Source organism: Cottoperca gobio, chromosome 22 (genome assembly GCF_900634415.1).
Source record: "Cottoperca gobio chromosome 22, fCotGob3.1, whole genome shotgun sequence".
NCBI lineage: Eukaryota > Metazoa > Chordata > Actinopteri > Perciformes > Bovichtidae > Cottoperca > Cottoperca gobio.
Window position 1 is genome coordinate 130,651 of NC_041376.1, and position 288,358 is coordinate 419,008.

At 40.1% G+C, this 288,358-nt stretch overlaps 16 protein-coding genes, 1 long non-coding RNA gene and 3 other non-coding genes across 61 annotated transcripts in view; 5 read left to right on the forward strand and 15 right to left on the reverse strand.

Moving 5' to 3' along the window:
• klc1a (kinesin light chain 1a) overlaps nt 1–28,486 on the reverse strand; it is a 40,281-nt gene extending 11,795 nt beyond the window's left edge. The window contains 14 exon segments of the mRNA XM_029461426.1: nt 5,931–6,092; nt 7,072–7,180; nt 7,930–7,997; nt 8,575–8,627; nt 9,002–9,101; nt 9,419–9,592; nt 12,152–12,253; nt 15,387–15,474; nt 16,538–16,590; nt 16,592–16,767; nt 20,441–20,519; nt 20,712–20,942; nt 22,059–22,326; nt 28,000–28,486. Coding sequence (XP_029317286.1) covers nt 5,931–6,092; nt 7,072–7,180; nt 7,930–7,997; nt 8,575–8,627; nt 9,002–9,101; nt 9,419–9,592; nt 12,152–12,253; nt 15,387–15,474; nt 16,538–16,590; nt 16,592–16,767; nt 20,441–20,519; nt 20,712–20,942; nt 22,059–22,325 — 1,662 coding nt within the window. The 5' untranslated portion in view covers nt 22,326; nt 28,000–28,486.
• A 1,915-nt stretch (nt 28,487–30,401) lies between these two features.
• Nucleotides 30,402–35,918, reverse strand: coa8 (cytochrome c oxidase assembly factor 8). Of its 2 annotated transcripts, XM_029460042.1 has the most exons (6): nt 33,905–33,980; nt 33,586–33,724; nt 33,154–33,349; nt 32,188–32,251; nt 31,550–31,640; nt 30,402–30,549 (listed from the first exon to the last, which is right to left on the reverse strand). In XM_029460042.1, exons 2-6 carry the CDS (start codon nt 33,696–33,698, stop codon nt 30,432–30,434), a joined length of 582 nt encoding a protein of 193 aa, XP_029315902.1. In that variant the 5' UTR covers nt 33,699–33,724; nt 33,905–33,980; the 3' UTR covers nt 30,402–30,431. The 2 variants fall into 2 exon arrangements, with proteins under 2 accessions (XP_029315902.1, XP_029315901.1); XM_029460041.1 differs by lacking the exons at nt 33,586–33,724; nt 33,905–33,980 and adding an exon at nt 35,698–35,918 and having other exon boundaries at nt 33,154–33,351.
• Nucleotides 31,931–32,073, reverse strand: LOC115027971 (small nucleolar RNA SNORA79). Its single transcript, XR_003834467.1, has one exon. It is a non-coding gene; the product is annotated as a small nucleolar RNA SNORA79 (small nucleolar RNA).
• bag5 (BCL2 associated athanogene 5) lies at nt 34,659–49,618 on the forward strand. 7 transcript variants are annotated; one of them, XM_029460036.1, is made up of 3 exons: nt 34,659–34,688; nt 41,612–42,508; nt 43,422–49,618. In XM_029460036.1, exons 2-3 carry the CDS (start codon nt 41,646–41,648, stop codon nt 43,960–43,962), a joined length of 1,404 nt encoding a protein of 467 aa, XP_029315896.1. In that variant the 5' UTR covers nt 34,659–34,688; nt 41,612–41,645; the 3' UTR covers nt 43,963–49,618. The 7 variants fall into 7 exon arrangements, with proteins under 7 accessions (XP_029315896.1, XP_029315895.1, XP_029315892.1 ...); XM_029460035.1 differs by lacking the exon at nt 34,659–34,688 and adding an exon at nt 34,739–35,058; XM_029460032.1 differs by lacking the exon at nt 34,659–34,688 and adding an exon at nt 35,419–37,626.
• Nucleotides 49,619–65,960: 16,342 nt separating this feature from the next.
• Nucleotides 65,961–79,694, reverse strand: trmt61a (tRNA methyltransferase 61A). Its single transcript, XM_029460040.1, has 4 exons — nt 79,521–79,694; nt 77,545–77,891; nt 71,227–71,493; nt 65,961–66,664 (listed from the first exon to the last, which is right to left on the reverse strand). Exons 2-4 carry the CDS (start codon nt 77,873–77,875, stop codon nt 66,363–66,365), a joined length of 900 nt encoding a protein of 299 aa, XP_029315900.1. The 5' UTR covers nt 77,876–77,891; nt 79,521–79,694; the 3' UTR covers nt 65,961–66,362.
• A 1,329-nt stretch (nt 79,695–81,023) lies between these two features.
• On the forward strand, nt 81,024–84,360 carry ckba (creatine kinase, brain a). Its single transcript, XM_029460039.1, has 8 exons — nt 81,024–81,169; nt 81,561–81,762; nt 82,511–82,665; nt 82,742–82,874; nt 83,148–83,319; nt 83,426–83,549; nt 83,655–83,844; nt 84,029–84,360. Exons 2-8 carry the CDS (start codon nt 81,570–81,572, stop codon nt 84,205–84,207), a joined length of 1,146 nt encoding a protein of 381 aa, XP_029315899.1. The 5' UTR covers nt 81,024–81,169; nt 81,561–81,569; the 3' UTR covers nt 84,208–84,360.
• Nucleotides 84,361–84,962: 602 nt separating this feature from the next.
• On the reverse strand, nt 84,963–126,719 carry mark3a (MAP/microtubule affinity-regulating kinase 3a). 25 transcript variants are annotated; one of them, XM_029460025.1, is made up of 21 exons: nt 126,119–126,719; nt 120,589–120,771; nt 119,750–119,803; nt 112,121–112,169; nt 110,152–110,217; nt 107,463–107,533; nt 106,864–106,920; nt 104,814–105,050; nt 104,207–104,347; nt 102,058–102,157; nt 99,230–99,342; nt 98,236–98,383; nt 97,172–97,389; nt 96,609–96,712; nt 96,069–96,245; nt 94,331–94,603; nt 93,033–93,059; nt 89,863–89,942; nt 89,614–89,661; nt 87,460–87,504; nt 85,795–85,871 (listed from the first exon to the last, which is right to left on the reverse strand). In XM_029460025.1, exons 1-19 carry the CDS (start codon nt 126,167–126,169, stop codon nt 89,615–89,617), a joined length of 2,196 nt encoding a protein of 731 aa, XP_029315885.1. In that variant the 5' UTR covers nt 126,170–126,719; the 3' UTR covers nt 85,795–85,871; nt 87,460–87,504; nt 89,614. The 25 variants fall into 25 exon arrangements, 24 of the variants coding, with proteins under 24 accessions (XP_029315870.1, XP_029315869.1, XP_029315866.1 ...); XM_029460016.1 differs by lacking the exon at nt 89,614–89,661 and having other exon boundaries at nt 85,646–85,871; XR_003834351.1 differs by lacking the exon at nt 89,863–89,942 and having other exon boundaries at nt 85,796–85,871.
• Nucleotides 126,720–129,589: 2,870 nt separating this feature from the next.
• Nucleotides 129,590–137,835, reverse strand: eif5 (eukaryotic translation initiation factor 5). Of its 4 annotated transcripts, none has more exons than XM_029461039.1 (12): nt 137,746–137,835; nt 136,125–136,344; nt 134,021–134,161; nt 133,744–133,825; nt 133,456–133,628; nt 133,246–133,357; nt 133,011–133,138; nt 131,779–131,940; nt 131,398–131,559; nt 131,145–131,309; nt 130,417–130,557; nt 129,590–130,003 (listed from the first exon to the last, which is right to left on the reverse strand). In XM_029461039.1, the coding sequence occupies exons 3-12, from the start codon at nt 134,090–134,092 to the stop codon at nt 129,905–129,907; spliced, it is 1,296 nt and encodes a 431-aa protein (XP_029316899.1). In that variant the 5' UTR covers nt 134,093–134,161; nt 136,125–136,344; nt 137,746–137,835; the 3' UTR covers nt 129,590–129,904. The 4 variants fall into 4 exon arrangements, with proteins under 4 accessions (XP_029316899.1, XP_029316896.1, XP_029316897.1 ...); XM_029461036.1 differs by having other exon boundaries at nt 134,021–134,300; XM_029461037.1 differs by having other exon boundaries at nt 134,021–134,300; nt 137,741–137,776.
• A 534-nt stretch (nt 137,836–138,369) lies between these two features.
• vps29 (VPS29 retromer complex component) lies at nt 138,370–143,831 on the forward strand. Of its 2 annotated transcripts, XM_029461303.1 has the most exons (5): nt 138,435–138,480; nt 140,145–140,156; nt 141,835–142,026; nt 142,470–142,705; nt 143,325–143,831. In XM_029461303.1, the coding sequence occupies exons 1-5, from the start codon at nt 138,478–138,480 to the stop codon at nt 143,440–143,442; spliced, it is 561 nt and encodes a 186-aa protein (XP_029317163.1). In that variant the 5' UTR covers nt 138,435–138,477; the 3' UTR covers nt 143,443–143,831. The 2 variants fall into 2 exon arrangements, with proteins under 2 accessions (XP_029317164.1, XP_029317163.1); XM_029461304.1 differs by lacking the exon at nt 140,145–140,156 and having other exon boundaries at nt 138,370–138,480.
• A 1,336-nt stretch (nt 143,832–145,167) lies between these two features.
• LOC115026999 (uncharacterized) lies at nt 145,168–145,639 on the reverse strand. Its single transcript, XR_003834348.1, has 3 exons — nt 145,605–145,639; nt 145,353–145,429; nt 145,168–145,212 (listed from the first exon to the last, which is right to left on the reverse strand). It is a non-coding gene; the product is annotated as an uncharacterized LOC115026999 (long non-coding RNA).
• Nucleotides 145,640–145,718: 79 nt separating this feature from the next.
• On the reverse strand, nt 145,719–147,208 carry fam216a (family with sequence similarity 216 member A). Its single transcript, XM_029461145.1, has 5 exons — nt 147,096–147,208; nt 146,954–146,982; nt 146,252–146,367; nt 146,034–146,146; nt 145,719–145,725 (listed from the first exon to the last, which is right to left on the reverse strand). Exons 1-5 carry the CDS (start codon nt 147,206–147,208, stop codon nt 145,719–145,721), a joined length of 378 nt encoding a protein of 125 aa, XP_029317005.1.
• A 4,518-nt stretch (nt 147,209–151,726) lies between these two features.
• Nucleotides 151,727–156,928, forward strand: LOC115027584 (exocyst complex component 3). The gene is made up of 10 exons (XM_029460997.1): nt 151,727–151,852; nt 152,504–152,621; nt 152,925–153,014; nt 153,169–153,269; nt 153,373–153,453; nt 153,730–153,850; nt 153,943–154,050; nt 154,250–154,405; nt 154,487–154,608; nt 155,019–156,928. Exons 1-10 carry the CDS (start codon nt 151,728–151,730, stop codon nt 155,158–155,160), a joined length of 1,164 nt encoding a protein of 387 aa, XP_029316857.1. The 5' UTR covers nt 151,727; the 3' UTR covers nt 155,161–156,928.
• A 1,773-nt stretch (nt 156,929–158,701) lies between these two features.
• tnfaip2b (tumor necrosis factor, alpha-induced protein 2b) lies at nt 158,702–168,388 on the reverse strand. 3 transcript variants are annotated; one of them, XM_029461432.1, is made up of 12 exons: nt 168,229–168,388; nt 165,408–165,587; nt 164,230–164,872; nt 162,916–163,027; nt 162,702–162,824; nt 161,867–161,961; nt 161,661–161,753; nt 161,423–161,549; nt 160,866–160,985; nt 160,515–160,670; nt 160,249–160,370; nt 158,702–159,542 (listed from the first exon to the last, which is right to left on the reverse strand). In XM_029461432.1, the coding sequence occupies exons 1-12, from the start codon at nt 168,377–168,379 to the stop codon at nt 159,392–159,394; spliced, it is 2,073 nt and encodes a 690-aa protein (XP_029317292.1). In that variant the 5' UTR covers nt 168,380–168,388; the 3' UTR covers nt 158,702–159,391. The 3 variants fall into 3 exon arrangements, with proteins under 3 accessions (XP_029317292.1, XP_029317294.1, XP_029317293.1); XM_029461434.1 differs by lacking the exon at nt 168,229–168,388 and adding an exon at nt 165,852–165,937 and having other exon boundaries at nt 165,408–165,589; XM_029461433.1 differs by lacking the exon at nt 168,229–168,388 and adding an exon at nt 165,701–165,786.
• A 2,341-nt stretch (nt 168,389–170,729) lies between these two features.
• LOC115027936 (small nucleolar RNA U3) lies at nt 170,730–170,936 on the reverse strand. The gene has a single exon (XR_003834433.1). It is a non-coding gene; the product is annotated as a small nucleolar RNA U3 (small nucleolar RNA).
• A 1,579-nt stretch (nt 170,937–172,515) lies between these two features.
• On the reverse strand, nt 172,516–190,836 carry exoc3l4 (exocyst complex component 3-like 4). Of its 3 annotated transcripts, XM_029460791.1 has the most exons (14): nt 190,748–190,836; nt 189,642–189,873; nt 187,790–187,933; nt 187,303–187,548; nt 185,624–186,242; nt 184,752–184,869; nt 184,079–184,204; nt 183,341–183,441; nt 183,106–183,204; nt 180,982–181,105; nt 179,911–180,033; nt 178,834–178,989; nt 177,738–177,859; nt 172,516–174,156 (listed from the first exon to the last, which is right to left on the reverse strand). In XM_029460791.1, exons 1-14 carry the CDS (start codon nt 190,748–190,750, stop codon nt 173,934–173,936), a joined length of 2,436 nt encoding a protein of 811 aa, XP_029316651.1. In that variant the 5' UTR covers nt 190,751–190,836; the 3' UTR covers nt 172,516–173,933. The 3 variants fall into 3 exon arrangements, with proteins under 3 accessions (XP_029316651.1, XP_029316653.1, XP_029316652.1); XM_029460793.1 differs by lacking the exon at nt 189,642–189,873 and having other exon boundaries at nt 190,748–190,806; XM_029460792.1 differs by lacking the exons at nt 189,642–189,873; nt 190,748–190,836 and adding an exon at nt 189,298–189,364.
• Nucleotides 174,566–174,771, reverse strand: LOC115027935 (small nucleolar RNA U3). Its single transcript, XR_003834432.1, has one exon. It is a non-coding gene; the product is annotated as a small nucleolar RNA U3 (small nucleolar RNA).
• Nucleotides 190,837–212,290: 21,454 nt separating the features above from the next.
• On the reverse strand, nt 212,291–221,159 carry LOC115026996 (protein LBH-like). Its single transcript, XM_029459953.1, has 4 exons — nt 220,976–221,159; nt 214,482–214,560; nt 213,582–213,756; nt 212,291–213,231 (listed from the first exon to the last, which is right to left on the reverse strand). The coding sequence occupies exons 2-4, from the start codon at nt 214,557–214,559 to the stop codon at nt 213,164–213,166; spliced, it is 321 nt and encodes a 106-aa protein (XP_029315813.1). The 5' UTR covers nt 214,560; nt 220,976–221,159; the 3' UTR covers nt 212,291–213,163.
• Nucleotides 221,160–261,253: 40,094 nt separating this feature from the next.
• si:dkey-177p2.6 (cell division cycle-associated protein 4) lies at nt 261,254–266,134 on the reverse strand. Its single transcript, XM_029461021.1, has 2 exons — nt 265,833–266,134; nt 261,254–264,488 (listed from the first exon to the last, which is right to left on the reverse strand). The coding sequence occupies exon 2, from the start codon at nt 264,482–264,484 to the stop codon at nt 263,717–263,719; it is 768 nt and encodes a 255-aa protein (XP_029316881.1). The 5' UTR covers nt 264,485–264,488; nt 265,833–266,134; the 3' UTR covers nt 261,254–263,716.
• Nucleotides 266,135–273,304: 7,170 nt separating this feature from the next.
• On the reverse strand, nt 273,305–280,334 carry cdca4 (cell division cycle associated 4). Of its 2 annotated transcripts, XM_029461019.1 has the most exons (3): nt 280,117–280,334; nt 276,273–276,410; nt 273,305–275,932 (listed from the first exon to the last, which is right to left on the reverse strand). In XM_029461019.1, exon 3 carries the CDS (start codon nt 275,921–275,923, stop codon nt 275,003–275,005), a length of 921 nt encoding a protein of 306 aa, XP_029316879.1. In that variant the 5' UTR covers nt 275,924–275,932; nt 276,273–276,410; nt 280,117–280,334; the 3' UTR covers nt 273,305–275,002. The 2 variants fall into 2 exon arrangements, with proteins under 2 accessions (XP_029316879.1, XP_029316878.1); XM_029461018.1 differs by lacking the exon at nt 276,273–276,410 and having other exon boundaries at nt 280,117–280,332.
• Nucleotides 280,335–288,095: 7,761 nt separating this feature from the next.
• The window catches only part of ahsa1a (AHA1, activator of heat shock protein ATPase homolog 1a), a 5,105-nt gene continuing 4,842 nt past the window's right edge, over nt 288,096–288,358 (forward strand). Inside the window, exon 1 of one of the 2 annotated variants that reach the window (XM_029461016.1) lies at nt 288,096–288,329. In XM_029461016.1, coding sequence (XP_029316876.1) covers nt 288,250–288,329 — 80 coding nt within the window. In that variant the 5' untranslated portion in view covers nt 288,096–288,249. The remainder of the gene's footprint in view (nt 288,330–288,358) is intronic. The other variant, XM_029461017.1, reaches the window with a different exon arrangement.

A 288,358-nucleotide genomic window follows, 5' to 3' on the forward strand; every position in this document is an offset into this window, starting at 1 on the left:
CATTTGGTCTCAACAGAAGCTTTATCGTGACGTCTCAGTTACACCTCTGCTGTAGATAAACTCTCGACCTTGATGGAGGTTTTAATTTTCAGGTTTTGTCGGGTGAGGGATCATTTCAGAGAATGTAGTTTGTGGTGCCGTCTTGTCCACCAACACTAAACTGACTGAACCTTTGACTTATTCCACTCATCTGCAGCTACAACTCATCTTTTATTTACATCTCCAACCGTGCAACGCTGACTTAACGGTACAAGATGTTTGTGCAATGCTCTAGTTAATACTGCATTTATTACACTGAACATTTAAACTAATACTCTTATTGATACTGTTCTTGCATTTTAACTCTTCATAGATTTCATTTTTCAGTATTATATTATTTACACTGTTATATATTGTATATATTTTTTACATATTGTTGTCGCTATATATTGTAGAATAATGCACATATTTTTACCTTTAATTTCTCTTGTTTGTATATATTTTTTTAAAACAATTCTTTTTTAAATATATAACAGCGTCTATAATCCTTCTCTGCACAACATCTAAATGTTTAAGTACCTTGCTACTTATTCCTATAAATAGTTATGCAAACATAGAAATGCATAAGACGGTGATTACAGTAATTTATCCGACTTTTCTTTAACGTCTACGCATTTTAAATTCAGTCCGTTGGTCATTCTGTGTGGAGAGTAATTGAGGTGTAATTCCCAGAGTGTGCCACCAGGTGGAGCCGCTGCACAGTTTAAGAAGGTGGAGAGATGCTGCGTCTGTTTATCTGGAACATTTGTTTGCACACTTACATCAAGTTAACAAAGTTAAACTTAGAGCACCACACAAATAAACCACAGAGGGGATGCAGGTGGGAGACGCATGAGAGCAGCCAGACAGATTTCATTTAGACTCGTGAGAATGTCTTTCTGTTGGTTGCTTGTATTTAAGGCTACATAGGAACTAAGTACTAACTACAGTACTAACTGTTTGGACGAAAGATGTCAGAAAACAGTAAAAGAAATATCAAAATTTCCCAAAAACCCCAAATATATTCAATATATGTTCACATGGAAATGAAGAAAACCAGCAAATATCCACATTTGAGAAGCTAGAAAGAGTTTATCCTTTAAAAAATGTTTTAATTGTTGATCTACTCATGGATTAATAGAGGAAACGTTTCAGCTCTAAACTGAATAATAAAATACATAATAATAAATAAATAATAGTAAAATGATTAGAGATTAAATCACTTTGGAGCCTCGTTAAAATATATTTAACGCAACCCAATTTACTGATAATCAGCATTTTAATCATTTTAGTGTTTCACTGTTCGCTCGCAGGCTTCCTAAAACATTCATGAGACACTCTTTCCTTCCCCCCCCCCCCCCCCGCCCCCCCGGCTGCTAACATGCTGACAAAGCAAGCAAAGGAAAAAGTCATAAAAAGGTGAGAAAATAAAATCACACTTTACAATCTCAGGCAGCAGCTCGTCACACGGGAGAAACACACGGGTACATTCAGCACAGTGGACACAAACATCACAGACAGAGTACAGTACAGAGCCCATGAGTCAGGTGAACGCACTGATGAGTCACGGCGCCGCTCAGGACGTATTTATAGTGAGAAGAGAGCTGACGTGGAGAGAGCTGAAGTGGAAGTGATGATTTATTTGACAGGTGCGAAGGCAGACGTGTAGTTTGACAGCTGCAGGGAAGCAGTGGAGGGTAAAAATACCTCGAATAGCATGGTTATAACCACGTTATAATAGTTGTTTTTATTCATTTAATGTAAGTTATAATAGTTGTTTTTATTCATTTAATGTAAGTTATAATAGTTGTTTTTACCCATTTAATGTAAGTTATATTAGTTGTTTTTACTCATTTAATGTAAGTTATATTAGTTGTTTTTATTCATTTAATGTAAGTTATATAGTTGTTTTTACTCATTTAATATAAGTTTATATTAGTTGTTTTTACTCATTTAATATAAGTTATATTAGTTGTTTTTACTCATTTAATATAAGTTATATTAGTTGTTTTTACTCATTTAATATAAGTTATATTAGTTGTTTTTACTCATTTAATATAAGTTATAATAGTTGTTTTTACTCATTTAATGTAAGTTATATTAGTTGTTTTTACTCATTTAATATAAGTTATATTAGTTGTTTTTACTCATTTAATGTAAGTTATATTAGTTGTTTTTATTCATTTAATGTAAGTTATAATAGTTGTTTTTACTCATTTAATATAAGTTATATTAGTTGTTTTTACCCATTTAATGTAAGTTATATTAGTTGTTTTTACTCATTTAATGTAAGTTATATTAGTTGTTTTTTACCCATTTAATGTAAGTTATATTAGTTGTTTTACTCATTTAATATAAGTTATATTAGTTGTTTTTACCCATTTAATGCAAGTTATATTAGTTGTTTTTACCCATTTAATATAAGTTATATTAGTTGTTTTTATCATTTAATATAAGTTATATAGTTGTTTTTATTCCATTTCATATAAGTTATATTAGTTGTTTTTATTCATTTAATATAAGTTATATAGTTGTTTTTATTCATTTAATATAAGTTATATTAGTTGTTTTTATTCATTTAATTCTAAGTTATATTAGTTGTTTTTACCCATTTAAGTTAAGTTATATTAGTTGTTTTTACCATTTAATGTAAGTTATATAGTTGTTTTTATCTTACGAAAGTTTATATAGTGTTTTTACCATTCTAATATAAGTATATAGTTGTTTTTACCCATTTAATGTAAGTTATATTAGTTGTTTTTACCCATTTAATGTAAGTTATATTAGTTGTTTTTATTCATTTAATGTAAGTATATAGTTGTTTTTTAGCCATTTAATGTAAGTTATCTTAGTTGTTTTTATCATTAATGTAAGTTATATTAGTTGTTTTTTACCTCATTTAATGTAAGTTATAATAGTTGTTTTTACCATTTAATGTAAGTTATATTAGTTGTTTTCTATTCATTTAATATAAGTTATATTAGTTGTTTTATTCATTTATATAAGTTATAATAGTTGTTTTTACCCATTTAATGTAAGTTATATTAGTTGTTTTTATTCATTTAATGTAAGTTATATTAGTTGTTTTTACTCATTTAATGTAAGTTATATTAGTTGTTTTTATTCATTTAATGTAAGTTATATTAGTTGTTTTTACCCATTTAATGTAAGTTATATTAGTTGTTTTTACCCATTTAATGTAAGTTATAATAGTTGTTTTTACTCATTTAATATAAGTTATATTAGTTGTTTTTACCCATTTAATGTAAGTTATATTAGTTGTTTTTACCCATTTAATGTAAGTTATAATAGTTGTTTTTACTCATTTAATATAAGTTATATTAGTTGTTTTTACCCATTTAATGTAAGTTATAATAGTTGTTTTTACTCATTTAATATAAGTTATAATAGTTGTTTTACCCATTTAATGTAAGTTATATTAGTTGTTTTTACCCATTTAATGTAAGTTATATTAGTTGTTTTTACTCATTTAATATAAGTTATATTAGTTGTTTTTACCCATTTAATGTAAGTTATATTAGTTGTTTTTACTCATTTAATGTAAGTTATATTAGTTGTTTTTACCCATTTAATGTAAGTTATATTAGTTGTTTTTACTCATTTAATATAAGTTATATTAGTTGTTTTTACTCATTTAATGTAAGTTATATTAGTTGTTTTTACCCATTTAATGTAAGTTATATTAGTTGTTTTTACTCATTTAATATAAGTTATATTAGTTGTTTTTACTCATTTAATGTAAGTTATAATAGTTGTTTTTACTCATTTAATGTAAGTTATATTAGTTGTTTTTATTCATTTAATGTAAGTTATAATAGTTGTTTTTACCCATTTAATGTAAGTTATATTAGTTGTTTTTACTCATTTAATGTAAGTTATATTAGTTGTTTTTACTCATTTAATATAAGTTATATTAGTTGTTTTTACTCATTTAATGTAAGTTATATTAGTTGTTTTTATTCATTTAATGTAAGTTATATTAGTTGTTTTTACTCATTTAATGTAAGTTATATTAGTTGTTTTTACCCATTTAATGTAAGTTATAATAGTTGTTTTTACCCATTTAATGTAAGTTATATTAGTTGTTTTTACCCATTTAAAGTAAGTTATAATAGTTGTTTTTACCCATTTAATGTAAGTTATAATAGTTGTTTTTATTCATTTAATGTAAGTTATAATAGTTGTTTTTACCCATTTAATGTAAGTTATATTAGTTGTTTTTACCCATTTAATGTAAGTTATAATAGTTGTTTTTACCCATTTAATGTAAGTTATAATAGTTGTTTTTACCCATTTAATATAAGTTATAATAGTTGTTTTTACCCATTTAATATAAGTTATAATAGTTGTTTTTACCCATTTAATATAAGTTATAATAGTTGTTTTTACCCATTTAATGTAAGTTATAATAGTTGTTTTTACCCATTTCATATAAGTATACTTCTTACTTCTTTTTGGTAATGTAATATTATTTACATTGTTTATTTATGAGAATTTGTATAATAAGAGTTTGCTCTGTTTATTTTACATACATTTTATTTTTTGTTTGATATACATAAATAAAATAATGTTGATATACATTATATGTTAAATGTATATTTATATTATTTTCACATTATTCTTGATTATAATACAAATATAATCGTTAAGCATGCATGCTAATGTACATAAAGATGCTAATCTACACATATATTCAGACGGCTTGGGCATGATTAATCTACAAAAAGATTTTAAATGATTTACATTAATATACTTTACATTTATACCTATATCTTTTTATTTATAAAGAATATGGTGATAGATGCCACTGTGTTAATCAGCTTCTGCTTTATTGTGATAAAAAGAATCTCATCTTGAGTCAAATCTAAATTAATTCAGGGATCTTTTTAAATTTGCCATTTTTGTTGTGAATTTATTTAACAGCATTATTTACTACAATGTACTTCCAGCTAAAGCTCTCCCCAGATAAGATGCCTTCTGGATATAAATAGGTCCAGAGATCAGCTGGCGATGTGAGATTGTCTGCAGGAGGCTGAATGCTAATAACTGGCTGACAGGACACAGTGCGTGTCCACATCCAGAGGCACAGGAGGAGATGCTGATTGGTTGTTCAGGGCGCTATGACTACAGTTGCTATGTGAGCAGCAGCAGAAATAAGATGGTGAGACTCTACATCTACATGCTCCTGCCACGGCGTTCACTAGAGGCTGAGGAGATACTGCAATACTGTGAAATGTTAGAGATGTGTCTCTGCAGCAGAGGGAGTTAGATGATGTCAATGTGTGTCACCAGAGGGGATGTTTTAATCATCAGAGTTAGTTGGCAGAAAGAGAAAGCACTACGGAAATGTAAAAGACTACAAGTGAAGCGCCTACTGCGAGAGCTTTAAGATCTAGCCAAGAGAAGCGTCTCATTTATTAATCAAAGTGTAACAGTACAAGCGTTAGCTACTACAGGAATTCTGACACTCAATCAGCATTATCAGTGTAGCACAGTACAAAATGATCTTTTTACTAATAAGAACAACCGTGATAATAAAGTGAAGTATCTTTCTTGACAGAGACCACTGGAACCCTGATAAACATTTAAATGTATATATACATATAATGTACTATTGCAATAGAGGTTTTGAATCTACACTTCTTCAGTCTTGAATTGAGCGATTTACAATTGTTAAGGTGAAATCACAATGTTGGGTTTTCTTTACAACATGCACGTTTATGGAAATGGAGGATTTAGGATCCGACACGTAACCCCTCCTAGTATGAGGAGCAGATGTTTATCAGACTTGATGTGGTTGTATGTGGCTTCTGTCCAGAAAGAAACAGGCTGTCATATAAACATGTGTGAAGACTCTCAGCAGCGTGTCGAGGGCTGTGTACTGTACTTACCCCGTTCCACTCCACGCTCATACTCACTTCCTCGCCACCGTCTGGCCCGCTCTCGTACTTCACCGTGTCAGAGGTCAAGCTCTCGCGGCTTCGCTGCTTCTCACGGGCCTCTGGCTCGCTCAGGACCTCCGCCACGCGCTGCTTATGCACAGTGTCCAGACCCTACACACACACACACACACACACACACACACACACACACACACACACACACAGCAGCAATAAATGCCAATTCAACTAATCCAATTAAGTTGCAAAAGCTGAACTGCCTCCTGCAGATTGTGAACACTGTTGCTCACACATGGACACTGGACAGCTGACAGGAACAAGTACCAATTCATCCAATCCAATTAATATTAAAGCTATAGACTTCTACCACCTGCTGCACTGCACCCAGGCTCTGGCACACACACACACACACACACTCAGGCGATATGCTTTCTAACCAACATGCAGCTGCACTTTAAGTTTTCATATGAAAAATGTGCATTTAAAGCAGCCTCTGGCACAATTAAAGCTACGGATGCAAAGACGGTTTCCTTCGACGCCGTCTCAAGAATAAATTATGCAGAGGGGAAACACTTTTCCTCCTCTTACATTATACAGACTTTGAAACTGTATTGAACCCTTCAGACGTCTTCCTCTGACGAAGTGCGTACATAAATATTTGTAAAAGCTGCACATTTATACAACACAGAGCTAATGATTGATTTGTAATAATAATAATAATAAGTATCTATTCAGGGATTTCTAATTTGATTACTGAAACAGAACTCTCTCCAGCTGTAACTGGAGCAGCACCACAGGAGTCCGGTTTAATCATGTCTCACTTCACAACCGAGAGATGCTTGAAATTAAATCCTAATTCAGGATAAGAACTGCGGGACTTCACCACTTCTAATCTCCACAGGAAACATCATTAGGTCTCCAAAGTAACACACCACGAGGGGCAGTTTAGAACTGCACTCCGGGCTTCTCTGCATGAGCTTATCCTCTCATCCCTAATTTCTACACGTTATTCAACATTTTCTGCCTTTAGTCAGCCGTAAACGCCGAGCTGACCCTTTAACACCGACAGCGACGTCTCAACTGCCGGGAGGACTTCTGCGTTATTTGTCACAACATCATGCGGAGACCACACCTGCTTTCTGGAACGCAAGGCAGCTTCCTCCAGAGTCTCGGCCGCCTCGAACTTGCCCTGCCGCCTGTAGAGGGCGCCCAGGTTCTTCAGGGTGGTGGTCACTGTGGGGCTGCAGACACAAGGAGGAGGAATATGTCGTCATTCTGGTGAAGCAGGAGTATTTTTAACCGGATACACTGATTAATATCGACATTTGAATTCATTAGTTTTGTCTTCAACAAGTTCTTTCTCTCGAATGTGTTTCGCTTTGTAAAAAAGAAAAACCCGTAATCTTGTTTTATACGAGGGTTTGATCCCAGACCAGAATGTTTTTGTAAATAATATTTTGTTTGTACATACATACAATAACTTAACGTTATTTTTAAGGGTTATAAATGTAAATTCAAATTTGAAAAAAGACTCCGATGCAGTGGTGATCAACACGTGGGTTGGGAGTCCTTTAAGGGGTCATTGGATCAATCTGAGGGGTCAGAGGACACATTTCAACAGAGGAAAAGATGCACATGGAGCATGTTGTGTTTGTTTACTAGAACGTTCATGTTGACATACGAGACCGGGCAACTAAAACTATAATAATTCAGATTTGAAGCGGCCTTGTGGATTCTGGTTTGAACATTTCTACACAGACCCAACCGTTGAGTTTTTACCTCCTCAGGCAGATCTCTAAAAAGATCACAGCAGACGTTACTTTCTGTTAAAGCCTCACAGGCCAAAAGCGTGTGATGAAACAGAGAAACATGTCGTAATTGTCGTTATAATTTCTGAACCTCTTGTTACGAGGAAACATTTGAACACATTTCCTCTCTTTAGTTTCCCGCCCGTCTTCACTCAAACACTGAATTCATCAAACAGACTGACCTGTCGACTTTGCAGGCTTTGTACCAGCCTCCGTATTCTCCAAAAGGCGAGCCGTCCTTTTGCTTCCCCTACGAGACAAAACTCATGTTCGTTAGTTCACAACAAAACTGCGTCAAGGGAATTTGCATCTACTGACGTGAAGACTTTAAAGTCTGGACAAGAAGCGACGATGAAGTGACTCGAGCATTAAAGAGGATGAAAATTAACCCATTTCAAAACTAGACTTTTTGTTTAATACCATCAAAGATAACATGAAAGGGTGTTTAGTGGTGGGATTACAGTCGAGTCAGGGTTCCTTCCCTGGATCCTTTTAAACCTCGATGAAAATAAACTCCTCTGGTTTGGGAATGTCGGGTCCTCGCACCATCAGCACGGGATGGTTATTACAGAGACTTAATCTGCTAATCCAGCGCTTTGTGAAGTCGATCCTTCCTATTCCACATTAAATACCATCAATGAACTGTCAGAGTAGTTTAGAGCTGCCGTCGGTTCATTCTCTTCTCTGTGGATTTGACTCTCCGATGTTTATAGACGTCACATTTAAATGTGGTTAACTAGTGAATGTGTCATTAGATCTTGGAGACATTAAAACATTATAATTGTTCTAGTCTAGTGTATTTGTCAATCTGCGTATCGTTTTCTCACCTTGCTTTGTTCCTCTCTCTCCTCAGCATGCATCCATATTGGTTTGTTCTCATCTGCAAAGGAACACACGGGAAGAAGTGATTTCACAAACATTCAGATAAACAGACGTCACGCTGGTTCTGAAGAAGTACGCTTTTTTATTTTTCAGCTGAAAGGTCATTTCTGTTTACAGATACCAAAATGACAGCAGCCTGAAAATATTAACCTTTATATTAGAAGGAGGAGAAGAAGAAGAAGGGATAGAAGAAGAGATAGAAGAAGAAGAAGAAGAAGGGATAGAAGAAGAAGAAGAAGAAAGAAGAAGAAGAAGAAGAAGAAGAAGAAGAAGAAGAAGAAGAAGAAGAAGACAGTGGAGGTTGTCTGTGTGTGCTATTTTAAGTCACTCTGGATTAGAGGGTACTGGCTGAAATGTGTGTTTTTGACGTACCATCAACAGAGCCGAACTCCCTCTCGTGAGCGCGGGTGAGGATTTCTTTATACAGAGTTTCAGCTTGCTTGAACTTGCCCTGCTTCAGGTAACAGGACGCCTGAGGAACAAAGAACCAAACGTTAAGAGTCATCTTCCCTACATATTACTCTCTCAGGAGGTCCATTTTAAAAAGGTACCATTAAGTAACAAATGTTGAGACCCAAAACTGCTGCCGTGGGTCGGGGTCGGGTTGGGCGTGATTTCTTTTGGCCAATCCTGGTTAGCATCCAGTATTATTACACTTTAGGGTAAACACAGTTAAAGCTCAGCATGTAGCACATTGCTGATTCCATTGAAACCCTTTTAATGTAATAACCCATCAACATATTAAAACACCAGTTTTCCTCCATCCCCTCCCGCCTCCGCCTCTCTCACCAGGTTGTTCTTGGTCTTGGCCACGTTGGGGTCGTCGGGGCCCAGTTTGGTCTGGTAGATCTCCAGCGCTCTCATGTAGTAGTACTCCACCTCCTCGTACTTGCCCTGGTTCTGACACAGCAGGGCCAGGTTGTTCAGCTGCTTGGCCACATCTGGGTGGTCCTTCCCCAGCACCTGGAAGCAAGTGGAGAGAGGGGGTTAAAACAACTCATTACAGCAAACTAAATGAGCTTTAACAGGGTGAGAAAAGACCACCAGACAGTAACCACCTGGTATCATCCTCTGACCTGCACCTTTAGGTCCAAATGTGTAACCCAGTTTAAACCCTCACGTCTCGTTATGTCAGTTTGTCTTTCCTGGAGTACAAAGCTGCCTGCCAGTATTTTGTCCGTCGGGTATATTTGTTACATCTCTCGCCAGGTTGCATCGACTTTTGAGTTTAGGCTGAATCTAACATTACACATTAAAAAACCACTCTCACAATAGAAGCGCACACATAACCTCCATAATGCTATTTTAGAGCCATAAAATCAGGTCGCCATATTGGGAATTAAATATGAAACGGACCTGAAATCCGATCCAACCTACAGAGGCGTCTCCTAAAAGATTTCGACCTGTGGACTATTGACCCGTCCAGTGGACAAACACACCCATGAAGCGTTTATGACAGAAAACGATGTCCTCCTCTTTGCAACCAGCTAAAAGAAGCAGAACCATCAAGTAGATGTTATTGTATTAATGTGGGTATGAGAGCGGTGTACGCTTTCCCTGTGTGGTGACTGAGGAGGCTTTAAACCATTAGAGGCAAGTGTAGCGAGCGTGAAAGTGATGCAAAAGGATTATCAGAGACTTGGTGGCCAGACCAAGAAATCTGCAGAGAGGGTTTCTTTCCGTGTCTGAATAACCAGCAACGAGAGGGAGAGCGAAAACTGCAGAATAGAGAGGGAAAGAAGAGGAGACAGGCTGAGACCTCAAATCTCTTTTTCCTTCCTGGCGCTTCCCTTTTCAAAGAGGATGAAGGACGAGAGAATGCAAAAGAGAAAGTCAGAGAAAGCTAGTACTGAGAAACCACCTCAGTAAAATCACTGGGCAGACGGAGACATGAACAGGAGATTAATATCAAAGGTGAAAGAAAGGTAAAGCAAGGAGCTTGTTGTTTGGATTTTTGGCTTGAGATTATTGAAGTATAAATCTGTAAGAGGTCTGAGATCAAACCCGTACAGGATCCTCTCCCTCAGCTGGAGACTGACAGCCTTCTCTGTGTCTGTGCACAGACATCTACCTACAGTCCTCACTCCGTCCTCGCCTCCCTTTGCTTTCTCCTCCACCTCCGCTGCAGAACACATCGAACAGCTTTCCTGTAAACATTGATAGCTAGAGAAGGATTGCCATAAGATTGCCTGACAGTGAGGTCTGGGTCACTGAGGAATTGATCGTGTTTATTGATGGATGTCACGTCTGAAAATACCAAAAGTGCTCTTAGAAACTCAGCCTTGATCTGAATCTGTGTTTAGAATAAAATAAAGATTTAGTTCCCATCAGTCTTCATACTGGCAAGTACTTAATAAAATCACTTAGATCAGCATCAGATCTGACTTTCCAAAGCATAAAGCACAGAATCACAATGTTTTCATTTCCTCTCAACTAAACTGAATATCAAAATCTTCTCTCGCAGTTTATAGCTTCATCCCCATCTTGCTGATGCCAAACTCACCGAGAAGCTGAGCTTTCCCTGAGCTTCTATAAAACTGCAGGAAAAAATGAATCCTTCAGATTCAGCAACTCTGCAGCAGGCAGCTCGCCTGTGCAGGAAAAAGTCAGAGGCAAATCTTTCAGCTTAAGCGAGAGAGAGCATTATCATCCGAGTTTAAGTAGCATAATAAAAAAAAAATGAAATGGCTCAGCTTAACCAAAGCTGACGTCTCATTGTGAAAGGAGCGAGAAGGAGAGCGAAGGAGGGTTTGTTCAAAGGGAAGAGCTGAGGACAGATACGGAGGAGTGAATAAAAAGAGTTTTCTGCACTTTCAGGATTGCTGAGCTGCAACAAACTAGAGGTCGGACACAATAATGACGATCTCCCCTGAGATATACAGGCTGTGCCATGATACACATCTTACCATGAACAATACAGAGCAGAACAATGCAGGTCATCGAAGGTCACATTTCATTTCAATACTGGGAACATGGGTTAAGAACCATACACAAGACAAATTAGAAAAACATTTAAATAAAAACCCATCTGGAGACTCATTGAGTTTTAGAGTTAGCTTTAGTCCTATAGTAGCTACGGCTGATAAAACCAGACAGTCGTCGGCTAGATGAGAAGCTGCTTTTGTTTACTCCCGTGTGAAATGGAAGAAGTTTGCGAGTTAAATCGGTCACCGTTATCAACTTCTAAAATTAAAAGCCTGACAGGACATAACAGAAAGTGTTTGTTCTTTATTCAGGCTGCCTTTAAACCCAGTGACTCATGGGAACCGTCTTGAGTGAGATATTCAGTGCTTGTGTTTGACTGCTTTGTGCCCGAGCAGGACGTAGAGTGCGTCTGAAAGTTAAATGAAAGTCAACTTTAGCTTGAAAGTGAAAGTTTTAGGTCTGTTGAAGAAAGAAAACGTCCATCTGTTGGCAGCCGGAGTACAAGTACAAACATCTGCTTTGTCATGCTTTCGTATCGCGTGTTTAACTACGACTGAATCAGTTTTCTCTCATGGTGTTGGATGACCTTTGACCTACCTTTTCTCTGATCTCCAGCGCTCTCTTGCACAGCGGCTCTGCTTCCTTGTACTTTCCTCTCTTCCCATACAGGACGGCCAGGTTATTGAGGGTGGCAGCGACCTGGCAGGAACACAAACACATTTTTATTATTTCAAAAAGTGTTTTTTTTTTTTTTTTTCAAACCTGGCCCCAAACATTTTCACCCATGTGCAACCGCAAGACTCCGCCACGGCAGTAAAGTGCCATTGATCTGGTGAGAGAGTAATTTACGAGGAGGAAGAAGAGGTGCGGAAACAGGAAATGATTATGGTGGGCTGTAATTTGATCCAAATCAGATGTATGACAAATCTCGTGCACTCAGGAGGAGGGAGTATACAGAAGCGCCTGGAGGTCATCTCTGATTCAGACGAGCTCTGGTGGCCATGTGGGCAGAGTGGGAGGAAAGGAAGGAGGGAGGGCAGAGGTGGAGCTCATTCAGGAGTGCAGCAGTGAAAGAGGGGAGGGGGATACATTTGAGGACAGCGCAAAACTCGGAAAGCTATCGTACTTACAAAACTCTTGACCTACATTTTATTCCTTAGACTTTTTGTTCAGTATAATTTATGTGGATTCTCACTTTTCCTTCACCGTCTATGAGAATGCACTCACAGCATCAAATCTAAGAATATCAGAGAAGATAAAGGTCATGTTTTTCAAGACATACTGCAGCAGTTCAGTCGATGCCTGGACAACAAAAAGAAACCCTCACAAGGCTTCATGACTTGAATGCTGCTGAATGTAGTTTTCATGCAGAGGTGGAGTTGCAGGGGAGGGGGTACATGAGTCAGCTCATCACAAGGAGTCCAATACTAAAAACATTGTTGACAGAAACTGAACTACTCAATGCTTGAACGTTCTTTATATCCAAAAGCAGAACACTACTCCCGTCGAGTCAGATCAGACAGGCTGTTCCTCCCCGTCACCCTCCACCAGGTTTCACCATCCACCTGCAGATCCATGGAGTCCCCAGACGGCACTCTCTCCAGGAGGAACCCACTTTGAGACTCGAGAGCCGGACACTTCAAAGTGCTGTTAGGACGCGTGGGCAGAAACCAAAATAGAAGGTTTCTGGTCTCTGACCCTCTTGTTCTCTGGGGGGCACAGCAGCACTCAGCTCTGGGCTCTTAACTATGTCCATATGTTCCCCTGGAAACACTACAGCCAGTCCAGGATTCAATAACCTCCACCTTTCAAACCATCTTCAGCTTCTTCCCCACCAGGGAGGTGACAATGCACATTCCCAGGATCCAGTTTTCATAGCCAGGAGTCCCCCATGTCGAGGCCCAACCTTCCCCTGCCGCACAACTGGCAAAGCTAAAGACCACCCAACCAGCTCCTATGTAAACATGACGCGTGTTGGTACTCGCATAACCGGCGGAGTTCAAACCTGATTCAGGCATTAATAAGCAGAATTAATGAATACCTAGCGGTTCTTAATAACAAACATTCAAAATAGTGCAAAGAAAAAAGACGAGAAGAAATCGAAAGAAGATTAGAAATAAGAGGAAGAAGCAAAGAGCTGGATTTAAAAACAATTAAATGGTGAGAGGAATCAGTGACAACTGGCTCTATTGTTCCCAAAACTATGATTTTCCGATGATAAAATCACTTCCATGTGGAAAAGAAGGATCAGGGCCTGGTGGCAGGATGAGAGGATGGAGGTGGGAGAGGGAGTGAGGAGGGCTAACCTCAGTTTCACAAAGTGGAGAGGGATGGAGGTCCAGACAGTGGAGACACAGGCCTGCTGGGGTTAACACAGTTAGTCGACCGGCTGTATGTTTACAGTCACTCTGACAAACAGAAGTTAATGTGCTCTGAGCAGTGGGTCCATCATGAAATCTACCGTGTTCGTCACAATCCTGGACAAATACATTCAAATGTGTTTGGGAGAAAAAGTGCAATTAATGTGTAAGTTATGGTGGTCTGAGCAAGTTCTCCAAGAGGAGAAGGAGCTCATGTTCTACCGTCTTCCACTGGAAAAACACTTTAATAGTAGTTCAGACGTTTTGTTCTCGACTGTCAGGATGTTAAACTATATTCTAAAATTGAGAAACTAACGTGTTATAAAATATTCAGGTTACTATCGATGCACCCAACCAGAGACTATTATCCGACTGCAAACCAGTTAAAGCTGCGACGTAGAAAAAGATGCTAACGATTACACTTCGCACCACTTAGCAACTCTGAAACTCTCCCGTAGCTCCACAGGCTCTTTCATCATGATAAATGTCTCTAAACGGGAACTCAAACACAACTTTAGCTGCACTGTTATTATGGCTGTCAGTGTTATACGTGTTACCTGAAGGGGAACTTTTATTAAATGCATGTTATTGATCCCCTGAGGAGGAAACTGGGACACTAAAGCAGCCAAACATAGAAGTAGATTAGAGCGTAAAGGGTAACAACAGTGTGAGTCCAACAAGATAAAGAAATCCTTTTTTCTTTACCATTAACTGTACTAACTCGTGTTCAAGAGTTTATTGCACTGCAGCCATGAATCCATCGTTACAGCTCTTTATATTAAACGGAGTAGTTCGACTGTGAATGATGCTTATTGGCTTGCTTTCCGAATGTGAAATGAGAAGATCAATAACACTCTCGTGTCTGTGTGGTGAACATGAAACTACCGGCAGCAACCAATTAGCTTAGCATAAAATCTGGACCAGCTCGCCGGGCTCTGGCCAAAATGAAGTAAATCAAGCAGCGGCACATAAACCTTCATAACACAACAACTTCTCGTTTTTGTTTGGATTAAATAAACGAGGTATAACGTATTAAGTAGTGATTTTTGGAGGTGCTGGTAGACTCTGGATAGAGCAAGGCTAGAGGGTTCTAGTCTTTATGCTAAACTAAGCCAAGCACCTAATTGCTGAAGCATCATATTTAATGTACAAACACGGACAAAAAGCGACTCAATGCCTTTCCAAATTCTTTTTAAATGATCCCTTCAGTTGTTGTACAGATGGGTCAAGTTGCTAACATACGACTTGTGTTTCTCTTGTTAGGTTTAAGGTTATTTTTAAGTATTTATACGTGCTATTCTGCACCTGACTGCAAGGACAATCTGCCCTACAAACTATTATTCTGAAGTGAAATACAAGATACAGGATCTCTATAATTCAAATAAAACTCACTAAAGCAATGACACGAAAAATATTGTGCATAAAACCAGTGCACAGCTGAACAACTGGTGCGGAGAGACAGATGTACTCACAGCTGGATGGTCCCGGCCGAGAGTCTTCTCCCTGATGGCCAGAGCATCGTTCAGCAGGTTGGCGGCCTCCTTATATTTGTTCTGATCCCTGAAACAGACAGAAGCGAGCGGAGTCAGACAGAAATACACAGACACAGTTGGACACACAAGCACACAAAGAAAAGAAACATAAACTATGCTAACAACTTCCACTCACAGCCCATTTTTTTCAGGTGACGTGGTGTAAATAGCTTTGCAGCAGTTCCCACAGTCAATGCAACAGCCTGCTGACAACACGTCGACCCGCTCTCTCATTCACTGCACCGACTATTCAAAGGGTAAGATTTATGGAAACGAAACATGCGTCCAACTCTTGTAAAATACTCCAGCTCTCATTCTTTTGTTCTTTTCTTCCTGAGCTGGGAAATTAACACTTCCCCAGTTCTATTACTGTACTGTAAATCTTTGGTAGTGTCTGCGATGTTTGCAATGTTCCACTTGTGACGTAGAAAGGCATACAGCTATCATCTGGGAGGTCCTGCAGAGCCCCGACGCACAATGCTTTCAGGGTTGTTACCAAAAAGGTTTCAAGAGACATGCCATCGTGTTGTGAGGGTGACAAAGACAACATGCTGTAACTATTATCACATCTTATCAAAAGCCACACTGTTGTAGGATCTGAAGGCTATGACAGCAGCAAGGTCCAAAACAGCCCTTTGATTAATAACCACAATAACACTGTCACAACATTTACTAACAGGCTTCTACTCCATTACAAAATCCTGGAGCGGCTTGTGAAAGAGTCGGAGCGGCGCAGGACTTTAAGGATTTACAAGCTCGTAAAGAGTTTTGTTTTCATGGTGCCAACAGTGTGATGGGAGAAACAGAAGAGTCCTGACTGCAGGTGTTTGATATCATCATCTTGAGGAACTTGACAGGGTAAAATGATCTTTTATATATCTTACTACACTTTAAACAATCTATGATTATGGTGACAGTCTGACCGAATATGCATTCTGTCATATCTCATATTATTGTCAAACTACAATATTAGTCCTTTTGTATTTCGCAGGTAAACTCCAGAACTGCCTCCTGGATCGTTGAATGGCCAACGCTATTTTGGGAACCACAACTGCAGTTCAGGCCCAAGATAAATGATTTGATAGACATACCTGTAGACGAGGGCGAGGATGTTGAGCATGGTGGCCACGTCTGGGTGGTCGTGTACCAGAGGTCTTCTCCAGGTCTTCCAGGGCCTGTTTGCAGAGGGGCACAGCCACCTCGTACCTGCCCTGGGAGGCGTACTGGATCACCAGGTTGTGGAGGGTCCTCAGACGCGCCGGGATCTCATAGCCTCCCTGCTGGGCAGCCGCTGCCGCAGCGCTAGCATGAGTCGGCTGGACTGGAGAGACAAATAGTTGTAGGTAATTTTTCTGTGAAATGACAGATTAATTGTTTCATCTTTACTATTACAAACCAACACTAGGATGGCTGCTAACATATGGCCTACAACAAAGATTACTCACACATAAACAATGTCCTCCTTCTACTACAATGCACAGCAAATGTGCAGGATTCTGTGAGTTACATTTAACGGGGTCAGGAGGACATGGTGAGGAATGTCTCCCAGGACATGCTGTCAGTCTGTGTATGAGTGTGTAAGCATGTGTGTGTGTGTGTGCGAGGAAGAGGTCAGGAAACCACCCGATTGGGTTTCTTATTAGAAGAAGCAGTCAGCTCTATATTTACTCTGAAGGACAGCCAGTGGGGTTGGGAGAACCGCGCACTGCATTAATACACAGATCAGCATCTGATCCTCAGTATTTACATCAATTACCAGCTGTTACCCACACACACTGTACACAGGATGTCATTAGCAATGCAGTTAACTGTCACTTTTCTATTGATTAATCTGCCTATTATTTTCCTAATCGCTTAAATCATTTAGACTACAAAACTGTAAAAACAGATATACACAACATATTTATTAAAGTACATTTTTCTATACATGAGTCTTCACTTTTGCTGTTCTTTTATATTCTTTTACGATGGTTATTGTTATGCCCCAAAATACTAAGGGCAATTCTGTGCATGTGAAAACCTACTTGGCAATAATCCTGATTCTATTTCTGGGGTTACGATAAAATGGGGAAAAATTCAGGGTCAATTTACCCGTCTGAGTTTTTATCCCAACAAGTATTCCCACAATCAAGTTGCATTATGGGAAGAGAAGCATGCACTATTTTTGGAGTTTGAACTGTAAAAGTTTAACTATCTCTGTCTCTGCTTTCTACCATTCTTTAAAAGGTCTTTGCACTAAATCCCTGGAAAACACACACACACACACACACACACACACACACACACACACACACACACACACACACACGTTGTATATATCGTCCTCAATTGTAGCTACTTGAATGTGTTTACTGTAAGCACTGATGAAGGTGTGAGCAGGAATGTGTGGGTGTGTGCAACAATGAGCGCCAGAGACACGTCGATGTGTAAATGGGTGTGGGTGCATAATTATAACATTACAACATTTAAAAACTTCACTCAATTACCAACAGTATATTTTCAAATGATTCCCAATTTCTAATTCATCCTTCAATCTTAGAAAAACTGGAAGTCTGACATATTTAGGAAATATATAATTACTTGTTCAAATGGATATTAAGAATTGTGGCCCTTTTAGGCATTTCTTCCTTTGGTATAAAACAAACTAAATTAAAATACAAATCTTTCTAAATACATCTTCTGCTCGTGCTCCTGTTGAGATTCATGCAGTAGAAATGTAATCTTATGCTCCCCTTATTCCCCAACCTAACTCACAGCTATATTCTATTAAAGTCTGTCTCTCCTGTCGAGTCATAACTCACATTCAGTCCGTGCTGCTCAACACAGCAGGGGATTTATTCACACTGCTGGGGGAAGAAATGCTGAAAAACAGTATAATGAAGCCAGTTTTCCATGCAGTCCTATAATTTGACAACCTGCTCTGCTTTCTCAGCTCCACAACCTGCACTGCAGTCATAAATTTGGGCCAAAACACCAAGAAGTCTGGATCAAAACCTAAAATTACACCCAAGTGGGGAATTACCACGTTCTGGTGCACACACACACACACACACACACACACACACACACACACACACACACACACACACACACACACACACACACACACACACACACACACACACACACACACACACACACACACACACACACACACACACACACACACACACACACACACACACACACAGACAGAGAGAGAGAGAGCAGACACGCAGAGAGGACAAGCTGTGGAAATGTAAACAAAGAAAATAAGTGAATAAGTGAAAATAGTGACTATTTTCAGCGGGGGATGAATTCACTTTTGTTGCTCTAGTGAGTATTTGGGGCAAAAATAAACTACAAAAAATGAAAATAGGAAAGATATGAAAAAAAATACTATAAAAACAATCATATATTTCCCACTTTCATTCAATATGTTCTGCAAGACATATTTCCGGTTTGACCGAAACCTCTCTGTTTTATTAAACAGTCTAACGAAGAAGAAATAAAGAGGAGTAAAGAGAACAAAGCTGCAGTCGGACTCGGAGAGTGATCTGCAGAGTGTGAACCAGTCTGCTGTCCATTTTGTCAGCAATTTAAACTGGCTGCCAAACTGGTGCCAGGAGCCAAACGGGAATCACCTTGGTGCAAAAAAAAGGGTTTAAAACTCTATCAGTGCCAAGTTTGGGAACAAAGTGTTTGCTGTTTTATTGTGCAGAGCGGAGGCTTATGGGTCGCTCTGTCGGTTGTCCCAAACAACCTCAACGCGACGGTACATTTCTTTAAAAATCGGTGAAATGAGTGCTGTGGCTCTTCTGGTGGGGTGATGGAGTTAACTGGAGTTATACTGCCTGTTGAATAAGGCTTTTGTATTTGGCTTCACACTCTTTGCCGTGGTACCAAATGTTAAGATTTGACGTATTAATTCATATTCAAAGCCAAAGTTTATAACAACACTACTGTGAGCCAAACATTATTTCACCTAATTACAGCCACACAAATAGAACACAATGTAGAAAGTATATTACACCAATCTGTTTGGGAGGTTTGCACCCCGTTTGGCCTCCCTCCAGGCTGAACTAGGTCCTGACTAATGTGCCTTCACAGCCAACACAGCTTTACTGACTGCACTACTGAGCTATTGAAAGACCACCCCATCAAACACTGAGGGAAGGGAGTGGACATGAGAGCGAGGCAGGGAAAGTTTAAAAGATGAAGAAACAAAGATTTATGAGGCTTCAGAAAAAGTTCAGAAAAGTGATGAACGGCAGCAGAAACTTGCTACCATAAATTATGCGATATATATTCTGACTCTGCGGACATGCACCGTCTGGACTTTGGTATACGAGTGTTGCCGGTGCAAAAGAGCACATCGTTAGTCACAGCCTTCAACTGCCAAGCATTAAAGGCATAGTTCTGACTTTCTGAAGAGCGGTAGTATGAGGTACTTAGACAGTCTGTGTATTATCTACAGTAGATGGCGGTGTCCACATCGGAGATACAGACCAGCACAGGAGTAATGTAATGTAGCAGACGGGGCAGCAGCTAAATAATTTCAGCCACCTAAAGAAATCAATATCAGTTTAAGTGTACAGTATACTAAGAATATTCAGCCAGACCTTTCCGACAGGAACTGAAGTCTTTATCTACGCTCTCTTCAAAGCCACCAGACTCCATTGACAAAAAACAGTAATAATACCTCGCAGTGCACAGAAGGGCTGTATGACAGAGAGCTAAAGCGTTGATTCTAAATATAGCGTACACTTAAACTGATTCATTTCCGTGCCCGTACTCCTGACAGAAGATAATACACCGACTATAGATAAGTACCTCATACAACTCCTTTGAACTATCCCTTTACTGTCTTGCAACTTTTTCATTACACATTTTAGATGACTATCTTTCCATTTGACAAGAGCACTCCTAAAATGACATCTACGTCCCTCGGACTGAGGCTGCATTTCATATCTGGAGCCAGAGTAGAGGGAAGAAGAGGAAGGAGGAACACTTACTGCCTGGAGCTTGGTCGTCCTGGTCATCTGGGAAGAGATCGTCCAGAGTCTCTTTACTGGAATCAGAGTCCTTCTCCTCCTGAGGAGGGGAGGGAGGGAAGTGAAAGAGGGAGAGGACAATTAATGAACCGACTCAATGTTTTCTAAATTCATAGAAGATAAACTTCTTATTTATGTGCCGATGCGCCTGGGTCCAGTCAAGCACATTTCAAAGTGGTAAAATACATTTAGAGATTGTTTGTATTGATGACTCATTGACTTGGGGACTCACAGATGGGGACAAGTCCTCGTCGTACTTCTTCAGCTGGTTCATGAACTCCAGGTGCTTCTTCTCCTCCTCCAGCTGAGCGACGCTCTGCTCGCTCTTCTGCAGTTTCTGTTGCGTCCCTGCCAGCTCGTCCCTCAGCCACTGGTTCTCCTGGCAGAGCCGGCGTACCTGAGCACGAAGCTTCTGCTTCTCCGACTCCACCGAGCTCAGGTGGCTCGACAGCGCCATCATCACCTGAACACAGACAAGGGGACGGGGTTAACGTCACTACATATAACTGTCTGTATGAGAGTTTACATATTGGAAGGAAGTAGGGGCTCTTATTGTGAAATAAACAGGATGTGTTCTTGTTGTTGTGGTGCATGTAGCAGGTAGTGAAGAAAGGCCAGCGTCAATAAAGGAGATTAACTTCAAAAGTTGTCTTCTTGTCGAGTAACAGAGTTGATTCATAGTTCAATAGTAATCACGTCACATATTTGGGATGTTTGGAGTGATAAAGTAGACAATATTCCCTGCATCCCTGAGCTACAGTCTTTGAACATGATCTCATTTGTATGAGTTGGCTTAGAACCACTTCAAACCAATATTCAGGCTAATTCCCAGTCACTCCTGACGACAATCACCCTGAGCAGCTTTGAAAAACATTTATTCCAAAACCCTGCAAGTCCTGTGATATTCAAGTGTATCTGAATATCATAACACCAGAACACTTCATACATAAGGGGCGATACTATTAATACCATGCACAAATTACAATAAATAATTATAAAAAAGGTAAAGAAGTGTCAGATTCAGTGGCAGCATCCTGTATATTAAGGTACTAAATCTGCCAGTGAAAATAGTACACTCCCGAGCAGAACTAAATATGTGTATACTAATGTGATCGTGAGGCACTTTGGGTAAAAGCATCCACCTAATAGCATGTGGTGTAAGGTGCAGGGCTGGGAGGCGTGTAATTACACAAAGACTTTGAGGCATAGAGGCATTTGTGATTGTTAGAGCAGAAATTATGCAGAAAAATATGCTTTAACAATAACTGTAGATATAAGAGTATTCATGGTGCAGTGTATATTTAATAGGCAAAGCCTGCTGGGAGATGGAGATGAGAGGCTACTGCATCAACAGTGAATCATCAGTGATTCATAGGCCTAGTGTTATCAACTGAGCAACGACATAACCAATTGGGAGTTTTGAAACTTTCTTTGAAAATAATCTGCATTTCTAAATTTTTTTATTTTTGAGCTGTTAAAGCTCGTTTCTGTTCTTTCTTCAGGAGGATTTACAGACCAACCTATACATAACAGAACGATGTTGATAATGATTCACCAATAACTCTGGGAAGCTGTGTACCTGTGCCTCGCTCAGCCCCAGCTCCAGCATCTCCAGGGACTTGCGGATCATGTGGGACTTCTCCTCCACCAGGACGCCCTCGTCGTCCTGCTTCAGGCAGCGCAGCGTGCCCAGCAGGCCGTCCAGGATGGAGTGGTGCTCCTGCTTCAGGGCGTCCAGCCCCTGGATCACCTGCTTGGTCCGGGAGATGATCTCATCCTGGGAAAGCTTCTCCCCAGGGTCCTCCTCCTCCTTCACGCACACCATGGTGGACATGTCCTCACGCATTCTACAGGTTCAACAATAGGGTAAAGAAAATGAATGTCAAAAGCTTGTTGTCATCTAATGAATCAGGGTTAATGGTTACTACTGCAGACATGTCAGAGACTGCAGAACCACCAGAAAGAGGAGCAAAACAAATTGGGGTTCACAACAAACGTGTGACATATTAATTAATAGCACGTGACCTTCAGATGTTTCCTTCAGAGTTGCTTCCTCCTGACCTTTTATGGTCTCATGACCACTACACAGCCTGATCAATTTATTAATTAATAAGAAATGTTCACGCTTCCCTCTCCAACGACACTCAAGGTGCCTTTGAGCGAAGCACTGACGGCAGCAGGAAAAAGCTGAATCAACAAAAAGGTTCAAACATAATGTGAGTGAAGTGCTTTTATAAACTGAGTCGCTTTAAGAAAAAGAGCGAATTTGGTGCAGCTGCAATGAAAAGTTAAAAACCAAACCGCAGATGATAAGCCTGCCGCCTGCTGACAGTTCACATCCAGATCTGAGGCTTGTGGGCTGCGTGTGGTTCACAGATAACGACAGGTATGAGGTGAGGAACAGGTGGAGAACTTAAATTGCACGATGAGTAGCTGCCACCAGTCTTTACATTTGTTTTATGGTTAGTTATATTATAGTGTTGCAACTTTAATATGAAGTCAAGTAAGCATTTATTAGCTTTACCTGTATCTTCCAGCTGGAATCCAACAAAAAAAACTAAAATAGAATATATAAAGTACTGTTTTAGTCTGGTATAATTTTTCCAATTTGCAGTTACAAAATACTGTACAGTAAGTAATACCCACCCTAAACTCTATATTCATGATTACAACATCTCCAATAATAATCAGTGTCCTAGTGTTACCATAATGCAGGCATAGCACCTCTGTGATTAAGGAGGTAGACATGAGGTGTCGGTACAACGGATGTTATTAGAATTATTATGCACATAATAACCAAACACTGCATGTTAATAATACCGGTTCTTCTGACATTGACCCTCATCAATCTCCACATGCACTCCTCCCCACTCAATTATGACTTGCTTTGCTTTGTATTCATCACACACAAACACAACACACCCACACACACACACTTAAGAGGATTATGACTGAGATCTTCGGCAGCACTTGTAGCGAGCTGTCTAATAAATCTCTGCAAGCACACCAAATAGAAACTGCAAACCGAATAATTACAGCAACAGTGAAGTTATGTTTTACTGCATTGCTCTGTGAAAAATACAGAAATTAAACAACTTTTTGGTGTAGTTGACTCTTATCAGTCTTACCCTTAATGTTGCAATGATAAATGGTGTTGAACCAGCTTGCCCACCTGAGTATAACAACTTCTACCAGGTGAAGACAGATTTGCAGACTTGTCTTGAACTGCCTCAGATTTCACATTTTAGTTCAAGTGTAGAAGAAGAAGAAGAAGAATAGTTAAAGACCGACCGGAGCAGACGAGGCAGACGGAGGAAGGGCTATAGCTCCGAATCGCTCCATGTGACTCAGCAGCCAGCCTGCAGCCTATCAGCTGACAGCTAGACAGGAAACTGTGTGTCGGAGGAGACGGAAAAACAGCAGCTCCAGGTGAGCAGAGCTGTACAGCACGAGGGGAGTTGTACTCAAACTCGTACTGGTCAGCCAAACTGCATTATCAGAAGGACTTCCTGATGTTCTAGGCAACTGACAAAGCAAAAATGATCAGTGTCCTGTTGTTGCTCAAATTCAACATGCGTTTCGAGTGACTCTTTAATAATTTTCCCATGAACACCTACAGTTGGAACAATTCTTTTAATTATAGATTAAACTACTGATCCAATTATCATAGTCAAGAAGCTGGAACTAGCTTGAAGATTGATATAAAATACTCTATATTAGATACAACAAAGTATATCATCTGTTAATAATAATAGCCAAACACATGTCTACATGTAAGCAGGTAACCAACTATCATTTGGAGATTTTGAATTATGTTGCAGAGAACAGAAGAAGTAATCATTTATCATTTCATTGGGAAAAATGCTAATCATGTAGCGTTAGCTCCAATGTTTCCAGCCAATCAGCTACAAGCCTCTCGCTGATAAGTAGACCTCTCTACCACTGGAAACATCGAAAAAGTGCAAATAACAAGAAAGACAACAACTACCACTGCAGGCTGTGTAAAACAGAAGTGAAAGTGACAGCACAAGACTTCTTTTTACTGCTCTGATCCAACAGTCTTTTATTTTTGGCATCAGATGAGTCTCTGAGCACAAAGCACCACAGGGAAAGGCACAGAAAACTACTTCTGATGTTAACTTTTGAAATGTAAATAGCTGGCTTGAAGCGGAGCGCCCGGGGACGCTGCAGCTCCTCGTGTACTGTAAGCAGGATAAAGCAGTGATACATGGCGATGGGGAGACTGGTAGGGTATGAATGATGGGGGTGGGTTGTGTTTGGGACCAACGAAGAAGAGTAACAGTGAGTGCTTGCTCTGGAATTCATGCGTGAGGATGGAGCCGGCAGCAGGAAGAGCAGCACTGCGAAGAAACAATCTTAGTCAGAGATGAGTGGGCCGATATGAGTTCCACATTTAAAGAGAGAAATTCTTAAAAAGAGCCTCTACAAGTTAAATTCACTGGATCCTTTTTAATACCGAACAACATACTCATACATGTGTTTGGCTGCTTTCTATGATTCAATTTGAATCATGCATTTGAATCATTCAAATGATGCAATAGTTGTTCTACCTGTATCCTGTCAATTAAAATACATTTGCCGTCTGCTGGGTTTGTCTGGTATAAATAGCGTTAAAACTGGGGAGTGTAGTTAACAACACCAGCTACGTCTACCACAGCTGAAAACTAAAATGGAGCGCGAACATGAAAAATAAGTTAACGAGAAACCTATAAAACACAACACGCACGATTACAGATTTTTTTGGCCACTAATTCCTGCAGAAACCAGCTGCGATCACTGATATCATATCATCATATCAAGTTGCTTATTTACCTGGAGCAACATTAGCATTTATTCAGAGTCGTGTCTCTGGCACGCTAGTTTCATAATCTACCGCGTGGTGATCCACAGGTACTGTAAAATGGGTTTATCAGCGTGATGAGAGCCATGAGAGTGAATCAAAATGATCAAAGTTGTTACGTATATCTTAATAACTTTAGGGACCACGTAAAGGGTTAACAAATCTGGCAGTTGAGACATGACACTGTGCGGCTGAAACACCGGAAATTCCAAGTATGATTGGCATCAATAATGGACTGAACTGGTGTTGTGTGTCTCGTGGACATCAGGAAGACTTACAGACAACACATTAATAATGCTGAAAGCTGAAACCCTACACAGGAACACAACTGCCTTGTTTTCTGTGAATAATTTGCTACGCATCATGTCCTGGGAAGCCCCTCACATGACATGAAGAGCACCAAGAACATTGTTTTGGGCCTTGGGCGAGAGATTAAAATTATCATTTGAATCAGTGAAGTAGTTTAAAATGCTCTGATGTACAGAGACAGTAGCGGCTCCTCGCTGCACGCCACCGAAGGCTGAAAGATACTGAGAGAATATACTGGATTTATTTCTGATACAGACACTGACTTTGATATATAGGTTGTATCTGCAGATATTCAGGCTTTAAGACTGCGTTACCAAAACCTCAACAATAACTTTTATCGTTAATATTTCAAATGTTTTTTCTAGAAGTTCTGCAACAGCCAACATTTTCTCAGGATTGAAATTGACAGAATTCAGTCCATCGGGATATTTTAGTCTAAATTAGTCTAGAGAGGATGTCTAATTGTGTGTGTGTACGTTCAGTGCCTTCATATATCACTAAATGTAAAAGTAATATCTCTGTATCATGTAGGTCTTCTATATGTTCATGATACTACTGTTGTTTATTATGAACACCTAGCTCAAACTAATGCAGTCAAATAAACCAGCACTGCAACAAATGCTTGATTCAACCTCATGATCATTATGGAGGCTGCGGTTTGTTGTGATAAACGCACTCATGTTGGAAACAGCTATTGTTCCTTGTAAAGTCTATAAAATAAGCCAAAGATTTTCCATTAACAATATTATAAACACATAAAAAAGCAAAAAGTAATCCAATTTGAAAAGCTGAAATCAGCAAATGTTTGTTTTTTTACTTAAGATGATTCATCAAATATAAACATTGTAGATTCATTTTCTGACAAACAACAAATTGCTCAATTGTGACAGCAGCACAACCTGAACATTATAACCTTCATGAAGAGAGTATTTACTGCAGGACAGTTGTATTAGACTGCATTATATTTAGCTAGGTGTTCCTAATAAACAGGAAACAGAGTGTTAGTCAAAGATTGTGATTTTCTGCAGCAAAGACACAAGCTTTAAGAAGGAGACCCAAGCATTTATTTTCTGCATCGAATGTCTGTGAGTTTCAACCGTTGTGCATTTATGTTTATTCTAATTACAGCCCAACCAATAAATCAGCCGAGATTCGTTTACTGCAGATTTATATCGGTACAGGCCAATAAGTAAAAAGACATTACAGTACGGAAATGCCAAAAGAACTCTGGAATTGAGATTGTGTCCTTATTACAACACAATAATTAGTAGTAAACACAAATTTAAGGAATCCTTATCAAAAACATCTGTTTACATGTTGTGTTTCTGTAAAAGACTATAATAAAACTTCATAATTATCCCTCTGGAAGTACCATGTCTAAAAGTACACAACACTGGAATACAAATGTACTACAGCTGCAGTGTTTTGCAGGCATTATGTTTTAGTTGCATGCTGGTTTACAAGCTTCACCTGCAGAGGAGCTTCTCAAGCCGACCCTGCAGCATTACAAGAAAATCTGCAGTGACAACACATAATTATCATTTCCTACCAGCAACACAAACACAAACACACACACACACACACACACACACACCCTTCTAGGATCTCTGAGCCACAAACAAGCTGTCCCAGGAGAGCAGAGGGGTGTTAGCCTGGAGGAGGAGCCCTGCTGCAGGTTGTCATGAGTAACTCCTTTGGGTGGGATAACATTATAGGCAACAAGGTAAACAAAACATATCATATTTCTGTCATGCAGTGAACTTGAGATTGTGCCTTTCATCTCAAATTTAATTTATAAAAACACCTCTCAGTGTTTCCCAGCTGTGAGTCCCACACTGAGATCCACTGTCCCAGTCTTCTCCTCAACACAGGCAGCTTTCACAGCCCCCAACCCCGCTATGAATATCAATTAATAGGGACATCCAACATAACAAACATCAAGACTTTCGGGTGCTGCAGTGGCCCAACAAGTGCATCCTTCCCAGGCATGTTGTTAGTCCATGCCCCAATAGTTCCTTCTGCTTTGTCCCCAGATATCTCGTTTACAAATGGATTAACCTGAAGAACCAGTTAGCCAAATACCTCCCTGTCACACAACCACAGGGCTAACGTTAACTCTGGGCTAGCTCTCAGTGACAGATAATGTGCTTAAAGCGTCTAATTCCTGCAATTAACGTAAACACGGACCTCAAATCAAAAAGGGGTTCATCTTTAAAAGCTATGAAAAATCTAAATAATTCAAATGAGTGTCGCTTGACAAGCTGACACTTGAAAACAACATGAACAATTCTGGGAAAATGGTTAATTAGCTAATGACACAATTCCAGGAAATACACGGAGCCATTCTTACCGTTCTCTAGGACATCCGTTGCCAATGTAGCTTCAGTGTGAGGTCCGTTTATCTCGCCTTTTTAACCTCTAAATCACGTCTTTTTTAAATTAAAGGTGTTGTTCCTTTAAACCGACAACTCTTGCCGATAAATGTAAAAATATATAAGTTATAAAACACAATATCCAAACTGTCTCCGGGTGAGATATGTTCCGCGGACTGACGCTGGGCTTCACTGCATCAACCGTTAATGATGACCAGCTAGCTACATAGCTAGCCACCTAACTGTCAAAAACACTGGCTTTAGTCGGAGCCATACAAGAAAAGCCTGTTCTCCTTCTGTTCCATTGCAGGAACAAGTCGGTGGAACTAGCTTGATGGCGGCTTCATAGGACTAAATGAAAAGTTGACTAGTCGCCGGAGAAGATGACAGCTCGCTGGTCCCCTGGCTGGATGACTGACTGACTGCGCGGTGCGTGAAAATGGCGTTACCCGGAGCCCCCCTCACTCTTCCCCGGTAACTCATGATGTCATCCCCGCCCAGATTAAAGGGGAAGCTGTGGTGCAAGAGGAGCTGCCAGATTTATTTAGTGCAATACTTAAGAAAGTAAAACAAGAAGTACCGGTGATATGGTTGAGGAAGTAATACTACAAATGGCATGCATTCAAAATATTACTCACAAAAAGTATTGGCATCCAAATATACTTAAAGGAGCAAAAGTAAAAGTTCTCCTTATGCAGAAAGTCCCATTTCAGAATAATATATAATATAATATAATATAATATAATTATTGATGCATTAAGGTGTTCATCACTTTACTGTTGCAGCATCTGCAATGTAATGTCAAATAAATGTAGTAAAAAGTGCAATATTTGCCTCTGAGACGTAGTGAAGTATAAAGTATAAAGTATAAAGTAGCACCCAGTGTAAATACTCCATTAAAGAACAAGTACCTCACATTTAAAACACACTTGCAGCCTGTTAAACTGCTTTTAATTCTTGATTCCAATACTTCTGTATTTATTTACTCTTTTGTTGTGTTTTAATTAATTGTATTTCTTTTTACATTCATATTTGTGATACTTGCTTTGCATCCTGATACTTTGTCTCTTTATAAATGTATAAATAAAGTTTTTATTATTTGAGTAAATGTATTTATAGTTGTATTGTACACCACTGGTCACGAAGAACAAGAACAAATAAATCTGGGCTACAATCAATTTATGAATTACTTATTAACACAGATTGAACAATCAATTATATGTTAATTAATCTGTAAAGTTACTACTGATATCACTTAAATGTATAGTAATGAAGAAACAAGTACAATATTTCCCTCTGAAATGTAAACTAGAAGTTTAAAGTAACAGAAAAAAGTACAGGTATCTCAAAATTGTATTTAAATAGTTCTTTAATTATGAATGTTGTTATTTGTGTGATTTAAATGAACTGGTCCTTTACTTATCAATGGTTAAAGTTTCTGACTATAGGGAAATATTTGGGCGTCTTTTCTCTGGTGCATTGCGCACACTAGAGAAATGTGACACCAAAGAGAAAGAAACTCTAATTTGGCCGCCATCAGCAGCCTCGACACACGGGGACGCAGTGCAGCCAACATACATGTCTGGAGGTAAAGTTCAAAACATACCCTCTGCAAAGTCTTTAGGGTTGTTACAGCTGAGGCTTAACTGGAAATGTTGCACAAACTGCACTGTGGAATAACAAACATCTCAATATAATCAGATCTGTGCATGAAGTAAATGCAGTTAAAGAAATAAGATAGGAAATCTGATTTATAGTGAAGTGTAAATAGACTCCATGGATGCATTTAATTGATGTTTCCAGTGAACGCGCTGCTGCTGATGGAAAGCGCCAAAAGATTTGACTGTTTTTAAAATGTAATTATGAGAAAGATGTGAAAACTGAATCACAGCCGCAGCTTTTCTTCTTCTGGTCTCCAAGAGAGCAGTGGAAAGATGTTTCAGTGCCGAAGACGAGTCGATCGAAGCAACCTTAAACTTAGTTATACAATAATAATTTTATAGCCCTTAAACATTTTACTGAAAAGGTACGATACATGGTAAACACAAAAACAGTATTTTTATAAATTATATTAAAGCAAATATATATTTTTGAGAATTGTTTCAGTGTCTTGATTTATACATTTTAACAATTGTTTAAATGGAAAATAAGTTTCTTTGAAAATTATATAGAGAATAAAAAAGATGCAAATTTTCCATCAGATGTAGTTTTCTAATTTAATTTGCAATATCAATTATGTATAATATCCACATCCTGCAAAATGCATTTTAAATCATTTGAATTCAATTTACAGTCCAATATTTTTAAGTTTTGTTTCTTTGTGGGACCAACAGAAGGAAAATCATGCAGCAAATGTGAATAACAGAACACAACAAAGCAGTAAAGATAAAAGGCAGGATGAATATTTTATTTATGTGGCAGGAGTGCCGTTATTCTTGCGTCGTCTTTCACTAACAGTCCTCCAGATGTCCTTCAGGGCGACTCGGGCCATGAGCAAGGTGATGGTGAAGTTACGCCGGTACCATTCCCTGAACACAAGGAGGAGACGGTTTAGAGGAAGTGTGTTCAGGTTAAATCCAGTGATGCAGTACGAGTTAAATAAAAACAGTCGACCTCTCGAGTGTCCCCTTTCCCCTCGGTCTCTGGGTGTATATAGTGACGTTACGTCTTTTCATTGCCATGCTTTGAAAATAAGAACTAGACTGAAGCAACTATATTTTGGTACAATTTTTTTTTTTTTTTTTTTATATATATATATATATATATATATATATATATATATATATATATATATATATATATATATATATATATATATATATATATATATATATATATATATATATATATATATATATTTGTATTTAAATTATTTTAAATGCTTTGTATTCGGGGTGAAATCAACAATTTATATTAATATACAACTAACAGTAAAATTATATATATATATAATTTTACTGTTAGTTGTATATTAATATAAATTGTTGATTTCACCCCGAATACAAAGCATTTAAAATAATTTTAATACAAAGAATCAGTAAACTGATATTTCACTGCATAATTAAATTTAAAAAAGGTTCATTATACTAGAAGTACATTTGTATAAAGAATTTAAATAGACTGCCAAGAGAGCAATAATACCTGAGGGAGAAAATGTTATTTCTTTGATTTACAATCACATGAGACAACAATTAGTAAGAGATACAAATCAAAAGTTAAGTTTAAATCCCACGCACAGATGAAACAAACTAAAAGCAGTTGCAGAGGTGACGCGTGGGCAGAAAACTCTTTATGGAGGATTCAACTAACGTCAAACCAGTCGGGCACTTTGCAACGCTAATTCACAGAAAGCTCTTCAAAGCACACGTGTTCTCTCTGCACAGGGTACAGTATATATAGTCCAGTTCAAGCCCACAGCTCCCGAGCACGAAGATGAACCCACCCAGCGGCACCCTGGGAGATACCCAGCGGCACCCTGGGAGATACCCAGCTGCACCCTGGGAGATACCCAGCGGCAAAACAACTCACTTGTTATAATTTGCATGTCGTATTCTGTTTGTGTCCAGGAAGCCTTTGTAAAACACGGCCATTTCTTCACTGTTCAGGGCCCGGCGGCGTCCTGAGAGGGGGGGGGGGGGGACAAACGTATTCTCTTTAAAGTACATTGCATTAAATCATCAGATTTGGTGAGGGAGGATAGGCTGGAGGAAGAAAGAGGGGAGAGGAGACAGAAGAGGAAGGTGGGGGAGTCGAGGAGACAAGAAGGGGAGAACAGAAGAAAGGAAGGGAGCAAGGAAGGACAGAGTGAAGAGATGAGGAAGAAGGAGGCGACAGGAGATACAAGATACATTTTGCAGACTTCAGCATAGTTAGTTATATATATATATATAAAAAAAAAAGATGCGTTTTATTTGTTGGGTCTCGCAAAACCAGGAAGCCGTTTGATCGTCGGCTGCAGCCGGAAGCTTTCTGGGTGAAAAAAGACCCGAATTTCTCTGTGACGTCGTAAAATCCACCTGAAACACTGAACACAGGAGGAGGAACCGACGTCACCGCAAACATTTTAAGCAAAAGCATTCAGGAGGTTTTCTAAATACTAGTCAAGCATTTAGTCTCTTCTTACTAAAGTAGTGTTTACACTACACGGAGAAGCGGCATGTCCTCACCTTGCTCATCACGCACAGTCAAGCCTTTTGAGTTCAGTTGTGAAAAGATGAACGCATCTTTTTCCTGCAGAGAATAAATGTTAAAATAAGTTTAGACAGTACAACGCTCCAGGTCCTAACCTAAACAATTCCCAGAAAATACAAATATCTGCGCTGTTAGTATCAAACTCAAGGTTTTCAATTCCTCATGAGATTTTGAACATATTTCTTTGAACAAAGGGAATATATGCATCAGCAGTTCAGCCTTTAAAATATGCAGCAGAACTATGTGCCAAGGCTAAAAGATGCAACGTCACTGAACATTTTTAAACTCTTTAATTCCTTTAACCGTCTTTATTTCCATCCCTTACACATCTATTGTTCTGAGCGTACCTGCTTTTGTTACGCATTTCGTTTTATCCTGCAGTATTCACACTTCACTTTATTGTAAAGCATTTGAACTGCAGCCTTGTATGAAAAGATGCTGTATAAATAAAGTATTATTTTTACTATTATACACAATCATCTAGTATGGACATACGTTTGAAATGAACAACTATAGCACATCAGTTTCATGCTCTGTATTGGAACTACATTCAATTGCATCGTCCTTATTTAAATTAAAAATGAATTAAAATCTCTACAGTGGATTTATTGTGCGCTGCTGCCCTCTGCTGGTGGAAATAAGAACTTATGCAGAGGACACAACATTCACTGATGCTAGTTTCATCAATAATGACGACAAGGATCATGCCGATAATTCTGCTGACCTCTGACCTCCCAGTGTAGGTCAGAGGTCAAGAGAACCACATTTAATCTACAAAACATTGATGATAAACTGTTGGCCATGAATCCTTGTGCAATCACGAGAGCTAGATAACCCGTGTTAAATCAATGAGTGGCACATACATAACGGTGAACTAGCTCATTTTAATATTCATTCTTAAAACCTTTTTGCAGTTCTCCAGCAAAGAAAACATTTCCCACCTTGTTGAAGGTGAAGTTCTGTTTGGTCCAGAAGGTGTGGTTCCAGTCCTCGGTCTCCTGCCTCAGGTGTCTCAGACGCTTCTCCAGCTCGGACTCGTTCTCAGGGACGCGGTAAACGATGGGCCGCAGGTTGGAAAGAGGGTTCGGTGGACCGATCCAGTCGTGCGTGGAGCTGACCGCCGGTCTGTAGGGAGATCTCTACGGAGAAATGAGGCTACATTATACGACCATCGATGATACTTTGTGTTTCTTGCATCACAGCAGCTCCTTTAGCAACAACGACAAATATTTAAGACAAGAAACAAGGAAACAAACATTAAACATTACAGTCACTGAAGACAATATGTCCAAGACCCTTCAACATACATTTGAGCAGAGATTAAACTCATTTTAGGATTTACTGGCAAAAGTTAAATTGTATAGATTCCGCACCTCTGATTTAATGATAACAATTCATATGGGCTGTTCTGGACCTCGTTGGGGTCAGAGTGTTTGGAGAAATGAGAAAACCACATTTTCAGGCTCTGAAATCCCAACAAGATCATTCTACGGTGGCCTAGAGTGCAAGATCCTGCAAGTTAAGAGAACTCCACAGATTTAACATTACAATCATACAACAGTCCACTTCACGAACGACAGATGGAAGAAGAAAAAGGATTAAAATCAATGCAGTAGGGGGGGGAAATCACCAGATCACCATGATTACATTACATTACATTACACAACATGTTGACATGAAGGCTGTAACTACCAGCTGCACAATAAACCGGGCATATGGCGAGTCCTTAACCCCTGAAATGAGTCAGCATGGCAGCCCTTCTGGTTCCAAAAGACTGAGCTGCTGACTGACACCTCGTTAAGTAGATGGGCCTGGATGATTGGACTGTACCATTCTGCTAAAACCAGAGGGGTGTTCTCAGGAGCCACTTCAGCCAAGCCACACCAAGAGCAATGTGTTCTCTCCCCTGCAATTAACTATGGACTGGACTGACCAACGTCCTGCTGACTTCATCAGACAAACTCAGCACCATCTAGTGGACTGGAAAAGCAAGTGTTACCAAAAAGTTTTATTTGTATTAATAATTCATATAATAAAAGATTGATACTTGGCGTTTGTTTATTGATACAAAATTGCCACAGAAAATAATTATATGCTGTATAGTTTTTTCCCGCACCGCTTCAATGCAGCAGAACCAGAATGTTTTCTTTTTTATTCCACAAGTTCTTCTTACTTCAAAACCTGGCGCCTACATTACCCATAATGCAACTGCACTCCATTGCAAACCTAAAAGCTTCTTTTTTTTTTTCCTTTACTACACATTTATGTCAGGTTTAGGGTTCTGACTGAAGGGCAGGGTGCCCCTCTGCAGGTGTTGTGACAGAAAATAAAGAGTTTAATTTGAATAAACTGAGTAAAAGTTGAAGTTTTGCAGGCACAGAAACAGACGGAGGTCACGTAGTTTAAATAAACAGCAGACCTGCTTATCATTTCAAACCAGACTGCAGGATGAGACGAACGCCAAGGCAGAAAACAGGTAGAAAAACACTTCCTGTAACAGATAACACCACTGAACTGTACATGTAATCTTTAAAACTGCTATCAGTTCGCAGTTTAGTTAATGTTTGTGGAAAATATGCAGTTTTTTTCTTTAGGGTCAATATGTTGATACTCTACTAAAGTAGATGTCAGTGGTGGAATGTTATTAAGTATATTTACTCAAGTAGCCTACTGTACTTTGAGTATTTTCATTTTCTGCTACTTTATATGTTTACTCCACTACACCTCAGAGGCAAATATTGTACTTTTTTACTACAGCTTTAGTTAATTTAAATAAGTTTTCATGGTTCCAGCTTCAAATATATGAAGATTTGCTGCTTTTCCTTTTGATGTACTCAAGTACAAATGTGAGTATTTCTATGTTATGCTACTTTATACTTCTACTCCACTACATTTATTTGACAGCTTTAGTTACTTTGCAATTTATATTATTAATACAAAACAAAAACAAAAAAATAAATTATGAAGTATTATTATATCCTAGGTTAAACTGCCCAGTAGTATTTAAAGATAATCAGTAGTATATTCAGCAATACAATGTATATTATTCTGTAATGACTCTTCTTCATAATACTTTTACTTTTGGTACTTTGCCTTTATTTTTAATACTTTTGTGCATCTTAACATTTTGAATGCAGGACTGTTGCTTGTAAGAGAGTATGTATATTTATTTACTACTTTTACTTTTATTTATTTTAATTAAAATATCTAAATACTTCTTCCACCACTGGATTTTGAATGCATATACGTTTAGCTTGTAATTGAGTGTTTTTTTTAATATGGTACCTTTATTACTAAACCATCACATCTGCATTATAATTGTAAACATGGCAACCACACCAGCAACAGTATCATAGCAACACAACACACATGCTGCTGCACAACAGAAGCTGTGGAGGACATAACACTTCCTGTAAGTCACATATATTATATATATATATTATATATTGTATATTCTACACGTTATTATGATTTACTGTACAAACCTTTGGGGTTTTGTCCCGCTGGGTTGCCAGGTTGGCGCTACACTTCCGTATATTGAGTGCTGATAAAGTGCGTGGAGAGTGGAGGGTGAAAGGACCGAACGTCCTCCACGTCAAACAGGCTGCTGTTGTTTTAGACGCCATTTTTATTAACCGAAACTAAACCGCCGTTTTAAGGATACTTCGTAAACGTTACACTACATAGTGTGCTAGTGTTAATATAAACCTACAGTTTACTTCATGCGAGTTCATGTCGATGTCCTTCTGCAAGCACAACCTTCCGTTTGGTCACATGACTCCCGCAATAAAAAGGTGGGCTCGAAAATCTCACAGGCGCTTGCCCGGGCGGGGTTTCTCCCAAACTATGTGTATTCTGTTAGGCAGTGGTAGAAGACGTATTCAGATCCTTTGCTAGTGAAAATACACTGTTATAAATTATACTCCTGTATTCAAAAGCTTACTTAATTAAAAGTATAATCAAGAAAAGGTACTTTAAGTATACAAGTACTAACTATGCAGCCAAATGGGCTCTTTAGTTGTTTTATTATTATTATTATTATTATATATTATAATATTATAATATTATTATTGATGCAATAACATGTAAGTTGCATTTTTAAAACAATTTTCTTTGACTTTTTATAGCCTACTGTTGGGCGGTTTAAATTACTGCACAACATCATATACTCATTATATGTTCACATATAACTCAATAAATCTTCATCAACAAAGTAACTAGTAACTAAAGTCATCAAATAATAAGAAGTAGAAAGTAGCATAACATTGTACTTAAGTGCAGTACTTGAGTAAATCTACTTAGTTATTTAATGTAAAAGACTTACTTTATATACTGCTGTGTAGCTTAATCTAATATATATTATTTGTTTAATATATTGTATTAATGATCTACATTTTCAAAGTAATTAAAGCCTTTCAAATACATGAAGTGGAGTAAAAAGTACAATATCTTCCTCTGAAAAGTAAGTATTATCAGAAAAATGTACATTAATATCAAAAGTCAACAAATAACTCAAGTAAGTGGCACTAGTTTCCCCGCCCTTGCCACCACGTAGCCAAAGGCACGGCCACACTTCTAAATGGAGCGCACTTAATGTTGAACGACCATAACTTACACTGCGTTAAAAAATAGTTAAGTCGATCAACATCAAAATAACGCTTTAATGTAATTGTGTCTACGTCCATATACATTTATTAAACTTTAACTAAACACTAATTAACATTTTTGAATCGTCAAGTGAAACAAACGTCGGTGAAACGGTTTTATGTTCCCCCAAATGGAGCGAAGAGAAACTCCGCGTTAGTTCGTGAGCCGGAAAGTAACTACTAGAAGGTAGCTAGGTAGGCTAATGTTTAGCTTTAATCAGGGGAGGTGCGCACTTTCCGGCAACATTTCAGATGGCTGTTCGGTGGCTATGCAGGTAAGGGTGAAAGTATTACAGCGACAAAGCAGAGTTTTGTGTTTTAAAACCCCCAAAAGGCTGGAAGTATTCGGCTAACGTAAAGGTGGGGCTGAGTCAGGTGATCATCGGTAGCACGGACAATGGCATTCACAGAGCGCTGTACGTGGAAAACGGGGGGCTTTATTGGATTTAAAATAGCTTTTTAAAACATCTATACGCTTCTGTACGATATATATTTGTAAAGTAAGTTGTTTTAAAGCGATAGTCGGTGGAGGAAGCCCCTCTGGTAGTCTGTGGGAGGGGCGACACACACCAGACCGACCGACCGACCGACCGCAGTCAGTCAGGCGTTAGGTGCTGAAGCTGGCCGGAGCATCGCCGACATCTCTCCCGCATTTTGGGGGGGTTAACCTGGGGGGCCACCTTGCTCCACAACCCGCCCTGCTGTGGCTGATGGAAAGAGAGAGCAAGAGAGAAAAATGTGCGCGAATATGTTCGGAGTTTTGAAAAGGTGAGAAATAAATGCTCGTGTGTGTGCATGCGTGTGTGAGGATACAGCTGACAGGAGATGCTTCGAGGTGTTTTCTGCACACCCGGAGGTGTGTGTGTGTGTGTGTGTGTGTGTGTGCTGGTTCCAGTAAAGCGTCTCACACAGATACCTTCGCAACCAGTGCCAAATAATAGGATTTCGTATGGTGACATAATGCGCAAATCCGTGCAGGACCGGTGCATGCAGAGAGGAAGGTGCTTGAACGGGTTTTTTTTGGGAAGACTTTAAAGCAAAGGATGTTGGGAGGTGTGGGGGGGGGGGGACTCGTTTCATGTTACCTCCAGCTCAGTTCATGCTGTGTGTGACTCATGGGAGGGAAGATCCCTACTAGCAAACGTATCTCAGCGTGTATCACATCACAGCCTCCCTTTTGTCTCTCTTGGATCACATTAATGGATGAGGTGTTTGCCAGGCTGGAGTGGATTTCGCTGAGATTATCCAAATGCTCAGATATGTAAACTCTGGGAATGCCCAGCCCATCGGCCTCTTACATAAAAGTACTTTAGGGAACGCTGGTAACACAATCCTGCGTGTTACATTAAGTGTTATTGATGCTGTGAATAACACAACATCGTATTGTGTGGGCTTTGTGTTCATATGCAACAATCCCATCATGCTTTTAGACTAACAGCCTGTCTCGTGATGCAACCTTCTCCCCTGAGCCATGTTCTGTTGCAAATCACTACAATACGTTTCTTATCGTAATCCTGCAGATGTATAGAAATTCACTTTGATGTAGGCGTTTCTGGATTAATTGTAGTAATGTTTCTACTCGCTCTTTTCTTTGTCCCTTTTTTATTAGATTTTTAAGCCCTAAGAATTAATTTTTATTGCTGGAGGTTCTTCATTTCAGTAGACGAGAGGTTTGCATTGTGATCATGGATGGATTACTGATCGTGCACACGCCCCCGGGGCCCCGAGGGGTCGGGGTCAGAGCCTCTGTGTGAAGCGGCTGTTATTAACATTAATGTTGTGAAGTCACACAGTTCAGTTAGAACAAACACAATGCTGCTAAAAGACCAAAGGGACACAACTAGAAAGACTCAAAGTGACTACGAGAGGCAAAACAATACAAAGATTCAAATTACAAAGAGACACAACTAGAAAGACTCAAAACTACAGAAACGTGAATAGACTTCAAAGACACACAACGACATCGGGAGGTAAAACAACAATAGAAAAATGCTAAACGACTGCAAAGAGACACAGAACAACTGCAAAGAGACGCAGAACAACTGCAAAGAGACGCAGAACAACTGCAAAGAGACGCAGAACAACTGCAAAGAGACGCAGAACAACTGCAAAGAGACGCAGAACAACTGCAAAGAGACGCAGAACAACTGCAAAGAGACGCAGAACAACTGCAAAGAGACACAGAACAACTGCAAAAGACGCAGAACAACTGCAAAAAGACACAGAACAACTGCAAAGAGACACAACAAACACAAACAGATGCAAAACCACTACAAAGAGACACAATGACTGTCTCTCCGACACACCCCTCTTCTGTAAAACTTCAGAGAATGACCTACAGTATAAATACTGTCTCATAATGAACTCCGTGTTCAACACCAGAGGCAGAAGTGTCTTTACCTCAAGGTACCGTCTGACGTATCGTGAGAACTAAGGCTGCAATTATTGTAATTATTGTAATTATTGAGTCATCTGCCGATTTTTATTTTCTGGATAAAAACTGTCACAGGTTCCCAGAGCTTCAAGGTGACGTCTTGTCTTGTCCGAAAGCTAAAGACATTCTGTTTTTAATATTCCCTTTGGAGAAGCCCCGTTATTCCTCAGACTGAGAAGTGCTGATGGGATCTTTCTAAGTCGTGTTGAGTTGGGAAGTCGTTCCCCAGCTGTGTGGAGACTCGACTGCTTTCATATTTTGGATGTTGGTCCGTTTACTTCCTCCTCAGTTTGTAAAGCCTGATCGGCAGGCTGCATTCTGCTCGCGTGGATCAGAGATCATCATGTCAGCCAACCAGCCCGATGGAAACCAATAGAAATGGTTGTCATGTGGGTGTTCCTCTTGTCGAGACGAAATGTAGGTTAACCTCATTCATTTTCTTGCCTGATTTGTACGGCGTAAGAATTTCATATGAATATATAATGTGGGCATTTGTTCTTGTCTAATCTGAAGCTGGTGTGTCATGTGAGTTAAATAAAAGCAACGAAAGAGGTCAAGAAAAGACTTTTCAGTCACTTTGATGTGAAGGGACATATTTACCGTATCTAACTGGTTATAGCGTGTCTACTGGGGGGTTATTGTGTCATAGTACTCTGCTCAGTGATACTAAGTACTCATTTGATTTAATGGTTGTAAACCAGTCAAACACACCTTGTTCATGATTGTGTGAAGAGTAACTCAACACAAAGTTTTATTTTGACTTCAGGGTAAAAAGTCTGTTGCACCAAATTTAACAGTAAAAAGGACTTTTTATTTTATCCTTGTTGAGACATTTCCTGGTTAAATAAAGTTACTGTGAAACACTGAGTTCACTCCCACATCCCTGCAGCCGGGTGGGATCGCTGGAGCTCAAACTAGATCTTTATTTATTTAGCTATTAGTCTTTAACGTTTTAGTTTCTGCTTCTGTTAGATGCTATAAAGGAGTGATCGGCTTGGCTGATATATATATATATATATATATATATATATATATATATATATATATATATATATTATATATATTTATTAATAAATATATATATATATTTATTAATAAATATATATATATATTTATTAATAAATATATATATATATTTATTAATATATATATATATTATTATAAATATATATATATAATATATATATATATTATTATATATATATATCTATATATTTATTAATAAATATATATATATATATATATACCGGTATATATATTAGTGGATTTGATCTTATTACTCATCAGTATCGGCACAGTTTTTAGGAGGTAATTTAGAAAGGTGTCACCTTGTAGTTAGTCCTGCAGCACTTATAAGTTTCTCTTCTTTGTAAAAACATGAATGTTGGCTGATTGGTATCAGAATTATTGTAAAAAAGCACAAGACGTCTGTAATACAGTTTGACAAAAACCTCACAAGGAATACAAAGAAAATGTCCTTTTTTACAAGCTGAACCTGCAACAAGTCGAGCAGGTTTCGTGTTCCCGTGTATCCGGATACATGAGGCTGGTTAACACGACTGGAGACCAGCAGAGAGTTGGGAAGTGACAGCGCCGGGGTAGAGCGTCAGGACTGCTCGCATATAACAATGGATTATCTTCCTGTTTAAAGAATCTTTAGCCGCCAGGCTGGATTCCTGACATGTTAAGGGTGACAGAACTGCCTGCACATCGGAGATACAACACTTTATCCGTCATATGATGATTAGATTCTTTCCGCTGCCAGAGTGGGCGACCGTCTCCATTGTGTTTGCATCAGACGGTCGTGTGTTATAACGCAGGAATGTTGAGGCTTTTGTTCCCACTGAAGATGCAGAAATATACATTATGTATACATTACGCAGCATGTGAGGACAAGGTTAATAGTAGGGTTGCACGTAAATAGGAAACGAAGCGATAACGTTGAACATCGCGATATTACTTATATTATATTATTAAAGAAAGTTGACATTGAAGGTTTATAAAAGCTATATACTGCGCAGATAATCACGTCTACATGTGACCAGGTTGTTGTGAATTCCTCTGGAGTTGGAGGATATTTGAACGTTTGGCTGAGGATGCAGTTTGTCTTCGTGCCAGCTGCTCTGGCAGCGATCCAGACACTAGTTGGAGGTCCCATTCATCCAGAGCGGGCTGGAAATATCTGAAAAGAAACGTTAGAAGTAATCCACTGATTCTGGCCAGTACACAACAATGTTAGCTCTGCTGAGACTCTGCTCTGAGTTGTTGCTCATTGTTCTGACTTTCCTTTCCTGCTTCTTCTTCTCTCTGTTTCTCCAGCCTGTTTGGGAAGCCCTTTGATGGTGGGAAGAGGATGGACCATGGCGGCCCACAGCATCAGCAACAACATCCGATGGAGCAGCAGCAGCAGTCGTATCATCAGCAGCACCCTGCCATGATGCGGCTGTACGAGGTCCAGAAGGAGGTGCAGTGTCTGGGGCCTCAGGTCTGCACCTTCAGCGGCCTGCAGAACGACCGCGACTACAAGCGTCTGGAGCGCGAGCTGACGCGGCTGCTGCTGGACGTGGACCAGGTGGACACGGAGGGCAAACCGGAGCTGCAGGGGGCGCGAAAGAGAGCAGCACAGGAGGTGGAGGGCCTCCTGCGCTACCTGGAGGAGAACGGCACTCATCCGTCCCGCGTGGCCATCGAGGATCTGAGCAACGAGGCGCGGCAGCTGGTGGACGACCGCGTGGTGGCACCGCAGCGGTCCGGCGGCGTGGCTGAAATAAACGACGAGCTGGTGGACGCTCTGCAGGAGATCATCCTGAGGCTCACCCAAGTCAAGACCGAAGGGAGGGTGCCTCTACGCAAGGCACGCTACCGGGCGCTGACACGCCTGTGCGCCGTACAGGACGTGGTAGAAGGGCGCACGCAGCAGCAGACCCTCTCCCTGCCGCTGTCGGGGGAAACCCACGAGGCCGTGAACCGCATCAACCTGGTGATGGTGAAGGTTAGCGTGGCGCGCAGTCAGCTGGTGGCTCTGCTGATGGGTCTGAGCGGGAGGGACAGCTGCGCCCACCTGTCACGGATCCTGACGGAGATGCAGGTGGATCTGGACGCTCTGGATGTTTCCGGCAACGCGGCGATCAGAAATTACAGGAAACAGGTCGTGGAGGAGATAAACGGGCTGCTGAAACATCTGGACCTGGAGGGGGAGGGAGACGAGACGCGCAGGTAGGCTGGATCACGGCGACACCCAAAACTATTTATCGTCTAAATCGTTGTTTTGTCTTAGTTTCATCTCTAGTGCAGATTTGTATCAACAAGTTTCCCAACAGGAAGTACCACTTACACACGTCCTGTGCGTCACAGCTCATGCTCTGATGTCGGTGTGTGTTTGTGTGTGTTTGTGTGTGTTGGTGTGTGTTGGTGTGTTGGGGGAGGGACTGAGGATTGTTGTTGAATTGTGATTTGAGTCCTGCGAGAAGCACGGATGTTAATTATAATACCGAGTACTTTGTTATGTAGAGCTGCAGACTCGAGCACGTATTCAAGTGTTACTGCATTCACATGTTTGTCTTTGTGCAGCCGAGTTTTGGGTTTCAAAAGTTACAGTTAAAAAACTAAAGTTTGCTGCACTGAAAATAAACATTAATGGAAAAGAAGATTGTTTTTGTTTTTGCGAGACAAAGTCTGTTTGGAAGTAATACTGCACACATTAAAAAAAGATATAAAAGTAGTATTAGTTAGTAATAGTAGGGGTCATAACACACTCAAATCTAAAAACAAACTGTGTCCTAGTTGCATTATGGGTAATGTAGGCTCCAAATTCTGACAATTAAGAAGAATGCGTAACTTTCTGGTTCTGCTGCATCGATTTTAATTTTATTTTTAAAGTGCTTCATACGACAATTGTGCATCTTAAAATATTAATGTTAAGTTGCAATAATAAAAGTGATGAGTGGCGTGTAATCACAACAGCAGTAACAATGAATACATGTACATGAACATAAGATGGCGTTGGCTGCAGGAGGATGAAGTAAATATAAGCTCTATGGCGGGAAGCGTCACTATATATAATGTTTACCTAAATATATTCGTATATATACGAGTTTTCCAATCAGTGATTCGGTGTTCGTGTCTTCAGGTACGACTTGGGGCAGAACAACTCCATCCGTGAGATCGAGGCGGTGCGAGCTCACATCTCCCACCTGCGAGAGGGCGTCCTGCGGCACTGCGTGATGGGGGATGTGAGCTTCAGGCCCAAAGCCGAGCTGCAGAGCCTCCTCACACACCTGGACCAGGTGGACACGGCCAAGAACCCGTGCATCAGAGAGGCTCGCCGCCGCGCCGTGGTGGAGGTCCAAGCCATCATCACCTTCCTGGACCTCCGCGAGGCTCTTTCCCGCCGCCAGCCCGGCCCCAGCGAGCACCCGGCGCACCGGTCCGTGTGGCTGGTCCTGGGCAGCCTCTCGGACCTCCAGGCTCAGGCGCTGGGCTTCGACGGCAAGCGGGTCGATAAGAGCTACATTTTGCTGGAGGAGCTGCTGACCAAACAGCTGCTGGCGCTGGACGCCGTGGACCCGCAGGGCGACGAGACCACCAAGATGGCGCGGAAGCAGGCGGTGAAGTTCGCCCAGAACATTCTCAACTACCTGGACATGAAGACGGACGAGTGGGAGTATTGATTCATATAAACGCTGGGAGCCATGTGGCGAGGCGGAGACACCGGATGGGACGTCGCTGCAGGAATGAAAGGAGCTGATAAATGTGTGTAAATTTAAAAAAAAAAAACTACAAACTTGTGCGTTATCATTCCACGGGCTGTAAATATTGACTCAAATCCCCAGAATGCACTGCAGCAGCGCTTTTCTTTCGTCTCTTTGTGGTAGTTGTGGCCGATCCTGATGAGAAGAACACAGAACTCCTTTTGTGAAACACACTTTGAATTATAATTTTCTTTTGTGCTTTTGAAGATTTTCTTTTTAAATCTCCCGTGTGTGTGTGTGTGTGTGTGTGTGTGTGTGTGTGTGTGTGTGTGTGTGTGTGTGTGTGTGTGTGTGTGTGTGTGTGTGTGTGTGTGTGTGTGTGTGTGTGTGTGTGTGTGTGTGTGTGTGTGTGTGTTAAAGCCTGCTGCTAAAGCGCTATAATAATGCCTGGTCGTATCCTCCAGACTGCACTTGATATCGATAAAGTGTGATGGATCGCTTCGCAGTGACTTCCCCGTCTGGCCTGATTAATCTGAGTTGCTAATAGAGAAACCCAATGCATGTTAAATACAGTGACCTACTTAGGGAGTCGTCCACGCGGCTACCAGCTCGCACCAGATTGTACCTGTTGGTTCGGAGAGATCAGAGAGAATCAAAACAATTCCTGGAGCGTTTCTTCTTTTTACTCTTTGCTGCAGTTTTGTATTGAAATCAAATTTGGTCTATTTGGCAAAGAGAAGAAATGTCTTCTGCAGTGAAACAGAGGATTGCAGCTGAGGTGTTTCCCACAAACATCACGCTGGTATCAACGCCTGCCGATCTGTGTTCAAACAGTTTGCATTATTAACGTCGGGTCACGCTCCACTGCGTGTTTGTTTGTCCCCTCCGTGTCTCTGGGCTCGCTCCAAATTCACACGACTGTAAAATCCTGCAGCTGTCGTTGTCAAACGACGATGCAGATAAAGTTTGCAGGAAACTGAGAACTCTGTCATCTTGTGAGGATGTTTTCTAAAAGATAAAAGTACCTCCTCCCCCCCCCCCCCCCCATGCTTGTGTAGTCTGTAATACGTTTCAAATGTTTGTTGTGACTTTGTATGATCGCGCTCGGCTATAAATTGATCAGGCTTTTCAAACATCCAGAGATAGAAAGAGGCGACTGCTTTTTGTTTCTACCCACTGCTTTCTACTGACTGGAGAAGTGCGACTGCGAGGTCCCCCGGGGAGAGGGAGGGAGGTGGAGACGGTGATATCCTCTGGATTGACACATCAAGGCTGAAGCTCGCAGGGCCAGCAGTCGGGTCCTGTGCGGTAGAGACGCTTGACGGTGATTGCAGTCGACAGAGCCTTGTAGAAACCTCTCGAAGCTGCTGCTCGACGCGGTGGGAGGGGAGGACTGGAGGAGAAAGTCCAAAATCTCTGTGCCTTTATTTTCACCCGTCCCTGTGTACCGGTTTGTGTATGAAAACGCAGCCTTGTGATGAATAAAGAAGCAAGCGGCTGCTCATTTTGATATGTATCTGAAGTGCTGAATGTGTTTGTGGAGAGCACCTTGGCTTTTTATCGCCACAAGAAATTTGCACTAGTCAGAAATTGAGGCTCTTTTGGAATCAGTGTTTGTTCCCTGGTGATGAAAGACTCGAGGTGACTCGAGGGAGGTGGGCTGGTCGCTCATTTGTTTTTGTAACACAGGATGACAACGCCTCTTTTGCAGCAGGCAATAAAATGAGTCACCGCGTGCTTTCACACGGCAAACCGCCGAGGGGCCGATCTCCGACTCCCAAATCAATCTGGCAACAGGACACGAAATACAAAAGGACAAAACAAAGTAATTAACCGACTATTTAACGTCACAGCTTCCTGCTGACCTTTGAAAAGAAAGGAAAAAGAAAAATGGCGGTTGTTTTTAGAGACATTTCTGCAGAATTTGAATTTCAAACCTCAATCTTATGGATAAATATTATAAAGAGAAACTTTATCTAAATAAAGACTCTTAGTATTTCTTTATCTTTATGATACTAAAGCATTATGTTGAGAGTTCAGGGTTTACTTACATGCCACATGTTCTGATTATATTTAAACATTTAGCAGCTGAAAGGAACTCTTTAACATGTTTTAATTGTATTCAGTTACGTTGGCAGGTGTTATGTTTATAAAGTCAAGAATGAACTTTGAATCAAAAGGTCAGATCGTCTTCATTCACACCAAGCTGCTGATGAAAACCATGTTATCTGATAGAAAGCTCCATAAAAATGAGTACAACTACTGTCGTACATCTCAGAGGCGAATATACTTCTCTTATTATGATTTAATAACTTTAGTTGCTGTGCAGATTCCCAATAATACACAATATAAAGAACTTAAAGGTAAAACATCTGAATACTTCTTCCGTCATTTCACTAAATGGACCTCGAGGTGAAGTGTCAGATTCTTTGGTCTTTAATCCGTCGGTAGTGAGAGAGGTGTGTCCCTGTGCTCTCAGCTGTGTGGGAATGGTTTTCCTCTGACTTGTTGCTCGCGGTATGAAACGCAACATGTCAAATGTCTCGACAGTTCGCCTGCAACAAGTTGCTCAATGTGATTTAAAACGGCAACGCTGAAGCGAAGACTTGTTGCCTAGAAAGTCGTTCCGCATCAACACTTTGTATTTAAAGAAAGGAGACGGGAACCTCTCGGTGAACTCCCACAGACCCTCTTTATGTGCATTAAGCTGCAGTTGGAAGCATCTTCTGGCACAAAGCCTGCAGCGCGGCCTCCTGGGTAATGACGCTGACTCATCCGGGGGAGAATTAGATTAAACAGAGTTCACGAAACCTCGTCCGTCTGCCCGGCTGCTGCTGCAACAGATGCTTTCTCACAGCCAACCTTATGCTCTCTCAGACCAAACCAACCCGGACACACCTTAAGTTCACGTGCTCGTCTCTGTATGCAGTCATTTATATATAATATACATATATAAATGTATTTAGTCATTGCATTTCTGTAAATTGCTTCTATTTTAAACATTCATTTGAATAATTTATCAAAGGTTTTACACTGCATAAAGGAAACGTTACTTTTTGTCTCATAGTGTCTTGAAGCCTCTGTTTTTCATTTATTTTACTCATCGTTAGTGGCGCCTCCGTGTGAGTGGGCGTTCTGGCAGCGATGCAAGTTTATACTCTGTGGTTCATAAGTACAAACTTAAAAAGGATGGCAGTGAGGGAAAGCTCCGCTGCAGGAAGCAAGTTCCCAAACACAACAACTTCTCTTGTGAAGAGCTGTATGTATAAACGGACTGTAGACTTACAACAAATTCACTTCTAAATGATCACGAATTGGATTTGATGAAAGTATTATGATGCATTTCGGTGGTCGTATGCACACGTGGAAGGATTTTATCGGTCTGAAAGAAGGTTAATGCAAGACATCCTTACATTTAATGTGTTTGTTATTGTCAAGAAATCCCAAAACCAACAAACTAAATTCAAATCTTTAACTAACAGGTCAAACACACAGTTTCATATTTAGGTCACCAGCTTTTAAACGGGAGGAACTGGTGCATTTCTTAGGGACTACTTTCAGCGGCGGATTAATCCAGCATGTGTTTGTGGTAGTTACACCACAGTGTGTGTTCATCGTAATGAAAGAACTCATTTACCACATTTACATTAATATTCCACTGTTAGCAGAAGATGACAATATTCTGTTGTAAGTTAGTTCTTATACCGAATATAATATTTATTGATTAAGACGTGCCGGGAGGTCGAGTTCCCTCAAACTAAACAATATGCTGCTTTACAGACGTCTCTTTCCAAATGGAAGTCACGTGACAGAGCCAGGAACAGGAAGTTGTAATCCCACGTGAGTTCGCTCTGTTCTCGTGCATAGTTGTAATAAAAAATAAAAAAAGCTTGATCCCAGTTTTGCAAAAAGGGAAAAGGAAACATTTAAATCATTTAAAGGGCGTCGCTGCAGGACGCACGTCATGGGGGGGAAGAATGTATTGTCTTTCAGAATATGTGCAAAACTGGAATACTTTGTGCACGTTAACGTGTCATTGATGTGTTTAACAGCTGAGCTCTGACAGGAAGAAGATCCTTCACTAAATACATGTTAGTACATGCTCACGGGTGGTTTTGGGATTTGTTGACAAGAACAAAAATGTAGAATATTACGAAACTTAACCTTCAAAATATGATATTTAGTGAGTAGATCATTCTAAAACTGCTCGTGTGGAAACTTTAAACAGTGAGATCAGTGATTAGTTAGTGAGTTTGGATTTGACACATTTAAAATTATCCTAAAATTAAAATAACTTTGTTTTCACACACACACACACACACACACACACACGTGTCTACCAGCCCTTTACAGGACGATACATTCACACCAAATGGAGCGAGTGACGACTGGAACGTTTTGTCTTCTGTATTTCATCGTACCAAAAAGTTCAGAAACCTTAAAGTCCCCGGGAGAATGCGAGGACGATGGTGTGGGGACGTGCGGACACGATCGGTGTTTAAAGATCAGCTCAACACACGTTCGAGACACGTTCCTCGCTGCTGCTTGGTTTGAGCTTGTTGTCAGGTGGCAGTTTAAAGATCAGTTGATTTTGAGCTTGACAACAAAGCGTTAGTTTGCACCGTCTGTACTTCAGTGGTGGAAAGTAACTGAGTAGATTTACTCAACACAAGTGCACATCTCACATCCTCTGTTCTGTCGTCTGAGCGTGTGGCGATCAGCGCCGCTCTGTTCACTGTTTCACAGCTTCTGCATTGAAGCTCGTTTGCATAGAAAGGCGTCAATTTTGCACCACGTTTGCATTTTCCTGCATTAAAATACATGCAAGCAGCACAGAGACGTCGTCATGTTCACTTTGAGAGTTTGAATGCAGGACTTCTACTCTGTGATTTTGCTTCTTTTACTAAAGTAAAGGATTTGAATACTTCTTCCACAACTGCTTTACTAATGCAACAAATACTATTATATTTTCTTATCTTATACCTCTTCTTCTTCTTCTTTTTATTTTTTGGGGTTTCAGGTTTTCTCATACATTTAAAAACAAATCTTAAAATCAGTTTCGGCTAGCTGTTTGCAGTCTTTATGCTAAGCTAATGTAGCCGGCTGCTAACCGTAGCGTCATATCTAGCGTAGACGTGAAAGCGACATCTCGTATAACTGTTATAGCAACTGATCCGCTTCGTCGGGACTTACATGTAGCTGGTGCAACATCTCGCTCGAAGGTCGATTGTTTAAATGTGGCGATGTATGAAAAAGCATGAAGGATGTTGGAAAGCGAAGACGATGGAAGCCGCCAGGAGGTGGAAGACATTCTCCTTATTGAGTTTTATTTATGCACATTTATGTTTCATGTTCCTCGGTCACTGCTTTGCCTTTCTTTCTGCACATGACAGGAATGTGTTCTGTGGTTTTGCATTTTGTTTCTTATCAAAAATGTGTTTTCTGAAGTCGCCTTTAACTGCATTGATTGTGACGGGCTTTCGCTGTTTCTCCCTTTCGAGACGCGCTTGTACAAAAGAAGCACACTGAGACTGGACAAAGAGAAGTCGTGTGAATGCTCCATGGATGGTTGTGTTTTGAATTTGTATTCCCACTGCAAAATAAAGACTGCGTGTCTTGATCAGTGTTATGTTAATGTGTGTGTGTTTATTCCTCTCCGCTCTCCTGAGAACACGGACCAGTTAGTATTTAAAAGGTAATCACAAACTTTTAAAATGCAGACTCACGGTTATTGTGAGAGAACATACAGGGACGCAGCGGGATACAAGACATTTCACGCACCACAAACTCCCTGCTGTAACATCGGCATTAAAGTTTTAGCTGATGCTCTCGTTCGGAGCAGGTGGAGGAGGGGGTCCGGCGTCTCTCGCTCAAGGGCACTTTGACAGGACACATGTCTGCTGCAGGAATCAAACCTGTGAGCTCACAGTGACGCTTGCACTTCTGAGAACATCTGCTTTTTTACATGCATTCACTCCCAAGAAGTGCTCAGTTAGTTATGTGCTGATGAAGACCATGTTATGCGTTAGAAAGCTCCAGAACAAGTGCAGCATGTTAAAGGGAGAGCTTTCAGGTGTCAGTTAAGTGTATTTCCCCTGCAGCACATGGCGGTCGGCACGCGGCCCGTTTGAAACAGTAGCAACACACAAGCTGAGCACGAGGGAACATCTAAACAAATCAATTAGAATAGATTCAGCGCTTCACCTTCCTGTCAGTGGCGCTCTTATCTGTGCTCCCGCTAAAGCCACCAGACTCCAGTCACTCTCTCTGAGCGATGGCCGCTCTCCCACAAAGCCCAGCTCTGCGTCGGATGCTCCTTCAGGGGATATCTGTGTCTCTTTGCTGCCTCTGTGATTACCGGTCCACCTTGTTGCCAGGTTTGTTGTTGTTATTATTTATAATAATGGATTTAATGTTGCTCAGTTCGATCGTGTGACAATCAGATTGCACATTTAACTCATTATGTGACTTCTGAAGATAATTGGAGGCACCAGATCTTATTTAGGGGCTTGAACACATTTGCACACGACACTTGTTTTTGTCTCGTGTCGGTCCATTACATAAAACTTTAATTAATAAGTACTTTTACTGCAGTAAAGGATCTGAATACTTCCCCCACCACCTTGAGGTTTGTGGGGTTTTCCCAGTGATGATAACACCAGGGAGGAAACTGGACAAGCGGTCACATTTTCCGGGCCGCCTCCACAGAGAGACTTCTCTCCATGTGTGGGATTACGTGACCTTTCACCAACATGGAGTCTCTCTCAGCTCCAGCTCACGTCCGCCCTCCATCACCAGAGTTACACGAGCACAAGGGTGGAGGAAGTATTCAGATCCTTTACTGACATGGAACATGTACTTAAAGTATTACAAGTAGGAAGGTGTCCCCTGTGACTTTTATATTATTATATATTATATTTATACTCGTGCATTAATGTAAAAGCAGGATTTTACTGTTGTAGGTGGAGGTGGAGCTTCAAGAAACTTTATTGTCATTGTAGAGAGTAGTAGAAATGTTTCTTTACTGTGAACTTTTGCACATCTTCTATGTATACATTTCTGCACATTCTGCACTAAAAGTCCTATTGTATATATTTGTTATAGTATTTTTTCATATTTGTAATGTTATTTTTTATTCTATATTTATGTTATATTTTTATATTTTTATATTTTTACATTTTATATTTTATATTTTATATTTTATATTTTATATTTTATATTTTATATTTTATATTTTATATTTATATACTTTTTCAGTACTTTACCTGTATTTTTTATTTCTTCTTAATATGTGCATTATTTGGTTTTGAAGCCAAAACGTGTTGGAATTAGTTTTTAGGTGTAACATGATGACGTCATTACATTAAAGGCATTGAAATGTTTAAAAAGAGGAGTTTTGGGGGAAACTTTGCATCAAAACATCAAAGCAAATACCTTGAAAGTGAAACCTACAGCTTCACATGGGACATCCCTGTTTCACACACAGCCACCAGGGGGCGCCACGTGCTCAGCTCTGCAGGCAGCAGCAGGGGGCGTGTGGAAGGACTCAGCGGCTCTGGGCGAGGCTCCAGACACACTCACACACACACACTCACACACACAATCACACTCACACACACAGTGTTGATGGCAGCAGACAGTGGTGTGTTATCTCTCAGTGAGTCTGTGTTGATTACATAATCTGTAACATGGTTGTGATAAACGCTCTGAACATTTCACTGCATCAACGTCAATACCATCAAGGCTGTGATGACCTACAGGCAGCAGGAAGGACATTAATGAACCCTTTACAGGGGGGGGGAGGGGGGGTAACTAAATACATTTACTCAGGTACTGTCATTGATGCTACATTCTACTTCTACTCCACGACATCTCAAAGTATTGTACTTTGAAACCACGTTTTAAATGAGTTATTGTCACATGCACAATAATAAATATGTATAAATAGAAAATCCCAGATAAAAAAAGGGAATCTAGAACATATAATAGTGCAAAGTTAAATGTATGAGTAAAATATAACATATATAATATTGTAAATAAATTGTAATTAAATCAGGAATGTGGTAAATGTTCATGTGTAATGAGAAATAATAAAGAAAATGACTTTATTAATCCCCCAGGAGAAGAACATGTGGAGGGTTACGTCCTCATACTTACATATCTTTACTTAAATAAGGTTTTTAAATGCAGGATTTTTATTATTTTCACAGTGTGAAGTGACAAACCTGAATAATTCCACCAACACTGAACTTTTTCAAGGCTACACGTTCTTGCGGTCACTGTGATGTGACAAGATCTCCGCCATCTTTGTTTGTGGGGAAGTTAACTTTGAGAATGACATAAAGGTCATCATTTAATATTCAGAAAGCACAACATATGGAAACAACACCTGTACAGTTCAAACATGAAGGAAGCTTCGTTTAGAAAAGCTTCGTGTCAGGTTTTAAATGACCAAGACTTGAACACACTGACCGTATTGATTTTAACCTCTTTAAGTCATCAAAGTAAAACATCACTTATTTTGCACTAATAATTGTAAATAATCTTATTAAACAGAAATGTATTTGCTAATATCTTTAAATCCTCATCAGGACAAATGTTTGACCCGATCACATAAGGAGATCAAACCTGTGCTGTGTCATGTAAAGGACATGGGAAATGTAGTTTGTTGTCTAGTAATTGTAGTTCTCAAGATACATGACAGACATGAACCTACGTGATTAATGGCTGAAACTAATAATTATTTTTCTTTGTTGGTTAATACAAAAATGACGTAAAGAGTTCATTCTGTTGTCTACAAAATCAGAAGAAAAGTAAAATTGCTTGTTTTTCTGAATAAAAGACAAAGAAAATCAGCAAAATCCTCAATTTCCCATCGACTAGTGATCATATTATTATATTAGTATCATGAATGTCTGCACAATCTATTTATCTAATAGTTTTAAAATACTCCTATCTAACTGTAGACGTTAGCCACTTATTATCTTTAGCTATAGCTTTGCTAATGTTAGCTCTTTTGGTTCCCCTGATAGAGAGTTGTGGCTGGAGTCACGTCTGGATATACGTATATGTATATTATGATTAAACCAGAGTCACGTAACAAAGTCGCATCAGTCAAACACAACATTTTATTTATATTTCCTGGCTTTGTAAGTCTGTTACAAACGTGACCCGATGGAGTCAGACAGCTGCTCTGCAGAGCACCAGGAGGAGGAAGCAGGGGGATAAACATGCAGAGATGAAGAACGAGCCGTGTGTTTACTGTGTGCTGAGTGTTACGTCACGACGAACATAACATCCAGATTGGGCCGAGAAAATGGATGAATGCATGAGACTCCGAGCAGTGCAAGAGTGTGTTGCAGAGCCTGAAGATGAATACTATTAATAAACGGAGTGCATGTCTGAAGATAGTCAGAGATGCAGAGAGTGGGGGGAGGGGGTTAACACAGAGATGAAGGGAGGACAGTGTGATGTGTGGATGGTTATGTCATGCAGTATGCAGCAGAGTCCCTGGCGCTGTCAGCTGTGCAGCGGTGCAGGACCAGATGAGGAGGAGGGTTGTGTAATATTCCCAGAGCCTCTTTACTGGGTGAGAAAAGCCTGCATCGATTACAGTAAGCTGCCATGACTGCAGGGCTGAGGGGGTTAAAATATAATGCTTTATAATCTGTTTGACCTGCGTGGCACATACAAGGAGCACCGGCATCCATTCAGTGGGTTTGACATTGGACATGCTCCCATGTTCATGTTCAGAGTAACGCTCCAAAGCAGACCATGTGATCACATGTGACAACACATGTATATCTTTAGTCATGTGATGTCCCCCAGAGGACGAAGCCTGCGGACTTGACGTCGACATTCTGTCAAAAACTGTTGGTTGGATGATCCACAATGTTTGCATTGTATGTTTCTGCAAAACATAGAGAAGAATACAGTTTGTAAAATATAACTTTTAATAGCAAACACTCCAGTTTGTCCTCCTCTCTGATGTTCTCTCCAGCACGTCAGCTCCATGCTGCTTAATGTTGTGGAGTGTGAACTTGTTAGCATGGTAGAATAAACACAGCTGCACTCAATGTCCACGCAAAACAAAAACTAAATCTTCCTCAACAACTCAAAGAATAATCCTTTAGTCTGGAGACCCGAGAGGTTCCTTTTTCTACTTTAACACAACAGGAGGAATTGCATTGAATACATCTGTGAATGATCTTATACGCACTACACACACACTGTAAATAACCTATATATATATATCGTTGGTCCACCACCGATATTATTGGATGCATTGCTATGAAATGTTGTATTCATGTTCCTCAGAGGATGAAACCTGCTGACTGTGCTGATCCCGTTCCTTTAGCTCCACTATGAGGTGGACATGTTTGCTTATCTGCTAAACGCATGCAGAGTCCCCAGAGGATGAATTCCACCAATCATCTGGCCAACATTTGAATCGTCTAACACTAAATATCTGCAAATACTTCACATTCCTATCGACCAAATCTTTAATAAAAAAGAAAACTGGTACATTATCGTGAATAAAACATAATTATGGGTTGCAGTCCTACTTTGGTTTAAATTCCTGCAGAACTGATGGCACTCCCGTCAGCCTCGGCTGCACGTTAGCAAATGTTAGCATGCAAAGCTAAAGATGGTGAACGTTATTCCTGCTAAGCACCAGCATGTTAGCGTGCTCATATTCTTTAAACCTACTCATACGACCCATATGTTGGTGATTTCACACACAAGAAAGTAAAACATTCATCAGTTTGAGGGGTTTTAACTTCACAGCATTTCACAGATGGGTTCAGGGGAGGACCGGGGGAAAGTGAAGCACCCAGCAGACTGAACTGGAGATACTGGCGCTGGTCCGACGGCCATCTGTCAGCTGTAACTGTGTTCGTGTGACTCATTTAGCTGGAGACCTTGAAGAATGAAGTATTCAGCTGCAGCTCAGGACGACAGCTGGAGGCTCGTTGTTATCTCCTGTCGGCCCTGAGAGAAAGTCAGTGAGTTAACAGAGTTTATGCAGCGTCAGTTTGGGGGGGGGGCGCAGGTGGGACATTTGAGTCGTTGAGATTTTAAATATGAATCTTCTCCTGTTCTTACGCATAAAATCCAGTCAGTGAAAATGACTTTTCACAAAACAATGTTCAATTCAAAGGCTGCACATGTTTATATCTGTAATCTGTAATCTGTAATCTTTAATCTCAAGATAATGAGACATGTATCCTGTGAGGAAATGTGTTATCCCCAAGTAATGACATAATTAACTTTTAAAAAATGCAACCAGAATAAAAAAGACTTCCAACTTTGTGTCTGTAACTAAACTCTGACGATTTGTTCTCATCCTCGCAGACTTCTCCTCCAACTAGACGAGGGATTCAAACAAAGAAGACGGACTTCTCTGTGTTTTCGGCTGCTTTGACCCGAGGATGTGAGACATTTGGAGAAAAGGACATTACGCTCCAGTTGAGACAGAATTTACATAACCTCATTGAGTCCAGGCCAGAGAGCTCACCTCGTTCAGAGACAGACAATAAGTGATACAGTGAAGGGGAGTTCATACACTCAGGAGAAGGAGAAGTGTACATCGTGGTAGGATATCGCTCTAGCAGTGTTATCCATGTGAGGATCATGTGCGTGTGTGTGTCTGTCTGCAGCTCATCTCACACACTGCAGCACCCATCTGTCTAATATTTGCTGTCCTCATTTCTGACTGTATGCTCAACGACCTCTCGTGGTTGAGATGATTCACAATGTTTAGAAAGAAGGATTTTATTAAACAGTACTTTGCTGCTGACTCTTCGCTCCTCTTAACCCTGAACTGATCAACTATAACAGGCGAACAACAAGCCTCAACACGTCTGTTGCAGGACACATTTTGAAGCTGAGAGTCTGCAGATTAATTCCATATCCGATCCACCAACGTCAGGCCGGGTACGAGAGGAGTTTGTTATCTTCGCCGCCATCTTGACTTTCACAATTGAGACTTTTAGTGGCTTTAAATGTGTCTAAAATAAAAAAACAAACTCGACATCAGCAGTGAGTGCAGGGATGCGTCTGTCAGTGATGGATGACTCTGTGGCTGTGGCACCGGTGATATTTGGTGCCATATTTGGCGGGTTGCCTCGGTAACAGCAGGAATTACTCACTCCTCCACGGCAGCTGGCCTCTGTTTGGCCCGCGGGTATTATTGTGTGTCTCCACTCCCACGCATTACATCTGCAATTCATTCTCTGAGCCCAGAGTGCAAACCGAGGACGGAGGCAGAGATAGCAGAGGGAGTTACCTAACGTGATTGCGATTTGTGCATTAGTGTCATAAAAGGTCGATTTAAGAAGCCGCTGTGGGTATTAAAGTCGGCTTTTCCTGGAATAAAAACAGATGTGGCTATTTGTCCTTCACCCCAACATCATTTCCCCCCCTGCAGAGCATTGTTTGCTCCTAAATGACTTCCTACGTGAGAAAGAAAAAGGCACTTGCACTTCATTTTCTAGACATTCTGGCATTTAGAGATACACAGGAATAGCATGAGTGCCTGGATGAGCTTGAATGTCATGTTTTATTCAGAACCGTCCAATCTAACGTAACATTTTCTAGGATGGAGAGCTGTGATCCACTTTAAGAGCCGACGTCTCTATTTCAGGACACAAGTGAAGTGCACGAGGCTGGAGCGCCTGTGCTTGAGCTGCAGGGGGCAGCCGATCATCGCGCCACGTCCGAGTCTTTCTCACCTTGAACAAGACGTGAGCTGTGTTTTTGGGATTTTAGGACATTTGGGACACAATCTGTTGTTCCCTCCCCGTGGGAATCTGTGCAGTTTGTTCCCAACCTGTGACACAAATGTTTGACTGCAGCAAAAGGAAGCAGAGAAACAAGAGACTGGAAAAAAAGCAATAAGGAAGTGAAACGAGACAGAAGCACGGCCTCGTTAATGATTGCAGGGAAATGTTTCAGCTGCACTAAAAGAAAATGGGACAAACTCCTGCACCTTGAATCCACCTGTAATAAGTCATCAGGTGAAGCATAAAGCATAAAGTCAGATGAAGGTCTTATGACTGAGAACATGTCAGAGCTCCTTGACCTTGAGTATATTTTGGATTTGCACCTTTAACCATTTCTTGTATTGTGTTTGTTCCCTCAGTATAAACAAAGTTCCCTCTCATTTTATTTGACAGTAATGGGATCCAAAAGCAAACAAACCCAGAGAGTGGCTGGAGTAGCTTGACATCCTGTGGGGCCACCGGGGTTGTTAGGGGCAGGTGTGCAGGAGGGAGGGGACTGGAAAAGGCGGGAAACCTGGTGGAGAGGTGTGGAATGACAAAGTCTGGAAAGGTCCACACAATGGAAAAGGTTGCAAAAGATTTAAGGAGCTTTTTAGTCTCTTTTAGTTTTGTTTCTACGGCGCACATACTGTACCTGCTCAGCTGGTGAAGGTGGTCATTTAGCAGCCATGTACACGCCTTCACATGGGATCAGGTTGGTTCATCGCCCAAGATCATCACCCAAATGTCATATAGCCTTTTATATAACAGATAAAATGTTTACTTCATGTGATGCTGGGAGCTCTGGCTTTCAAATCAGATCTTTCTTCAGATGCATCCTCTCGTGCCTAAAGTGTAAATGTGTGATAACATAAATAAATAGATTTCTAAGCCTGTACGGAGAACTTAAGAGACTCAGGACTCAGAAGAATCTCCAGCTTTTCAATGGATCAGTATTGATTGATGATCAAACAGGGCGGAGCTGACGGAGCGAAACGTCCGCCCTGCATCATGGATGTTGCTGCAGAGCTGCTGCAGTGTTGCCAAAGTCCAACCTGCGACTTCACGTCCTCCTGCCTCGCCGCACGTTCACACACTGAGGACAATCACTCTGCAGCAGGAATGTGACACACCTTCCTCTCACTGCGAACACAAGTCTCGCAGATAACACAGGCTGCACCTCAGCTCACTGACACACACACAGCACGCAGTAAAATAATGTTATATATTATTATAACAGCATGACTGTGATTCTTAGTCTTGTTGTTCCACTCAGGTGTTTCGTTATATATATATATCTGGATTGTAGCTGCTGCTGTTTAGCAAGAGAAGATCAAGTTGGATAAGAAAGCAATAAAGAAAAGTAAAAACCTCCAGGATTACTAAGAATATGGCTTTATTAAACCAAACGCAATGCATTATGGTCCTGATACATTTAAAGCAGCAGTTTACAGTAAAAACTAAATTGTTGTAACTTGTAGACATTTCTGATATTAACAAATAAAAGTATAATAATCATTGCATGGAGGTCTTGCTCTGTTAAAGTGACGCATAATGTTTCAGGCTGCCTTTAATCTGTCAGTCATTGTGAGCGTCGGTGTCAATCTTTCCAGCCGGGGGGGAATTAAATTCTTCTTCTTTAGTTTCTATTGTTAGCCAGACGTCAGCTGCCTGCAGTTCATCAGTCAGACTCGTCCCCATGTTTCCCATTTTCTGAGAAAAGCCCAATGCTGTGGATGCTTGTCGCTGCATCCCCATGACACCGTGACTCATACATACAGGCTGCACGTACTCAGAGGAAAATATAGATCTGCTTTTAACTCGTGGCTGCTCAGCTGGGAGGGCTGGGTCCGATTCAGAGTTGTTCCTCGCTCAGTGATGTAACGATGGCTGCCACAAGAGAAGGAGCTCACAGTCTTCTTCATGAGTGTAAAATGAAGCAGGAAGCTGAGCAGGAAGGTAACCGATGTAACCCTCACCTCTGGTCATGAGGGTAGTGACTGAAAGTCTGAGATACAAGCAGCTGAAATGAGTTTCCTCCGTAGATGTTTGATATGGTTCAGGCATGTGAGCAGGAAGCCTCCCGGGGCCTGATACAAGAACACGCCGGAGAGATTATATGTAACATCCAGCCTGGGAATAACAGCTTCAGTTATTATGAGCAGCACACGAGTAAAGTACTAAATCTATGGTGTGTTTAAACGTCGCCTACATGTGATTGTCGGCCCGTTTAATCATGTGTTCATATTCTAACTAAGTGTAGTTTTGTCCATTAAAGTATTAGAGCTCAGAGTTCAGCGTGAGCTGTAGAGATGTTTTCATAAAGCTGCACTTCACTGTCTGTTGCCCTTTAAAACAGCGTCGTCATCGTCGTCGTCCTGCTTCCTTATCTCAAGGTGACTGTCAGTATGTAAAGCTCTGCAGGAGCGATTAGGCCACTGAGCAGACGTGCAGGTCGCCGGGTCCTCGTGTCATATCGCCTTTTTTATGACCTTTAACTTCCTCAATGACAAACGTTTAAACGTGTGACATCACCTGCAGCCAATCAGAAAGCTTGAGACCTATTACAGGTTTTTATAACCTCCTTATAAACTGATGATTAGTTCAATTGAAAATGTTGTAAAACTGTGACCAAAGTCTAAATATGTCTCTTTCTTTTGATACTTTATGTGTTTTTTATTTACTTTGTTTGGTTAAAATGCTGAATGTTATCTCGTGGAGGTGTCAGGAAGACTTTATAACTTTGTTTTGAAAGGTGCTGCACATCTAAATGTAGAGTATACTCCCATCTTCACCATGTGGAACTGAATAGATACTCAAAAAAACAGCATTTAGAGATTCATACGACACAAAAACTCAAAATAAATGAGTGCTTTTAAGAAGGTGTGAGCACATGGGACGAACTGCACCTCCACTGATCGCTCATCAGGACACGACTGATGTGTTTCACTTACATTACAGAAGTGAATATCTACACATGCAGATTAAATCAAAGTGTCTTGATATTGTTTCTTTAAGACAATCACCTTCCCGAGCGTTGACTCACACACAGTCACCTCTGCAGAAATGTGATTAAAGATAACAGCCTGCGTTCACGCCGCATATCTGCTCTGAAGTAGTCCGTCTGCAGAACACGCTTCACGTTTACTCTTTGTTCAGATTAGATACTGACGGCTGCAGTACTTTTCCTTCAGCTCCTACATGTTCACTGTTATAATCCTGCACTGAGGTTTTATTGTTTGAAATAAACAATCAGATTCTTTCAATCCTTCTTGAAAGTGAAAACACACACTGTTGTTGTTGTTGTTGTTGTTGTTGTTGTTGTTGTTGCAGACGGGATAGTAAGTCGGGCGTCTTGGTCTTTTGTTTGTTGTGGTCATGATTGATACTGTAGCACTGACTGCATGACAGGAAGTTAAGATAAGTAAAACATAAGCAGAGTCTCAGTAACATTTCTTTTGCAGATTATCAAGATGAGAACAGAATAAAGAGTTCAGGAACTATTTTTGCATTTTAAAAAGATGTGTAACCATCACAAATAGGTCAAATAAGTAATTTAATATGTGTGTAAGTAACGTTTGTTTTGCTGTGACCTAAAGTGATTTTATTAATGATCATTTAGATTTTATTGTATTGGTGAGTTTTTTGCAGAGAAACGGGGAAAATGTGCAAAACACAAGACTCAACATGGTGACATCTGCAGGGAGCTGCAAATAAATTCATCCACTGTGGACACAAATAAAATGTGCTTCCCAAACAGTTTTGTTACTGTGGTTATTTAGTCTTGCCACTAAAGTGTGAAGAACTGGGATCATTTGGTCGATAAATCGTTCATATGTGAGAATAAAGCTGAAAAGAAGAGGGTGTTCATCGTCCAGTCTAAAGAACATGTTCCGATCCTTCAGGAATATTTAATCTCCTGCCCTCCTTTAAATCCTTTCAGAGCTTTTCTGGGGTTTGTGCAGAACACAGGATCCATTTTTCAGAGCTGCAGAAACTGTAACAAAGACTCGGCTGACGGCTCGCTGACGTCAGAGCGAGACAGAACAAAAGCCTCGCCCCCGACTGCTGAGAAAACCCCGCTGATAGCACACATCCACCACAAAGCAGCCAGAGACACAAAGACTTACAGTACAAGCACCACACACTCAGACTGTGCACTCATCTGCAGCCTGGATGCTTCCTGTCTGCAGATTTACACTTCAGGATTTAAATATCTGCTGATAAGTGTCTTCATTTAAATTAAAGTTTTTATAATCAGGGCGTGGTCATCAAGGATAAGCATCAAAGTATACTTAAAGTTAAATATTATACATTATATGACTGGATTATAATTATTGATGCATTAATGTGTTCATCGTTTTAATGAATTTATATAAAAATCTGTTTTTGTGCACTTTGAGGTGCGAGAGTCTGTTTTTAAATGTTACACTGTGTCTTTTCTTCTGGCATGTTAGTCTTGAACAAACTCCAAAACACAACAATTATTTTCCCAGAACCCATAATGGCCCCCAGTGTACCCGCTGTTGAGTGCCCATTTGTAAGTGGTGGCCTCCTGCCAGCCAGTTCGTCCATTAAGTGAAGACGAGCAGAGAAACACTGATTAAGCCTCCATTGTTGTCCTACTCAGTAGGCGCCCCCACACCTCAATGATGAATTTGATTGGCTGCGATCCAAACTGTGTCGATGGAGAGGAGGGTGGTGTTGTGTTTTAATGAGGCTGGTTCCCAGGGTGAGAAGGACGGCCTTTTAAAGCTCAGCGGGCGGTTCAAAAACAGTGAAATGATCCTTTAATTCCATTGTATCTAACAGTCCATTTAATTTGATCTGTATTGTCTAAACCAGGGGTGTCAAAGTCTTTTTAAACCTTTTCTTTTCTTTAGCGTAGCCCCCCCCTTTAATAAGCAATCCAACAAGCCTCTTCTGGTCTTCATGTGAAGAGATACACGTTGTGATGATGCCATATTAAAGATACATTGACTGTACAACAATGCATACATTTATTATTACCTTTGCTAAGCAGGTTATCGCTTTCGGTTCAGCAGGATTACTCTAAAACTCCTCGACCGGTCTTCATGAAACTCGATGGCAGGATGTAGCGTGGGCCAAGGAAGAACACGTTGAACTGTGAAGCTGATCCGAATCACAGGTTGGACACACACGTTACTTTTCCATTATTCTATGTAACCGGCCTTGGCAGACGTCTGCGCTCTCCGAGTGCCCTTCTAGTTGTGAGGCTTTACTTAGAGCTAAATGCTAACAATAACAATGCTAACATGCTTAGCAGGTATAAAGTTGACCATGTTCACCATTTTAGTTTAGCATCATATCAGGCTAACATTTACTTATTAGCACTAAACACATATTGCAGCCGAGGCCGATGGGAATATCATACGTTTTAAACCAGATTTTTTTACCAGAACGTCAGAGCTTCACCAACATTATTACGATTCATCGTCTGGAGAATATGAATGGTTGTACCACATTTCATGGCAATCCATCTATCCATCAAAAAACTGCAAAAGTCAACCTCATGGTGGCGCTAGAGGGAAGGTCAGGGGGTCACCAAAGTTATTAGGATTCATCCTCTGGGGACCATGATTGGTTGTACCAAACTTGATGGTAATCCCGTTAAGATGTGTTGAGATATTTCAGCCTGGACCGAAGTGGTGGACTCACCGACTCACATTCATCGAGATACATTTGTCAAATATTTGCTGAATAAAGTTTTTTGAAAGTGAGGATTTCCTGTTTTCTCTATTTTATATTATTATAAACTGAATATATGTTTGGGTTTCAAACTGTTTGTAAACGTCTCGTTGGGCTTCGGAACATGTTTTATTAATTTCTTTGTAAATTAATGCAATCAATAATTCATCGGTAGAGAAAGACAAAAATAATCACGGCGTGCTGCTTTCCAAGATGAACGTAAGTCATGCAATACAACAAAGATGTGTTCATTTACACACACACACACACACACACACACACACACACACACACACACACACACACACACACACACACACACACACAAAAGAGAAAGTATATAATCTGAAATAATATATTTCAGATTAGCTAACATGGACGAACCAGCTTCGACTTTCCATCCCAAAACTGATCGATAGTAATTTAGGAGAACTGGAACGGATTCAAACCAGCTGCTCATCAATACTTTATACAGTAATCAGACCTCAGAGGGGGCCGCTGGCTTCTAATGTGGAAACATTTGTCCCTCACTGAAACTGGGTCACATTTTATTATTACTGGTTGATCTAAAACATTGAACATATGACAAACAGCAAAGGACGAGTTGTGTTCAGGTCGTGGTTCAGGGTCGAGTCTCTGCTTTAATTAAGCTTCATCCTCCGGAGACCAACGACGTTCTCTAAAGTTAGTTATCGGGACATCAATTGTTGGGACGGACCAACAAACCTCTCCATCCTCGAGCCAACGCCCTCGCTTCTTTACGTCGATAGTGCAACAAAAACAAACATAAGAACGCAGAAATCTATAAGTATATATATTTATTTTAAATACTTACAATTGCTGCGTTTTAAAACGTGTTAAATGAATTGTTGGTGTCTTGAAAGGGATCTGGGCGGCATTTTATTCTCCTGATATATCGTGTGAGAATATTTCTTTCTGCTAAAATGTGTCCTAAAGACATCCGAGCATTTCATAAGATCTCCTAAAAGACGCTTCATTCATTTAAACTGCCTCGAGCTAAAAGAAACGGTGTATATATAGATGAAGGCTTCCTCTTTCCACCGTGTAACAATCGGCCCTCTGTGTCTTCCTCTTTCTGTGAACTCTTTGCTAAGTTACCAACAAACTATTTTAGTATTTAAAACCTTTTGTGCAGCTTTGACACATTTTCCCTCCAAAACGTCGGACGACGAAGCTGCATTTATAAAGTCTCCTCATTAACCCCTCAGATCGTCCCCTCTCCTCTCAGTCCTCGCTTTAAAGATACAAATAGTGCTAATAACAGGTTTTATTCTTAGTAACTGAGCTGATGGTGCACAGAGTTCTTGTTTCCACTTTGGGGGCTGACACGCCCTCTCGCCGCGTGCCTCCCTGCCACTTCTCGTGCACGCTCTCTGTCGTTGTTTCAGGCCTGGATGTTTGCCGGGCAATCAGCGTTGGGCTCAGGAGGGCAGAAGACAAGCTGATTAAGCGGGAGGATTTCCAGCAGATCAGAGCTGCTATTCCCGGCCTCGGCCCCGGCAGATTAAGACCCTCCGCCTGCTGCTCCTGGTCCGCTGGCGGGACGATTCTCTGAGTGCTCGGGCGTTACTCCAGCTTTCATTCAATTACATGACTCAGTCTTCTGGAAGCTCACCAGAGGAGCTCGTATTTATTTAATGGAGGATTGAATAACATTCTCATCAGCCTACTAGTGGTAATTATAAGTCACATGTGGGGGGCATCTTTATCTCTGCGAAGAGCCGCCAAGTTTAGGATTCATCTTCAAATTCATGCCATGAATGTCGATTTCTTTGATGTGCCAGGCATCCATTTATTTCCATAATTAACCAACAGTCTTGAAACTTGCTTGAGTTTGTTAATCATCACAATGAACGTCAAGCTTTCTACAGAAACGTTGAGCCAAATAACTCCACGGGCAGCACTGCACTCCCCCGGGTTCTCAGCGACACACACGGCAAGCGTGAAGTACATCAGTCTGAGGGCTGGTGAGATAATACACACACACACACACACACACCATTACAGTATGAAGGGACAAACTGAAAAACTATCTGGTCATAAAATTTCTCTCTCAATACAAGAAGAAGATGAATGTGAAGGTTTAATCACAGCAACACACACCTCCTCCACAGGGAGCGTTACTCACTCACTCACACTCTCACACACACACACACACACACCTCCTGCTGATACCTGCGAACACAAACCACAAAATAAAAATAACCCACCATCAGTCATTTCTCCACTTCCACAGTTTCCAGCTTCATTTATGATCCAAAACAACTTCACAAGTTACACGTGTATATATAAATTATATAAATATATAAGTGATATATTGATAGAACTGTCAGTGATCTTTGACCTGGTCCAGAAGTGGAAAGCTGGCTCACACACACTCAACCTGTCCAACACAGCAGACCAAAACAGCCACAGAGTTTTTTATAATCCACGATAAAGCCCCGGGGATTAAACCGTTAACAGGCCCGTAACGTCCCGACTGCCTCTGAATGCAGCAGGAGGTTTTGACTAATAACAGCAGCAGGAGTCAGGTTGGACAATAAACAACAAACTGATTTAATGAGATATGATCAGATATAAATGTGTCACAGAACGTTTGAAACACAGAATATCTAAATTGATCGTCAGGGAAATAATCAGCAGCTATTTTGATAATTGATTCATCGTTAAAAGTAATTTTTCATGCAAAAATGACAGAAAATGCCGTTTTCAGCCTCAGATATGGAAGTATTCCAGTTTTATATCATATTAAAGTGAATGTCTTTGGGTTTTTGACTGACAAAAGACATCATCTTAAATTTCATAGATCAAATTATTAATTATTGTTGCAGCACAACTTTTACCTGGTTAAATAAAAAAGGAAAAAGAACGAAAAAGGCTTTAACTTTAAGGAAGAGTTTGACATCTTGAGAGAATTCACTTCTTTGCTTTCATGCCAAGAGTTAGACGAGAAGATTGATGCCACTCGTGTTTGAACATCACAATGAAGCCAGCAGTTAGCTTAGCTTAGCATAAAGACTGGAAACAAGGGGCAACAGCTAGCCTGGCTCTGTCCAAAGGCAACACAATATCAAATGTCAACGTTCCTTCTTGAACCTTAGGACTAGATTCCTAGATTTTTTCCAGAACTTTCAACCATATCACAATCTTCATCGGTGCATGAAGTTTGGTGAGTTTTAATGGCGATCTGTTGACTTTTAAACTCGGTAGCGGTTATGATTTCATCTTTGTAGCCAGTAAGTAGCCTTTGAGTTGGGATCGGACAACCATGGCTGATGAAGAAAGTCGAAAGCTCCAGTAAAAGGCTTGTGAGACTTTAGTTTGTTTTCGTAAATACAGAGAAAATTCAAGGTTACTAACAAAACTTGACTAAAAAGCGAACGATTACAGTGGATCGATCTGTTGGGGATCGACGTCTTGCTCAAAGGCACTGAAGAAACCTTTGACTTCACTTGTGGTGCAACATAATAAAGAACAACAAGAATCTTTTCACACATTTATTGTATTTACTTGAATACAAAAGTGCAAAAAATAAAATAAAAAGGATTCTTCCCCCAACAAATTAAAGAATTAATTAAAAGTGATGATTATTTTTTATATAAAAACAGACAAAGTTCATTCTTCTCAAATGAAATCGACTTGATTTTCACTCTTGCTTGATGCAAGCAACAAACCGGTGCCAAGTGACAGGAGGATAAAATTATGTAACACAAAACTGTAAATCCTCTTGGTGCTGCAGCGCCAGCCGGGACCTGGAGGAGCCTGGCGCCCCGGCTGGATTATCAGTCTTATTAATGTGCATGGAAAATGCACTGGAGCGAGGCAAAGCGCCCGGATTATAACCCACGTCCTGTTTACTGGAGGTGAAAATAAAGAGAAATCACTTTAGGTTCTTGGTTTGGTAGCGAAGGTGAGGTACCCTGTGTGACCGGGTATGTCTCTGGGCAGGGTGGTGGTCTTCAAGGCGATGGGGGCGTGGCTCGGAGGAGTCTTCACCGCAGCGTCGGGCTGAGCCTGAGCGGGGGAGTCGGGGCCGAAGTCTGGCAGCGACAGGTAGACTGTTCGCACGTCGTGGACTCTCAGCAGGACCTCAATGGTGCTGAGCTCCTCAAAACCCTGATCCGACAACGCCTCGCACGTCTTCTGAACCTGCTCGATGCACGGAGAGAAGGAACACACCCGACCTCCTGCAGAGAAGAGAGAGGACAGGTGTTGTTAAAGCGTGTTCCCCGGAAATAATAAAGAAAAGTCAGTAACAAATATGTCTTCTTCGCCTTCTTTGAGTTTGGAAAAATGGCAGAAACATCTGGACGATTTCTCCAGCGCTACTGAAGATTAATGCAACGTTTACCTCGAAGTCTTCTGCCGTCAGAACGAACAGAAACCAGAAGCACCGACTTCTGGTTCTCCACAAACAAACACGCATGATGTGAACCATAAAAAGGGAGAAATATAGCACCAGGGGTCACCAACAAGTGATTCTCTTAAACACACAGACACACACACACACACACACTTTATGAATAAGAAAATACTCAAACAGATGACACGATTTACCATCTTTGCATTCTTGATCAAGATGCAGAAGTTGTTTTCATGGTTATGATTGTAAGAATTATGCTTAGAGAAACAGCAATGGACAAAGATAAATAATCAAAAGCAGATTATTAAACTGAACATGGACTCAGGAGACATTACGTCTACTCCAGGGAAACATGATACTCTTACTATTAATGTTTTTCTTACACCCAAAAGCACTTCTCAAAGCAGATTGTTTTCCTTAAGGACGCCGGCCCGTGACCCGTCGGGCTCCAGGCTGCAGTTTGTGGATCATCATGGGATGAACTGGCGCTCTAACAAACACAGATCACCTCTCGGCTCTTAATGAAACCCCGCGGTGATTTGTGGCGGGAGGTCGGAGCAACGAGCCAAGAAAACTTTCACCGGCTGACCTGAAGAGCGAAGAATGTGACTCCGACCCGTACAGCTGGAGAGGGGCGAGGTTAACTAAACTAAATTAGATCCTAATATGTTTTCTACTTTAAATCTAAAGTGCTGAGAAACAATGTTGGCTTTTCTTGGAGGATGTTGCAGTTATTATTATTATTATTATTATTATTATTATTATTATTATTATTATTATTATTATGTTTTGTATTATATATGTTTTGAGGCATGAAATTGGTGCAACTTCATGCGTTTTCTCGCTCCAATACATGCATGATATTAAAAGTATTTATCGTATTTTTAAGTGCACTTCTATGTAGTACATAAAGAAGAACAGTTCACTTGTTCAAGACCTCCATTAGGGTCACAGCTGTGCTGCAATCTGCTCATTTGATCTTAGCTCACACTTTAAAAAAGGGGAATAATGCAATAATAATGTGAGACAAACTACATATTCTGAAGTCATGCACACGTAATAAAAACACACGGCAGAGTTGCTGAAATAAAGAACTGCAGAGGCCTTTTTCCCCGATCAACACTAATCCGCGGGATGTTTCAGATAGCAGACGTTCCTTCAGCCAACAGGAGCAGCGCTCGCCCTGCAGACAGCCATAAACACAACTCAATGGTCTCCTAACAACCAGGACCAACACACAGGGAGGGGCCGGGTTGATGATTATACAAGGGCGTCTCAGGCAGTTATTAATAAACCCGTATGTCCACAGCACGTCCATCACTAGCATCTATACATGTGTAAAACCTATGATTCCTTATGGGGTTGTTGAGTGTTTGAGTTCATTGAGACGTGTTCGCGTTACGGTTGCATAACAGAGTCTTAAGCGAGCAGGGAGAGAGGGTTAGTCAGTCTCCAGGCTGCAAGCCAAAACATTAGAAGAATTACAACTCTTACACTCGGTCCGCTGCAGCAAACCAGCTTAAGAACAGATCCGGAGGCAGTCTGTGCAGGAAAATGAACAACAAGGTGATGAATTTGGGCTGTGGGCGATACGTCTTGCCTCCTGTCGCCCGCTCAAACACTGGGAAGCTTCCTGTCAGGTGCTGCACAACACCTCAGTGCTTTTCCAGGTGACTTTGGTTTACTGTTGGCCTTTACGTTGAAGCATTTTGTTTGGGGGTGGGGGCAGTGGTGCCCAGCTTGCCCCTGGTTCTCCAGAGAACACATCCAGTCTGAGCAGTGGGAAAGGAAATCAAGGCTTTGCTTTCCACATTAACCAGCTCTCCCTCTCCCTGCAGCATATCCCTGTATGGTCATGGGACTGCTTCGACAATGGCTGCACTCTATTTATCTGTATCTGTGAGTGTGTGTGTGTGCATGTGAGGGTCAACAGCTCATGAAAGGAATATGTAGCAGTGGCACCATAAAAGGGATTCAGAGAGGAGGAGGGAGAGCAGCATTCCTCTTCATATTGGGGCTTACTTTCTTAAATTATGCTGCATTTATGAGCCTCAGGAACATGAGCATGCACTCATAAAATCACTGATCCAGTTCATTGGATAAATGCATCTTAATAAAAAGCCTTGGATACGATATTACTTTTTTATATTATAAAAAAAAATTGCATTACATTAACGCACATCTTTATACTGTACACAAGTACACATTTCTTTGTCAATATCTTTGCACTCTCCATCCTCCTCTGATCTTTAGATTCTAAGGCTTTGTTGTCATATGCACAACAGCTACAGCGTTGAAGATATGAAGTCCCAGGCTCCTCCATCACTGCACCGTACAGTGAACTTAAGTGCAAGAGACATAAAGGTGCAAGAATAAGTCAGATATTGCCGATAAAATAGAAGATAAAACGTATATAAATACCTTTAAAAACATACTTGGTGCAAATGGCCCCTAAAACACCTGCAAACACGTGTAGTGAGGGGGGGGGGGGGGGGGGCAGCTATTTGTTCAACCTATATTATATCAACCTTGACTTAACTTCTGACCACCTCAGTGAACGGCCAACCTGCCCAGGCATGCTGCGGTGTCTGGTCGTCACAGAAACCCCAACATGAGATTATTCTGTGACTGAGAACAAACACAAGGACAAAGTTAATGAGCGCCGCGTCGCTCAGATCGATGGTCGCTGTGTGAGAGCAGACAGGCGACGCAGCCCCGGGGGAAATAAATTCACTGACTGGTATTTAAAAACAAAAGTGCTCAGTCATGTTCCTGCTGTGTCAGGACGAGTCACAGGAAAAGTCGACATCAGGTGATGGTGAATGTTCCTCTGAGGTAACGCCATAGATATAATATATACACACACACATACATACATGCAGCGGGTAAAATAAGTATTGAACACGTCACCATTCTTCTCAGTAAATATATTTCTAAAGGTGCTTTTGACATGAATCTTTCACCAGATGTCGATAACAACCCGTCAAAGAAACCAAAACGAATAAATCAAGAAATTAAGTTATGTGTAATAAAATGGAATAACACGGGAGAAAAGTATTGAACACATGAAGAAAAGGAGGCGCAAGAAGCCAAAATACCCGTCAGTGCAGATTAATATCAGATTAATATCAGCTGGTTCAGTCCCAACTGATGGCCTATAAAAAGGTCTCTCATTACTAAGGTGTCACACTAGAAACCTCTCATGATGGGTAAAAGCAAAGAGCTCTCTCAAGACCTTCGCAACCTTATTGTTGCACAACATACTGATGGCAATGGTTACAGAAGGATTTCTAAACTTCTGTTCCGGTGAGCACTGTTGGGGCCGTAATCCAGAAGTGGAAAGATCATTTCACCATAAACCAGCCACGACCAGGTGCTCCTCGCAAGACTTCTGACAGAGGAGTGAAAATAATGAGTCCAAGAGCCTTGTGGAGAGCTTCAGCAGGTACAACTGTTTCAAAGAAAGCAATAAGTAATGCACTCAACCACCATGGCGTCTGCACGCTCACCACGCAAGACTCCATTGCTGAAGAAAAAGCATGTTGACGCTCGTTTAAAGTTTGCTGCACAACATTTAGACAAGGCTGAGAAATACTGGGAGAATACAGTCTCGTCAGATGAGACCAGAATATAACTCTTTGGATGCCTTAATACACACCATGTTTGGAGGTCAAATGGCACTGCACATCACCCCAAACACACCAACCACCAGTGAAGTCTGGAGGTGGGAACGTCCTGGTGTGGGGCTGTTTCAGCATACGGCACTGGCAAACTTCATATCATTGAAGGAAGGATGCACCGAGACATTCTTGAAATAAAAATCTGACGATGATGAAACGAGGGTGGACATTTCAGCAAGACAATGATCCCAAACACACGGCCAAGGAAACTCTCAGATGGTTTCAGAGAAAGAAAATAAAGCTGCTAGAATGGCCCAGCCAATCACCGGACTAGAATCCAATAGAAAATCTATGGAAAGAAGTAAAGATTAGAGTTTATGGAAGAGGCCGAGGGAACCTTCAAGATATGAAGACCGTGTTGAAGAATGAGCTAAAAATCACAGCTGAGCAAAGCTAGTTTCTGCGTACAGGAGGCTGCTTTCATGTTTGTTGAGATCCTAAAGGGTTGTTCTTGACCAGGTACTATGTCGAATAACAGACACGGAAGCAAAAAAAAAGGAACTTCTTCTCCGATTAGCTGGACGCCATTGCTCCGTGGAGAACCACACGACGTTAAATGTGATTACCACCTTGTTTGTAATCTGGGAGTTTAACAAACATTTTCAAATGCAGCTTTCTTCTCCTGGTAAAAGACAAACGGAGGCCATCAGTGTGATCTTATAAGACTCCTTTGTTTGAGCACGAATGTAAAAGATGCGGCTCGTACCTTGTTTCTTCATAGCAGCCTTGGCGTGTCTCACTGCCTCCCAGGGGCTGGGGATGTCCAGGAAGACGGCGTCCGCCACCCCGGTCACTCCGAAGCCGTCCTTGCACACGTCCTGGTTCCTGACGGTGACCAGGTGATCCACGCGGTGCTCCTTGAACTCCTCCGCCACCTTCTCCGCCCGCTGCTGGTGGAACTCCACCGTGTGCAGGTGACCTGTGGGGGCGATGGTGCGCAGGATGGCGTGGGCGAGGGAGCCGCTACCCGTGCCTACAACACAAACAGGGAGGATGAGAACAGCAGGGACTTGGATTCACTTTGATTTAAACAATTGAAAATAAAGATAATGAGCTACCTGATAATATCAAGTTAAATTTAGAGAAACGAGAACGCAAAAACGGAAACAAACTTATATATGGCCTAGTTCTCTGAATACTATTCACTGGTTTGGTGTAAGTATGAAGAACCAGGACTGATAAGGCACCAGCTACGCAGGATTCTTTGGACATCATGTTGCATGAACACTGTGGACACTCAGATACAGCTCATCACTATCAGGTCTTCAAACCAGATAAAGATTAAAAAAAAAAGGTGCAACTCTATTTAAATGTTGACATAAAGCCGTGTAATCTCAGAAAAACCTCAAACGTACGTGTTGTTATGTCTCAGAAATGACATTAAGAGCTTCCCTCTGTTGAGAGTCTACACAACAAGCTCTCAGCTGACACACACACACACACACACACTTTCTGAGTGCACCCTCTTTGCTCTGCTCGGGTTAAACCCTGCTGCTAATTTGCAGTTTGTTGAAGAGGGATGTGATTTTACAATAAGTAAAACAACACCAGTTATGTGACTTGCCGTTAAGGCGGAGGAAAATGGGGGTGAAACATCGAGGGCACAGCTTGAATCCAGCAGATCTTCCGCCGCCGCCCCCCCCCCCCCCTTCTCCTGACATTACATCACCACCGCCGCCTTTGTTCACGTGGCGACAAAGAGGGCAATGTTTAACCCACAGCAGCCCTTTGACTTGATAAAACCTCCCACTGCTGAGCCGGATTTACAAGGAGTAAATGGGTAAAGTGTGGATGTAGGTAGTAACCCGAAGGAATTAGGGCACACCGATGTAAATATGCAGCTAAAGAACAACAGCTGTCGGTTACAAAACCAGTTAATAACTGTCAGATAAGATGACTGTTTGAATTACCTCATTACTGATAAACAGTGTTATCGTTATGCAGGAAGGACTTCGCCTGCAGATTCACATTATACACAGATATACATTCAGTGAATCTATCAAAACATAAGATGTGTTACGCAATTCAATACAAAAGTCTGTTTAGTTGACACCATTTTAAGGTCTGGATTACATTTCTGAATTGTAGAATCTCTAATTTAGCGCAGGTACAGTATCTGAACCATTAGTACCGTCAGGGCCGAATGCTTAAATAAGTGAGCGCGTGGCATATCGGTCTATAAAACGCCTTCCACAGTTTCCCTTGTCTTGTCGGACTCAAAAATCTAAAGATATTTAATTTACAACAAAAGAAAAGCTGCAAATCTTCCTAACAGAAGCTGGAACCAGAGAGCGGTTGCTTGATACATTAAGTGATTAATCGATCATCAACATAGCTGTCGATTTGCTGTTTTGCTTCAGCACTAATGAACTCCTGCAGCGATGGCTTTTCATCTACATGTGGCACATGATACATTTAAATGGCCACAAAGTGCAGCCTCACCTTGTGATACTGCTTTACAGGCTGAACACATCGATCCTCATCTGCTGTTGAGAGGAAATGGCTGCGCGTCTCCAGCAGAGTTGATGAGCGAGCCTAGAGCTCAAACACCATCTGAACTCGATCCGCATTAAACAGACAATAAATCAGCACAGAGCCCGACTCTGGACCTCAGGCTTCATGCCAGGGTGCTGACGGGTTCATTTTCCATCCAAGTACGTCGCCAAGTCTACCAGAAATACACTCAACATCTGCAGTTTTTTGTAAAATAGTGTCAGAAATGTGTAAATACCAAATGAAATGTGATCGTAGAGCACAGATTTTGAATCTTTGTTTTAAAATTGACATTTTCTTTCCACCAGCAGAGTACGCAGAGTGTATTTTCTGGCAAAGGACAAATTTGATAAAAGGAATCTGTTGTTTTAAGTGTGTAACTGGAGCCTAATTATTACATTGAGAACATGAGAGTGTGCTAAAGTCAAACTGTCCTCTAAACAATGATCTGTGTGCACTCACAACCCGGAAGGTAGCACCACGCTGGTTCCCTCGACAAAAAGCCAACGGGAGTTTTAATTTGTTTTTTTTTAATTAAGCTCTGTGGCAAACAGAAATGTACTTGCATGTTTTGTTTAGCGTAAACAGCGTTATAATAGGGTTATAGGCTGTAAACAAACCACACCACGGTGGCGTGACCTCACGTCAACACCACTGAGTAGAGGAGTTTCCTGTGTTCGGGGTGATGACCTTTAATGTTCCAGACAACCTCTTTCCTTCATCCACTTGTTAGCAACTGCCATATTTAAAGTATTTTATGTCGAACAGAACATTTAAATTACTCCAAACGCATCTAACCAAAAACCCATTCAAAACCCCCGTCGACTTTCAGATGAGGGAATTGAAAGTACAAAAACGCAAACTTATTCCTATTAGTGTCAGTCATGTCTGATACTGTGTGGAGCGATCTGCATTTGGTTCTTAAAATAAAGAAGAAGTAACCCACCATGTGTACTTCAGGGCTTCATAAAGAGGAAATGCTACTTGGTTTGACCGCAGCCCTTAGACGTGCGTCAGCTAAAAGAGCAGGTGGCCACATTAACCCCCAACTCTTTAAGGATAGAAACGCACTGAAATCTCCCGTCACCATCTCTGTTTCCACAGCAGTTTGTTGTAGGTGTACAGAAGAGCAGTCTATTACTCAAATGATGAAGAACAGAGCTTCGCTTTGAAACAACCCGTGACTCACATCAGTGTTTCTAATCTGCTCACAAAACAAGACGTCAAGTCAGTGGGAAGATACTGTACGAGAGGAAGAAGATGATGGTGGTGTTGGTGGGGGAGGGGCTGCAGGCATGCTGAATTATAGGTCATCTCTGCTTTCTGTTCTGCAGCGCTATCAGATACCATCATGGTGGTTTCATAGACGAGAAGCAAAAACGAGGAGGTCAAAGAACTCAACTTCCCTGCAGGCAAATTTATAAAGTGAAAGTAAGAGTAAAGTTCCTCCCATCATTGAACCTCCTCTGTGTCTGTAGACTTCAGTAAAGCACTCAACCCTTAAATGTTGTAGTGAAGGTCAACTGTAGGTGGTTGTTCTGGTAATCTTGAGTTACTGTTTGCTGCATAAATAATGTTTGACAATGTGTCTGTATTTTAAGGCTGATTAGACAGATGCTAAAGTGTGCAGCTAATAAGATGCTGCATTCAGGGAGTCAATTAATAAACCGGCTACTTCATCTGATATTCAAACCATGAATCCTCTGACTTTAAATGTGATAAAACACCAAGAGTTATGGTTTTAATCTAATGTGCAAATGTTAAATATGCATAAACAAAAGGCCAAAGTCATTTGTTACCCAGGCAGACAGTATATTCTAAGGCTGATAATACAGACGTTTATACACACACATTTCTGTATTCATGATGCCATTTTCTACACCCCAAGATTCTCACAAATCTAGTGTTTAATCAAAGAAGTTAATTAATGTCAATGTTGAAACGCTTCTTTAACAGTAACGAGACTTTTCCCTCCTTTATATCAGCAGTGGATGAGACATCTGATCCAATACTGGCAAAATGATCAGTTAATGAAAGTATGGCTGCAGCTAGAGGTTTTATTATTGCATAATATTTTATTACCGTTTGCATCTATTAAATAAAATGACAAGTGCCATTCATAAATTACTGGAGACTAAAGTGTTTGCGGTCAACCTGAATATTTTGTCCGACCAACAGCCAAACTGTTTAATGGTACTTATATTATAACCCCATGAAATAAAGAACAGAGGCTGTAAACTGCAAATGTTATGGTATTTTATGGCTTGATAAATACCTTATTGATCGTCACAGACAAACTTCACGGATCACAAATCGACATTTCAGCTCTAATTAAAAAAGGCCTGGAAATAAGGTTTTATTTGTTTGCAAGAAAAACATTTACTTTGATAAATTGTGATACTTAGAGTAGTTACTTCTCAGAGAAGAAAGAAACAAAAGTGGTATCAAACTAATGTATAATAGCTACTGTATATAAACTGTTTGCACAGATTAAACAGTGGGTCTGTACCTAAAGATTATACATTACGTGATCCATCACAAGCTTCCTACTACAACACTGCAGCCGTTTTAAAAACCAGCCAGAACCCTGCGTCCATTTCTGTTGGTGGGAAAGAATTTCTCCCTGTACAGCGTTAATAATATGACTCAAAAGCCCTTGAGTTACAGTGAGTATTTACTGAGTATACTGAAGCACTGATACAGGTGGATAAAAAGAAAAAAATAGAGTAAACAGTTAGCTTCAAACATTCCCAAGGTGACTCCTCTACATGACCGGATGCTCCTTCAGCAGGCTCGGCTTGTAGGCCTGAGTGAGAACAGCCAACAAAATTATCACCTCTAATCGCTGCATGTTTATACAGCTCACTGACAGTCTCCCCTCCACTGGACAGCACGCACTGCCTAAAAATCAGGCGAGTCACCACCGTGTCGTACAAAATGCCGATTAGCACATTTGTCGACGCGTAATGATACTCAAGTGGGCAGCTAATAAAATACTACATTCAGGAAGTAATTTAATAAACCGGGTATTTCATCCGATATCCAAACCATGACCAGGCCAGAGTAATGTGATACCAATGCAGATAGTGCAGCCCTCGTGCTGACTTAACAGATTTCCTTTTGAGCTCATTTCGCACCCTGGAGAACCCGCCAACCTCATACACACACATGCACACTATTTCCACGAAGTACAATCAATAAAGTGACATGCGCAGGGACTGGCAGTACTAAAACATGATGGAGCACTGCACCACCACATACATATTAACATCCTCTCCCATCCCCCGCTCACTGCCTTTGGACTAGAAGAAACTAACTGCAGCTACAGCTAGCCTGAAAAACACACCAGCACACTGCATTAAAACAAATGGAATTGCAGGATGGAGTTGAAAGTGACTGTGTCAACAAATACTGTATTATATAATTGTGTTAGGCACATCTGTGAGCCATCACACGATGTGCAATATCAACAGCTGAGGCTCTGTGGAACAAAACATCAGACTCAAAAAGGTGTGAACAGGAAGATTAAAACCAGAAGCTTCTTAAAGATGCAGTGGTTAAGATTTGAGGCTTTCATACAATTAAACAAAAGGTTGCAAGAAAGCAAAATACCCCATCCCCCTTCTCGAGACCAGGGGTGGATATAGTATTCAGATGCTTTACTTTAGTAAATGTACTAATACCATACTGTGAAAATACATTAGTACGTGCATATTTTGTATAATGTTGCATTTTACTGCTGTAGATGTTTAAGGTTGTGCTAATTTTAACTCCTTTATATACTGTTGGGTAGTTAAATTTACAGAAATGCATCATATTCTATAAGATTATCATACATTTGAAGCGTGTCCAGTGAGAACCACGTAGCTCTAAAAAGTCAACGTTTCCTCAGAAAAACAGCCTGTTTTCAGCTTTGTGACGATGTGTTTTCCAGCTGGTCCAAGAGGCTTTTTAAATAGTTTATTTAGCTTAAGTTTATCACAAACACTCCAATTCAAAATCATATTTTACTACCCTCTTGTGCTGCTCATTTCCTTTGGTTTAAAGATTTACAGACTAGCAGGGCTGATGCATATTAACTTGCTGTTGTCCAGCCAGTTCCCTCTTGTTGACATTTACAACCACCAACATGCAAAGTGCAGCTTCAACCAAGTTATCACAGAACAGAACGCTTATTCAAAAGAGAATACGGAGGCCAAAAATATTTAAAATTAAACCGTTAGTGTGTTAGTGGTATTATCTTTAAAACTGCTATTTTCCATCTATTGTGTCAGAACCCGTCATTCTAGCAAAACAAATGACGTCATTATTCAGAGACGGGTAAGGAACTATCTTGTTCTCTTAAACCAAACATTCCTGGCAGTTGCTGTTGACCATCTTTGACTATTATTTGAGTGTTGCAGATTGGCTAAATCCATTCTTTATACAGACAATTCTGTGCCAGAATCGAATTTGTCAAATACAATTGTTGTTTTTGAGTAAACACATTTGTTTACCAATATATTTGTCTTGAATCTTAAGTAACCCTCACCTGATTCGCAGACGAAGGACCCGGGCTTCAGCTCCAGCATCATGGTGATGGTGGCGATGTCGGTAGTGTAGAGGATCTGCGTGCGGTGCGGCAGGGTGACCGTCCACAGCTCAGGTGTGGGGTGAAGCACGTACACCCATCGGCCTTTGCTGCAGGTGACCTTCGACCCATAGCGCTGACCGATCAGGTCTGTGGAGTGGCGAAGGACACCGTAGCGCGTCTGCGTTTGGGCGCCCTGCTGCACCTTGACTGCAATCATGGATTCATGGCCCATGTAGACGGTGGCGACGTCTCCATCCTGAATGAAGTCTGAGTACTCCACAAAACTCATGTTGAGCACCGTCAATCTGTAACAGGGAAGTAGGAGATGAACGCTTTACTCCAAAGTATACACAGAAAACTAGCAGTATACTGCTGGGGGCCAGGTCCACATACATAATTGGCAGCTTAATCAAAAATTAAACTTCCAGGTCATGAGTATGACTGGGACATTTTTCTTCAAGCTTCAATATATCCGACTTGAATTGCACTAAGGTGCCTAAACAACCAAACAAATATGGACGCCTCACCATTTGGGGCTATGTTGTGAATGCACAGTATTTTGATCCTCACCTAACCAACTCTGTAACCCTACAATATAATATAACGTGGATGCTCGCAAGTTGTTCACATGGGAATCTTTCCCATTTCTACCATCCATCCCATATGACATTAACGCACGTCTTTTGGACTTATTTCTGCACGTTTCTTAAACTCCATGCTGTGAACGTTGGCACATTCCCATGTCAATATTTAATATATACACTTCTTCAAAGCTCTTTTATTTTAAAAACAGATATGTTGTGCATATTTGAATATTTTTCCAATTTAATGTGTATGTTCTTGCGTAAGCAGCAGGTCTATTTACTTTCATTTTCTCTTACCATGTTTATTGTTAACCACAAAAATACGAAGGCAAATTCCTTGTATGTGAAAACCTACTTGGTAATAGCATGATAGTGTAAATGTTAACCAAGAGGTCAAACTATACATGAAAAAACACTAATGTCGGAGGAGTAGACAGCTATATGACTACATTAATATGTATATATATGTATATTATACTCGTTTATTTCTGTTAAATTTCACCCAAACTGTCAGTCATGTATTGCTTCACAGTCCTCGTTGCCATGGTAACAGCTCACTGTCTATATTCTCTTTATGCAACTACCACGCGCACAAACCGTTATTTTTTAAAAACAGCACAATTCAAACTGAAAAATAACGGTTTTCATTTAAAAGCTACACTTCAGAGAGAGAGAGGGACGGATTCACTTGTGCAGCTTCACGAAAGAAATAAAAAGGGCGACAAACATGTCGGACAACATGGAGAAGATGTGAGTAAGAGGAGTGAATAATGTTGTATTTCTAATGTTTCTTGAGAGGATGTCGAAATATGTTTCTCCTTCAAATAGTGTTTCCCGTAACATATAGTTGCCCTCCGTGATCAGCTTGGTTAATTTAGGTTACTAATATTGGTTAGTTAGTTTGTTAGGGATGCCTCATATTAAATTAAGGCTAAACACTAGTCGATGGAGAATCACTTTTAGGTTAGTAGGTTTTCTGTAACGTTGTCTGAGCTAACAGTTAGCTAATTTAAAGACGATAAAGTTGTTCCAACTGACGCCAACGTTAGTGGTTATCCACGACTGTTAGGTAAAGTTAACGTTAATTTATTGGGTCCCATTTTTGAGTAGCTTAGAAAACAGCTTCAACTTCTATTTTTGTGGTTATCATTAACAGTTTTTAACTTTAAACATACAGAAGAGTCACAGTGCAAAAGGTCTTTACGCAAAACTTAACTGCTAACGAGTGCTAACTGAATTTTCTCTTTGAAAGTAAAACGCTGGTTTAACTTGCTAACTAGCTAGCATGCTAACCGTAGCTACCGTAGCCGTTAACTACGCTCAGAACCGTTGACGGACTCTCGAACCTACCTTCTCCAGAAGTGGCGTACTTTGGAGTTTTAAAAGAACACAAACGTTGATGAGTAAACGATAAATAGTGCTCTTAATGCCGTTGAATTTGCATGTGGACAGCGCCGACAGCTACCCATTCATTCCCTTCACACATGTGGTGTTGTTTTCAGAGGAAGTTGAGGAGCCACGACCGGATGTTTAATTTCTTCACGAATTAGAAAACTATTCACTGACAAAGTGTATTCAAAGTGTATGCAGCCGCATTTTTTTTTGTTGATATGCTTATTTTCCCAATAGTGCATTCTGTAAACTAATATTACACCATGTTTGAGTTGCAAAACCGAAAAAGATCCACTATTCTCATCATCACAACCGAAGTATTCAGATAATTTCTTGAGTAAAATAAGCAATATCACACTTTAAAAAACACTCCATTGCAAGTAAAAGTCCTTTATTTACAATTTTATTTCAGTAAAAGTACAGAAGTATTGGTAAAAACATTTATTTAAGTATTAAAGTAAGAAATAAATTATCATAGACTGCCTAAATTATGTTCTTATTCTTAGATTTATTTTATGTCTTTTCTATTAAGTATATACACATTGATTTAAACTTTGTTTATTTTTTTTATAATTGACTTTACTTCATAAAGAAAAAACATTCTCTTTTTAATTAGCTCTTGTTATATTGTTCTAATCTTAAAATACAATCAAATATATTTTATATGATCTGTTTTATATATGTGAATGTACATGAACATACTTTTAGAATTATTTAATATAAATGGAAATGAGCATTGACGCAACAATATATTGTACGCATAGGCTTATTTGGCTCAATAGAAATATTCTAAATAAGTATCAAAAGTAAAAGTTATGCAAAAAATGTGTCCTTAGTGTTACATTATTTGTTATATATTATTTTGTATTATTATTACTGATGCTTTCATGTGTGAGTAGCATTTGACTGTTGGTAAAGATGGTGCTAATTAACAAACATGTTTATGTTTTGTATGTAAAATTGTGTGAAATGTAACCAGTAACTATAATTGTCAAATAAACATAGTAAAACGAGTAAAAGCTAGAATATTTACACCTGAAAAGCAGAGTAGAAGCATACAGTCGAATAACATACTCAAATAAGTATTGTTTTAAAATGTAAATGTACATGGTTACTTCGTCACTTTCCATCACTGCCAGTAAATGTATATCACAATTGCACCTGATCGTGTTTAGTTTGATTATAATGTAGAAATTAACATGGCGCCCCTTCAAGGCAGTTTAGCTTCAGTTTCACTGAATGTAACAGTATGTTGAATAAACAGGTGATTCATCTTGTAAAAAATAATAATGAATGAATAAAAATGTTGGTTTGGTTTATTTGATTTGCTAATTACAATTTATTGCACAAAAATAATAAATTATTAGTGTACTCTGTGTATGTAGAAGGATTCTACACTTCACACAGAGCGCGTCCAATTAAATGAATGGACTGCAAATAGTGGCCAATGGGAGGAGAGATGGTCTGCTATAAAGACGACCTGAAACCATCATTCAGAGCGGAGATCTGCTGGGACGCTGCAGTCGGTTTGTTAGCTTCTGTTCGGAACAATAGGGATCTTTGTCTCAACCCCTGGTAGTTTTTCTAGTCCTCAAATTCGACAGCAGGTAGGAATACTATTTAAATAAACGCGAAATTCCGTCACACAGGCGGATTATTTATGATTCTTAACGATTTAATGATCTCTGGTCGGTGGAGACAGATTATCTCGGCCTAATGAATATGTCCGATTTTCACTACAAGGATTAATTTGATCTATTTGAGTGAATTAAATGAAATAATGTAAAATTTTACTATGCATAAAATGTATCACAAGATGTGTCTTCTGCACATTTCTGCACCTGCTTAAACTCATTCACTGCAGGATATTTCATCGTCATTTGAGCTAAAATGGAACATCCATAATCTCTGTATGAGCTGTCGATGCTGACTGTCCACACTCAGCATTTCGTTTATTTCGCTGCTTTTCACCGTCTCTTCCCTCCATCCTCCGCCCAGGGAGCAGCCATGCCTTTCGGTAACACGCACAACGAGATGAAGATGAAGTACGCTTCGGAGCAGGAGTATCCGGATCTCACCAAACATAACAATCATATGGCCAAGATCCTGACTCCTGCTATGTACGAGCGGCTGAGGAGCAAACAGACACCCAGTGGATTTACTCTGGATGATGTCATTCAGACTGGGATTGATAACCCAGGTAAAAACAAAAGCGGCTTTTCGGCTAGAACGGCCATCTGTTCCGCCTCATCGACCGCGTTTAATGGCCGCAGGGGCGCTTTGTGCTCCGTGTTCCTGAGAGCTAAAGGCTTTCTGCACTGTGACCTTGCCAAGGGGATTAACTATGACTAACATTTAGAAACATATGGAGAGCTGAATAAATCAGAAACCCTGCCATTCTCCTCTAAATGGGCCACCATTATCAGAGCATATTGCACAGCTTCATAGCAAATGTTAAAGATTAGCAATGTTGCATAATGTATGCATGGTGGCAGATAATCCACTGCTGTGTTCAGTTTTTTTTGTCACTTGCACTTTGTAGTGTAGTTTTACTTTATGAGCCGTGTTTAACCCATTCAGGGTATTCCGATGACCCAGGTCACTGCAGTGTAGCAGGTGACTCGCTCACCTTGTAGGCTGTGTTTCTGTTTAGTTCAGAGAATATGGCCAAGCTGACGCTGAAGAGGCTTTCAGCTGAGGAAGAGTTCCCTGAGCTCAGTTGCCACAGCAACCACATGGCCAAGTTCTTGACCCTGGACATGTACATGAAGCTGAGGGAGCGAGCTACACCCAACGGCTTCACCATAGATGGTGTCATTCAGACAGGGGTTGATAATCCCGGTACAGTAACACAGCCCCACCCTGAGAGCACATTGAGTTAGTGAGGATGTTGGTCAGGCTGTCCTCCTGTCCTGTATCCTCTGTGACCCTGTTGACCTTGTGTACAGGCCACCCCTTCATCATGACTGTGGGCTGCGTCGCCGGAGACGAGGAGACATACGAGGTCTTCAAAGAGCTGCTGGACCCCGTGATCGAGGACAGACATGGAGGATACAAACCCTCAGACAAGCACAAGACTGACATCAACGCAGCCAACCTGAAGGTACCACACCCCTCTGCTCAGTTAACATGGCTGACTGTAAGACTCTGCAGAGAAACTGACATGTGTCCTCCTCCAGGGTGGCGACGACCTTGACCCCAACTACGTCCTGAGCTCCCGAGTGCGAACAGGCCGCAGCGTCCGCGGCTTCTGCCTGCCACCCCACTGCAGCCGAGGAGAGAGGCGTGCTGTGGAGACTCTCTCCATCGAAGGTAAAGAGGACTCTTGAACATGTTTTCTACTGACTATGCAGAAACGCTGCTTCCGTCCATGCTGAGTCACAGACTGGTGGAGACGTGATGATTCTGTTGTGTAAGCTGCATTAGAGTACAAGTCTGAGGCCTGAACCCATGATGCTCACTGAAGTCAGATGATGCTGGCAGTGGGTTCCCTCTAGTGGTCGCAGGAGGAATAACAGATTACAGTACCCAAGTAAAGGTAAACTGAATTTGTGTGTGACATTGAGGTCATCTCTCTCCCTGCAGCTCTGGCCTCCCTGAGTGGAGACCTGAATGGGAAATACTACGCCCTGAAGAACATGACAGATGCTGAGCAGCAGCAGCTCATCGACGACCATTTCCTGTTTGATAAGCCAGTGTCTCCTCTGCTGCTGGCCTCAGGGATGGGCCGGGACTGGCCCGACGCCAGGGGCATCTGGTGAGACCAAACATTTATTTTATTTTTTTATATATATTTGTACACTTGTTTTGTTGTTGGGAGATTTAATTTAAGACCAAAACTAAAGACTACCTTGTCTTTTCAGGCACAACGATAACAAGACATTCCTGGTGTGGGTCAATGAGGAGGACCACCTGCGTGTGATCTCTATGCAGAAAGGCGGCAACATGAAGGAAGTGTTCAATCGTTTCTGTACCGGACTCACCAAGGTCAGCAGGAAATATGAAGTTATCTGTCGTGGGAGTCTGTTTGTGTAAATTGTGCTTTTTATATTGACTTGTACAAATGCCTTATCCTGGTTCTCTTGTGTTCAGATCGAGACCTTGTTCAAGGAGAGAAACCATGCTTTCATGTGGAACGAGCATCTGGGCTACGTCCTCACCTGCCCATCTAACCTGGGCACAGGCCTGCGTGCAGGTGTGCACGTGAAGCTGCCAAACATGAGCAAAAATGCCAAGTTTGAGGATGTTCTCAAGAAGCTGAGGCTCCAGAAACGTGGAACTGGTTTGTACAACCTTCATATCATATTTCTCAAAACATGTACATTTTTATTTCAAGATTTTGAAACTTATTAATGCATCTTCACAAATGTTTGTTCATCTAAACAATTACATCCAACTTTGTCTAGAAGTGACAGTCTTCTCAGTTTAATAAGTAAACCTAAAATAACTTGTCTTGTCACCATCAGGTGGCGTGGACACAGCTGCTGTGGGCGGAGTGTTTGACATTTCCAACGCAGACAGACTGGGCTTCTCCGAGGTGGAGCTGGTGCAGATGGTGGTTGACGGCGTAAAGCTGCTGGTAGACATGGAGAAGAGGCTGGAGAAGGGCCAGTCCATCGACGAAATCATGCCCGCCCAGAAGTAAAACCATCCAGCCCAACAACCTCACCCCCCCCCTCCCTGTTTGAATGATTTTGACTCTGTCCCTGAATGCACTCTGTATCACAGTTTGGATTTGTGTATTTAAGATGAAACTGTTCCGGTGAGGATGAAAATAAAATAAATGTTCTTCAACTGCTTTGTGACTGCTCAGGTGTTACATTATCAAGGTATCATGAGTCAGTGTAACGTTCGGTCTGACAGCACCTGCTCACTGACCAGTTTCCTAAAGAGCTGAAGTTGTAGATTATATCCTGACACAACTACACCTGCAGAACCTCTAAAACTAGTTTCCCTACTTCTATTCAAACTTATCTGCGAGCCTGGATATTCACATCTGAATTTCTTGCAAAAGCACCAATAAATCTTTACCAGATGTAAACTATAAAATGACTTCACCTGCTGCAACCATAAGGACATTCACTACTGGGTTGCATTATGGGAAATGTAGGCTCCAGTGTTTTTGCAGTTTGACAAGGATCAGTTGCCCAACTCTAAATATCTGGTGTTATTCTGGTCATACAAACTACACCAAGAAACCAGCAACATTTCATTAATGTCTGAAGGAGTGTTTGGGATTTGTAGTCCTGAACATCTTTATATCCGTGTTCATCTTGAGGTCTAAACTTACGACATCTTGCTAGTTTCTTAACGTAACCACAGTTCTGACTTCCTGCCCATATATATTTAAGGCTTTATTTTTAAAACATACTGAAATGAAGCTCCACAGAAGCAGCAAAATCAAAACAAATATTTTCTTTATATAATCTTGTCCGGATACAAATGATCAGCGTGAGACGTTCAAGTTGACAGACACTTTTAATTGAGACGAGTGACCCTTAAACCATGTGAGCATTTACACGGACTTACCCCATCTCTACTCTTTAAACGAAATACAAAAGAAAAAACAAAATGAGTATTGCAGTGAAGCCGTCTTGAAAGTAAAGATTACATTATTTACACTGAAAACAGAAACGCTACGTAATTTCTTTTTTTTTTCTCAGGAGAAAAAACAAAAAAAAACAAAAGATTAAATAAATAAGACTAGAAATGTTTTCTTTTTTGTCCACATTCACAGCATGACAAATCATATTCAACTCGTTAATGTCGACCCCGTGTGGCCAGAATAGACTGAGATATTAGTATCAGTGATTATTGCCAAAAGCCTTAATCTATACATTATAATATTCAATACATACTCTGTATTTTGTTTTTAAAAAAGGAGACATTTGGAAACTGCTACTTGGATGATTGTACAGCTTAAATACTTCTAGATATATATGTATACTTTTAAACCCTTTTGTTCATAGCTTTAACTCGTTGGCAACTTTGGAAGCAATGTTTTTGAAAGCGATGGATGATCCGGATATCCGTTTGAACCTGACGCCGTTGAGGGAGAGACGCGGCAGCTTGCAAACCTCCATCTCCCACTGGACCAGGTTCTCGGCTCGCCCGTCCCCGTGGACGCAAAGAAGCAGGAAACTCTCTTGCTGTTCGAAGTCGCAGTTGTTGGCGTCGAGCACCTTGCGAATCTCCCGCATGATATCACAAGGCTCCATGGAGCTGGTGGTCCTCATACTCCAAGTGAATCTGAGGGAGCGGGGTTTACTGTCTTTATTTTCCCCTTTCTGATCCCCAGGTACATGGCGACTGTCGGGAGAAACGAGAGGCAACACACACACACACGTTTTAGTATCGCACATTTGATTCGCTGCTTTACGACGGCGTATTTAGGCTTTTGTAGGTAGAAATAAATAAAATACAGAGCCGGGGGAGGGGTGCATCATCAGAGTTGTAAATGTACGAGTATATTTTGAGATTAAAGTCATAAATTTATGAGAACACAAATGGAATATTCTCATTTACAAGAAAAAGATAATAAATTACTTTTCTTGTAAACTTATGACAAATTCTTCTAGCAAATGTATGATTTCATAATCTCAGAATATTATCCTCTCCCCGCTCTGTAATTATTATTATTATTATTATTTATTTATTTGACCTACAATGGCCTCAATCAGCCGTCGTCCTGCTTTGACTGTTTCACAAAAGGTTTATTCTTTAATAGATTAAATATACGGTGTGCATCAGTCAAAGCAGCTGCTCAAACTTTAAATTAAGAGTTTTTGTTGTATTCGCTTTCTTAGAGAGTTAATTATGAAGCTACAATCAGTTAGCTTAGCTTAGCACAAAGACTAGAAACAGAGGGAAACTGCTAGCCTGGCTCCGACCAAAGTTAACAAAGAATCCAGCTACCAATTAATTAATTAATTAATTAATATTGAATCTTGTGTGTAACAAATGACATGTTGAGGTTTTACTGGATTATTTCTTCTCATCTAACTCTCAGTATGAAAGCAAATTTCCAAAAACATCTAAAACTATTCCTTTAAACATTAAATATTTAGCCCCCACACACAATATCATCATTACATCCACGTCACAGAGCTCAGCGGTCATTTTTCCGGAAACACTTAATAAAAAAGCGGCCATCTTTGAAAACTAAATGTCGTTTAACAACATTGAACATTATTTTCAGATAAAAAGAGTTTTAACCATCTGGATGAACGCTGAAGATCATACTATATAAATATACATTTGAGGTCCACATTAGTGTAAAATATGTCCTATTTTGTTTCCATACAATTAAGTGGCTTAAAGTATAATAAGGTTGTTAGAATATGCAAAATAAACATAATAATGTGTTAACTAATTTACTTACATTAATAATCATCCTGATTAGTTTTTTAAAGCTCAGTACTGTAACAAAATGATGTTAATAAAGAAATATATGCTAAAGAAATTGGAACAATTGGATCTAAACTTGTGTATATAAATAATATTTTGTTCATACAGAAACTCTACATTCTTGTCTTTTAATCCATTTCCTAATATTTTGGTTAAAAACTTTCCAGATGGTTAAAAGAGTCTTTAAGTGTTTTTAGATATCCGTATTGATTTCCCAGAAAGCGTAGCTCTGTAACTGTGAATGTAACGTAAACGGGGGCGAGACACATGCTGCATTAAGAGCGCATTAGAAGCATTTTGCAGGTCGACAACACAGACGCCATGCTAACAGAGCGACACACGAGCAACACACGAGTAACACACGAGTAACGAGCCATGCAGACATCACAACATGCAGCAGAGAAGGTTTCCTGAGCGAAGAGTCGAGCAGCTGCAGACGAAGACAAACTAAACGTTTAGAAACGCACCGACACATTAAAGGTAACCTCACCTTGAGCCCTCAAGTCTCCCGTTTCTCTCAAACTCGGTTGAGACTCTGAGGAGCGTGAGAAGAGCGTGAGAAGATCGGACCGGGAGGAGAAAAAAAAAATAAAAAATGTGGATTGTGCACGACAAGAATTTTTATATATCAATAAAAAAAAGAGAATATGTGACGTTTATATAAAAGAGTGACATCGATGTGAAACAACGAGAGCCACCACCGAAAATACACAAAACAAATAGTTTTTACTTCCAGTGAAGAATCATGAGAAATAAAAAACAGTGATGATCAAAAACTTTAAAGCAGACAGAAAAAAAACAACGTTTCAACACAGAAATGCAACTCATTCATTAGTGCGAGTGTTTGGACCCCAGAACAGCAGAACAACAAGATTCAGGTGAGATGGTGTTTTAAAGAAAATATTTAAAAGGGAGGGAGGTGACGGTGCAGCGAGAGCATCTCTTATACGTTTTATTTTATACTTTTCTCCTCAAACATATTTACAATCTATATTTAAACAGCAAACGGCTCTAAAGCGAAATCATTTTATTATTTTTTTGGTGGATTTGTATGGATTGCCATAAAAATCTGTAAAAGAATAAACAAATAATTGTGCAGGAATCGACTGCTCAGCCTGGGCAGGAAGGCCCGCCCCTAAGACAGTTGATTGACAGCCTGTCCCTTCAATAGGGAAAAGAAAAAGGAAAAATAGTGCTAAAAATAAATAAATAAAATTATATTTAAACAATTAAAATCTATCTATATCTACAGAAAAAAAGACTAATTTATATGCAAATATAAATAGATATATTTCATATGTAAATGTATACAGAAATAAAGGAACAAATACATGTGAAAATAAATTAAAATGCTTATTATTCTTTCCCTTTATATATTTCCACATTATTTAATAAATATATTTAATTAAGTTGAGCTGCATCACACAGACTTAAAAAACATCAATTATGAGTTCTATCCGCTAAAGGAAGACCATGAGATGCGGTTAAAAGCTCCAGAAAAGGCTTGTGCCTTGATGTTTAATGCAATAAACTGTCTTCCACTGTTACAAAATGTTTATTATCTGATGCTTTTAAGACGTCTTTGATTGTTTTTATTGAATGTCGGTCGTCTAACTTTAACTATGTTACAGTCTCTTCCTCTTTAAAACTAGATCTTGATCTGAAGGTTATAAAATACTCGGGAAAATCTACGTCCTCAAGCAAAAGTAGGACGCAGTTTGCATCTTTTCTGGGTTGAAGCAGAAGGTAAACGCTTCAGGGGGAAACTCACGGCTCTAAAAATAAAACCGAATGTTCCCCGACAACGTTCAGCAGAAGTCCGTTTATTACTTTAAAATAAGGCCGAGCCTCAACACGGCTCGTCCTGATCACACGTCACACTAAGTATTGTTATTACATCCAACACGTGCGAAGAGAAATAAGAGCGTCACCGTTTCACAGAGAATATTTCTGACATATAGTTTAATTTAACTTCAGCCTCTGAGACAATTAAAGAGCCGGAAAGAAAGTATTGAAAACATTTCAGTTGAGAATCGATGCGTTTGATCTGATCCGTCTTTATAGACTTCAGATCAAACCGTTTAATCAAATGTCAGCCGATAACTAAAATCGGACCCGGCCTGATTAATGCGGCGATAAACAAACATAAAATAAAAGACGTTTACAACACAGAACATAAATAAATCAGCGCCTGTAAATGGAGCGCCGGACTAAAAGTAAAGCTTCTTGTGTTTCACGTCATTTTGTGTTATTTGGCTACAGGAAGCAAAAATCAACCGAAAGCGACATCCCCAGTCTGAGTCAAACCACAAAAGATTAGATTAAAAAGCAAAGTAAACAGAAAGCTCCCTGCTCCTCTCACAGGACGGGTTATCAGGCTCCCAGCATGCACTGCAGTTTGGAGAACAGAAAATAAAGAACAGGACGAGGGTGAAGGAGGAAGTGAATCCAAACTCCCCGACAGCTCGAGAGACTCGACAACAAGAAGACAAGCGGACAGACAGAAAGTCCTGCTGCGCTCAGAGACGCTGTGAGAGTCACAAGACCGAGAGGGTGAGGGAGGGAGGGTGAGGAGTTCCTCCACATAACTCAAGACCTTATCTCAGAAGGAGGAGAGATTTGAGGGATTGAAACAGCCCCTTACTCTAGATCTTCATCTTCCTACAACTCTCTATATCTTCCGCTCCTGAATCTGAAAAGAAAAAATGGGAATCTGAAAAAATATTTCCTCAATGGACACATGACAAGAAGGAAAAAAGAGAGAGGGAAAGAATATTAAAATGTGTATGGACATGAGGACTGGCCGGGAGAAAAAAGATTTAAAAAAACATGGGAGGAGGATGAGAAGGAAGGAAGGACAGGCTGATAAGAGACTGGAGGGCAGAAGACTTACTAAGGGGCTTTCCTCCCTGGGTAGAAGGGGCGGCAGGCCCTGTTTTGGCCGTCTGCCGTTTGGCCGGGTCAATACTGACCCTGAGAGGAGAGGAAGAGCAGCAAGAGGTCAAAGGTTAAAGGACACAGGAAGGTTAGGAAGACAAAAAACACACAAACTGTGAGGAGGAGGAAGAGGAAGAAGAGGAGGAGGAGGAGGGAGGTGACTGAACATAAAAACTTCTTGAGGACGAAAATTACAAAAACTTGTCGGTTAAAGTCCCAAAATGTTGAAATGTACGGAGACACTGACGACATGTCGTAAAGAGTTCATCGGACGAGTCAAAAATATAACTGGATGAATTAATAAATAATATCGTTTGTTAGATAATTAAAATGGAGGGTAAAAATAAATGTATGAGCTTTAACCTTCAATCAGTAAAAAAAATATAAAACTCTATTTAACTTGTTTTTAAAGGATTATTCTTTATCATTTTTATTATCCTATGGTCTGTAAAATATAAAATAAAATTCACAATAATAATAATATGAGCTGAAAGTTATCTGAACAAAAACTAAATCAACAGTTTTAGATTTAAATAAAAGTATAACTGAAAAGTATTACGCTCATAAATGTATTTTAAACTCCAATTCAATTATTTAATTAAAATCATTCCTCGATGTCTCCGGTTATATTTCTGTCATCTGATAATATTTCACTGCATTTTGTCTGAAAATGAAGACAAACACAAAAAAAACTAAGTGAGGTGATCAGAGTGAGATGAGAGGATGGTGATGATGAAGACGCTGAAGAGGAAGAAGACAGTGCAGCAATCGGCCACCAGTGGGCGCTGCTGAGCCTCGAGCCGGCAGCCTGCAGAGAGGCTGGTGCCGTCTAATCACTTCATCATTTCATGAATCTATCGGCGAGTTAGTTTGTCGTGTCCGGCATTATTGGGAGAAATGTACTGAAGCAGATCCGACAGGAAACAAGAATCATTTCATTTTAAGTTCTGCTTTGTTTATTAATGCGAGTCCCTGGATTATATTTGTTTTAGGGAGGTTGTCAGGGTGTAGGTTCACTTTTGTTTTCAAGTCTATCTTCATAAAATACAAAATAATAATAATTATATATTGTTTTTCTAACTGATTGTTCATAAGCAGAAATTATTCTGGTTTAGCCATAAAAACACGTTTATCTTATTATTTATTAACAAGTTTGAAGCAATTAACTAAAAATAATCGTCAGATGTATAAATTAATATATGTAAAATTAAATAAATCCTTAATTGAGCCCCTGGATTCGTCTAACAGCTGAAGCCTCGTATCAACTCGAAACTTAAAAGTGTTTAATAAAATAAATAATATGTGTGTATACCCTTTGATTTTACAAATAGTTATCCGTAGATATTAAAAAGCTGTGTTTACTGTGTGTCGACAGGAAACAGAATTCACATATTCAGCCATTATAGTCAAGATTATTATTATTATTATTATTATTATTATTCTTCTTCAAGATGCATTTCTTAAAGACCATTCTGAAAAGATGATCGTGATATTTTATGTATATTTTCCTTTTTGTTGCTTTCATATTTCTGTACACAAACGAGATAAATGTGATGTTTTGAATGAAGTATTTAGTATTTATAACTCACACAAACTGCTTGATTGTAATGAGGACACGACCTCTACCGGACTGAAGCTCACACTGTTTTCAAAGTTTAAAATGATTCACAGAAATCTGCTTCAGGGACATGAAATGTTCAAAAAAGCTGCAAAAAAGACAAAAATAAATCGACCGACGGGCGTCTAAAAAGATATTTAGAATAATATATGAAATGCAAAACCTAAGAAAACACTTGAGAGATCAATTTAAGTCCGACACAAACACCAAGATCTACACAAAGGCTGCATTTACAAAATAATTAAAAAACACAAATGTGTTAAAAGGCTCTTTATGGCCCTGAAACTGGAAAAGATCTCATCTGACAGCCACGAGAAATCACACGTGAGCCAGAGGGAAGCTAAAAAAAACTAAAACATAATAATTCTGTTTTATGGTGAATAAATGCAGCGGAATAATGTTTAAGGCTCCGTCTCAAATGTGCAGTTTCAACAGCAGAGAGAGAGTAAGGTCGATAACAACAATCAATGTGGCGAGAAAAACAAACCACAAGTCAATGCAGCTGTAAAGAAGCCCCCCCCCCCCTCCGCCCGCCCGCCCCCTCCATGCATCAGCAATTGATTAGTAGCAAGCTGCTGCTTTGTTGTTGGTTAAATCGCCTGATTGGTTCGAGTCTGCTCCACCAATCAGAGACCAACCACAGCCACACTGGGTACGTTTACACACAGACACACCCGTTAAACTGGAGACATTATTATTTAGATTTATAACGACAAACATGACAAATATTAATCTTTGGCTTGATCTTATCTGTTAAAATGAAACGTTTAGACATTTTGGAAAATAAGCTTATTCACTTTTTTTACAACGCGTTTATACAGTGCATGTGATGCTAGTTAGCTTAGCATAATGACTGTAAACAAGGGGAAACTGCTAGCCTGGCTTTGTGCTATGGTAACAAAAGCAGCCTCTAAAGCTCATTAATGACGATCAATATTTAGTTGACTAAAAGTTTCATCTTAGTCAAAAGAAAACGTAACTAGTTTTAGTCTTTTCTCATCAACAACATTGCACGTTGATATCGTCACAGTTCGTGTCTTTCGATGACGTCGGTGCCGTCTCGTCATCGTCGTACTCAGTCGTTGAATAAAACAACATAAAGTGTAATTCGTGAGCTTTAGAGGTCTCAGGCTGGTTTTGTTACCAGATGCAGGCTAGCAGTTTCCCCCTGCTTCCAGTCATTATGCTAAGCTAAGCTAACCCACCGCTGGCTCCAGCTTTATATTCACGCGCTCTTTGCAGGAAGTGAATAAGCCTAAAATATTCCTTTAATAATACAACTAGCTATTGACAAATGTTAACTCGTGTAAAATCACCACGTGGAAACTATAATCACTTCAATCGGATTATAAAATGTGTGTGCATGTAAATGTACCCAGTTTCTTTTTCCTGCCAAGCGTTGTTAGTGGCGTGCCAGCAGCCCCACGCCTCTGCAGACTCGTTTTCTCAGAGATTTGTTTTGTTTTTTTGGCACAGAGCGGAAAGAAAAGGCAGTACAAGAGTCCTACCTTTTGGTAAACCTGAATGACATGTTTCTACAACAGAATCAGACAAAGAAACAGTGAAAATGGTGAAAGGAGGAGTGAGAGAAGGGGGGGGGGGGGGGCTGAATGAGTGCACAAAAATGGGGTGATTGTAATCATCAACAGTGAAGGTGGAGATTTGTTTTATCATCGATTATAAAATGATTTCAATTCCTCATTTTAGGTCAGTCATTGCAGGTGTCGCCGGCCTGGCTGCCACTTTAAGAGCCTTTCAATGCACATGTCTTATAATCTTAATTTATCATTAATTACTTTTATTGTCTGCTGATTATTTTCTTGTTTATCTGAATTATTGTTTTGCTTTGTTGACCCCGGACACAGCCAGTCGTGGAAGAAGTGCTCAATAAGGCTGCAAATAACTATTTGATTACTTTCTAGAGTCATTAATTCATCATTTTGTTTTATACAAAGGTCAGAAAATAGCAAAAGGTGTTGTTCAAATGTCAAGATGTCTTTAAATGTCTTGTTCCGTCAGTGAAACCCAAAGAGATTCACTTTAATATGATATCAAACGGAGAAAAGCAGGAACTCTCCACATTTAAGAGGCTGTTAAATAAATGTAGGGGAGTAAAAGAGATGTGGAGTAGAAGTATAAAGTAGATGTACTTAGTTACTTTCCACCACTGATTAAAGCCCAACCAACAATCCAACACTTCAGGTGTGTTACATTTCTGCTTGAATAAGTAATTATTTATTTATTAAGAGTGTTTTTGTGCGCTTGTGATACGACGGTGTGAATTTCTTTCTTCAAATTTGGACCAAAGAAAAGCAACTGAAGGTGTTATTTCACCTTTTCAAAGCAAAAGCTCTGCATGAAAAGATCTTTTCACGACTATTCTGCAAGAAGAATGATCAGCAAACATCTTAAACGCGTCACAGGTTGAGGATCGCAGCTGTGACCATTAGAAATTATTTATTTTTAAAAGAAAAAGGTCAAATTGCGGCTCGTTCAGAGTGGTTTCATTTCTCTGTGGCAGGCGTCCAGGCAGCGACAGATAAACAATTTATAAAAGAATAAATCACATCGTACAGGACAGTGACGTGTTCCCCCAGCAGGTAATGATTCATCCTAACGCTACACGCCACCGTGTTGATTGACAGAGGAGATTAAACTGCTCAGAGCGGAGCGCTGGAGTCGTTCCACGTTCGACTTCAGACGCTCGTGAATAAGATGTGAAACGTTCGGATCCTTTTGCGTCGAGTGAACAGAGCTAAACCCCAACCCGTGGTGCGTCACTGACGTGAGGTGTGTCGTCGCCTACCTGCGGGTGAGTTTGGAGGTGAGTTTGGAGAAAAGGTTGCTGGTTCCACGGCTGCGGGTCTGAGAGAGAGGGGTGGCATCGTGGGAGAGAGTGGGCGAGGCCGGCGGCCCGTTGTACGTGGCCGTGCGGCGGTCTCTCAGCTGGCCGCCGTGGAAGGTGCTGCGGCTGGCGGTGCCTCGCGGGAAGCGGAGGCGGTCGGGCGTGGTGGCGTTGGCGATGCTGTTGATCGACGCCACCGGGTTCCTCTGGCCGCCGGGCGACGCCGTGACACTGCTGAGGTGGAGGAAGGAGAGAGGACACAGTTTAGAGATCCAAACATTAAACAGTTTTTCCACTGCAGACCAGTTCCTCTTATTGTATTCATGATATCTTCATCTCCGTCGTGTTCATCAGTGCGTTGTTTTCTTCTGAATCAGATTTGTTTTACCTACAAAAGGCTCGTGTACGTTTCAGATGCACTCTACTGCAATGGAAAAACCCTCATCGTTACAGATGCATCACATTCCCCTGCTTAAGACAGAGCGTTTGTTGTGCATTTCTAATGTTGCCATGGGGTTTAAGTAAATGATTCTTGCATGTTAGATGTCGACAGGGTAGGAAATTAAATAGAAATGCATATTATCCAAATCGCATTAGCTGGTGGGAGTCAGACTTCTCTTTCTAAGGAACTACAAGCACCAAATGTCTCCCCAGGAGAACAAGCGGTGCATAAATTCACCAGCCAACGATACATTTAGAAATTAGGAATTTAATTTCCCAGCCTGAACTTCAAGCCCCTGACGTGCACAATGAGACAAGCGAGTCTACGCTAACACAGACGGTGTGAGAACAGCAGGGGAGCCCGGTGAGCTCGGCTCATCGTGTCGGAGACGAACAGGTGAGGGGATCCAGGCGGAGAAGATCAGGGGTCAAAGTTCACAGTAGAGGATGGAGGAGGAGGAGAGGTCGGGAGCAAAGCCGAGAAGAGTTTTGTTATAGCAGATGTCTGCGGCGGAGACACGAGCTCCTCCAGTTTGAGTTTGGCAGAGGGAGACGATGCAACCATGGAAAAAAATATCATCACACACATCGAGTGTAAGAGCTCGTGCATCGAAGCGTGGCAGCTCGATTTCAGTGTGAAGATACATATTTTTCTCTACATGAGCCTCCGATTTTATCAGTGTCTGAAACCAACAACCAGCGTGTTTCACAGTGCACTTACGATTACTCGTTTCTGGTGGATAAATTGCTAAATTTAAAAATCGGCTACACTTTAAGTTCCCGTGATGGATTTCATCGTCGGAGTTGTTTTTATTTTACAACATAGTTTACTTTGCGAAATCAAATAGAAGCACAACCCCATTGTATCTTTAAAAAGGCGTTGATATTAGGGCTGCACGATATGAGGACCGACATTACAAAACAATGACAACCGGTTCTACGAGAAGTACGTCGTTTCAGTTTGTAGGGAAGAGAACGAGCCGTAAACAGGCAGCAGCATGAGACGCCGCTACGAGAAGCAGAGCACGACGACGGCAGCGCTGGAGTTCGTCACGGCGGCGGCCGATGAGCGTGAATTTCAGACACTGACAACCAAAAACAAGTTTCTGTCCTTTCTGTTCTTTGCAGGAAATGGTGTCCATGGTTTAGTTGAGGGGTTACAGAGTGTGAAGCTGGCTGGATGCGTGGGTTAGCGAGGGGCCAAACAGGGGCTGAGACATGAGACAGACAGGGGGGTTTGGAGGCCCTGCCGTCTTACTTGGGCGAGCAGTAGTCCAGAGCGTAGTAGGAGCGGGGCAGCGTGGCCCACCCGGCCTGGCCAACGTACAAACCGCCCACGTTTTGATACCTCAGCCGCACCGAACTGGACGAGGCACCGAACGCGGCGGCCGCAAAGCCAGAAGAGGGGCTAGTGGCACAAGCCATCTCGGTCATGCTGGTCATGCCACAATGACAAAATCACCCCCCGCCGAAACACACGGGCAGAAATGAAAACATAAGATGAGAAAGGGAAAGTAAATACAAGAAAGAAGGAACTGGAAATAAAAAAAGGATGAAATCTTTTGGTGGGATCCTGAATTTCTTTCAATAAAATGAGAATCTGACCTCGAATGAAGTTCAGTACGAGTTCAGGCGGCTGTTCCCCAGCCTCCAGTTTGATAACATTTCATAAATTAAAATAAATAAAACATACTGGCTTCCACAATTACAGACTGAACTAAAAAGCTTTTCTGTTGCGACAGAGTCCACGCTGTTCCGTGCAGAAACCAGGTCAAAGGCGACAAACGTCCTCTCTCACCTGTTCTCCTTTCCGTTGGGGATGACGGAGAGGCGGTCTGCGTTGTTCCTGTCGCTGCAGACGTACGTGTTCCTCCGGGTCATGCCTGCCGACGCGGTGTTATTCTGCAGAGGATAATCAGATGTGCTACTAAATTAATACAAAATGTTACAAAGCACAACAGTGTTTGTGTAGGAAGCACGTTAGCGTCAGCTGATGCAGTCTGAAGATATGAAATAATAAAAACATGAAGCAGACATTAATATATTAACTCCCTTTAAACCATGTCAATCATCAGTCCAGAGTTAATATTAATATATATATATTAATATTAATATATATATATATTAATATTAATATATATATATATATATATATATATATATATATATATATATATATATATATATATATATATATATATATATATATATATATATATATATATATATATATATATATATATATATATATATATATATATATATATATATATAGTATAGAACGATGTCTTTTGAGGAAGATATAATAGTTTTGAGTATTTGCTGCTTTTGTTGAGCCACGCTGTGTTTGTTGTAACTCACGCTCGGGCCGGTGGTGGCGCCTTTCCTGCGGTCGGGGATGTCGGCCTTGTTGGGGTTGTTGGCGTTGCCCAGCAGCGGGCTGGCGGGTGGAGCCCCGCGGCTCCCCGGGGTGCTGGGTTTACGGAGCTGGACGCCACTTTCCTCCTTGGCGCTGTTCTCCGCTGTGGTGGTCTGACTCCTCTTTGGATGAGACGTCCCCGGGGGGACGTTCTGACCGACTGCAGAGCGAGAGACAGATGTGTGACTCAAAGATGTTTCTACCTCCGGCAAAAAGAAGTGTTTTTATCTAAAAATGAGACGACCTACATTTGGGGAAAGCACTGACTCAACGTGTCAGAGGACATAATCGTCAGCACCTTTGTGTTGTTTTAGAGAACGTAGTTCATAGATGAAAAAATAAATCTGTCTTTTGTTTGTTTAAATTTAAATGATGCATTTGAAGCCGTATCTTCCTCTGAGAATAGACCCGCGGCTCGAGCTGATGCATTTAGACGATTAATCGTTCAACTGAAGATCATGTTGGATCATTGATTGAGCAGAACTTGCAGAACTTCACTGGTTGAAGCTTCTTAGATGTGAAGATTCGCTGGTTTTCTTAAACTTAAACTGAATATCTTTCTTGTTTTGTCTGACCAACAGCCCAAAACACTATTTGGACTGGACTTTGATTCATCAGATCCATCAGAGTTTCCCAAACAATCATTCATAATAAAACAATAACTTGTATCTGTTGCGGCCTCACATGCGTCCAAATGTAATTGCTGCCATTTTGTGTCTGAAACTCGGGGAATAATCGCCGTGTTGGAGCTTAAAAGCTTCTCAGTTAAGCTGCAGATCTAACAGAGAGGAAAGCAGCACAAACTGAACTTATTGACAAAGCGTTATATCACAGTGGACAGCACGGAGCTGTGCAAATGAGCTGAAGGTTAAAGTGCCTCCACCATGTGACCGTTTGATTCAACGGCTTTCATCAGCCGGACAGAGTAACTGACGGCGAGCCTTTAATAGGAGGGAGAGGCGGCGCACGGTTCGAGCTGCTGAGGAAACTAAATGTTCCTCCTCACCTTGTTCGCTGTAACGCCTCTGTTTGTGGTTGGAGGAGACGCTCCTCTGGACTTTGAGGTGGGAGGGCGACTGGCCGTTGAGCTCGCTGTTGGGTCTCGGCTTGGCCAGAGAGAGGTTGCTGCTGGAGGCCGACTCGCTGGGCTCCTGCTGGGAGGACCGAACATACAGCACGTGAGCGTGATTTACAATCAGTAGAAGAAGAAGTACACGTATGAGGTTTTTCTACTTTACGTCAAAGTATTAATACTAAATATATATTTATCATAATAAATAATAATATTGGTTAAACATCTAGAGGTATATAAAATAATTAAAATCAGCTTTAGCATTAAAGTAATGAACTCATTAATAATTATACTGCATATTTTCACTTTAATACTTTTATTGTACTTGAATGCAGGTTCGTTGTATTTATACTTTTACTCAAAGAAAATCCCCGTTTTAAAAGAAAAGATTACATTATTATACTTTCACACTTTTCTACTGTATTCTTTAAATCACTTTATTTATTATTTATTTTATACAATGTCTTCTTATTCTCCATTTAATTAGCTTTGTATGTTTATGCAGTTTTATGCAAATCACTTTGAATTGTCTTTGCGTGACATTCTCTGTGCTACGGTTTATAACAACAACAGCAGCAGAAGTATTAATGTCTTACCCCGATTTATAACACGGAGCTGCAACTGTGGAACAGCTGATCTCTATTAATTAAGAAAACTTTTCCTTTTTTCTCCAAATGACACGTCCTGTGCATCAAAACTAAAACTGAGACACAAGTTGTGAGCAGTCGACCAACGTGAGATAAAGTCTCTCCTGTTTCCTCACGTTGGTGAACGTGAGCCGGTCACTGATATCAGTTTTCTAAGTGAGGACGTATGTCATGTCTGGAAAAGCGTGTTCTTCCCTAAAACAAAGAAGTCTAAACGCTCCTGCTTGTTGACGTGACCGTGAAGATGAGCGGGCACACTAATGCACCGATAGTGTTCGTACCTCGGAGGCCTTCCTGCCCAGCAGCAGGTAGGTGGCCGTGATCTCGTCATACTTCATCTTGGCCAGAGACTCTTGGATCTCCTCCAGGTTGTAGCCCATCCCCACCATCACATCTGCACAGGACCAAACACACAAGGGCTCAGTTAAACACACACACACACACACACACACACACAAAAGGCTTTCGAAGAACATCCGATTTGATTGCAGATGAAACTTCAAGCTCAGACTAAAATGTTGGAGTTCGGTGATAATAATGACCTTCAGATTGAACCCGTGCGTCATTATCTTGTTGTGATGTTTATAATAATATATATATATATATATATAATATAATATTATAATATGTAATTTGTTCTTTGGTGTCTCCTAAAATAGATCATCTCAACGAGACTTCCTGATTAAAGAAAAGTTGGTTCAAACCACTGCAGCAGATTTTGTGTTTATTAGACAAAAGTCTGTAATAAAAATAATTTCCAACTTCATGTTTTTATATCTAATAAAATATTTTACAAATCGATATTTGTTGGTTTTTAGCCTCAAAAACATCATCTTCACTGCCGTCACAAATAGTTTGCTCTTCCGCTTGCAGTGACGAGTTCTATTCATTAAAGACAGTATTTAATTAGAAAAGGCTAACTCATTTAATCCAATAAATCACTTTATTCAGATCTAATTTATGGTGTTGACGTCATTAAATATAACGACAGACATTCAAAGCCTCCAAAGAAGCTTTGAATGTGAGAAAACTAATTAAATCCTCAGTTTGGCATTTTGCAGATGCTGTGAGCTCCTCAGTGAGCGCATCACACGGACAGTTAACGAGGTTCATGAGTGTGACGTGTGAAATGACTCCGGTGAGTGAATCAGTCAGCAGAGAAGTTCAGGTAATCAGTCTCCTGCTCGTCAGCTCTGCCTCGACCAATCAGAAGCAGAGAGATGACGATCTATCTATCTATCTATCTATCTATCTATCTATCTATACACACACAATGACGTGTTGCCTTCCCTACGTTCCTGCTGCAGCTCCAGTCGGATCTGCTTTAAGTATGTGTGTGTATAAACTGTATTTATTCAAGTTTCTCAACAAAAAAAATGACATTCAAACACGTTATGATAACGTAATTTCTCATCACCTGACGTTCATTTAAACTGAATGGAGCATGAACGCACCACAGTGCAACTGCATGGAGCATGAACGCACCACAGTGCAACTGCATGGAGCATGAACGCACCACAGTGCAACTGCATGGAGCATGAACGCACCACAGTGCAACTGAATGGAGCACCACAGTGCAACTGAATGGAGCATGAACGCACCACAGTGCAACTGAATGGAGCATGAACGCACCACAGTGCAACTCTACAGTCTCCCTCCTTCCGCTGCTAACAGCAGTTTTTAAATTTGAATAATTTCGGCCTCGACTTGGTGCCGATGTTTCGGATCTTACGACGTCGCTCCTTTACTGTAATGCAGCCTTTAAACCCAGGAAAAGAAAACACTGATGCCATTTTACCAGATCTAATATCTAAGATGATATCAAGTCTCATAACACAATATAATATCGTGCACAGCCTCAGTGACGTGAAGTAAAAGCTGCAGCTCATGCAGACACAAAGGGTGAGAAACTGTAACCAGGCAGAATCTGTGATCTTCCTCAGACTCTCTCTTCTCCTCTTTCTCACTTTCAGCCTCCTGCTCCCCCTCAACACTTATTCTGCTTCTCTTGTTTCTCCTCACAATGTGCGTCACTGCTGTGGATCGGATGAAGAAGTCCTCGTCTTCAGGGCAAACAACAGCAGATGTTTTATGGTCCGATTTGGATTAGATTTAGGAATATTTCAACAAAAGAAAACTGCATGTTTTCAGACGTGGAAAACATGACTATTGTTTTCCTAATCCATCGGTTTAATAAATGGTTTTTTTTGTAAACCGTTACGTTTGTTACAGTTTCATTCAGACACGCAGCAGTTGGCGGAGAACAGCGGCGAGTTTTTCTGTTCTGTGACGGGTTTTAAAATGTTCTTCGCTGTTAAGACTTCATTAATGTCCACGAGTGCGTCAGGAAGCAAAGATGTTAAGTTCCTTTTTGCTCACGTTCAAGGCTGGAAATAGAGAAGCAGTAACTTTGATGAGAAATTGTTTCCTGGTTTGATCAGTGGCAAAAACAAGCACTTTCATTGGACGTGCAGAAGTGACAGAATCGGGCTAAAATAAAAATGTCCCCATTCGTCACTTCGACACCAAAACAGGGGAAAATCAGTCCAGGTTGAAAAACACCAAAGTTTCTCATGTTGCTGCGAGAGTCTAAAAGATGCTTTGTGATTTGGGAGGTTTATGTAAAATGCATTATTTAGGATTCCTCAGAAAGACTTCTCTTCCCCAGCTTCTCTTCCTCCTGCACTGACTGATGGGGAGTTTGTGCCGGCACATGTGCTCTGACAGCCAACCCCAGCTGCTGTTACATAAGAGCTCCCCCGTTCACAGCTTTCATCCAGGGCACGACGGGGAAGCTTCTCCCCCCTCCCTCTCTCCCTCTCTTTGCATGCAGCAGCACTGCTCCCGTTTATTTATTCATCATCACAATTCATCTTTTCTTTTAAAGCTCTTCAGCGCTGAAATAATGAGAGCTTTGTGTTGAGGAGCTGTGACCTCGCTAATGTTTTAAACACATTCTCTGAAGAAACATACAGATCGTTAGTGCAATAAAACAGGAAAGGAAATCTTTCTCTGATTACACAACAGGGTATCACGGGCCAGATGGTCATAAAGCTTCATAAGAAAATGCAGTTCTGTGATTTCAGCATCATCAGTGGGTTTGTTTTACCTATCCTCTTCTCATCCGTGATGTCCAGCTCTGGTTCAGTGTAAGGCTTGAGCTCGTCCTCTTCAAATCCTGCATTGATCCATCGATCCTTCATGATTTGCTGCAAAAGCAAAGGGAGACAATTAAGAGCCCGACTGATGCCGAGTTTCTACTGAGAGATATTTAAGAGTTACAACAGACTACATCTATTTTCATGGGTAGATTACTGAACGGGCCCTCCTGACCTTCACCTACAAAATGTCACTCAAAGAGACACGAACTACACAGAAAGAGGGTCGAAATGACCACAAAGAAACACAGAACAGCTGCAAAGAGATGCAAAGAAACACAAAGAAACAGACTTTCAACGATTAAAAAAAAGAAAACGTGCAAAACAAGGAGACACAAAGTAAAAATACTTAAAATAACTGCAAAGAAACAACGACAAAAGAGACAAAATGACTTCAAAGAGACAAAATGAAATTAAAGAGACACAAAATGACTGCAAAGAGACACAAAATGACTAAAATAAAAAGGGGAACCAACCACAGACAAAAGCTCAATACAAAAAGACCAAAACAACTGCAAAGAGAGACACAAATGAACACCAGGAAGAGGCTGAACAACTACAGTATAAAGCCTGCATGTCTTCTATGTAGGAGGTGTTGGGGCCTTTCGCGTGTCTGTGCCCAGGGGTCCATTGTTTCATAATCCGCTCATGTCTATTTTGCTTAGTGTCAGTGATCGAAGGCGAGAAGCTTCGCCTCGCTAGATGCATTTTCCTGAAACATCAATGAGCCATTCTTCACGTGGTCTTCAGCATCTACGATCTCCGCCTGCATCAGAAGCTCGGAGGACAAACCACGAACAGTCCACACTGACTAATCAAAGTTATTGTGGAATCTAATCCAATTTAATTTGCAGCTGATCAATTGCTCTCTGGGGGTTTTAATGAAGGACAAAGCCAAACTAATCATCGCTGGTCATACTCCGACGCAACCGGCGCTGCAGCCGTAATCCAGGGCAATCATGTGGCATCTGAGGCCAACACATGTGACCCGCAGTCCAGCCAACGTTTACTTTAATTCACTTACATTCAAGATGCAATAAAACTCCCTTCTCGTAAAATAACTTAGATTAGATGGCCCATTTAAAACACCACAAGACACGATGCAGTTTAGAGCTCACGTGTCAAAAACACTGTTGTTTATATGTAAATGATATACCGCTGGTGTCGGGCCGGGCTGCAGGGTTACAGATAATGTGCCGCTCCGATTGATCCGTGGAACGAGTCCGTCTGCCTGCTTTCTGCCTCTTACATCAAACACCACTATTTTAATGTCAGCAGACGCTCCTAAAGAAACTAATGTCTAAATATTTATAGTATTATCCGATTATGAATTGTGGAAAATGAAATAACTTTAATCTGTGGAGACATTCTGACCTTTGATAATACGTGTTAATATAATAAAATAATTATACTACGAGACTTGTTGTTGGCTCGTCTTCATCTCTTCCGCTAATATATATGTCGACTTAACTTAACTTAACGAACAAGCGCTTCTTATTCCACAGGAAAGTATTGTACGTTTTACTGCAATAGATTTATTTACTGCTGAACGATGATGCAGACGTGTTGGTCAAGTGTCAGTCTGACTCATTTGCATATTCATAGATACAAACTAAATGAGGCAAAGGTGTAGCGGTGCATCTAAGAATAGAAAAGAAATGATAAAATACATAATCTTTATGAAGAGAGATGAGTGTTGGGGGTTTACATCAATGCCAGGAGAGAAACTTTGACTGCGGTTTAAGGTTTGAATTGTAACGGTTCTTCCTTTTGATCAGTGCTTTAGACCGGACTACGCTGGTTTCATGTGCCGCCCTGGACGCCGTGAAGAACCCTCGACTCAGAGATGAAGTGAACAAGAAAGACAAGAATGACGATGTATTATTCATAGTTACTACATCAGAAAGAAGAAGGAGAGTGTGGGCCGGGCGCGCACAGAAAACAGGACACTGTGGGCGTCGGAGGAGATGAGGCAGGAGGGGGGGAGCAGGAGCCGAGAGGAGGGGAGAGGGGTTGCTGGAGAGGTGGAGGATAGATGGCATTCTCCGATGGTGCAGACGTACTCGGGGGAGTGAGATAAGAATTGAGAGGTATATTTACATTTTCTGCGTCCTCCCTCACCTCGAGAGTTCCCCGCTTGGTCGGGTTGAGCACCAGGAAGCGTTTGAGGAGGTTCTCGCAGTCTGTGGACATGTAGAACGGGATGCGGTACTTCCCTCTGAGCACACGCTCCCGCAGCTCCTGCAGGGAGGACAGCGGAAACCAGGACGTTAGCGAGTCACATTTTTTATATCGCTGCACATCTGAAGAAATCAACACATGGACGTTAGTTTCATACGTGAAGAAACGTTACGCAGAGAGTAGCTTCTAATACCGTGTTAGTATCTGCAACGGCTCACATGTACGAGATCAAAGCAGCGTCTTAAATCATGTCACAGCTGAATACTGCGCTCATATGAGCGAGCGCTACAGACACAACGACAAGTTCACTCTCTTAGCGACCTGCTGAAATGTGTTTCATCTTTTTATTCTCTTTCCTTTATTTGAAACTGTAAACTTACATATTAGCAAAGGAAAACATCAGAAAACGAAAAACTAAACAAATCTAACAATAAAGAAAGAAATTAAGCAGAAATACGAGTTTATTTTCTCTTATTTTGTTCATATTATATTAAAACTAAATTAAACTTTTGCCACGCGGTCCTACCTTGAGGTTCTGTCCATCGAAGGGCAGCGATCCGCTGACCAGCGTGTACAGAATGACGCCCAGACTCCAGACGTCCACCTCCGGCCCGTCGTACTTCTTCCCCTGGAAAAGCTCCGGCGCTGCGTACGGCGGAGAGCCGCAGAACGTGTCCAGCTTGTTGCCCATCGTGAACTCATTGCTGAAGCCGAAGTCTGCGATCTTGATGTTCATGTCGGCGTCGAGGAGCAAGTTCTCCGCCTGGGTGCAGACACAAGAAGGTGTTCAGATGCCTTTTATCTACAGTTCATTAATAAACGATCATTCAAAGGGTTCGCTCAAGTCATACGGCGACCAACGTTAAATTCATTTTCATCATCTATTAATACATCATATGTTTTCATGAATTAATTAATTAAAAGGAAATATTTACATCTGGTGCATGAACACTTCAAATAGCTCTTTTCTCTGATCAAAAATATAAAATAATATTAAAATAAAAAGGTGCATTTAAAAGATATTTGGCATTTTTCCTAATGAAAGACTCGATTCAATGATCCAAACTGTTGCTGATGCGTCTCTGTTGCTTGACTAATAGATTATTTCTGCTCTAATTAGCACTTGTTCATATCCACAGACTGATGTGGGTGATATAGTCCGATCTAATGAAAACTGTGAACGTCTCCTTTGTGAAAGTGTGCGAAACGTAGGCGAGGATTTGAACTCAAACATCTGCTCACACAAGCAGCTGCAGGCCAAAGACTAATTAGGAAGTCGAAGCAAAGAGAGCAGAAGAAGAAATCTTCCATCGAGCCGAAGGACTGAACCACGAGGAGTAAACAACGCTCATTGTAACGTGGCAGACCATAATGAAAAGCAAAAAAGCTAAATGATCTCAGCGGGTGACACAGCTGAAGCTAAAGAGCAAAGTGGCCTCCACGCCTGAGGTGTTGTGCTGGTTACAAATTAATCGCATGTTCTCCACACTCCGCGTGACATGCTGCATGTACACGTGCGCCCAAACATTCATCCAGTGCATACATGAAGCAGGGAGACTCCTCTCACATCTCCCTCTTCATGGATCATTCATGAAGCTCTACACAGGAAACACTTTACACTTTGCAGCAGATGCACGTTGCTTCTCTGAGCCCAGCGACTCCCACTGACGGCGAGATAAAAATACAGACGCATCAATATTTATACTCCGAGGAAAGTAAGGAGGTCCATTTAACACTACAAACGGGTGATGTGGTGCAGAACATGTGAGCAGTTTAAAAGAGGGGTCGCCCCCCTTTGTGGCGTAGGGATACGTTAAAAGGAAAAAAGGTGCAGCTAAGAGGAGAAAGTCAGAAAAAGTAGAGCTTCATTAGCAGCATATGCTGCGTCGAGAGTCATCAGTGGGAATATGGGAGTTAAGGTTAGAGAACACGCAACACTGACGTCAGCTCCACATTCTGTGACCTTTCCGTCCAACGTGAGTCACAAGTAATTAGCCTCAAAACGTTTAAATTCATAGGGTTACAGATAAACACGACTGCACTTCATCTTCCTATAAAAACACCCCGCGCTCAAATGTATATCACATTCCTGAGAGTTATCTTGCGGAACGAAAACGTACATTTGTTTTGTCAAAAGAAAACCTCAACGTTTGAGGCTGGAACCGTCACAACACCCGCTTTAATTATGACGCAAAGCATTCATGGATTATCTAAATAGTTGGCAGTTGATTAATCATTTACGCGACTAATCTTACTTAATTCAAGTCTCATTTAGGCTAATTATTTATATTTCATATTGAATGTTACTCATATTTTGTAGTTTAATTGGAAAGTGTTGCGTGTCGCGTCGATGTTTTAATAACTGAGGAGTTCTTCTGTACAATATTACAATAACTGGAACTACATTTTAAACGGTGCAGACTCTAAATTGATGAAACATTAGTCGGTTCATTTCTCCTAAAAAGGCCAGAGAACACAGTGATGTTGCTCTTTGTGAACCGTCACGTGGCTGCATTGCATTCTGGTCCATTTACGCGTCTGTCAGTGCAGATGAAAAGTTGCTTCTCTGAACTCACCTTGAGGTCTCTGTGAACAATGTGCTTCTGGTGGCAGTACTGCACCGCTGATACAATCTGCGAGAGGAAAAAAGAAACGCAAGAGTTCAGTGAAATGTCTGTTGTCAGCCTGTGACGAAGGATGTGGTGGAGGACATGTGGTCGACACACACAGCGAAGATAAAAACACAACACAGGTGGGGCTGAAGACAGCAGGAAGGTTAGATGTTCTCTCTGTGCAGCACATTCAAAAGCTGGATGAACAAAATCTTTGGCATTTCGCTTGACAAATGTCACACGCAGATACATTTTCTGTTGCTTTACTAACAGACAGCAACAGAAATGTATTAAGAAAGGTATTTATTTGCAAATTTGGCGTCTCGAGAAGTTCTAAACCTTCCTTTTAAAACTAAATAAGTGTTTGTCAGTCGATGACTTTGCACCGCGTGTCTCAGTCATTTAGAGGTGAGTGATGGGGGAAGAGGCCGGTTTGGACGTTGCTCATCGGACACAGAGAGGTTTCTGTCCTAAAAGCGGGACAGAGGACGGCGACCTGTCTGAGGTAGAGCCGAGAGCAGAGGTGTGAAACCAGAACACTGCAGGGGGACAAAGCTGGGTACCTGTCTAAATTTAGCCCTGGCCTCTTTTTCCTTCATTCGTCCATGTGCAACCAGGTAGTCAAACACCTCTCCTGCAGAAGAGACGAAGAGAGAGAGCATTAGAGGATAACAACGAGAACAGAAGACAGAAGGAGCAATGCATGAGAAGAACAGAGAGAAACTAAAAGTGAGTCACAACTTTTAAGAATAAGCACATATAAATAACTTCACAATGAACTTTTCTTGAGCAGCTGGCCTGCACAGTCACCCATGTACCCATGTGCATGGTTCGAGGGAGTTTGTTAACCATATTGAGGAGAGCGTGGTGCCGCTTCCTCCACACTGAGCCTGTCCTGGAGCCACAAAGCTGCTGCCGAGTCCCGCAGCAGACCCTTCCCTCGGCCCACACATCCAAAACGTGACTACGCTCGTGTGCTAATTGAACTCGAGCGGCTGGCGTGCACGTGCGAGTCCAAACCAGGGCGAAAAGAGGAACTAAACAAAACAACAAGCAACAAAAACGCCTCCCACACTTTTCCTGAATCCTGGAAACCCTCCCAGTCTCTCAGCGCTGACCTGCAGAGGCGGTCAGAGTACGTTTCTGTATTTCAGAGCTCAAGAAAAGCAACAATTCAACGCTGCGCTCTGACTCAGCTGCTAAAGACAGAATGTGGCAGCTAACACTTTGCATGTCAGAGCTAAAGAGCACAGCGTGTGCTGTACATGGGGATGAGATTAGGGAACACAACTGGGAAGTAGCAAGGCAATTGTAATCTAGGAACACATGCATTAAAGGACAATCACGTAGAAATCTGGATAATGTACGAATGTGAAAAAGCATCATGACATTCCTGAAGAATTCTATAATGCCTTGAGCCACATCGACTCAGAGCCCCAAGCGTTGCCCCCGTTTGAATGTAATTAGCCCTGATGCAGTAACACCCGACATGGTCCTGGATAGACGTCTCCTGACGCTTGTATATTTCAGTTCGATATGCTCTTAAAGATTTGTTCTGGGGGGAAAAAGGAAAGTTAAAGACAAGCCCACTGGATGGCGGGGAAGACATCTACGTCAGGCGGCTGTTAAGTAACAAGATTTACAGCCACGCTCTTGTTAATCTTAGTTTGTGCCGCGGAGGCCGACGGTAATAACTGTAGTTTTGCAGTTATTGGGATAAGAAATATGAACTGCTGAAGGTGTTAGATGAAACGTTGATGCATGAACATTGTGACGATTCATCCTGAACCGTGAATGTTTGTACAAAATGTGACGCCAAGCCATCAAAACGGTTGCATTATGAATCAATTATCAAAGAACGTCATGTTAATGACGGTGCAGCGCAGCCACACGTGGCAGAACATGTTTTGTTTGGACTTTCTCCGTTAGAATAAATCATGCTGCAGTCACTTTAAACTTGCCCGACGTTATTTCCCAGCAAGAACACTTCCGAACATCTGCGGAGTTTGTATTTTTTTGCGTGGGAAATATTAGATTTACTTCATTTAAGATCGAATGCAATCGGCCTCTGATCAGAGTTCCCGTCTCGGCGGTAATGCGATTCACAATTTGTCGTCTCTTCGCTCTAAATGTGACCTTTCCAAGAAATCAATGACAAGAAGTGGCTTTTAGGCGTCCTGTGCATGTGTGACGCTGCATTTAATGAGACTTTCAGCACAACACTCCTAAGTAAACTCCCTCCCTGTAATCATCTTCAGTGACACAATGAGATGCCACTTCCTGTCGCTTCCTGATGGTGTCCGTTCGTCTTATTAGTTCGTCAACTGAAGAGTTTCCAGGAAATGTTTTTCTTACATTTTAATGGTCGTTTAATGAGCGTCCTTATTCTTCTTTATTCGCTGCAACACAAAGTCACTTGTGATGCTAATTTAGATTTAGTCACAGGTGTGTGTGTGTGTGTGTGGGGCTACGGAGGAGCTGCATCATGACAGACATGTTCTTCCTGCTCTGACTCGCCTCTCTGCATTTCCTGATTTGAGTTTCTACACCAACACACGTCACCATCCCTCCCCAGCTTACTGTCTCTTAACTGCTCCACACCGATGGGATGTTTTCAGCTCCTTAGTGGAGGTTCAAGTCTCCCACTTCATGTTCGTCGTCGCTTAGTTTTGCTTTATATCAACTTTAACGCGTGAATGGAACACAAGTGTTTCTATCCGCCCGTTTTTAAATGTACATTTTCTGTTGATCACTTCCAATTTAGGACCGAGTTACAAAGTCCTCTCCAGTAAACGTTCTGGAAAATAATTAAGAAACAATGGACCCGTAAAATAAAGATTTTATTGTGAAGATGCTTCAACTTATGGACTCAACTTCCTGTCCACATGTTCAGCATCAACCTCTTAACGCTCCCTTATAAAATGTTCTTCCACATTTCTCCTTCCAGGTGGAAGTAGAGTCTGCAGACTACGTGCAGATCCCAGTGTGTATAAATTATTAACGCACACATTTATCACATTTCCGTGTTAATAAATCACATTTGGGACGCAGCACACAGCGTGCACATTTCTAACAGACTATATCTGGTCTTCTGTACAGCAGCTGTTGGAGATGTTAGATTCATTTGAAATACATTCACAGTTTTGTTTCATGTGTGCACTTCAGTGTGAGGACTGCAGCTTTCTCTTTTAGATAGAGGGTCGTATTAATGTCTAAAAGAGGACGTCGTATTCAAATGTATTTCTGTCTCACCTCCGCTGGCGTACTCCATCACCAGGTAGAGCGTCCTCTCCGTCTCAATCACTTCAAAAAGCTTGACTGGAAGGAGGGAGGCAGAGAAAAAAAGAAAGAGGACATTTAAAACTCAATTATGTTTAAAGATGGAAATTAATTCATGGACACAAAAATGTTTCCAAACAGGCACCTAGTGTGTGTGTGTGTGTGTGTGTGTGTGTGTGTGTGTCGTGACCATGGAAGCACAGCATCGAGCCGAGCTTAGCAGCACTCAATATTTACCGTCCAAAAGCAGTTTTTTTCTCTTATTCTTTTTTTACTGCAGTGAGTTCAGCTCGAAGATATAAAAGAGGGATGTGTGATGAGCGGCTGAGGGCTGTACTGCTAAATATAGACGAGGTGGGATGGAAGACAATGAGCGAGAGATGGAGAGTGTCAGGCCTGGTGAGCGCTTACTATCACCCTGGTAATTATAATCACATTTCTGCAGAGGAAATCATGGAGCGCAGGGAAAGGAAATTAAAAGTAATTAGCGGGGCATCCTGTCTCGTACAAACCAACCGCACCGTGTGCACGCTGCTGTGTGTGTGTGTGTGTGTTTATGGCACGTGTGTGTTCTGTATGTGCATTTGTACAGACTTTACAAATAAGTTCATAAACAAGTTAGAATGAGAAACTTTTTCGAGCCTTGGTCTGACTTTTAGAGGCGTGTCTCCGGTGTGAACAACTGTGATCATCTATTTATTAAAAACAAAGACAAATATTTGATGATTCCAGCTTAGAAAATTTGAGGTTTTATTGTTTTGCTTTCTTAAAACTTTTAAGAAAAGAAACTTGCTTTTGTCTAGAAGCTTTTACTACATTTCAACCTCACCCGCAGCACTTTTTCATTTTTTTATTTAGTCCTTTCAAAGATAACTTCTCAGCACTTTGTCTTATTAGACAGTTGAAAGTTGAGGCTGAGATAGGAAACAAAAAAGGGAGGTGTGACACGCACCCAGTCGCAATCAATGCCAATTATTCAGCTTTAATTTACTGTCATTTTATTTGCTTTTAAAGTCTTTTTTTGTCTTTTTAAAAAGAATCTTGTTCTTGTATGTGATATTAATAACCTCGATGAATTCGTACTTCTCTGCCTTAGAAAATTGTGATTTAACATTTTATGAATGAAACGAATGGTCAGACGAACAGATATCGTAAATACTCGTTAGTAACTCTAAAGCTCTGATCCCATCATGCTCGTGTTCAACAGCTGGAGGGTTTTGTGATATTTGCTTCTCGTTGCTGCAGTGGTTTGGTGTTCGTTGGCATTTCCTCTTGCCGTCGGCTGTGTGAAAGTTTGTGCCGCTCCAGACAGTGAGCTCTTTGTTTTACATCAAACACGCTTCATTTTCTAATCCCAAAACAAAGCAGAGAGAGCGATGCTGCAGCTTCAGTCTCAGCAGACACACAACAGTCCACAGAGGTCCCGGATCGTTTATCTAACACCATTTCAATTTCACATAAAAATGTTAACGCTTTGGCATAGGCTGTCGTGTTTGAGCTTTCCTTATAGGTTGGATGGCTGCCATGTTGACACAAACTTTCACATGTGATAGGATTGTTTGATTTTAAAGAACTCTGTCTGCTTGAACAAAAACAAATACAAAAAAAGGAACTAAAAACGCTGATACAGCAGCGCTTAGAAGTTAAAGCAAGCTGATGAAATACAGGCTGGCAGCATGCTGCAGGATCATGTGACTGTCCAGTAACAGAAAGGTCAAAGGTTAGAGAGCCCTGCGTGTCAAGGCGGCAAACTCCCCCCTGATCAGTCCGACGTGGAAATGACTGAAGAACTCAAATGTCTGAATTTACACATGTAGTGTAAATGTGTTGAGCATTTCTAAATCACAGTTCACTTCATATTTAATCATATTTTCACGCTCATAATGTGAACAGATGCCGATTGTGCTAAAGAACTGCGTTTATTTGTGCAACACCCACTTACCTATATTGGGATGATTCAAAATCTTCATTATTCTAACTTCTCTGAAGAGCTGCAATGAAAGAGAGAAACAAACGTTTAGTTTACTCTGTGGGTTTCAGGATTTAATATTTTATTGACATTTCAACAGAGTCAACAGGGACACTCTGGGTTTGGTGAGCTCAGGACGGTACATGCAGGGAGCTTTATTCCAGCACACTGGGTAAAGAAAAAACACAATATTAAAAAAAGAGAAATAAATGTGACACAACGAGAGCAGTTACACCTCGTCTGTCGTACAAAAGCACTTTCTCCAGCGTGTCAACCTGCACCAATGTTAGAGCTGTACCGAGTACGTTGAAGCTTTGAAGCTTGCACGTGTGTTAATTGAGAATAAACCGTGTTTTTGCACAGTGGTCGCTGCGTAGGATACAAACATTTCCCAATAACTAAACTGAAGTCCAAAAGTCACATGTTATTGAAGAAAAAAAGAATTCACAACACGTTTTCTTCTCTCGACATGTTCCGCTTCAATCCATATTTGTTTTAGTTATGTTCCTGCCATTTAAAAAAAAATGGGATGACTTCATAAAATATGCCGACAGACATTCAAAGCTTCGAATGACATTAGATCCAGCCTCAACCAACACACACCATCTCATTAAGTGGCATTCAAAAAGGTCACAAAGCAATAATTAATGTTTAATTTAATTTTAAATGGATGTTCAGATTTGCACACAGAGATTACATCAATGCCACTTTTCTCTCCGCCTTGTGTCGGATATCCGCGTCACATTCCTGACGTCGAGGACACACGTACACAGGACCAACACCGCCGTTCTGAACAACAGATCATGAGTTCAGGAACCAACACTGACCCCGGCGCTGTGCCAACTTTAGCACATTTATCAAGGAGATTATGATCGTGTTGTCACAGCCGAAACATAACCCCCCCCAACAGCAGGATTCCCTGCAGCAGAGTCGGTTTAAACCTGAATGAAGTTAAACATGCACCATCACATCTCCACCCTCCGCTCTAATAACGAGACACTCAGTCAACACACGCTCTCTTCCCCATCAGCATTCAGAATGACCAGACAAGCAGATTTGTAACGTCCAAAAGTGCTTTTTAGTCTTTCGCTGTACGAGGCACAAAAAAGAACCAAGCGCCATTTATTATTGATCGGCTGTTAACTACACCTCGCCCTCTTCCCTTCCATAAAAATATAAAAAGGCTTCAATGTTTCATGAGGCGGGAGGAGCCACAGTGTTGGCTTACTGACGAACACGCCGTGACGATGTGCAGCCAGCGAAGATACCTTCCACCAAATACATACAGCAGAACAAGTACACCGAACTCAAGAGGGCCGTTTGGAAAAGACGCTTAAATAAAAACATCAAACTGCTCCTTTAATAACGAACACACGCTACCTCTGCACTGGGAACCACGTCGGGTTGTCTATTGGCATTCTGTGTGCGTCTTACTTATACTGTGGGAAAAGACAACCATAGAAAATAACCGCTATGAAATCATTTCTGATTTGTCAAAAAGAAAACGAAATTATATTAAAACATGCCAATAATTACCGGCTACACACCCTCCCACTGTGTGACGGACACACAGATTTATCCATCACAGTACATTCCAGTTGTTTATTCTCTTTAAATTGTTATTGACTTATTTGTTCTTATGGTTTTATTATTTTACAAATGAGCTTTTTATCATTTTTAGTCACCATTGTCATCTTGGCTTCATATTATGCTTATTTAGATATAATATATATAATATTATATGTGTTTCTTGGTGCCTAACTAACTTGTAAACAACCTCAATGCATTTCCAGGTTAATATAATATAAAAGGTTAAATTAATATATTAATGTGCATATTTGACTACAACCTGCTCTTATTACATGTATACATTTACTACATTACTGCACAACATATTTACATTAATCTATACATTTCACTATTATTAACCTGTATACCACAGTATTATACTTTTTAAATGTTACTTCATGCCTATATTTTAATACATATTTGTACAGAGCATTGGTGGAGGGAGCCAATTGTTGTGCATAAAAAAATAAAAGATGAACTGGCGACGAAAATCACCCAAAGGTGGGGCGTCCTAATGGTGATGGGGGTTTAGGACACTGTCCACGTTCTTAGAGGGTCCTTAGGTTAGTGTGAAGGTTTATAAAGAACTAAACTACTGAAACAAAGGGAGTTGTTAAAGAGGGTAGTGATTCAAAAAGCTTTTAATAACTCAGCTTTTTAGTCACAATCACTGTAAAAACATGTCTACGTGTTTCAGCCCTTAAGGCTTCATCAGGGAAAGAACAAAATGGTTGCCTCTTGACAAGTAGTCACATGATCTGTGTAAACAGGTATAGTCACATGACAGACCATATCCAGTACTGTAAGGACGGTTGTTACTGCTAAAGGAAAGAGCCTGACGCCAACAATCATTTGGTCTTTCGGAGTAAGGATTTCAAAGTAAAACAGCAGAAATACTTTGTTCACATTACAAAAGGAATCTACCAGGAATGTGAGCACCTTGCTAGATGACTCAAAAGTCGAGCATGGTTCAACCTTTTCCCCCCCAGATGCCCCAGCGGCGTCACTCCTGATGTATTGTTAGAACGCTTTTATTTAAATGGCACGGGGTCCTTTAATGCAGGTCATACCTTTACTCCATTTCCTAATATTTTGGAATGGTTAAAAGCCTTCTGGAACATTTATCACCACAAAAAGCCATATTATTATTGCCCATCATGACAACACAAGTCTTTTTTTCCTTGGACACGCTGATGCTGAAGCTACATTTGTGCTGTAATAATTAGTTGATCAATTGAATGTAATTATTAATAGACTAACAGAAGATTAAATCAATGACGATCCATTTCTACGTCACTTTTGATGTAAAAACATCAACCATTTCCTCACAGATTTAAGGATTTGCAGAACCTGCAGGGAACGCCAGCTGTGGGAGGTTCGGAGATAATAAATCTCATTTCAGTCGCGGTTTCAGAGACAACTGAAGGGTTAATTATGAGCTCCAGTCAGCGAGGCCTTCAGGACGGAGTCGACCGGTTTGGACGCCATGTTAACAAACTGAGCCAGGACAAGTCTGGCTGCTGCTGACGAAGAGAAGAAGAAGAGCCTGAGGTCTCCTCGCTGTCATTACACTGCTCCGCCCATCATTAAACTGAGAATACTCTCCTGAGCGCTCCACAAAGTACAGAGGAACACATCTGAGCTGCTTTTCTGTGTGCCAGAAGAAAGAGGAACCTTTTCTGATTACTAGAGAGAACCGGTGGCTCTGAACAAATATGTTTGGAGGTAGTTGGGTTGTCAGTGCGAGACAAACACGTTCATACTTTAAGTTTCTGACCAACGGAGCAGATACAGTCCTTTTCACGCCCGAGTAATAAACACCAAGCCGACGAGTACATGGAAATACTTTGTCAGGTATGTTATGCAGTAAACAGAATTAGTGGAAAAAACAGATGATTCACCACATAATACAACCATGAGGTCGAGGACGCAAACCTGCTGGAGATCCAGTCACACCACCGCGGTGGTGCAATGAGGTTTACACAAAGCGTCTTGTGATCAATAGAAAACACCTTCAGGACAAATGACAAAGTTTGAGGGTGAACTCACACCCTCGGTTGGCTTGTTGAAGTCCAACCCCAAGTGGAAAACTGCATTTTCCTGTTTAAGTTGCCTCAATTACGTCGGATGTGAGGCTCGTAAACAAAATCCCGAGGGCTCAACATTAGATCATTTACTGCATATGGCTGGTAAACTTTGAGGTGAGTTACAAAAAATGGGATTATAGCAACATCAGCGCAGAACGAGGGATGTCTGTGTAACCCCCCCAGTGTTTATTTCAGATGACAGAAAAATATCCAGACTGCAGTTTTTTTGTTTCTCCGTGCAGTTATTTGGTCCCTTTAAAGCTCAAGCGTTATTGTTTCCATCTGGACAAACAAATCTACCTGAGGGAATAAACAATGTGGATCAAATTAACTGCTTAAATTCAGGACACTTTACAGAAAACTGGTTTATCTCAGACTCCTTGAGCAGATTCAACAACAAACTTCAGCACCAAGTTCTACGTGTTTGAAAACATCTCTTCGCCGGATCATTTAGTACATCCTGACCTTTCTTTACTTTTTATATGAAGCCGTGTCTATTTGCGACCCCTCGCCATGTTAAATAAAAAAAAATATTGTATGAGATTGCTTCATTTGAATTGTTTTCAGAAGCATAAAAAAAAGGTCAAACTTTACTTTTTTTTTTACACGAGAAAAAAGCAAATATTAGAGAAAAGGTCCAAAAAATATTAAATAAGAATTTTGTGTAGCAGAATAGTTTGAACCCTTTTTGGGGTTCAGAGTTCCAGGTTGTGTAACACCGAGTTGGTAGATACAAAACAAGCCATTTGAAGAAGTCACAAATTGCCTATAAAACATAAGAAAACAATGGAAAAAGCCAAACAATTGATCATTTAATCTAAGGACTGATCAGTTAGATTAGTCGATGACAGTAAGTGTTAGTTGTAGCCCTAAAGCAGTCGTACCGTACAAAATCTGGAATTATTAAAAAGATCATTTTAATCTGAATATATATACAAAAATTGTAAATAAAAGGACGCTCTGCAGAGTCCCTGCCTACAAGCTGAAAAAATGTGCTATAAATGACGTCTAAGGATTTTATAACCACTCAATGAAAAGCAAAGTCTCAGCACAGGGAGCAGAGGTTGTTTACATTTAATCAGGACTTCCAAGTGGCACACTCCCTCCATGACCTTTGACATGGACAACAACAAGGAAGAAGAAGATGGGAAAGAAGAAGAAGAAGGGATGGGAAAGAAGAAGGGAAAGAAGAAGAAGGGATAGAAAAAGAAGAGATAGAAGAGATAGAAGAGATAGAAGAAGGATAGAAGAAGAGATAGATAGAGGATAGAAGAAGAAGATAAGGGATAGAAGAGAAGAAGAAGGGATAGAAGAAGAAAAGAAGGGATAGAGATACGAAGAAGGGATAGAAACGAAGAAGGGATAGAAAGCACTAGAAGACGAAGAAGGGATAGCAAGCCGGAGAGAAACCCATCCAGACCGTCGACCCCTCCGCCCGCGCCTCCTAACCGCTCCCGACGATCTCCTCATCCAAAGACGAAGACGCAGCAGAGCAGCCCACCAGACCCCAGCCAGCGCAGAGAGATGAAGAAGAAGAAGAAGAAGAGAAAGAAAGAAGAAGGAAGGAAGAAGACGAAGAAGAAGAGAAGAAGAAGAAGAAGAAGAAGAAGAAAGAAGAAGAAGAAGAAGAATTACCAGGAGCTAGTGACAGATGTGAATGTCGACTCAGCTCCTCCAAACTATTAAGAACAGAGGCTGAAAATAAACAGTTAGGCTTCAGAGACGATATCCCCCGCTATCAGCCTCTCGCCAATTCTTACAGTTACATAAGAGGTCAGGTCGCAGCGGTGCCGGCTCTGATGCAGGTTGGCTGTTACAGCAGCACCAGTTCACAGGAAAGAGGAGAGTAGAGCAAAATAACCACCAGATCCAAGCCATTAAAATCCCAAAGAGTAATAACTAAATGTTGTGCTTTATGAGGACGTATGTTCCGCACTATTTCTTGTCCAGGACCAACAACTTCCTCGAGTCCAGTCTTTAAGCGATGCTAAGCCAATTGGTTGTTGGCATTAGCTTCATGTTTACTGTGCAGACGAGTGGTATATATAACTCTCGTGCATTATAGGTAATAATTGTATTATAGATTAGAGCCATACGCTTACAATAATCCACAAATCTAATCCATGTCAGGATTTCCTTTAACTCTGGATATCCAACTCATCAACCAAAGAAGAAAAAGTACAGAAAGCGAGTCTATAAATAGAAACATGCGACAGGAATGGAAACATTTAAAGTGTCAGTGATGAAAAAGCACTATAAAAAGTACTTTATTGAAGTGTGTTCCAGTTCCTTAAAATACATATTAGAAGAAATCTAAATCCCTGGTGAGCAGCAGGAAAATAACCTGACAAATTCCTAAAAGTTCTTTCTCTAGACTGTGACAAAGCAGTAACCTAAAAACAACAAGAACCGCAGACAAAAGCCTCACGCTTTGTGTTTCCGCGAACAGCGCCGTCATGACTCAGTGTTTTTCTGTCAGCGTCGTGTCACAGCCAACGCCAAAGGGCCCGGGCCTCTGAGATACAAAGGCCAGAATCAATGGAGCTTTGGAAAAACTGATGGAAAACCACTAGCTGATCGCCGAGAGGGGACGAGGGAGAGAAGAGCCGAGCGACGGGTGGCGGCTGAACGTCAACAAACATCATCACCACGTCACCAGCAGCCACCGCCACCACACTCCGCCCCGTGCCCTCTTCTCTGTCTGATGAGCAAAAGAGCCTCCGGAGCTGCAGGGTCGATATCGCTCTGACTTCCTCTAAAAACCACTTCCAAACCGAGACACAGTGCCAAAATGTACAGCTCAAAAACGACACACAGACACAGACACACACACACACACACACACACACACACACTTCCCTTGCTAATGAGTGTAAACACACAAAAAGAGAAACAGAGTTATGGGCAGCTCGTTCTCAGCTCACTGACTTTAAACTGTAAAGTGAAACTGCTTTTCACTGGGAAGCAAAAGAGAAGCATTCACTCTCAGCCTCCTGAAATTTGCATTTTAAAAGCAAACCCGCTTCCTGATTTGGTTGATTTAACAAGGAAAACAAAACTGTCACTCCCAGTTGCATGAAAAGCAGCATGAGCAGAAAAAAGGTTCCTCTTGGAGGCTAATAAACGTTCAAGAAAATACAGTTTACAGTTCAAAATGGACAAATCTAAATCTTAAAAGTGGCAAAATTCTTTAAATTTACTCTTTTATCCTGAATTGGCTCAACAGAAACTAATAAACGCCGACAGATACCAGAGGTAGAAAGTAACTAAGTACTGTACTTAATACCATTTTGAGGTTCCTTGTACTTTATACTTCTACATTTCAGAGGGAAATAAAGTACTTTTTACACCTTAGTTACTTTAAAAATGTACATTAGTAATACGAAATATAATAAACTGATGTTTTATTATAGGTTAAACTACAAAGCAGCAACATTAAAATGATGAACACATTAGTGCATCACTAATTATAATCCAATAATAAATATATGTAATTGTGAAATAGGCAATTCTGAAGTTCTTTCAGTATATTTTAATGCCAATACTTTTGTACTTTGTAAGATTTTGAATGCAGGACTTGTAACACACGGTAGTATTTCTACTTCAGTAAAGATCTGAATACTTGTTCCACCACCGACAGATACAAACATCTTTTTAGGCCTCAGGTTAGATTTTAACAAGCTTTAAAGTCCAAAGTTTTCCTTTAAAACCTAAGTGGGACAGTGGACATAGAGCCGAATCATCTCCTCCACTGCAGAAGCTTCTCACTGAAATAATAAAACTCTATATAGAGAACAAACACATGCTCAGTCCCAGCATGCCCCGCTTCCCATTTACACAATTAATACTCAATCTGTTGTGCTTCATGAATTCATAAATTAATTCTGCCACAGCGTGAGAGTATAACAGCAGAGCGAGGAGGAGGAGGAGGAGGAGGGTAAATTACCTTCTGAAGGCTGTTTGGGTTCAACTGCGTCTTGTCTATTATCTTAATTGCCACCTGTGGAAAGAATAAAAACACAGAATCAGAACGGAGTTAAACAGGATGTAACAGCAGAGGAGAAGCGTGAAAAAGAGGAAGTACTGAATCTAGCAAAAAAGACAACCACACAGAAAAGGAAACTGAATTTATCGTCATCATTTAAAAAGACTTTAGAGACAATCTGAGAGAGCAATAACACGGTTCACTTCCTCCTTTAAAAAATAAAAAATACTGCCAAATAATTAACAGCAGAATCAGGAGGGGGCTGAGGGGAGAAGAGCACCCTCGCTTCCTTAAAATGTTGTGCACGGTTAGGAAGAAGCTCTTTCTGTTCATCAATTATGAACAAATCAAATGTTCAGCAGCAGCTCGCCCTGAAAACATCCATTACCGCCAACACGGGTTACAGCGGTGAATCTGTCAGCGTGTGCAGCTGGTAGGGCTGCGGAGCGCATCATTTGAAATGTACCCGATACCCAAGTTTTAGTAGAGATCGGAAATATAAGCACGTTTTTTCTCTAGGGGTCTCTCAATCAAAATGTTCAGAATTATCCGCAGGTCAGTTCCTCTCCCTAACAAACAGACCTGCCGTTTAAAAACACTGAATAACGCACGTTAAAAAGGGAAAGATAAGTCTTCTGTGTATATTTGTATTCACCTTCTTTGTTTCCGTTACTCTTTACCATATTTCTAAAGCTGCCGTTGATCGAATCCATTGGTCAAAGTTAACCAAACTTAATCTTTTCAGAATAAGAGCGTAAAACGTGACTTCACTCTGTATACAAACAGCGTCTGTGTCTCACCTCTCTGCCGGTGAGGATGTGTCGGGCCAGTTTGACCTTGGCGAAGTTGCCCTTGCCGATGGTTTTGAGCAGCCGGTAGTTGCCGACGTGAGGCTGCTGCGGCTCCTCTGAGCTGCGGGATCGAACGCCGGTACGGGCCGAGCGTGTGCCGATCTCCTGACGTCCATTACTGTGAGACGTGTGCTGTGGGGGAAAGACATTATTTTAGACTCTCGTACACGCTGTGAAACATCTTCATGTATCAGCTGCCACTCATGTTGACCCAGTGTGACGCGTCCACTTAGACTCTGCAGGAAATAAACTGATATTTATAGTTCAGCATCCAGACGAGGAAAGATGTTCTTCCACCAGCACAGACGGCTGATCAACTCATACTTTCCATCAACCGAATATCAGAGCAAGGTATTACATTAATATCAGGCGAGATTAACACAGAACGGGACACACATCCAGAGGATAGTACACATTTAAATCTTTAATGTTTCTCTCCTTACCTATTCTATTCTTTTAATTTGAAAGTTTATGTTTCATTCATTACGTAAAAAGCACTTTGAATTTAAACGTGCTCTACAAATAACATGTCTTTCCTTGACAATTAATCAATTAAGTGTTTAATTATTTGGTAAATGAAATGAAAAATAGAGAAAAGCTTCCAGAGATCGATATTATAAACATAATATAAGACAATTAAAAGCACGAAATCCTCAGTTAACAGAGCGGAACCAGTTCATTTGTTTTCTTGAATTAATCTATTTAACACTTTTGCAGATTAATTCTATAGTTGATCGAATTATTTAATAAAAATCAGCTAAATAAAACTCAAGTTACACATTGAACATTTGTATAAACTTAAAGCGTAATGAAGACGAACAGGTTAGAAACATTTTCTGCTGCTCATTATTGATGATGGTTTCGCTCCAACATATGAAGGAAGGTCACGTTTACGCAGACTTTAACAGACTGACGACCAACGTGGAAAAATGTGACTGTTGAAGAGCAGAAATCTTCATCTCCGCTTCAGGACAGTTTGTTGCTTGTTTCAGATATTTTCTCCTCACGTCTTCCTCACTTTCTTGTTCTGCAGATCAGCTACCACAACAGAAGGTGTGTAATAGCACCATAGCTGCCCTAACCCTGAACGCTTCGTGTCACTAATTTATATACATTTTGTATTTCGTTAGTCAGAACATCCAGGGTTCGTACAGATTTGTACTTTTCAAGCACTTTCAAGGTACCCAAACCAAAGATTTCCAGACTCTCGAAACCTTTATCACCACATCTCAACTGTTAAACTTTAAATGCAATTGGAAACAGTAACATTTACATGTTTCCTTTATACCCACAGCAATCAATGTATACTGTCACTAACCAGCTGTTCATACTACCCTTGAATCCCAGGTTTGGTCATGATTTAATGCTTTGCTCGCTCCGCGTCTTGTTTGAGACGCAGGAGACGACGAGATTGTTCATTTCAAATATTAGAAGACTTTTGGTTTACATGACTGATTGTTTAGATGAAGCACCAGATTATGTTCAAATAAAGCATCGTTTTCAAGCAGTACATTTGAATTCAAGCACCTTAAAAACAGAGACCTTTTCCAAACCCTGAACGTTGGATTGTTTGAGGCTGTAAAAGGAATATATTCAGAGGTAACTTGGATGAAAGTTCAAACTCTCCAGGAGACTTCCAGAGTACACAACGCACTCCGGACCGCATCTTTAATCAAAGACTAATGTTCGGTGCAGGAAGAAGTCTGCTGTCGTGGTTTTGTGCTGCACAGCACTACCGATGGAGGGATTGATTGTTTTTGGTTGCTGTGTTAAAAAAAGCACCCCCTCTGTGTCCCAACAGCATAAAAATAAATCTGATAGATACTCAGCGCGGCCTCAGTATCGACTGTCCGATGCCTCATTAACAGTGGCGTTGCCCTCTACCCATCCCGGACCTGACTGACCCCATTCACCCCGCAGACAATGAAAATGACAAAAGTGTTAAAAACGAACAACAAGAGGTAAACGTTCATGCTAATCTAGAATCTTATATAAAGCCAGAGCAAAGGTCAAACTTGATAAGCAAGAAACAACTTTGTTTTCACTCCACAGTGCACTAATGCAATTAAAAAAACATTAATAGTTCTCACACACTTAACTCTGAAGATCTTGTGCAGAGATTACAGCTACGATAAGGCTTCTTTAAAAATACTACAGAATATAAAGTTACTATTAGGTAAGACAATAAACTTTCTCTATGTGAATTATTTAACAGATACCACAGGATGTAAAAGGCCATGAACCACAATAAGGTCACTTTAAACTCTCTTGCTGCGCAGCACTCACACTTTAAGTCACTAAAGGAATATTTTAGGCCTTCTGCACTGATAGCAGGGGAGATAAAAATAGGATAAGGTCACTGTTGAATACCACAGACACGCCACTAAGGAAGCCTGTGGGACACATTAAACTATTCCTTCAAACATTTATCATCTGCTGATCATAAAAGGACACAGAAATATCTTTAGTTTAAAACAATAAAAGCACCATTTTCTTTTTAAATGTTTGGCTAACAACTTTGTGTAAGAAAACAGGAAATATGTCCCAGTTTAATTTGATCTTTTCCTCGTCAGTGGTTACTCACAAGGCTGCGGTGTCTCCTGGCTCCCTGAGAGCCCGTCATGTTTCAACAGGAAAACACTGATGATGCCCATAGAGGTTCCCACTACACCAGATTTTCCCAACTGAGAGCCCAGAAAACCACAGAGAGACAAGAGAGGGAGGACGCACTGATCCCAGTCAAACCTGCTGCAGGCAGACACACCGAAACCGGAAGCCAGGACGTTATCCTTTCAGATTAAAAGCATTTAGTTAGCTGCTGGGCGTTGGGGAAGTACGGTCTCTTAATGAACAGTGTAATGCTGACATGTTAACATTAGGGCTGCAAGTAACGACCGATTCACCTGAGGATAATATTTTTTATTAAATCAATAATCAAACGTCAAAAGAGTGTCAACAAATGGCATCGCAGCGCCAACGGGAAGTCTTCAAATTACTTTTTGTTCGACCATAAATCCAATTATTTTTCTGGAGATGGACGAATGGTTTCAGCTCTAGTTAACCTTTAATTCTTCACAATCTATTTTAAATTAGAGCTGCAATTAATAATTATTTATTTCCTTTTAAACCGTTTATTATCCTTATTATAATCCTCTGGATTAATCTATATAAAAACATCAGTAACTCTGGAAATGGTCACCACAATATCCTCGAGCACAAGGTGACGGTCCAAAACAAAAATCTATTTTTATACAATGTAAACTAAATATACATAAGAATATAAAGACACAATTCTTACATTTAAGAACCTAAACAAATCAAATGTTTTGCCATTATTGCTTGAAAAATTACATTTATCAAAAATAATTACTAATAGATTTTCTTTTGATCGACTAATGAAATAATTGTTATTTTTCCCGAGTGTTGCTTCTGCTGGTGTCCAGCCGTCTGTTTCTGGCTACTGTTTCGTCACAATAGCAGCGACTGAAATGACCTAATTTTCCCTACAGGGATCAATAACATTTCCCAACATCTTATTGCCCTCGGTGCTCTTGTTTGTGCAGGACAAGTCTTATCTCCAGCTGACTCTCTGCCGCTACCGTAATGAGTCATGAGATCTGATAATATCACATGTAGACGTTACGTGTGGCTGCAGATACACAGTTAGGATGTGGGGAGAAATAACAGGAATGTATGGAAAGGATACAACACGATGGAGATAAGTATGAATTTATATAACCCAGTGGAATCATGCCAAACTGAGAACATGCTCAAAAGAGTTTAAGTATGGATTACAGCATTAAGAGAAAGAACAAAGCAGCTATAGACACAGTAGATTATGTTTTAGGTGAAATCAAGATAATAAAATATGCATGTACAGTAGCTCACAGGTCTCCATTTTCCTGTCCAATTAGTTAATGTCCTATAGCACTGAAAGAATAAGTCGATTAAGTTAAAATGCCAAACAATTATTGGTTTCAGCAACTAGATGGTAAAGATTTACTGCTCGTCTCGGTTTTATATAGTTGTTAAATGAAGTAATTTACGATTTGGAACCATCAGTGAGAATAAAAACCTTGGATGCTGGACATTTACAACTATTTCCTGACATCTTACAACCTAAATAGTTAGGTAAATTTATCAGCAACAAATAAATAAGCAACACAATCAAAGCCCTTCTTGAGTCCATTGCCAGAAAATTAATCTGTGACTATTTTGTGAGTCATTTACAGAGCTTCTCAAATACTGTTTTCTATCAATGTGATGGAGACTTTCAGTGTTTTGTCACACTGTACAGAGTAAATGATTACACAATTAAGAGAAACATTCATTTGTTTTTCAACTAACAATGAATGAACACTAACTTCAGTGAAATTGTTAATTGTTAAAGCCAATTATAAAAGAAAATGTGCTATTATTCTCTAATTACTGCTTATCAAATGTGAAAATTTTCTGTGTTTAATCATTAATATACTCAAGGTTTGACTGTCTACTATTTATCAGAAAAAGATAAGATATTTAAAAGATGTCGCCTGTAAACTGTAACATGTGTGTCACTATTTCTGGAAACTTTTTACACATTAGATGATAGAGGTGTAGTGCTAAAGAAATTAAATGGAAAAGATATTGACAGATTATGAAAACAATCTTCAGTAGCAGCCCTGATATTTTTATTTGTTTGCTTTTTGTCAGAATAAATCATGCATTGTACGTCATACGTCCTTTAGTTGATAGATTTTCATTTTATAAAACTTAAAAAGTTGAAGTCTAAGTTTTTTTTTTTTTCTATTGTCCTCTAAATATAAACATGTGTGCAAAATGTGAACAAAATGTAGTTTCTACATTTTTAAAAATTATTTCATATTCAAAAGGCAAGTAAATAACAATAGATAAATTGTTGAATGACTATAACAATGCTTTGTTGCTTGATCACAAATTGGAGATTAGTTTTATTTTGAAAATCCTGACCGGAAGCTACATTGTCGCTACCTTGACAACGCTCTTTCAGACAGTTGGTCATGAGGAGGCGGGACTAATGAGGACCATATTTGGAAGCTGAGCGGTTGAGAGCTTTGAGTGACAGCTGGGAGAGCCAATAAGGAGCCTGCAAAGAAACTACTGTTGCCTGCCAGAAACCAGTAGGCAAAGTACTGTAGTTTTGTTCGTGGTTTGGGCCTAAATATTCCGACTTCCTCCCAATTTTTACCTACAGTTACATTCAAACTTAAAACAAAAATATAAATTACACGTAAATATGTCTCAATATTAACATTGGGTTAAATTAAAAGGGCGTGTTTGACGTAGAGGATATGCTTGTTTACGAAAGTGTGAAACAATTAGCTCTCATCTAGTCCCAGTAATGCAACATAATCTCCAACAATTTCAGTTTAAAAAATAAACACTTCCTTCAAGAAGCAATTGAATTGGATTTTACAGCAATTAATTACAGCTAACCCAATAAACAATCCTTGATACTCACACTTTCCGTCACCTTCTCGTTGACCGTAGGCAAAGGAGTTTTTGTTGACATCTTTATATTCCACCAGTCAACGTCTGATGTCCAAAAAAAAATCCCACGACACCTCTTTCAGTCAAAAAGAAGAAGAGATTATTGCTTTGCTTTGCAGCTCTGCACTCCGGGGGGAAACAGTCTCAGCATGGATCGTGACAATTTTTAAACCGGACGTGTTAGAGCCGAGCACCTAAACTGTTAAGGACTGAAATCAAATAAAGAAAAACCCTCACTAAAACAGCATAATAATAATAATAATGTTCACTTATTTACATGGCGCGTGCAAACCGCCCCAACTCAAATCAGTGTTCGTCTGTCCGTTTGGGTTTGAGTCAGTGAAGCTAACTAAACTGTCGGTCGCCACTTCAAAAAAAAAAAAAAAAAAAACACCCCAGGCTTTTTGTTTTGAGTCGAAACTGCTCAAAAAGAAGACATGGCGTCGAGTGTCACCAGCCGATGTTTCTCAGAGGGATTCAGAAGGTTTGGTGGCTGAAATAGTCGCCGTCGACTCGGGTTTCTTCCATCTCCGGCGGCCCAAAGTGAAGCTGCTCTGTCCGTTTTAGGTGGGACCAAAATGGCTACTCAGCGGCTGGGCTGGATTAGGCTGCCTTCACGGACCCCTCCCCGGCTCCGACGTCAGAGTGTTGTGAAAATATTACACAAAGTAATCCAACAAACATTAACTTTTTTCAAATGTTGATAACAAATGTGCTTTCTGCAAGACTGAACAAGAAAGTACAATTAATCTGTTTTATGGTTGCTAATATTGTATTACAAGAATTATATATTACCATAGAAGTCAAAACATATTATCACTTATTTAACAGTTAACATTTTTTTTATTTTACTAGGGAACTTTCATATTTACAAATATACATTTCTTAATTCAGAACCATCTTTTTAAATTGTGTTAATTGTAATTGGATTTTATTTAGTGTCTCTTAAATGTGTAACGACTAAGAAATGCATGTCAGTAGCTTTGTTGTTGTTGTTGTTGTTGTTGTTGTTTTTGTTACTACTATTATTATTTAATAATTGAAATGGTATTCAATGGTAATTCTAAGATTTCTCTAAGAATTTGGTCACTCGGTGGAACTCTTTGTACTATGAAGCTTTATGAATACAACCCCTGGTCACAGGCAGGTGCGACAACACTCCAGCCTGTGTACACACTCTTATAAACTAATCCTAAAATCCAGGGGATTATCATCACTGTAATATCCTGAAAAAATACAATTTCCTAATTTCTATTACCTCTTATTTAACTCTGCCTGCCTGCATGCCTGCATGCCTGATGTTTAAGATTAATCTTCATAATCTCACCTGCATAAATATAATAAATAAAAAAACAAAGTATCAAAAGTAAAACTCCTTTTAAAGTGTTTTATTATTATCAGATGTTTTTACTATTGACTAACGATTACATCATGTATGAGCATTTTAATGTTGTAGTTTGTCAACGGGGATTAGCAGTATAGTACTGTACTATCATATGTCATATGTTTTTATATGTAAAAAAGTAAAACTAAGTGTCGAATAAATGTAGTGGAGTAAAAACTGCAGTATCCTCTGAAGTGTAGTGGATTAGAAGTATACAGTCTCATAAAATGGAAATACATAAATACAAGTACCTCAAAATTGTACTTAAATACAGTACTTGAGTAAATGTACTTAGATTACTCGATTAAAATGTAATTATATTATTTACAAGTTGATTATAATGTCAATGTACTCAATTCAAAAGCAAGTTACTTTATGTGTTTGTGAAAACTATGCAGAACATATTTGCTATATTTTAATTCAGTAAATTAATAATTTAGTAATTAATTAAATAAAAATAAAAAAGAACTGTAACTACTTTGCACACGTGTCTCATGTATATAGTGTGTATCCTATGTTAGTTTGGTAGATTATAGTGTATTCTAATTTATTTATTTATATTGTATATTGTGTATTCTATAGATGTATGTATTTATTTACTGTGTATTTTCTAACTCCTGTGCAATGCCTGAAAACCTGCAGCTGCTGTGACACAATAACTTCCTCATGTGGGATCAATAAAGTAGATCTATCTATCTATCTCTTAAAAATACACAATAACTTCTGTCAGATTGGGAGGTGTGCTGTGTTGAAACGGCGACAGGGTTTATTTCCCACAGCCCCTGAACGCAGCGTCAGTGAATCCGACTGAACGGGTGGAGGAAGTGAGGACACCTGAATCCCATTGGTCCAGAAAGTACAGAGGACTGTCATCATCCAGGAGGAAACTATGGGCAGAAATATGTCACTAGGAACTTAATTATTTACATGGCTCAACTTGAATAACTGCATTAAAAAAACTGCATTTTAATCGCATAATTTGAATTTATTGGTTTGAAAGTGACATTTGAAACTAAATATGATAGGAAACGTGTGTGTGTGTGTGTGTGGGGATTTATTTGGCTTCAAAGGAAAATACTTTTGCTCAAACTCAGTTATTAAGGGGAGAAAATGCAGAAAACCTTTTGTTTTATACTTTCAATTAAACTTTGCATGAATAAAACGTTTTTGGATTGAGGCGTGTGTACTTTTTTGGACAACAATCTGGTTCACAATTTTGTTTAAGTCTATTTTATCCATGCAGCCAGGGTTAATTTCATTATCGATTAATCGTTTGGTCAACAAAATGTCAGTAAAGAGTGAAAAATGTCCATCCCACTTTCTCAAAGTCCACGGGGACGTCTCGTGTCTGTCCCGAAAGGCTGAAAACAGCATTTTCTGCCATTTATGCATAAAAGTTAGGCAATTTATTGTTTTGCAAAACTTATCAGTCAACTAACCGTTGCTCTACATGAAGCCCTATAAGGACTAAGCTTAAAGTCCATATCAATAATCAAATGACCCTTAAAATGCTAATGTTCTCTAAATGTGTCACTTATATGCAAGTTGTCATGTTCAAGTCCAGATCTGACACAATAAAGGACGTTTCTGAGCTATTCTTCCTGATATTAGATGTAAGAATGTTTATTTAAATCCTGTTAATAACCTATTTCTATTGATATTACAGAAAACGTAGTTTGTTGATTGACTTGTAAGAGGTGATTTGCATAAAGTAATTAATTTGGTTTTTAATACCAGAAATATGACAAAACTATTTGAAGTAGAAAACTAAATCAAGGAGCTTTTAAATAATCCTTCGATTACATATTTGAAATACAGCTGCAGCTAGTGATTATTTATCATCAATTAACTGAAGTTTGTAAATTGTTAGAGTAAAGTGACGCTAAAGGACTTTTGACATGTTTCCTTTCAGCAGACTTAATGTTCTGTCTTTAAAAGGCTTGTACTCTAAGCACGCCTTCAGTAAACAAACTGCAGCTGTTCCCACCGCAGGTTCTTTATTCCATTAACTTTAAACCTAAACGAGAACAGTGGCCATCACACATAAACAACCAAGTGTGGTGGATAGCAAAACATTCATTCTTTATTGACTGGAAAAATACAGGGACCAAAAAAAAGAAAAATGTGCAGTCAAAATGATCCCCAAACACCCATGATTAAAATCCCCAAGCGACTTCATTTCATCAACTGAATACATCTCAAAATTACAGAGTTAATGTGCAGCAAGTAAAGCGCTATGTTAAGTCATGCCACAAAGCAGAGGAGGGTTGGGAGGTGGGGGGTAAGTAAAGGAGGGAGAGGCCAGCCATTTAGGTGGTATACAGGGCATCGTGAGTCAAAGCACAACACAAGGAGAGCATCATCCTCCGAGTCTCAGATCGCATCAATGTCAATGTCGTCCTCTTCTTTTTCAGCCTTGTCGGGTTTCACAGTCTCAACTTTGAGCTCGCGGGCAGAGGACGAGTACACCACCTGAGGACGGAGAACATTTATCATCCACACGTTTCGGACCAGACGCATCGTGGAGTGTAGGGGTCTCAAGATTTACAACAGTACTTTCCATGTTAGTGTTATTATTGTTCAGATCTTTAAAAGTGAGTTCAGACCAAAATCAGACACCAAATAAAACTTGGTATTATTTACTGCCCTTACAGCGGGACATTTTAAATGTCTATAATTATAATAATAATAATAATAATACATCTCTCCTTTGCAATTTTGTTTTTATCCGGCACCATTTTGTAGTAGACAGATTATTTGACAAACCAAAACATTAAGATGTTCTGCTGCGCAGGTTTGTAACGTACAATCTTTTAGATTCCATGTGGGATTAAAGTGTTCGCTTTGGGTGAAACAAAGTTCATAAAGTGATCTACATGCGTTACCTCCACGTTCTCATCATCTTCCACCTCCTCTTCCTCGCTGCCCTCGCTCTCCTCCTCCGCCTCCTTCAGCCATTTCACAAAAGGAGCAGCCTTAGCGTGGATTTCTTTGGCAAGTTCCTTAGAGACGTACTTCTTAGAAACCTGGTGGAGGAAAATAAAGTCAGTCAGTCTGGTTGGTAACGAGGATTAATTACAAATTATAATCCAAACAGCTCTGCTTGTGACATTTAATCCAGATTATAAATCGTGATGATTTAAAGGATCATCACGTCTCCTACCTTCCATCAACCGCTTTAATTACAGTAACATTTTATAATAATGCAACAATAAAAGTAGTTAAGGGGCTAATTTCACAAATTTAATGTATAGAAACATTTTAGGCACACAAAGCATGAAAAATTAATCTGATATTTTTATAATATTTATTAATCTGAAGATGTTTTTTTGGGATCCAGTTCCAACATTTTAGATTTTCAATAAAAACATAAATTTCAGTATTAAATGTGCATAACTGGTCTCGTCCACGTTTAATAAGGGAATAAAACTAATGCTTTAAAACAAAAACAATAAGCACTTAAAATATTAACTGCTCCTGTGCGGTGAGGCTCGACAAGAAAACATTTATTATCGCTGCTACAAGTACACGTTTAACTTTAATAAGCATTTCATCCTTTAATTTCTGAGTCTATAATGTACATTTAATATTTAATAAAAGAGGATACACCCACCTTCTCTGCCCAGGCGAAGATGACATCTTCCTCCAGCAGGTCCGAGTCGTACAGTTCTTTGAGGATGATGGGGACTCGAGCCAGCAGCTGGACCTGATGCAGCTTCACGACACACTCGAAACCCCCCAGCAGATACTTCTGGGCCTTCTTGTTGTTGTGGCAGAACTGAACATTTGATGTGAAGAAATGTTTCAGTTTTCATCCCCTACATGGACCACTGAAGACTTCAGTCGTGTACATTCATTCAACTTACTCGCAGGAAGTGGCGTTTGTACTTCTTGATCTGGTCGCGGATGTTCTCGTTGAAGAGCAGCTCGCTGAGGATGAGGGGGCCCATGGCCTTCACATCCAGACGCTCTGCCTCCGCCAAGATCTCCTTATCAGCTGCGTCGATGGTTCCAGTCTCCTTCTTATGCTGGAAATGGAAAGCAGTAACGTTAGGGCGAGGTACTTCCTGTAGCTCAACAGCCATCGTATCATTGGAACAGCCAGCTTTTACTTCAGGACGGTTTACATCATATTTCAAACCATGTTCTTTACTGCCACTTTAGCTCATCTTTAACTTCTCCTCACAATTACTTTAACATTAGTAAACGTTGAGGAGGAAGATGTGAATAAGTCTAGTAACTCTTACCTTCACAAAGTTGTAGAAAAGGTTGACTCTCTCCTCCAGGGGCTTCTCCAGGTCCTCGCTGAGCGTGAGGTTCTTGGCGTGGTTGCTGATTTCCTCCATTCGCCTCCTCTGCGCCTCCTCTGTAGTCTCCTCTGCCCAGTCCTCATCATCATCATCTCCATCCTGACGACAGAGAGGTCAGACTAAATGATCAAAGTGTACTTTTGAAGTAGTTACTGCAGGCTTACCTTCAGTAAACCCCCCCCCCCCCCCTCCCCGAAAGCTGACATTAAAATATTTAACTGCTTATTCAGATTAAAACATTGAACTTTACATTTTAGCCTACAAAATATAATACGGGGAAGTTTCCTGTATTTTTTAAATCGTAATATATGAAAGCTAATCATCAGCAACTGCAAACGTTTGCACCCGTTACTTTAGTACTTTAAAAAACAAAACCGTGTCTCAACAATGGAGCGCCATCACCACAGAATCAAAAGTAACATTGAACTGTGCGATAGGGAGTGATTGGACTTTGCTGATCTTTGTTTTTGCATTGACTAGTCAGCTGCTGAGGGGGACGTTGAACTCAGCGACCACCAACAGTTTAACGATTCTTAAAGTTCAACAATAAGTGGGGTGCTGTCGGCGGTTTGTGCTCTGACTTTAGGTGTGTGCGGGAGACAAACAGTGGTGCATGCGCAAGGCAAGACAAAGACTATATGTATATTCTTTTTAACGGTGCCCGCACAACACTCTCGATCGACCTTTTGGGCACCCCTGCTGTAGCCCAATGAGACCGCTGTCGCGCTTGCTCTTGTATTTTCAGCCACACGTTTCCTTTGGTCCCAGACGACTTAAACTCTGCCGTGATTATTTTATGATCTTGACCAAAGATGTGGAATCGATATTTAGATTTGTCTCTTCATGGGGATATTTTTGAGTCTGTTAATTCTTCCTAATTTAGGTTTGATACTTCACCGCTTACAAACTTTTCCACCTTATTTTTTATTTTCATTGTGTATTCTTTTATTCCTCTTGAATTACACTTTGCCATCATCTATTTATTCATAATTATTGTTATGTTTAAATATTCATACATTCGATACAGAGAATGTTTTGGGTTTTTTCTTGAGTTTGTTGGATAGGGTCTTGTTATTTGTATACTGTATTTTATGCATTCTTAATAAATAATGTAAGAAAAGAAAAGTAGACTGAGACTGCAGCTGCCTGATCCTGGACTAGAGACCCACCACAGCCTGAGGAGCATCAAAGTTTTCTGTGCTTCCAGCCTCTCCGCTGCCGGAGCCGTTCTCCTTGTCCTTCTTGCGGTTCTTCTTCTCCTTCTCTTTCTTTACAGATGCACCACCTTCAGTGCTCTCTGTTAATGGAGAAGCAAAATTGTCAATTTCAAAATCTATGCGAGTGAAAGTTCCCATTATGTTCAACCCAAGAGGGAGCTGGACCGTTAACTCTGCAAAATCTCACCTGGTGGGTTTTTGAGGATGAACGTGCAGAGTTTGTGTCTGGTGTCAAGCATGCCGCGGTATCCACAGGCTTTACAGGAATTGCCAATGGTTTGTTTCTTGGGGTTGACATGCTGTAAGAAACAGATAAAACTTTATTAAAATCAATAAAAGCTACGGTTAAGTCTTAAACTTCCCAGGACCTACGTTACAGATGCTGTGGGATATTTACCAGATCAGTTTCAGGGTTGTCGCACTCGGGACACAGCACAAATTTTCTGACGAACCCATCAAGCATGTCCTGCAACTTGTTCGCCTCGTGGGATCCGTTGACGATGTAACGGTCGTTTTTGCTATCAAACTGGGTCTGAGCACCGAGTTCACAACCAAAAAACTTGGTTGGGTCTGCGGAGGAGATCAGACATCAGAGGTCACAGTAAAAAATAATAATTTATTATATCATTACCAGCTAGACGACGGGAAAACAGGACAAACAGATGATGCTGCACGCGTTACTTACATGTTGGAGGCCTGTTCAGTGCCTTTGCAACATCTACCATGTTGACAATGACCGTCTTGATTCCATTCCCTTTGCCTTCAACCTGGAGACGCAACACAAACCATCGACACCCGAAATGTCAGAAAATTACAATGTTCCTTCTACAAGAATATCATAAATCTTTTCTCAGGAAACATCAACTTGATGAAGATGGTGTTCTCTCCGCTTCTATTATAACTTTAAATATTCACAACTCAAACATGTACAAATTTAAAAGCCAGCCACAGCGGGCCGTTACCTTGGCAATCAGACGGGGCATCTTGTAGCGATAGAACTGGTCTGACACGCTGCGGTTGACGTTGACAGACATTTTGGCTGGATGTTAGCACTATCAGTAAGATAAAAGGATCTTGGTTGGGGATTTTTCGGGATCTTCTGTCTGGAAAAGAGGGGATGACATAAACGACTGCAAGCGCGCTCTGTCTCTGACATGAAAAACGCTGTGCCGCTGTGGCCGCAAGCTCCTTGCTTGAAGACTAGATTTCCACCACACAGGTTCCAACGGCTGCGCAACAGCTCTGAAAGAGGAGAGCGACAAAAATCAATGAATATTTAATTTAAAATAAAACGTATGACAGTAACTGCATGCGTGTCCTATCCAACTTGACAGAATAGGAGATATAACAAAAACTATAGTTTTAATTTTTTTTATTGCAGTCCTGAAATGTTTTTGTTGCTGGTTCAACCATGTAGCACTTCACAACTTTCATTATTTTATTTTTTATTTATTATTATTATTATTATTTTTTTTAAATTGTACACTGAATGCAAAGTGGCGTTTTCCCAATACCATGTGTCGATATGCAGTTGTGTTGCATGACTTCATGTCTGTGCTCGTGCTGAGGGAGACAACAGGGAGACCATTGATTTATTTTAAAGTTCCTTTTGAAAAGCAAAAATGCTAAAAAGACAAATAACTAAATATTTTGAGTTTGACTGTTAAATATTTTTTATGTTTAGAGCCCAAACAAATATAAACCCAATTATATCATTAACTTTTAAATGCATATGTGTGTGTGTGTGTGTGTGTAATATATATATATATGTGTGTGTAATATATATATATATATATATATATATATATATATATATATATATATATATATATTATTATTTAAAAAATATATTTAATATATAATATTTAAAAATATTTTTAATATATATATTTTTAATTTATTTATATATAATATTTTTTAAATGTATATATATATATAATATTTTTTATTTATATATAATATTTTTTCAATATATATATCTCTTTTTTCTCATATCCTATTTCTCAATGTATATATATCGCTCTCTCATCCTCTTCTCTATCTCTCTCTATCTATCTCTCTCTCTCTCTCTCTTATACTCTCTCACTCTTTATTTTCTCTCATCTATCTAACCTATAGTACATCATCTATATTACACATGTGATTATAAGTAATCAGTTTTTTTTTTAAATACAAATCACTCTTGTGGTGTATGACAAGTTTCATACATTAGGGGGTTAAAATCAGCCAGAATTGCATTCTGAGAAAATATATAATATTTCCCCTGACAGCCATTATTAACCAGACCAGACGGAGTTATGAAACAGGCATGTCAGTGCTGAAGGACAGGCATAGAGGTCCAGAGACTATCTGACACAGCTGGGGGACATTGCCCCTTATACAATTATCTCTCCTATTTTAATCAAGTTTGAGCATGATTACCTACATTGCCAGATAGTTTACAAATATGAAAGGCCTCTATATTTTGAAAATACTGCTGACAAAATCAAATCCAGGCAGCAAATAACCACGTGATCCAACAGTGAGCAAGCATGACAGATTAATCCAAAAGGAAGAATAAAACACAGGCACTAAACTACATGCCTTTGTGACCATATACATACAAAATTGTTTTGTGAAAGCCTTTTGTCTTACATGAGGGCCTCTGGCTTTAGTCACATAAGGCCTTCTCTTGTTATTAGGTCACAAACAGGAGTAGGCCTAGCAGCTGCCAAACTCCTCTCCCCCTGCTGACGGCTTTAACACCAGCTAGTCTATAGTTTCCTTAGTGCGACACGACATGAAATCACTCGCAGCCAGTGTGACAGTGACACAATGATGTCCGAAGCAGAGGCATTTCAGAAGGGCCAGAGGTCGAGGCTATTTCGGAAGCAGGCTAACTAGCTTTAGCTGGCTGCTTGGTGCAGAGTGCGTCATGCAGCCACTGCACACGAGTGGGACTGGGAGACGCCATTTTGATACAGAAAACACGTCATATTGCACAATAATAACGCTGGAAAATATAACCACGCATCATACACCTAGTCAAACATTTAAAACAGGTCGTAAACTGTTCCTGTAACTTACCGTTTTCGCAAAACAAAGACATAAACACAACGCTGATCGTCCAAGAGCCGCAGTGAACGGTGGCCGATGGCTGGTGCTGGTGTTGTATTGATTACAGCAGGGGTTCTTGATGTTTTTTCAGCTCTCAAAGATGCACAGTTCAACACCCTAAAGCGTCCAAACAGTGCAGGCGCCAGGCTCGGAGGTTATCTGGAAAGTCCTCGGGGGGTTTTGAGGGGACCTTTAGGGGAGAAGAGGCGTATTGTTATCCACACAAACTGCGGACTAAAAACGCTAACGTTAGCAGCATCAGGTGTTGTCGTTCATTGGTGGGTTGTTCCATCGTCACGTACAGCGTAACTTATAATGAATCACTCTTTAAATAAAGTGTACGTTCACAGTGTATGGCCTGGATTCACTTTAATCTGCTAAATCGCTTCTTTACAAAGACATTCTCTTAACTTTTATTTTATTATGTTTATTATGTGAAGCTCCTTTTACTCAATGTATAACATGATTCTCTTATAAAAGCACAAGTGCTATCTATATATATATATATATATATATATATATATATATATATATATATATATATATATATATATATATATATATATATACACATACATATACATATATATACACATACACATACACATACACATATACACACAGTATATTATTAAAAAGGTCAGGAAGATTCTCAAAGGTTTAGTTATGTAAAGATGTAGGTAGGTAATTTAGTAATTTATCATGCTTAAAGACATAAAATAAATATATGTGAGGCATTAATTTAAAAGGAAAAACATTGGGCTAAAAAGGGTGTAGGCTAATAACTACAATCTTTACTTATCACTTTAGTTCAACCCTTTGACAGATATACATCTGTTATTTATACGTGTCCTTATTTACCCTCGTTTAAAACATACCCAATTCCACTAAATTCATACTGGTTCGTGTCATTACGAACAATAAGTAGGATAATTATCTTTGTATATTATCTGTACAGTTTAAATACAAACTAGATCACATGTATTTATCATGTGGTTAAAACTGTGTTTTGTTGGTTCGTAATAATCCAAGAATTTACAATTATTAAAACTCTTTACTGAAGCATGACAACTGTAATAGTAGGCTATATTTTCCCACGATGCATTTATATATATATGTATTTATATTTACATATATAGATGAGTTATGATTCAATATCTGAATAGTAGTAACCTAATGTAATTCAATGAGCGGGTAACGACATACAGCTAACTAGCTAAAGTTAACATTACATGTGCTGTATCATCGCCAAATGACCCCCAAATTATAAGAAACATATAAGTTCATGAAAGAATTCGTATCCTCAAGGTGATACGAGCACATTCTGCGTCTAAACAGCCGTTATATAAACAGGCGTCCACAGCATTAGCATTAGCACTCCAGGCAATAGCCATAGCCCATATGCTAAGCCAACTGACGTCCCGCAGTCACTAGACGACGACGAGAAGGTTGGGTAAAGATAAAACATAGTTTAGTACATATAACGTTGGTTTATCTAGCTGGATTTTCTCAGTTGAATTGCGACTGTCGGTGTGAAATCCACGTCAGGATGAGGCCAAGGAAAATTTGATGAAATAATTTCGCACCTTACCTCTCGAATGTTCTGCGAAACACTGCTACTCACGTCGCTTTAACTGACGTATGTCAAGGTAATGGACGACACGTAGCTAGCAACTTCCGGTCGTAGCATTCATTTTAAAAATAAATGTCCGTTTTCGTGTTTATGTGTTTATGGCTCTGGTGGTACATAATTCCTTTAAGTTATGAATATTTTACACAATATATATCCTAAAAATGTCTCTAAATGCTTAGATATAGAAAACAAATCTTAATCTTAAGCAAATGTAATAAATATATAACGTTGAATTAATAAACTAAAGGGTCTGAATACTTCTTCCACCACTGGTATTTCCCCTCAAATAGCCTTAAACGTTAAACACTTTTACTGTGCTTTAGAAATTCATTTATTACTGTATCAATTATATTTTTATTTATTAATTATCTGTTAATTTGTCTTTTTTGTCTTTGTAGTCAAAGTATAATACTACTACTACTAATAATAATAATAATAATAATAATAATAATAATAATAATAATAATAATAATAATAATAATAATAATAATAAGTATTATTATTATTACTATTATTCAACTATTATTAAATAATAATACGTTTCACTCGTTTTATTTTGAAATGCCAAAAGGAAGTGTTATATCTCGGTTGACGCATACTCTGATTCTCTCCTCTCATTGGCTAATGGCTTGACGCTGTACGTGCGTAGGCGCTTCCTCAACTTGACTAGCAGAAACAGCAAAATAGAAGATGGTGAGTATGAAATGGCGAAAAGGCCACAATTTTACCACATTTGCAGCCCGCGTTTCGAGCACAATACTTTCTTAGACTAGTTGTCGACATAAGGATCGACATCATGTTTTTAAGCGCGTCCATACAGTCTCAATTCTGGGGTTTATTTTAGGGAAGCTTCATTGCGAGATGGATCAACGATCACATGACAGCTGGGCAGTTTAGTCCCCCCAAAAGATTCACAGCAACAAGCTGCAAGCACCCTTAAAGTCACTCTTTTCATTTGCACGGAGGTCTTTCAGCTTCCTATGTTTGTTCATCATCCATTCTTACTGTCTGTTTATTTGATATCACGACACATTTTTACTTTTTTTGTATGCTAGCTGGGCTAACAGGCTAACAGCTACTTTATGTTATCAGGCACTTTTCCTGTGCAGCAATAATGATGTTTATCACTCACTTATTTACCCCAATTGAAGTTTCTGAATTAAGCCAACTAGCTAGATAACACTGTTTTTACATTAGGACTACAACTGCACGTTTATTCATTCATTCTCTGTCTTTCTTTCTGTATCCTATCTGGAATTATCACCGTGTGCACAATAGTTTGGAGCATGATACTTGTAAAAACAATAAGTTTAGGTGCAGTTTAAATCTATGCATGTTGGTTGATTATAACCAGTGGTGGAAGAAGTATTCAGATCCTTTACTTAATCAGAAGTATAGTAATACTACCACACAGTAGAAATACTCCACTACAAGTAAAAGTCCTGCATTTAGAACCATACTTAAGTAAAAGTATGTAATCAGCAAAATGTACTTTAAGGTATCAAAAGTAAAAAGTATTCATTCTGCATTAAACATGTTGACTGTCAGTGTTTTACTAATTATATATGAGGATTTGGGATTAATATTACAGACTGCATTAATGTGTATGTTGCATTTTACAGCTGTAAAGGTTGTACTGATTGTACTTTATATTCTGGTGGGTAGTTTAATCTACAGCATCATATGTTTGTAACGTATCTCAGAAAAACAGCTCTGTTTTCAGCTTTGTAAAGATGCATTTTCCAGCTGATCCAAGGCGGTTTTTAAATAGTTTATTTGGCTTAAAAAGTGAGAGAATTGTCTCCCCGTAAACACTTCACCCTTCAGTTTATTGCCATTGTTTTCACTGGACAGGAAGGTGATGAAACTTGAGCTGTCAGACAAATGTAGTGCAGAAAAAAGTACAATATTTACCTCATGAAATGTAGAGGAGTACAAGTAGTATTAGATTAAAATACTCAAGTACCTTGAATTTGTACTTTAGAACAATACTGGAGTAAATGTGTTTAGTTACATTCCACAACTGATTATAAGATCCGCACTTTGATTTGCTTCTCCACATGATTTTGCTCAGCTGGAAAAGATATATGTTCTTTATCACTAACCATCAACCATTAACAATCGATTCAACCACATTGTCGTTTAACTTTTCTTATTTGTTTTTGAATGATTTAATATCTTATTCCATTCACTTTTTAATTTCTAATTTCAGTTTTTCCCAACTCTTGTCTTTTTGTTTTCTTTCTTTTTGTATCTTTGATCACTCCTTGTGTCGTTCTCCACATGCACATCCTGCCTTCCTCCCTATCTCACCCACTCTCCTCCTCACCCCTCATTGCCTGTCTCCAATCAACCAGTCTGTTCACCGGGTAAGTGCCCTCGCTCTGTGTTGGGTCCCTGTTTTCTGCTCGCTCTTCTGCCTGCCATGCTAACAAGGGTTAGGGATTGCACAGCTGGGGAGGTCTGTTGTTTCTGTTGCTAATTCAGCAACTGAACTCTTGGGACGTGTTGCCCGGTAGGCTATGATGCTTTAATTACGCCTGCGCTCATCTTTTCTCCTAAACAACACAATTGCTCATTTAACTAAAATAGTCTAGGAACAAGTCAGAGGAGGAAAACAAAAGCTTTTTGAACCCTGTATAAAAACATACTATAAAAAAGGCTCACAAAGCTCTGGTTACTTCCTGAACCCCTCACACTACAGGAGTGGTCAGATATAGTAAATTACATTTATGTTATAGAAAAGATTACTTTTTAATTTCACCTTAAATTCTTGAGCAAGTTGTCACGTGAGGCCATGACGGACAGATTGTGTGGAGGTATCGAATGAATGACCCGGTAATGTTGTTTTATTCTAGCAAGCCTCATTGATTTTCATTGTATTTTCTCTCAAGTCTCTCCCTGACATACTTCTCTTCTCTCATGTGTGCTCACTTTACCCCTCCCAAAATACAGAATTTCAAAATAATGAATCTATGACTCAGACGGGCTTTAAGGCCGTGTTGCTGAGTGTTTCACAACTCTTTTGGGAATCCTTACGAGTGACTCATATTATAAAACAGGATTTCCTTGTAAATGGAGTCTTCGCATTTTGTTCTGTTGGAACATGTTCGTCATTCTTTGGTGATGAAATCCAATCAGGAGCAAGTTTCTTGTGTTGTATTTAGAGTGTGTGTGTGTGTGTGTGTGTGTGTGTGTGTGTGTGTGTGTGTGTGTGTGTGTGTGTGTGTGTGTGTGTGTGTGTGTGTGTGTGTGTGTGTGTGTGTGTCAAACAAAACAATTGCACATGTTTAATTTGTGTCCATCAGCTCTTGATTTGTCTCAAAGCTGTATGCAACGTTTCATCAGCTAAACTGATTTACGGTGTAAAATAGAAGCTTTAAATGTTGATTTGTTTCCCACCAAAGTCGTAACATGCTACCATAAATAACATTTACATTATCCCTCTGCTGGCCAGTGAAGTTAAAAGGTTATTTATGGATTTCATGTTGAGTACGAACCTTCAAGTTTGTTTGTGTTTTATTCTTATTGACTCCTTGGGTTGTGTGAAAACATAATTATCTCGCTCTCATGTCCTACATCTGTTATTGAGTGTCTGAAATCCATCTGTATTGACTCAGTCTATATTTTTCCAATCCCTATGGGCTGGGTTTTTTCAGATTATGTAAGAAGTAACGTTCACAGCCCAGTTGGAATTCAGACACTTGATAAACTGAGCTTGTTACTGACACAACCATTGCTTATTTACAAGTTTGAGCTTCATGAATTTAGCCTGTTTATCCACTGTACTGAATTCCTCTGGAGCAGGATGTTGTTGGGGTGTAATAACGGTACAGTGGACAGATGGTTATACAATTTATGAGACGACTTGATAATAACCAACTGAGAAGTACAGTAGTTCTGGTGGATCCCGACCTGCGGCATCCCACAGAGCTCTATCCTCGGCCCACTGTCTTTTTTCCAATGTTCAGATGCTACATGTCAGAGCCTCTCCCTCGTCAGTGGGTGACTAACTTGTGTGTGTGTGTGTCTGTGCGATGTTGTCAGTTGGTCCTGGTGTTAGGTGACCTGCACATCCCCCATCGGTGCAACACCCTGCCAGCCAAGTTCAAGAAGCTGTTGGTCCCGGGGAAGATCCAGCACATTCTCTGCACAGGAAACCTCTGCACCAAGGAGAGCTATGACTACCTGAAGACTCTCGCTGGAGACGTCCACATAGTCCGGGGAGACTTTGATGAGGTCTGTATATCGGAATAATTAATTAAATGAAGTTAATTGGGCTACCAGTGTGGGTGCCAAATTGAGATTTCAGGTTTCTTGTTAAGACAGACTGCGTAGACGTAACAGTGTGTTGGGAGCACAACATTGTTCTTCAAAGTCCAGCAGAATAGAACTTTACATCATTTGCAATAGAGGTTTTTAACTACGGGTACATGTGGGGAAAAAAGACGTAATTTATGTGACTCAATATTTAATAGCGAGAAGGAAGTGAAATGGATCTCTTGCCGATACTAAAGACTAATTACCGTGTAATGAAATTGTAATTGCTCCCATCTCGCAAATTGAGTTTTACCTTCCTCGCTCACAGTTTTTAGAAACAACCACATTGAAGAACTTGATGCCAGAGCTGTTAAACCTGTGTGAACATCACCGCTGTACGTAAACCTTCCTTTCCCTCTCAGAACCTGAACTACCCGGAGCAGAAGGTGGTGACAGTGGGCCAGTTTAAGATCGGTCTCATCCACGGCCACCAGGTGATCCCATGGGGCGACATGGCGAGTCTGGCGCTGCTCCAGAGACAGCTGGATGTTGACATCCTCATCTCTGGGCACACGCACAAGTTCGAGGCGTTCGAGAACGAAAACAAGTTCTACATCAACCCTGGTTCAGCAACAGGAGCCTACAGCGCACTGGAAAGGTAGAGGAATTATTCACGCGCATGAAACACGAGCTCCCACTGTGACCTGTTAGATGCAGCAAACCTTTGTCTTCTCATGGGAGGTAGGGACACAGGAACAATTTATAGGTACTTGTACTTAACTTGCGTATTTCCATTTTATGCAACGTTATACTTCTACTGCACGACATTTCAGAAGGCACATATTGTACTTTTTACTCTACTTTAGTGACTTTGTAGATGTACTCTATTATTAAAACTATGTAAATGATCATGTATTATTATTACAGGTTAAACCACCCAGCCGTATTAAAGACATTAAAATGAGCTCCACCTTTACCGGCTGCAACATTAAAGTGATCTGCACACTAATGCATCAATTATCCAAAATATAATGAACATTGTTTTGATGCTGAGACTTTTGTTCTGTTACTGGAGAAAGATTTCGAATGACTTTGACTTTATAATTCGTCAGACAAATTGATTTTCCTGGAAATAGATATTGCTGTAGATGTTCATTCCCCTGATGGTGTTGTCCCGTGTGACACACAGTACAACAGCTGTAACAGGAGAAGACGGACTATAATTACACGCAGTCAGAAGCCTTGACCTTGAACACATCTGTCTTCTCTCCTTACAGCAACATCATCCCCTCTTTTGTATTAATGGACATCCAGGCGTCTACAGTGGTGACGTACGTTTATCAGCTGATCGGCGACGACGTCAAGGTGGAGAGAATCGAGTACAAGAAATCTTAAAGGACGGCGTGCGGAGGAGGAGGAGTTTGGTTAGCGTGGCTCAGTGTATCGTTTCATTCCTTTCCACCAGGGGGCAGCAGCTCCCCTGCAGTCACCACAATGTTAATGCTGGAACAAACTGTTCAGTAACTTAACTCTAAAAGAAAAATATGTATTATATTGTTTATAAATCATCAACATTTGCTTGTATCCAAGCTGTCATTTGGTAACTGTAGAGAATGCAATAATGTCACAAAGAAATATTTGGTGCCATTTTTCTTCTTTTTTGTTTTTGTTTTGTCATTTCCGCCCTCGTCATGTCGTCCTGTAACCATCAGACCTTTAGCTTCATGTAGTCGGCCTTTATGTCATTCATTTATTACCAACAATAAAGATCTAATTTCACTCCATCGGTTGTTTTGCCTTTAATAACACTGACAGTAATAATAACCACAGGTGGGACCAAATCATTGTTTTGCAAGTCAAGAGCAATAATAAATAAATATATATATATATATATATTATATATATAGAGATATAGAGAGAGATAGGAGAGAGAGGTAGAGGGGAGAGAGAGAAGGGGGAGAGAGAGAGAGAGAGAGAGAGATGAGGAGAGAGAGAGAGGAGATAGGGAGAGAGAGGAGAGAGTGGAGAGAGAGAAGGGGAGAGAGAGTAGAGGAGAGGAGAGGAGATAGATATATCTATAGTATATAATATATTATATATATATATATATATATGTATATATATTATATATTTATATATATCATTTTTATATATATATATATATATATATATATATATATAATATATATATATATATCTATATATATATATATATATATATATATATATATTACATTTAGAGCCAAGTGCTTTTGTTAAAACATGTGACTGAACTCAATTATTAAATCACATTTAATTACATACTTTTTAATCTTTGTGCTTGGGGGGGGGGGGGAAGGTCTAAAGTGTTTTCAACTCAAAAGGCTCAAATCCAAGTGAAGTCACAAGTTAAAGTCGTGTTGCATGTCTTTTATTTTTTTCAAATTCATCAAATTGAGACTCAAGACCACGTCATGTGACTCGACTGCCCCCCCCCCCCCTCTTATGATAACAATGTCAGCCAACAAAACAAACGCTTGAAAACAGAAAATCTGGTCCTGAATGACTAAACTTCTCTTTTACATTCCCACCAGACGTTATGAAAACGTTTAATACCATATATGGGACATGCAACAGGACCGAGGCACAGTTTTAAAATAAAGATAAAATCCACTCTGCCGTTGGTTGATCCCAGTGTTCATCTCTCACTACCACAACTGAACATGTGATTTCCTGGAAACAAAAGTCTTTAAAAGGTTTCTCTCTCGATGCCACTGGGGGGCACCAAAGTAAAACATCCCCTGCTGTTAACGACGAAGCTGCAAACTGAGCTACAAAGTGTTTTTGTTTTGTACTTTGCTTTGTGTAAGATCCCTAAATGAAGATACACTTGAAGGTTTCCAGACCTTCAGCTGGAGATGAGAGAAGTTGTGAGATTATTATATAGATTTGGATGATTCGAAACCTCAATAGATCATATCGTTATGAATCGAAACCTCAATAGATCATATCGTTATGAATCGAAACCTCAATAGATCATATCGTTATGAATCGAAACCTCAATAGATCATATCGACTCTGAGAAAGTGTCATCGTCCCATCCTCCCATAGAGAGTGAACTCAAACATCTCAGAGAGTCATCCGGTCCTTCTTCCTCTTCCTCTTCCTCCTCCAACAGCCGGGCTCCTGGTCACAAAAACATCTTAACATCTTAACATCTCTGGCACAATGAGATATATTTTACAGAATCTTACTTTAATTAGTTTTTATTAAATGAAAACAAGGTCCCACTGTTGCCTTCACTGAGGAACATTTCTCTCACTTACTTCTTGGACTGTTTCTTCTCAGTTTGGGAGACGTTGCTGTTTGTTTCTTCATCTTTGATGCTGGTGTGTTGGAAACCCTGAAATATTACTCAAACAGAGGAGTGTGACACGTGTTTACCAGCTCTGTGTATTTAAAATCTAATCTGCCACCTGAAGACATGCACACATTAAAGAAAGTACAAGACACGTCTTCTTAATCTCCTTTAAATCATGTTTTTGAGGAGACACATCTGTTGAAAGTGTGTGTCCCACCTGGCTTGTCTGATTTCTGGAAGAAAGGATTTCCCAGGATGCCTTGCAGCAGTGTTCATCTTCTCTTGTTGTTTCGCCGTCAAAGGAACTTCTGACGGATGTTTATCTCTCTCATCAGTCACTGAAGACACAACGAGGTCGTCTCTTTCAAACTTTATTCATTATAATTATAAACAATTATAAGCAGAACGTATAGATCCCAAACCAACAAAAGGCTGCAGAATGTACATTTAACTAAGTATATATACATATACATATATACATATACATATATACGTATACTTACATACTTTGTACAAGAATATATAAGTAGCAACAATTCTGGGTGAATTCTGGGGACAGATAAGGAACCAGAAGCATAACATACAGGAAGTGTGCTTTGTGTTTAAGGTTCTAGGACCAGGATGTGTCTCACCTGCTCGTGTGCACCTGTGCAGCACGTTCATGTAGTGTTGGGTGATGAGCTGACGGACGTGTGCGGCGCTGTAGGCGGCGGCGACGGTGTACAGATACTCCTTCTGAGCTGGTGTGAGCGCTGCGTGCTGAGGGATTCACACTTTGCAGTACTTTATCCTGATGTACTGACGTAATTACATTAAAGTGAATGTTTTTGGTGCATAATCGGTGTCAGTGGTTGATGGTCTTACCTTCAGAAATGGGGCTGCCGTCATGGTTTTGGGGATTTCTACGGTCGTCACATGTTGTGCTTCACATCTCGCTGGTCTGTGGATCTTCAAACCATTGTTGACGTTCACGCCGGCATCTTTTAAGAGACACAGACAGATATTACACTAACACTGAGCTCCTCGATCACATCTAGCTGTTGTTAAACGCGGCCCACATTTACATTCCTTGTTCCCCGTGGAGGCAGGCGAGAAAAACAACATGTCTTTAAGAATTCAAGATGACCTGGTGAGTAATTGATATTCAAATGATCACTTTGGTGGTGAAGTTTCCCTTTTAGCCCCCCGCCACCCAGTCTAATGTAAGAGGTCATATGTAGTGTGTATTCGGCTTGTATGTGGGCTTAGTTGAACTGTTTCTAATACGTAAAACAGCACAAGTGAGCTTTCTTCCTGTAACCGATCGGGTGTAACTCAAGTCGGGTGCAGGAGTAGGATTTCCCCTCCTCTCCATCGATCTCTCTCTGTGTCCCGGATGGAAAACCGGACTCTCAGGTTTCTTAATTTGCGAGGAGATAGTGCACGCACATCGCACATCTGAGCCAAGGACAGTGAAATAGAAATTCAGTGGATTCAATATGCTGAATAAAAAGCTGAGACTGTTTCATCTTATTTCTGCGTGTACTTGACTTAGTAAAACACTTTTTTAGTAGGATTTGAATTTACCCATTTTTGCTTCACTCGTCCCGGCACTCCTGCAACAGAAAGAGGAAGATGTGTAGCTCAGTGACACAAACTCACAGGGTTAGAAGATATAGTAAGAACATAATTGTTGTAAGCGTGCACTAGAATAAAATCATTACTTTACCTTGGCAAATCCTCGTCCTGCCGGAGCCTGAGGGTCGTCTGGCTTTTGATGAATGTCACTTGTTTTTTCATGTTAGGAGTCGAGTAACCTCGAGCAGCCAGTGAAGGACACATATCCGTCCACACTGAAGTCCAGATAATTAAAGTAAAGAGGCTTTCTGGTCTCACTAAGGACCTTGAAGGCCAGTGGGTGTGTCCTTTACCACAAAGCTGCAGCTTATTTGTTGAAACAAAAGAGAGAAAATGACAAACGTTTGCAGTAAAATGGAGAACTTACTGAGTTTGCATGTCGTCTTCTGCAGGTTCTTTCCTGTTTCATCCTGATACACGTGCAGATCAGATGAGCTGGGCGCTGTTTCGTCCCTCAACATGAAAGAGCAGGAATTAAAAATGAAGGAATTAAAAACATTTTATTCAGTAAATTGTTCTTTTGACTTGATTAAATCTGAAGATATATATATGAGCTTGCAATTGTTCAAATAGGAATTAGAGTTCCTGAAATTAAATGTTGTTTCAATGTTTACTAAAGTCAACTGCCGAGGTTAAACTACGTTTATAGAGAAATAAATAAATAAATAAAAATAATTTGTAAAGTCAGCATGCATTTTCAGTTTCAGTTTCATATATATTTACTGTTCACAAAAAAATGTCACTTCCACGTTTCATCATCTGGTCTCGCTTTGTACAAACGCTGCAGGGTGCCAGTTCAGACGCCTGGCTGCGGGTTACACACCCGTGTGGGGGCCAGAGGCTCTTTGTTGATGCGCAGAAACGTCCCAAACACAGCAAAAGAAATAGAGAAGAGAAAATACAACAGACACCACCACACACTGCTAGTAATAAGTGAGAGAGGTTGTTTTTGTATGAATCCATTAATTGTTTTTTTAGGCAAAATGCTGCATATTATCCCTTTAAACACAGTATATATATATATATATATATATATATATATATATATATATATATATATATATATATATATATACTATCCAAGTGCTTCTTCTCTCGTTTGATTTGCCCGTGTACATGATTAATGTGTTACTTTAATATTTTATATCTCGATGACTCAGCTCCTGGTTGGAGATGCAACTGCTGATAAAAGCTCTGAAGGAGCCGGACTTTGTGCCCGTGCATTAGAAGCGACGGACAGAACCTCGCCTGGACCCACTTCACATGTAAATGCTGCAGACAGTTAGTTTTACTCCATTCTACCTGTTCGTTAGGATTGAAGGGAATAACCAGCTCTGAACTTAGATAATGGAACATTACCCGTGCTCTCTCTGTGTAGGAGCCAGCGGGGATACTCCCTAAAATGCCCTTTTAGAGGCTTCCTCTGAAAGGGGAATTTGCTGCAATCATTTCACAACACTCCCACTCAAACATGCAACTGAGATTGATCCATCAAACGCGCTTTATTTATCAACATGATTGATAATTGTGTCTAATCTTGATTATCAAATGAGCTGAACACAGTAAATGTTACAGAGTCGTGGAGAAAGGATTCATGCTGTAACAGTTTCATATTTTAATTAGCTTTAGATGTCTCTAACAGGTGAAAGTGGGCGTACACAAGAATGTGTTATTTGCAAATCATTTTCCATTCATGACGCAATGAATGAATGTGCGATGACTTGCTGTTCACAGATACCTGAAGACACAGGTAAGCCTTCACTCCTGCTAACACTCAACACAGGAAGTTATGACGTTAGCCATGTGTGAATGTAACTATGAAAAATAAAGAAGCTTTGAGGCTGTTTGTTGTTGATAAGATTCACTCGCCCTTTTTTGACACCTTTAAAGATATAACATGTAACATTTCCACATTAAAATGTACAAAAATGACTAGACCTATGTTGTATATTAGTTAATTTTAACTAACCCTAACCCTACTTACATTATCCCAAATGTTTCCAACAATTTCCAAACCTAGAACATTTTAATTACGGTAATGGTGCCTCACCTGTAACGCTGTTGTGGTTGTCGGTCAGAAGCATAAACTGACTTTTATCCAGTTTTCACAACATGTTTACGTTTTAAATCTTAAGACGGTTTGTCACCGGCTGTTTTTTAGGTCAACAATGAACATTCAATTGTTGTTATATTATAATAGTAGTAATATTATGATTATTATGATTATATGATTATTATTATGGTAGTAGTCCATACAAGTGGTAGAAGTAGTATTTGTATTATTATTATTATTGTTATTATTTTAGTAGTAGAAGTATTAGTGGTATTATTATTATTATTATTATTATCATTATTATCTTATTATTATTAGTATTATTATATTATTATTATTATGAGGAGGAGAGGAGGAGGAGGAGGAGGAGGAGGAGCAGAGCAGCAGCCAGCAGGAGGAGGAGGAGGAGGAGGAGGAGGAGGAGAGGAGGAGGAGGAGGAGGAGCAGGAGGAGGAGGAGCAGAGCAGGAGGAGCAGCAGAGCAGCAGGGGGAGGAGGAGGAGGAGGAGAGGAGGAGGAGGAGGAGGAGGAGAGAGGAGGAGCAGGAGGAGCAGAGAGAGAGAGAGAGGAGGAGGAGCAAGAGGAGGAGAGAGAAGGAGGAGGAGGAGGAGAGGAGGAGAGGAGGAGGAAGGAGGAGCAGGAGCAGGAGAGCAGGGGGAGAGAGGAGGATGATTATGAGGATGCAGCAGCAGCATCAGCAGTGGATAGGAGAGAGATGAGTATTATAGAGGATATTATATGATTATTATATTATTATCAGTATTATTATTATCATTATCAGCACATCATCATCATCATTATTATTATTATTATTATCATCATTATTATTATTATTATTATCATTATTATTATTATTATTATTATTATTATTATAATAATAATATTAATGTTAATATTAATATTAACATTAATATAAGTAGTAGTTGCATTATTCTTATTTGCCTCCTCTCATGATGGAAAAGCTTTCCCTTCACTGGCTGGAACCAGTTGTGAAGGAAAGTGAAAGTACAGTGTGGATGGTGTGATGATGGGAAAAACCCCTTTGTGTTCTTATATCAAGGATCAGAGCGGCTGACGAAGGCAGTCCTGAGCTAGAAGCTGCAAAATCACACCGTGACAGGGAAATCTGTGCCTCAGCATTCAAACTGGACATGAAGAAGATTTGTGACTATGTTGGGAACAGCAGATTTAATAGAAGAGACAGCACGAGATGCTTAATAAAGGATAACAACAACATACCAGATGGTAAGACTCTTTTATTATTTATGATTATGAGTTTGCATTATTATCCTGTATGTACAATCTGTCAATCTGTAACAAATTCAATACAGCTTGAAATGAGGCTAGATTGTAATTGTGTGTGTGTGTGTGTGTGTGTGTGTGTGTGTGTGTGTGTGTGTGTGTGTGTGTGTTTGTGTGTTGGAATGGCCCATTTCCAAATATTATATATTGTTTTATTCTATTATAATTATTGATGCATTAATGTGTTCATTACTCTGGTGTTGCAGCTGGTGAAGGTGAAGCTCATTTAAATTACTTATACGGCTGCGTAGCTTATTTAATAATAATACATCATAATTTATGAGTAGATTATATTTAGTATTAATAATCTGAATCTGTAAAGTAACAAAATATGTCGAATAAATGTAGTAAAAGTACAAGTATCTTACATTTATTTAGTAAATTCTAAAAAATATTTCAGTCTGTTTCAAGATTACATTTCATTATATAGATTTACACAGATATATAACATTAATATATAAACAACAATGTAAAAGTGGCGAGCAATCAAAGTGTTGCCGCAGTATTTGGAGAAATGTCCTCTGGCACTGACGTCAAACATAAACTAAATTAACCTTGAGGAGCGTCGGAGCTCTTGTTGTAGCAGGTTAATGTGTAAACGTGGAAACTTGGCATCGGTCCTGGTTTTATTTCCTCCTCCTTTGATGAAACTCGATTGATTGGTTTTGCAGATAGTAAAAACCAAAAGAATTTCACTAATTCAAATGTTGTCCCGATGATGGCGCTAGATGAGTGGAAGGAGATGAGAGTGGCATGAGACTAAAATACATACCAACCCTCCAAATACAAAATAATTAAAGTAAAAGGGGTTTTCTGCGTCTGAGAAGGGATTGCACAGGAGTATAAAAACATATTAAATCAACACTAGATATATATATATCTAGAGAGTATAGAATAAACACTATAACATATTAAGAATTAAGTTAGAATACACTATAATATACCAAACTACTACAAATAAAATATAAACATACGACATTTAGGCTTCTCCATGTGATCTTCTTTTAACTAACGTAAAACTAACTTGCATTCACCGAGCCTCTCCTGAAACCTCTTGTTTTTGACCCAAACATCTCACATTTTCACAGAATACAAAGAGGCTGGTACCGGGTATGAAAACCCTGTGGACCAGAACATCCACAAGGAGCAACACCTGCAGAGTGAGGTACAGATCCCACCTCAGGAACACGCTGAACTTCTACGCGTGGCGCCTGAGAACGGATCTTTTTGCTCAAATCTCATGATAAAAAACTTCCCAAAGCCCCCCGTGGATGTGGACAATAACCTCCACCAGCACCTGTCTCACGTGCAGGAAGCTGTCCTAAAGGGGCTTTTGTTGCTGGGCCCCTTGTTGAAACCTAAGGGGTTGATGGGATGTCTGATCGAATGCTACCATCGTCAGACAGTCGATCACCTCGATGGTCTGCTGCAGAACGTCCGCTCCTCCAGGAGCTCCTTCGTGCTGATGAATTGGATCCTAAATACGTATCTGAGGTATTTATCTCTATATTTTTACTCATTGTACCTTTAGTTTATTTATTTTTTAATTTGTGATGATGAGATCGATCCAATCCTGTGAATTTGTGACAAATCTTTTTCCGACTTTCAAGACTTTTCTTACGTTGTTTCTGGTTAATTTACCACTTTAATCTCGGAAATTCAGATTATTTTTCTTTCTCAGAATATAACCCCTTCGCATGGCTCCGTAAAACATGTTTTAACGTACACCGATGCTTCCTTATTTACTGACCTACTTGTTTACTGATCAATCAGTTTGCTCTGTTACATTTTGCATATTCATTGGGACTTATAACCAGGAAGTAGAACACCCTTTTAGCGCATAGACGAGCAACTCTCATTGGATTGAAAAAAACGCCACAGTTTGGTATCCAGTTCTTATAATACGTCCATGGTTGGTTTCCCTTGTAAGTTATTTTTACTGACATTATGTCACCGGACATAAGACGCTACGTCCATCGCCTATTTTAACCCAAACTATGATAATTTTTCTAAACTTAACCAAATAGTTTTGTTGTCTAAAAGTTTCTGTTAGACGATAAACGTTAAAACGTTGGAGAACTGGGTCTCGTCGAAGTGAAACGTGCTGCTCGGCTCTGATTGTCGGTGTTTTTGGTATTTTTCCAGTCCCGATCTGCTCGGTAATCCTGAACTTCAAGAAATGGACCCGATTAAAGAAGTCGACCTCCTGCTGTTCTCTGAGTTGGCAGAAAAAGCAAAGATCAAACTGATAGAAAACGTGAAGGTAAGATTACGAACTCTCTTTTGCTTGTACAACGTATTCTTTTATGTAAAGTAACTAAAGTAAAAAGTACATTATTAGAAGTAGTAGAAGTAGGAAGTAGTCGGAAACGTCTGAAGTATTCAGATCTTTTACTTCAGTTAAAATACCACCATGTAGAAATACTGCATTCAAAGAGTTACTTAAGTAAAAGCACAACAAACCAAGGATCTTTTTTAAGTCATGCATTTCTAAGTTACTCAGTACGACTAAAACCTTTTTCATGTAGCAAATTCTGACGTATTTCTGTTTTGTTTTGTTCCACAGAAGGAGGTCAAATCGTCGCTGGAGAACATCCTGCAGAACGATAGAGGCGGAAAAACTGGCAAAGATGAACTTTATGTCGACACTATTCAGGTACCAGAAGTTACTGAGAAAAACCACGGGGAAGGATTTGAGTGCATATATTTGTCGTTTTTTTAAAGTCTATTTTAGTTTTTATTTAAATATATTTATTTGTCTGATGATTTGTTGAATAATAATATTTTTTTGTTGTTGTTTCTCTTTTAAGTGCATTCACGCCATGCCCACAGAAGCTCGCAAAATCAGCCAGCAACTGTCTTATTACGTGCAGGAGGCTTGTTTCCAAGAGCTGACGATGTTTCTGGCAAAGTGAGAATAAATCATTTATCTACACAGACTTAAAACATAAATATCTCCAATTAAAGTCAGAATTTTGCATTGTTAAAAACTGCTTATTGTCTTTCGTTTGTAGTTACACCGCTGAGAAAGCAAAAGAGGAGAAACCAGAAATTAAAGACTTGTTCAAGACTTTAATGAACTGCAAAGAACTCAAGTGAGTAGTTATATTAATTCAGTTAAATGCAAACTTGTTATTGTTTTTTTAAGTCATGTTTTATTGGCAAACAAGGTTTAAAATTGAAAAACACAATTGAAAAATGTAGTTAAAGCGGGTGAACCCCAACCCTAGCGGGTGAACCCTAACCCTAACCCTAGCGGGTGAACCCTAACCCTAGCGGGTGAACCCTAACCCTAACGGGTGAACCCTAACCCTAACCCTAACCCACATGTAAGAAAATAAATATACGATGTTTATGATATTTCCTCTCAGGCACTACATCCAGACTACGGACAAGAAAACATCCCCGTTCAATGAAGCAGTGGCTCATCTTGACCGCATGGAGGCTTTTACTTTGAAACTCCTGAAGGAAATCGTAGCTGACATGGCAGAGGTAGCTGTTCAACTTAATCACAAACATTCTGTTTTCTTACATTTCTAATGGTTTAAGCATCAAACTAATTCTTATGTTTTGTTAAATCACAGAACCACCTCAAGAAATACTTCAAGTCGGACAACAAGGAGTTCTTCCACTTGCTCCACGACGTAAAGAGTCGTTTCTCCGAGCTGCCCGGCTCTAAGGACGTACAAATGGTACGTTTTGACTCTCAGATCAATGCAATGACAGTGACAAAGACTTGACTTTAGATGTATTAAATTGTTGACAGGCACTATATGACTATATCAAATCTAGTGTGCATAATCTATGAATACATTATATTTATTGCAGCCTTTTTTTCCTCATATGTTTGTGTCTAAATACTTTGTTCTTGTCCTTCTTTGTGTCTCTCAGAAAGTGATGGAGGACTCGTACAAGCTCATCGCTCACGTTTACCTCAAACATCTTATCCAAAGCAGCCGGCGCAAACTGATGAAGAACTGGAGTCCTGAAGTCGGACTGAGAGTCGCTGAAGATGCTGAGCTGCTGCATGAAACCTTCTCAGAGCTGGTAAGTGCTTGTTCCTTTGTCTTCTTAATGACATTTGTTCAGTAGCAGCAGGATAAACTCTCCTGACCTGTGTTGCATCAGGCTCCTGGTGTCCGAGAGTGGAATGGCATGCTGCTGAAAGTCAAAGAGCTGTACGAGGACAAAAGCTTCGAGGCGATGAAGATGACAGCTGCTAGCATACAGAATGAATATCACACATGGAGGTAAATCGTGTTTCTTACACACATCTGTGTCCAATTTTGTCCTATAATGTTGCTTTGGCTATTTGTATATGTTCAGAATAACAGTCCTACAATCAGAAACACCCAAAGACTTTAAATCTGTTCTGGTAAAACACTAAATATTATATATATTATCTAATAAACCCACAAAATTAACATTTAAAAGGAGCTTTCTGGTATTTTAGGAAATGCGCGCTCCAAAAATATCCTTTATTACTTCTTTGAATCCTGTTAGCTAAAAAGATAAATTAAGTTTTCAAACTTCTCGAGCCAGAAGTTCTGGTTTCACTTCGGCTCTCTTGTGTTTTAAGTTTCTCTAAAGTCAGCATCTAGTGGCCATTAGGGGAACTGCATGTCACTAATTCTTCCTGGTGTTTTGGCCTCAATTGCAGCGAGGACCTGAAGCTTCTTCCCGCACTACTAAAATGGAAGGGTCTTTCTCGACAGAAGATTAGGGAGGTGGAGATAGTCCTGGAGGATGTCTCTGACTATCAACCCAGATTTGTACCCGCGTGCTCGTGTTTTACCTCCTGAAGGCTGCGCTGCTCTACAAGAGGATCAACCGCAACAAGCAAAGAAGACAGAGCTGATTGTCCAAAAGATCGAGAACTTTTTCAGATGTGCTGAATCCTGTTAAAGCCCACTCTGGTGTCACTTCTCGAATCTAATCTAAAGATATAGAAACAGACGTGTTACAGAAGGTTTTTATAAGCTATGACGGACTAAGTCTGTAGACAAGTAGCGGATCATTTATGAGTTTGTCACTAGTTTACTTTAAGTCTTTAGTCTAAAATGCTATGCATCGGCAGGCGATGGTTTTTTCCTCTTCAGCTTTGAAGTTACTACACAAAGCTAAAAGGAACAGTGATAGGGCACGAGCGGAAAAAAAGTCAATCTCGATCGATCATTCAACAGATGTGGAGAATCGGCCCTCTTCCTCCTAGACTGCATGCAATATGTCTGTTTTATTATTATTCTATAGCTCTATAGCTCGCTCTGTCAGTCGGTCGATCAACAAAACTGTTCCCACCCTTTCCACAATTTCTGCATTAGGAGGCTGAAATCTGGCATGAAGGTCAAGTGTTTGTGAGGGTCTATCAGAGTCTGTATAATATATGGACGTAGCCTCCGTTTCGTCACCAATAGGTTATTGAAAAGCCGTTTTAAAGCTCAAAATGAGCGGCTCCGGACCGACGGTATCTTGACACCGTCTAACTCCACCCAAATCCAAAAATGGGCAACGTTGGGGAAATTGAGGCGGGCCACAGGACGCAGCTGAGCAGCTAGCGACCTGAGACGGCACCCAAAGCGACCACACTCCTAATAATGCGTAACATTAAGCCTTAATATGATTTAAACAGGTGAGTTATATAAAAATTCACCACACGTACAGTTGTCATGAATAAGGGAATTTGATATAGAGGAAACCGTTTTTTTTGTTCCAGGCTGTTAACTTGTTTATTTCCGTTGTAAAGTCGGGCGTTTTAACTCGGGGGTTAATGGGGATTGACAGCCTCAAGTGGCCATTCGAGGAACTGCAGTTTTTGGCACTTCCGCGTAGGCTTCACTGCTCAGCCTCGGAGTTTACCGCTTCGCGTTAAACCGGTCGCAGCTATTGCGAATGTTTTCTCGTCGTTGGTTTTGAGCAAAACATTAAGTGTGTTTTATAAAAGGGAGCTCTGATCAAAAGACAAGGACAAATCATTTAAAGGCAGTCAGGGGAAACGTTATTGTTCTGTTACACAAACAAAATGACTTGAAATGTCCTGCACTCTTAAAGATGCTCTGTCTCTCCATTATTATGTTCATATTTATATATTATTTATTACCTTTTTAATTTATTTATATGAATACTTTTACATTCACTAGCCGACAACCAATCGAACAACATCAAACTTCTCTGTTAAAAGCACTTCTGAACTAAATATTCTCAAACTTCAAAGCTTCGTTCAGGAGATATGCTGTGTACTTGTTAATGTATTTATCTTCCTATGTTCATAAAATCAGGGTATGATGTGGGTTTACTGTCATTTCAGCCTGCTAAACGTTTTAATAATGCATTCCACTGAAACCACAGATCATACGTTTTGTGTGAGGTGTACCTTATTGTCTTTATTCCCAGTTCAATGCAACAGTTAATGCATTTGAATGTATTAATGTATACTGTAGGGTACTGTATTCTTCTGTGGTGGTTATTATTGTTTAGAAGCTTATAGATCAGGATACAAGTCTGTTTTAGTCATGTTTTTTCTGGGTTCTTGTGTACTGGTACTGGGTGCTTTATGTCTTTTTTTATTGTAAAAACATCAAAAAGAAAATAAAGACAAAAAGAAAAAGTCTGCTTTTCGTTGTGTGTTCATTGTTCTATCACTAGATGGAGACTAACATCAACAAACCAGAGTTATGGGGCTTGATTTCTCCACAGCACAGTTACAAAACTGAACTGGTTCTCAATCTGGGGGTTGGGACCTCTCAATGGGTCACTAGATAAATGTTAGGGGTCAGAAGACGATTAAAGGAACAAGATTTCATATTTTTCTTATACAATATTCATTTTCTTCTGCTCAAAACTCATTTTCATACTAAGGCGACATATAACCTGCAAAGAGGACCCTCATGCTAACATGCGGATGTTGAGCAGATATAATGTTTATCATGTTACCATATCCAGGCTGATGGGGATAGACATGTTGAGGAGTATGCAAAATACCAGGGAGATGAGAGGACCGGGTCGCCAATCTTAAAACATGTCTACTGAGGCAACAAGATCTTTTCAAGAAAGCAAGCAAAGAGAGCGATGCGGCAGTCGAAGCTAGCTACGTGGTGAGTGAGATGATTGCTAAGGCGGGAAAGCCATTCAAAGACGCCGAGTTCATCAAAAAGTGCATGTTACAGGCTGCAAGTATAGTCTGTCCGGAAAAGAAGGCTCAGTTCAGCAACATCAGCCTTTCAGCCAACACAGTGGCAGAGCGCATGTCTGACCTGTCGGATAACATATACGATCAACTGCGTGAGAAAGCTAAACATTTCCGTGCATACTCTACTTACACTACTTTTACTCTATTTAATTATTGTGCACTCGCCACTTTACTTTCTTGTTATTATGCTGTAACAAGGTACATTTCCCCGTTGTGGAACTAATAAAGGTTTATAATACATTACCCTCCTTAGCTTTAATCTCGGAAATTCTTTCTCAGAATATAACCCCCTCCCCCGTCGCGGTGATTTATCTATTTCATCCAGTGGCCCTTATCAACAAGAATGTCTAAAGCCTGATGATGAACCTAAAGATATCTCATCGAGGCCCACTGTCAGGCTGATAACCGCTTGTTCAGAGCCTCATTATTCCCAGTGCAGTTCACCAGCAGCACCTTTAATGACCTCATCTTCCTTCCCTCCCTCTCGCTCTCCGAGGGGGACTTGTTACCGTACGACCTGCCTTCCTGAGCACCAATATACTATAAACGCAGACAGACGTTCAGGGGAAAGAAAGTACTCGCTGATGTATATCCTTCCTCTACCTTTAAGAACTTATTACTCAGAAGTGATAAACAGGAAACACGGCTGCTCAGCGTGCACCACCTCTATTCCCACACAAGAGGCTTAATGATTTCCTGCGTTTGTTCAGGTCTGATTTATCTGCTTGTGATGTTGTTTTTATTCTGGAGAATCAGCTGTTTTAATATCCCCCTGATGAAGATTGTGGAAAATCTCTTCTAAAAGTGTTTTGATCCACTTTGAATGCACGGTGCATCGTCTGCACTGAATGCTTGTCTACAGTATATATACCTTTAATTAAATCAAAAGATTATTCATATCTTACACAGCACTGCCTTTAATTATTGTATTTAATACCTGTATGTATTTATGTTCTCTTGGCTCGTTAATGTTTGTATATAAACGTGTCTTAATGCTTTTAATGTTGTTTTGCACTTTGAATTGAATACTTGCCTCTAACTTGTAAATGCTACATTAAAGTGCATGTTCAGTAAAACTTTGGCTATTAAAAATAATCATTTATATTTACAATATTGGGTTTTGTTGCTGATGTAAATTGAAAAACGTAACCGTCAAATCAGGTTTCACCAAGTTTATTAAAAAACGTAACTTGCATTTAAACTTTCTTTGTACAAAAGAAGACATGAAATAAAAATGTAAAACTATAAAAATGACCTCTCCACATATTGCACATGTAAGCCAAAATATGAAAATTACTTACTCTTACTTCCTCAGAACACACACACACACACACACACACACACACACACACACACACACACACACACACACACACACACACACACACACACACACACTCATGTTTCCCAGTAAAAAGCTGTCGGGCTGCACCGACTGTCATTTTTATTTTACAGTCGAGGCTCCTATTGAGGTGCGTGCCCGTCAGTGCGTGCCTCCCTTTGTGTGTGGCAAGCGGGAGAGCAGTAAAACTTTGTTTTTGAGGCTAAATGTAGAAGATTTTGTACTAATAATAATATTGTGGCCTCATCTTTACCTGCAACTGTGCAGAAATACTGACAGCAAACAGAATAAATAGACTGCGAAACATTCAAACGTGTAACTACTCGGTGCAGCCCGACAAAGCACCCTGTTTACCAGCATTAATGTGAACATATCTTTATACAGTAACAACTATTTTACAATATTCTTTCCAGCCACAAGCAGCATTTGAACAAAGCTTTGTCACAGTGAGACAGCAGTGCCCGACAAACACTATAAGTAAACGATGCTGCACAACCCAACAGACTCATTTCACTTGAACTCTGGAGAAAAACGGACGAGTCTGTCTGCTGCTTCCCATTTCCTTCAAAGTGTCTGACAAACACACTTTGACAGTTTTCCTGTTGGCTCTGGAGAGGTTGGTCTTGAGCTTGAGCAGAGCCGAGACATGTTTCTCACTGTGGGTGAAAGAAGAAGAAAATCTACGTTTTAATAGAGTACATGTTATATCCCACCAAGTAACTCCCTGTGTTTGTGATTGGATTGAACAATCCAGACATAACATGATAATAAGTGAGGATTAAAGGTGCTGGTTAACCAATTTCCCTATTTGTGGAAAGATCTAGGCTAGCAGTTTCCCCCCGTTTCCATTCGTTATGCTAAGCTAAGCTAACGGTATCCTGGCTCCAGCTATTCCCTCTTGTAACACTTCACTATATTAGTGTTTTCTCCGTCTCTGTGTTCACCATTTACAGAGTTTGACGCCCTGGAAACATCCTGAACATAACAAAATAAGAAAATCCAGGCAGAGGGCGTGCATGGTCTCTGCAGGGTACAGATACCGCCACACACTTCTAGTAGTTCACAAGCGATTATTAAAAGGGATTCTTTTTGTATACATTGTCTTTTAGAAAAAACCCACTTTTCTTTTGCATTGTGCCTTTAAAGTGTTCCTTTAAGAACAGAACTTGGGTTCACTATCCTGCGTCACCGACCACAGCACTCTCACTGACACGTGTTTGCTTTTAGCTCACGACTTAATCCTGCTGCCAGGAAGCATCTGATCATATTTCACTTCCTGTTTGCCCCTCAGCTCTGTCTGAAAAGACCACTGCACGTCCGTAGAGAAATATGCTGTAGATATTGTGTGAGAGCAAAGGTTACCTGAGGTCAGGATAAGCAGTTCCCAGTGAGGCGACTTGCATCTGTATGGCGGGGAGGTCTTGGAGTTTCAGCACTTCTGCAATCTTGGTCAGGATTTCCTTCAACCAGTCCTCCTCTGAGCCCTGTGAAGACAGAGCAGTTCAGACTAATGTGTACAAATAGTTTAATACTATTAATATTCGTGCATCTTTATCTGCAGCTGTGCAGAAACACATTTAAAAAAGCTGCAAAATCTTGTTTCGAGCTATTTTGTGCTCATTTCTCACCATTTCCACGAAGAAATCGTGCAAACTCTCCGCGTTTTCCTTCACGGTGTGGTAGGCCTTCTGCTGCTGCTCCGTGTCCTTCAGTTTGATTCGTCCTTTCAGGAGACTGCTCACATATTCTGCTGTGACCTCCTGGTGCAGCTGGCCAATCAGCTTCTGAGATACAAACATCGAATCACAAATCAGTGCAAAGAACATTGCCATTCTTTCCGTGCAGCCATTGGTTTCCTTACATTGTGTGCAGACACAGTAAACAACTGATGTATGGAAACAGTGGCGTGCTTTTTGAAGAAGGTTACTAATATAATGTTTACATGAATTGAAGTGTGTTTCGTGCTTTGTTCAGTCTACCTGGTGACAGGATTCAATCGAACCCTGAAGACCCTGAAGCTCTTTTTTAATGCTGAGCAGCAGCTCGTCCAGCTGAAGGTCTTTCAGCCAGTTGCTTCTTCCCAGTTTGTAGTACTCCGGCTGTGTGAGGGACAAACATGGTGCGTTAGACACGTAACGCTTTCACGCACAGTAACAGAGGATTTAAAATAACATTTTAAAAGTCTAATAGTTCCAGAGTGAGGATTTATATTTGCGTGAATCTCCAGCGTTTTAATTAAATATAATATTTCATAAATTGTATTTTGTTGCTCTTGTGTTTGTTACTATCCTGCTTAAATGCTTTTATTGTGGAGAACTTTGTGACCTTTGTTTTGAAAAACGCCATATTCTTCTTCTGGCTTCTATAACAGAGTGAAATCTGCTCACAGTTTATTTATTTTTTGTAATCTAAGTAAGGGGACACCACGTATAACATGTGTTGTAGTTCCTCCACCGTTCATCTGATCTGGATGTACATCAGTCTTTGATGCACACACACACACTACGTGTTAGTGGATACATTCACACACACTCACCTTGAGGACCACGTGCACAGGCTTTAATAAGTATGCGTGGGCAGATTGTTCAATGTCAGTCAGAAGATGCAAACAGTTTTTCTGCACGTCCTCTGTGAACAGATGTCTCTTCTTAACGAGGACGTCCCTGCAGACGGATCACAGAAGTCACATGAGCTCACATATTGAGTTGAATCTTTATATACACATATACACGTCCGTCTCTTCACACCACGAAGCCTAAATGTCAGAAACGTACCTGAACTGTTCGATGCAGCCGAGGTTCGCTTTGATGATCGACCTGCTGTTCGCTTTGTTTTGCTTCATGACGTCATTTTGGAATTTCTTGAACCTGCACCAGTTAAAAGACAGTTGATTTCCACTTCACTGATGTTGTTCTCATCAAACACAAACACAGAAACGCCTTTAAAATGACACTTTGAAGGAAAACATCTGTGTTTGTACCTTTGCATTAAATCTTTCAGGTGGCATGTAATCTTCTGGGCCTTTTGCTCATCTCCCACAACCTTTGTAGCTGAAGTCACCAAACCATTGATGAGCTAAAGACAGATGAAGGTACAGATCAATGACAGCATTTAAAACGACTGTGAAGAGACACAGCCATGAACACCAGCATTTATGTTTGTCCTGAATCATTGATTTCCTCGTTGGTTAATCTTTTTCTAAATGTTGTTTGTCTGTAGTTAATATGTGAAACAGCCTGGAAGGCCTCAACTTCCTGGTCTAAACGGCAGCGCAGAGGACACGGGGAAACATTATTTATTACATTTTGCTCCATGATTGAGAAAATATTTCAAGTAACATTTTCGTGGACCAAAGAAGAAAATCTAACATTTTGGAGCAGATCTGAGTCGGATACATGAATTATTTTTCACTTCTTGAAACGGCCTTGGTGGAGGTCTTCTAGGTCTTCTAGTTATTTAGTGATTTCGGCACTTTTTTTTATATTGAGCAAACATTTACTTATTTCCACATCCAGCAGAGCAACAGGGTCGTTCTTTAAGAGTTGTGTTTGTGTCCAGCTCATGAATTTAAATCCAATATTTACTCTGTGTGTTGCTCTGGTTTTGGTCTCCACCGTCTCCTCAGCTGCTAGATACTCCACCATGTTCGCTAGCTAGTCTCCAACTGTGTCTGTCAGCTGAGCAGGAAGTGTACGGTGTTTGTTTTACGCTATAAGAGCGGTGAGAGTGAACAGACATAAACAATGAGCTGAAACTCATTATGAAGCTCTGTAAAGCCGAGCGGAGCTGCAGACTCAGGTGGTGTTTTAACGCACCTGAATGAGGTCGTAGGCCACAGGACTGACGAAGCAGCCGTCCTCTCTTGTCGGCTCTTCTCCTTTAATCCACTTTTGCTTCGCTTCCTCCAGCACTCTGTCGATGTACGTCGCCAGCATAACCTGAACGCACAACAACATGCTGCAGTCACTTTCAACATACGACCAAACTAAAAAGAAATAAGGTAGGGACAGAAGCAGCAGCTCAGGTTACCTGTTGGAGGCTCAGGTATTCCTTCTCCATCGGTTCCAGTAACTCTTTAGGCAGCAGCTTTCCCAATGCTTCAACATCGATCACACTGGCCAGCTGCGGCTTCTGAAGGATTCTGACACACAGAGGACATATCACAACTTCCATTAACCCCTTGATTTCTTACTTTGAGAGCACAGAGAGTAAGAAACCCTGACATCACATACGTGTACACTGTTATATCGTACAACATCTGATTTCCCTCGACATGTTCGTCTCATATTCTTCCAAGAACAGGCCTCGTCTTGACTCTCAACTGGTTTGCAAACATCAGGGTGCGACTGTGACTCACAGCAAACAAAACCAAACACAATGCATGTTTCTGCTGAGCTGCAGGATTCGTGCCCCTCCTGCAACAGATTTCTACAGTTTGCTGAGTGTGAAAATGTTGCTTCCTCACTGATTTCACATCCCAAAATCACAAAGGAGAGATGTCGATGAGAGATGAGGAGATGGTTAAAGAAAGATGTGGATTGTGACGACACAGTGAGAAATTCATAATATATGTTAAACCTTTCGTGCATTCGTCTTCTTGAAACCCCTCGGGACTGGTCGCATACGTGTAGCGCTTGTAATAATGCTATAAACAGTATTTCTAAATGTGTGAAGGGAGAACAAGACAAAGAGAGAATCCTCTGGGAAGCATGAATGGGCTGAATACAAATGAGATGGTAATACTTCTTTAGTATATGTGGATGTTTGGGCCCTATTGTGTCAAAGGGTGACAGAGAAGAGCACCAACAACTCTAGGGTTATTTATTTGGTATGTGACGGAGCCGGGGGAGTAGGGTAAATATTAGTATTTTTATTTATTTATGTATATTTAGTATGAAACAAATATGAAATTCTCTGAGAATAAAGTCACAAAATTACCTGAAAAAACCCAGAAAAATATAGTTTTTTTTGTCAGATAATTTTTAAAGCTTTTTCTCACAACTGTATAACTTTATAATCTCAGAGAATATTACATGTTTTCCGAATAACTTTGGTGTTTTTTCTCGTAAATTTGCCACTTTAATCTAAAAAGTCATTCTTGGAATAATAGCCTAAAATGCAAATACTCAAGTAAATGACAAGTGCCTCAAAATTGCACTTGAATTTGGTACTTGAGTAAATGTACTCAGTTACTTTCTACCACTGAGATGTGTTGGTGATCTGCAAAGTTTTAATAAGTTGTTGATAGATCTTGGTAACTAGGTAGCAGGTAAAGGCCCTGCTGCTACCAGAACACAAATACAACAACATAAGAACACAATGCACCCAGAAGTCATGACTTACTGTGGATAATACTCGTTCACCCAGCGCAGGAGGAAAGTGAGGTCCTTGTCCATCAGTTCAAAGTCTGCGATCTTTATGAATCTGGCGCTGAAGGTCTGGTGATACAACTTGGCGTACAAATTGCAGATGTCCATCTCTGTTGGGTAGCAGCTGCTCACCGCGTGCACCACACACAGCAGGTCCTCCTTCAGCTGCCTGCCCATGTTGTTGACGTCCGCCTGGATAGCGGACTGCTTCACCTGGACAGCAGGGGGCGTCGGGGGGTTGTCCATGCGCTCCTCCACCAAGCTGAGGAGCGTGGAGTCGTGAAGCTCCATCCAGCCGCTGGGCCTCCAAGCCGGAGGCGTCCGCTTCCTCTGTGTCCACAGCCGGTCCTGGTCCTCCTCCTGCCTCACGGCCTGCACCGCAGACGTCAGAACCTCCAAGCTGTCCTCCCCCAGGTTGAGAGCTCGAGCCAGAGTCTGCAGCACCAGGTCCTGCAGGACCCTGCGGTCTGCTGCAAGCTTGTTTACTTCTTCCTCATGATGTGTAAGAGCCTCTGACTCCTTTTCTTCTCCAAACAGACGCTCTTCTCGCTCTAACAGCAGCCGGCTGGCTTCACTTAAGCATTTCGTCTCAAGGATCTGCTCAAACGTGAGGCTCACTGAGGGGGAAAAGCAGCTGTTAATAATAAAATGTTGGCTGGAAGAAATATAGATCATTTACATCAAGTACTAAAACCACACTGTGGAAATCCTAAAAGTAAAACTTAAAGTATTATCAGTACTTGTGTTTTTGGATTAATATTCCTGCTGTAGATATTAAAGGTTGTGCTCATTTTATCTTCATATAGTGGTGGGTAGTTTAATCTACCACACTGCACCATGTTCTGTACACACACATGTACACATACAACACATATCTCTAACAAGGTAACTTTTCATGAGAAAAACAGCTCTGTATTCATTTTCCAGCTGATCAAGAGGGTTTCTAAAGAGTTTATGTAGTTTAGGAAGGAGGAGAACTCTCTCAACACGTAAACAAACGTTCAAAATCAACACATCTGGAGAACATAGTTTCCACTGGAAGAAAAACGTAATCTGAAATGTAGTAAAAATAATGATTTATGTTCCTCTCATTCAAACACTTTAACTTATTCATTCACTAAATGATGATTATTTTCATGCAGCTTGACCGACCTTTCTGGGTCCTCTCCCCACAAGGTGAGAGGTGTCCATCAGTGGCGGTGGAGGTGTTTTTGACCCCGGCCTGTTCTCGGGGGGCCCTCCTGCGAAAGTTCTGCCAGAAGCCGTCTGTCTCGGTCCGCATGATTCTCCTGCAGAGACTCGTCCAACAGCGGGAGAATTGCTCCGATAATTCTACATGGAGACAAAAAAAAAAGCATTTGTTAGCGACATTATTAAGTACAAATAACATGTTTCAAATTTAAATGTTGCTTTTGTTTTAATTCAGTCAAAGTTTCAATGCTAACGTTCACTTTCCAGCTTCATTCACTGTAAGAACTGAACGTAGATCTTTAGAATCAGACAAACAACAAGTAGCTAAAGGAGAAAAAGCTCGACCTCTCCCACACAGCACATTAAACAGTAAATGTAATGTGAAGAAAGATGTTTAGAAACCTTTCTTTGTAGAGTAATTACACGCTATCAAGCTGTCCAGACATGCACATAAATATCCGTCGTACAGCAGATGCTACTCACCCTTATCTCACAGATAAATAACAGCTCAGCTGTTGTGAGTCTTTATAAAGCTGCAGCAGGCTCCTCCTGCTCCATGGAAATGAATGGTGGAAAGTCCAGACACACACACACACACACACACACACACACACACACACACACACACACACACACACACACACACACACACACACACACGCACACACACACACACATTAACACACACACACACACACACACACACACACCCTCTGCTGGAGGTTTTTTAGACATGCTGAGGCAATGCTGGCACTCCTCTTTGGAGAGTGGACATTCTCAACGACGATTTATTGGATTGTTATGACATTCATGTTCCCTGGTGGATGAATCCTTCAGACTTCGGTGATCTCCTGACTTTTCCCTCTCGTGCCACCAACAGGTCAAAACTGTTATTTGTCCCGCACCAGATAACCCCAAAACTAAGGGTCCCGTCAGAGACTGACGTCAACACACTTTCATGCAAAGAAAAGAAAAACATTCATTCATCCAACACATGTGGTTTTGTGTAAGGCTGTGGTTTTGTATTGTACATCACATGACACACTGTTCAAAGCTTTTAATGGGGGAAGAAATGGAAGAAATCCTCAGGAAGAGAAACTTGAAGGATCCTCCTCCCTGGATAAAAGACGTGCAATATATGTCACGTGCACAGACCAACGTGATACAGATAAATATCACTATCTAATCTCTCAAGTACTGTACTTAAGGACGGACAACACAACCAGCAATGACCGGATTTAAAACAGCAGCGAGACTTCACATCGGAGGAAACAATCGGCAACACGGCGACAGACATTCAAAGCTTCAAATGTAAGAAGAAAAAGAGACATTCGGTAAAACGTTTAGCGAAGTGTCCGCTGTCGTACCTCCAGACTACAGAGCGGCTTCTTCCCGAGAGATCCTCCAGCCTAAATAAAAAGCTTGTTATGCTGGTGTTTGCACAAACTAAACCAAAGTTTCTCTGGTTTATATGTTTTTAAGGATTTGTATATAAGTAAATGTATGTATTGTTGAATATTAATACATTTTATTCTGCTTGAACTACGCCCATCTTCTAACTCAGCCTTCTTTCTTTCGACGCAGCTGTAAAGAGTCGTGACTGCATCCTTCACGGTTGTGACGCTGTTGCATTAAGAAAGATTGTCGGACTTCCTGCTACAGCAGATGTCTGAAGGAGCTCATTCTTTCATGATGACACACACACACACACACACACACACACACACACACACACACAGACTGAACACCAGCGCCGTGCCTGGCAAACACTTTACAGCATGTGAGACTCCTTTCATCACAAGGACCACACAGGGACCAGTGTCCCCAAAACAACCTGCAGCCACTTCCAAACTGCAGCAGCAGGAGCAGCTCAGTCCGCAGGGACTTGGCACTGCTGAGGCACCGGACCCCCACACTGCCCCCCCCTCAGACACTAATGATATAATAGCTTCCCGCTGCTCCTCACACTTGGATGGTTAAATGCAGAGTTTTTGCTGTGTACATGTGTGTGACCATTAAAAGGGGATAGCAGGAGTACGTCCTACAGATATGTCCCAGAGCAAACTATCAACCCTAATACTTCATACTATCATTCATTATTTTACAGTTTATTCGTATTTCGTGTCTTGACAACATATTTACACCCTCGTCTCTCTTCCCACATGTTGTGTTTGACCCTGTGTTAAGATATTCAGCTCTTTTTCTCCCCAGTCAGGAGACGTTGGTCTTATTCTGAGAGACTCTCTCAATGTGTATTTGGTTATGTTCTGATGAATCTCTACAACATCATGCCACCACCTGCAGCGTGTTTCACTTCCTTAAAAGCTGAACGCCACAACAGAACAGACAGTATATGACGTTCGCATTGTCGTCAATTCTAACATCAAAGGTCTGAAATGAAGTTTTCTCCTCACCTGCAGGTCACTAAACATTCTTACTGGACTCTTTTGTCTATCACTTCTGGAATCTATGAAGAAGTAATCCTCGGACCAGAACAGATGTATGTAAAGTCCAAACACCTTCAGAATATATCGAGGATTAAAGGACTTTTATCTTCAGTAGACTCGATTACTGTAACAGTGACAGTAGAACTATGGATCATGTAACATTAAAAAACAATATTTCCAGAAGATAGATCTTCCTGTGTGCCACGGTGGCAGGTGACCTCACCTTCAGCCCGTGTTCGGCAGGTGTCAGCTGCCAGTTCCTCTCCCTGCCAACACCTGACATCCACCTGAACCCTGCTGGTCACTTTTAACCTGACTTGTAAACAGATTCTTACCTTCTGCTCTGCAGCATCCGAGCGTCAAACACATCTTGTCTCCCATGGTCTCCTGAAGGCAGCACGGCTCACAGGTGTTCAACACTGAACTGAGAAAAAGATGCTCAGGATGTGGGTTACAACATGCATTGAGAGAGTGCAGCCTTTTCATTTATGCACATTTCCTCTTAGAGCTCACACGCATGATGAACACATGGGATGTTTCAAAATGGCAATGACATTTGGGTTTGGGTCATCATTTACATAATTTATCAGGACAGAATAAGTTCTGAGTGTAAAGTTCACGTCACAAACTGCCTCAAATACTACAAATACACAAATTCAGTTTTCACTTCCTCTAAAGTGAAACACTTTGTTTATTTGGGAACAAACTGTGTGGTTTCACATTTCAAGCTACCATTTCTCCCTCAAACAGGTGCAATATATAAGATTTTGCAGCACTGAATCTGATAGATTCGATCGGGTTATTGAACCAAATATGTGACTTAAAGTAATAGATCTTATTTCTGAGATGAGATGATGTCATTTTTATATCTGCGTGTAAAGGATGTTTGCTTCTCGTAGCATAAAGACTGCACAGGGTTGAAAATACGCCTTTAAAGTTCCATAATGAACACATTATATTGTGTTAGTTACTGTAACTATCCACTGTAACGAAGGCTTTTAGGTGGATTTAGAATAGAACAGAAATGTCTACAGTTTGCATGCTAAAGGCAGACGTTCGTCTTCGGCTTGCACGTGCAAAATCTGCTTTTAAAAAGGGTAAATTAAGACACATCATGTCACATCCGGACAGGACACATTAAAACACATTTACGTATAAACACAATACAGAATAAAAGCTGAGCTCCAGGTGCTCCATGGTGGCCGTCCCTGCTGATTAAGAGATTTCATGGCAACGGGGACAAATGATATTCTAGAGATGTCAATCTTTGCACAGGTGACTCTGTACCTGTTGTCCTGAGGGTTAAAGCACCACTGAAGCGCCGCTCTGCTTTGCCACGGTGTTCGTTGTGCTTGTTTGGAGCTGCCCAGTTTATTTACTTCTTTGCTTTTGCACTTTGGTGCTGGAACTACATCCACCCAGAACCTTTGTCTCCAGCTACAGTTTTCCAGGTGTTGTGTGTCCGTGTGTGTGTGTGTGTGTGTGTGTGTGTGTGTGTGTGTGTGTGTGTGTAGTGGACTGACCAGAATGTGTTTCTTTCTCATCAAACACAGTTCAAAATATTTGCATTTTTCCTCCAACGTGTTCTTTTACAGAATAAATATGTGTTTGCATTAAAAGATTCATCCATCCATCGTCTACCGCTTATCCGGGATCGGGTCGCGGGGGCAGCAGCTCCAGTAAGGAACCCCAATCTTCCCTTCTCCGGGCCACATCCTCCAGCTCCGACTGGGGGATCCTGAGGCGTTCCCAGTGAGGAGATATAATCTCTCCACCGAGTCCTGGGTCTTCCCCGGGGTCTCCTCCCAGCTGGACGTGCCTGGAACACCTCCCTAGGGAGGCGCCCAGGTGGCTCCTTACTAGATGAACCACCTCAACTGGCTCCTTTCAACGTAAAGGAGCAGCGGCTCTACTCCGAGTCTCTCACGGATGGCTGAGCTTCTCACCCTACCCTAAGGGAGACGCCACCCGTCTGAGAAAACACATTTCGGCCGCTTGTACCCGTGAATTAAAAGATTCATGTCTTGTGTTTATTGATTAGAAAAAGATTTCAAAGGAGAAGAGGAAGTGTTTTCTGTAAAAAATAACCTTTTCACTAAAACCTTTTTTTGTGTTTCTTTCCACAATGACACAACAACCGTCTTGGTAAATCTGTCGTGCAACTTTGTAACTTTTAAAAAACGCGAGTCAAATCAAAAGTGAAAGTTTCCAAACTGTTGCCGCCCAGACGCGATCGTCTCCAAAGGGTTGAGGTTGTAAATGTGAAACTGTAAAAAGGTTGACGCCACAACGACCGCAGGTAGGATGAGTGGAAACAACTACTCCCTTTTTATAGAAAAGAGAGAACTTAGAGGAAATAATATGTTGTTTTACTGCGGGGAAGTTCAGGTTGACCCACATGAAGCATGACACGTGAACGTTGTGTGACTATAACCTCTTTACATTAATGCATGAAACAAACAGTCAAATGTTTTATTTCACGTGAGGCTGGGGCTCTTTTAATTGCTTCATCTCATTGTGCACGGTTCCTATTTTAAACGGCAGCTGAGAAATATTATCACTAAGGTGCAAAACTCATAACAGTAGAAGAAGCAGAAGCTCATTAGTTACAGCAGGAAACTCAATTCAGATTATAGTTAGATGAAAGCCTGACGAGTAAGTGTGTGTGTGTGTGTGTGTGTGTGTGTGTGTGTGTGTGTGTGTGTGTGTGTGTGAGAACTTTTATTATTATTATAAGTACATGTTGAGAGACTGCAGGTTACTCCTCAGCATAGTTCTGCACAGCTTCAGTTTATGTTAATTATTCAGTATATTAATCTTTACACAAGATAAACAGTCCACTCAGATCATGTTTCCTCCGTCAGAGTCTCTCTCAGAAACCCTGAACAGTCTTCAACAGCGGAGAAGAAACAAGAGTCTTCCACCAGTTTCCTGCTCTGAAGGAAACATCTGAACTCTTCATCGTGAGCAGCGACATCAAACTCTTTACGAACACATTTCTCAAGTCAGAGACTAAAGAAATGATCCCTGAAAGTTTAGTCTTTGTTCTGGATGTTTCTCAGAGTCTTATGTCTGCAGACCACTTTCACTGCTGGTGAAGTCCTGAGCTTCACACACACTCTCCTTCTACAACCACAGCGTGTTGGTGACGCTCAGTGACAGCACATGCACATTCATGCTGTGTGTGAAGCGCAGGACTTCACCAGCAGTGAAAGTGGTCGTCTGCAGGAAACAGTAAATCACTGCAGATGTAGACAATGAAGTTTGTTTCAAGGAGGCCACGACTCAACCACAATTTCTGATCTAAGTGTAGTAAAAACATTTGCACTTTCAAGTGTTTCTACTTGTTCATCTACACAAATTGAAAATTGGCATAAAATCAGGTGGATACAAACACACTTATTGTTCTTTTTGTCACACACAAGTCCAGTTTTTGCACTTTTGTGACTCTGAGTGTGGCTGAAGCTTCTTGCAGCAGGTGAAGTGATGCACCTGAGGTTGTGTTTGTATAGCTCAGGCATCAAAGAGCAACGTTGCTTCTTGTTTTGGCTGCTGCTGCTGCTGCTGATGCTGCTGTTGCTGCTGCTGCTGCCTCTGCTGCTGCTGCTGCTGCTGCTGCTGCTGCTGCCAGCTGCTGCTGCTGCTGCTGCTGCTGCCAGCTGCTGCTGCTGCTGCTGCTGCTGCTGCTGCATTTCCACATCTCCAAACACCAGTTTCAAAGTTTTGTTTGGAATGAAAACATGAGATAAGACCGACTTCTTTAAAGCTCCCATGCACGTCCCATGATGCACCTGCACAGGTGTTTTCACTTATGTGGCCTGATGAGACGTCTTCTCAGTGTGTGTGTGTGCGTGTGTGTGTGTGTGTGTGTGTGTGTGTGTGTGTGTGTGTGTGTGTGTGTGTGTGTGTGTGTGTGTGCTGTCACTGAGAGTCACGCTGTGGTTGTAGGAGAGTGTGTGTGTGAAGCTCAGGACTTCACCAGCAGTGAAAGTGTTCGTCTGCAGACATAAGACTGTGAGAAACATGTGAGTGAACTGTTCATCTTGTGTAAAGAATAAGACTTTAGCTTTGTTTCAATTTGTATTGTTTATATTTTTATAAATAATAATTATTATACTTTCAGAAGTTTATGATATTTACACGTTCTGTTCAGCAGCGTGATCTCCACATTATCATCTGTCTCAGAGGTCTTAAACACTGTATGTAATAAACACCGCGGCATGTTGGGACATTTAAAATAAAGATATTATTTATAGATTAATGTGCCGATTATTTTACAGTTGTTCTAAAAATGTTTTGTCTTTAACATCAAGTTTTCAGTTTAATCTGATACATTAGAGGGAAAAGCAGGAACTCTGCTGAGAACTTAAATGTTTTGTTTGCAACTTTTAAGAACTTAAAATAATGTTTTTGTTTAAACACCATATGCATTTGGTTTGGATTTGGGTTTTAAAGGTCAGTGTCAATATATTTAAAGTGAATGCACAGATGACCAACGTTTAATTTGACCATTAACATAATAAATTACGAGTCTTTATTCTTTCTTATCAGAGTTGAAAAGCTTCCTGATGTCGGAGTTTCTCAACATGCAGGTGGAGTCGTGGGAGATTCATGAGATATAATCAGTTTCATATGTTTTATTAAAAAAATACAGTTTTATTCCTCTGTAATCCCTTTGCACTGACGTGGAAATCTAACACACGAGAATTTCATATTTAAATTCATATAATTATCAGGATTCATGAGAACTTTTGCTACCGAAACACAAACAAAGTCAGAAACAGTTTAAAAGCGTTGATTTAAACCACTCTTCTCCTGATAACAACCAAACATACATACAGTATTTACAAACACAAGAAAACACAATTATGATTAAATGAGTTCATAAAATGTGCAAAGAGAATCACATTAAGCTTAAATGTGCAGAGCTGTGAACACACAGGCTCATCTGACGTCAGAGATTTGACAGAAAAACACATTTCACTGAATAAAAACCCTCAAATTTAAGTCTGAAGTGAGTTTGGAGCGCTCACACATGATAAATGTCTCGTACACAGTCCAGTAGATTCAGTTCCCTGCTCAGCAGCACATGACACGTTCACATGTAAAGAGTTTCTTACACGTTCTGACATTAAAAGCTCAAATTAAAGTCACACAGACGTCAAAGTGTATGTATCTAACACGAGAATAATCCAACTGTTGGGAAACCTGCTTTTTATTTGTTTCATGTGAATGTCATCCACACGTAAGAGTTTCACAATCTTTGTTGAACTAAATGTATCCAGATCAGTTGGCAGAATGTTTTCTTTCCCAGAAAACATTCTGCCGTTCCTCTTCACCGCACGCGTCACATTTCCTAAGTAGAAACAAATGTGTCATCTCTCAGTGTGTTGGAGGAAACATCTCATTTTCCTCTCATCTGTTAGGCCTCTGTATGAGTTATGTGTGTACAACCAGTGCACTTATCTTATTAGATTATTTTTTATTTAATTTAAACTTTATTTGGTGTATATACATATATATATATATAATTTAAAACACTAAAGAAGCTTGTCACTGTCGTTAATATCATACAAAAAGGAGGAAATAGTGCTTTTGTTGGGAACTATTTTCAGCGGCGGATGAATTTGGTGCTCTAGTGAGTAGGAAGATAATGTATGAGGCTCATAAACACACAATACTTGTTAGCAGGAAAGTCAATGAGCCTCACACAAGAATGTTAATGGAACGATGAATACGTTAATAATGTTACATTAAGTTTGTTATTTATTTTACTTTATTATTTAAACTCTAAATTCATTCAGATAAAAGTCTTGTGCTTGTTTAGTCTGTAAGCTACGTTCAATCGTTCATCGCGACACTTTGCACAATCAAATCTGTCCGTACCAGTGGATCTTACATGATGTCCATTGTTGTTGTTTCGGTTTATAAATAACATTTAGAAGGTAACAGGTTCAGTGTACTGATGACACATGTCTACCTGATTCTGTACTAAAGGTGCACTTTCTTTCTCCTCCAGCGACTCGTCCTACTTGCAGCGCTAGTTGTCTGGCAGCAGGAAGCTGAGGCAGGAGAAAGGCAGATTGGAGAGGCAGTCTGTGTTGACGGTGACCTGCATGTCATGAAATAAAACTTGGCTCTTGTCGACGCCGTCACTGCTGCCCTGTTTCTTCTTCAGCTCCGTGAGCCGCTGGAGGATCAGCTGGTGTTCTCGGCCTCTCAGCAGACCTCTGAAGTTCAGAATAGCAACCAGGTGTTTCCTGCTGCAGGTGGAGGAGAAAGAAAACAAAAATATATTAAATAATTTTCTTCATTAATGTGCAATTTACCAGAAAAACAGAAGCACAATCTGTCACTGAAGGAGGCGGAGCTTCTTCCTCAGGACTTCACCAGCAGTGAAAGTGGTCGTCTGCAGACATAAGACTCTGAGAAACATCCAGAACGAACCGAGACTAAACTTTCAGGGATCATTTCTTTAGTCTCTGACTTGAGAAATGTGTTTGTGTCTCCTCCACTCTTCTGCTGCTTTCATTGCACTTGTTAGATCAGGAGAACCTTTATTATTATTATAAGTACATGTTGAGAGACTGCAGGTTACTCCTCAGCATAGTTCTGCACAGCTTCAGTTTATGTTAATTATTCAGTATATTAATCTTTACACAAGATAAACAGTCCACTCAGATCATGTTTCCTCCGTCAGAATCTCTCTCAGAAACCCTGAACAGTCTTCAACAGCGGAGAAGAAACAAAGTCTTCCACCAGTTTCCTGCTCTGAAGGAAACATCTGAACTCTTCATCGTGAGCAGCGACACCAAACTCTTTACAAACACATTTCTCAAGTCAGAGACTAAAGAAATGATCCCTGAAAGTTTAGTCTTTGTTCTGGATGTTTCTCAGAGTCTTATGTCTGCAGACCACTTTCACTGCTGGTCATCGATCATAAAATAATATTAGATAACGGGTACTAACACCTTGCACAAACCTTGCAGATGTGAGTCTCAGAGGTTAAACGTTCATGAACACCGCTCTCTGTTTTTGGGTTAATCAGTAAGTAAAACGTTCTCTCCGCGTCATTTCGTTCACTCTTATTTCATCATTTCCTCATTCTCCTGGTTACTTTAACTTCAGTTAGTAGTGTTTCAGCCCAAAAGGGGGGATTCCTACTCAGCTGTAATCTGCTGACCTCTTCATCTCCTCCATGTAAACAGAAGCACCTTCGTCTCACACCACAGTTACAAAAAGAGGAAACGTTGACACTTCAGGCATTTCAACTAGAAATCAGGAAGTAGGTTAAATGTCTTCACACTGGAGTTTTTGTGTGAGTTTTTGACTTGTTGAAAACAACTTTTCAATCTGCACTTCGCTGTTTTACTTTAAACCGGCCTGATTTTTAGGGAGGTAACTTGTAGTGAGACCCCCATCATTAATAATAATAATAATAATAATAATAATAATAATAAGCTTTATTTGTATAGCACCTTTCATACAAGAATTGCAGCCCAAAGTGCTTCACAGCGAAAACATAGTACAAGATTAGACAGAGCATTTACAGTACAGTAATCACAGTGTTGATTTAAATGAGTGTGAAGTACCAGAATTAAAATACTATAAAATAATAATAATAATAATTCACCATTAAAAGGCTAAAGTAAAGAGATATAAAATATCACCATTAAAAGGCTAAAGTGAAGAGATATAAAATATCACTATTAAAAGGCTAAAGTAAAGAGATATAAAATATCACCATTAAAAGGCTAAAGTAAAGAGATATAAAATATCACCATTAAAAGGCTAAAGTAAAGAGATATAAAATATCACCATTAAAAGGCTAAAGTGAAGAGATATACAATATCACCATTAAAAGGCTAAAGTGAAGAGATATAAAATATCACCATTAAAAGGCTAAAGTAAAGAGATATAAAATATCACCATTAAAAGGCTAAAGTAAAGAGATATAAAATATCACCATTAAAAGGCTAAAGTAAAGAGATATAAAATATCACTATTAAAAGGCTAAAGTGAAGAGATATAAAATATCACCATTAAAAGGCTAAAGTAAAGAGATATAAAATATCACCATTAAAAGGCTAAAGTGAAGAGATATAAAATATCACCATTAAAAGGCTAAAGTAAAGAGATATAAAATATCACCATTAAAAGGCTAAAGTAAAGAGATATAAAATATCACTATTAAAAGGCTAAAGTAAAAAGATATAAAATATCACCATTAAAAGGCTAAAGTAAAGAGATATAAAATATCACCATTAAAAGGCTAAAGTAAAGAGATATAAAATATCACTATTAAAAGGCTAAAGTAAAAAGATATAAAATATCATTATTAAAAGGCTAAAGTAAAGAGATATAAAATATCACTATTAAAAGGCTAAAGTAAAGAGATATAAAATATCACCATTAAAAGGCTAAAGTAAAGAGATATAAAATATCACTATTAAAAGGCTAAAGTAAAGAGATATAAAATATCACCATTAAAAGGCTAAAGTAAAGAGATATAAAATATCACCATTAAAAGGCTAAAGTAAAGAGATATGTTGTTAGTTTACTTTTGAAGATATTGAGCGAGCTTGCCTCCCTAATGTCTGCAGGTAAAGTGTTCCATAGCTTTGGTGCATAATTGATAAAGGCTGCATCCCCAATTTCTGGGAACATTTAATAAACCAGTAGTGGATGATCGTGATGTTCTTGGGGGCACATAGTTGATTAGAGAGTTGGCAGTGTAACTTGGTGCGGTTCCGTTTAGGGCTTTGTATACAAGAAGGAGGTCCTCAAAGTCAATTCTAAAAGTTACTGGAAGCCAGTGTAGAGCAGCTAACACTGGACTGATGTGGTCTCTCCTCTTGGTTCTAGTCAGCAGCCTCGCTGCAGCGTTTTGGATCAGCTGAAGTCTTTCCGTTGTTCTTTTTGGGAGGCCGGTAAAGAGTGCATTACAGTAATCGAGTCGGCTTGAGATAAAAGCATGGATTAGTTTTTCAGCTTCCTTTTTATTTATAAATTGTCAGATTTGAGCTATATTTCTAAGGTGGAAGAATGATGTTTTTGTCACCTTGTTTATGTGGGATTTAAAGCTTAGATCTGAGTCTATGATAACACCAAGACTTGTAACTTCAGGTTTAATCAAAGGAGTAAGTTTCCCCATGTTATTCAGCATTATCTCTCTTTTTGTTACAGGACCTGCTCGTAGGATTTCAGTTTTGTTCTCATTTAATTTTAAGAAATGAACCCGCATGACCTCTGACCTACCAGGCACATAAAGCTGCTGGATCAAAACAACCTTCTGCTTTTACAGCACAAGCTGATGTTACTTTGTGCTTCGTTGAACGTCAGGGCTAGTTGACCATTAATATGTTTAAACTTCAGATAGCCCAAATCTCACCGCACACTTGTTATCTCACCCCCACTCACCTCTACATTGTCACTTTAATTTGTCTTTATTCGTCACATTTAATGAACGTTTATGATAAAAACAACTTGATTTTATAGCATCTGATCAACACGGAGCGATCATGAAGTATAGTAAGAGTATTTGTGTTTCACTACATTTCAGAGACAAGTATTGTACTTGTTACTCCATTTGTTTGTTGGATTTTATTTATTTTTAAGTTTATTAATGTCGATGCGATGCTTTATCTCTGGATATTTTCTCCAGTGACGAATGAACGGAAGGTAAGTTAAATTAAATTAATAACTTGTTTGTCCATTTAGTTTTATATCCCAGCACAGTCTCACACACCAAACAGTAAGTGGGTTTTGCACTTATGTTTTAGTGTTTCTGCGTTTAATTCTGCTGTTGAAGCAGGTTTGTAACGTAGAAGTTTTAAATGCTTACCTGAAGTCGGGGTAGTGCTCCACTAACGGCTGCAGATGGTTCTTTATGTCCGTCTTGTTCTTCTGTTGGATGACGTCGCTCAGGTCGTCTCCGACAGCGTAGAGCCACTCGTGAGTCGACTTCTACCACGGAAATAATATCCAGTTAAGTTTCAATAAGTGTTGTGCTTTTCACCAAATCAGGACTTAATGCTGCTTTTACTTTTAAGCCACTTTAAGAATGTTGTCATGTTGAAATAAACCTTTCCATAAACTTAGTAACTAAGTTAAAGAAATATATGAAAATTGTTGGTTTACAATATTGACCTCTGACCTTACCAAAAACAACCAATCATGTGAGAGAAACAATGTATTTGTGAAGACACTCTCTAACATAATACTGAAATAAAATGTACAAACAAAGTCTTCAGAGTTATCACACTGGAGCCTGGATGCTACAGATGTTTTTGAGTTGCATCATGGGAAATGTAGGACGCAGCTGTATTGGAGCTTGACCCATACTGGGGAGTAAAAGTAAAAATTAATGACTCCCCGAAAAATAAAGGAAGTTCAATACTAAATCATATTAAGTGGTGGAAGAAGTATTCAGATACTTTATTAAAATAAAAAGTACCAGTACAGAAAGGTAAAGTCCTTCACTCAAAGTTAAAGTGCAGAAGTATTTTAAGATAAATGTCCCCTGTGACTGATATATAATATTGTATGTGACGTTATTAGATTTTTATATTATATTATTATTACTATTCAGGGTTTTTTTTTTCATTGGATATATATATTCTATTTCAACTTATTGTTACACTTTATTCTCCATAATATTTTCTTGAATTAATGTTTCTGTCCATGTTTTTATTTCTATTTTCCTTTATTTTAAAGCACTTTTTTGTACATTTCTTGTACGAACGGTGCTATACAACTAAAATGTATTATTATTACATTATTTATTTTACTTCTCTGTTCTTTGAAAAGGTATTTAAATGAAGCCTTGTGAAGTTTAGAGGAGGAAGTGTCTCTCTGAAACATGACAAGGGGCAAAACCTTCTGTATGGTCGTGCAAATGATGCTGTTTCCGTTGACGGGGAAGACGAAGAGTTTATTACCATGTCCTGTAAAAACAGATCTCTGAGTTCTCCACACTGCTCGCGGATCTTGCTCGCCGCCTTCTCGTGTTTCCGGTTCTTGCACGAGTAGTTATTTTTCATCAGCTGACCGACGTATTCCCTCGTCACGTGGAAGTGCAGCCGGCTCGCCAACTCCTGTTGCCGGGAAACACAAACACACATATAGAGGGATGTTGCAGAATAACAGGATGGGCATTAAGGGGAAATGTAAGTGTGGTGTCCGTCACATGACAAGCAGACATCAGATGATCTAAACTAACAACTCCACTTCCACCTATTCATTCCTGCATGTTTTCCAGGCTTCGCTCCTTCTCGCCATAATGTCTTCCACATCCGGCTGAAAACAATGGTGCCCAAGTTCACTGGAAGCAAGCGGGTTGAACTAAAGAGTAAATAAGGATTTCCTCTCCTCACCTCCAAAGCCATTACAAAACCAAACCTAAAAGTGATACATGTCGGTGAAGCTCATCAGGATGGGCTACATGCCAGTGAGTCTTTGGCCCTAACTGGGAAATGTGTCATATCATATCCCACACTTTAGCATGTAGCCATTCATCATTAAGAGGTGGGGGGGGGGGCTTTCCTGTAAGGGATATTGTTAGCCTGGTACATTAAGATAATAAAGTGGTTGGTATATGCAGGAAATCCCCGCCGACAGCTTCCTCCAGCCCGTCTCCTCCTCCTCTTCCTCCTCACTGATGATGTGCAGAACGACTCTTTTGGAATATGGCGCCCCATAAAACTTCTCTCCAATGCATGAGCAGTAACCCCGATCTAGTTTACATTAATACAGATGTTACTGGTGTTTCTCTTGTTGTGTATGTGTAGCCTCGTAGGCCCTTGTGACACTTGTTGTATGTGTTTATGCGCTGCAGTGAGCAGCTTATATTTAATTTGTTTGTTGGATTTATATATAGTTTTGTTGTTCAAAAATAAAATACTTTTTTAGATTCCTCTGATAAGTAGCGCTGAACTACAGCGACTACATGAATGAGCTTCATGACTGGACACTAAGAGGATTTGTTTCATGTTTGCATATCCCCCCCCGCTCCTCACCTGCACATGCGGGGGCCTCAGGAGGGCACAGTGCTGAGAGAGCAAATCCGTCCGGCTGTAAAGCTGTTTAAAGTCTTCGTCAGTGGTGAGCCACTTCCTCGTCATCATTCTCCTCAAGTACGGCTGGAAATCAGAAAAAACTTTATTATATATAATATGTATATGTTATATATATATTATATGTAATATGTTTACTGCGTTATTCTCCACAGGGTTAAAGGAGGTCATCAATGTTTGTATCTGCTCACAGACAGAAGTGTGAGCAGCACGTTGGGTTTTAACAAGTCCTTTTGTAACTTCCCTTTAGGACGACACATCCAAACATTTTCTGAAATATAAATCTGTATCATGATTAGGCACGGGGACTGCAGGAACATTTTCATGTCACGATTATAGTTTAAATTATAGATTATAGCAAAAATAATTGCGATAATGCAGATAATCATCAAAATGTGGTAATAACTCATAAAACCATACCTTACATTTAATTAAGAAACTATTATTTTTATTGCGTCACAGATAAAACACATCATTATTTTAGTGAACATTAAAAAATAAAATAATCTTAAATAATTAAATAAATATTATAAAAATAATAAATAATATAAATATTCACCATCATCCAGATAATGGAAATTAATCCCGATTAATTTATTGTGAGATGTGACGACACTACGATCCCTATGATTTATATTAAATAACATTTCACATGACAATAAATCTGCAGCTTTGATGTCTTTTTGATGTATTTTATGTCTTTTGTATCTTCATTATTTTATAAATAAACTGAACTTAATGTCCTGCAGCTCATTTAGAAAGTCACTAATGACCTGTTTTATCTTTTAGATTTGACAACTTGTGAGATTTACAGCACAATCTTACACAATCTTACAGTCACTCTTCTGTGATTCTTGACAGCAAGGGACTTGCTTGAAAGCATCTTTGTTTTCTTATGGAAATTCAGGAAAGAAGCATCCATTTCTTTCCCCTTTTAGGAATAGACGCTAAAATAAACTGCTGAAAAAAACAGAACTGGGCTTTAACTTTGAATTCACTAAACTGTGATTGTACCTTGACTTCCTCTTTGAACTGGTCCTCCAGCAGGTCCATGAGCCTGAAGATCAGCCCCTTTGTCTCCTTGCTGAACGCCTCCACCTCGGCAGGACAGGCGTCCCTGTACCCCTCCATGTGCTGCCTGCAGGAGCACAAACAGCTTCACTGACTGAGGTCATAGCGCACAACTCAATCAGTAAATACAAAAACTGCTCTGGTGAAGAACATCTGACTTACTTACTTGTTAGTAAGTTAAGCTGCTTTACTTTAAACGCACAATATGTCATTTTGTGCTGCTAGGTGTCTCATAATCAAACCGACGTCATAGCAGTCAGCTTCTCCCGGTTAGGATTCCTTTATCGTTTATCGTTCAAGAAGTTTTTACCGGGAGCCGAATTATCCGCAGAAGTCTCGTCCTCCAAACAAAACCAACCTGCTGATTAAAACCAGTGAAATCACTGAATAAAGCCGATTCATGTTAAAAATCAGTGTTTCTTCAATGATGTTTGGCTGCCGCTAACGTTTGCTCAGCTTGTTTCTCTGATAACTTAAGATCCAGACGTTCGATGACTAAAAACCTCATCCGGGTGAATTATATAGTTAAAAACGACCAAGATAAAAACAAAACATTGAACAAATGTTGCTTAAAACTGGATAAAAAGTCAGTTTATGAAGCTTCTTGCAGTAAACCACAACGCTCACACTGCTCAAAGGGGATACAACGGCATGACAGAGTTCAAATGTTTTGATTAAAACTTGAAAATTGTTGGAAACATTCGGGATAAAGTAAATACTTGCTTTAGTGTTATTCAATTTTTATATACAAACACATGAAAACACGTTTCTATGAATGTACGTTACAACAAATGAACATTATCGAGGTCAAACTCCTCTAATCCTCTTACCCTCATAATGTAAGATCTCTGTTTTAATAACATGAAGTATTGTGTATGTGTACTTTTACATGTATATATTGTGTTTTTTACTGACTCTGGGTAATGTGCACTTAATAAACTGAAGTTAAAGAGGTTAAAAGGTCAAGCACAGTCTGACCTGTGCTTCTAAAACCTCAGAGACATCAACTCTGCAGCTATAAACACTCAGCGTTCACGACACGTATCAATGTCCTTAAAGGACCAACATCTGCTTCTGTGACTGAAAAGAAGCAGATGGAGAGGTTTTTAGAGGTTCAGCAGGCTGTACTTTCGCTTTCCCCCACTTAAAACACAGCAGCATTTCACATTCACAGCCCTAATTCCCCGAAATCACGTGTGGCGGCACACTCTCCACAGGCTAGCACATGATTGCCTCTCACAGATATAACCTCTTTATAAGTGAGTATGTACTGAGCCTCTGCATGTTAAAGAGACATACCTCCAAACCAGCCCAAGACTCGTGACTTACAAAGACTTGTGCTTGAATCTCATGTTGTTCACGTTGGCACGAATGCTGGGAATCTCCCAGTGAATCTAAAATAGCTCAGAGATGAATCATCCAAACAAAAGCTCTCCATAACTCTCTATTTTTCCAAACATCCTCCCGATGCTTTTTAACCGCTTGTTTTCTATTTAGGAAGCTGCAGAAACGTTAACTTAAAATCATCTCTTTAAAGCCACTAAACCAAAATATGAGCAGATTATTAGATTGTTGGAACATAGTGCAAAAGCAGCTTCTGTTGTGGGTAACCTTCAAAATAAAAGCACAAACACTTTACAAGTAGAGCGCAGTGTTGAACATGGATTCACTGACACTAATACCACACTATCAAAATACTCCACTGCAAGTTAGTCAAAGTAAAAGTATGTAATCAGCTACTTAAAGTAAAAGTATGAATGAAATGTTGCTTAAGTGCTTAAATTATAAACACAGATGAGAAAATGTAAAGATAAATGTACCAGTTTGAGCTTTTATTTTGAAGGTGAAAGAACTAAGAGGCAGAATTCCTTTTATTCTGGTAGTTTAGCACCCTTGTACTAAACACGTGTGTACTCTTAAACACTCTTTAAGAGTACGTTTTAGTAATTAGTATGTGAATAGTTTCTTTCTTGGGAAATTCTCGCTGAATGAATCTGGTGACAGACCGGGCACGTTACTTCTTCACGGTGCCTCAGGGGAGTAATTTGAAGAAGTCATGTGACTTACTGTAAAGCAGTGAAGCAGTTGATGTATGTAATGTGATACTCGGTCCAGAGAGGCTGCGGTCTGAGAGCGCTGCAGTGACGCTTGAACTCCGCCTCGAAGCTGTGAAGAGGAAAGAGGAGAGGGATGGATTCAGCCTGTCAGGCGACTACAAGGGTTTTAAACTCCCACTTCTGTTTTATCTTGAAGGCCTCAGATGACCTTAAATATGTGGGTCAAATGTACAGATTTCACAAACCTCTTGGGGAACTCTTTCAACTCTTGGAGGCAGGAAGTGATCACTTTCTGTTCCAGCTGAGCATCAATACGAGAAGAGTTTGAAACTTTCCCCTTCACTATCTGCAGAGAGGAAACCCAACAGCACAGTTTAACACTAACACTGTTAATATGAAGCTCTCTGCTGCCTCCACGTGGTGCAGTCCCTGCAGTGCATCATGCACGAGGGGGGGGGGAACACGTCCCACTACTGTCATTTTGACTTTTGGATATTTTCTTTTGTTTTTTTTAAACACACTTTTGTTTTTTTCAAGCAAACTAAATCCCAACAAAAACTGTGAGAAGCATAAACTTGATTGTATTAAGCCACACAAAAACAAAAGTTACATTTATTAATATATAAATATTTAATTTTAATCATTTTCTTAATAAAAAAAGGTTCACATCTTAAATTAAACTATGATTTTAGTACATTTCTTCCAATAGGAGTTTATCCGCAATGTATGTTTTATTACTATTTCTTATTATTACACTACAGGCACACTTTCATAGTTTTGAAAGTACTTTCTTTATACAATATATATATATATATATATATATATATATATATATATATATATAATTCTCAGCTTTTTACAGGGAATTTTTGAACACAAAAGAACATTTATAATATTTTAGGATTTAATTCATTTTAATTTTGAGAAGATGCAAGCATCATGTCATATGTCATCCTCGATATCTATAAAAGATGTCGTCCTACCGTCCAGATGTCCATGTGAAACTGACAGTCCAGGAAACCATCGTCCTTCTCCGCAGTCTTGCTGTCCGTCCAAACTTCCTCATTTTCAAGATCAATGATTCTTTTCAGTGCAGACTTAATTTCCTCCTGCAGAAACAAACACACGAGACACAAGGTGGAAGAGTGTGCAACAAGATCTGCAACATTATTTTAGCTCATCTTCCCCTCGGCGACTGTAGACGTCCTCCATGATAATCACAAGGTAATGATTTACAAACGTTTAGCTGTTTGTATTGGATGAGCCACATTAGAAGGTCAGAGACGTTGTTTTACTTCAAATCTTTGTGCTTTTATTTTGAAGGCCAAACTGGAGGGCAATTCAAATAATGTTTCTAAACATAATACATTTATAGTTACATTTTATACTTGGTTTTAATTTCCTAGATGCTGATTTTTGTAGGTATTTTCATCAGAAAGTTGTGAAAACTTCCGAGAATCCGGACCCTCTGGTAAAATTAATTAAATTCATCTTGAATGTAACCTGATGAAGGTCTGAGTACAAGTGTGAAGGTTCTTTTTAATCTCTTGCACATAAAATAAACATTTTATTTCCAGCATGAAGGTTCCTGAAATACTGAACCCTGGATGTTTTTATGTACACAGACGATGTAACTTCAGACCGAGTGCTCGTCACCTTCACTCTGCAGCAGTACTTGTCTTTCAGCGTGTTCAGGTGGTCGCCCTCCAGCTGCAGGTCAGCGCTCTCGTCCTTCATGTCCGGCTGCAGGGAGAGACTTCCCATGATCCTCTCGCTGCCCGGGTGAAACGAGACACATTTAAAAACAACACAGAACGTTTGGGAAACATAATCTTGCAGAAAGACAAAGATATTTAAGGGTAATAAAAATCAGATCACATTTTCTGAAGAGATTTGCACTTATGTGTATGAACACTGCTGTTACAGTATGTGTGGAATAAAAAGATATTTTTTAAGGATGTTATTTTGGATAATGTGTGAGAAATGTGGACGCGACCTGATTTAAATTCTTCCTTTTCAGTCGGGCCTCCAGAGTGTTGTGCCTCCGTTTATTTTTAGTCTCCCGAATGTTGTTTGTCGTGGCCTGATTCAACAAATAGTGTCATCAGTGTTGCTTTTTTTTTTAATCTTTCCCCCCTCTCATGCTCACTGGTGCTGTGATGGTGTGTTCGGGATCTTTTAAACACGTTCGAGCTGCAGGCGGGAAGTCGAGATGTGTTTATAGATGATTTTTCTTTCTGCAGGAAGACGCTGAGTCTGTGAGATGTGGCCCAGATGTCGGGAGTCACCCCCTCTTTCTTTCTCTCCTAATACTGCACCATACTTTAGCTGTATCTAGTTGTGCTCACATGATGCATATTCCTAATACATTTGTGTTTAATCTAATTTAATTATAAGCAAGATATATATTCAAATGTATATTATTATATTGTAATTCATTCCCACTGCTGCTGCAAGCCGACACAACCACGACGCTTGCAAACTCTGCAAATGAATATATTTTATTGACTGACTTTAAGTCCACTGACCTCTTGTAGCGGTTGATGATCCAGTCCAGCAGAGAGTAAAAGTCCTTCAGCTCCGTCACCTGCAGCTCCAGCTTCTTCAGGTGCTGCCCGACGACTCTGTGGTAGCTCCTCACGTAGGTGCTGAAGACTTTAAAGCTGGGCGGGTACGACCGCCGCAGTTCCCTCTTCACGCTCTCCAAATCCTCCACGATGGTTTTACCCAGCAGCCCCAGATGAGCTGCCAACCAGGAGGCGTTCTGCTCCATCCGCTCCAGGTGAACGTTCTCCACCTTCACCTGCACACCCTCGCCCACCGCCTCCCTCCACGCCTCCATCCAGCTGTCCTGGAGCCCGCTGGGTGTCCCCGCTCTCCTCTCCTCCTCTTGGATGATGCGGGCCACGAAGACCAGCAGCATCTTGTTTCTGGAGGGAAGAGAGTTGGAGTCGCGCACGATGGTGTTGACTTTTTTCCTCAGGTCTCCATAGAGGAGGTTGAGGTCTTTCTCCTTCTTGGACAGCTCTATGGACGAGTCCTCGCCGCACTGTTCCAACTCCTGCTGGAACTCCTGCCGCAGGGCGAGCAGGTTCAGGTGAGCCTCCTCCAGCACCTCCATCTCCACCAGCTTATTGATCTGCATCACTAAGAGAACACGGAGAAGAGACACTGTTACTCTTCCTTCATTTGTCCAACACACACATTCTCCTAAAATTGGAAGGCATCATCTGTGACCCTTGTGCCTCACTTTAAAGGTCCTTGTGAGCCGAACGTCGACTCTTGTATTAAGTCAGTGCAGAGGTGTCTGCAGGAGTTACCTTGTTTCTTTGAAATTGGATCTTTGGGGGACTTTTTATTCCTGCACCTCAAAGGAAGCAAGTGGTGTGTGTGTGTTGCTTTCTATTCTCTTTGCCATAAATGTATATATTTAATATGATTTTCCTATTTTCCTCAGTCCTGATCATCACTACCCATTTTATTCATTCTTTCAGAATTTCAACCCTTGAAATGTTACTTTATTTACATATCTACAAAAACACAAATATTATTATTATTTTCTTTTTTTCATATAGTCTGGGATATGAAAACCAAGAAAAAAGCACGTATTAAGTGCAAAATGGCTCAATCTGGTGGCAAATAGTAAAAAAGAATTGAAGCCGGGGCTCTTGATTGAAAGCATGCACAAAGAATGTACATCAGTTTATTCTGTAATTGTGGTTTTAATGTGTTTCAGCGGGGACATTTGTGACCTTAAAGGTCTGAGTGTCTGTATTTCGGCTGCACAGTGTTTTAGAGACTAACTATAGCAGCTGAATAACATTTTAAACCCTTGCCAGAATGTTTGCCTGATGCATTAATACAGCCAACATCATCGAAACATTAAAGAGGCCTAAAATGTCCGTAGGGATTTGGACACTGACTGTCTGCAGACAAAGTGTGTTTACAGCAGGAATAAGATTCTAACACCGGCTGCTTCTGTTGCCAAAACAGAGAAGGAGACAGGAAGGTGTTTGGGGACATTATGAGAAAAGGTTGAATTCATAACTCGCAGCTACGAATGTCTTTCAACACTTTTGCTTTATGAGCCATGGTTTAATGTATATTAAAGAACCGAGGATTACCAGCTCACCATGAGTACAACGTGCCACAGTTGTGTGTATCCAAGTGTTCTTTGATAATAAGGTTACAGGTTATGAGATTGTACCTGACAGTGGTGTGTTTGGTATTTCTGGCAGCGTGTACGACTCGTCCATCTCCTCCCACACCGCCTCCTCCTCCTCCTCCTCATCCATCTCTTTTTCCTCCTTCCTCTCCTCTGCCGAGCCTTCGGAGACGGGGACCAGCAACTCCTGTCTGCCGCTTTTGTCTTTCTTGCCGCCAAATTTCAGGCTTCGACGTATAGATGCTCCTCTTTTCATGAGAGAGTCTCCGAACCCGGACATGTTGGGATCTGATCGGATGGAAAACACACAGTTTATAGATGGACTTTTCTGTTCTTCTGGCCTGGGGCACTTTTGATGAAGTGTCCACACACTTCATTTGGGTATCCACTTACTTTTTTATGTAATGGTGAAAAGAAACAAGTCACGTAGATTAAAAACACTCTCTAAAACATTAAATGTTGGTAGAACTTTAATGCCAGGAAACATATTGATATGAAACATTGGTGCAGTATTAAATGATTGCTTTACCTGTCTTTGGGCGTGTCAGACCTTTGCCTTTCTGCGGAGCGCCGTTAGCCTCTTCTTCCTCTTCTTCCTCTTTTTCCTCTTTTTTGTGGAAAAGGCCTCCGATGGTCCTGCGAGGGGACGTCGCCGGAGAGCCAGCACTCAGACCTGACGGAGAGGCAAAACGTTGCTCAGTAAAGCTTCCTCGTTCCACAATCACATCTCTCTTTGTCGCGCCAGTAAAACAAATAGATTTCAGTTCCTTAAGGTTCATATTTCCGTTTATATACGAGTGCATGACTGCGGAGTGTTTGTCCTCACAGTGACCGAGAACTAAAACAACCACTGAGGAATGCAAAGATTAAATCTTGATGAAGGCAGGCAGGTCCGTTTGGCTCGGCTCCAGAGTTTAAAAGAGAAAGTCACGAGAGAGTTTGTTGCTGACATTAAATAACATGTAAACTGACATGAACGACTGTAACCCTGCTGACTGCTGCACACATTAAAAACTGTCAGGGCTTGCATATAAAAACACATTGCAGGGTGTTTTCCTGTCAAAGCTTTGTGGTGCCGCTGCGTTTAAGGAGAAATAAACCCTAAAACACTTTAATACAGTTTAAAATAGCTCACCATCTGTTCTTCTTGCACATTAAGACGAGTTCTGTCTGGAAAACTTCTGAGATCAAATAAAGAGAGCCTGATTGGTAATGATCCAATCAGCCAAGATGTAGATGATGACGTGACTCTGTGTTATCACGATCTAAATGAAGCCTGATTCTGCATCTACGTCGCTTCTTTCTCAAATGTTTCACAAGATGATGAAACTCCTCCAGATTATTTATTCTAAATGTCAGGTTTGCTGCAACTCTGAGTTCTTTAACATATTTAATATCTATGTTAGCTGGTTTTAATTCCTCTTGGCTCTTCTAATGACTGTTTTTAATTGTATTTAAATGTCCTTCTGTGCTGCGTTTACTTCCTCAAATGTGTTCATCTGAAAAAGCTGCTGCACAACTAAATCAAAAAGAGACGACAGCGACACGTTTCATTGTGAAGGTCTCTGATAACATCATATAATGTTATGGCGCTACATCATTAAAGGTCACGTGTTTAATGAGTGACGTCATTGTTTAAACCCTGCGCGAACTTCCTGATGAGGTGAATTACAAATCACTGACCACGGTGTTACTCAAAGCACATCACGCCAGTTTCTGTTTGTATTATTACCTCGTACACTCCCTTCATGCAAAACAAGTATGAATGTGTCCCAAATAAAGTCTCACAAAGAGATGATTTCATTGCAGCGAGGAAGGTTTTGTTTTGAGAAGAGAGAAACGCTGCTCGCTCGTCTTTCTGCTCGACGAGAACAACCTGCTTTCCGGCTCTTCCTGAACTCTTTTCCCACACTGTTGCTCTTTCCACCTACACACGCAGTATCACCCACACCTGAGTGGGACGAGTTCACACACATTGTCTGGTGGGTGTTAAAGGGAATTCTAATTTAAAGGGACAGTTCACCCCGTACCGCTCACCTGTGGCGCTCTTCATCAACAGATTGTTTAGTGTGAGTTGCAGGAGATGTTCTCTTGAATAGAAGCAGCAGTGATGTCTCAGACCTTGTTGTGACTGGTTTTGTGTAGGAACTATTTTCTTTCGACCGAACTACACCCGCCAATGAGCGCGCAAGAGCCTCCAGTCCATGAGTAGATGCACTTGATACCTGATACTTTAAAAATGTGACGCAAACAGCTTGTGGTGACATGTCGGCCAGATACGGCGGCACACAAACACCAAATCTTTCCTCTTCTTCTGACCTTGAGAGGCCACATTGCTGTCCCTGACTACCTTTTCTGACAGCCATAATGACGGTACTCACTGGGTGACAGAGGCAGTCGCAACCCCGAATCATTGCCGGGCGTGACCTTTGACCCCTTGCTTCCGGACGACAGCGGGCTCTTCTCCGACGCCCGGCGGAAGCTGTTTCTGATCGTCTGCAGCATGCCTCCGTTGCTCGCCGTCTGCCCGTTGCTCTTGAGGGACACATTGTCCTCGTCTGTGTTTTCAGTAGCCATCATTTGTGACATCTCATCCCGTGAAGTAACATCCACCTGTGAGGAAACAGCGTTAAAGGTGAAGCGTCTGCCTGCACCCAGCTCTACCAGGAAGTGTGTGAGACAGCAGCTCAGGTGTTCTGTTGAGTCAGGAGGGACAGGTGGAGCGGCTTGTTGACAGACATCACAGTGCAGTTCATGTCAACACGGTGAGATATGTTGTAACAGCCACATGCTTCTCACAAGGACTCGTGCGTTTCCACTGGGGGATGTCCCAAAATCCCATTTTTGTCCTGCTCACTTTTATAGTTTCAGTTTGATTTGTATTTATAAAGTCTCTCCTCGGTGTCCTCGGGCTGTCCATGTCACATCCTCCAGATAAAACCAGAGAGGAGGTGATACAAATGTTATCTTAAAGTCCCCTTCTTTCTCTACAAGAAAGGTCAATATTTTAAGTTTGAAATCACCTGACACTACACTTTTCAGACTTTGTGTATCTGCTGATGTCTTTGGCTCTACAGAACATCAGATACTCACTTAAAGGTAAATCCAGCATTTTCTCTGGGATGTGAGACCGCTATAAATCATATCTGGCAAAGATTCATAACCAATTCTTTCCAATGATTGCATGTAAAAGACTAGTTTTTAATTTAATCATGAGGATTGTTGTCATGTTTATGATTTGTTATTGTATAATCTGGCTTGTATATGTATATCTGGGCCCTGTATGTACACGTGCACATATTTCCAGCTTGTCTCTGTGCTTCTCTCTGACTGTGTGTGTTTGTGTGTCTGTAACTGACTATGTAATGATGCAGATTACATCTTTTTAAGAACTCCTTGAGTGCACTCTCTACCAATGAGCTCCGAGGTCTCCGAGGCTATAAATAAAAACAACAGCGCCTGCTTTTCCCGACGGACACAAACTCACCATCGGTCTTACGGCAAAACAAGCATTTTTCCAGCTACATCTGAGCGTGTTCCCTCGGGTGTAACCTGACTGTGGGTCTTATCTGTGCTACTGTCATGTGCTTATCAACTCCAAGCTGCCCCGGGTAAAAAACAAACTCTCTGTAGTGCATTCGGGGTAAACAAACACACCACAGTCTTAATATCTCAGTGAAGCTTTGTGGCAAAGATGCAAGCACAACATCTGCATTAACAATTCAGAGGTGTATGAAGCATTTCTATTTTTGTTCTGTTTGTCATAACGTTACACGCTCTTGCTTGTATATTATCATGTTTATTTCCATACTCTACACGTCCCTTTTGACTTCTTTTCCATTCACTCTAAATTTATTTTCAGTGTGTTTCTGTGTCATATGTATGATTTTAACCAGTTATACCTCTTATTACTGTATACTGTCGCATTTCTTAACGCTATTACTGTAGCATTACAGTAATACATTTAATTTATTTAAAAGGAAAGTCAAGTTTTATTATTATTTGCCCAATAACATCCAATAACCCACTTTTATTACTATTCATATCAAGTTTGAAAAAATCATAATTTCCCACACAGAATCAAATATATTCTGGATTAACTTGTTCCAGCTCTTCATGGATTATGATTCACACATTTAGTTTTTGTTTCAATATATCTCGCTAAACTTATATCAAACGTATATATCAATGTAAATATTTGACATCCAGCCACGTAGATCTTTGTGTGGGCGATATGCTGTGTGAAAGAAAGAAAGGCAAACCTAAAAAGTGAAAGTAAAAAAGGAGATCACCAACGGCGCTTTTTGCTTTCAGTATCCTCCACTACAGCACTTTATAACTACAACTTAACTACTTATTCATTTGGATGCAATAAAAGTTCCAGTAGAGGCGGGAAGACGTACATTTCTTTCTAAACTTTAACTATTTATTATCTTTTTTTTTCTTCTATTAAATGCAATTTTAATGTTTTGTTAATGTCTTATGTTTAATATATTTAATATTTCTGTAAAGCATTTAGAATTGTCTGTATGGTTCTCTATAAATAAACCATTTTTTTTAAATATTATTATTATTTAAACATCAATAAAGTAATCCTCTTTATTTAAAATAAAGCAAAAAATGACGTCTTAGTCTTTACTGTTGTAAAAATACAGATTTCTTCAGTGTTTGTGAGATTGAAAGAGAATAGAAGATAAATATGAATCATTATTATATAATGATAATATAATTCTTTGTAATTACTAAAATAATTAACTCTTGAATATAGTTTCTTTAGTAAAGTCATTGTATAAAACACCTGTGCAAATATAAGCCATATATAAGATCATTATAATCAATGAATGGCCACTTTAAACAATAGAAGAACTCTATTATATCACAGGTAATAGAATATGACACAGGCCTGTCCAGTCATGTTGGATGTCGAACAACAGTTTAGGATCAACCCATTACAAAGTCACCAATGTGCTGATAACAGTTTGTAACCTGCTTTAAACCTGCAGAGCACCTTTGTTTCACCAAACAAAACTCATTCATACGACTAAAGAAGCAACAATCTGTTGGATTTCAAAGACAAATATGTGACTAATGCACATAAACTGTACATTAAAGTGAAAGAGTTACAGCCTCATACTGCATGTTGAGAAAGAGAGTTAAAAAGGTGTCGCCTTACCTGCGTAGCTCAGGTAGAAACTCACTGCCAGCTCTCTTTCCGCTCTTTTATGACTTCCACTCTTACCTGCTTTCACTTTCTGTACATTTGTTGTAAATCCAGTTTGGGATAAGAATAACGAGATTAATCTACTATTAAGAGGGTGAACAGGCGGAAAAAAGAGATTTGTAAGAAGTAGAGCAGCCAGTTTCTTAACTCACCTGACAAAGATTACCTTTCTGCCTCTGCTGTGATTAGTGTTTGGAAAAAAACAGAGAGAGGGTGAGTTAATGATTAAACAGATATAAACTGAAGGTGTGCAGAGTTTAAACGGATCTTTACAAGCTGTTATAATAACAGGATTTGTGATTATAGTAAACGTTTTTGTTCTTAAGAAAAAAAAAGATCAGTTTACAGGTAGATTGTTTTTCTTACCTGGAATGTGGCATTAAAGCATGCGACCATGTTGCATTTAAGAGCCCCCGTAAACTCCTGTTTCAAAGTCTTCAGTCATAAACTAATAATGATTTAGCAGTAGTGAAACAAGTACTCAGATGCCTTACTTAAGTACGATAATGTAAAAGTACGAATATTAAAAGTACGATAATTAAAAGTACATTAATGTAAAAGTACGATAATTAAAAGTACATTAATGTAAAAGTACGATAATTAAAAGTACATTAATGTAAAAGTACGATAATGTAAAAGTACATTAATGTAAAAGTACAATAATGTACTTTTACATTATTGTACTTTTACATTAATGTAAAAGTACATTAATGTAAAAGTACAATAATGTAAAAGTACGAATATTAAAAGTACGATAATGTAAAAGTACGATAATATAAAAGTACGATAATTAAAAGTACATTAATGTAAAAGTACAATAATGTAAAAGTACATTAATGTAAAAGTACGAATATTAAAAGTACGATAATGTAAAAGTACGATAATATAAAAGTACGATAATTAAAAGTACATTAATGTAAAAGTACGATAATTAAAAGTACATTAATGTAAAAGTACATTAATGTAAAAGTACGATAATGTAAAAGTACAATAATGTAAAAGCACATTAATGTAAAAGTACATTAATGTAAAAGTACAATAATGTAAAAGTACAATAATGTAAAAGTACATTAATGTAAAAGTACAATAATGTAAAAGTACAATAATGTAAAAGTACATTAATGTAAAAGTACAATAATGTAAAAGTACATTAATGTAAAAGTACGATAATTAAAAGTACGATAATGTAAAAGTAAAATAATGTAAAAGTACATTAATGTAAAAGTACAATAATGTAAAAGTACAATAATGTAAAAGTACATTAATGTAAAAGTACAATAATATATAAGTACATTAATGTAAAAGTACATTAATGTAAAAGTACAATAATGTAAAAGTACGATAATGTAAAAGTACAATAATATATAAGTACATTAATGTAAAAGTACATTAATGTAAAAGTACAATAATGTAAAAGTACATTATGTAAAAGTACAATAATGTAAAAGTACATTAATGTAAAAGTACGATAATTAAAAGTACGATAATGTAAAAGTAAAATAATGTAAAAGTACAATAATGTAAAAGTACAATAATGTAAAAGTACATTAATGTAAAAGTACAATAATGTAAAAGTACAATAATATATAAGTACATTAATGTAAAAGTACATTAATGTAAAAGTACAATAATGTAAAAGTACGATAATGTAAAAGTACAATAATATATAAGTACATTAATGTAAAAGTACATTAATGTAAAAGTACAATAATGTAAAAGTACGATATGTAAAAGTACAATAATATATAAGTACATTAATGTAAAGTACGATAATTAAAGTACGATAATGTAAAAGTACAATAATGTAAAAGTACAATAATGTAAAAGTACAATAATGTATAAGTACATTAATGTAAAAGTACAATAATGTAAAAGTACAATAATATATAAGTACATTAATGTAAAAGTACATTAATGTAAAAGTACAATAATGTAAAAGTACGATAATGTAAAAGTACAATAATATATAAGTACATTAATGTAAAAGTACATTAATGTAAAAGTACAATAATGTAAAAGTACATTAATGTAAAAGTACAATAATATATAAGTACATTAATGTAAAAGTACATTAATGTAAAAGTACAATAATGTAAAAGTACGATAATGTAAAAGTACAATAATGTAAAAGTACAATAATGTAAAAGTACATTAATGTAAAAGTTCGATAATGTAAAAGTACAATAATGTAAAAGTACAATAATGTAAAAGTACAATAATGTAAAAGTTCGATAATGTAAAAGTACAATAATGTAAAAGTACATTAATATATAAGTACTCCGTTGCGAGTTAAACTTCTGCATTAAAAATTGTATTTAAAAGGTAAAATAGTAAAATCAGTGAATGAAGTCTCTTTAAACTCTTCTTTAAAGGTCGTCAATGATAAGTGAATAATGATTAATGGTGAGAGATGTTTAAGTTCCACAATGTAAAAACACTCCATTATTAAAAAGTATGTAAGTATTATCAGCATCTGTGCAGAATATATTCCTGTTTAAAGTTAGATTGTCTGAGAAGTTCAGAGTCTAACAACTCATAGACATCTCAAACATGACACGGGGGCCCAAGTTAGACATTGTGTTTTTTTGTAAGGGGCAACAAGCTAGCAGTGTTTAGCATCACTGGTTTAATCTTTAACAATGTGCTGTATCAATGGGTCACGGCAGTGGAGCCACTACATGATGGTTTCTCAATGTTCTGAATATGAATCCAAATGATTGTTAGCAAAGATAAAGCGGCCTCACTGTGCCTTCCACACGTATGTTTAACAACCAAACATGTCTCTAATTATTATTACATGCAGCATAAAAGGTATGTTTACAGAATGTCATGCCGTTTGCGTCCACTAGAGGGAGATATGTGATATATTTGTTTCTAGGGATGATCCAGAAATGATTCTTATGCAGTGGTGGAGGCTCTGACCTCACTTGCATTTTTAAAATAGAAAGTTAAATTACGTTATAAGTACATAAGTATACATATTTTTATTGAGCTGCAGTTCAAACAAAGCAGGTTCGACATCTGCTGCAGCTCTTTGGCCAAGAGAAGATCAGCAATGTATATTTCCGGTCCACATAAATGGCATCGTGACCAACTGTTCCATCTTATGGTGTGTGAGTGTGTGTGTGTGTGTGTGTGTGTGTGTGTGTGTGTGTGTGTGTGTGTGTGTGTGTGTGTGTGTGACATACAGTGAGAGGATTATAGATGGACGGAAATTAAAGGGTTATTGAGCTGCTATCTACTCTATAGTGTCGACAACAGCTCATCGCATCCTGTTCTTTCCGTCCATCGTCCATCATGCCTTTTCTTCTTCATCTTATTCTTCCTCTAAACCCAAAGCAAAAACCTTACATTTAAAATCCATGTTGTTAAATATGCAATACTATTTTTCATATTTATTTAGCGATTACTACAAGAGTCTGTTAGCCATGCTAGCATCTTTATCTTCCAAAGGTTAACACTGACTACGGTCTATAATTTGTTTTTAGAAGTTAAATGGCGACGGTTTCCCCCTGTAGCTGTATTGAGTATTTAGTAGGAGACATGGTCGTCAGTCGTCATTTACTGGTAGATTTGACCATCTTGTGTGTCAGTTACAATTAACTCATCATTAATCCTTTTATTTCTATTCTTCTATCACTCTTCATGTTCGCTGTGTGAATTATTATCTTTAACCATCTACTTCCTTCTTTTTGATGATGGTGTTTGGCCGATTTTGCCAACAGTCCAGAGATTTCCAGCGGGCTGCTTAACTCGAGCATCTCCAGCACACAATGGCTTCTTTCAGATTAGTGTTGCATAATAAAAGGAAAGCTGTGGCGTGTGAATGTTGTGTGTGTCAGCCCAGATGTCCATGAGCTTAGACCATGTTGAATGTTCAATTGTACTGCAGAGCTGTAGTCAAAGGAAGGAGGAAATGTCTTTTAGATTATTTGATAATGTTCATTGTGTTGTTGTGTTGTGTGGAGATAAAGAACAATTTAACAACAACGTGAGCTCTATGAGTTGGTTTAAAGTCTCCAATTCACTTCGAACTGACTCGTTTTAAAACAAGAATGTTGTGTTGTGCTAAACCTCTCTATATAAAGTGAAGTAAAAGTTGTAATCTTATGTTAACTGTGAGTTTAATGCATTACATGCTAAATATATGTCCAAATCATCAGTTTTGTCAGCTATAGCCAAGACCCCAGGCTGCCAGCCACATCCCTGCAGTGTCCTCGCACTCATGGGCAGCCCTGGAGTGAAGTGGATCTCGATGCAGGTATTTATCCTTTAAATGACGGACAATGGTAGCTCCGTGCTGAGCTTCATCTGCAGGAAATTTACATATGGAAATTAGAACCATGCATACCTGTCAGTTGTCCAATTTTTAAATGACCCAGGCAGCTCAGAGAGTTTTTTTTCCCCTGTCAATCAAACGGTAACAACGGATAGGAAATCACCCGCCACGGTGCCTCACATTGTTGCTCAGAACGCTCATCATTTAAAACGGGAATGCATTTCGACTGTATATTTTGGTTTATTGCTCTACATTTTGCAGTGTTACTGTCACTTTCTCCCTCATCTGTATTCCCTTCATGTATTCTGCATTAAACTCACAGTGGATATGTGGCTGTCGACCACGCTGACACATTACCACGTATTGTTTGTTTAGAGGTTTTGTATTATTTTCTCCAGAATTCTTGACAAAATAATACCCCAAACAACCTTCCCAGTAACGTGCCCGAGGTGAATTTCCTTTCTGTTCGAGTTGCCAGTCTCTCTATCAGCATATCTGCTGCAGGGCCTGTTTATCCTTTCGTTATCTGTCACAGCTTCTGCTAGGTTGTCATGTGTCTCAGACATCTACCCAAAATAGTCTGCATTTGGTGCAAACATACACGATATTGTGTTAAAACTGAAGCTGAAGCTAACCAGGCGAAAGGTTAGCATCACATAGAAGACGTGTAGATAAAGAAACAGTATTGTTCTTCAGTTTGAAACATGTGACATCATTTCATCACGTACATATTTTCCGTATTTTAAACAATTAGTTGTGACTTTACTGCACTTTACACTTTACTGATGAGGACAAACAATAAAAGCATTTGGGAAGTGTCAAACTATAAAATATTCAAGACCAAAAGGAAGAGTCAACAGGCAGCTGCACAAGCAAAGTGGACGCAGAGTGATTGTTTATGTTTTATCTTGCTGGTCGGTTTTCTGCTCTGTGACTCACTCGACTTTCAGTTTTCTCTGCTCTCCCCCGAGCAGAAAAAAAATAACAGGTGATGTAAGTTTTTGTGCTGTAAGAGACTTTTGAGGAGAAAGTATGAAAAGAAACAAGAGGTAAAGAACACAGTGAAGACGAGCTTCAGAGGAAGGGAAGCTGACAGAGAGAGCGGGGAGGCATGAGATGAGAGTCAGAGAGGAAAGTTTAGTAGTAGAACTGATCGTAGGTAAAGCAGTTTATTCAGTGGTTTCTTTATTGAAAAGCAATCGATCTAAGTGCTGCACGGGGACTAACGCTGTTGTCAAGAAGTTTAAATTACCAGCAGTGTCAAAGAAATAGTATCATTTGTGGAACATAAGAAAATGGCTGAATTTCTGGTGATTTTCTGGTGACTACAAACACTTTTCGCCCATAAAATGAAAATGATAAGCTTATTACATGTGTTCAAACTGTTCATACCGTCTTACAAGGTGCGAGTTCAGTGTTTTAGTTGTTCAAGTCCTTACCTGATTGGTAAGGACCAGCGCTCAAGTCGGTCAAACGGTCTACAAAGTGCAATCTGGTGATTGTTGGAACAGCGAAAGACGAACGAAGACGGTTTTGTTTTGTTTCTGACGAGTTTGCCAAAGTGTGTTTTACAACGATCAGCGAGGTCACATTACTGTTTCTGTCAATGGGTGGGTTCGAGGAGAGCATATTCTATTTTAGCACGTTGGTAAATTATAATATATGTTGAATTGATTTATTATACGTTCACTTCAACGCGCTTCACACAGCATCGCCTTGGAAAAAAGGGTGAAAATTGTCCACCTGAGTGTCACGTTTATTCATTTGAATGAATGATAGAAGCCAGGTGTTGGTGGGTTTTTGGACCAGTGGGATTGGACTTCAGCAAGCTCTTGAAGACATGAACTGTAAAGGTACTTACGAGGTTTGTAGATTTAACTCAATCTGATTAGTAGAGAACAAAAAAGGAATGAAGGCGCAAATGGAACCAGAGGGACAGTTTGCGGTGATAAACAGTTCCCGTGCTGCTCACCATGTTGTCAAAAGAGTTTTGCTGTAATGTGTTGAAGAAGAACACACACACACACCCACACACACACACACACACACACACCCACACACACACACACGCACTCTAACCCCCACAGGTTTCAGAGCTGTGGGCTTTCTTCACAGAGGAAGGTCACAGATGGTTACTAATGCCTCGATCACAAAAACATCAACCTCTATCTTCATCTCACACACACACACACACACACACACACACACACACACACACACACACACACACACACACACAAACCTTAACAGGAGCTTGTTTAACTCTGTCATGTGTTGCTCCCGTGTTGCAGCATAAAAACAGAGTCATTTGGACGCGCGAGGCAAAGAAATATGTATTACGTAACACATTAGGAAGTTGTCTCTCGTGTGTTTAATAACGTCTGACGTGTTTATCAGACGTGAGGCAGAAGTCACAAAGTTAAAGACAAACTGTGACTTGAAATGAATTATAATGCATGTACAGTAGTGGATTGTATATAACGTTTCAAGATGTTGACATACTCGTAGTTTACTTTATACTTCTACTCCACAGGCTCAGGTTTCTTTTCTCCTATTCTTTCTTGTAAAACTCTTTGCAATCTAATCTAATATGGTGTTCTTATTATTTATATTTGTACTGATATTATGCATTTTATGGTGCCCACAAAGTTATTTGGACCCTCAAATTATTAGGCTCTATTAGGCAGTATAATCCAGCCTTAGACGACATGTTTCTTCACTTTTTAATCTATATTTTAGCAAATAATTCTCTACTTCCTTCCTGTTTATTGATTTATGAGTTAGTCCCGCCTCCTGCTGCAGGTAACACTCAATAGAGCCCCAAATATTAATTATTCAACCGTTAAAAAGTTCACTTTTGCTGATATTTGAAATTACTCAGCCTAATAAAGATAAAATATTTATGTGTTAATGAAGATGTGAATCCTCAATAGGAACCAACAGACGATCAAACACGCATGTCGGTTTTGGTCTGTTTGTTCCAGCTTTATCCTTTAAGGAATAAGGAATCTGTTACATTTAAGGGACTAACAGCCAAATAATCCACATTACAGACTAAAGATAACACCAATGGACACTTTATATATCAGAAATGTAACTCCTGATACCTGCTCGGTTTCAGTACAAAGGAGACGAGGAAGCTTAGTTCGTCTCAGGTAAGTCGGATATCGGACACCATGTACGTTCTTAGTCTCACCCCAATTTGCACTTTCTATATGGTGAGATAATAGGTGAGATCAACAAGGGACGTTGGCTCTTCCATCTGTTAAATCTATTCCATTGAAAAGAACGTCTTGTCTGCGAGCGATAAGTAAAACTGTAATACAACGTGATGTATATCCTGTTTCACTTATTCAATGAAAGTGGCGTTTGACATCACAGGTCTGCTTTCAAAGATTTCCAGTTTTGAGGTTGAACCGCCTCGCTACTGCGTGGTGCAAACATCAAACACACTTTCAGTCTCAGATGTATTTTTATCCCCTCACACACACACACACACACACACACACACACACACACACACACACACACACACACACACACACAAGCACACGCTCGTCCCTAGTCTTCGGTGAATGGACCCTTTTAAAGGATGTTGTCTGACCACTTCCTTTATTCTCCCCGCTGAAGGCTAATTGAGGTTGTGGCAAATTAACAGAGGGAGCTGTCAGACGACGGGAGGCTGGGGGAGAAGGGGGCTGGATGGCGGCAAAAATAAACACTTCCTCCTCAGCGGCTTTAAAAATAACCTACGCCCCTGTGGCTTGATCGCCCCACTCCGGGTATCCCAGCTGTGAGACGGGCTGTCAGAGTCACTCTCTCTCTCTAACACACACACACACACACACACACACACACACACACACACACACACACACACACACACACACACACACACACACACACGAAAGCAATGTCAAGCTTATTTATTGCTTACATTTTTATGCTAGTAAATGTTTTACTCTGGTTACTTATTTTGCTGACATGGCCAAAAGTATGTAGACACACGGACATTACACCCTTATGTAATGGAGCTAAACGTTTGCCTTCCAGAACAATGGGTCTTTGTTTTCGGGCACAATCTTTCGGACTATTGTGCTGTGGAATAATGAGTTGAACAACAAGTCCCCAAAGTTGATGATTTGGGTTGAATTAATAACGTTTGCCAGTAACTTACATACTAAATGAGTGTCTGGGTTGTTTTAACGAAGCTGGGTAATTAGAGAATGGGTTAGCTTGAAGAGATTTCTAACATTTGAAGAAGATAAAACAGATTGATAAATCTTGTGCGTAACAGGTGCCCGTTACTTGGACACTTCTTTGGTATTTTAATTACATTTTTATTGTGTAAATGTAAGAAGCTTCACCTTCATGTTTGACGTCACAGATCCTGTTTCAAAGCCCCGTTTTCTGTTTAAAGGTTGAACCACCTAGTCGCTCAATATAAATATACCAATTATCACAAACTCACACTGTGCATCAAAACACTGTTCAAACCCACAGACCTTTCTTTTTAAGTCTGACTGCAATCCCAAATGTTCAATATGTCAGACTTAAATAAAGCCCAAGAACTCGAGAACGTTTCTATCTGTAAAATGAGGCAGCCATTATCCTCGATCATCTATCTGTCTATCTCTCTGTCTTACGTAAACACAACACACTCCTGCCTCGTGGTGCCGAGATGGAAAATGGCAGCGTGATTGCATGCAGAATACAAAATGAGCTGCCGGGTTCCTGTGAGAGCTTCTGTGCAACAAACTGTCTCGACAACAGAAAGAAGAAATACGAGACAGAAAATGAAAGATTTAAATCGCCTCAATTTTCGTGTCTGGATGAGACTTTTAAGTTTGCAGACAAAGCTTCATTTTTCTTGACACCAAACTTAAATCCAGGTTAAGCACAAAAGTGTTTTTTGCTGCGCAGGATCTGATGCAATAACGTTAAAACCTTTGATGCTAGAGGTAAGGCCGGTTGGCGGTGAGAGCGGCGGTGAGCTCCAGTCGGAGGTAATTGGAGAAATTAGCTGCACAAGAAATATTGAATAAAATCAAAATGGAGACGACTTCAAACTGTCTGATTGCAGAGTTTGCCACAAGATAAAAGGAAAGAGTTGCTGACTTGTAGGAGAAGAATTGGGGAAACCTGAGAGCGAGTACTGGAGCTTCTCAGTATGACGAAGTCATTGAATTTGAGAAGTGGAAACAAAAGGTTGTGTGTTTAGAAAATCAACCCCAGGATGACAAACAGGAGTCAAATATAAATAAAACAGTATTTCTCGTGACCCAGAGCCCTTTGAATGTCTGCAGGGTGAAAGTCACGCTCCACCTGCTGCTGCTGCTTCAGGTGATGCTGCGAGCTCGATAACACACCTGGCCGGCTCTGCCAGCATATGGACGCCACCAGGGGAGGAAATGTAAGCCGCCATGGGGGGGGGGGGGGGGTTATTCCAGGTAACATATATCTGCTCTCTCCTGCTCTTTGTTCTTTGTTTGTGCTCTTGAATTGACAAATATCACATGTTTCATTCAGGGCACAATTTAAAAGGGATCAAAGATTATTTATCTGTTCCAAGCCGAGACAAATTTAATATATGTATTTTTGATGTTTCCTCAAAGACTAAATAAAAAACAATGACTAATCCTGCTCATGAGCAGATACACAGATACACAGATACACATTGGCAGAGGTTTGCCTTCTCCTTGTAGTTATGTTATGATCGGGCCTATTTTTCAACCTCAAATGCTTTCTCTACATGTTGAATGTAAGTGCACTAAAAGAAGTCTGAAGTTACATTTCTCAAGTCGAGCTTTGCCCCTGCTCAGTAAGTAGAGTCCATACTGGTCTGGATTATTATCTTTCATTCATAGCAGTTTTCCTTTGTTAATAAAATCCTTTCAACTCATCTTAAAGCAAGTGACGTCAACGTGTATTTGGCTTTCAAAGAGCTGAATCAATATGCATGTCTTATCCTACAGTACATGAACTCCACCGGTAAACACGTAAATAACATGTATTGGTGATGTCCTCTGCTCTTTTCCTCTCCATGTGGTTAGAATCAGAAGATATTTTTGTAAATATGTCGAAGCATCGATGCTTTTAAATGTCCGATTTGAAGGCAAACGTTCAAAATCCACACAGAGAGAAGGAAAAACACTTTGCTCTCCGTCACACAGCTCTGTCGTGTAGCTTCAAACTCCCTCAGGAGCGTCCGCTCTGACTAACTGTCCTCCAGAAACAGGTTGCCTTGTTCTCACGTTGGGGAAGAATCAGTTGCAAGATTTGTGTCCTCAGTTGGCTTTACCAAAAACCATCTAAAGCATGACAAACAGGAATCATCGCTGAAAAGCCTCCATAAAAATCCACCAATGTAGTCAAGTCAGACGATTACAATTTAAAAGTAATATCAAAAATAGAAGACAATAATGTTACAAAGATAAGACAACTACCTAATAAACAGGGTCAAGTCTTTATCATGCATCACCGTGGCACTCTTATTCTTCATTACAGACAGAAGACATTACAGGAAATGAGGGAGCGATAGCTGAACTCACAACCTTTAATTATGTTCTGCGTCAGAGGCTCTTAGCTCGTGATACCATAAATTCATTGTTGATGAAAATAAAAAGATCAAACAATTATCTTTTGAAAGAAACATCTCTGTCCTCTCCGTGTCAGTACCACCGGGGGGGAACCAACAGTGACACGAGTCGTGCAGAAAGGTGGTTATGAGAGGCTGCAGAGTAAAATGCTGTGACACAGGGAGTTGGATGGACTTTAAATAATGCATGGAGCGTCATCAGCTCTGTGTCAGAGATGCAGAGACTGGGTTCAGCCTGAGAGGCCCTGAGGTGCTACGTGACCTGCTGGATCTACAAGGCTCAACGAGCAGAAAAGAGGAACAGTTCAATTTGTAAATATCTCTTCACTCTTCGCCTGCATCTGAAGCTAACTGTCCTTCAGTGCCAACATCGCTGCAACAGCACGCTCCTGCAGACACACTGTGTACAACATCAGGAGGACACGTCCCCTGCTGACCCAGAAGGTGACGCAGGTTCTGGTCCAGGCTCTTGTCATCTCACTGCAACTCCCTCTTGGCTGGACTACCTTCATGTGCCATCCGACCTCTACAGCTCATCCAGAATTCAGCAGCCCGACTGATCTTTAACCCAAGTTCTCTCAGACTACACCGCTCCTCCGCTCCCTTCTCTGGTTTCTAGTGGCTCTGCTGTGAATGCATCCTACATCCAGGCCATGGTCAAACCATACACCTCGACTCGCTGCTCCCTCACTGCGAGTAGGACACAGATACCCCTCAGATAAAACCCGCCTGTTTGCAAAACTGGATTCAAAATGGTGGAACAAGCTGCCCATTGATATCAGATCAGCAGAAGGTCTTCACACCTCCCGCCGCAGACTGAAAACCCGTCTGTTTCGACAGCACCATGGCCAATAAAGATAAAAATAAAGATAATTCTTGCTTCTGAATGTCGCACTTACGTCGGTTTGACTTATTTGAAACTATTGTACTGCACTTAAAATGATTGCACCTATTTGAAGCTAATGTGAAGTAATTTAGTCTTAATCTGTTGCATTCTTCTGAACGACTGCAGCTGCAGACTTAACATTCAACATGAGATAAATGTCACTGGAAAGAACCCACCCTAGTTTCAGTTTAGTGAAACAATGGCCTTTAGCGGCGTTATCAATCAATCTTCTCTCTGTTTCCTCTGACATTTTGCACACCATCGCACAACATTTCTTTCAATAAAAAGTCCTAAAAGAAGGGGGGGAAAGCTGTCAGTAGCTTAGCTCGGTCGCTAACGGGACAATTAGTTTTGTTCCATCGAGTCCTGTCTCGTCCGTTCTTCTCCAACTCGTCGTATACCGAAGCTTGGTCAGTGCGCCCTCTGCACCTTTCAGCATCTGTATGTGACACTAACTCACTATCAGATAACTCCAATGTAAACAACCCTACACCACAAAGTCCACGCGTGGTGGTCGGGTCAAACAAATACAGATAAACAAATATCTTTAATACACGGGCCTTCTTGAAGAGGACTTAGTTTGCTTTGGGTTCAGTCTTTACTTGGTCCTCCTTCCGATCTTGTTGGCGAGACACTGGTACATGCATCAGCTGGGGACGTTTCATGGTGATATCTTTTAGTTCCATATGTTTGACCTTCTTCACCTTGTAAAATACAGTATGTTGACAATAAATATTTGTAATGCCAAATCAAAATGAGTTTTTCCCCAAACTCTGAGGCAGACATCTCTCCTTCAGCAGCACTTACATACGCCAAACCTCACCGTTTAATTCCCCTCTATATTCTGAAGGTTCTCACAGAGGGGTTTGTCCATATATCATTCATAACCTGATTTATGAAACATTTTATATTTTAAAAAATGGTGAAAAGTGATTTTCTTTTATGGCTGATTTATGAAGTGATGCAAAGACATATCCGAAATTTATTTTTAAAAACCTTTGACCCTAATATGCCAACATCCAACGTTCAGATTTCTGGAAATGAGAAAACTTGTAATACAATATATGATTGTCTTAATCTAAGTAATTAACTGGAGAAGTTTCATGGTGATATCTATTAGCAAAGATTTTACCCTATTCACCTGTAGCGTCTCCCCGGAAGCACCTTCAGTCTAAAAACTGGGTCAGAACAGCGAGAGAACCTCCGTCTGCAGGAGTCGGTTTTTGTTTTTGTGGGCTCCCCAAAGAGGAAAATAATACAGTCTGCTCCTTGATTACACTCCCTCCTGTTGTCTGTGTTATTCTGTTTGCTGTTCAGGTGAAATTGCTGTTATTGTTGGTATTATTGCTGCTTTATTCGACCGCATAATGCAGCAGACACAGACAGGAAGAAGAAGTGAGAATGAAATGAGAACATTTTCACTCCTCATCACGGGTATGTGCCAACATCATCCACTGAGCCAACAGGACAACATCCAAAAAGAAGATTTTTATTTTATTTTATTATTTCAAATAGTAAGAATCAAGAACAAAATGATATTAATTCAAAACCCAACAACTTTTACTTCTAAAGAAATGTTTATTTTTCTGCTCTTTCTCATCACTTCAAACTATACCCAGTATATGGAAGTGTGGCTCCGTCGTGTTACATCCCCCCGTTGGTGGATGTGTAAATGTGAAATGTGCTAATGTGTTGCTCCCAAAGCTCTGTGAACTCAGCTCTGGGTCATCCAACCTCGTACTCGGCTCAATCTGGGGATCTTGATGCTCTTGGGGTTAATGCAAGGCAAGGTTCAGTTTCATAATATTACATTCAGTTTCACGTTTACTGGAATTCAGTTTAAAACTAATAGATTGAATTTCAAATGATGCACTTCGTAGAAAGAAGATGAAATGGAAAGCGAAGCGGAAGTGCCTTAAACCTGCATTCTCTCTAATAACCAGCAGGGGCCGACTCCACTGGTCCGATTGTATAGAAGTCAATGAGAAAATGACCCGACTTATCACTTGATTTATTACCTCAGAAAACATTTTCCTGATGAGTTTATGGTTTCAATCTGTAGTTCCAAGTCTTCTTCAATAAAGCATGATGTTCATTTAGTAAATTATGTCACATTTAGAGAACAATAGACGATAAAGCAGCGTCTGCTTTTAGGCTACTTGGGATTAACAGGTCGAGGGTTTGGGTGCTCTCCGTGTCACAAAGAGATAAACAAATAAATATGTAATTTAATGTTAGCTATATACAATAATCCCATTATATCAAATACCATACGACAACTTTACTGCACTTTTATGTTACACTTCTAACCCATTAACATTCAGAGACACATTTTATACACTACATGAATTTGATAAATTAAGTTACTTTGCATATTCAGATTAATAATACAAAATTATAATAAATAAATCAATCATGATGTAATATTATAGATATAGATAAGACTTCATTGATCCCAGGATGGGGACATTTACAAGTTACCCAGCAGTATATAAAGTCATTAAAATGAGCTCCATCGTAGCCAACATTAAAGACACATCACTAATTATAAACATAATATAATCTATGTTATTCTGTAATTCTGCAGAATGAGTTTTGATGACAAAACCTTTTGAACACACTGTTGTTGCTTTTATTTAAGTAAAAGATACTTCTTCCACCCCTGGACACATCCTCAGTGTCTGATGTATACAAACTGTATCAGCTCTTTAGATATCCGTGCTCTTTCAGTCTTGTTTACCTCACGAATCTTTTATAAAACCATCCACAGAAGGCGGAGGCACACTCGCTCACAGCAACCTTTTTCCTCTCTTCCCTCCTCCCAACCGGCTCCCGGCTCCACCTGCAGAGCCGCCATCTAAAATTGATTACGGTGACATTTACTATTCATAGAAAAGGTTACTAGAGTAACCCTGTGCTGTGCCGCATGTTTGAGTGGAACATTATTCCCAAACAAATGAAGAGGCGCTCTTCACTGAAGCTGAATGACAAACTCGTTGTGTAATTATGAATAATATGCAGATCTGACTGCTTGATCAGGATTTTATTTCCCACTCTGAAACAAAATTATGGAATATTGTTGTATTTTATTTTTATATTTTCCTTTTCATACACCACATTTAGTTCTTCCTGTTAGTGGCCGAGTTAAAAGCACAATAAAGCAGCACGACTTTGAGCTTTACTTGAGTAAATATAGTACATTTTACTAATAAAGGAGGAAATTCACAAGTTACCCAGCAGTTCATAAACTAATTAAAATCAGCATAAGAGTGAACACATGAATGCATCACGAATTACAATCCAGTAATATAACAACGTATATATTCTTCTGAAATGGCCCATTCTGCATAATCAGTACTTTTACTTTTGGTACTTTAAGTATAAATTGATTCTTTATCTTAAGTAAAAAGATCTGAATACTTCAGAAGTCCAACTGAAATCACAAAAAGTGGTCGTTTTTTCACTTGCAGTCAAAAATGATGTCGGTGATTTTCAATTTCCATGAAATCAAACTTAATATTTGATACTTTTTACGGTCAGTATTAACCATATTTACATTCAGTAATTAGCAGTGTTATGGTAGTTTGTTTCACACTGGCACAACATGCAAAGATGACACTAAAAGATATAAAATATTAAGTTCTCCTATCTATGATTTCCTCAGAGAGCACAGATATCTATCTGTGATTAGAAGATGCCACGTCGACATTATGAAAGTTAGAATCACTTTAAGTGGCTGTACTTGTGCTTCCACACAGAGCTGCGTGTCAGCTGTTTGAACACGCTTCAGATTTTTTCCACTTGAAGTCACCCAGACAATTACAACAACAGCAGCCACGAGTTGGCGGATGAATGTTTCCGTTGGCTTGCTGCTAATAGTTTCCAGTCGCAGCGACGTGCTCGGTCGGCCATGATGAGTCCAATATGGAGGTGTTTTTCACACCGTGTGGGCGTCCATCTTGAAAGCTGAGAGGCCTCGTAGGAGACGGAGACGGAGGCTCTTCATACAATCAAACACGCTGCATCTCGCTGCTCTTTAATTAAACCGGTGCACGTTCAAGTGTTTCATCAGATGCATGCTGTGTTCACCTTTCAAGAAAGCTCCTCTACTTATGTAGTTTGGCGCATTATCCGCATCAGTTCTGTATAATGAGACCATTGACCATTTTTACATTTTCCTTGATTCAAAGCAACACTTGAAGTCTCAGCGTGAGAGCCGTGTTTGCTTAAGTGAAGCTTTGTTTCTTCACTTTCTATCTGTTTGTTAAATATGGGGCTACAACTGGGAGACAGTTAGCTTAGCTTAGCTTAGCACAAAGATTGGAGACAGAGGGAAACAACTAGTTGACTTGAGCATATAACATGTCAACATGTTGTTAAAGATATCTGTAACAGAAGGTTAAAAATAAAGGTTAACAAAATATAAATAAATCTGTAAAACCACAACTTGAAGTTTTATGTAATGTGACGTGTTGTCCGTTAACTTTAGCGGTGCTGGTCAGGCTAGCTGTTTCCACTCTTTATGCTAAGCTAAACAAGTTGGCAGCTAGCTGTAGAGACGTGAGAAAGCGAATAATATGTTGAGTTATTACTATAAATATCAGCTTAATTAAAGAGCTCTTACTTTTCTCATACTTTTTCTGTGATACGTTTGACATTACAGCCAAAGTCAGAACCTTGTCATTCAGCCGTGGGGAGGTGATGGAGGACGGCGCCGGTCTGCAGGCGGAGGGCGGCTGTGCGTTACCCCGGCCACATTTCAAAGACCCGTTTGAAGCCAGCAGGAGTGGGAGATGAAAGTCCTGGCACAGCACACTTTGACATCATCAAAACACAACTCCCTCACAACACTCAGCGGCTCTAATGGCTGTGTTAAAAGGTACTTTTAAATACACAGATTTACAAGTGGCCGCTGGCGTGGACCACGTGGTCTTTGTTCTGAAGCAACATGAATGAATTCTACATAATGAAACAGGAGAGCAGCCAGAGGAGATAAATAAAGGTTATTTATTTGAGAGTGAGTTAGTTCACGTCCAGGGAAAATGTGGAGTTTGCTTTAAGCCGTAAAAATGAAAAACGCAAATGTAGTGAAGTTTCATTTATTCAAATATATGAGAAGGGAGGAAAGGAGAGAATAACTTCAGAATAAGAGTAAATAAATAAAGTAGAAACAATAAAGGTAGTGGAGGGGAAGCAAGGAAGAAGGAAGGACAGAAGGAGGAAACGAGGGAAGAGGAAGTGCAGAAGGAAAGACACAAGTGAAGAATGAGGGAGAGAAGGGAGGAAATAACTGAGTAAAAGATGGTGGAAGCATTAAAGAAGGGTTAAAGAAGAGTAGACAGAAGAAAGTATAAAGCATGGAAGGAGGAAATGAGGGAATAATAAAAGGAAGTGCAGAAGAAGAAACAAGAAAGGATGAAGGACAGAAGGGAAGGAATAAAAGCAGTTAGTGAAGAAGAGGAAAGAAAGGAAATAAGGTATAAAGGAAGGCTAGAGAGAGGAAGAGGAAGTGCAGAAGAAGAAAAGACGAGAGGAAGAAGTAAGAAGAACAGAAACAACGGAAAGAGAAAGAAGGAACAGAAAAGGGTCAAAGAATTCAAGATTAGTTCTATTTTAAAAGTCTTAACTTAATAATAACTGCAGCAATAAGATAAATGTAAAGAAAAACACAATTTCCCCCCAAAATAAAAGCACCAGTGCCTTTAAAATGTATATTCATGTTTCTTGTTCACCTGTAATGGAGAGAGGACATGCTGATGTTAAGCACGTTTAACTTTTACAACACGCCATCTTAGTTTAGCGTGTTAGCATGCTAACAGCTGAAATCTATCTAAAGACGAGTGATGGGATGAAGTCCATTAGGATGAATCCTCTGGGGAACGTGAACGTCTGAACCACAACGTGTGTCAACGCATGTAGATGTTGAGATATTTCACTGCATGTGTGGAAACATCAGTGGGATTCATCCTCTGAGGATCAAGAAATAAATCCCAAGTGCAGCATCTGTGCGTCGTGTGTGTGACGATGTTTTACTGAACGCGGCGCTGCAGCAACAAACATGAAAAGCCTCCACCTTTATTTATAATGTGCAAAGTATGAGCGAGCCGTGCTTTAGAGGAGAGACAAGTGCAAGTCCTTTCTTCCTCTGAAAAACAGCTTGTGACATTTGAGAGATAATTGACACTGCACCCCCCCCCCACCTTCGGCAGCCTCGCTCCCTGCAGTCGTTCATTTTTCCCAGGAGTGACCCCGCTTGCTCCGGCGAAGTGCTCTTCACAAGGTTGTCGTCAGAAAAGGTCAGATCCAGAGAGCGAACGAGGCATGCAAGAAATGAGATGGGAGATCCCCGGCATCCATCTCGCTGTCTGGATCAAGACACCAGGCTGACCTTTCACAGTGTATCAGCCTCAACAAGCTAACAAAGTGCACGTGGGAGCGCGGCGCACGTTGGTGTGAGTGTGTTTATACGACACTGAAGGAAGAAACAGAGACAGGAAGTCTCAGATGTATTATGTTTACCTGCAACTTGTTGTTTTCCTAACGTTCACTGAATCCAGTCGTGGACAGTAAGTACATTAAGTGCTGCACTTAAATACAACGTTGAGATACTTTACTTGAGTATTTACCTTTTCTGCTACTTTATACTACAACAAATCATTTAATAAAACTTTATTGTATGTATCATTACAAACAATAAGTTCCTCATTTACCAGCTGCAACATTAAAGAGATTAATATATTAATGCTTCAATAATAATAATTCAATAATATAAAATAGGGTTAGCTTACCTTTCATTGTGTTTATATTTAAAGTTATTAAAGTCAACCTGTGCGGCAACAATTAAACAACCACACATTTATTTACATCTAAAACTGTGCAAAACTCACTTACAGTACAATAGGTTTGTGCATTAATAGTGACTTTTAATGTACATTTAAACTATTGTTCTTATTTACACTATTTCTGCATTTAACACACTTAATCATGAATCTCATTCTTCAGCATTACTATTGTTATATATTGTAGTTTGCTTATTTTTTACATATCTCTTATTTATATTTGTAGTATAATGCACATATCGATACACCCCGGGATCGATGATGTATTTCTGATATTGATCTGTTGATAATTTGTTTATTTAGTCAAAAGAATTACAGATAAATCACAATTTATACAAAAGAAACAACAAGGTGACGTCTTTAAATTGCTTGTTTTGTCCAAAAAACCCAAATAATTAGTCAACAATTATCTTAAAGCTAAGCATGTATGATTCTTTGTGATGAAATAGAGGATACTGCAGGAATGTATCTTAGTATGATTATTAATGTCCACATATCTTTGTGCTACCTGTAAATCAGTGATTGTTCATTTATTTGGTGGATATTTGTGCAAATATTGTACTTTTTACTTCACTACAATTATTTCACATTGTTTGAAATATACTGATTTTATGACAAAAGTGTATTTTACAACAACTTTAATGTTTTATTTCACGATGAAAAGTCAGTTTATTTAAAGTTATTATGAATAAATGGTGATTGCAGGCGTGTTTTTCACTGAATCATTCAGCGATATAGAAAATCTTTGAGATGATTACTTTAAGGTTTTGTTAAACTGTGTTGTTGGATCCAGATGTGCCGCAGCATCAGTGGAACAGCAGCAGCTGCACTCGAGTGCGTCGGCCCTCAGAGCTCAATGCACCGCAGAACACAGAAAACACTACAAACAAAAACACGTGCAGGCATTTACAAGAAACGCTGCAAAGTGAGAACAAAAATAAATACGCACACGTTTGTTGTCCCACCAAAAAAATTAATTTTTAGCTAATTTTCCAAAACCACTTACGGATATCAGACTTCCAACAACTCCTCGTGTCCCAGCCGTGTGCATCACTCTTTAGTGTCCTCTGGAAACAGTTCCCATTGTCGTGTGGGGCTACTTGCAACATGTGTGTGTACTTTAAATCCCTTTATACATTAAATCACTTATAGGAGACAAAGAGTAAACCTTCCCTTTGACCGTCACAAACCACGGGGACAAAAAATGTAAGAATTTTGAAAAGGTTTATTACTTGTGCAATAATTTAGGCTTCCAGTATTTTAAAAAATATCATGTCTGTGACAAGCGACACACGTCTAAAATATACTGGTTATTTTTTTTACTTCTGTAACAAAATGGACTGCCTTTAAATTCCTGTGAACATATTGCTCCAATAATTAAACAGATCACGATTACATTCCCTTTAACACCTACTGAAGGCAACACATCATAATATATTAAAGAATGTGTCGCAATAACATCGAATAAAGTGATGAAGGCTTTCTTAATAAATACTGTCCTTTAAAACATCGTAGCTATTATTACAAAGTGAGACCAAGCGTCACCAAAACTACAGCAGTCAGCACTTAACATACAGTGATGTCATTTACATCTAGAGTTAATGTAAAAACTGTGCACAGAATACAGGAGCTACCATTGATAGTAGTAGTAATATGGCACACATGAGCTAAATACTCAGCATTTAGAAGATATCCTGGGCATCTGGACGGCGAGGGCTTGGAGCCAGAGACAGATTAATTTATCAAATTATAAATATCAAGCTGGAAATGTGACAACAGTCTTATTAGACGGGGGAAACCCTCAGATACTTAAACTGGAGATTAAGCGTTTAAAACGTTTCTGCTGCCAAACAAGAAAACACCTTCTGGACATTTATTTAGGAAGGTGGCGACACAAATCTAGCTCCAAGCCCGTGAGCCGGGGGTTTGGGAATCTGTTTTTCTATCGTCTCTAATCCGTCTCCGTGATCTTTCTATCAACGCACCGGGCTTCTTCTACTGCTTCGACGTTTTCATTCCAATACTGTTGTATTCTGGACACACTTACAGCAACGGTGGATAACGCAGGAGGAGAGTTTGTTCAGTTGGAGTCCTGCACCTCCGCAGCTGAAGCCTCTCCGTCCGCACCGACATCCGACTGATCCTCACCTGGGAAGCAGAGAACATGCAGACGCTGGATCACTGCACAATCTTTGATTTCTGTCATTGTTTGTTTTTGTGCATGAACGAGATATAAAGGTGAGTCTGTACTTTCATCAAAACAAGAATCTACAGCCGTGAACTAAACGCTAACATCAGTACGCTAACAGACGTTGTTGTTTGCAAGAGAGAGGAAATTAGAGATCTTCATCAGATTAGCTACAACAGTAAAGCAGCTGATGATGATGTCATGTTAGATGAAAGCTTTTCTCAGGGGCCATTTTCTTCACTAAAACCTTACTGTTTAAAACCGAGTTCTCTTCGTCACAGAGTCTCAGCGACCTCACGCTCGTCCTCACCTGCAGTTTGTTTGTCTGCACTCGGCTTCTCAGTCTTGGCGTCCGGAGAGCTCGGCTCGTCTGGTGGCCAGCGCAGCTCGCCGCTCTCCACATCGGCTCCGTCCGTTTGCTCGACCACGATGGAGGGAAGCCTCTTGGACAGCTTTGGATACCTTTCATGGGTATCTGGGAAGATCTGATCAAAGCTTATGTAAGGTTTAACTAGAGGGTTATTCAATTTGAAGAATTGCTCACAGCACGGGGAAGAACAACAATGCGGTAATAATCGGATTAGGAAAGCTGTGTGCATCAGTGAAAGATGAGCAGCTGGACTTCACTGACTCCTTACTTAGATCTCTAACTTGAAATGTGCATATGCTTGTGACGCTACCTTTTCTAATTATTGTTTGTAATTGCTTCTTACATTGTGTTATTATATTATATTGTATTTGTATATGTACTAATGATTGTTTTTCTTTAATGGAGCCTCCCAGCGAAAGTGTTTCACACGATTGTACAAGTGATGATAAATATCATCGTCTGTTTCCACCAAAGAAAGTCCTTTCAGCAGATATCAGTCTGAAAACAGACATTGGGAGAATTGATGAAACCAAACATCTCACTGACACCATGAAATACAGCAGGAGTGATCACTCGTTCCACTAAATGATGAAACCAAATAAATGGTACAGTAGTGGAAGATAAATCACTCAGCTGGATAAGACGCACAACCTCACACACACGCAGCAGGACTGAGTCCAACTCATGACCTTCGTCACGTCAACCCACATTTTACTCTGGCTCATCACTCCTGTGACTCACCACTGTGTGCTTTCTACTCCAATAAAACAGGACTGGTTTGAAGTCATCTAAACACACACACACACACACACACACACACACACACACCTGGAAGGATACTGCGCCTTGATCAGCTCCTGCTCCACCCCCGCTGAAGTCCTCTGTGCCGGGTTCCAGTGAGTTCATCACCTCAGTCATCCTGGAGGGAAACATGTGGAGATGATCACCAATCTGTCTACACACGACACACTCATTCCTCTACTTCTAATTACTGACCAACATCGGGAAGAAACTGTCAAACTCCCACATTTATACAATATTTGCTCATTTAAACATAATAATTAAGGCTGGACGAAATAGTTTGAAGCTTTGGAGATTCATTCATAATGTTGACATGCATCACTTCTGGTGAAACCAACGACGGTGTGCATGCGAGCCGCTGTGTCTTTAAAGAAACAACCAAGTCTTTTGCTCACTTGACTTTTACACGAGACGAGTTGTCAGAAACACCACTTTCCATACAATCAGACTGGCAGTTGCTGTTGCCATGGGGACAGTATGCCTCTGATTGTCTGAGTAGTACACTTTGCCTGAGCGCACAACCAAGGCCGACAGCTGATTTGGGGGTATTCATGTGTGCCGTGACGTAGCAATTACCGCCGTCAGGATTGAGGTTTGGCGGCGGCGGCAGCGTCGTGACACTTTTCTGTGAAACCTGGAGTTGCTTCTCGCCCTTCATCATGAGCAGACAATACAGCCTCATCATCAGAGGCTCGTATTGTTCCTCTGGAGGGAATCTGTGCGGACAGTGCGGGCGCTCTCGTGAAGGTAGCGACTGGAGAAGAGGCCTGCACATGATGCCCGTCTGATCCCCGAGGCGTGCAGTCACTGACGCGTAACAGACACAAGAATTTAAATGTTGATGCCAGGCGAGACGCTTCTGTCAAGCTTTTTTTTTTCCTCTCTCTTTCTCCAGCTGAATAATTATAATGTCTTATTCGAGACATTAGGTCTGAACAGGGTTATCCATGTGTTATGTGTGTTTACTTTGCAGGAAGCTGCTTCACTTTCCACCTCAACAGAGAAATTAAATGATAAGACTCTTTACATTTTCAGCTGGTTTCAACTGGTGGTTCGAATTATGGCATCTTGCATGTTTAAGTATGTAATATATCCGTTACGGGTCTTGAGTTGTGTGTTTTGTGTTATTATAAATGCCACTTAAGTGAAGATTTCTTTCTCCTTGAGGTATGAGATGTTGCTCAAATGAGGCAGTGACTCAATATTTTTTAACATGACAACTGAAATTGATCTTAAACTCATAAGAAACAGATTTCTGAGCTGGGAACTACAAATATTAAAGCTGTGGAGTTTCCATGTAAACACATTTTATTAGTTGTTTCTCACTAAAACTCATTGTTTTTATTTACAAAAAAATATATAAATTTGACATTATTTATGTTTATATACTTGGATTCTTGTAGGTAAAAATAATAATTATATTGTAAAGGGAAGCGATGAAGTTCTTTGACAAAAAAAACTAAATTCTTCTTTTTTTCTTGTACATTTAACACTTTGAGACTTTTCTCAGAATATCTTTCACCCCTCAGTAAAAATGTTTCAAACATACAATGGCCCCAACTAAGACGCTACATGTTAGCGTGCTAGCTGTCTTCTTCTTCTTCTTCTTCTTCTTCTTCTTCTTCTTCTTCTTCTTCTTCTTCTTCTTCTTCTTCTTCTTCTTCTTCTTCTTCTTCTTCTTCTTCTTCTGTGTCTTAGTTGGTGAATTGCTGCAGCTCTTATCAGATTAACCAAAGGCACCACTAGTGGTGAAAACCTTTAAGCATCCACTGAAACTTCAACTAAGTGTTGGAAGAAGTATTAAGAAGTAAAGATATAAAATAATATATATGTAAAAGTACTTTGTTACAGTCCTGCATTCCAAATCATATTTTATGGAAGTACCATCAGCGAAATAGTATCAAAAGTAAAAGTACTAATGATGCCGCAGAATGGCCATCACAGTATTATTATTATTATTATTATTATTGTTATTATTATTATTATCATTATTATTATTATTATTATTATTATTATTATTATTATTATTATTATCAGTATTATTATTATTATTATTATCATTATCCATCCATCCATCCATCGTCTACCGCTTATCCGGGATCGGGTCGCGGGGGCAGCAGCTCCAGTAAGGAACCCCAATCTTCCCTTCTCCGGGCCACATCCTACAGCTCCGACTGGGGGATCCTGAGGCGTTCCCAGTGAGGAGATATAATCTCTCCACCAAGTCCTGGGTCCTCCCTAGGGAGGCGCCCAGGTGGCTCCTCACTAGATGAACCACCTCAACTGGCTCCTTTCAACGTAAAGGAGCAGCGGCTCTACTCCGAGCCTCTCACGGATGGCTGAGCTTCTCACCCTATCTCTAAGGGAGACGCCACCCGTCTGAGAAAACCCATTTCGGCCGCTTGTACCCGTGATCTCGTTCTTTCGGTCATGACCCAGTCTTCATGACCATAGGTGAGGGTAGGAACGAAGATCGACCGGTATATTGAGAGCTTTGCCTTCTGGCTCAGCTCTCTTTTCGTCACAACGGTGCGGTAAAGTGACTGTAATACCGCCCCCGCTGCTCCGATTCTCCGGCCAATCTCTCGCTCCATTGTCCCCTCACTCGCGAACAAGACCCCGAGGTACTTGAACTCCTTCACTTGGGGTAATGGCTCATTCCCTACCCGGAGTAGGCAATCCACCGGTTTCCTGCTGAGAGCCATGGCCTCAGATTTGGAGGTGCTGATCCTCATCCCAACCGCTGCACACTCTGCTGCGAACCGATCCAGTGACTGTTGAAGGTCACAGACCGATGATGCCATAAGGACCACATCATCTGCAAAGAGCAGCGATGAGATCCTCAGGTCACCGAACTGCAACCCCTCTCCTCCACGACTACGCCTCGATATCCTATCCATGAAAATCACGAACAGGATTGGTGATAAAGCGCAGCCCTGGCGGAGGCCAACATTCACGGGAAACGAGTCCGACTTACTGCCGAGTATCCGGACACAACTCTCGCTTTGGGCGTACAGGGATTGGATGGCCCTCAAAAGTGACCCCCTCACCCCATACTCCCGCAGCACCTCCCATAGTATCACCCAGGGGACCCGGTCATACGCCTTCTCCAGATCCACAAAACACATGTAGACCAGATGGGCGTACTCCCAGGCCCCCTCCAGGATCCTTGCAAGAGTAAAGAGTTGGTCTGTTGTTCCACGACCAGGACAGAATCCGCATTGTTCCTCTTCAATCAGAGGTTCGACTACCGGCCGAACCCTCCTTTCCAGTACCTTGGAGTAGACTTTACCAGGGAGGCTGAGAAGTGTGATACCACTCTCTGGTCCCCCTTTTTAAATAGGGGAACCACCACCCCGGTCTGCCAACCCCTAGGTACTGTCCCAGACTTCCACTCAATGTTGACGAGGCGTGTCAACCAAGACAGCCCCTCAACACCCAAAGCCTTCAGCATTTCTGGACGGATCTCATCAACCCCTGCGGCTTTGCCACTGTGGAGTTGTTTGACTACCTCAGTGACTTCCATCAGGGAAATTGACAATGATCCCCCATCAGCTGCCAGCTCTGCCTCAACCATAGAGGGCGTGATAGTCGGATTCAGGAGTTCCTCAAAGTGCTCCTTCCAGCGGCCGATAACCTTCTCAGTTGAAGTCAGCAGGGTCCCACCCTTGCTGTACACAGCTTGGATGGTTCCTCGCTTCCCCCTCCTGAGGTGCTGGATGGTTTTCCAGAAGCACCTTGGTGCCGACCGAAAGTCCTTCTCCATAGCTTATCTGAACTTCTCCCACACCCGCTGCTTTGCCTCTGACACGGCAGAAGCTGCCGCCCTTCTAGTCCTTCGATACCCTGCAACTGTTTCCGGAGTCCTCCCGGATAACATAACCCGGAAGGGCTCCTTCTTCAGTCGGACGGCTTCCCTGACCACCGGGGTCCACCACGGTGTTCGAGGGTTACCGCCCCTTGAGGCACCTAAGACCTTGAAACCACAGCTCATCACCCAGGTTCCAGAGCCAAGACTGTGCGTGGAGGTAAGCCCGACCAGATCCAACTGGTAGCGATCCACCTCCCGCACTAGTTCCGGCTCCTTCCCCCACAGAGAGGTGACGTTCCACGTCCCCAGAGCCAGCCTCTGCTGCCCGGGTCTGGTCCGTCGAGGTCCCTGACCATCACTGCCACCCGTGTGACAGCGCACCCGACCCCAGCGGTTTTTCCCATGAGTGGTGGGCCCACAGGATGGATGGATGGGAGGCACCACGTAGCTTCTTCGGGCAGTGCCCGACCGGGCTCCGTGGCAAACCCGGCCACCAGGCGCTCGCTGTCGGGCCTTCCCTCTGGGCCTGGCTCCAGACGGGGGCCCCGGGCTTCCTCCGGGCAGGGTCTCTCCTTTCCTTTTCCTTTCTTTCATGAAGTCGTTTTTGAACCATTCTTAGTCTGGCCCCTCACCTGAGACCAATTTGCCTTGGGAGACCCTACCAGGAGCACTAGGCTCCAGATAACACAGCTCTCAGGTTCATAGGGACACACAAACCTCTCCACCACGATAAGGTGATGGTTCCCAGAGAGGTATTATCATTATTATTATTATTATTATTATTATTATTATTATTATCAGTATTATTATTATTATTATTATTATTATTATTATTATTATTATTATTATTATTATTATTATTATTATTATTATTATTATATATAAGCAGCATTTTCTTGTTGTATGGTGGATGTGAAGCTACTTTTAACTACTTTATCTACTGTTGGGTAGTTTAATTTATAACAAAGCATCATATTTTAGTTTGTTTAATCTTAATTCTGTTGCAAAGTATAGCTGTCAGATACATGTAATACAATATTTCCATCTGAAATGTATTGGATTGCATGAAATGAAAATACTCAGGTGAAGTACATACCTCAAATTTGTACTTAGAGTAACTGTACTTAGTTATATTCCACCACTGCAAGAATCCAATGCAACGCCCTCAAATCGCATATTTTATGTTATTGATAGTCAAATAAACGTATAGATTCATTTTTAAAGTTATTTTTCAAGCAAAAATGACCAAATACCAGTTTATCAGTTGTCTTATTGATAATAACTTGAATATCTTTTGTGGGTTTTGGACTGATGGTTGAATTAAATGATTAGTTGTCAACTCTTAAATTAATCGGCAACTATTTTGATAATCGATTAATTGCTTTAAGTATTTTTTTATGGAAAGAAAAGTCAAATTTCTCAGATTCAAACTTTTTAAATGTGAATATGTTCTGGTTTCTCTACTCCTCTAGGAAATGTTTGAGTTGAGGACAAAACAAGACATTTTAGGAAATCATCTTGGACTTTTTACTATTTTCTGACATTTTATAGACCAAGCATCTAAAATGAAAATAATTGTTAGTTGCAGCCATAATTTGAGGACATCCTGTTGGATTTTAAGAGATTTTAACCTGCATTTTTCACTGTTTTCTGATTTTATAGACTAATAAATAGCCGGCAGATGAATTGATAATGAAAACAATTGTTAGACGCTGCCAAGAAAATCATCTGTACAAGCCAAAAACCCACAGCAGCATCCTGATGTACTGCAGCATCACACTTCAGTTTGAAGCCAGATACTTGCACTTATGAAACACAATAAAAAACATTTCTTCTTGCAGCCACTGTCTCATTTCCATTTTTTGTGTTTGCTGTGTGCATCTGGTGTGACCTCACAGATTAAAATTCCTCCTCTTCTTCTGTCCATCATGAGATTCATCACGATGGAGACGGTCCAGTTAAAGGAGCAGCGAGTTCCCAAAATGTGCATCCTCCAGGACTGTGCGACAATCACTTTAATTCCACTATTTCATATTTGCAGATACTGGATATTGATAGAATGACCGCTCTGCTCTCTCTCCTCTTATCTCCCCAGCTGCAAAATATTTGTTATTTTATTGTTCTGCTGTTAAATAGCCAGCAGCAACACCACCTCCTCAAATGCAGCTTCCTCGGATAAATCCAGTAAGTTTTTATAGCCCATGGACTTGAAATAAAAATTCAATCCATGCCCAAATATAGTGATACTCTTTTCCAGCCTTCTGAAATTTTCCACTGCTCTGTTTTTGTTTAATATCTCCTGTGTTTGTTGCCCTAATTCACATTTCCTGTTCTATTTTTTGCCTCAAATGGTATAGAAACTTTTGCATTGGATACATATTGATAACAATATATATGATTAATAAATGTGCATATTTGGAGCACACATTTACCTGCATGGCACAGACAACAGGTAGCCACTTTACTAAAGGTAGCAGATGCTATTTATAGATTTAAACATAAAACACAGCTTCTGCTATACACCTACACTTACACAATCCCACACACTGAGCTGAGTGCAGAAAACCGACAAGGTGAAACAGGTTTTATTAATTTTCAAAAACCTATTAGGTGCATTTTAAATGATTAAACTCATCAGGCATTTTAGTTTTATCAAAATAAATAAAAGCAGTTTTTTTTTTAGTGTTGATTGTATTCAGAGGTTAAAATAAAAGCTCCGTACCTGTCTGCAGGCTGATCCAGTGTCTCAGAGCAGGAAGGTCTCCGTCCTCCGCTGCTTCATCACACTGATGCTGATGATGATGATGATGATGCTGATGATGATGATGATGATGATGCGGGCTGTTGTGGGCGACGACAGGCGCGGAGCGCGCGAGGCTCCCGGTGAAGTTGCCGCTCGTATCGAAGTGTTTCGAGACTGCGCAGTGGAGCGGGACCGGTGTTGCGTTCATGGGCTTTTTGAAATGTTGTGATTTACGTTTTATTGAAGTAAAAGTATCAATAACACAGTGTATTGTTATTATGTTTTGTTACAAGGCATTCAAAAAGTAAGTATCCTATTAATATCAAAAAATACTTTGAGTACTAAAAGTAAAATCACTAATTTTGCAGAATGGCCAATTTCATAGTAATACATATTATATTATTGGATTATGATACTTTAATATTGCTGTTGGTAAATGTGGGTCTAGTTTAATTTATTAATATAAATAGTGTGTATATATAGCATATCAATTAACAGATGGATAGCTTATGAATTCCAGAATTTATTTGTAGATTATTTTAGAAAAGTCCTACATTCAAAAGTTACTTAAAGTAAAGTTAGAGCATCAAAATATACTTAAAGTGAATACTCATTATGTAGAATGGCCCATTTCAGAAAATATATATTATATTACTTGATTATAATTATTGATGTATTAATGTGCACATTGCTGCTGGTTAAAGTGGAGCATATTTTTTATTTCATACTGCCCGGGAGCTTGTGATTTTAACCAAGGGATCAATCCTCGAGATTTACGAGGAGCACTTTAAGGCAGCAACTAATCAAAGTTTAACCAAGCAGCCGTTGGTGGTTTTAAATTAGCTACCGTTGTTAGCAGTTAGCTACATTTGTCAGGTAATTTGACACATTTAATTCGTTAAAACTTACATTTAGAGACACATGAAGATGTTTTCTCTTTTATAAGCCTGTTTTATGTTATAACATGTAAGTAATGGTAGTGAAGGGTTCTGTAATGCTAGCTATCAAACAGCGACAAAGCTTATGTTAGCAATGAAATATACTTCTTTGTTTTAGCTAACGTTAGCATTAATGTCAATTAAACCAGAACAGAGACAAATAATTAGCTTTTTATTTTATCCCAGGAACAGTGATAGTAAATATATACTTGTGAGCTGTGTCTCCCTCTAGTGTGCAAGTATATGTGCTTTTATACTTTCTATGACAGTGTGTAGTCACGACATGAGTAATGTACTTATTATATTATTACCCTGGGAAGGGGGAATCATTTTAAGCCTTTTAAGTAAAAATAGTAAAATTCTTGCATTCAAAATCAAAAAGTTCAGTACAGTACAAAAGCATTAGCATAAAAATGTACTTAAACTACGAAAAGTAGAAATACTCATTTTGAAGAATGGCCAATTTCAGACTAATGTTTATTTTATTATATAATTGGGTTATAATTATTGATGCATTAATATGTAAATCACTTTAATGTTGCAGCTGGTAAAGGTGGAGCATGTTTATTTATGACTAGTGGAGTAGAAATATGAACAGGCTGATAATATAAATACTCAAATAAAGTACAAGTATCTCAAATTGTACTTGGTGGTAGTGGTGGAAGAAGTACTCAGATATTTTACTTAAATAAAACTAGAATTTCCACAAAAGTATTAGCATTAAAATATACTTGAAATCCCAAAAGTATTCAGGAAGTACTCCAATATGCAGAATGTCCCATTTTAGAATAATATAACTTATTGAGATATGATTATTGATGCATTTATGCATTTATGTGTATATCACTCTAATATTACTGCTGGTAAAAGTGGGGATACATTTTATTATTTATATAAAGTAGTGCTGGGTAGCTTAATCTATGATATCCATTATCAGTTGGTTTGTATTTTGTGTTAATGATATAAATGTGTAAAGTATCTAATAACTAAAGCTGTCAAATGAGTAGTTGAGTAAAAAGTACAATATTCGATTCAAAATGTTGCAGAGTAGAAGTATAAAGTAGCATTAAATGGAAATACAAGTACTTTAAAATTATATTTATGAACACTATCTGAGTAAATTTACTTAGTTACCTTCCACCAATAGTATTCTGTTTCAGTAAATACAAAGAAACAGAATAAACAGGAACAGAAATAGTCTTTGGTTAAAATGGGGCCAGAACATAACTCATCTGCTTCAGCCACAGGTTTACATATAATAATATGGATTTATTTAGTTATAACTTTGCAAACATGTTACATAAGAATTCAAAGAGGAGCTGTAATCAAATAAAACTCCAGAGATCATTAAACGCTATTTACACAGCCAGTTTAATATTCCCACTTTGTACAGTGATATTGAAAGATAACAAACTCTTGATATATTTTTACTGTAGCAAATTAGGTTGTAAGCAAAATATTGATCAAAAATATACTTGCAGCAGTACACTTGCTGTTTTTGATTCATAAGCGTTTCATTTCAGCTTTGCATTGCTATTGTTTCTTTACATTTTAGCTACAGCAACAAGAATATCCTGGTGATACATATTAGTTTGACACATAGTCTACTGCCCTATTGTATTGTAGGTGTTCTTAACTGTCAACTTTACAGGGAAATTATTGTAAACATATTTTGGAATGTCAGTAACATTGATCTTTTTCAGATAAACTGTTTTTAAAACAGATGCAGTGTTGATTATCATCCGATAAATAAGTGCACAAGTAAGTTGGATCAGTGTTGTACATTAAAAACTATGAAACGACAAATACATTATAAGTTTTGATAAGCAAAAGACATGGCTTACTTTAGTTCTGTACCATATTAAGCAAGGATATTTGGTGAAGTCCTGTCATAAATTGCAGTAAGGGCACTCGGTTATACAGCTTATTAACAACTTCAACAATCACATTGTCAGTGAATTACATCAATCTATCTCTTTGTAGGTCAACAACATGCAACCAGAGATTGAAGTAAAACCCTGAACACTGATTCTTTCCTGTGATTAGTAGGTTAAACTTGCAAGTTCTTTTCAGTTGCAAACTTTTTCTCACTCTCACTCTGTCACAGTGACATTCAGAAACCCACCAGCCACTGAGGCTGGATGATAAGGAATTGTATCTGTTAGATATAATTTACATTAAGTTATTTCACTTGTCGGCTCCATCAAAGAACCTCATTTTCTCAGAATGCACAGAGTCTTTCAGTCGTTGAATGGATGAAGCTGTCTCACCTGAGATGGGCTCAGAAGAGTCAAACATACGTGTGATTTGTTTAGTTATGACAATTGTTTCTTTGCTTTTACTTGATGTTTGCCTGACTGAATGACTCTCGAAGAGCGTTCTCTTGCCGCTTTGTCCGTCCTCGACAGTCCACGATGCAGCTGATTCTAGGGGAAGGCCTCCAGCTGACTGGATTTGGACATCAGTTAGTAGCTTGGCATGCTGTGCTTCTGGGGTCGCTTGTATATTTGATGTAATTACATGTATCTTTCCTGATTCCAGTCTGAGCGTGTCTTCCGACGAAGATGAAACTCCAGACGACAGAATGGTGATTTTCTCAGGCAAGCTGGGCTCAACTGAGATCAGCTCAGTCCTTGTGGTCGAAGTAATAATGTTACTGTGCATCTTTCCAAGCCCTTCAGCAACGTTAGGACCAGAGTATTTGACAGTTACCTTTGTTGGAGAAGATAAGGACAGGCCAGCATGTTCACTTGTCATTGCAGAGCTAATATCAGCAAAGGCGTCTGATGACTGTACTGAGCAGGTGGGGCTTATTTCGTCATCCATTGTATCTGGGCTGTTTGCATCCTTGTGCTTGTCTTTTTCAGAGATCTTGGCCGGTTCTGATGGGGAGGACAGTCCAAACCTGGGGAATTTAAACCAACCTGTCCTCTCAGGACTTTTGATAGATTCTTGCTTTGTTTCCTTTTCTTTGGCCTGTAACTGCTTTCCACTAGGTCCATCTGTTTCATGAACGTCCTTTGAGGTTTCAAGATTTTCTTCAGTTTTTGGGACATCAAATTCAACATCAAAATTCTTGAGGATCTCACCAAATGATGTCGAAATCACTTTTGGTGATTTACTTTCTCCTTTTGGCTCAACTTCTATTTTCAGCTGATCTTCTTTGCATTCAGTGTCAACAGGAACATGTTCATCTTCAGTGTTGGGTCTTGAGAAACTCAGACTTGGCATTTTAAATGATGGTAGTTTGAATTTACTTGGAGAGCTAAGATCAACACTGTCCGTCTCATCTGTTTTGATATCAACACTTGGACCTTTGATGTTGACAGTAATGTCCTCCTTAAGTTTAGCTCCATCAGTTTCAGCTACTTTGTCTGCATCAGGTGCTTCTACGGTGACGTCGTAGGTAGCAACTCCAAATTTCGGCATTTTTAATGTTGGCATTTTAAATTTCAATGGCGAACCTTCAACATCTTTTGACTTATCTTCAGTCTCAGAAGATTTTATTTCCACACTAGCTGACAATTCCTTGACTTCAATTTCAGGGAGTTTGACCTCTTTAACATCAGGCAGTGTGATGCGTGTGTCTTGCTGTGATGCATTTAAATTTCCTTCGGGTCCTTTTGCCTTTGGTAGAGTAATGCCGAACTTTGGCAATTTAAACTTGCTTTCTTGACCGTCATGTTCAGCTTCAATCTCAGGAGCTTTAATTTTCATTTCAGGTTGCTTGACTATCACTTTTCCCTCTGTAAGAGAAACATCAACATGTGGAAGCTCAGCTCTGACTTCAGGTTCTTTAACACTTGACTTTGAAAAAGAAAATCTGGGTAGTGAAAATGTTCTTTTTTTCAAGTTTGCATCAAGTTCTGTAGCAGGTTGCTCTTCCATTGAAAAAGCCCCTGAAAGTCCTTGAACTTCTGCTTTGGGCTCTTCTGATGTAACATCAACTTTCGGTGTTTCAAGGTCAACACCAGGGGCTTTATCAGCTGTCTTTGAAAAGGAAAATCTTGGAAATGTCCATTTTGGTTGATTCAACTTGGCTTCAACCTCAACTGTTGGTGCATCTGATACTCCAATGGCACCTTCAGGTTCTTTGACTTCAGCTTTAGCTTCAGGTAGTGTCACATCTACATCCTTCTTTGATAAGGTTAAATCAATGTCAGGCCGTTTGATCTGAGGCCCAGAAAAACTGAGACTTGGGAGTTTAAACTTGCCTCCTTTTCCTTCATGTTCAGTTCCTGTAGTTTTAATATCTATTGATGGGCTTTCAGTTTCAATACTGGGTGCTACAATGTGAACTGTAAGACCCTCTTCAGGAAGTTGAATGGCGGCTCCATCAATGTTTATGTCTCTGTTGGGCACTTCTACGGTGCCACTTGGAGTACCAACTCCAAATTTTGGTAATTTGAATGTAGGCATCTTAAATTTTGATGGTGATCCTTCAACATTACTTGTCTGAACATCAATTGCAGGAGCTTTGATTTCCCCTTTGGCAAAAGATTCTTTTAGTTCAACATGAGGGAATCTGACTTCAGCTTTAGCTTCAGGTAGTGTCACATCTACTTCTTTCTTTGATAAGCTTAAATCAATGTCAGGCCGTTTGATTTGAGGCCCAGAAAAACTGAGACTTGGCAGTTTAAACTTGCCTCCTTTTCCTTCATGTTCAGTTCCTGTAGTTTTAATATCTATTGATGGGCTTTCAGTGGCAATGCTTGGTGCTGTAATATGAACTGCAAGAACCTCTTCAGGAATTTTAATGTCAGCTCCATTGATTTTCACATCATTGTCCGTATCGGGCACTTCCACAGTGGCACTTGGAATACCAACTCCAAATTTTGGTAATTTGAATGTCGGCATCTTAAATTTTGATGGTGATCCGTCTGTATCCTTTGTTGAAACCTTAATCTCAGGAGCTTTAATTTTCACTTCTTTGTTTTCAACATTGGGAAGGTTGATTTCAGCTTTAGCTTCTAGTAATGTGACATCTACATCTTTCTTTGATAAACTTGAATCAAGTTCAGGTCCTTTAACTTTGGGCATTGAAATACCAAACCTTGGCATTTTAAACTTGCTTCCTGATCTTTCTAGTTCACTTCCTTTAGCTTTCACATCTACAGATAGGTCTTCCGTGTCAATGCTGGGTGCTGTGACATCCACTTTAGCTCCATCAATTTTAATGTCTTTGTCCACATCAGGTACGTCCACACTGACCTTTGGAGTAGCACCTCCAAATTTGGGTAATGTGAAGGTTGGCATCTTAAGTTTTGCCGGTGATCCTTCAACATTACCTGATCGAGTTTCAATCTCAGGTGCTTTAAGTTCCATTGTAGCAGACGGTTGTTTTATTTTGACATCTGGAAGTTGAATTTCAGCTTTGGTTTCTGGGAGTGTGACATCTACATCTTTCTTTGATAAACTCAAATCAATTTCAGGCCCCTTTACTTTGGGCATTGAGATGCCAAACCATGGCATTTTAAACTTGCTTCCTGATCTTTCTAGTTCACTTCCTTTAGCTTTCACATCTACAGATAGGTCTTCCGTGTCAATGCTGGGTGCTGTGACATCCACTTTAGCTCCAACTATTTTAATGTCTTTGTCCGCATCAGGTACGTCCACATTGACCTTTGGAGTAGCACCTCCAAATTTGGGTAATGTGAAGGTTGGCATCTTAAGTTTTGCCGGTGATCCTTCAACATTACCTGATCGAATTTCAATCTCAGGTGCTTTAAGTTCCATTGTAGCAGACGGTTGTTTTATTTTGACATCTGGAAGTTGAATTTCAGCTTTGGTTTCTGGGAGTGTGACATCTACATCTTTCTTTGATAAACTCAAATCAATTTCAGGCCCCTTTACTTTGGGCATTGAGATGCCAAACCTTGGCATTTTAAACTTGCTTCCTGATCTTTCTAGTTCGCTTCCTTTAGCTTTCACATCTACAGATAGGTCTTCCGTGTCAATGCTGGGTGCTGTGACATCCACTTTAGCTCCATCAATTTTAATGTCTTTGTCCACATCAGGTACGTCCACACTGACCTTTGGAGTAGCACCTCCAAATTTGGGTAATGTGAAGGTTGGCATCTTAAGTTTTGCCGGTGATCCTTCAACATTACCTGATCGAATTTCAATCTCAGGTGCTTTAAGTTCCATTGTAGCAGACTGTTGTTTTATTTTGACATCTGGAAGTTGAATTTCAGCTTTGGTTTCTGGGAGTGTGACATCTACATCTTTCTTTGATAAACTCAAATCAATTTCAGGCCCTTTTACTTTGGGCATTGAGATGCCAAACTTTGGCATTTTAAACTTGCTTTCCTGCCCCTGTAATTCTACATCAACTTCTGGTGGCTTAAGCTCCACCCCAGGTTGTTTGACTTCCACATTTCCTTCGAGAAGAGAAACATCAACGTCTGGGAGACTGACATCAACTTTAGACTCTTGTTTTGAAAATGAAAACCTGGGTAATGAAAACTTTGACTTCTTCAATTTGGCATCAAGGTCAGTAGCATGTGCCCCCTCTATTGAAATACCTGAGGATTCTTTGATATCAATATCTGGAAGATGTACGTCTGTTTTGGACTCCGGTAGTGTAATGTCAACTTTTGGGACATCGAGGTTGATATCAGCCTCAGGTGCCTTAACGCTTGTCTTTGAAAATGAAAATCTTGGCAATGTCCAACTTGTCTTTTTTAACTTGGCATCACCCTCTATCATTGGTGCCTGTGGTACTGAAAACGAACCAGCAGGCTCTTTGATTTCAACATCAGCAAGTTTGACTTCAGCTTTTGCTTCAGGTAGTGTCACATCTACATCTTTCTTTGATAAGCTTAAATCAATGTGAGGCCGTTTGAATTGAGGCCCAGACAAACCGAGACTTGGCAGTTTAAACTTGCTTCCTTTTCCCTCAAGTTCAGTTCCTGTCGATTTAACATCTATTGATGGGCCTTCAGTGTTAATGCTGGGTGCTGCAATGTGAACTGCAAGGACCTCTTCCTGAATTTTAATGTCATCTCCATCAATATTGATGTCTCTGTCGGGCACTTCTACGGTGGCACTTGGAGTTCCAACTCCAAATGTTGGTAATTTGAATGTCGGCATCTTAAATGTTGATGGTGATCCTTCTGTACCCTTTGTCACAATCTTAAACTCAGGACCTTTAATTTCCACTTCAGCAGAAGGTTCTTTCAGTCCAACGTCAGGGAGTCTAACATCAGCTTTGGCTTCAGGTAGTGTCACATCTACATCTTTCTTTGATACGCTTAAATCAATGTCAGGCCGTTTGAATTGAGGCCCAGACAAACCGAGACTTGGCAGTTTAAACTTGCTTCCTTTTCCCTCAAGTTCAATTCCTTCGGTTTTAATATCTATTGATGGGCTTTCAGTGTCAATGCTTGGTGCTGTAATATGAACTGTAAGAACCTCTTCAGGAATTGTAATGTCAGTTCCATCAATTTTGATATCTCTGTCCATATCAGGCACTTCCACAGTGGTACTCGGTGTACTAACTCCAAATTTAGGAAATTTAAAGGTCGGCATCTTAAATTTGGATGGTGATCCTTTTGAACCCTTTGTCGCAACCTTGATCTCAGGACCTTTGATTTCCACTTCAGCAGAAGGTTCTTTCAGTCCAACGTCAGGGACTTTGACATCAGCTTTGGCTTCAGGTAGTGTCACATCTACATCCTTCTTTGATAAGCTTAAATCAATGTCAGGCCGTTTGAATTGAGGCCCAGACAAACCGAGACTTGGCAGTTTAAACTTGCTTCCTTTTCCCTCAAGTTCAATTCCTTCGGTTTTAATATCTATTGATGGGCTTTCAGTGTCAATGCTTGGTGCTGTAATATGAACTGCAAGGACCTCTTCCTGAATTTTAATGTCATCTCCATCAATATTGATGTCTCTGTCGGGCACTTCTACGGTGGCACTTGGAGTTCCAACTCCAAATGTTGGTAATTTGAATGTCGGCATCTTAAATTTTGATGGTGATCCTTCTGTACCCTTTGTCGCAATCTTAAACTCAGGACCTTTAATTTCTACTTCAGCAGAAGGTTCTTTCAGTCCAACTTCAGGGAGCTTGACATCAGCTTTGAACTCTGGTAGTGTCACATCTACATCCTTCTTTGATAAGCTTAAATCAATGTCAGGCCGTTTGAGCTGAGGCCCAGAAAAACCAAGACTTGGGAGTTTAAACTTGCCTCCTTTTCCTTCATGTTCAGTTCCTGTAGTTTTAATATCTATTGATGGGCTTTCAGTGTCAATGCTGGGTGCTGCAATGCGAACTGCAAGAACCTCTTCAGGAAGTTGAATGTCGGCTCCATCAATGTTTATGTCTCTGTTGGGCACTTCTACGGTGGTACTTGAAGTACTAACTCCAAATTTAGGAAATTTAAAAGTTGGCATCTTAAATTTTGATGGTGATCCTTCTGAACCCTTTGTCTTAACCTTGATCTCAGGACCTTTAATTTCTACTTCAGCAGAAGGTTCTTTCAGTCCAACGTCAGGGAGTCTAACATCAGCTTTGGCTTCAGGTAGTGTCACATCTACATCTTTCTTTGATACGCTTAAATCAATGTCAGGCCGTTTGAATTGAGGCCCAGACAAACCGAGACTTGGCAGTTTAAACTTGCTTCCTTTTCCCTCAAGTTCAATTCCTTCGGTTTTAATATCTATTGATGGGCTTTCAGTGTCAATGCTTGGTGCTGTAATATGAACTGTAAGAACCTCTTCAGGAATTGTAATGTCAGCTCCATCAATTTTGATATCTCTGTCCATATCAGGCACTTCCACAGTGGTACTCGGTGTACTAACTCCAAATTTAGGAAATTTAAAGGTTGGCATCTTAAATTTTGATGGTGATCCTTTTGAACCCTTTGTCGCAACCTTGATCTCAGGACCTTTGATTTCCAGTTCAGCAGAAGGTTCTTTCAGTCCAACATCAGGGAGTTTGACATCAGCTTTGGCTTCAGGTAGTGTCACATCTACATCCTTCCTTGATAAGGTTAAATCAATGTCAGGCCGTTTGAATTGAGGCCCAGACAAACCGAGACTTGGCAGTTTAAACTTGCTTCCTTTTCCCTCAAGTTCAATTCCTTCGGTTTTAATATCTATTGATGGGCCTTCAGTGTCAATGCTTGGTGCTGTAATATGAACTGCAAGGACCTCTTCCTGAATTTTAATGTCATCTCCATCAATATTGATGTCTCTGTCGGGCACTTCTACGGTGGCACTTGGAGTTCCAACTCCAAATGTTGGTAATTTGAATGTCGGCATCTTAAATGTTGATGGTGATCCTTCTGTACCCTTTGTCGCAATCTTAAACTCAGGACCTTTAATTTCTACTTCAGCAGAAGGTTCTTTCAGTCCAACTTCAGGGAGTTTGACATCAGCTTTGAACTCTGGTAGTGTCACATCTACATCTTTCTTTGATAAGCTTAAATCAATGTGAGGCCGTTTGAATTGAGGCCCAGACAAACCGAGACTTGGCAGTTTAAACTTGCTTCCTTTTCCCTCAAGTTCAATTCCTTCGGTTTTAATATCTATTGATGGGCCTTCAGTGTCAATGCTTGGTGCTGTAATATGAACTGCAAGGACCTCTTCCTGAATTTTAATGTCATCTCCATCAATATTGATGTCTCTGTCAGGCACTTCTACGGTGGCACTTGGAGTTCCAACTCCAAATGTTGGTAATTTGAATGTCGGCATCTTAAATTTTGATGGTGATCCTTCTGTACCCTTTGTCGCAATCTTAAACTCAGGACCTTTAATTTCTACTTCAGCAGAAGGTTCTTTCAGTCCAACTTCAGGGAGTTTGACATCAGCTTTGCACTCAGGTAGTGTCACATCTACATTCTTCTTTGATAAGCTTAAATCAATGTCAGGCCGTTTGATCTTAGGCCCAGAAAAACCGAGACTTGGGAGTTTAAACTTGCCTCCTTTTCCTTCATGTTCAGTTCCTGTAGTTTTAATATCTATTGATGGGCTTTCATTGTCAATGCTGGGTGCTGCAATGCGAACTGCAAGAACCTCTTCAGGAAGTTGAATGTCGGCTCCATCAATGTTTATGTCTCTGTTGGGCACTTCTACGGTGGTACTTGAAGTACTAACTCCAAATTTAGGAAATTTAAAAGTTGGCATCTTAAATTTTGATGGTGATCCTTCTGAACCCTTTGTCTTAACCTTGATATCAGGACCTTCAATTTCCACTTCAGCAGAAGGTTCTTTCAGTCCAACATCAGGGAGTCTAACATCAGCTTTGGCTTCAGGTAGTGTCACATCTACATCTTTCTTTGATAAGCTTAAATCAATTTCAGGCCGTTTGAATTGAGGCCCAGACAAACCGAGACTTGGCAGTTTAAACTTGCTTCCTTTTCCCTCAAGTTCAGTTCCTTCGGTTTTAATATCTATTGATGGGCCTTCAGTGTCAATGCTTGGTGCTGTAATACGAACTGTAAGAACCTCTTCAGGAATTGTAATGTCAGCTCCATCGATTTTGATATCTCTGTCCATATCAGGCACTTCCACAGTGGTACTCGGAGTACTAATTCCAAATTTAGGAAGTTTAAAAGTTGGCATCTTAAATCTTGATGCTGATCCGTCTGTGTCCTTTGTTGAAACCTTTATCTCAGGAGCTTTAATTTTCACTTCTTTGATTTCAACATTGGGAAGGTTGATTTCAGCTTTAGCTTCTGGTAATGTGACCTCTACATCTTTCTTTGATAAACTTGAATCAAGTTCAGGTCCTTTAACTTTGGGCATTGAAATACCAAACTGTGGCATTTTAAACTTGCTTCCTGATCTTTCTAGTTCACTTCCTTTAGCTTTCACATCTACAGATAGGTCTTCCGTGTCAATGCTGGGTGCTGTGACATCCACTTTAGCTCCATCAATTTTAATGTCTTTGTCCACATCAGGTACGTCCACACTGACCTTTGGAGTAGCACCTCCAAATTTGGGTAATGTGAAGGTTGGCATCTTAAGTTTTGCCGGTGATCCTTCAACATTACCTGATCGAATTTCAATCTCAGGTGCTTTAAGTTCCATTGTAGCAGACGGTTGTTTTATTTTGACATCTGGAAGTTGAATTTCAGCTTTGGTTTCTGGGAGTGTGACATCTACATCTTTCTTTGATAAACTCAAATCAATTTCAGGCCCCTTTACTTTGGGCATTGAGATGCCAAACCTTGGCATTTTAAACTTGCTTCCTGATCTTTCTAGTTCACTTCCTTTAGCTTTCACATCTACAGATAGGTCTTCCGTGTCAATGCTGGGTGCTGTGACATCCACTGTAGCTCCATCGATTTCAATGTCTTTGTCCACTTCAGGTACGTCCACACTGACCTTTGCAGTAGCACCTCCAAATTTGGGTAAAGTGAAGGTTGGCATTTTAAGTTTTGATAGTGATCCTTCAACATTACCTGTTTGAGCTTCAATCGCAGGAGCTTCAATTTCCACTGCAGCAGATGGTTGTTTTATTTTGAAATCCGGAAGTTGAACTTCAGCTTTGGCTTCTGGGAGTGTGACATCTACATCGTTCTTTGATAAGCTCAAATCAATCTCAGTTCCTGTTACCTTTGGCATTGTGATTCCAAACTTTGGCATTTTAAACTTGCTTTCTTTCCCGTCAACTTCTGCCTCACACTCTGGTAGTTTCATATCCACTTCCCCTCCTTTCACTTTAACCTTTCCCTCTGGAATTACAACATTCATATCCTGAAGATTGGCTTCAACTTCTGGGGCCTTAACACTTGGTTTTGAAAAAGAAAATTTGGGCATTGAAAACCTTCGCTTTTTCAGTTTTGCATCTACCTCAACTTCTGGCTGTTGCTCTATCACAACACTACCTAATGTCTTTTTGACTTCAACCTCTGGCAGATGGACTTCGGCTTTCACTTCTGGTGCATCAATGCCTGTGTGTGGCACATGCATGTGCAGGTCAGCTCCATCAATTTTGATTTCTGTGTCTATATCAGGTACTTCAGCTCTGACGTTTGGAGTGGCAACGCCAAATTTAGGAAATTTAAATGTGGGCATTTTAAATTTTGATGGGGATCCTTTTACACTGCCTAATTGATCTTCAATCTCAGAAGCTTTAATTTCCACTTTAGCAGAAGGTTCTTTGAGTTCAACATCAGGGAGTTTGACTTCAGATTTGTTTTCTGGCAGTGTGATGTCTACATCTTTCTTTGATAAGCTGAAATCAATTTCAGGTCCTTTTACTTTTGGCATTGATATTCCAAACTTTGGCATTTTGAACTTGCTTCCTTGCCCATCAATTTCGGCTTCACACTCTGGTGGTTTCATATCCACAGCAATTTTAGAAGCTTCTGGGAGTTCAACCTCAGCTTTTGCCTCTGGTAGTGTCACATCTACATCTTTCTTTGATAAGCTGAAATCAATTTCAGGTCCTTTTACTTTTGGCATTGATATTCCAAACTTCGGCATTTTGAACTTGCTTCCTTGCCCATCAATTTCGGCGTCACACTCTAGTGTTTTCATATCCACAGCAATTTCAGAAGCTTCTGGGAGTTCAACCTCAGCTTTTTGCCTCTGGTAGTGTCACATCTACATCTTTCTTGAAGAAGCTTAAATCAATTTCAGGTCCTTTTACTTTTGGCATTGATATTCCAAACTTTGGCATTTTGAACTTGTTTCCTTGCCCATCAATTTCGGCTTCACACTCTGGTGGTTTCATATCCACAGCAATTTTAGAAGCTTCTGGGAGTTCAACCTCAGCTTTTGCCTCTGGTAGTGTCACATCTACATCTTTCTTGAAGAAACTTAAATCAATTTCAGGTCCTTTTACTTTTGGCATTGATATTCCAAACTTTGGCATTTTGAACTTGTTTCCTTGCCCATCAATTTCGGCTTCACACTCTGGTGGTTTCATATCCACAGCAATTTTAGGAGCTTCTGAGAGTTCAACTGCAGTTTTAGCCTCTGGTAGTGTCACATCCACATCTTTCTTTGAGAAGCTTAAATCAATTTCGGGTCCTTTTACTTTTGGCATTGTGATTCCAAACTCTGCTTTTCCAAGACTGGCATCGATTTTAGGGGCTTCTGGGAGTTTGATCTCAGCTTTACTCTCTGGTAATGTGATATCTGTGTTTTTCTTTGATAAGCTTAAATCTATATCAGGCCCTTTAGGCATAGAGAAACTGTAAGTTGGCATTTTAAATTTTGAAGGTGATCCTTCTGTATCTTTAGCTACAACTTCAATCTCAGGAGCTTTAATTTCTACTTTAGCAAAAGGTTCTTTTGGTTCAGGGAGGTTGGCATCTGCTTTGGCCTCTGGTAGTGTGACTTTTACATCTTTCTTTGATAAGCCTAGATGGAATTCAGGTCCTTTTACCGCTGGCATCGACATTCCAAACTTTGGCATTTTGAATTTGCTTCCGTGTCCATCAACTTCAGTCGGCAAAGCTTTCATTTCCAGCTCAGTTTTTTGAACTTTGGCTTTTGCCTCTGGAATCAAAACTTCTGCTTTTCCAAGACTCACTTCAATGTTAGGGGCATCTGGGTGTTTTACGTCAACATTTGTCTGTGGTAGTGTGACATCAACATCTTTCTTTGATAAGCTCAAGTCAAATTCTGGCCCTTTTACTTTTGGCATTTTGATTCCAAATGTTGGCATTTTGAACTTGTCTCCTTTTCCATCAAGTTCCATTTCAGGTTTTTCAACTGCAATCTTAGCCTCTGGAATCGAAACATCTACTTTTCCAATATCAACCTCAACAGGGCTATTAATATCAGCTCCGAATTTGACATCGTTGTCCATATTATGTACATCTACAGAAGCATTTGGTGTACCAACTCCAAATGTTGGTAGTTTGAACGTCGGCATCTTAAATTTTGATGGCGATCCATCTGTACCTTTTGTAGAAACTTTTATTTCAGGAACTTTAATTTCCACCTTAGTAGTGCGTTCTTTTAGTTCAACTTCAGGGACTTTGACTTCAGCTTTGACTTCTGGCAGTGTCACCTCGCCATCTTTCTTTGATAAGCCAAAGTGAATTTCAGGTCCTTTTACTTTTTGTATTGACATTCCCAACTTTGGCATTTTAAACTTGCTTCCTTGCCCATCAATGTCAATTTGCAGAGGTTTCATTTCTAATTCAGGCTTTTCAACTTCGATGTTCCCCTTTGGAAGAGAAACATCTGCTTTGCCAAGACTGACATCAACTTCAGGAGCTTCAGGGACTTTTACTTCAGCCTTCGTTTCTAGAAGTGTCACATCTCCATCTTTCTTTGATAAGCCAAGGTGAATTTCAGGTCCTTTTACTTTTGGCATTGTGATTCCAAACTTTGGCATTTGGAACTTGCCTACTTGTCCTTCAAGTTCAACATCAGTCTGCAAAGGTTTTTTAACTTCCACCTTTGCCTCTGGCATCAAAACTTGTGCTTTTCCAAGACTGGCATCCATTTTAGAAGCTTCTGGGAGTTTGCCTTTAGCACTGACCTCTGGCAATGTAACATCTGCATCTTTCTTTGATGCATTTAAATGAAGTTGAGGCCCTTTGACTTTAGGCATAGAGAACCCAAGATGTGGCATTTTAAACTTGCTTCCTTTCCCCTCATGATCAGTTTCTATAGCTTTCATATCTATTGAAGGACCCTTAACGTCAACACTGGGTGCTTCAATGTTAGCTCCATCGATTGACAGTTTGAATGTGTGCTCCTCAGCTTCGACATCTTTTACTTCACCTCTGATCTGTGGAACGGAGATGTCAGGCTTTGGGCTTGCAGCATCAATATTTACACCAAAACCTGTAAGTCCAATGTCGCCATCCTTTTCAGCTGGTGAACCATCAACAGAGTCTATATATTCAATGGCATCAATTTCAGGTATTTTGACATCCGATATGACTCCTCCAATCTTGTTCTTTGTTTCAGTCTTTGACATTTCTACTTCTTGGAGAAATATTGTCCTTTCTCCTTTTATGTTGTCACCTTTTTGCTCAAAGATATTTTGTTTTGGCAAGTAAATTCCAACGTCAGGGATTTTTATTTCTGGTTTTGAAATCCCAAAGCTAGGCATTTTTTTCTTTGCCTTCTGTGATTTGAATGTAGCTTCTGATTCATATTCAGATCTGATGACTTGTGTTTCTTGTGTCTGAATGTCTACTTCTTGTTCACTTTCTTTTCCAGGTATTATAATATGTTCTCGCTTATAAACCTCTTTGTTGGTTTGTTTTGGCTCAGTGTTGTATTCCTTTTCGGGTTTTTTAAAGTCTACCCTGGTCTCCATTAAAAGTTCCTCTGAGGTTAGATAAGCAGGTGTGATCTTTGGTAGTTTGACTATTGTCTTTATGTCTGGAGAGGCAGTTATGTCAACCTTCCTCAAGTGGTCCTCATGTTTGGTTTTAGTGGGTGTTTTCACTGATATTCTTTGTGCATTTGCGTCGATCACAGTAATTTCCTCGGGAATAGGCATTCCATCTATGTCAACCTTAGGCAGTTTAAATCCAGGCAATTTTGAAACGGCCTCTTTCACGCTGTTAACATCAATTGACATTTGTACAGTTTCAGCTTGAATCGCTTCATAATGTCCTGTGAAAACAGCTTTAGGTTCTTTAATTCCTTTGGCTGTGGTCCTCATAGAAATGTCCTCCATACCTGGAATCTCAATGTCTTCACGTTTAGGAAGTTTTGTTCTGGAAACACTTGTTGACAGTCGCTCATAAGGGTCTTCTTTCACTTCTGTACTCTTAATTTTAGTTGTGCATTCTTCAACATTTACATTCATGTTTGGGATTGTTTCCTCAGTGGCAATTTCACTAAAGCCTATTTTAGGCAGTTTGAATGTTGGACCTGTCTTTGTTTCTTTTTGTTTAATGTCCTTTCCTTTCTTTGCTTTTTCTTCAACTTTCTGTGGAGATCTTTGTATCAGTGCAACATCAGATATTTCAAGTTCCACCTTTGGTACACTCATTTCCATCTGTGTTGTCGTTGGTTTGGCTGAGATTACCCTTGAGCTGTCACTGCTGATTATTTGGGTATTGGCATCAAGTGCTAGTTGATCTCTCTGTAGTTTTGTGTTAGACTCAAAACTTGGGATGACATCAGATTTTTCCTTTTGGGCTTGCATATCGGCTGCTATTTCAATACTTGCCCCCAGCGTTTTCAGTCTTTTTGGTGAAGATTTCACTTTTGCATCTTTCTTGTGCGATTTATCCTTCCCCAAAAATGTTATTTTTAATTCAGACCGCTCTTTCTTCTTTTTCTTCCCATCAGGGGATTTGATACCAGAGGGGGTTTCTTGACCTGCCAGAGCCACAGTTAGATCTTCTGTCTTCAAAGTGCTATCTATAGTGATGAGTTCCACCTTGTGTTGAACAATTTGAGGCTCAGTCAGTTTTTGATCGCTATCTTCACGTCTGAAGTCTTCCACTACTCTCAGCTCCTCTGTCACATAGACTTGAGGTGTTTCTTCGTCAGGTGAAAGCATTGGCGCAGTTGTTGGTGCGTCTGTGTCCTGGTCTTCAGATGAACTTATGCGGCCTCTCTTTGACAGAAGAGAATGCTTTATTTTATGCTTCTTCTTGCTTTTGAGAGCATCCTGAGATTTTATAGGTGACTCTGTGTCGCTTGTAGTGGGGCTAAGCTCTAGCTTTCTCTGCTCATCGGCCTCTGAGGAGCTGTGAGACCTTGTAAAGCGGGACTTCCGTCCTTTTCCAAAGGAGGGAAACTTAGGCCATGAAATGCGAGCATCACTACGCCTTTTGGTTTTTCCTTGCTCTCTCATCTCTGGAGCGTAGACATCTTCCTCCTGTTAAGCAACATAAATATGACATGTCAGTTTTATCCCCAATACTTGTTTTTTTTATCACAAAGAGTCTGACAACCTGAAAATAGTTACAGGGATGACGTGAGAGTCCATGGCTGGTTCAGTCTCTGTCATGTCCGGTTTGCGTTTCAAACAGAGCTTCACTTTGTAAGCCTGAGCGTGCTCCAGAATCTGAATGGCGTCCTCGTATGACATGTTGTCAAAATACACAGTGGCGCTCAGAATCTGATCACCTGCATTAACAAGAGCAAAATATTTGAGAAGCACACAGATGAGAAGGCTTTTAGTCTATGAAACAGTTTTTCTAAGTAATAAAGGCAAAATATTCAATACATTTAAATAACAAATACAGTATGATGAGTCAAGTTTCTTAATTTAAGGTAATGACATTTGTATTTTAAAAAGTGTTTGTTGTAGATATTCGTAATAGGACATTCTGAAATTGGAAAATGTACAACAAAGACAATATTTAAAGGTACAATTGATTTTCCAATGGAACCAATTAGTAAAGAGAACGTCACTATAATTGTTACCTTCTTTTAGTTTCAGACTTTTTGAGGCAGGTGACTCTGGTACCACTTCCTTTATGAAGATTCCCTCTTTCCCCCCTCCACTATAAATGAGACCCTCTGAACATCCATCGTTGGCTGTTTTCACTATCACCCCAGACTCAGGGCTGTGAACTTCCTGTTAACACATCAAAACAGAGAGGATGAAATCATTTTACCTTTTAGCTGTGCTATTCTCTGCTGCAACACAGCCTGAAGGCATTCACAGCTACAGTACAGTACATGTCTCACCTTCAGTTTACTCATCTTTGGAGCTGAGCGCTTTTCAAACATGGACCCAAGCCCAGACTTTTTAGTTTTCTTTCCACTCCCACTTTTGTAGTGAGGGTCATTCTCCGCTTCACACTAAAAGAAAGATAGAAGAAAATTGAATTCTAACGAACTATGATACTGAAAAAATACTGTTCAGCCTTATTTAAGCAGAAAAGGCGACAGATATTTGATCAACAGGCTTTGAAAGTATTTGCACGGAGAGGGAAGGGTAATACACTGTATACACGTACATGGGAGTAGTCTGGATTATTATTGAAATATGCTACAGTAAACAAAACAAAGCCCATTTTACACCACACTGTTGACTGGACACAAATACAGAGCGTGATACGTGTAGTGGGGTCATTGAATATTTTCTCAAATAACTTTGTGCACTAAATATACTTAAATTTAATTCACATGATTTTGTGTTTAAAAGAAAAGAAAAACTAAAATAAAGTATATCCACATATCTCAGTCCAAGATCAAAATACATTTGTATTAAATGCAAGTTGTCCATATAGTATAGTAGAAAATAATAAATTGATAGGCGGTGATAATTGAATAACTCCTTAATTTGAGGGAACAAATGACTAAATTGATGGAACAATATATCAGAAATGTCCCCCCGCCGCTTAGCAGGCTTTGTACAACAACAAGCTATTAGTGGTTTTGTTTCTCAGGAGGCTGCGGCTACTTCAAGGTTGTGAAGAAAGAAAAAGAGCCAACAGAACATTTTCCTCCATCACAGATTTATTTTAAAGGTGCTGACAGAAAAGCAACTTATTTTTCTAACTTAATTTGCAGACGCCCTCAACATAATAGGCTGTGAAATCACAAATTGACTGTTGACTGACCCAGTGTGTATATACGGATTTAGTTAACCACGTTATAGTGTGCTCTTTGTAATTATGTGATTTCTTTTAAATGTGATTTTAAAAATAAACTCAGTTTCCCCAGTACTTTTAGATTAAGAGAAACCCAGTGATTTCAGCTGGATGGTTATATTTTAACTGCATACCTTGGGTATTATAGTGCATGTAAACAGGTTCTCTGATTTATTGCCTTGACCTGGTTTCTCTCTGTAACTGGAATCATCGTGTCTGTGTAACATGGTCGGTCTTCTGTACCTCTTTGTCACTGTCGGTGTATTTTTCGGTTTCAGGATACTCCTCGACGGGGGACGATCCTTGAGGCCGTGGTCTCTCTCTCTCTGTGAACTGAGATGGTTCGTCACATGTCTGCGTGAATATAAGGTCAGTTAGCACGAAACACAGTAACAAGGACTATTCCCAAATGAGTTGTATCATTTCAAAGAGATATCATAACATTTGAGTCCGTTTTAGTTGGACTTTCTTTCATCTGCCTAGACAGCATCTCCTCTTCGACAGCCACCTGGAAAAACATTTTTAATAAAACTGATGTAACTGCAGCATGAACCACAAGGGTGGAGGGAAAACTGGATCACAAATAGTGTGATAACACCTTGCTATGCCAAACGCAGCATTGTCTGAGTGTTTAGCTGTTTGGCATTCAATAGTTGCCACTTTGGCAGTTTGTTGGCCGGTCCGTCAGTCCAACAAAGCAAAATATCTAAAAGATAATTGTATTTATTTTCATATAATTTGGTGCAGATATTTTAATGGTCCCCAGAGGATTAATAACTTTTGTGATCCGTTCAGTCAGGATATTTTTAAACTAATGATTAATGCTGTAGCGAATGTCTTTTTCTTTTACATTCAAAGCTTCTATTGAGGTTTTCGAATGAAGCTTTGAATGTTTGCCGCCATGTTTTATGACGTCATCACCCTTTGGAAAAAGAAAATCCTCAAATTGATTCATTGGATTAAATTAGTCTTTTTTTATCAACTTTCTTTAATGAATTCAGGCCTTTGTGTGCAGCAAGCGGGAGAGTAAACTGTTTGTTGACCGCAGTAAAAATGTTATTTTTGAGGCTAAACGCCAACAAATACGGATTGAAGCAGAATATTTTTGTTAGATAAAAACATTAATTTACATCTGTTTTCAATAGATTTTGACTTTTGGACTTTACAACACTCTGGAGATATTGTAAATATTTCCATTGGGATTATTATTATATATTATTATTATTATTTGTGATCAGGGCCAAAGACAGTTGATCGGGATATGCCTAGTGTATATACATGTACTATATAACGGCATGTTATAGATATAAATATATGTACGTACTGAATCCTCCTCTGTACCAGGCTCAGGCGCTCTCAGTCTTCGACCAGGTCCTGTTCACAAGAAACACAGAAAATAGACAAAACATAAATACTAAAATAACATCTGATATAAAAACTTCTTACTATAATAATATTTTAGTAAGTTGTAGAGCTTCAACAAGATTAAGTATGTCATAAGTTATCTCAAGCAGTTATGTTATATATATATGCACAGATTACAGAAGTTTATCTGCATTTCTATTTTTTAAGCAGTAAACTGAGACTTTCGCCCGGTCTGACTCCTAAAAATTGTTTTGAGTCTCAGAGAGAGAGACACTGGAGCCGATGATGAGACTATTTAGAGCTTCTTCCTGGCAATAATTCCCGCAGGGACCTGCTGCCTCCTTTTGTCTGTTAAGTGATCCACAGTATTGATCCACAGATTAGACTCCCAGCTCACCCCATCAAGACTGCCAAAAAGGGAAAGTCTGACTCCAAATGAATATAGTTAGTCAGTTTATTATTATTACCCACTTTGATATCTATCTAATGGATTTGAATCAAACTGCGCTGCGCCCTTCATTATTTTAATGCGAGGTTAATTGTATCCTGATTTCTACTTTGAGATGAAGTCTGTTTGTTAGTTGTTCAAATGTTTGGGATAAAAAAAACAACTCAACTCAAATGAATACGTTTACATAAATCAAGATGATTGTGGAGATGTTGTGTTGCTCTGTCCTCCATGTTTTCTGAGGTTTTAGACATACATTCGTACCATCAAGAGGCCATTAATCTGCGGATGTTATGTTGTTGGGAAAAATTAGTGTTGAATAAATGTGGTTGCAGAATCGAATTATTTCCATTGCAGATAAAATGTTTTTGTTTTTTAAGCAGCTGATAAATCTGTTTCTAGTAATGGACAACTGATAATCTTTAAGACAAACAATGCTGAAGCACTAAACTACTCGACTCAAATCAAGAAATTAAAGGAAAATGCCAACCAAAACTTCAACAACTCCCATAAACTGTAATGCAGGATGATTTTTAGTTCATTTCTTTCCCAGCAACAAAGCAGTAAAGTTAATCAGTGACACATTTTTAACATAAACACCATAAAAACATTAAATGCAAAACTCCAAATACTTCAAAATACAAAAATCTTGGGTATTCAGGTGTATGCTGTCAAAAATGTGAAGCCTGTGAGTGAAGGTTACAAGATTTGAATAGTTGCAAATATTAATTGACTAATCAATTAGTCAATAATTGGCAACTATTTTGATTATTCATTATTTGTTAAAGTAATTTCTCATGCAAAAAAGGCACAGAATGCTGTTTTCAGCCTCTCAAATATGGAGATATCCTTCTCTGCTTTATATCCTATTTTACTTTAAAATACTTATATGTATATTTTCATTTCTTATGTATCTATATATTTTATGTTCTTAATCAAAAGTAGAGTAAAGTAGAGACTAAACTTTCTGTGAAGTAATTTGGAAACAAACTTCCAGCATGTAATTGATGCAAAACTTATGATTTCAAACCTTTTTTTTAACAATCCTGCAATATGCACAGTGTTGAACAAACCGCAGCACCATAGTTTCTCAACTAACCACCACATTGACACCCCACCCTCTGCCTTAATGCATGTCATGTGAAGAGCTCTGACTGCCTGTGTAAGTGATTAGAAGACAGTTAAGTCAAGAGACTGATGGTTTAAAAAGAAAACCTCCTACTGTCTGTATCAGGGTGCGTTGCTGCCTCAAGGTTGATAATCCAAGTAACTTCCAGAAGCTATCAAGTGACATTATAACTCTGATACTGAAAATGTACCTGAAACACAACCTGTTTTCGTAGACGCACTTAGCTCTGACACCAGGATCAGAACATTTATCTGACAGATTCACACTCTGAATGCACCACAGTCTAGACGTGTTGTGAAATATAATAATCAAGTCTCTACAGCTGCCTGCACCATCCTTATCATCACCTAAGGTCATAAGGTATAACAATTTAAAATCCTAGAGGCCATTATTTGGATTCATAGAACTCACCTACTTGCTGCTTTTGTTTGTTTAACTCCTGGGAATAAACCGAGGTGTCAGTAACACGACGTCCAAACTGCCCTGAAACATTCCTGCGTGTGAGTTTGACTCTGGCAAAAGTGTCTAAAGTGATTTGTTCAGTGTCAGATAGACAAAGGAGGCGGGACACTTTTTAGGTTGCAGTCATACCTTGCCTGAAATTGTGTTACTCCCATAATGAATTAACTGAATTAAGTCCTCATGTTGACTTTGGTTCACAGTCTTTGCGCCACATATTCCCTAAAATAATATATCTCTCATGTATTAATACCACGTCCCTCTTATCATTTTCTTAACTGCTACATTTTTGATTTGTTCACCTGTGATGAATTTAGTATTAGAATATATTACAAAAAGAAGATTTAAAGTTAATGAAACAAGGGACCTTTAATGGAATCTGGAGAAAATTTAATTATTGTATACATGTGAGCATTTTAGCAAGCTGGTGTTCACAGCACAGTGCAGCCTCACAGAGCCGATAACAGAGAGGCTGTAACTCAGTTCACTTGATGGAAACAGTTAAAGATTTAAATGTATCTTAAGTCTTATCTTCATATCTGGAGGTTACACACGTAGTTAAGATTATAACCTACTGTCAGTGGTGAAAAGTAACTAAGTAGATTTACTGAAGTACAGCTTTTAGCTACTTGTACTTACGTATTTTCTTTTCATGCAACTTTATACTTCTGCTCCACCACATTTATCTGATAGCTTCTTGTTACTTAACAAATTAAGATTTGTGCTCAAAAAACAATTGAAAATGTACGAACACAGCTGAAACGATTATTAACTGATCGACAGAAAATGAATTGGCAACTATTTTGATTGTTTCAAGCAAAATCATTTCATGGTTCCAGTTTCACAAATGTAATGATGTGCTGCTTTTCCTTTTAATTATTTTAATATTATCTAAATCTATCTAATGATATAATATATAATCGTGTGACAGCACTTGTACATGTAATACCTTTTAGTACATTTTCCTGGTTATACTTACTTACTTTTAAGTAACATTTTGAATGCAGACTTTTAATTGTAATCTTTATTAAGTATCTGAATACTTCCTCCACCACTGCCTACTGTAGATGTATCACTTTAACCATAAGAAACATGTTAAATGTGCTTCTTCAAATGCAAACCGGTCAAAGAGAGGACAGAGAATAGTTAGCCCTGGGTGGTGACATTGAAATAATGAAGTAGAAAATAAAGGACAGATGTGGATAACTGTCCAACCGTCTCATAAACAAAAGTTTCTGAGGACATTTTGAAAGTTAGTTTACAGCTACAGAATTAGATAGTCATGTGCCTTGTCTCAAGTACACAGCTGCTGTACTCATGGCGTCAATGTGTGCAGGGAGCTTTGTGGAGGATTCAGGCCCTGCTTGGCATGACTGGATGATGTATTTCTTATGTTATTAACCACTTCATTCAGGCGGATGTGCAGTATTCCCGCCCCAGCTACTGGCACTTCACATAAAGAAACTCCTTTCTCAAATATTTGTCATGTGGGTGCTGCAGAGGGCCCGATAAGAACCCTCACTGTTGACTAAAATTGTCCAAAGAAAAATCACATATTAGACTTATTTACTTGATTTGACTTATCATAGATTAGATATTGTACATATTATAACATAAAGCTGCTGCCTGATGTTCTAATTTGACTTTAATGATGATATGCTGCAGATATATAAGCACACGAGGGAGATGCTGAAGTCTTTTATGGTGTAGTTCCTGCATGATTCATTTTTGGGTGCCACTGCAGCGCTGGATTTGGGTGTGGCTCGTCCCTCAGTGCTAATGTGAGGAAGAATGAGGCTCATAAACTACTGCGACTGCAAACAACACTGATGAGGACAATTAAACTCATCCATCATATCACAAAACAAAACCTGAAATCTTAGAAATACTAAACATATTTACTGAAAAGCTGTTCTTTATTAGTCGTCTGTCCTCATTTCTTACGTAACCACCTTCTGCTCCAGTTTGTGTTCCCTGTTGAAACACACCTGGGAGGCTCCCTGAAGCTCCCCCCTTCACTAAACTAAGTAATGCAGCTCATTATTTGTGCTCTTGGATTTGGTATCTGCTCAATTTGTTGTGTAACAGACGGACACAAGCTCCTTTCACTGCAAAGCAGTTTGTTTGGATCCAAATTTATAATAAGATTTGAGTCAAGGAAGATTAGATTAGATTTTCTTCATGGATTATATGAACATGAGACCGTAAAAGCGCATGCTTTCAATCTATCTGCTGCAAACTCACAGCGAGTTTCATCACAGCTCTGGAATTTGTATCTTAATCTGCCACGACTAAAAACACAGACACAATATTATTTCAGGTCAGCAGCCTACACCTGTGTTTTCAAACACTCCTTAGTGTTTGTTTTGCCTCGCATACCTGCAGCACCAAGTGACTCAGATTTATTCGTCAGTATTTAGTTGAGTTAGTTGATTGAAGGGTTTGACACATATATTACGTTGATTTTGGTCTTTTATTAAATGTAAGTTATTGAAACAATTACCGCCAAAGTTGTTCTCTGACAACAGCCACAGCCATGTAAACAGACTCTGGATAAACTGCAATTCTTTCCATTTAATTCACTTTGAGAATTGATTTAAAGTAACGCATGATCCTCTGGTCAGCGTTTAATCTGGGTTTAAGTGTCCTTTAATGGTCGAAAAATGTTTCTTGTCCTCCCTGACAAGAATGGAAATCACGATGGAAATTGATTTAATACGAAATCATTGAAGATTAGTGTTAATATCAGCTTCTTTCCTGGAACCCCAGAGGGTCAAAGCATTGTCAAAAGTATATATATATATATATATATATATATATATATATATATATATATATATATATACACAGTATATATAAAGCAATGTGCACCTGATGCTCCATGCAGGTTAAAACTAATTCTCAGATTGACACTCTTCACTGAAGCTGGTCTGCACAGAGTGACAGCAGCTACACATATAAACTATTCAAGTGGTGTGATATCGATTCAAGAGCAGGATTTGTCCGACTGAGGCTGATGGTTTGTAATGAATCAGATCGTCCGATTTAGGCTCCAGATCAGCCTCTCTGTCTGGCTCACTTCCTTCCTCACTCTCTCTCTCTGTCTCTCCTCTCACCCTATATATCCAACCTTAACTCTCTATCCCTCCCCCCAAATATATCTCCTCTTCGTCTTTAGCGGTATATGTCTCCATATATCTATCTCTATCACACTATCCAACAACACTATATTATCTCTCTCAGATCCATCTCTCTGTCTGTTCTCTTTCTGTCTCTGTCTCTTCTCTCTCTCTATCTCTCTCTCTCTCCCTCTCCACCCACACTCTAGTCTCTCTCTCTCTGTCTCTCTCTCTCTCTGTCTTCTCTGTCTCTCTCTCTCTCTCCCTCTCCCCCCACACTCTATGTCTCTCTCTCTCGTTCTCTCTGCTCTCTCTGTCTCTGTCTCTCTCTGATCTCTCTCTCTGTCTGTCTCTCTCTCCCTCTCTCTCTGTCTCTCTCGGTCTCTTCTCTGTCTCTCTCTCTCTCTCTCTCTCTCTCTCTCTCTCTCTGTCTCTCTCTCTCTCTGTCTCTCTCTCTCTCTCTCTGTCTCTCTCTCTCTCTCTCTCTATCTCTATCTATCTCTCTCTCTCTCTCTCTCTCTCTCTCTCTCTCTCTCTATCTCTATCTGACCTTGAGCATCGCCTGCAGCCTCTCACAGCAACACAAACCTCCATATTCAGGCAGATTTAATTAGAAGTAGCAGCAGAGGTAAATGAGGATAATTGTGTGAAATTTAAAGGGGAAACACAGAAACACAGCCAGCATAATATTTACAGCACATATTCACCTACATTTTACAGCAAAGATCAACCTGAGCCCTCTACTCAGCATCAGCCAACACAATATCCAATGATAATATGACTTATGATGTCCACTAATAAAACTAGGCAGTTTTATTTTCTCCTTACTGTCCTGACCATATATTATCTACATGTCATGTCGAGTGATGCAGCAATTTCTTTGGTTCATTTTACTTTTTGATGCATTCATCCTCGGTAAGAACTACCCTGTAGAAGCTGAGGTTCATTTTAAAACATCAATTGTTTTTACCGACAATGTCTAAAAAACTGTTGCTCCTTTTCCCCAGCAGAATTAATAATACATCACTAATAAAGCTTGAATGTAATCAGTTTCACAGAAACTAAGTAACTATGTGTTTTGCCCACCACTGCATGTTCATTAACATCCATTTTCTGTCCAATTACTTTAAACCCTGCATTTATAATTGTGAAAAACTGGCATGTATTAAGAGAAACAACATTCTTTTTGTATATTTGAGTAAAAGTGATGCAAGGTAACAGGTAGTAACTCTTCCCTCTTTCACATAAAGACTGCAGCTTTAAAGCCTGGATCTGTGGGGCTTTTTTGGGAATAGTTATGTTCCCACATTTCAGTTGCCTTTTTCATGTTTTCCCCCGGGAAGTTATCCTCTATCACTATGTTTCTGCTTTGTTGAACTGCCACAAGTAACCGACTCTGTTTGCCTTTCAGCCTCTGCTTCAAACACGCAGCAGGAGGGGAAGCGGAGAAGTGCAGAGCTGCCTGACATCGTCGATGATGACATCTTCAAACACTCCCCTGCACTCTGCAGACACACCCAGTGCTCACTGCAGGTCAGCAACACAACTCAGCATCAGCACCAGCACCAGCGGCCTCACACACACTCACTCACTGTCTCTCCTCATCAACAAAAACACACACAAGCGTAGTCTCTACTGAACACTGCTGCTGAATCAGGGAGTTTCTCAGGGGGAAACAGCACAGACAAAGTCATAGAGAGAGGGAAAAAAGAGAGCAGAGAGAGTGATGCCCACCCGTCCCTGAGGAGGCTGCGTGCCAGTTGGGGAAGGCCAGGTGGAAACAGTCACACATGATGGCAGCGGTGGTGGAGGCGGCGGCAGCAGAGATGAAGTCCTGGGCTGGGCAGGCGGAGGGGAAGGAGGGTGGTGGTGGAGGGTTAGGCAGGTGCCGCTGCTGCTATTGCTGCTGCTTCCCCACGGCGTGTCCTGAATCAGCCTGTGTGTGCAGTTTGCTAGTCGCAGCGAGGGATGAGTTGCAGAAATAACGGGAGAGAGAAGAGAGAGCTGGCTGCTGCCTTGTTCGAGCTCAGAGCTGTCCACTGAGTGAAGGAAACTCCTTCGCTGCCCCGTAAACATGGACCTCCAGTGCAGCACGCTAACTTAATAATGGGAGGAGCTGCCCCCCCTCCCCCCCAACTCACACAAACACATCCCTCAGTTCTCCTCCTCTCCCTCCTCTTATCCCTCTCTCAGTCTCATTGATCGGCCTAATCGGACCAGGACAATCACAATGTCATCTTCTGGCTCTAGCAGTGACAAGAGGGGGGTGATACAGTTTACAATTTGACGCTGTGTACACTTAGATCTTTGGTTTACTGAGGTGTCTTAAACTAACTAAAACAGCACATGCTACATGACTCATGTCATGTAGCATGTGAGTTGAGACAGTTTGGTGGCATCCTGGCCTCTAGAAGTACTGATTCCAGTCAGATTCAAGTTCATTTGTGTTTACTTGGTATTTATGCCTCTTCCATGGTGGGTTTTTATGCCTCTGCGCTCCCCCGTAGCTGTGGCCGGAGGCCTAATGTTTTCGGGTTGTCTGTACGTCCGTACGTACATCTGTCAGTATCTGAGGGACGCCTGCTGGGAAGTTCTTCAAATTTGGCACAAACATCCACTTGGACTCAAGGATGAGCTGATTTAGACTGTGACCTCCCAAAACACATTTTGGTCTTTAACACAAGAATTCATACCCTAATTATGACAATTTCACTCAAATGTCTTATGGAATAAAATGATAAAGTGATGACATTTTGGATGTAAACTGCAACTTGACTAGTTGGCGGAGGCATACAGCCGCAACAAAGTCATTCTATTTTGATTAATAATGAATAATGTTTTAATTGATTTCCAGGCAAAAACGACAAAAAGCATTACGTAGCTCCAGACTCTCAGTTGTAGGAGTTGACTTGTGTAATACTAGAATAACAATAATTTGGTTTTGGAATAATAGGTTAGACAAAACAAGACATTTGAAGAAATCACCTTGGGCTATAGGACATTCTCTTTAAAGGTTTAAAAGCCAGCAGTTAAAATGTTAGGATGGATTTGTCCTTTAAAAGAGATGTGCTTGTCCTGAAATCCTGAAACAGCAGACCCATTAGGTCTTTCCTTGAAACAGACTGAACATGTGACCATCAAGTGATTCAGCCATTACATAAGTAACATCATGAAGACGTGACGAAGAAGTTAAGAGCTTTTTTTTAAATCAATTAAGACGTGGATGCTGACCAAAACAACAGCCAAACCGGCTGTACCTCTCTCCGGATGAGATAACTGATGTTGACCTTATATTTATCCAGGTGGTGGTTTGCAGGATGACGTCCCTTTTTTTTTTTAAATGTTTGCACACATCCCGTCTGTCAGCATCAGGTTTTTATAGAAAATCTATTAGGACGTTTTACCTGCCTGCTGGCTAATATCCAACAAATCCCAACAAATCCCTGCTGCACTCAAAACATCTGTGGGTGCTCCTGTGTTTGACTCTCTGTGCTAAGTGATGTTTGGACCTGAGAGTGGAGCTGGCAGTGCATTAGCCACATTGGGACGAGCGCTCGGATCAATACCGCAGAAATGCAAGGCAGCATTATGGTGTGGCAGGTATCAGGTAGCTTGTATTATCAAGGCCTTGTCCATAATTTGTTTCTCCCTGTGCAATGTGTTACATGCATGTGCTAAAGAACTACAAAGTAAGTATGAAAACGGGAGTTTACTTCCAGTGTTTAGTGCTCCGGATTGAGTGTGTCTACCCAAGCAAGGCAAAAGTAATATTATCAGGTAACAGGGCAGATATTTTAAGCCCATTCTAAACCTCTGCTGCTCACTTGGCATGCAGTTACTTCGTAATGATGCAGCAGTTCAGTCTAATAAAGCAAAAGGAGCAATTATTCAAATGTGAGGATATAATTACAGTTATGTTATCCCATTATACATTGAGTCATACATCACTTAAACTGAATTAATGATCACATGTCTGTTCCAGCTCCCTTTTCTGCTTATAACAACGCTGCTTTTGGGATTTAATAAATGTTCTTTGTCTGAATCTGCATTCAATGCAGGGCAAATCCAGACAGATGAGATAATCTCTTTAAATCTTCTCTGTGTTCTCTTCCCTTTCTCCTTGGCTATGAGCACACATAATGACACAGCATTTAGTTTTGGCACAAGTTCAAAAAACATTTCTGACCCTAAATCAATTTCTGGCTGGAGGGAAAAGAGGTAAGATATTCACAACGAGCTGAACATTTGTCTTTAACTACACAGATGTGTCACCGTATTCGGCCTTTTTGTTTGTGCTCTGATCACATAGGTGTTAAACTTGATGTTTGAAGCATTTATCTAAAATCATGTTACGTGGAAGACAAAAAGACACGAGTCAGAACAAAGTGGACATTAATACCAGTCAGAAAAGGCCGAATGTGCTGTTCTGTGGTTTGTTGTTTACCCTTCTCAGGTAACACGTCTCTGTGACCTTCACAAATATCACTCCTATTGATTATGTTTATGATTAAATTATGTACCACTGAGATGGCAAAAGAAAAGAGTCATTTTAAATGTTACGCTCGGGTTGAATCCACTTTCTTTGCATGTGCACATAAGCCAGATAAAAACAACTTGTTCTAGTATCTGCCCTGTAGATGCTCATCAATATTCATTCTGTTTAAGGACACATATATTACAGTAAGAGTAAAGCCTGGCACTAAAATAAGTTGCAAACTGTCACTTTCTCCACCTGTACAGACAGAAGATCCAAATAAAATGATTTTAATTGACTTTATGACCATCTCCTAATCAAGTCAAGTCTTTGTTGTCCCATAATGGTGAATGTCATTGCAGCCACGTATCAAAGACTATCATTGTGTCTATAAATAGCTCGTTCGGCACACATCCAATGAACCGGGTAGAGTTTGTAGCCCTTTGAGTTTAAACTGCGGGTTAAAAGGGCAACGATTCCTTCACTGGTCCCCAGTATACATGTGAACACCCGCACACTTCCTTAAAGGGATAGTGCAGATGTTTTGAAGTGGGGTTGTATGAGGTACTTAGCCGTAGTGTGTCACCTACAGTATACAGTAGTACTGCTAATGTACAGTAATGCACTGCTGTGGACGGGGGGAGCCGTAAAACGTACTTTAGCCACCTTAAAGAAAAATCCATTTCAGTTTAAGTGTACGCTAAAAATACTTTAACTGATTTTACCTTGCCGTCAAACAAAGGGGAACTGAAGCTGTTATCTATGCTATCTTCAAAGCCACCAGACTCCTTTGACAAAAACACTAATGTTACCCCCCAGAACAGGGAAGTTGCTGGTCTTCTACCACTGCCTCAATTAGTTAGATTGTTTGTTTTAAACTAACACTTCCACCAAAGCCACACAATAACCCAAACTAACTAACCAACAACTCCTGTGCTGTGAGATAAATGACCCTAACCCTAACCCTTTTGTAGAGCGTAGATAACTGCTTCAGTCCCCTGTCGAAAAGGGCTGTGCATGCATTCTGCTGATAATCTAACAAACTAGAAGCCTGTATCCTGTGAGCTCAGTTTCTATTTGACATTCAAAGGAAGTCTGGTAAGCGTCTTATCAAGCATTTATTCAGACCACTAAGGAACATATTGATTATGCAGCTGCTGTCTTCTGCCTCTGCAAAACTCCTGAACCTCATTCACAAACATCAAAATGAAGCGTTGCAGATATAAAATGAAACATGATTCTGGAGTTGCAGGTCCCATTTATAGCCTCAAATGTCGATTTAAAAACTTTTAAAACACAAATGGACAACAAACTTGGCAGCACAAATCATAAAGCTCATAAAAGCTGCATTAATTGATTTTGTCCAGCGGAACAAGCTCTAAAAACAACGCTGACAAACTGTATAATCACCTTTTTTAATTGATATGGCAACCTTTTAAATACAACACATCGAGCAGACAAGCAGTTTGTCATTATAATATGTGTTAAATTATCTCTTTATAGCGCTGAAATGGTGAACTTGTTGGCATACAGTTGGTAAAACCAAAACAAAAGGCTGACAGACAGCTGGCCTGGCCCCGCCGGAGCCTAAGCATCATGGATTTTTAAAATAATTTATTTTCAAGATGTTTTTGTAAAAGTGTGTATACAAGTAGCAAACTCCTTTTAATTAAGGAATTCATCGCTGCTTAGGTTGTGTGTGTGTGTGTGTAATGCTAGTAAGTGCGGATGATAGAGAGAGTGTGTGTGTGTGTGTGTGTGTGTGTGTGTGTGTGTGTGTGTGTGTGTGTGAGAGACGGTGTTGTTGAGTTGTAATTCAGCAGTAACATTATAGCTGCTGTGAACGTAGCAGTGCAGCGTGTGTACTGTGAATAATGCTACAACCTCAAGACTACAGTTCCCGTGTCTTGTTTGCAACACGGGCTCACTTAAGGTGGGTTGACCTGTAGAGCAGGGGTGTCAAACATGCGGCCCGGGGGCCCGCCAGAGGGTCCAGTCCGGCCCCTGTTTGACTTTGCAAAGTGTAAAAATTAGTTGTTTTGATCATAAAGTAAAATACTGTTCCAGATACCTGAGACGAGATGTGTTGTGTCTTTGTAGATACACTGTAATCTGTACGTTGTAACACACATGTAAATTATAAACTGATAATATTGTTGAAATTGCACCTTTCTTCCTTAAGAAATTTCAGGTTCATAATGTTTTGTAAAAAGAAAGTTCATTACATTTGAACATTTTCATAATGTACTTGTATTTTTTTGCACTAAAACGAAGGGAACATTTGTAGTTGTGGTTATTTAAAGGTTATCATGCTGTGATGTTACTGCTCCGGCCCACTTGAGATCACATTGTGCTGCATGTGGCCCCTGAACTAAAGTGAGTTTGACCCCCCTGCTGTAGAGCCTCACTTCACACACCAGTATTCATCACAGCTGCTTTAAAGTCCGTACCGTTAAAAACGACTTCCTAATGAAGAAAAAGAGTAACGATTCACTATTTACATTCAAAAGTAACATTCCCCATCAGATGTGCACCTACATTAAGCCGCCTTCAGCATCATAAACACAAAAAACATGTTTCCTTTTTTTGATTGTAACAGTTAAAAAGCCTTCTCTGCTCTTCTTGAGCGGCACTGATGGATCTGTTGCTGCTAAGCTGCTGTGAAAATGTCAGGCGAAGGTGTGCAACCTTGTGAGAAGTCTGAGTGCACTTCTGTTCCCAGAAAAAAATGCAAACTGATGAGTGTTTAGTTCCACACAACACACTGTGAAAAGCAAAACCTGACGGCCCCAGAAACGAGCCAGCGTCACATGGCAATGAAGCCTTATGATAAACATCCTCACTTACAAAACATGAACGCAGACACATACCACATACTTCATACTGTATATTCTTAGGCACAACTTAGTCATGTTGATTTTAATTCAGTATCTGGGACATTCAAGGACTTTATGTTCAGAAGCAGAGGACACAGATAAACCTGTTTACTAAGGTTGACTTACAGAAGCGACCTTCTTTTACCATAAAGCCCCTTTTTACTTTGAACGTTGTTTGATCTTTTGTTTTAGCCGAGCTAGCTTTGTGACTCTAGGGAAGGTAATGTCAGGTCTAACACTTTGGTCCAGACTGACAATAACAACTATTGGATGTATTGCTGTTACAGGATGAAAGCTACCGACTTTTCCTCTAGCAACCAGCAAGTTTATGTTTATGCAATGTTTCATTTATCTCGTAAAACACTTCGGCATGAGGAAATGGTACAAAATGTGGCCATTTATGGTTCCCCAACCTACCCTACTGACCTTTTCTCTAGCGCCACCAAGAGGTTGACATTCATGTTCCCCTCAGGATGAAATGTAATAACTTTGGTGATTCCTCTGACTTTTCTCCTAGCGCCATCACCAGGTCAAACATTTTAATGTGTTAGCGCTAATTGCCAATTGTTAGTATGCTAACATGCTAAGCTACGATGGTAAACATGGTAAACATTACTCCTGCGAAACATCAGCACTGATTTAGCTCAAAGCACTGCTGTGTAAGTACAGCCTTGCAGAGCTACTAATGTGGCGCTTTGTCTAATACTTTATTTCATCTGGTTTGTTTAGATTCTTAGTGTCCGTGTCTTACAGTGCTGCAGCCGTTTCTCCATTGTGAGCATATAACTAACTTAAAATGTAGACAGAATTCAGTTAAGAAGTAAAGTTTCTCTTTGCAACTGGATTGATTTTGAGAACCACCACTACAGGCAGTACTCACATTGTGAAATCTCAAATGTTCTCATTTGTTTATAGTACCCAGGTATCATCATTCATTTGACATATGTTGCTATATTCTGAGGTTTCTTGTTTTGTTTTTGTGCGAGTTGACCAAAGAAAATTCCTGTCAGCCGTGTTGAAATTGCTGCAGTCGCCAGTTGTGTAAGAGGCACATCAACATCATGCTTTTCACTCAGCAGTGTTGGAAATGAATGATATCTTCATGCGTCAGCGTGATTGCATTCTCCACTGATATAGGCAAGAGAAGACATTCAGACACTTCCTCCTACGCACCTGTCTATAAGAAATTGAAGGTGTACGTGAGCCTTCACAGTTGATTCTCCACAGACGTGAAAACTTAGCGAAGCCGGACAGAAGAGGCGCGTTCAAACTGCTGCAGTGACACGCTTTGAATTCATTTGAAACGCATTTTGTAAATAGATGTCTGCACTTTTGTTTGATTCATAGTAGAATATGATCAGAATGCGGACAATGTGAAATCAATCATTACACAATTATGTTGAATAATTTCTACATAAATCTCCTGTTTGCTTCCATATTTTCCCTCCTTTAACATTTGACATGTTAAAGAGGTGGACTTGAGGCTGGAAGGTTGCTGGTTCAAATCCCTGCACACACGGGTAATCTGTGAGTTGATCTGCTCTTTCAGCAGCTGTCGTTTTAAGTGTTGTTGAGCAAAGCAGCACGAGCTGGTGCGATTGTGAAACAGGGAGTTCCTGGATGTACAGAAACCTCACCTCTGTGAGTCCAGAGTTGACGCTTGTGTTGCATCAGACGCCTTCGTGTACAGACCCACATACTGTTTCAAAACCCGATAATGAGTTATGAGTGGAGTATTTAACTGCGCCTAAACACGTTAAATACTTGTTCTTTCTGTGACCTTTGACCTTTGATTTGTATCTCGTAATGCAAGAGCTGTCCAGGAGTCACGTCGAAGACACACGAGGAAATCGCCCATATTTACCGCAGTATTGGAGGATTTGGTGATTCTCAAACTTCTCCTTTAGCGTCATCGTTACAACAACATTTGACTTTGTCCAATTCTCTCTGGTTTTTTAGAGCAAATACCTTCAAAACTTCTTCTTATGCAGTATGTGTCTCATCTGCATGCCACTAGTGGCCTGTGACTGCGACTAATAGCTTCTACTCTGCCTTTAATTACCCACATTTATAATTAATTTGGAGAAAATTAGATTGAACCGTGCTCGCAGCACAGCCATATATTACAGTATCACTCTTGTTTGAGGAAGTTGGTTTTCAGCCAAGACTTACCATCATCATCATCATCATCATCATCATCATCATCATCATCATCATCAGCAGCAGCAGCAATGACATCATGTGAAAATTATATAACTACATTTTTATTGTTTTTTATGTTACAAGTCAAATCTTCTGCTCCCAGCTTCACAAATGTGATTATTTGCTGCTTTAATCTGGTTTAAATCTTTATAAACTGAATATCTTCAGGTTTATTTTATTTAAAGTTTGACTTTTCGATTGTATTTTTAGTTTATATTTAGTTAGTTTCTAAGAGTGCGTTTGCTAGTTTTAGTTTAGTTTAGTTTCAGAAAGGCTGATGCAGTTTATTGCGTGCAGCAGCTCATGCGAACATCGACAGGGAGCGAGCTCAGCACTGCACTTCCTTGGGTCCTAACCAAAACACTCGCCAAACGTGAAGTCTATGAGATGAACGACTGGAGAAATGTTTCAGCGTGAGGTTTTATGTTCATGTCAGATCCAGGGACAGATCAAGTTTCTGCAGTGGCTGTTTGGACATGACCTGATCTCTACCCCTGGTTTCCCCTCTCAATTAGCGAGTCCACGTGGTCTCGGGTCACCGAGAAATCCCCACAGTCTGTGCTCTGTGTTACAGTTAGTCAAGAAAAACAACATACCAGCAGCTAATTTGTTGCCCCCGTGAAAAATGAATGGAGCCTATTAGTCGGAAGATACCAGTTCAAATCCATTTCTACATGAACGCATGTGTTCAGGTCACATCTCGAACCTGCTCTTGAATCTCCACGCTGTCTTGAGGACCTTATTAATCACTTACACATAAGCAGACAAAAGGGAATTTGTTCCTCAGGGTCATGTAGATTGTCACACACATTCCCACATCTGTCGTTATCGGCAACGAAGCCAAAGTTGAGACATTACTCAGGAAGTCACAAGATTTCATTCACTTTTAATTCATGTTTCTCTGCTTTTTATTATTCTATTGCTTTTAAAAGCATCTATTTTGGCATGTTATATACGAGGGGTTAAACCACATTGTAACTAACTAAGTAAGTTGACGGGTTCACAGGTGCACGTTAAACGCAACAGTCTTTTTAAGACCATTGTGACGTCCAGTAGTGACATTTATTTCTTCTTTTATGTGTTTGCCAGAGGAGAAAAACCTGAAGCAGCATTTTAGACCAGCGTGTGGCGCTAAAACTCTTCTCTAAAACCAATGCAACTCTTTTCATCAGTATCTCTTTAAGGCACCACACCTCGTCCTTTAGGGAGAAAGTGCAATTAAAAGGAATTTTAAAAAACGTACAAACAAGCAGCCGTCATATCAGAAGTGGAGAATAACACAGTGATATAACACAATATGTCAGGCCACTTTGGCAGGTACTTTAAAATGCTTCATGTTTACCAACTGTGCATAAAATGAGTCATAGAAAACCAAAAGAGAGCAGAAATGATGTATTGTTTTTAGCTTTCTCTGGATAGAGACTCCCTTCTCTGAATCCATTGCCATTTGCATCCCTTTCCTAATGCACTTTTAATGTAAGTGATGGGGGGAAAAAATCCACAGTCATCGTTCTGTGTGAAAATGTGTTTGGGTATCAAGTTAATATGCGGCATCAGCAGTCAGCAGAGTTAGAAAAATGAAGTGGATACAGTTTTATTTAGTACTAAATACTCTTCTAGTGCAGCTCTAACTGTCCGGGGAAACACAGCGAGGCTGTAAAGAACTAGCAAGGCTGAAACTTTGGATGATGTCCACTGAATTTGACTAACTGCTGAATCGGCAAAATGGATTTTGTCATCGCTTACATTGGAAGCCTGTTAGGAGTCATTTTAAAGGCCAGTATGAACAGGAAGAAATATGAAATGTTTACAGTGTTCAGATGAGCAGCTGATTATTATTTTAAGACAGACTTGGAAAAGAATTGTACCTATCCTTTAAGTTTTCATTGTAAGTATTCCGATATCGCTGTATTAAAGTTATCATACCGTGTACAGTTGCTTATCTACGGTATTGAAAAAGACTGACATAAGTGAGTCTGACTTAAAGGTACAGACAGCAGCACCTACAGTATATGTTAATAATCATCATCACCACTTTACACCTCACACATTATTTACACTGATAAAACATGTTTTTATTTACATTAAACACTCTCCATGTGCTGCAGGAGCTACAGTATAGATACTATAGAGTAGTGGTTCCCATCTTTCTGTGGCCAAGGCACACCAAAGACCAAGCCACAATCTCAGGACACACCTGAGTTCATCTCCGGGCACAATCCCCTCTAACATCGTATCACTGTCGTCACTCTGTGAACATTTATTGAGTCCCTGTAAGAAGCTATTCTCCTTCACACTAGCAGAGAGCCTCTGATGTGTCACGCTCTAATATTTCCCACCATGCGCAAATGGCTAAAACGGGTTTGACAGATTTTTTTTTTTTTTTAATGATTGTTTTATTTATATTTAGTCCAAAGCACATATGACCTATTGTTTCTTTATTGTGAAATAAGAGTGTAGGACAAAGTACCGATAAAGTACAGTGTTTCCCTGCGCAGCACCCCGCAGAGCAGTAAACCTAGAGGAAACACTGAAGTAAATAAAGAATCATTCATAACCTTGTGTACAGTTAAATGCAATATGCCTAATTGTTTCAAAATCCCACGGCACACTGGGATTTGTCTGGTGTACCGTGGCACCATTTGGGAACCACTGCTATAGATCCATCAGCCCAGTCTTTGTGTTTTGCTGCAGCAGCCGCAGCAGAGGTTGTTTGTTCTGGGAGTGTGTGCTGAGTCAGCCAAAGCCCGGCTTTACTCCGCCGCAGTAGACTGATGTCTGCCTGCAGAGAAACATTAAACCCAGACTGACACGCCGCAGCACTCTGCCGGGCCGCAGCACTCTGCCGGGCCGCAGGCAAACTTTTATACATTTATACAGAGAGATAGGCAGATAAACAGACATGCTTCTCCACATGTGTTTAATAGTAGCATTGGTTGTGTGCAGTAGCTCACGTGTTGCTCCCCCTCATGTGTGACCACTCCCTGAATTCCAGTCCTCTCACCAACAGCATCTACTGTAACTCTACTTCTGTCTTATTCTCTGGAGGGAAATCAGACTCTGTGGTGAACTGAAAGAGAGATGAAGTGCAGTTAAAAATAAGTCAAAAGTATTCGCTTTGTTGGCCATGCTCTCTGAAACATTGGTGGAAAGTTTTTTTTAAAAAGTACATTTACTCAAGTTCCTTACTTAAGTACAATTTAGAGCTACTTTACTCGAGTATTTCCATTGTGTGCTACTTTATACTTCTACTTCTCTACGTCTCAGAGGGAAATATTGTACTTTTCACTCCACTACATTTGTCTGGCAGCTCTACTTTCTTTGCAGATTCAGATATTCATACAAACTGTAGCCTAAATCAGCCAACAAATGATGTACTGTATTATTATTATTATAGTTTAAGATACCCAGCAGTATATGAAGTAAGTACAATTAGATCCACCTTTACGAGCTGCAGCATTACAGTGCTGAACACATTAATGCATCACTTATTATAATCCAATAATCCAATATATATGATATAAGTACTTTGTCCTTTGGTACTTTAAGTATATTTTGATATTGATACTGTTGTACTTTTACTTAAATACATTTATTGAGACTTATTCACTTTCAAATTCAGATTTTTCTCTGAATTTATCAGAAAACATTAATTCATTCAACCTTAAGATTTGTGAGAACTGCCAAACAGGACATGATGCGCCTCCTAAATACTAACATGCAAACACATCACTAATTTAATGACTATTTTTAATTCTCATGTAAATTTGATTGATACCACCTTTTCTGTAATGCAGTATTTTCCCAATATAAAGTTCTTCAATACTGCAGATGTGAGGGTGATTCAGATTAAGCTTCTCACTCAATACTTTCCATAACTGGAATAGTTTCCAGTGACATCCCGAGGAACTACTGTGACTTATTGTACTCAAGAGCACAAACGCCGGCTTTGTGCAAGAATCAGGTTAGTGCTGAAGCTACAAAATCACCAACTACAGCATCGACTAACACCACTGAACATACGTTTTGAATTTGCACTGTCATGCTTACCTTCAGCAAACATCTGCTCTTCAGTCGTCAGGCCACCAGAGGGAAGTCTTGGCTTCCTTTTGACCTGTGGAAGAAACAAATGCAGGGATATTTTGCCCTGAGTGTAGCTTCCCAGGCTGTGGGCCGCTTGGAACAAGCTGTAGAGCTGTAACAATATCAGATTTATATGTAGAAAATGTAAAAACATTATGTCATTATGTTTATTATTTTTTGCCGAATAAGGACCTTAGGGAAACACGGATCAACATGTTATAGACTAAACATCTAATCGATTAATCGACAATGTAAATAATCGTTAGTTGCAGCCCTAATTTAACAATATTAACATATCATTATTTCATTATTTAGATATCAAGGTTATCGTCAATATATTGTGACGCTGTAGGTTAGAGATTTTTGTACATTTGGTTTAACCAGTCACAGTAAAGAAGGCAGGATTTTGGTGAAGTTTGGGAGAAATGTTTCCCTGTGAGGCCTTAATCAGGGCAAAAGAATTGTGCATAAACCACACGCAGCCATGTCTTGACTAATACCTCATTGTGTATGCATGGGTGGTGTGCAGTAAGGCACGTTTTCTTCGAGAGGTTGGGAGAAATTTGTTTCACAAGGAGTTTTTTATTATCTGGATGGAAATATTTGTGTCTATGATCCCAAAAACCAACACACAAATGTCGAGGCGTGAAGAATAAAGACTCACACAAGGCAGTTCGGGTATTTTTACTGTATTATTGAATAAAATCTATAAAATATTCCACAAAAAATACAATACATTATTCATTATCATTTCATTACCGAGCATCCTTCAGTTATATTTATATCATAATCAGCATCAACGACATACAGCTTGTGCTTTACAGACCCTACTGACACTCATATTATAAATAACGCTGCAGCTTTCTGCTTTAAGTATTCAGTCCTGTCAGAGATTATGCAAATGAAAAAGAAAAGAAAACGGAGAAGTGGTTTTATTTCAGAGGCTGAAATCCAACAGATTCACACTGTATTTCAGGAGCAAAAACAAGTTGTTGTTGGAGCAGCAGAGTGCTCCTTGCACATCTCATGTGATTGGTCGGTGGTCTGAGTCTGGGCAAAACAAGCTCTAAACTCCTCCTACTGAGCAAGTGACGCAAGCTGCTTCCTCCCACCCCTCCTCCTCCATGTCCTCCTCTTATTTTTCCCTCCTGGCCCTCGAAGCCACCTCCTCCCTCAGCTAGTTTACTGTCATCCTGTCAGGATACATTAAGCTCATATGCCACTAGTGTTCACTGAGCACAGAAGAAAAAAAAAAAGGCAAAGAAGAAGGAACGATGGCGGGTTCTGGCTCTTAGTGCTTTACGTAACACCTCGCCTCAGTTCTTAGGGTTTTGTCAATGAAGCTCGAGCTCAGACAACCACATAGACCTCAACACAAATAAAAATTAGGTTCAGTAGTAAGGCACGTTGTCGACATGAGACGAGAGATGGAGATGAGGACGGATTGCTTTGGTCTGACAGGAAAACACTGGAGTCCATTGGATTGGATTTTCAGCCGAGTTTAAACAGTGAAAAACTAAATCTATCAGTGACAGACAGGAGTGTCCAGGTAAACCAACAAACGGACTCGAGGTAGAACAGGAGTAAACCACAGACAGTGAAGGTCGGACATCATTGCAGTCCTTCATTCTGTATCTCTTCTACTGGACAGGTGATTGGAGTTTCAGGTAGAAACACATATAAAACACTTTTTTTTTACATTGCAATACAAATTCATACCATCATGGCCATAAAAATACATACTGTAGGCTTCTGTTGTAATTTACAATTCTGAGACATGGCAAAGTCGTCCTGATTGCTGGCGATCAGCTCCTCAGTCAGAAGCAGACTGGGATAACGTTACTATTTAAAATACATGTTTTACGCGGCGGCGTTCATGACATGTTGGATTTACCGTAAATATAAGCTGCCGAGAAGGATAAACTGTTCACGTCAACCGTGTGGTGAAAGGATGATCAAATGTCTCATACAGGCTCTGATAGTTTGTCCCGTTTGATGTCACAAACACTGACAGTCCAGGGTCATAAAGAATCTGAATTATAAGTTACACTCAAACAATAGACTCTACATCAAATAATATCTGCTGCAGTTTGTGGTTGAACTTTCATTGGTAAATAAGAATATTAGATGAACACGTTTAAGATGTCATCCATTTTTTCCTGCTTCTTGTGAAACGACGTGAGCGTGGCATTAATCTCCAGGGATTTTAAATGTACTTCTTTGGCTGGTAAATCCCCAAATTCAGTGGCCACATTCTCTCTCTCTCTATATATATATATATAGAGAGAGACTTTCCACCGCTCTCACTGCGGCATGAACACAGCCACAAAGATGGCTGATCCTACATGGAACGATTAAAGCCATTCAGTCCCAATACTGAAAAGAAACCCAGGCCTTTGCCCTCCTGGTCAGCACACACCCTCTTAAGTAATTGAAGGGATTTCAATTAATAATCAACCCAAGTCTGATCTTACAGTCTGAGTGACGCACAAAACATGGCAGCTCAGGTTCCTCCTGTTGGACTCACTCAGAGAGGTGCTGCTGCTTTTACCAGAAGTTACTAAAACAGGAGAGAAAAGTGACATAAACACTGAGATTGGAAAAGTAAGGATCCATCTGGATGTACAGTTTTACCAAATTAAGGAAACTCCACTTTAGACACTTATGCAATTATTACAGATTATCGACCCACTACTCAATACACAACCTGTCCTGAAACTGCAGAGCTGTCTGATCTGTGTCCTGCTCCTGTGGCTGCAGAAATGGGTCTCTGCCTGTTCAAAACGGCATTTGTTCTTGTTGAATGTCAACAATAATATTCAATAGCTTATTCTTCCACTGAGACTTCTAGAAATATCTGTACGTGCCTTCACATTACTAAAAGTGGATGTTTCCTTAATGTTCGCTAATCGCATGAAACATTTTAAACCAGATTCTTGATGTATTGTAATAAATATTTTGTGTTTAAAGTTCATGCACATAACTCAAGATATTGGATGGGTTCGGAGCTTAAGTCGCATTTTCAGATGGAGCCTTAAAAATCGAAGGTCACTTCCTTGTTCCCGGCCTCCACTGTCAGCCTCCCCAGCTGTGATCAGACTCTGAATCTTTGATTGTGTGCAGTAAATGTTTGTCTTGGCGATCAGGACTTTACCAGAATCTCCATGATGTGGTCCAGCTCGTTCATGTCCATCAGACGCGACTGGAGACTGCCCGCCGAGGCGTGGCTGGGAGGACGCATTTTCACATCCTCATCCGCCCAAAGCGACACACTGATGGGCCACAGGGAACCCGCCGCACAGGCAGAAGGCAGTTCTGAAGTCTCGTACATCGATGTGTCAATGTCCTCAAAGATGTCGTCCAGGGCGAGGTCGCTGAGGTAGCCCATGGCGTTTACTGCATCACTAAACGTATTGATCGTTGCAGCAGGTAGCGATTTCTGCTGGTCGGGCGAACTATTTGCCTCCTGAGAGGGGAATTCTGGGGACAGTGGCGGAGATAGGATGTCCCCATCACCCTCTGCACACCCGGGGCACGTAACCTGCATGTCCTCCCTGAGAAGGCAGGAGTCAGTGTGGACGCGGTTGAGGAGAACCTCCGATGTGCAGGTTCCCACCCCGTCGCTCTGCATGTCCTCCTGGATCTGCCTGAGCGTGTTAATGAGCAGCACGGAGCGACGCAGGCTGAGCTCCATCCCGGTCTGGTAGCCCTGGAGCTTCTCCATGCAGAGGCCGAGCACCAGCTGACGCTGCTGCAGGTGGCTCATGTCGGATTTGTGCGGACCCACGAGGAACCCGCCCTCATCTCCTCCGTCTTCCTCGCCATTCTTCTCCTTCTCTGCAGCAGGGAGGGTCTCGCCCTCCAGCTCCTCCAGGCAGCTCCACTTCCGCTTCACACCGCGACCCAACATCGACCTACAATATTAGATACATGTTACCAGTTACACTTAATGTGCAATGCATTGACCCATATGCATTTTACAGGCTGCTGTGTTTATAATGCTGAAGTAGTGCAGCTAATATTAATATATTTATTTAAAAAACAACCGGTAGTCAGGGGTTTTCTGCAATTTTGGGTAGTCAGGGGTTTTCTGCAATTTTGTCAGATTGGAAAATTGAAAGTGTTACTGCCTTTTATTAAAAATAAAATCTACTCAATAAAACAAAACGACGACACTAGGGCTGCAACTAGCTATTTTTTTCTTGGTCGATTCAATGAATCCTTAAATATATATTATTATATTATTATTATATTATATATTATATACGTATGTGCGTGTATGAAGTGTGCAAATACTGTTTCTTTAATTCTGTTTAACGAACTGTGTGTGCAGGTATTTATAACCCTGTACATATGAAGTGAATGTGTGCGTATGTGCGCTATAAAGTATTTTTTTATATTAGAATTTTAACATGGACAAGTCTTTAGCTAAAAAGATCTAAATAAACAAACAGAAGAATAAGAAAGCTAATTAATTTGAGCATTTTTTACTATTATGTAAACGAGTAATTGATAATTGAATAATTGATAATTCTGTAGATCGATTAATACACTTATGGTTTCAGCTCTAAGACACACAAGCGCCTGTAATATGTAAAGTAATTAATAGAAACTTAGCGAGTGGAAGGATCCATCAGGCTGCATTGCCATGTAATAAATCCAGTTTATGTAAGAGCACCACCCTAGCTAACATGTCTAGTATCTCATTCATTTTTCAATTGATCAGCTCCTAAATAAACATCAGAAAGAAACTAACAGGCAGCTTTTACTAGGTGGACATGTATTTTTCCATTTAGTACGTTTGAAAATGTAACATTATAACTGTTACATGACTCACTGTGAGACAGTCTGAGACTTTACTCATCCATACACACACACATGGGTTAGTTCGTTTGGTAGTTATTGAGCATTGTCTCTCAAATGCTTTCCCAAATCACAAATGGGTACACATGAATCCCCATTTGATGAGTTCATCCCCCATGTGAAGAGATTAAAAGCAGCTTGGTCTTATTTAATAGAGGGATACACAACCGAATGAAGTCAAATATATGATTAAATAACATATTCCTCTCGTTATAGTACTAGAATAAGAGAATAATGTCACTCCATCCTACTTATTTTTGCCCAGGACCCCCAAGAACACCCCCAACCCCCTTTAACGGACTTCATTGGGGAAACACTCGCTCCGTTTAAACCAAGTTTGAAGAGAAAACATGAAGATATTTTAAGATAGTTATGAAAAGAGGTTAAAAACTAACCTTACGTGCCCTTGGAAAGTGTCATGAGGTGTTTGAATCCGTCGTGTCTCCGGCTCGTTTCGTCGCCGCGTTCCTCTGCTATCGAGCCCAGGAAGATGAGGAATGCTCAGTCCCTCCACAGCTGCGGGGGGAGGAGGCCGAGCCACTGAGCAGATAGAGGGACAGACGTGGGGGGAGCGCCGGAGCTCTCAGGGCGGGTGTGATTGGTCCGTTCCCCCGATGATCAAGCCTCCGCCTCCGCCACTCACGGGGCAGCGAATGTGCGGCGGCCTGTTCCGGCTGCGAGCTGCCGCTGCGTTCAGTGGCGACTCGTAAAAACCAACAACATCGGAGCACACGTGAGCGGCGAAGTGGTTATGTGATCGGAGGACATTTGGATAGTATATATAATAAGGATCTATTTTGACCAACAAATGATGAAGTATTACTAGAAATCCTGATGCGTAGTACTAAATACACATAAATATGAACGTTAAAACTGACAGTGGTGGAATAAGTATTAATATTCTTTACTCAGGTAAAAGCTCAGTATTATCTGCAAAATGTACTCAATGTGTCAAAAGTAAAAGTACATATTGTGCAGTACAATGGCCATTGTTAAAATGTAATTCACAACAGATTTGGTGCTCCTTATTTTACCCTGAAAAGAATTTAAAGGTGCACCTTTAATGTGCAATCTTTAGTCACAGATCGTAATAGGTTAATAGCACTTTGAGGAACAATGTTGTGGCTTATGATATCCAAGAATATTGAAAGACGTGACATTAAGGGAGGGATAGTATGATGTATTTTGTTATATCATATTGTTGTTACACTTTAAACTTTTGTCACATGTTCCTTTTTAATACTGCAGTAACGCTGGGTTTCTACATTTTTCTGGGTTATAAACCTAATTTTAGATGCCAAATATCTCATGATTTAAAAAAAGTTGTCATTTGAGTTTGAATATAATAGGTAGGGCAAATAGAATATATAGAAATATTAATGTATTTCAAAAGTAATAATGTTCAAAAACGACTTCATGAAAAAAAGGGAAAGGAAAGGAGAGACCCTGCCCGGAGAAAGCCCGGGGCCCCCGTCTGGAGCCAGGCCCAGAGGGAGGGCCCGACAGCGAGCGCCTGGTGGCCGGATTTGCCACGGAGCCCGGTCAGGCACAGCCCGAAGAAGCTACGTGGTGCCTCCCATCCATCCATCCTGTGGGCCCACCACTCATGGGAAAAACCGCTGGGGTCAGGTGTGCTGTCACACGGGTGGCAGTGATGGTCAGGGACCTCGACGGACCAGACCCGGGCAGCATAGGCTGGCTCTGGGGACGTCACCTCTCTGTGGGGGAAGGAGCCGGAACTACTGCGGGAGGTGGAGCGCTACCAGTTGGATCTGGTGGGGCTTACCTCTACACACAGTCTTGGCTCTGGAACCAGTACTCCTGGATAGGGGTTGGACTCTATTCTTCTCCGGAGTTGCCCAAGGTGTGAGGCGTCGGGCTGGGGTGGGGATACTCACTAGCCCCCGGCTGAGCGCCGCTACATTGGAGTTTACCCCGGTGGACGAGAGGGTCACCTTCCTACGCCTTCGGGTTATGGGGGGGAACCTCTGACTGTTGTATGTGCCTATGCCCCAAACCGCAGTTCGGAGTATTCGGCCTTCTTGGAGACCCTGAATGGAGCCCTGCAGGGGGCTCCAGTAGGGGACTCCATAGTCTTGCTGGGAGACTTCAACGCACATGTGGGAAACGATGGGGACACCTGGAGAGGCGTGATTGGGAGGAAGGGCCTCCCTGATCTAAACCCGAACGATCGTTTGTTGTTGGACTTCTGTGCTAGTCATGGAATGGCCATAACAAACACCATGTTCGAACATAAGGATGCTCATAAGTGCACGTGGTACCAGAGCACCCTAGGCCAAAGGTCAATGATCGATTTCGTAATCGTATCATCTGATCTGAGGCTGCATGTTTTGGACACTCGGGTGAAGAGAGGGGCAGAGCTGTCGACTGATCACCATCTGGTGGTGAGTTGGATCAAGGGGTGGGGGAAGACTTCTGGACAGACCTGGTAAACCCTAACGGGTAGTGCGGGTGAACTGGGAACGTCTGGAGAAAGCCCCTGTCCTGGGGATCTTTAACTCGCACCTCCGGCGGAGCTTTTCAGCCATCCCTGTGGAGGTTGAGGAACCTGAGTGGGCGATGTTCAAAACCTCTATTGCTGAAGCTGCGGTGATGAGCTGTGGTTTCAAGGTCTTAGGTGCCTCAAGGGGCGGTAACCCTCGAACACCGTGGTGGACCCCGGTGGTCAGGGAAGCCGTCCTGACTGAAGAAGGAGTCCTTCCGGCTTATGTTATCCGGGAGGACTCCGGAAACAGTTGCAGGGTATCGAAGGACTAGAAGGGCGGCAGCTTCTGCCGTGTCAGAGGCAAAGCAGCAGGTGTGGGAGAAGTTCGGATAAGCTATGGAGAAGGACTTTCGGTCGGCACCAAGGTGCTTCTGGAAAACCATCCAGCACCTTAGGAGGGGAAAGCGAGGAACCATCCAAGCTGTGTACAGCAAGGGTGGGACCCTGCTGACTTCAACTGAGAAGGTTATCGGCCGCTGGAAGTAGCACTTTGAGGAACTCCTGAATCCGACTATCACGCCCTCTATGGTAGAGGCAGAGCTGGAAGCTGATGGGGGATCATCGTCAATTTCCCTGATGGAAGTCACTGAGGTAGGCAAACAACTCCACAGTGGCAAAGCCGCAGGGGTTGATGAGATCCGTCCAGAAATGCTGAAAGCTTTGGGTGTTGAGGGGCTGTCTTGGTTGACACGCCTCGTCAACATTGCGTGGAAGTCTGGGACAGTGCCTAGGGGTTGGCAGACCGGGGTGGTGGTTCCTCTATTTAAAAAGGGGGACCAGAGGGTGTGTGCCAACTACAGGGGTATCACACTTCTCAGCCTCCCCGGTAAAGTCTACTCCAAGGTACTGGAAAGGAGGGTTTGGCCGGTAGTCGAACCTCTGATTGAAGAGGAACAATGCAGATTCCGTCCTGGTCGTGGAACAACGGACCAACTCTTCACTCTCGCAAGGATCCTGGAGGGGGCCTGGGAGTACGCCCATCCGGTCTACATGTGTTTTGTGGATCTGGAGAAGGCGTATGACCGGGTCCCCCGGGTGATACTGTGGGAGGTGCTGCGGGAGTATGGGGTGAGAGGGTCACTTCTGAGGGCCATCCCTGTACGCCCAAAACGAGAGTTGTGTCCGGATACTCGGCAGTAAGTCGGACTCGTTCCCAGTGAATGTTGGCCTCCGCCAGGGCTGCGCTTTATCACCAATCCTGTTCGTGATATTCATGGATAGGATATCGAGGCGTAGTCGTGGAGGAGAGGGGTTGCAGTTCGGTGACCTGAGGATCTCATCGCTGCTCTTTGCAGATGATGTGGTCCTTATGGCATCATCGGTCTGTGACCTTCAACAGTCACTGGATCGGTTCGCAGCCGAGTGTGAAGCGGTTGGTATGAGGATCAGCACCTCGTTCCTACCCTCACCTATGGTCATGAAGGCTGGGTCATGACCGAAAGAACGAGATCACTGGTACAAGCGGCCGAAATGGGTTTTCTCAGACGGGTGGCTGGTTCCTTACTGGAGCTGCTGCTCCCGCTACCCGATCCCGGATAAGCGGTAGACGATGGATGGATGGAAAAGTAATAATGTATCAGACTTATATAATATGAGTATTTCATGTCACGATCATCCTGGCCATAATAATTGCAATTCATAATATTATCCCAAAATTCATCAAAATATGCTTTAAACTCTTACAATAGCACAACATTACTTTACCTAGGAATTAGTTAAAAAACTAATATTTTGTTGCAGAAAGGACACGCATAATAATTAATAATCATCCTTTTTTCTAAAAATCAGGCTCTATCTTTCACTTCTCTACTATGATAGTGAGCTAGATAGCATTTTTAAGTCACTTAAAAAAGAAATCCTATATCCTATCCTATCTATCCTAAATCCTCTAATCAAACTATTAAGAAATAAACCTCATTACGTCAGTATAAGAAATATCTAAAAGGTTTAGAAAGTTGCAGTGTGCACCTGAAGGCAGCATTTTAAAGGGACCAGTGACTCAGAAGGGAGGGGGAGGGTGACAGGAAAGACGGGGGAGGGCAAACACCAAATAAGGAAACTCTTCATTCACGATTTTCAGCCTCTTCCTCCTAAACCTCTCACAGCTGCTTCTACTTCTCCTTTCCTCTTATTTCCTCTTCTACTTTTTCTTAACAGAAAGTAGATATTCAACATTATGAAATGATTGTATTCATTGTTTGCTCACATACATTTTGTGGTGTTTAGGGGGAAATTGCATGTCTGTTCAAATCCCCCTTTAAACCTAAAATGCTGATGTGCCTTTGAGCTCTTTAAATTTGTGACAAAAGATACAAAATACAGAAAAACTAAAAGCTCTAGCGAGTAAATTGTGACCTTTATGCATGCATGGGGTCAGCTAATTATGGTTTGTCTAATAACAGACCTTTTTTTTTGTTGTAAGTGGTTTTTATGTTAGTTAATTTAAAGTAGATTAACTAGTTATGGGGTTCCATTTTGTTATGTCCAACCAAAATGTTTCCCTTTGTGATAAAAGGTTGTCTTGACTTGAGATCTCAGGTTAATGAGAAGCACCTGAAGGCTGAATTTAGCACTTATTAACTTTATATGAGCCCACTCAGGTTTTTTTTAAAGGCGGAGCAGCCCTCTGACAGCAGACAACACGTGTATGAGAAGTACAGTATGTTATGATATTGAATGTGAGACTTCTCAGAAGTTTCTGCATCACATTCACTGTTCCCTCTGCTGCTGCTTTTTTAAGACACAATAGTCTCTTTCTCTAATGACTCGTTCTTTCCCCGGGCTGCCTTTTTGCTGAGTCACCGAGGCCATTAATCTTTAACTATGGGCAAACGAAGACTAGGCAGCAGGCCAACATGCAGAGTGAGCTAGAATTTTATGAACAAGCCCCATTTTACATTTTCAGACTTTGTGCATGTTTAAGAATGTGAAAAGTTTCAGTAGACTAAGAAGTAGCATTCATTATTAATATAGAAATTCCACTATGAACGGGTTGTAGGTGGGGCGGGTTGGTAGGTGTTTGCATGTCTTGAGCAGCAAACACACAGAAGTTCTGTTCTGTTGAATCAAACTCTGCATATCTAATGCAGAATCTCACGGTCCAACGTCATCATGGGAGAGCACATGTGGACAAAGATCCTACTGCAGCCAAATGGCACCGAGTCACACACATCAAACTCACTTTCATTTTGAGAAATCTACCCACAAAAACACACTCAGCAGTTAATGTTGCCGTGCTTTTGAGCTATGCATGTAACACCTTCAGGATTCCCCTGATCTGGCCAGCAGTGGAAGTGCATTCTGAGTAGAGCTGAAACCATTAACAAGTCGCTTGAAGACGTCACATTTGGCGTTCTTTGAAGCTGTGATGGCCTTTTTTTTTTTTTTACGTTTCATAGACTGAACGATTTATGATTGATAAAAAAAAAAAAAAAAAGTTATCTGCAGAATAATGGATAATAAGCAGCAGGGGCGTGGCTACGTTTTCAAGTTTGCGTGGGCTTAGCCCAGAGGACAGGTGGAGCTGTGTGCACCTGCATGGTAGTACAGTTACCATTAAAGGAACTCAGATGGCCTGATGATGGAGAAGTAAGTCACTACACACCCATAGTGTTTTTGTGCTGGTTGCATCGTCACTATATTAGTCATGTTAAGCAGGGTCCATGTTACCTGGCCTTAGTCATGTTGACATGTCTTAGGAGTAGGGTGGACTTCACATCCTCTAGGGGGGTCCGGGGTCATGCTCCCCCGGGCAGAATTTAAAAAACATTTTAAGTGAATTGTATGCATCTGGTGCACTTTGAGAGCAACATTAAGATGCTAGATCTAATAGAACTTTAGACATTTTGTGGTCTTGGTAAGGGGAGGGGGCACAACTCTCAACACTAATATGAAACATATATCTGCCTCTCCTTCTGCATGAGCCTTTAAAATAAGTTTAAACAATGATTTATTAACTGATCGAGACACTAAAGTAAATTTCATGACATCCAAACGTCATGTTCAAAATGCAAACTGGTGCCATGTCTGGTGTACGTGTGTCACTATCACTTACACAAATGCATCATTCTCTGGAACTTCGGGCTGTGTGTTTTCATTAATGATTTATTTAGCTACTGTGGCCTATTAAAGGAATTTAATCCAAACATCTCATTTACTCCTAGACCTGAACTAACCTCCATCACACTTGTTCTTTGCTGCTGCTTCCCTGTGGCAGAGCTGCACCTTTACTCTTCTTATATCCATCTGATCAATGAACATTGGCAGATTATGATAGTTAGAATAGCTATTCACCCTTTCCTGCTTACAATTGTTTTCCAGTAGTGAACAAACATGAGCTGTTCTGTAGCTAGCCAGTTACTACCGACTACTGACAGTACACCAAAAAACATAGAAGACCTAATGGTACCACACGGTTCCCTTTCCTAGAGTTATTAATGCGTTAACCCCTTTCCACGCAAGAAGGAGCATGAGACGTGAAGCCCACCTAAAATAGGCCTAGCTACGCCACTGATAAGCGGTAGTTGCAGCCCTAATTCTGAGGACAATTTCTGCAAGATTAGTTTAGTTGGAATTATTGAATGTTTTGTCACTTTTTGATCAGATATTTTCTGTTTTAAATTATTTTGTGTAAAGACAACTCAAAAGACAGTTGCAGTTTACTGATGCAGTCATGTGTTGGCCTGTTTGGAGTTGTATTGGCGCAAGTAGTGAAGAACTTTGTATTATTTCTAGCCATACAAACGCCTATTTACGCCAATTCATTTTCAAATAGTTTCCTCAAGCGATCTATTGCTCTGGATGAAAAGTCACAATCTGAAGCTTCTTCATCTGAAGCCCTAGAAACTAGAAAGAGCACATTCAAAAAGGATAAGACTGGTGATATTCTAATTTGTCCGTTGATCCTAATAAATATGAGGGTGCATCAAAGCCTGATATATTATCTTGTTCTGTGTCATCGAGCACTGTTGTCAAAAGGCTTGAGCCACAGTGTTGCACTGGGTGCCTTCATTATGATAAACATGGGGATTGTAGTAAATATGAGTCTGCAACAAATGCCCCATTTACTTCAGTTTGAGCGACATTTTCTAAAAGCTACAGTGACCAGCTCTTTAAGGAAATCAACTTTTTTTTTTTGTGACCCATTTTTAAAGATTTATCTTCTGTAGAAATTAATGGGCTTGAGGACCTGATGGGGAATTTATAAAGTATTAACATATTGTTGACAATAACAATCATATAATGTATATTACCAGCCTTATCCTTCAAGGTCACCCAAAATCTAAAAGGTCAAAAAACAAGGAATTAATAGATAAAACTATGCTCAATACAAAAATATGTGATCCAACCAACACCACACAATTAATAGTTGCACCTTTTATTATAAAAAATATTTACAAAGATGCTACAATGTTTTTTCCTTAATATAAAAAAATGCATACATTTTACAACGGTAATTAGTCTTTGAAGTTCTAGCTCCCATTCAGACCAGAGTGACATCCTTCAGGAGTGTTGTGGTAAGGTAATAAGCGTGTCGTAATACTGTATTTTTGTCAATACATTTTGTTTGCCTGAGTTAAATCTCTTCATCACGATGATAATGAACAATTTTGAAAAATGCATTTGATTTTCCACATCTTTAGGAGAAAGGCAACTGTTTGCATAAAGGAATTAAAGGACATTTGAGTCTTATACAATCATTTTGAAACACGTATGACAGAGCTGCATAGTGATTTGAATAGTAACCCGGTTATTATTATTACTAATAAAAAAGTGTGAGGAATAAATAGGTACTGCATTCAAAACGGAGGGCAAAATTTGGATAAATATAATTTCATCGGGCCTCATGGTTGAATTGATACGTCAATATGGCATGTCGGTACCTAGATATAATAAATACAATAAATAAAACAATAAATTAGATTGGGTTAACACACAGAACTCTTCATTTGTTGTTCTAACAAATGAGAGAAAGAAATATGGCTTCTTGATGCAGTTATCACCCCGGGGTTTCTCCAAATGCGTCAGGAAAAAGCTGTTGTTATTGTTATTAGATCTGTATGTAGAGCAGGGCAGGAAACTTACTTACATTTGTCCACTAGATACTGTAAACTTACCAGAAACTGTCAAATCTTAACCAGCATTTGGTTGGTGGCTGGCAGTAATTTCCCTGCCCTGCGTAAAGCTTTTGAGAAAATGAAAGAACAGCGCCTTTAAAGTGTGACGATGCCAGTCCTGACACCTGTTACAGTCGACTTGTTATACCAAACCATGGGAAGACACTGTCTTGAGTCTGGCTACATTAAAATCTTAAAAACCGCTTGGGAGGGAAAAATAATAATAATATCAAATGATACTTGCAAAATCCCCCAGCTGTATAATGCAAAAAATATATTTCTATATACACATACGTACATATACATATATTCCATTCATAATTGCTCAAATCTTTAGGAAAATATGCATTGATTCATAGATTTGGATTTACAATTTGTTCTGTTTCTGATGCATGTAGTGTGATGAATTGTTCCTCAGTCCATGTTACAATAAATAGAAATGGACAAAATGGCAGAGAATACGACCAGAAGGAGCTAGTATGACAGAATGTATGACAGACGTAAACATGGAAAGTACGTAAATAAGAATGCATCATGGTATAGGTAATTATCTTTGCCCTCTCACAGATATTGTCAAGTTTTGGATTTCATCAACAAAGTAGGAAACTAACTGCTTCGCCCACAGGCCAGCGTGGCTTGTGAATCCCAAAATTAATTAATTTCACGGTTACTACTTTAACTGCCAATTACATTTTTTGAATAAAAGATGAAGGTCCCAACAGCAGCTGCCGACTTGCCTAAGTGGCCGTTAGAGCAGACTAACTACACCTCCAACAGCCGATCCCAAAATCTACTTGCCTTGCTGTTAATTTCCCACCTTGTCCCAAAACCTCCAACAATCTCCATGTGTAACAATACCACATACAGAACATGCACATGTGTACTGTGCATAGTCTGGAAAGAGTCTGAGGGATCAGTACAGGCCAGAGGAATGTTCTAAGTTTCAGGATCCCACTATGATCTCCATGATGTGGTCCAGTTCATTCAGGTCTGACCTGCAGCTCGAGCTGGAGCTGAGGGCCGTTGGCCCGTGAGAGGAAAGGCTCTCCAGCAGATCGTAAGGCCCCATCTTTGGGGCGCTCTGCATGCCTGTCAGCACCGTATCGAGGTCATAGTAGGACGGGTCCACGTCTGAAAACAGTTCCTCGAGGGCCGGGTCAGGGGGCGGCGCAGGGTGTTTGATCTCAAAAGTCCCAAAAACCTGCTCCCCTGTCCTGGATTCTGCGCTCAGGTGGTCCCGGTCCCCCTCCTCGCTCTCAGACGCACACTCCTCGCTGTCCTCCTCTTCATCCTCCTCACACTCACCATCTTCCTCTTCCTCCTCCCAGCAGGGTCCCATGCCAAAGGGACCTGCAAGGTACGAAGCAGAGGATAGCTGGGGGGAGACGGGCGATAAAGTGGACATGGTGACCTCTGTCTCCACGTCTCCCTCCATCACGACCTCCTCAGCGTGGTAGCCTTCTTCCAGACCGACTACCGAGAAGGGCTTTGGGCTCTGCCCGGCCTGAGCTGCCGCGTCAGTCTGCCGGCACAGCACCTCGGTGGCCACCAGGCGGTCTGCGGGACACTGGGCGGCTGCCAGAGCCTGGGTCATTATCTGCCAGGTGCCGTCCTGGGTCATCTCCTCCTGGATCTGCCGCACTGTGTTGGCGATGAGCACAGAACGGCACAGGTTCGGCTCCACCAGCATGTGGCAGAGCTGCAGCTTGATCAGCGACATGTCAAGCAGCGATTGCCGCTGCAGGCTGTAAGAAGACGTCAGCGTCCGAGCCGCCACAGATGGAGCCACTGGGACCTGGTCACCACTGGAGACTGGCTCCTCCCCGGAGTCTGAGAACTTGCGCTTGGTACCCTTCGGGAACATGTTGTCTCTCTGTGGTGATGGCGAGGAGAAAGAAACACAGTCAGACATCCGACACTTATCTGAACATTAACTAATTTATCACACTGACAAACACAAAATGTTTACTGTTCTGAATTTCACTAGCTAAGAATACAGTGAACTAATTAAGTGTCATGTAATTAATTATGTAAATGTGTGATGTAATAAGGCTATGTGGTGTAGTATTTGTGTATGGACATGAGGGAGCTAGGGCTACAATCTGCTCAACAGCAGCTGTGACTTTATAAATGAACTACAGGTTTAAACTCTTTATGGACTACAGTAAACAGTAAATTGTTTGTTGTAGTTTTTTTCTTAAAGTTTGCTATACCTTTCCTGTTGAGAGGCACAGGCAATAGCAATGCAGCTTGGTCCCGGCTGCAACGCTTCAAGTACTTTTGTACGAGCGACAAGCAGCTTTTGTTCAGCACCATTTCTGCCCATTTTAGGCCAGTCTGAGGCAAGACTCCTGCTGGGCGGAACAACCACACTTTTAACAGACCACTGAGCCACCGAAAATAGCATGGTTACCAACTAAATGCAAACGCTGCATCAAAGTAAGCACAGACCAGAGAGAGACCTTTGTCAGAAAACAAACATAGCACTCAAGTTACATGATCAGTGCACTTATATTCTGTCCCACTGCCACCTGTGATCAAGAAAATATCCTAATCAATAAGGTGCTTTTAAGGGGTAAAAGTGATAAGAATATGACAAAGAATAGCATTTACAATATCACAATACAATATACCACCATGAACCACTAATATTGACAAGGGATAACAGGTTTCCGGGTCTACACACGCCACGCTTCAAAAACTAGTAGAACAAGATTTTCACTTTCTCTTCACTGAGGGAGGGGAAGAAAAGTAGAGTCAACTTCCTTATTTCACACCGTTTGGCACACACAGATGTCTTACAGGAACAAAACAACACTCCTGCCAACATTTAAGGCCCTCTGACTCCCCAAAATAAACGGGATGCAAGTAAAAAGGAGACTGAGCTCTGAACAGTAGCCTGTGGCATTTAGTTTTCCAGACAGAAACAGAGAGCAGTGTCCGGCTGTGTCTCCTCTGTGTAAGAAACCTGTTGGCAAGGTTTGGGTGAATGATTCCACTTGCTTCAAAATGTCTATTTGTGATACATTTCTTTCAAATTAAATCACAAAAAGCAAAACCAGGGATACAAGGAAAAATGTATTGATACATGTTGGACTGTAAAAGCATAGCATTAGGGTTTACAGAGTAGAAAGCAAACAGCAAAGAGTTGTTAACAATTTCACAAAAGCTGCCCACTCTTCTGTGGAAACCAAAATGAAACTAAATGCACGAAAAACACTGCTGTTATTGTCACAATTCATCTCCAACAAAGCAGAATTTGTTTTTCTTAAAATGCCAGGCAAACTAGGGCCCTATAATCTGTGTAAATTACATACCATCACAAAATTAACACACTGTAGCACTGCAGGAGTGTCGTGCAAGATTTTACAGCCAAAAACTGGGATGACAAATACACAATTTTAGCATTTTACATTTAATCAACATATAATCAAACAAATGAGTGATTTCTAATTAGGGATCGATTGTAAACTCTCCTTTTCTTCAGCCTTTAATGGAGGGGGAAATTATGTGCTTCTTTACACACGTGAAACCTGACATAAAATGAGAAAGAATGATTAAATTACAGCTACTGTCTTCACCTGATTGATCACATGAATTATATAATCCATACCAGAAACAAGTGGATCTAATATACACCGAATTGCTTGGGAGCCTTCGCTTTCTTTGAGTCCTCGCTTGAATAGGGAATAACATTTCCTGACATTGGACAGAATAGGAAAAAAAAAAGTCATTTATGAAAGTGCCCGAAGATCTAAAATACAAAGGGTGAGAAAACAATTATGGACAAATGTTGTCTTCTTGTGTAGTGCATTTGTGGCTGGCCCCTGTTAAACAAGAGACACTAGAGAGCACTATCTCCCTGAAGGGAAAACAACAATGTGTAAAAATGTAAATAAATACCAGGAAGACCTACAACCTGAGAGAAAGCACACTGCACAGTGAAGAAAAAACAGTTTGGGACATGACATTTTCTTTACAGGTATATTGAATGTTTTTGAACACCCTGTGGTTTAGCATTTTGGGGTTAAATCTTAAGAAATCTACTTGGAGATTAATTTAAATTGCAAATAACGTAAATAGACAGAGTAAAAATGTGTTGTATATATTTTCTTTATTGTGATAAACACTGGAAATGGTTTCGGCGTATAACTTGATCATGCTGATGTTACACCTGTAGCAGACAAACATACATTGTAGCAACTGATGCAAATACATCAGACCTACAGATGGTAAAATGGCAAATAATTATATATTAATTACCAAAAAACTCAGACACTAATAGTGCTATTTTTATTTTCTTTATCAATTTTATTTTTCATTCAATTCCGAGAATATTTCAATACCGACACAATTACATAAACACTCTCTTGGACAAAACAACAAAAGACTATAATAATGTTAAATAACACAATATATTTACACCAAAAGACAGTTTTAAAACATTATAAACTTAATTGTGCGTGGCTATTGAGCTATTTTTGCCTCCACAGCTGTCATCTTTGGAAACATTTTCTCAGTATATTATATTCTCAATACTTTACTGTGTACTTGTGCACATTCCCTGATCGATATTTTGCACATTGCTGCACAAACCGTTAATTTAACAAAGGATATGACATATTTGTGGTATTTTTGTCAAACTTTATTTGTACATTTGTCTGGCCTTTTCTATATTTATGCTTCCTGACTTCAACACTACTTGCTTTTTTGTTTTTTTGTTTACAGTTACGCTCCAAGACACCAAGGCTAATTCCTAGTATGTGAAAACCTCCTTGATAATAAACTTGATTCTGACAGTGTCAGAAATAATCTGGGGAAAGGAAACAATAGCCGCAAGTTTATGGTAGTTTATCCAAAAAGACACATCAAGGGGACAAAAACGGTGTTAATATGCATGTAAATGCCTCCAAATGTCAAACATTGGGGGCAAGAATCACCCAAAATTGCCTGTGAAAAAATATAGTATGTTCTACTCTGATATGCACCCATCATATACACTGCTGCAAGAGTAACTTTTAAGATTAATATATTGATTAAAAGACATTTGTGTCTGCTGTAGATGCTTGAGATCCACATCATTTACAATACAATCAATCATTGAAACCTACACATTCCTGCTATGTTATTACAAGGGCCTCAATAGTAAGTTTAGTCACTGTTTCAACAAGATTTAACAAGAAAGTGCTGACACATATGATGTTCAAAAACCTGTCTAGCAAGTAACAGGAAATGAGTAATCAAATGTATTAAAAAAAATGATATTACGTAAATACTATTGAGTTAGATAACTTGCATTACACAATCATATATATGCAAGACATCAATACTATATGCAGTGTTAGGTATAAACGTTACTACTGAACTGAGCCCTTGTATTATGCTAGGAGCCAAACAAAATGCAGCCTCGCTTTACGTCAATGGCTCCTAGCATGACCCATCCCCCACTGCACACTGAAAGCCCACCACTTTCACAGCTCAACGTACTAAATGAATAAATAAACTTACAACATGGCGGCATTGTTTTTTTTACATTTCCCCATCAAAAATATCCTATTAGCACTATAAACCGCCAGTTTGGAGCCGGTAAAGCCGCTGTAGAGCTCGGCTCGGAGCTGTTGGCCGTGACTGCCGCATGCTTTGTCTTTTCAGCATCAGAGCTACCGAGCGACAATGAGGCCATTTTGCGCTAGTAGCTAACAGCTAGCCGGCTAGCTATGCTACTGACTTTATGAGCTGCCGCTAAGCTAACTGTGCTATGATGTTAGGTGAAACGGAAAAAAAAAACGATGCCTTCGTGGAGACACAAAACGCTTGGCATTCGTCTCAGTTTAACCTTCTTTGGCCATTATTCACACAAAAAAAGAATGCTAGCAAGTAAAGCTAATTAGCCAAAAGCGCCCACCCACACACATCCTCCGCGGTCCTTCCTCCTTTCTAACCAAAAACAAGAGTTTTCGCCGCGGCTGGGCTGTTAAGTTCCTAAAAACAACAAACGGTCACCCGGGTAGCTGGTTAAAACGACTATCGCCGGGTGGTTTGGGTAGCCGTACTCACCTCGTGTTTGTGTTATTTTATTCCCGTCTCGGTCATAGGATCGACGGCAGGGAAAGCGGAGATCAGGTTCAGATGAGATCATTCATGCCACGGCTTCAAAAACTGAACTACCTCTGTCCTGCTGCTGCTGCGGAGCGGACGGCAGGGAGGGAAGGAAGGGAGGGGGAGGGGAGCCGACAAAAGCCAGCCATATGCCTGGGATTCCTCTCTAATGATTTCTCCCTGCTTTTCTCCCCTCCAAATGCATTAATTTGACAAACAAGTGAAAGCCTGTAGTTGGCATCGAAAACGAGGAATAAAAGATGTTGCGTTATTTTGGTTATTCGTTCTGAATTTGCACTAATTACACATCTTACCTTTTTGTATCAAAGAAAAACAAACAAACAAATAATTAGTGGTGGGGGAATTATAAATATTCACAAGGCTACTTACAATATTTTGAGTATTACCATTAGGGATGCGCCGATCCAATGCACGGTATCGGTCTGATACTGGCCAAAATCACTGGATCGGATATCGGATAAAAAAAAAGTATAATCCGATACAATCCATAAATCAAAACTATGTAGCGTTGAGTTATATCCAGTATGCTTATTCTTATTCTGAATACTCAGATTTAAACTTTGGCACAAAGTTGCACTAAATTTCATATTGAATGTTTGAATGATGCTGATCAATCAACAATGCTGCTAAAAGTTCAGTGTGTGAAAAAGTTACATAAATAGAAGCAGCATGGTGTTTTTAGGACTAAGATAAGCAAAGTGCATTCAAATGTATTATGAACAGCTTTGTTGTTTCAGAGAGGGAAGAATATGGTTTGGTATTGGTATCGGAATATACTCAAGGCCGTCCCTAATTTCCATTTTATGCTACTTTAAAATAGCAGTACCCAATGGTGGAAAGTAACTAAGTACATGTACTCAAGTAGTACACTGGAGCACATTTTTGAGTAATTCCATTTTATTTTACTTTATACTTATACAAAGTACATTGTACATTGAGATCCATGAAAATTAGTTTTGTGCTGGGGCTAGTATTGGTTGGGACCTCCTAAGAACCTGTTTGCTTTTCCTCCGACTAAAACCTGACAGAAGCCACATCATGACACACGACATCTATTGCACGTCTGTCGATCCCTCCTCAGTCTCTCCCTGAGGTTTCTTCCATTTTTCCCCCTTTAATTGTTGGTTTCTTTTAGGAAGTTTTTCCTTGTGCGACGCGAGGGTCGAAGGACAGAGGGTCTAAGGACGGAGGGTCTAAGGACAGAGGGTCTAAGGACAGAGGGTCTAAGGACGGAGGGTCTAAGAACAGAGGGTCTAAGGACAGAGGGTCTAAGAACAGAGGGTCTAAGAACAGAGGGTCTACTGACAGAGGGTCTAAGAACAGAGGGTCTAAGGACGGAGGGTCTAAGAACAGAGGGTCTAAGAACAGAGGGTCTAAGGACAGAGGGTCTAAGGACGGAGGGTCTAAGAACAGAGGGTCTAAGGACAGAGGGTCTAAGAACAGAGGGTCTAATGACAGAGGGTCTAAGAACAGAGGGTCTAAGGACGGAGGGTCTAAGAACAGAGGGTCTAAGAACAGAGGGTCTAAGGACAGAGGGTCTAAGGATGGAGGGTCTAAGAACAGAGGGTCTAAGGACAGATGGTCTAAGAACAGAGGGTCTAAGAACAGAGGGTCTAATGACAGAGGGTCTAAGAACAGAGGGTCTAAGGACGGAGGGTCTAAGAACATAGGGTCTAAGGACAGAGGGTCTAAGAACAGACGGTCTAAGAACAGAGGGTCTAATGACAGAGGGTCTAAGGACGGAGGGTCTAAGAACAGAGGGTCTAAGGACAGAGGGTCTAAGAACAGAGGGTCTAAGGACAGAGGGTCTAAGAACAGAGGGTCTAAGGACAGAGGGACTAAGAACAGAGGGTCTAAGGACGGAGGGTCTAAGGACAGAGGGTCTAAGGACAGAGGGTCTAAGAACAGAGGGTCTAAGGACAGAGGGTCTAAAGACAGAGGTTCTAAGGACAGAGGGTGTAAGAACAGAGGGTCTAAAGACAGAGGTTCTAAGGACAGAGGGTGTAAGAACAGAGGGTCTAAAGACAGAGGTTCTAAGGACAGAGGGTGTAAGAACAGAGGGTCTAAAGACAGAGGTTCTAAGGACAGAGGGTCTAAGGATGGAGGGTCTAAGAACAGAGGGTCTAAGGACAGAGGGTCTAAGAACAGAGGGTCTAAGGACAGAGGTTCTAAGGACAGAGGTTCTAAGGACAGAGGGTGTAAGAACAGAGGGTCTAAAGACAGAGGTTCTAAGGACAGAGGGTGTAAGGACAGAGGATCTAAGGACAGAGAGTCTAAAGACAGAGGGTCTAAGGACAGAGGGTCTAAGGACAGAGAGTCTAAAGACAGAGGGTCCGAGGACAGAGGGTGTAAGGACAGAGGGTCTGAGGACAGAGGGTGTAAGGACAGAGGGTCTAAGGACAGAGGTTCTAAGGACAGAGGTTCTAAGGACAGAGGGTGTAAGAACAGAGGGTCTAAAGACAGAGGTTCTAAGGACAGAGGGTGTAAGGACAGAGGGTCTAAGGACAGAGAGTCTAAAGACAGAGGGTCTAAGGACAGAGGGTCTAAGGACAGAGAGTCTAAAGACAGAGGGTCCGAGGACAGAGGGTGTAAGGACAGAGGGTCTGAGGACAGAGGGTGTAAGGACAGAGGTTCTAAGGACAGAGGGTGTAAGAACAGAGGGTCTAAGGACTGAGGGTCTAAGAACAGAGGGTCTAAGAACAGAGGGTCTAAGGACAGAGGGTCTAAGGATGGAGGGTCTAAGAACAGAGGGTCTAAGGACAGATGGTCTAAGAACAGAGGGTCTAAGAACAGAGGGTCTAATGACAGAGGGTCTAAGAACAGAGGGTCTAAGGACGGAGGGTCTAAGAACATAGGGTCTAAGGACAGAGGGTCTAAGAACAGACGGTCTAAGAACAGAGGGTCTAATGACAGAGGGTCTAAGGACGGAGGGTCTAAGAACAGAGGGTCTAAGGACAGAGGGTCTAAGAACAGAGGGTCTAAGGACAGAGGGTCTAAGAACAGAGGGTCTAAGGACAGAGGGACTAAGAACAGAGGGTCTAAGGACGGAGGGTCTAAAAACAGAGGGTCTAAGGACAGAGAGTCTAAGAACAGAGGGTCTAAGGACAGAGGGTCTAAAGACAGAGGTTCTAAGGACAGAGGGTGTAAGAACAGAGGGTCTAAAGACAGAGGTTCTAAGGACAGAGGGTGTAAGAACAGAGGGTCTAAAGACAGAGGTTCTAAGGACAGAGGGTGTAAGAACAGAGGGTCTAAAGACAGAGGTTCTAAGGACAGAGGGTCTAAGGATGGAGGGTCTAAGAACAGAGGGTCTAAGGACAGAGGGTCTAAGAACAGAGGGTCTAAGGACAGAGGTTCTAAGGACAGAGGTTCTAAGGACAGAGGGTGTAAGAACAGAGGGTCTAAAGACAGAGGTTCTAAGGACAGAGGGTGTAAGGACAGAGGATCTAAGGACAGAGAGTCTAAAGACAGAGGGTCTAAGGACAGAGGGTCTAAGGACAGAGAGTCTAAAGACAGAGGGTCCGAGGACAGAGGGTGTAAGGACAGAGGGTCTGAGGACAGAGGGTGTAAGGACAGAGGGTCTAAGGACAGAGGTTCTAAGGACAGAGGTTCTAAGGACAGAGGGTGTAAGAACAGAGGGTCTAAAGACAGAGGTTCTAAGGACAGAGGGTGTAAGGACAGAGGGTCTAAGGACAGAGAGTCTAAAGACAGAGGGTCTAAGGACAGAGGGTCTAAGGACAGAGAGTCTAAAGACAGAGGGTCCGAGGACAGAGGGTGTAAGGACAGAGGGTCTGAGGACAGAGGGTGTAAGGACAGAGGTTCTAAGGACAGAGGGTGTAAGAACAGAGGGTCTAAGAACAGAGGGTCTGAGGACAGAGGGTGTAAGGACAGAGGGTCTAAGAACAGAGTGTCTGAGGACAGAGGGTGTAAGGACAGAGGGTCTAAGACCAGAGAGTCTAAAGACAGAGGGTCTAAGAACAGAGGATCTAAGAACAGAGGGTCTAAGAACAGAGGGTCTAAGGACGGAGGGTCTAAGAACAGAGGGTCTAAGGACAGAGAGTCTAAAGACAGAGGGTCTAAGGACAGAGGGTCTAAGGACAGAGGGTCTAAAGACAGCGGGTCTAAGAACAGAGGGTCTAAAGACAGAGGGTCTAAGGACAGAGGGTCTAAGAACAGAGGGTCTGAGGACAGAGGGTGTAAGGACAGAGGGTCTAAGGACAGAGAGTCTAAAGACAGAGGGTCTAAGGACAGAGGGTCTAAAGACAGAGGGTCTGAGGACAGAGGGTGTAAGGACAGAGGGTCTAAGGACAGAGAGTCTAAAGACAGAGGGTCTAAAGACAGAGGGTGTAAGGACAGAGGGTCTAAGGACAGAGGGTCTAAAGACAGAGGGTGTAAGGACAGAGGGCCTAAGGATAGAGGGTCTAAAGACACAGGGTCTAAGGACAGAGGGTCTAAAGACAGAGGGTGTAAGGACAGAGGGCCTAAGGATAGAGGGTCTAAAGACAGAGGGTGTAAGGACAGAGGGCCTAAGGATAGAGGGTCTAAAGACACAGGGTCTAAGGACAGAGGGTCTAAAGACAGAGGGTGTAAGGACAGAGGGCCTAAGGATAGAGGGTCTAAAGACAGAGGGTCTAAAGACAGAGGGTCTAAAGACAGAGGGTGTAAGGACAGAGGGCCTAAGGATAGAGGGTCTAAAGACAGAGGGTCTAAAGACAGAGGGTCTAAAGACAGAGGGTCTAAGGACAGAGGGTCTAAGGACAGAGGGTCTAAAGACAGAGGGTGTAAGGACAGAGGGCCTAAGGATAGAGGGTCTAAAGACACAGGGTCTAAGGACAGAGGGTCTAAAGACAGAGGGTGTAAGGACAGAGGGTCTAAAGACAGAGGGTGTAAGGACAGAGGGTCTAAAGACAGAGGGTGTAAGGACAGAGGGCGTAAGGATAGAGGGTCTAAAGACAGAGGGTCTAAGGACAGAGGGTGTTGTATCCTGTACAGTCTGTAAAGCACACTGAGACAAATGTGTAATTTGTGATATTGGGCTATACAAATAAATTTGATTTGATGACATCACCGTGTATGTAGGAATTTCTCTCACAATAACAATAATGGCGGACTGCGTTGGAGCTGTGCTCATGTTGCTCTAACTCTTACGAAGCGAGATTGAATTACAAGTTTACAAGATTGAGTTTGCCAATAACTTTGGTCGTACTAACACTAAACACAAAAAACTGTTTCAAAATCAGGCTCTGGCTCCAAACCGGCCCCAGAACAGCCTCGGTGGAAAAGCCCAGTGATTTCCCCTCTAAACTTCTCATTCATTTAAATTGACCCGAAGAGGTATAATTATGTTACTTGTTTAACTTAGTCTTCTCTTTCCTTTTGAATCAATCATCTCATGGCCCCTCAGATTTATCTGGCCCGACCTCTAGGTTGGGAATCCTTGGACTAAACTAGCTAACTGTATATAATGTAGTTAAAACTAGCTCCACCTCGAGCAGCTACAACAGTAAAATACTGCTTATACGTTCAACCATAGGAGCCATTTTTATTTTACTTTACCTTTTATACAATATATATTGATGGACATTTACTTAGTAGTATTTTTAGATGAATGTTTTGGTACTTTTTCTCAGGTAAAGGATCTGAGTACTTTCATCACTGGCAATAACACAATTACAAGTCGTGCATTGGAAATATTACTTAAGTAAACGTATGATTAAGTAAAGTATTATTAGCTAAATGTACTCAAAAGTAATTAATGCCAAAATTACCATTAGCTATTTAATTTAATTAGCTAAACCCACTTATCAATACAACATTATTTGCATGCCTGCATGAGTTCAGTTTACGTTTGAGTACGTTTTCACAAACAAGGAATTTGCTTTATATAAATAAACACAGTAAGGGAAATAAAAATGAATAAATAAGAGAAAATATTGAATATATATTGAATACAAAATATATATATTTTTTAAGTGTACAAGGAACATAAATATATATATATTTTTAAATACAAATATGGCAAATTACTGTGAAAAAATCAGTACACTGAGTTAAAAGCATGAGAGCAGTTTTAGAAGTGGTATTATTTTGCAGAACGGTACTAAGGATGCCGTAAGCTGTACAGATGTACAAAACCTGTGAGTCAAATTTGTAATTCATAATATTTGACTTGGAAGTTTCGGTATTCTTTCTTAATCCCACCTTTTTCCATTTTGTTCATACTGACATTTACAAATGTAATGATTTGTATTGATTACAGGGAGAATAATGTCACCCCGCTGGCACATTTGATACTGTTCTAATGAGTCAACAACAGTGATATATGGATCCTTCCTACGTACTTAGTGCAATTTATATACTGATTACAAAAATTAAAACACATAATCAACAATCAAGTATAAATGCAATCACATGTTATTTTGTATCTTGATGCAAATCAAGACGCCAGATGGGAGCAGGGTCTTAGAATTATGTGTATTCTCCTTTATAGATGGGTTTCAAAGTTTATAAATTGCATTTGAAAATACAAAATGTTGATCTCCTCTTGAATTTTCCTTTTTATCTAACGAGTCAATGACATTACATTCAGCTTCAGAGTCTTTTCACTCGTATTTCTCTCTCTAATGCCGAGACTACGACACGCTTCACCCTTTATGTCAGATTGGTGTAATTATCAGTCATTATCTGTGCTGGTGATGCTTATTACCTCTGCCATAGACCTTTTTGTTTTCGCTTTTGGTAATTAGTTGAATCTGCTGTACAATTAATAATGTATTTCAGGAACCTAACGACGGATTACATTTTTTTGGTAGATAGGAATGAGCAAAAAAACAACTGATTAGATTTCTTCACTGATCTGGGATCTAAAAAGCACAATAGTTTTCACACCTGCAGTGTTGTCACTTATTACATTTAACCTCCCAACATGATGATATGTATATGTTAGATCATTATATATTTCCCTTGTGTTTGTGTTAATTAAATTGTGTCAATTATTATTGACTTTCCGAGTCGTAAATCCAACTTCAGGAGTCGTTCCACTTGAGATTTCCTCTGGGAAAAATTCCAATTTCCCAGTACAACTGGAACGCACCATAATGCAAGCAACATAGACATGATCTTGATCTTCCCACCTGTCAATAAAATGCTAAATTTCTTACCGTCTAAAATGTAAATGATGTGGAATGTGTTTAGTGTGAGACTTGTCATTGTCTATACAATGTCAGAAAACTGAGAAACCGCTGTTGTTTCCTAAAGCCTGAGGTGTTAAGATGTCTTGATAGAATTGTATTCATCCTAAGGGAATCTTTTGCGCAGCATTGCAGTACAAATGAGGAAAGAGTGCAAATATACAAATATTAATAAACAGATATCTAATATATAAAAGATGCCAACACATCAAACATATTAATGAAGTAAAAATTAAAAATGCATGCTGTCCTTCAACACGTCTTTCAGAGAACAAGAGGATATTTTACTGATAAAAGTCATAAAATGTTCAGTGGTGGAATGTACCTTTACTGCTGTATTTAAGTACAATGTTGAGGTACGTGTACTTTACTTGAGTATTTCCATTTTCTACTACTTACATTTATAGACGTTATACTCATTTATAGACATTTATTTCATAGCTTTAAGGGAAATGTGATGGTATTGATGGTAATGTATTGATGGTAAATGTAGTAAATTGAAACAATTATATATAGAAATAAATATATGTATATATATTTATTTCTATATATAATTGTTTTGATTTTAAATACAGGACGTATACAGTATTTTTACAGTGGGGTATTATTACTGTAACTTAAGTAAAGGATCATTCTCAAAGTTTTCTTTCTTTAAGAAGCAGAAATATTTTTTTTTGAAAATAACTTCCGGTAGGGGGAACGTTTCTACCTCCTTCTTCAAGGTTCCGTTTCCAGAATTTTCCGTGCACGGCGGACAAACGCAGAGGCACTGAGAGGGCCAGTAGCTGCCAGAGACTTCTAGAAACAACGTGCACCGGGACAGTCACCGGCAAACAAACCTGCCATCCGCACACAACGTTACACATTAACACTTTTGGCTAAAATGGCTAAATGGGGAGAAGGGGACCCTCGTTGGATTGTAGAGGAGCGGGCCGACGCGACTAATGTCAACAACTGGCACTGGTGAGACATTATGAAAGGGCGCTAACGGC

Bases quoted from the DNA above. Each gene is read 5' to 3' on its own strand.
- coa8 (XM_029460041.1), bottom strand. From the start codon at position 35,838: ATGGCGTCTAAAACAACAGCAGCCTGTTTGACGTGGAGGACGTTCGGT. The intron at 33,352-35,697 runs GTTTGTACAGTA...ATTTCTCCGTAG, and splicing joins AGCGGGACAAAACCCCAAAG to AGATCTCCCTACAGACCGGC. The intron at 32,252-33,153 runs GTGGGAAATGTT...TATTCTCTGCAG, and splicing joins AGAACTTCACCTTCAACAAG to GAAAAAGATGCGTTCATCTT.
- bag5 (XM_029460031.1), top strand. From the start codon at position 39,218: ATGAACTCCGTGTTCAACACCAGAGGCAGAAGTGTCTTTACCTCAAG. The intron at 39,265-41,611 runs GTACCGTCTGAC...CTGTTTCTCCAG, and splicing joins AGAAGTGTCTTTACCTCAAG to CCTGTTTGGGAAGCCCTTTG. The intron at 42,509-43,421 runs GTAGGCTGGATC...TCGTGTCTTCAG, and splicing joins GAGGGAGACGAGACGCGCAG to GTACGACTTGGGGCAGAACA.
- trmt61a (XM_029460040.1), bottom strand. From the start codon at position 77,875: ATGAGTTTTGTGGAGTACTCAGACTTCATTCAGGATGGAGACGTCGCC. The intron at 71,494-77,544 runs GTGAGGGTTACT...TTTGTGTTGTAG, and splicing joins GTCCTTCGTCTGCGAATCAG to GCACGGGTAGCGGCTCCCTC. The intron at 66,665-71,226 runs GTACGAGCCGCA...TCTTCTCTGCAG, and splicing joins GGCTGCTATGAAGAAACAAG to GAGGTCGGGTGTGTTCCTTC.
- ckba (XM_029460039.1), top strand. From the start codon at position 81,570: ATGCCTTTCGGTAACACGCACAACGAGATGAAGATGAAGTACGCTTCG. The intron at 82,875-83,147 runs GTAAAGAGGACT...CTCTCCCTGCAG, and splicing joins GGAGACTCTCTCCATCGAAG to CTCTGGCCTCCCTGAGTGGA. The intron at 83,550-83,654 runs GTCAGCAGGAAA...TCTTGTGTTCAG, and splicing joins TCTGTACCGGACTCACCAAG to ATCGAGACCTTGTTCAAGGA.
- mark3a (XM_029460005.1), bottom strand. From the start codon at position 126,169: ATGTCAACAAAAACTCCTTTGCCTACGGTCAACGAGAAGGTGACGGAA. The intron at 112,170-119,749 runs GTAATTTACCCT...CTTTCATTGCAG, and splicing joins ACCCAAACAGCCTTCAGAAG to CTCTTCAGAGAAGTTAGAAT. The intron at 94,604-96,068 runs GTAAGACGGCAG...CCTCCACCTCAG, and splicing joins CTGGACTACTGCTCGCCCAA to CAGTGTCACGGCGTCGCCCG.
- eif5 (XM_029461039.1), bottom strand. From the start codon at position 134,092: ATGTCTGTCAACGTCAACCGCAGCGTGTCAGACCAGTTCTATCGCTAC. The intron at 133,358-133,455 runs GTAAATATCCCA...TGTTTCTTACAG, and splicing joins ACAACCCTGAAACTGATCTG to CATGTCAACCCCAAGAAACA. The intron at 131,941-133,010 runs GTGGGTCTCTAG...CTCTGTCGTCAG, and splicing joins TTGATGCTCCTCAGGCTGTG to GATGGAGATGATGATGATGA.
- vps29 (XM_029461303.1), top strand. The intron at 142,027-142,469 runs GTCTGTATATCG...TTTCCCTCTCAG, and splicing joins TCCGGGGAGACTTTGATGAG to AACCTGAACTACCCGGAGCA. The intron at 142,706-143,324 runs GTAGAGGAATTA...CTCTCCTTACAG, and splicing joins GCCTACAGCGCACTGGAAAG to CAACATCATCCCCTCTTTTG.
- fam216a (XM_029461145.1), bottom strand. From the start codon at position 147,208: ATGTGTCCTTCACTGGCTGCTCGAGGTTACTCGACTCCTAACATGAAA. The intron at 146,983-147,095 runs GTAAAGTAATGA...TTTCTGTTGCAG, and splicing joins CAGGACGAGGATTTGCCAAG to GAGTGCCGGGACGAGTGAAG. The intron at 146,368-146,953 runs GTAAATTCAAAT...GTCTCTTAAAAG, and splicing joins GACGAGTGAAGCAAAAATGG to ATGCCGGCGTGAACGTCAAC.
- LOC115027584 (XM_029460997.1), top strand. From the start codon at position 151,728: ATGGGATGTCTGATCGAATGCTACCATCGTCAGACAGTCGATCACCTC. The intron at 152,622-152,924 runs GTAAGATTACGA...TTTGTTCCACAG, and splicing joins AACTGATAGAAAACGTGAAG to AAGGAGGTCAAATCGTCGCT. The intron at 154,406-154,486 runs GTAAGTGCTTGT...GTGTTGCATCAG, and splicing joins ATGAAACCTTCTCAGAGCTG to GCTCCTGGTGTCCGAGAGTG.
- tnfaip2b (XM_029461432.1), bottom strand. From the start codon at position 168,379: ATGAAAAGGCTGCACTCTCTCAATGCATGTTGTAACCCACATCCTGAG. The intron at 163,028-164,229 runs GTAAGTCATGAC...TCTGTGTGTCAG, and splicing joins GTGAACGAGTATTATCCACA to AATCCTTCAGAAGCCGCAGC. The intron at 161,754-161,866 runs GTACAAACACAG...TAACTGGTGCAG, and splicing joins CTGAAAGATTTAATGCAAAG to GTTCAAGAAATTCCAAAATG.
- exoc3l4 (XM_029460791.1), bottom strand. The intron at 183,442-184,078 runs GTAGGACGACAT...TCCTCTCTGCAG, and splicing joins TTCACATGGACATCTGGACG to ATAGTGAAGGGGAAAGTTTC. The intron at 183,205-183,340 runs GTTTGTGAAATC...TCCTCTTCACAG, and splicing joins TTGAAAGAGTTCCCCAAGAG to CTTCGAGGCGGAGTTCAAGC.
- LOC115026996 (XM_029459953.1), bottom strand. From the start codon at position 214,559: ATGACTGAGGTGATGAACTCACTGGAACCCGGCACAGAGGACTTCAGC. The intron at 213,757-214,481 runs GTATCCTTCCAG...AGCTTTGATCAG, and splicing joins CAGGAGCTGATCAAGGCGCA to ATCTTCCCAGATACCCATGA. The intron at 213,232-213,581 runs GTGAGGACGAGC...TCTGCTTCCCAG, and splicing joins TGCAGACAAACAAACTGCAG to GTGAGGATCAGTCGGATGTC.
- si:dkey-177p2.6 (XM_029461021.1), bottom strand. From the start codon at position 264,484: ATGTTGGGTCGCGGTGTGAAGCGGAAGTGGAGCTGCCTGGAGGAGCTG.
- cdca4 (XM_029461019.1), bottom strand. From the start codon at position 275,923: ATGTTCCCGAAGGGTACCAAGCGCAAGTTCTCAGACTCCGGGGAGGAG.